Below are 275,610 nucleotides of genomic sequence, written 5' to 3'. Positions count from 1 at the left end.
GCAGCAGGAATGGGAGGAGTGGACTCAGACACCTGGGAGGTGAATGAATGGACTGGAAGACGGTATTGGCGGGAGAGGCGATGAAGGTCAGGGATGACTCTCAGGTTTCTGGCTTGGACAGTGAAATGGGTAGGGGAGGACTAGGTTTGGGGTGAAGAGGGTCGACTAACTCAGTTTTGGATATCCCTGAATTTAAGGTGCCTGCAGGAAATGGCTCAGCAGAAGAGCCACTTGAGCCACAGACTTTGGATAGCCTGGCAAACTCTTGGAGTTGTTTTGCAAAATCCAAACACCACTCCCATTCCCTGGAAAGCTCAACCAACAGATCAACTGGAAGCTAAGGAATGATATTGACCTTTCCTGACCCTCCTGACTTGAATCAACTAAAACTTTGACAACTTTTGCCCCCGTTCTAGACTGAATTCTCCTTGGCCAAGCCCCTTCATGAATGTGCATATAGCCTTAGCTTAAAATTTCTCCGCTTTTGGTCTTGGGGAGATATTGTGTTCTCCTTACTTGTTGTTGTCTGATCACTAAGTCATGTCCAATCCTTTGAAACCCCATGGACTGCAGCATGCCAGGCTTCCTTGTCCTTCACTATCTCCAAGGGTTTGCCCAAACTCATGTCCACTGTGTCAATGATGCCATCCAACCATCTCATCCTCTGTCACCCACTTTTCCTCCTGCCCTCAATATTTCCCAGCATCAGCATCTTTTCCAGTGACTCGGCTCTTCACATCAAGTGGCCAAAGTATCAGAGCTTCAGCTTCAGCATCAGTCCTTCCAATGAATATTCAGGGTTTATTCCTTTAGGATTGACTAGTTTGATTTCCTAGCTGTCCATGGGACTCTCAAGTCTTCTACAGCACCAAAATTCGAAAGTATCAATTCTTCGGCACTTAGCCTTCTCAACTGAAATATAGCCTTCGTTATTACTGGACTGCTTGTACCTCCCTATGTAAATTGTGCAAGATGGCTTATGTGGTAACCAACTCATCTTTTAAAGTCAGTTCAAGCCTTGTCTTCTGATCAGTCATATTCTGTTCAGCACCAATAAGATAATATGTCACAGAGAAACCTTTTGTCTCCTGTAGATAGGTTGCCTAAGCCTGAAATAACCTTTTTACTTGCCTTTTAAGCCTTTTCATTTCTGTAGCCCTTTGGAACTCTCCTTTACTGGCTAGATGAGATGCTGCCTGAATTAAAAGTCAATAAAGGCAATTAGATTTTTTAAATTTACTGTTGAGTTTTCTTTTTATTATTTTGATCCTCATAATTTTTCCTTTCATCAGTGCTAATGCTCAATTGCATCCAACTCTTTGCAACCCCATGGACTATAACCTTCCGGGCTCCTCTATCCATGGGATTTCCCAGGCAAGAATACTGGAGTGGGTTGCCATTATTTCCTCCAGGGGATCTCCCTGACTCGGAGATTGAACCCATGTCGTGCGCAGCTTCAGCATTTGGCAGGCAGATTCTTTACCAGAGCCAGCTGGGAAGCCCCAGTTTCTCCTTTGCATTACTATTAATAGCCTCTTTTTTTTTTTTTTCTTTGCTTGATTCTTTTAACAATTAGGGTTGGTGGGATTAGGGATAATTTACAAACTTTCAATTTTTCTTCAGAGATGTAACTAAATTGCCAAAGATATTTCTTCCAGAGTATAGTGGAGAATCACCTCTCTGATACTCAAAACAGGGTGGTCTCAATGAGGCAGACCATATCCCATAACCTAGGCTGGTTGATCAGATTTAGGGATTGGCTTAGAGTTGGTCACATGATCTGAGCCAGACCAATCAGAACTGGTCTAGAGACTTTTGGGAACTAAGGAAAATAAAGGCTCATTTGCACCTGGATTGCTAAACTGGTAGAAGGTGTACTCTTGGGGACCATCTTTGTAACCATGTGGGTAGTGCCACAGTGGAAATGAAGCAGACACAGAAGGAGAGCTGAGAAGAGACACATGTTTGACATCGTTTGTGCAACTGGAAACAAGCAGAGCCAGAACTGAACACTAAAGTAATTTTAATTGGTTTAGTTATTTTTAACTAAGAGACCAGTGTTAAATTCACTGAACTGCATTTGCAAAATTCCTTGTTTCCTTTACTGAAAATCAGTACTTTTGCTCCAACAGTCTTCACCCCATAACTTAACAGTGGCTCACTTTCCCCACCCCCCACCCTGGCTGTGCTGGGTCTTCAGCGTAGCCTGCGGATCTCTCTTGCTGCAGAGCATGCAGGCACAGTAGTCATGGCCCACGAGGCCACAAGCTTAGCTGGCCTATGGCAACTGGGATCTTAGTTCCCTGACAAGGGATTGAACTTATGTTTCCTACATTAGAAAGCAAGTCCTTAACCCCTGGATCACCTGGGGAGTGGTTATTTTGGACTATCTGCTTTAGTATCTTCCTCCTACCCTCAGTTTTTGGAACTGCTGTTGGAGCCATCTGAAATGAAAACTTGTCCATTATTTGCTTAATTAAAATCCTTCAGAGTCATCACCTACAAGCAAAAAACCCAAGTTCTTTCATTTGACTTCCCTCTACCTACCTGTCCAATTGAAATATATCCTTCACTAATATTGGACTGCTTCACTTCCCTATACAAACCGTGCAAAAACTGTTATGTTGTAACCACCCATCTTTTAAGGCAGTTCCAGTTTTGTCTTCTCCAGAGAGCTACCTGAATTTTCCAGTGAGTCGGCCCTTCCCTCAGGTAGCCAAAGTATTAGAGCTTAGCTTCAGCATCATTCAGCTTTGAATGAATATTCAGGGTTAATTTCCTTTAGGGTTGACTGGTTTGATCCCCTTTCTGTCCAAGGGACTCTCAAGAGTCTTCTCCAGCACCACAATTCGAACCCATCAATTTTTCCACGATCAGCCATCTTTATGGTCCAACTCTCTCGTCCATACATGACTACTGGAAAAACCATGACTATGACTATACGGACCTTAGTTGGCAAAGTGATGTCTTTGTTTTTTAATACACTGTCTAGATTTGTCAAAGCTTTCCTTCCAATGAGCAAGCATCTTTTAATTTCATGGCTGCAGTCACCATCCACAATGATTTTGAAGCCCAAGAAAATAAGATCTGCCACTGCTTCCACATTTCCCCCTTCTATTTGCCATAAAGTAATGGAACAGTTGCCATGATCTCAGTTTTTTGAATGAGTTTTAAGCCACCTTTTTTACTCTCTCACCTTCATCAAGAGGCTCATTAGTTCCTCTTTACTTTCTGCCATTAGAGTGCTATCATCTGTGTATCTGAGGTTGCTGATATTCTCCTGACAATCTTGATTCCAGTTTGTGATTCATCCAGCCTTGCATTTTGTATGATGTACTCTGGGTATAAGTTAAATAAAAAGGGTCACAATATAAACCCTTGTTATTTCTTTCCCAGTTTTGAATCAGTCAGTTGTTCCACATAAGGTTCTAATTGCTGCTTTTTGACCTGCATACCGGTTTCTCAAGAGACAAGTAAGGTGGTCTGGTACTCCCATCTCTTTAAGAATTTTCCAGTTTGTTATGATTCACACAGCCAAAGGTTTTGGCGTAGTCAATGAAGCAGATGTTTTGCTGGAATTTCCTTGCTTTCTCTATGATCCAACCAATGTTGGCAATTTTCTAAACTCAGCTTGTACATCTGAAATTTCTTGGTTCACAAACTGCTGAAGACTACCTTGAAGGATTTTGAGGATGATCTTGTTAAGCATGTGGAGTGAGTACTTTTCCATAGTTTGAACATTCTCTGGCATTACCCTTCTCTGGGAATGGAGTGAGAACTGACCTTTTCCAGTCCTGTGGCCAGTGCTGAATCTTCCAAATTTGCTGACATATTGAGTGCAGCACTTTAACAGCACCATCTTTTAGGATTTGAAATAGCTCAGCTGGAATTCTGTCACCTCCACTAGCTTTTTTGTAGTAAAGCTTCCTAAGGCCCCCTTGATTTCACACTCCAGGATGTCTGGCTCTGAGTCACTGCACCATCATGGTTATTCAGGTCATTAAGACCTTTTTTGTATATTCTTCTGTGTATTCTTGCTACTTCTTCTTAATCTCTTCTGCTTCTGTTGTGCTGTGCTTAGTCGTTCAGTCCTGTCCAACTCTTTGTGACCCATAGACTGTAGTGCACCAGGGTCCTCTGTCCTTGGGGATTCTCCAGGCAATACTAGAGTGGGTTGCCATGCCCTCCTCCAGGTGATCTTCCCAATTCGGGGGTCGAACCCAAGTCTCCTGCACTGCAGGTGAATTCTTTACTGCCCGAGCCACCAGGGAGGCCTCTCTACTTCTGTTAGGTCTTTTCCATTTCTGTCTTTTACTGTGCCCATCCTTGCAAGAAATGTTCCCTTGATATCTCCAATTTTCTTGACTAGATCTCTAGTCTTTCCCAGTCTATTGCTTTCTTTCCATTTTTCATTGAGGAAGGCCTTCTTATCTCTCCTTGCTATCCTCTGAAACACTGTATTCATTTGGCTGTATCTTTCCCTTTCTCCCTGGCTTTTTCCTTTTGTTCTTTCCACAGCTATTTGTGAAGCCTCCTCAGACAACCACTTTGCCTTCTTGTATCTTTTTTGGTGGGATGGTTTTGGTCACTGCCTCCTGTCAGGCACTCTGTCTACCAGATCTACTCTCTTGAATCTACTTGTCACTTCCGCTGCATAATCATAAGGGATTTGATTCAGGTCATATCTGAATGGCCAAGTAGTTTTCTCTACTTTCTTCAATTTAAGTCTGAATTTTGCAATAGGTCAAAACAATTGTAGCAATGCTATATTAAACAGACCTAAAATTAGGAATCTGTAATTCGAACCTCTAAAAATAACTAGTATTTCTCCTATGATAATGAAAAATGGCTGTTTAGGGTGGGGGGGGTATCTTACAGATATGCTGAGTACTCCTTTCAAGGTCAGAAAATTAATGAGTCTAGTCTTTCCTCTTCCCTTTTCTCAATCTCATAATCAGCAATGTATAAAAGAGGTCAAGAGCCTGTCCAGTGTGGTAAGGAGAAAACTTATTTTTTGTCTGGGATGGGTTTTAGCCACTGCATCCCAAGGCACAGTTTGTTTCCCGGGGGTGGGGCCCTGGTATTATAATACATTTAGTTCACTTAGGAACTTCCCTTTCTTCTAAGAGTTCATTCCTAAATGATAAGCCAAGGTAATCTTCCACAAACCCTGCAAAATTCTCAAGTTTCACAGTTAAATAGAAACAAATGTGTTGAGACATACTTTCATCAGTCCTTTCTTTCTTTCAATATATTTTATTCTGATGAAGTTACAAAAGTAGATACAAAACACTTTTTTTAAAAAGTACAGTTAACCGACTTAGAAAAATAGATAAAAGCCCCTAAAGGTTTAAAAATACAAAATAAATTTTCATGTAAAGAACATTTAAAAATATTTTAGATAATCAAGACTAACTTAAGCAAGTTATTTTCAATGTAGACCAAACATAGAATGTTGTCCTATAATAAATCTATAGCACACTGGTAATCCATTCGGATTTACAGAATACTTGTTTGAAACAGAATCTGATGAGAGAAAACCCAAGTGAATTTCAATGCAGTTGCTTCAGTAAAATTACTGCTACCACAGATAATATCATCCCCCAAAGCCCATTACAGTCTGAAATATCAAAATCTAATGCAAAAGCACAGGAAGACTGAAGAGCTACTATTTTCCCTCTTTGCCAGAATTGTACAATAGTTTAAAACCAAGTCCTGAACCAGTTACTGAAGTGGTATTAGGAGGAAATAATGTCCCTGTTGAAGCTGCTTAGTTTGGTGTCCCAGCTAGTATTTTCAGGCTAGAATTCTACAGAAAGCAGAGACAGACTCCTACAGTCAGGCAAAGGCGACACCAGCAGCATGACTAAAGCTGCTTAGAAACAAATGTCTAGGACTTACACTCTTTGGGAGTGGTTTGTTTATGCATATGAGGTAATGATGTAATGTTCAGAAGCTTCTCCACTTCTAATGTGACCTCACTGCTCAGAGAGAGGGCCAAACAGCATTATCATGAAATCTCAAAAATATTTGAAAAATTAATGTCACCATGAGGACTGCTCCTCTTGCCTCTGCTCTACTAGAAAAACTTTCCTTTTGCTGTTATCAATGTCATGATGAATACAGATGTGCATTTCTCAAGTAGGCAGCTACATGAGCTAAGGATCTACAGGTCTTAAGATGAAAGGAAATACTTTGTTAACTGGCAGCCTACTGAAAACCACTTTTTTCACAGTTTGGCAAAGAATAAAGGAGCCATTTGATTGTCAATACAAAAACTGTAGTACAAGGAAGTTTCACTATTTAAACAAAAATCTGCACATCATTGTCCAAAAGTTTTTTTTTAAAGGCCTGGAAATTAAAGCACCATAGGATTAACTGCATAATTCAGCAAGTACTAGCCAACCATGATTTTAGTCGGGTGTGAAGAGCAGTGATGAGACACTGAGAGAGGACTTCTGATTAGGAGGAGCCAGGGGAGTGAGTGTTACTCAGGGAGATAAATCAAGATCGAGAGGAGTCAAAGAAAGACTGACTCCGTCCAACTTTAATCAAAGGCTGGCCTTCCAGCCAAGCCAAGAAGGTGCTCTCTTCTCCATGTTCTCTGCCCTTTGCTCCATCTCTCCTGTTCACTCCCTGGCCTTGGATGTAAATAATGTTAACACTAATGTTTGGTTGCACTGTTGGTTAAGCCAGATTAACTGGGAATGCTTTTTTTTGGTATTGCTTTTTTTTTTTTTTAAAAAGGGACATTTTGAATTACCTGAATTCTTAATTACCAACAAATTTTAAAATTTATGTCCCATTATTAAGCTGGCTCTACTATTGTTAATTTAGTTGCTTAGTTTTAGGGCTCTAAGTCATGAAGAGAGGGAGGATTTCTACCACTGAAAATAAATGAAAGAAAGTAAAAATACTTTTATTTGATGATACTTGAAATATTAGAAATGATAAAAATATAATCTTACTTGAGAAATATTTCATTCCTAGCAGACTTAATTAAAGCCAACACTGTTCAAAGTCAAGAGGCAGTAACATCCTAACATTCTAAAAACCTTCTTGTTTGGAAATGATCAACATAAACATACAGAATGCCTGATGGTTCTTTTGGATAATCTTAAAATGAAGATTATAGAATGTTCATAGAGGACTTTTTTAAATAAGGGATTTCCCCACTATTTCCCAAAACAACGATGTATGGTTTCAGCCTAAATCAGATAAAATGTTTTGTTTCCTTTAAAATTCTATATATATTTAAGAATTTACTGAAATTCAGTTATTACAAAAACGGAGTTTCTAAGTCATTTTTTCTTTACAATCTGTAGAATAATAAAAATAAATAACAAAAAAACTTTCAAATTTAACCTTAACCAAAGGTATCAAGGAACATGGTGAGTACTTTGCAAAAAATCATAGCTCTGAAACAAATGTTGATGAATTTCAAGTGTTGCCAGTCTGGCAAGTCTTTAGTAATATGTGTGCCTCAATACACTTCAAACAGTCTAAATCTGAAAAATCTAATGAAAATTAGATCTTTTCTTCACTAAAGGAGATTCTTTTTACCCCAACAGAATAATTTCAAGTTTTGATACAAAAACAATTAAAACAGAATAAAATGCCAATCCATCCTTTGACTATTAACAGAATGAAGTTTTTTTTTACTTATCCCATTTTTGTCTCCTTTAAACATATACCCCCCTACCCCCAACACACACACACACACACACACACAGATTAAAGAACATGTAGCACACCAAACTTTTAGCTGGGTTATAAAATGTGCATACCTTTAAGGTTTTTTATTATGGTTTTCCTTATGTTTTAACCTTACTGGGATAAAGTTCATGCATTTCTATACTACTCTTAACTAAGTCTCAAGACACAATAAAAATACATAGAAGTAGTTTCTATTTTAAGGAAAACTCAAAACAAAATAATCAAATACTCTTGAGTACTTTCTTCTATTCTATCCAAATTTCAAGGCCTCTGAAACCAAAAACATGAATGAAAATAATGGTTTTTGAGACCCCAAATTTGTTATAATTTTTTTGGAAGTCTTCCTTTTCTCAGCCAAAACCTACATATTAAAATTAATCTGAATGAAGCTTTTCAAAATAAAAATCTGCAAGACAATTAATTCTTAGATGCCTTAAAAAAATTCTTTGATACACACTAAAAATCCAGACAGGCTGTGAATAAAATCCCAAATGAAGATTAAAAAATAAAGTCATTTTAGAAATAACTCTGGTTGCTCCCATACCATGTCTTATGATGATTTAAACTGCAATTATGGATTTTGAAAAAAAAAATACACGTATATAACCTATAAAAACATGAGCATACAAACTTCAAACTAAAAGGTTATCCAAAGTGACACAAACGTTTTTAATCTAATTTCAAAACGCCTCTTCTATTTGTAAAATAAAGGCAGAATAAAACCGACCTGACTGCATTATTAGGAAATTTGTTCTGGAAGCTTGTTAACAAATTATTGGTAGAAATTTTTTATATCCATCATGCTGTTACCTGAATCAGACTTCAGTCATCTTCTTCAGTAAATGAATACGTAAACTAATAAACTACAAGTTGGTCCTCATATACTACAACCAGAAATGACTCTGTGGTAGTAACAGCAGTGATCATACAGTGCCTCAAATTCAGCATGTCCTGAACTTTTCTCTCTGAAGGTATTAGGCCAACCTACCTTTGGGACAATTTTATCAGTAGACACAGACAATTGGTGTCTTTTTATCCTGTCTTAAAGTCTGTATCACTAGTCTATAACACAAAGCAATGAGATAGCTCTAGCAGTAGATGAAGCAAGAAGGTAACTGTTCCCGAGAAAAATTTATCTGTCTTTTGATCCAAGCTTCTCAATTAATTCCTGAAGAGGTGCCAACTCACGCCTATCAATCAGATTAAACTCCTAAAAAAAGAAGAAAAACAAAATTTAAAAAAAGATCTAAAATTAAAACTCTATGTCATTCAGAGAAAGGATTCCCAACTCCAGCTTTCTGAAATCCAAAAGAATGATGAAATAATCTATGAATATTTTAAAATAGGATCATTTTTACTCCCTATTTTAAAATACAAGGGACTTAATAGATAGTGGCCTCCATACCTACATCTACATACTATGACAGGCAACAATCTCTAAGAAAGACAAAAAAGAAAGCACAGTACATTCTCCTCTGTGTGGTACAGAGAATTGGATAGATTATATCTACTGTAAAAGCTACTGGTTTTCCCATCAAAATATCTATAGAGAGATATATTTATATTTGCATAAAGAATTATATATTTCTAAAGTTAGGCTAAGGAGTCCCTATTCTTTGATCATTTTTTTCAAACAATGTGAATTATTTTGACTTTAAAAAGTTCTAATTCCAACTAAGGGCCCATAAGGAAATAGGCCACACCTCTGAAGGGGTGGTTCTTTGTGACATTTCTAGCTGCTAACTTCGTAAGATTCAGCCTGAAGTAGACTTTTGGAAACTTAAGATAGTAGCTAACAAGTTCTTCCAAAAGTTTCTCCTCCAGGCATAGACATCTCATGAAACGACACAACCCCAGATGTTTTTCCCATGGCATCCCTTTATTCAGCAGTGGCAATGGGACGTGAGGGTGCTGACAAGCTTCCCTGGGTGCTTGGTGCTTCATGTCATATTCCAATCAGAGACTGGGGCAGGTCTCTCCAGAGGCAAAAGGCCCCAAATGGGGGTGATGCCTTCTATTCTGTTATGTACATCAAAGAAATAAACAAGAAAAAGGGAATAAAACAGGAGAGCTGCATGCTTACCTCTATATCTATAAATAAGATACTATAAATACTTTATTAATTACCAATTCAAATACGTCCATGTCAAAGGACACACCAAATTCAATGCAATTCAACTTACCTGAACGAAGAAAATAAAGTGCTTAAAGGAGGTGTTGAGGTGGGCTTCCTCCTGAAGCTGCATTACAGAATCAAAGTGCTGGTGATAAATATGGGCATAAACCCTGAACAAACGCTTTAGGATGGTCTTTGCCACAGACATAAAGTTTTTAGGAAACGGGACACCTGTAATATATATATGTCTCAATCAGTCTTTTATCAGTAAGAGGAAAATAAATGGCAGAAAAATTTAGACAATGCCATGAACATCTCCAATACACAAATTCACAAATACAAGCTTCTATTCATATATATATTTTTCAAAAAGGCAAGGGAAAAAACCACCCAAACCTAAGTATGTGAGGTATCCTCATACCACACTTTTGCTGACTGCCTTAGAATAGCAGGCACAAGTGACAGGTTATGGAAGATGACGCTGAATCAAAGTTGAATTTTACTTGTTTAATACTGGAGAATTTCTCCCTAAAATTAATGGCAACAAGTTTGTTTGTTTCTTGTTTTTTTGGCCCTGTCATGCAGCCTGTTGGGAATCTTAGCTCCCCAGTCAGGGATCGAACTCGAATCCCCTGCATTGGAAGCGTGTTTTAACCACTGGACTGCCAGGGAACTCCCAGGAAGTTCTATTTACAGTTTAGACTATAAATAGAAAATTTTTACTTTTGGCAATTTATAACTCTAAAAAGATTTTTACACACACACACACACTCCACCAGGACTGGAAACTTTCCCAAGCAAAAGAAAAAGGCACACCTTGAGTCATTGTTATCTACTGTCTACAAATAAATATTTTATCTTCTGAGGTACTCTGAAAATCTAGTCTTCCTTCTTAGACTAGGAGTCCCCAACTTTATATTTAATTTTTTTAAGTGCTATTTCCATTTCCCTATAGTGTAAGAAGAGGAATAATACTTTCTATAAAGGGGAAGAATGGCACCTCCCTATTTTTCAGAGAAAATAAATATCTCCTCCTAAAAGAACTGGGAGAGATCATAGTCATCTCTCTCCAAGCAGTGCAGGTGGGGATCTGACTGGCTGCATTCCTGAGAATTTTGTTGACAAGATCAATGTTTCTCAGGAAACAGGCACAGAAGACAATACAATAGGCACTGAGTACAGTTAACAAACACACAAGAAGGCACCTGCTTCCCAATAACCTCCAGCAGTTGGCCTAATGACACTACGCTGCTCTTGAACATGGCCCTTTCTCTAATTTTTCAGAAAGCAAAAGTTAAACACTTTCTCCTTCCCTGCACTCTGTATTCTTGACTTCTCAACCAGTCCTTAATAGTTTGAAACCCAGTGTATTTTGCTCTTGTAAGCTGATGTATGTGTTCCTCCACCCCTCATCCCCAGTCTTTGTAACAGCGTGCCTTTTCACACGTTATTCTGAGGGCTATGGACATGTTTTTCTGGACTTGGTCTTATGTTCATGTATTGAAAAGATGGATTTTTAAGTCAAATCCTTTTTCTCTCAGAATTAGCAAATGGGCACCTTGCTATTAAAAAGAATATTAATAAGCTGGATATATTAGCTTAAAAATGAGTAACAATCAAGTTTTGTCTAAAACAATAAATAATGGCATAAGTTAAGATCTGGATAATAGCTAATGAAGGGGGAAATAATTCCAGAAAATTAGGATAAAATATTGAAGAACTGGGAAGCTGAAGAAAGGAGAATAATGACAAAAGTATTCTTTACCTCCATTAAGAGGGAGACTCTGATAAATATATACAAGTGATTTATTTTAATCTAAGCACTTTCCAAGCTGATTTTAACATTCAAGCACAGCCAATATACAATAAAGGATCTATGAGAAAGGAAACAAAAGGCTTTATAGAACAGAAAAATTGACCAACAGCAAACAGACCAAATACAACAACATGACATAAATTCTTCTCCTGAAAGCCTCTAATTAGATTTCAAAAAGGAATCTGCCATGTTCTGAATGTGTGTGTATGCACGCACGTGCACACACTTTGTTGCTCAGTCGTGTCCAACTCTTTGTGGCTCTGTGGATTGTAGCCCACCAGACTCCTCTGTCCATGACAGAGTTTCCAGACATGAATACTGGAGTGGACTGCCATGCCCTAATGCAGAGGATCTTCCCAACCCAGGGATCAAACCCAGGTCTCCCACACTGCAGGCTTTGTGCCTCCTTCAAAATCATATTGAAATTCTAACACCCTAGACAATGGTATTAAGAGGTGGGGCCTTCGGGGTGATAAGGCCATAAGGCCTCTGCCCCTTTGGCTAGAATTAGTGCCCTTATAGGAAGAAACAGAGATGATTTCCCTCTCTGCCATGTGAGGATACAAGAAAAAGACTGTTTTCTTACTATCTGTAAACCAGGAATAGGACCTATGACAGAAACTGACCATGCTGGCCTCTGATCTTGGACTTCTAGACTTCAGAAGTTAAGAAACACATCTTTATTGCTTATAAGACCTCCAGTCTCTGGTATTTTTGTTATAGCAACCCAAACAGACATGACAGAATCTAACAATATGTTGTTCATTAGATACCCTATACTGAAAATGACAAGGACCAATCACATCCATGAATATCAATGCCAAAATCTTAATCAAAATATCCAGAAACAAAAAAAAAACCTCTTGCAGCGGAACATTGTAAAAAATAGAGAAAACCTTACGATCAACAACAGAAAATAGAAGAGCATCTGATAAAACCCTACAATCAATTTGATTTTTAAAAATTCACAAACCTCTAACCAAAAGTAAGATTTCTGCTTAATGCTGAAAGACTAGAAGCACTCACATGAAATTAAAGGATGTTTGCCTTCATCCCCTTTACTCAGCACTGTTCTGAAAGTACTAGTTACTGCAATTAGTTAAGAGTACACAAGTAGTATATTTATCAGAAAAGAATAGATGAAATTACTATTACCTTAGTCTGATGTGACTATAAACTGTAAAAACCCAAGAAAACCAATCCAAAAGAAATAGTCAGAAACTGATGGTCAATTATAAAATTCATAGATACATCAACAGCTTTCCTATATACTAAACAATAACCAGTTAGAAACCAGATTATCAATAAAAACATTAAGTGCCTATGAATAAACTTAAGAAACTTGAAGGACTAAAGTAAAATACAGAATTTTTCCAAGAGGGAATAAGAAATAATTAAAAGACTGTTCTTGGATAGAAAGACTCAGTATTGTCAAGAGAACAAGAATCCCTACATTAATTTACAAACTGAATGAAATCTTAATAAAAATCTCACAGGTCTTCTTTTTACCTTGACAAAATGTTTATAAATTCTTTGGAAGAACACTTTCCAGAATAGCTGTGAGTATTCTGAAAAAGAAGAGCAAGGAAGAAAGACTAGCCCTACAAGATGTTCAAAGATGCATGGCTATGCTAACTAAAACAGTGTGGAATTTCTATAAGAATAAAGACATTAAAAGACTCCAAAACATACGTCAATTTGCTGTACACACACGAAAATTAGGGGATAAAAGACACATGTATTTGATAAATGGTACCGGACAAACTGACTAGCATTTATAATTGGGAAAAAATTCCTGACAGAACAAAGATTTAAAAACAAAACCACAAAAGAACTAAATAAAAGCATCAACAAATATTTTTATTATCTTTAAGTAGGAAAGTCCCTTCTGATCATTGTATTAAAATCCAATCATCATAAAGGCAAAGATTAATAGGTCAAAATAACATACATAGCCAAAAACCCCTCATAAACAAAATAAGTCAATAAGGCAACCTAAAGAAAAATACAACATGCACGACAAAGATCTAATATAGCCTTAACATAAACAAACAGAAAAAGGGTATAAACAGAAAACACACAATGATCAATAAGCCAAAAAATGCTCGATCTTTTCAATATTTTGTAAAATGAACATTATACTAGAAATTCATTTACCCATTTTAGAAAAGAAACACTGAGAGGCAACTAGTACTGACGAAGAAACACAGGCAGACACGAGCATGGCTGGAAGGAGCACACGTCTATAACCTTTCTGTAGAGAAATCTGGCAGTCTTTATTGGATTTTGTTACACTAATAGAGCATTAAAAAGAACATAACACATTTATCATTTAAAAAGAATATTAGTTCTACAACATTAACTCACCAATTTTAGAAGGAAAAAGAGTTTCATCATCAAGTTGATCCTGAACCCAAGTCATCAAATAGTCAATGTATTTTGGTGCAGAACATTTGATTGGCTTTTTAATATTAGTACCATCTGCCCAATGATATTCGTATCTGGAGAGAAAAAAGTTTTAGTAATAAAGTTTTCAAATACATGTTGCAACTTATAATCATAGTAGGTTCACAGTATGTCTATGTTGTTAAGTGTGTTCATGCGCACACACACACACACACACACACACACACACACACACACAATTTTAGCAAATTAACCAAAGTTCTACTGAAGATTACTTGGGAGTTCCCTGCAGAAAGACAGCTGACCCTTAAACAACATGGGTTTGAACCACAGAGGTCCACTTATACACAGATATTTTTCAACAGTAAATGCTACGACCCACAGTTGGTTGCATCCATAGATGCAGAGGGACCATGCATATGGAGGGCCGACTCAACTTACACAATATTCTGAAATATAATGGAAAAGAAAAAGACAGTATGGCAGCTGGCTGTGCCAGAATTTGTTTTACAACACAGCCCTGAGAAAGGCCAAGGAACTGAGTTCCTGTCAGTTAGACAGAGGGTGCTGAGGAGTGGGGAAGGTGCTGGTGGATCCTCCATATTCTGAGCTTGTTGGCCATTATGTAATTATCAATAGAGCCAAGATTACAAAACCCTGTTTTTTTGAGAGGGTTCTAAAGAATAAATCTTAGGCATGCATTTTTTTCTACCTCACTTTTGCTAAGCTAGAATGATAAATAAAACTTCACTTTATGAATCATTTAAGCCAAAGATAGGAAATTTGAGGGCTAAAACAATACTTCACAAAACAAAAAACATCTCTCCTAAAATAATGTAATAATCACAGAACTCAAATTCACTGGGGACCTTTTTCACCTTTACATAAAAACGACAGCAAATTCAGAAAGGACTATTTTTTCCCAAGAGGTAAATCTCTTAATACCATCTGTCATCACATAAAAGCAATCAATTGCTATAGGAAAAAAGACTGGAAGGATACTAAAACATTAATTCTATAACATCTTAATCTTGTGGGTGATAAAGGGTTCTACCTCTTTGTCAATATTTCTAGAAATTTATTAGTCAGGAAATTTTAATCTAGCATCTTTAAGCCAGGTAACTAAAGCAGCACAACTTGGAAGTAATTAAATAAACACAAGGAAAAAAATCAAATATTAAAGGTCAACTAAAAATTCTAAGAAATTAATTTAAAAAACAAACAAAACCATAAATTTAACAAAATTGAAAAAATAACTTTTGCAAAAGCAAGATAAACCTAAATTTCTTTACTTCCGATCCTACTGAATATTCATACTTGCTGCTGCTGCTAAGTTACCTCAGTCGTGTCCGACTCTGTGCAACCCCATAGATGGCAGCCCACCAGGCTCCCCCGTCCCTGGGATTCTCCAGGCAAGAACACTGGAGTGGGTTGCCATTTCCTTCTCCAATGCGTGAAAGTGAAAAGTGAAAGTGAAGTCGCTCAGTTGTGTCCAACTCTTAGCGACCCGACCCCATGGACTGCAGCCCACCAGGCTCCTCCGTCCATGGGATTTTCCAGGCAAAAGTACTGGAGTGGGATGACATTGCCTTCTCCGGAACATTCATACTTACTACAATGCAATTATAAAAAATCAAAACACTGGGAAACACATATCCAAGTATTTAATAACTAAAAGGTTAAAGGTAAGCTTTTGTTTTCACAAGCAAACAGGCAAGAAAAACAACAAGTCTATACTATTTAATTTATATCAATTGGTGATTAGCTTTATTTAGTAATTCAAATACCTATATAATAGCCAGTATAAGTACCTTGGACCTGCAGACATGACTGGACAGCTTGCTTCAGTGCAGAATTCTGTGATAGTTCCATATAACATGTTGATCTGGTTGAAGAAATCCACAGCTGGAAATTTAATAGCAGAATTGTGTTAAAATGTCCATGTAAATACAATAAAACATCAGATCTTTCAACTGCAGGATTCAGTCAAGAATCCTCAGGAGATTCAACAATCCAGGGGCACTATAAATTCTCTTTTTTTAATTGTCACACCTAAAGTAAACAAAAAAAAATGTTTATTTATGTGGCTGTGCCAGGTCTTAGTTGTAGCATGTGGAATCTTCAGTTGCAGCATGTGGGATCTCCCCAGCACTGGGAGCTCAGAGTCTTAGCCACTGAAATCACCAGGGAACTCCCTTAAGTAAACTTTTAATATACACTTATTTTTAATATACTAAGCTTTTAAACAGCCTGTAAGCAGGAAAATACTAGAGATATTAATAACTTAATGGCAACTGAGCTTCCAGTTCAAGATGGCGGAGTAGAAGAACGTGCACTTAGATGTCCTCCTGCAAGAGCACCAAAACTGCAACTAGTTACGGAACCACCATAGACAGGAGGATGCTGGAACCTACCAAAAGATAGCCCATGTCCACAGACAAAGAAGAAGCTGCAGCAAGATGGTAGGAGAGGCACAATCATGATAAAATCAAATGCCACAGCCACTGGGTGGGTGACCTACAAAAGTTCTCCCACTGTTGTGAAGATTCTGAACCCCACATCAGGCTTCCCAACCTGGGGATCCGACAAAGGGACTGGGAATCCCCAGGGAATCTGACCTTTGAGGCCAGCAGGATTTGATTACAAGACTTCCACAGGACTGGGAGAAACAGAGACTCCAGTCTTGGAGGGCACAAACAAAACCTTGTGTGCACCAGACTCAGAGGAAAGGAGCAGTGACCCCACAGGAGACTGAACCAAAACTAACTGCTGGTGTTGGAGGGTCTCTTGAGGAGGCATAGGTCAACAGGGGCTCACTACAGCGTCCGTGGCACTGGAAGGTCCCCTTGGCGTAAACCCTCTAGGAAATCACCACTAAACCCTACCATAAAGCCTATAAAACCCAGGGCTGGGTCGCCTCAAGCCAAAAAGCTTCCAAGGAGGGAGGACAACCCTTCCGATCAGCAGATAATTGAACTAAAGCTTTACTGAGCAAGGCCCTGCCCACCAGAGCAAGACCCACTTTTTCCCACCACCAGTCCCTTCCATCAGGAAGCTTACACAAGCCTCTTAGCCTCTTCCATCAGAGGGCAGAGAGAAGACGCAAGAAGAATCACAGTCCCCCAGCAACTAAAACAAAAACCGTATTACAGGAAGTTAATTAGCATGAAAAAGCAGAAATTTCTGTCCTAGATGAAGGGACAAGATAAAACCCCAGAAAAACAACTAAATGAAGACAGGATACCTTCCAGAAAAAGAATTCATAGTGATAGTGAAGATGATTCAGGATCTCAGAAAAAGAATGGAGACAAAGATTGAGAAGATGCAAGAAATGTTTATCAAAGACCTAGAAGAACTAAAGAACAAACAGAGATGAATAATACATCAGAAGGAATCAATAGCAGAATAACTGAGGCAGAAGAATGGACAAATGATCTGGAGGACAGAATGCTGGAAATTACTGCTGCAGAACAGAATATAGAAAAAAGAATGAACAGAAATTAAGATAGCCTAAGAGACCTCTGGGACATCATTAAATGCACCAATAATCAGATTATAGGGGTCCCAGAAGAAGAGAGAGAAAGAAACTGAGAAAATATTTGAAGAGACAATAGCTGAAAACTTCCCTAATGTGGGAAAGGAAGTAGTCAACCAAGTCCAGGAAAACAGAGAGTCTTGGGCAGGATAAACCGAAAGAGGAACACACCAAGACACACAGTAATCAAACCGACAAAAACTAAAGACAGAGATAAGACATTAAAAGCAAGAAGGGAAAAACGACAAATAACATACAAAGGAACTACCATCAGACTATCAAGTTGATTTCTCAACAGACACTCTATGTGCAAGAGGGGAATAGCAAGATATATTTAAAGTGATGAAAAACCTACAACCAAGAAGAACCTACAACCAAGAATACTCTACCCAGCAAGACTCTCCTTCAGATTTCATGGAGAAATCAAAAGCTTTCCAGATGAGCAAAAGTTAAGAGAATTCAGCACCACTAAACCAGCTTTACAACAAATGCTAAAGGAACATTTCTAGGCAGGAAACAAGAGAAGGAAAAGACGAACCTACAGAAAATAAACCCAAAACAATTAAGAAAATGGTAACAGGATACACAATCAATAATTATCTTAAATGTAAATGGATTAAATGCACCAACAAAAAGACAGACTGACTGGGTGGATGAAAACATGTGCAGGTATGCACTTCCATTTACCACATCACTCTGCTTGACCCCTCAAATTGTATGTAATTATGTTCTTAGGTTAATCATGTCCCCATTATGGCTTACAATTGTAATTATCTTTTTTGTCTGGCTGTGAAAATTGATAAATATCTCCCACTACTATGATTATGTAACTATCTCTCATTTAATACCACTGTATCATGATTGGTCAAAAGAAAAATAACAGAATTCTGTATTACCAAAATTACCATTTAATAGGAAAACCTGTAATCACTTCTTAAAATCTGGACACATTATCAGAATTAATTTGGAATTTTTTGAAAAATACAAATACATAGGAATAGATTTTTTTTGTGCCCGAGTTCCAGATATGTTTCTAACGAGCAACCATGTTTAAAAACAACTGGACCATATGAGGAAATTTTACTTTTATCGCGTTTGTTTCACTTTTTCTATTTCTTATTCAGTGCTCCCGTTTCTTTTTTTTTTTAATTTTTCTTTCTCAAGCCTTTATCAAACCTAGTAGAAAACTCTGTATTCATATATATAATGTGCATAACATATAAATTTTAGAAAACTTCTGAATTTTTGCCTAACTAAAAAATTTAGTCTGTTTGCCTTGGTTTAGTTTGATTCTACTTGTTTGACTCAGCATGAATAGAATGCTAGATTTCTAATTTAAAAAAAAAAAAGATATGCAACAAGCAACAAAGGTTTACTGTATATATAGCACAGGGATTATTGACTGTTACAAGATACAGTCAATATCTTGTTATAATCTATAATGGAAAACAATTTCAAAATTAATATGTGTATATATATAACTGAATCACAAAACAAATTCTACTCTTTGAAATTTAGTAACGTTTATCTTTTTGCCAGTTTTTCTAAACGCCCTATGAACATCAAGTAACAATGTATGAGATACAAAATTTTAAATACATTTGTTTAGAATATAAGATTGTTATTGTTCAGTGGCTAAGTCATGTCCAACTCTGTGACTCCATGAACTACAGCACACCAGGGTTCTCTGTCCATCACTAACTCCCTGAGTTTGCTCAAACTCATGTCCATTGAGTCAATGATACCATCCAACCATTTCACCCTCTGCTGCCCCCTTCTCCTCCTGCTCTCCATTTTTCCCAGCATCAGGGTCTTTTCCAATGAGTCAGCTCTTTGCATCAGGTGGCCCAAGTATTGGACCTTCAGCTTCAGCATTCATCCTTGCAACAAATATTCAGGGTAGACTTCTTTTAGGATTCACTGACTTGATCTCCTTGACGTAAGGGACTCAAGAGTCTTCTCAAGCATCACAGTTCAAAAGCATCAATTCTTTGGCGATCAGTCTTCTTTATGGTCCAACTCTCACATCCATACATGACTACTGGAAAAACCATAGCTTTGACTGTATGGACCTTTGTCAGCAAAGTGTTGTCTCTGCTTTTTAAAACACTGTCTAGTACTGACATAGCTATTCTTCCAAGGAGCAAACATCTTTTAATTTCATGGCTGCAGTCACTATCTGCAGTAATTTTGGAGTCGAAGAAAATGAAATCTGACACTGTTCCCACATTTTCCCCATCTATTTGCCATGAAGTGATAGGATCGGATGCCATGATCTTAAAGTTTTTTGAATGTTAAGTTAAAAGCCAGCTTTTTCACTCTCCTCTTTCACCTTCATCAAGAGTCTCTTCAGTTCCTCTTCACTTTCTAACATTAATGTGGTTATCATCTGCATATCTGAGGTCGTTTCTCCCAGCTATTGCTGCTATTTCTCCCAGCAATCCTGATTCCAGTCCAATGTTCCATGTCTAACTCTTACCGTTGCTTCTTCTTTTTTAAAAAAATAATTTTATTTAATTATTATTTTTGGCTGTTCTGAGTTTTTGTTGTTGTGTGAGGGCTTTCTCTAGTTGCAGAGAGTGGGGGCTACCCTGTTGTGGCGCCCAGGCTTCTCACTACAGTGACTTCTCTTGCTGCTGAGCACAAGCTCTAGGGTGGGTGGGCTTCAGCAGCTGTGGCACATGGACTCAGCAGTTGCCGCTCACAGACTCTAGAGCACAGGCTCAGTAGTTGTAGTGCACGGGTCCATGGCATGTGGGATCTTCCCAAACCGGGGATCAAAACAGTGTCCGCTGAATTGCAGGCAGATTCTTAACCACTGGACCACCAAGGAAGTCCTTTACTGTTGCTTCTTGTTCTGCATACACGTTTTGCAGGAGGCAAGTAAGGTAGTCTGGTATTCCCATCTCTTTAAAAATATTCCAGTTTGTTGTCGTCGACCCATATAGTCAAAGGCTTTAGCGTAGTCAATGAAGCAGAAGTAGACGTTTGTTTGGAATTCCCTTGCTTTTTCTATGATCCAGGGTATGTTGACAATTTATCTCTCGTTCCTCTGCCTTTTCTAAACCCAGCTTGTACCTCTGGAAGTTCTCAGTTCATGTACTGCTGAAGCCTAGCTTGAAGGATTTTGCTGGCATGTGAAATGCATGCAATTGTACAGTAATCTGAACATGCTTTGGCACTGCTTTTCTTTGGGATTGGAATGAAAACTGACTTTTTCCAGTCCTGTGGCCACGGCTGAGTTTTCCAAATTTGCTGGCATATTGAGCGTAGCACTTTAACAGCATCATCTTCTAGGATTTGAAATAGCTCAGCTGAAATTCCAACACCTCTACTAGCTTTGTTCATAATAATGCTTCCTAAGACCCACTTGACTTCACACTCCAGGATGAACGGGTCTAGTGAGTGACCATATCATCATGGTTAACTGGGTTATTAAGAGCTTTTTTATACAGTTCTTTTGTGTATTCTTGCCACCTTTTCTGCTTCTGTTAGGTCCTTGAAATTTTTGTCCTTTATTGTGCCTATCTTTGTATGAAATGTTCAAATTAATATAAATAAAATCTACTATATTTAAATTATTAATGACATTATTCAAGATGCTCCTATTCTTAATTTTTTCTGGACTTGATAAAATATTCTCAGAGAAATGTTAATATGTCTCAATGGCACCCCACTCCAGTACTCTTGCCTGGAAAATCCCATGGACGTAGGAGCCTGGAAGGCTGCAGTCCATGGGGTCGCTGAGGGTTGGACACAACTGAGTGACTTCCCTTTCACTTTTCACCTTCATGCATTGGAGAAGGAAATGGCAACCCATTCCAGTGTTCTTGCCTGGAGAATCCCAGGGACGGGGGAGCCTGGTGGGCTGCCGTCTATGGGGTCGCACAGAGTTGGACACGACTGAAATGACTTAGTAGTAGTAGTATGATTATATATTTTTTTATTTTCCCTTATATATCTTCTGATTTTTGTTTTATGTATCTTTGTTGTTTGGTGTCTAATGGTTAATGATGTGTATCTTCTTTGTGAATTGTACCTTTTATCATTAAAAATGCTCATCTTTGTTTCATTTAAAAATAAATGGAAAAAAAAAAAAAACCCAAAAATTCTAACTTAAAGGTAATTATTGTATTAGAATATACAATTTGATGATATCCAAGCAAATGAAAATCCATACCTTATTAGTCTCGACTAGACCATTTGTGTTAGGAAAGAGAAGAAAAGTATTGTGAATATACTGTGAGGGAGGTGTTTCAGCTATATCAGGCATTTAAAAAATCTAATTTATCATAAAAAATTGAGACCCAGTGCATATTGAGGACATAAAAAATACATGAGATAAAGTCCGTTGTCCTAGAGTCTCTAGCTAACAAAAAGGACAAAATCAAGAGTGGGATAATACAACATAAGGGAGCGTCCAAAGGCCAACAAAAAGTGCTAGAAGACTTCAGAGAAAAGGTAACATCTTGGGAAGCTGACAGTCAAGGATACCTCCTTAAAGAGCTTCAGCTAGAACCGGAAGAAAATAGAAGAGGAAGGGGGTAAGAAACTCAGGCGTAACTGACTGAAACATACTGCTTTGTGCAGAGAGAACCACAAAGCCTTGGAAAGATTTGTTAAAATGTCTCAGTTCCCTGTCTAAAAGACTACCTAAATGCAACTAGGGCTTTTCCAAGTTTCTTAAAAAACAAATGAATAACAAAGCTCCACCGTGTTAAAAGGAATTTTATACAAAACCCCCTCACTTATAAATTTTCCTCTTAAATTAGTCATGTTTTCTAAGAAAGTAATACACTGAATACTCTTTCAAAACAAAGAATGCGCCTAGATGGTGTGCTGGTTCTATTGGCCTGCTCAAAATATGGTCCAGAGATTCCCTGTTTCATAGGGGAAACTGTGAGGTCAGAAACATCTTAATTGCTCTGAATTCTCACTCTCTTAGGAGGCATGGTGGAGCTGTCCAGAGGCTCCACGGTGTGACACCACACAGACTGAATGCAGAAGCAAGTACGAGAATCCAGCCATCAGACATTAAATAAGATTTGCAACCAATGCCATACTTCTCACCAACATTATTCTGGAAAATAGCTATTTTTATAAAAATACGTTTATGTTAACATGTAATGGGTTTATTATTGCTATTTTCAGATGAATTAAAAAAATATTTTTAATTGCTCAGTTTTAATTTCTAACACAGGATCATTAAACACAACTCACATAATTAAAAACTCTTTGGGTTCTCAATAATTTTTAAGAGAATAAAAGGACCCTGGAACCAAAAGGTTGAGACTAGCTGATTAGAGCAGTTAAGTCTCAAAGAAAAATCTAAGGCTGAAGAAGGCCAACTGATTCCTTCAGAATGAAAGATGATACACAAATAGCCAACAGACACATGAAAAGATGTTCACCACTGGGGCTTCCCTGCTGGTACAGTGGTTATGAATCTGCCTTGCAATGCAGGGGACACTGGTTCTATCCCTGATCTGGGAAGACCCCACATGCCTTAACCATAAGCCTATGTGCCACAACTACTGAAGCTTGTGTGCCACAGAGCCAGTGCTGGGCAATAAGAGAAGCCACTGCAGTAAGCAGCCAGTGCAACTACAAAGCAGCCCCCATGCTCCACACACAGTGCAGAAAGCCCACACACAGTAATACAGACCCAGCACAGCCAAAAACAAAGAAATAAAGATGAGAAACAACAACAAACAAGATGTTCAACATCACTGATTATTAAAGAAACACAAATCAAAACTACAATGAGGTACCACCTCACACCAGTCAGAATGGCCATCATTAAAAAGTGGACAAATAACAAATGCTGGAAAGGATGTGGAGAAAAGAGAACACTCCTACAATGTTGGTGGGGATATAAGTTGGTACAGCCACTGTGAAAAACATTATGGATGTTCCTCAGAAAACTAAAAATAGAATTACCATATTATCTAGCAATTCCACTCCTAGGCATATATCCAGACAAAGCTATAGCTCAAAAAGATACATGCATTCCTATGTTCATAGTACGCTTCACAATAGCCAAGACGTGGAAACAACCTAAAAGTCCAAAGACAGATGAATGCATAAAGAAGATGTGGCACATATACACAATGGGATATTACTCAGCCATAAAAAAGAACAGAATATGGCACTTCCCTGCTGGTCCAGTGGTTAAGACTAGGTGCTCCCAATGCAGGGGGCATGGGTTCAATCCCTGGTTGGGGAACGAAAATGCTGCATGCTGGCTCCCCCCCGGCAAAAAAAAAGAACGAAATAATCCCATTTGCTGCAAAATGGATGGACCTAGAGATTATCATACTAAGTGAAGTAACTAAGCTTCTTATATACAGAACAGATAAACAACAGGTCCTACTAACAGTAGGGAGAATTAATATCCTATGATAAACAATACTGAAAAATATAAAAAACACAGACATAACTGAATACATGTATATATAACAATCACTGTGCTGTACAGCAGTAATTAACACAACACTGTAAATCAACTATCCGTCAAGTACAAAATCTAAAAAAGAATAAGATAATTTGAATAAGATTACAAAAAAGGGGTCTTTTCTGAATAGATAATACTTAACGTGGTTCACATAACAAAAGAGAGATAAAAATATATAGAGAAAAAAGTCTAGGGACTTCCCTGGTGGTCCAGGGGTTAAGAATTCACCTTTCAATGCAGGGGATGCAGGTTCAATCCCTGGTCAGGGAAATAAGATCGCTCATGCCACTGGGCAACTCCTGAGCCCGTGAGTTCAGAGCCCATGCTCCAAAACTAGAGAGAAGCTCGCATGAGCGGCAAGGAGACATCCTGCACGCCACAACTAAGATCCAACGCACCCAAATGAATAAATACTTTTTTAAAAAGATCAAATGCCAACCATTCCAACGTCCACCTCCTAATTTTTTCTGTCTCTTGCCCCATAAGTTTCCTTATCCCATCTAACACAAAAGAAAACACATTATATACTTTTGCACCTTGTTTTTTTTCCCTTAGTAATATGAATAACATTTTTTAATGAGTTGAGGAAAATAAAATTTTTCTTAATGTGGCTACTGGAAATTTTTAAATTACATTTATAACTTACAATATATTCCTATTAGACCACACTACCAAGGCAATGATTATCAACGCAGATGCACCTACACTGTTGGAAGTATGTACCACCACCTGAGATGCAGTCTTAAACAAAATCAAACCTGAATTTGACCAAAGCTCCAAATCTGTACTAACATGGTAGCCACTAGACACACAGGACAATTTACATTAAAATGAAGTGCAATTTACATTAAAATGAAGTGCAATTTAAAATTCACTTTCAGTCCCAGTAGCCACATTTTAAGTGCTAAATGGCCATAGTGAAGATACATTTTCATTATCACAGAAATATGTCTGGGATTTCCTTCAAAATAATCAGGGTAGTATACAGAAACAGCACAACTGGCCATGAATTGATAATTGCTGAAGCTGGATAACAGATACCTGGGAATTCATTCTACTAGTTTCTCTATGTCTGTATGTCTGAAAATTTCCATTAAAAAGTTCTAAAGATTCCTGGAACAACAGAAATTCCTAATAGACTTAAACCCTATCATCCAGAACTGATCTCATCTCAAAAATGATGGGCTCCAAAATGATGCTCCAGTCTCAGCATACCCTCCCATGTCATGCCCTTAACTTTCCTGAAATCAGAGTGACTTTCAGCTCATGAATCACTCTGCTTTCTCCCAGGCTCTCAATTTCCTTCTGACTACTCTAAAGTCACAATAATGAAGTGACTGACCAAAGCAAGCATGCTTGACTTTTCTGTATACATAGGCAAATGAAAGGTGCTGGCAGTTGGCGCACAACTGTGAAGATGGATCCCTACAAAGTCATGTCCATCACAGGTATGATCTTTGTGTTTTATCAATTTCTCATTTGCCCTTACTCAGCAATTCAGACCATTCTCAGAGATTACCCCAAAGCACTCTTCGTTTCTCCCTCAGGTCTCTCTACTCAACCACACAACTACACCCTGAAGAGAAAACACTTTGGATGTATTTGCACTTACATGTTTCTTCACAGATAATGTTTTATTATGATACTTACACTCAAAAGGGCTTCCTTGGTGGCTCAGATGGTAAAGAATCTGCCTGCAATGCGGGAGACCTGGGTTCAAGCCCTGGGTTGGAAAGATCCCCTGGAGAAGGGAATGGTTACCCATGCCAGTATTCTGGCCTGGAGAATTCCATGGACTCTACAGTCCATGGAGTCGCAAAGAGTCGGACATGACTGAGTGACTTTCATTCACATGCATAAAAGAAAATTCATTAACACAAAGATTTTAGCAAAATCTTATCAACTAGTAATGTTGAAAGTTATTAAAAAACTTACTGTTAACAGCAATCCATTCATTGAGGTCCTCTCCCTCTGGCAACATAACAGCTTGTCTCAAATTCCCACTTCCTAGAGTTGCTTCTGCATGTTTTAAGAGTTCATACTGATGAGATCCTTCAGGGATATTCTTCTTTGGTTTGAATGTTTTAGAAGAGCGGCTACTACTGTTAGGTTAAAAGTAAGAGTATATAAATTTTTAGGACCGGACATAGAATGAAAATTTTAGGCATATAAATTGTTTTGAAATTAAAAAACATTTCCTGAAAAGTGTGACAATGTGGGGGTAGGGGACACACAATAAAGATTTAAAATTTTAAAAAAGTTTCCCCTACACAGAAACAGGAATAGCAGCACAATTTCACAAAGAGGGCAATTTTACTAAGCTGCACAAAGCAGTCTGGTATAATAGAAAGGGCAACCTAACCAAAAGAAGAAAAAACCTGGATTCTAGTTCTTGATCTGCCACTAACTCTGTGATGACTCGAGAAACCTAACCTCCTTTTGGCCTGTTTTCATCTACAGAAAGCAGTGCTGTGAGAGTGGTAGTTCTAAGGCTCTTAGAGCTTAAAAATCCAGTTTTCTGTATCAAAATATTTGTGGTGCCATCAAAGCAAACTACAGAAGAATCACTAACATTTGGAATTTATGGCAGGGAAAATAAACAACTGGTTTTGGAGAGGGAAAGTAAGCTTTTATTCCTATCTCACACCATTCATAAGGTCTTCCTAATATGACACAAAGCTTGTAAAAAAATGGACAGATTTCTAACTATAACAATTAAAACTTCCATAATTCAGAAAAAAAAAGTACTTGTAATACATATTACAAAGTGTGAACTACATAATAAAGGGCTTTTATAATTGGTTAAGAAAAAGGCTTTAGAAAAATGGGCTAAAGAGATGATTATATAATTCAGAAAGAAAAACAGTGACAAATGAACAGATGTGAAATGCTCCTCAATCTGTCCCTTCTGTTTCTAGATATCTGTCCTTGATATGAATAAGGACGTGTTTTCCAAGATTGTTTTTAATAGTGAAAAACCTGGAAACAATCCTAAAGCTTACTAGCAGTGAAATGAGTATGACACATCTATATCATGGAATACCATATGGCAATTAAGAAGAACAAGACAGAGCTACATGAATTCACATAGACAGATTTCAATACATGGCCACACATATTACAATATGAAATGTACGGCAGAAGTCTATTTTGTAAATGCACAGAAAATGTCACCCATCAAATTGATACTGGTGATTACTTCCAGGAAGGGAAGGAAATAAGACTGAGGACTTTCACTTTACCTGAGTAATCTGAATTTTAAATAAGACTGATTGTTAAGTAAAAAGGAGTTATGAAAACAATAAAAATCTAACATGGAAAGCTTGTGTTTAACATAATAAAGAGCCAAATTTAATAGGGAAGTATTACATTAGAGGGAATGGCCCTTTACAATAAAAACAAGCTGTGAATGACAGGAAGCTAAATACGGAAAACTAGCAAGAAAAGATGTCTCAAGGTTCTGTACGATCTTCATGTAAATGAAGACGTCTGTGCTTCAAATGGCACCATCAAGACAGTGAAAAGAATCTACAAAATAGGAGAAAATTTTGTAAAACGCAGATGTGATTAAGGGACTTATATCCAGGATAAATTTTACAACTTAAAATCAAAGACAAGCCAATTTAAAAAATGGTCAAAGTGTGTGAATAGATATTACTTCAAAGAATATACACAAATTGTCAATAAGCACACAAAAAGGTGCTCAACATCATTAATCATTAAGGAAAAACAAATTAAAATCACAATGAGATACCACTTCACATCCACTTAGGATGTGCTATAATCAAAAATTCAATTAACAAGCGCTAGAGAGGCTGTGGGGAAATTTCCAAGAGAATTAACACATACATCCAAAACAAAAATCTATACACAAGTTTATAGCATAATTATTCATAATAGCCAAAAAGCGTAAAGTCAATTGTCTATCAACAAAACAAAGTTTAAACGAAATAAACAGAGCCATATTTAGGTCCAAAAAACAAATAAGAACTGTGCATCCACAAACAAACCACTAACTAAACATCAACATAAGAAAAAGACTGGTTATGGGGGGGATTGTTCTGGTAATAAGGAAACTTTCAATTAAAATATAAATCAAATAGATTTTGATACAGTAATCTCACTTTGAAGGCTATTCGCTTAAAAAATCATCCAAAGGAGGGGAAAAGCGACTGTTAGTCAAAGCTTTGTAATCCTATTTTACAATAGCAAAATACTAGAAAATAATCCAAATTTCTCACAATAAGAAACGGAGTGAACTCTGGTTATGATACACTTAGATGTCAAGTATGTGGGTGATGCCCATAACTAAAAATGGATTCGCTCATACAATACATATTTAAGCAGTACACTAGGTAGAGAGGGCCACTCGAGGAAAAAAATGTGTTACAGCAATGCTTCCCAAACGTTAATGTGCTTAAGAATCATCAGAGAATTTACAAAGTTTTCCCACTTGAAGGCTCATTTGGGTCCAACAGCCATCTCTAAAACAGGATTCTACTGAGTTAAAAAGATGTTAGTTCATTACACAAATTCACAAAATGGGCTGAATCAGAACTGTTTGTAAAGGCCGCAGCTTAACTTTACAGACACTCCCACATTTTCCAGGGGCGGCATTTTTCCGCGGGGGTAATTTAATCCTGACGATAATAAAGCTGGCGTACGGTGGAATAAAAAGCTTAGTCAGCATGCATCGTTACTAAAAGACTGGGGACTTGAGAGAAATTGGGAGCCCCGGATCGTCTCTCTGCCCTCAGGCGCACTCGGGCGTAAAAGTTTCGAGGCGCTACCGGCCTCGGGGCCTTTCTATACCCCAACCTTCTCGCTCCGCTTCCTTTGCCTCGACCTTCATCTCCGTCGGCTTCTGCCCACATCCTAGACTCCCCCAAGACTCCGAGCTCTAGCAGAGCAAGCACCTGGCACCCGTACCCCGGCCCGGGGGACTGCCCTCGCCTCAGGCGCCCCATCGCCCCTTCTGGCCCTCACCCAGCCCCGGAGCCCCGGCCACACTCACAAGAGGAAGCTCATCTTCTGTCCTCGGAGGGGAGGGGCCGCTGGCCCCCGCCGCGGTCAGGACTCGGAGTCCGCGCGGAACCGGGAAGGAGCGGAAGGTCCGAAGCCGGCGGGCAGCCGAAGCCGGCGCCGCCACAGCTCCAAGCCCGGGTGGAACCGAAGCAGAGCCGGTGCAAGCGGGTGTGAGCAACTGAACCCGCCTAGTACTCCTCCCCCACCTTCCAGACCCAAAATGCGGAACCAGCAAAATCTCGCGATCTAAGGCTTCGTTCGGCACCGCCCCCCATCCCTAGAGCGTATCTACAAACCCCTTTTTGCACCGCCCGCTCCTTCACCTCAGCCAATCAGGGGCCTCTAAGGTCGGGTTTCCGCTCCGGAAGTCTTGGTGGGTTCACGGTCCTTGGCCTGGAAGAATGGCTGACCTTGCGCTTGGTTCTGATTGTCGCTGCTGTGTGCCTCCTGCCTCCCTAGGTGGCAAGGGTCCTTTGTGAGCGCAGAAACCTTAGTTTTTTGTTTTTTTTGTTTTTTTCCATTGTGGTGTGAAGTTTGTGGAATCTTAGTTCTTTGGGGATGGAACCTGGGCCCATGGCATAGAAAGCCTTGAGTCTTAATTTCCTAAAACAAATGTTTTAAATTTTAATTTGATTTTTAAGTTGAGATTTAAAATTTACTCTTTATTTATTTTTGAATAATTGAATTTATTTTATTATTTTTTGGCTGTGTTGCATCTTCGTTGCTGAGCACCAGTTTTCTCTCGTTGAGACAAGCGGGGCCTACTCTCTAGCTGTGGTTCACAGGCTTCTCACTGCGGTGGGTTTTCTTGTTGTGGAGGGAGCATAGTCTCTGGGGCATACCAGCTCCAGTAGTTGCAGCACCTGGGCTCAGTGGTTGTGGTTGATGGGCTCTAGAACACAGCGAAATAGTTGTGGCACACAGGCTTGGTTGCTTCTCAGCATATGGGAATCTTCCTGGGTCAGGGTCAGAGATGGAACCTGTGTCTCCTGCATTGGCAGGTGGAGTCTTTACCACTGAGCCACCAGGGAAGCCCCAAATTCACCCTTCCAAAAAGTACGCTTTTGTGTTTTTTATCACAGAGTATTCAGAGTCCTTCAACCCCTATCTGGTTCCAGGTTTTTTTTCCCCCAATACCTCCCCCACAAAACAGGTACCCATTAGCAGTTGCTCCCTGTGCCTCCTTCTTCCTAAGTCCTGGCACAACTGATCTACCTTCTTTTTATATGACTTTGCCTAATCTGAATATTTCATATAAGTGGTGTTTTGTGACTGCCTTCATTCAATTACCATAATGTTTTAAAGTTTCACCCACATTGTAGTATATGTCAATACTTTATTCTTTTTATATTCCATTGCATGAATATGCTATATATTTTTAATCCCTTCATCTATTGATGCACATTTGGGTTGTTTCCACTGTTTGGCTATAATGAATACTCTTGCTACAGTTTTTGTGTGGATGCATGTGTTCTTTTCTCTTGGGTATATGCCTAGGAGTGGCTGTGTCATACAGATACAGATAACTGTATGTTTAACCTTTGGGGTAACTGCCAGACTGTTTTCCACATTAGCTGCCCCGTTTTACATTCCCACTGGCAAATACCCAAAGATTCTGATATTTCCACATCACGTTGATAACATTTGCTATTATGTATCTTTTTGATTATTGCCAGCCTAGTGTGTTTGAAGTACTTTCTCTTGCTTTTGATTTGCATTTCCCTGTTGCCGGATGTTGAGAATCTTCATGTGTTTGTTGATCTTTGAAAAAAGTGTATTTTTATCTTCAGATTTGTTTTGTTCAGTTGCTATGTCCTGTCTAATTCTTGGAGACCCCCATAGACTGCAGCACACCATCCTCCCTGCCCTCTACTACCTCCAGGAGTTTGCTCAAATTCCTATCCATTGAGTCAGTGATGCTGTCTAACTATCTCATCCTTTGCCACCCTCATCTCCTTTTGCCTTCAATCTTTCCCAGCATCAGGGGCTTTACCAATGAGTCAGTTAAAGCTTAAGCTTCAACATCAGTCCTGCCAGTGAATAAGCAGGGTTGATTTCCTTTCAGATTGACTGGTTTGACCTCCTTGCAGTCCAAGAGACTCTTGAGACTTTTCTCCAGCACCACAGTTCCAACCCATCAATTCTTCAGCACTCAGCCTTCTTTATAGTCCAGCCCTCACCTCTGTACATGACTGCTGGAAAAACCATGCTTTGGCTATACTGATCTTTGTTGGCAAAATGATGTCTGTGCTTTTTAATATGGTGTCTAGGTTTGTCATAGCTTTCCTTCCAAAGAACAAGCATCTTTTAATTTCATGGCTGCAGTCACCATCTGCAGTGATTTTGAAGGCCAACAAAAGTAAAATAAAATCTATCACTGCTTCCACTTTTCCCCCTTCTATTTGCTGTGAAGTGATGGGACTGGATGCCATGATCTTGGTTTTTTTTTTAAATGTTTCCAGCCAGCTTTTTTCACTTTCCTCTTTCACCATCATCAAGACGCTCTTTAGTTCCTCTTTGCTTTCTGCCATTAGAGTGGTGTCCTCTGCATATCTGAGGTTGTTGATATTTCTGCTGGCAGTTTTGTGATTTATCTGATTTATCCAGCTTGTGATTTATCCAGCCCCGCATTTCACATGATGTACTCTGCATAGAAGTTAAATAAGCAGGGTGATAATATATAGCCTTGTCATATTCTTTTCCCAGTTTGGAAACAGTCACTTGTTCCACATCTGTTCCTAACTCTTGCTTCTTGACCCACATACAGGTTTCTCATGAGACAAGTAAGGTGATCTCTTACTCCCATCTCTTGAAGAATTTTCTACAATTTGTTGTGATCCACACAGTCAAAGGTTTTACAGATTCAATGAAGCAGAAGTAGATGTTTTTCTGGAATTCCCTTGCTTTCTCCGTGATACAACAAATATCGACAGTTTGATCTCTGATTCCTCTGCCTTTTCTAAACCCAGCTTGAACATCTGGACTGTCAGTTCAAATATTACTGAAGCCTGACTTGAGGGATTTGAGCTTAACCTTGCTCAGCATATAAAATGAGTGCAATTTTATGGTAGTTTGAACATTCTTTGGCATCTCTCTTCTTTGGGATTAGAATGAAAACTAACCTTTTCCTGTCCTGTGGCCACTGCTGAGTGTTCCAAATTTGCTGACATGTTGAGTGCAGCACTTTAACAGCATCATCTTTTAGGATTTGAAATAACTCAGCTGGAATTCCATCACCTCCATCAAAAATAGCTCAGCTGGAATTCTATCACTTCTACTAGCTTTGTTCGTAGTAATGCTTCCTAATTAGTAATGCATTAGTAATGCTCAAAGGAAGTAACTTTGTCCTTTGCACAAAGTAATGCTCAAGATTCTCCAAGCCAGGCTTCGACAATACGTGAACCATGAACTTCCAGATGTTCAATCTGGATTTAGAAAAGGCAGAGGAACCAGAGATCAAATTGCCAATATCCGTTGGATCATCAAAAAACAAGAGAGTTCCAGAAAAATATCTACTGCTTTATTGACTACACCAAAGCCTTTGACTGTGTGGATCACAACAAACTGTAGAAAATTCTTCAGGAGGTGGGAATACCAGACCAATTTACCTGCCTCCTGAGAAATCTGTATGTAGGTCAAAAAGCAACAGTTAGAACTGGACATGACACAAGTGACTGTTTCCAAATTGGGAAAGGAGTATGACAAGGCTGTATATTGTCACCCTGCTTATTTAACTTCTATGCAGAGTACATCATGAGAAGCTGGGCTGGAGGAAGCACAAGCTGGAATCAAGATTATGGGAGAAATATCCAATAACCTCAGATACGCAGGTGACACCACCCTTATGGCAGAAAGTGAAGAAGAGGCTAAAAAGGCTCTTGATGAAGGTGAAAGAGGAGAGTGAAAAAAAGCTGACTTAAAACTCAACATTCAAAAAACTAAGATCATGGCATCTGATCCCATCACTTCATGGCAAATAGATGGGGAAACAATGGAAACAGTGACAGACTTTATTTTGGGGGGCTCCAAAATCACTGCAGATGGTGACTGCAGCCATGAAATTAAAAGATGCTTGCTGTTTGGAAGAAAAGCTATGACCAACCTAGACAGCATATTAAAAAGCAGAGACATTATTTTGCCGACACAGGTCCCTATAGTCAAAGCTATGGTTTTCCAGTAGTCATGTATTGATGCGAGGGTTGGACTATACAGAAAGCTGAGTGCCAGAGAATTGATGCTTTTGAACTGTGGTGCTGGAGAAGACTCTTGAGAGTCCCTTGGACTGCAAGGAGATCAAACCAGTCAATCCTAAAGGAAATCAATCCTGAATATTCATTGGAGGGACTGATGCTGAAGCTGAAACTCCAATACTTTGGCCACCTGATGCGAAGAACTGATTCATTGGAAAAGACCCTGACACTGGGAAAGATTGAAGGCAGAAGGGGAAGGGGACGATAGAGGATGAGATGGTTGGATGGCATCACTGACTTGATGTACATTTACCGACTTGATGGACATTCACCGACTTGATGGACATGAGTTTAGCAAGCTCAGGGAGTTGGTGACAGACAAGGAAGCCTGGCCTGCTGCTGTCCACGGGGTTGAAAAGAGTCGGACACAGCTGAGTGACTGAACTGAACTGAATGCTTTTTAGGGCCCACTTGACTTCATACTCCAGGATGTCAGGCTTTAGGTGAGTGACCACACAATCGTGGTTATCTGGGTCATTAAGACCTTTTTTGTATAGTTTGTGTATTCTTGCCATGTCTTTTTAATCTCTTCTGCTTTTGTTAGGGCCTTACTGTTTCTGTCCTTTATCATTCCCATCCTTGCAGGATATGTTCCCTTGATATCTCCAATTTTCTTGAAGAGATCTCTAGTCTTTCCCATTCTGTTGTTTTTCTCTATTTCTTTGCATTGTTCATTGAGGAAGGCCTTCTTATCTCTCCTTCCTGTTCTCTGGAATTCTGCATTCGGTTGGGTTTATCTTTCCTTTTCTCTTCTGACTTTCGCTTCTCTTCTCAGCTATTTGTAAAACCTCCTCAGACAACCACTTTGCCTTCTTGCATTTCTTTATCTTGGGAGTGGTTTGGCCCCTTCTTGTGCAGTTTACAAACCTCCATCCATAGTTCTCCAGGCACTCTGTCTACCAGATCTAATTCCTTGAATGTATTCATCACCTCTACTGTATAATCATAAAGAATTTGATTTAGGTCATACCTGAATGGCCTAGTGGTTTTCTCCATTTTCTTAAATTTAAGCTTGGATTATGCAAAAAGTACATGATCTGAGTCACAGTCAGCTCCAGGTCTTGTTTTTGCTGACTGTGTAGAGCTTTCCGTCTTTGGCTGCAAAGAATATAGTCAATCTAATTTCAATATTGACCATCTGGTGATGTCTATGTGTAAAGTCATCTCTTGGGTGTTTGTTATGACCAGTGTGATCTCTTGACAAAATTCTGTTAGTCTTCCCTGCTTCATTTTATACTTCAAGGCCAATCTTGCCTGTTACTCCAGGTATCTCTTGACTTCTTACTTTTGCATTCCAATCCCCTATGATGAAAAGGACATCTTTTTTTGATGTTAGTTCAAGCAGGTCTTGTGGAAGAAGGCAATGCCAGCCTACTCCAGTACTATTGCCTGGAAAATCCCACGGACAGAGGGCTACAGTCCATGGGGTCGCTAAGAGTTGGACACGACTGAGCTACTTCACTTTCACTTTTCACTTTCATGCATTGGAGAAGGAAATGGCAACCCACTCAGAATCCCAGGGATGGGGGAGCCCGGTGGGCTGCCGTCTATGGGGTCGCACAGAGTTGGACACGACTGAAGCGATTTAGCAGCAGCAGGAAGCAAGTCTTGTTGGTCTTCACAGAACTGGTCAACTTCAGCTTCTTTGGCATCAGTGGTTGGGGCATAGTCTTGGATTAAATGAACCCAGATAATTTTGTTGTTTTTGAAATTGCACCCAAGTACTGCATTTCAGACTCTTTTGTTGACTATGAGGGCTACTGCATTTATTCTGAAGGATTCTTGTCCACCGTAGTTGATATAATTGTCATCTGAATTAAATTCTCCCATTCCCGTCCATTTTAGTTCACTGATTCTAAGATGCTGATGTTCAATCTTGCCATCTCCTGCTTGACTACATCAAATTTATCTTGATGCATAGGCCTAACATTCCAGGTTCCTATGCAGGGTAGTTCTTTATAGCATCAGAATTTACTTTCCCTTCATGGATCACAGTCTTGTCATGGCAAAAGGGCATGCATATCTCAGTGAAGCTGTGAACCATGCCATACAAGGCCACCCAGATGGATGGGTCATAGTGAAGAGTTCTGACTAAACATGGTCCACTGGAGAGGGAAATGGGAATCCACTCCAGTATTCTTGCCAGGAAAAACCCATGAACAGTATGAAAAAGCAATAAGATATGACACTGGACAATGAGCCCCCTCAGGTCAGAAGGTGTCCAGTTTGCTAGTGAGGAAGAGTGGAGGATAATTACTAAGAGCTCCAGAAAGAATGAAGCAGCTCGGCCAAAGCAGAGATGATGTTCAGTTTTGGATGTGTCTGGTGCTGAAAATAAAGTCCCGTAAGTTAGGCCCCCAAAAACACCATCGGAAAAAGGGTCCTGGTCCAATTACAGTCTTCATCCACAACATTACCAATTCCTTTGTTCCTCAACTCCAACCAGTCCACATTCTGCAGAGTGCCGGCCCTCCCACAGAAATTTTTCTCACCATGCTCTCCAGTGTCAGTTTTCAAATCCCATAGGCATTTTTCAGTCATTCTCTTACTTCCCATTTACTTCTATCTGGCCCATTCTGCTACACTCCTGATTTGATCAGTGATTCTATTTTCCAAGCATCTGATTGTCTTTCCCTATGACCAGGCTTCTACAAGGTACAAGTAGGGTACAGAGAAGAGGAGACCATGGCCAGATACGTTGGTAATAGTCTACTTTAGCCAGACTTGGTAGCAACTGACAGAAAGCTCACTGTTTATGTTCACAATACAGCTATTTTCTTTGCCGCTACACTGTGAATTTCCTCTGGAGGCAAAGATATACCTTGTTTTCTTGTCATCCCCAGTGCTCTGCACAGTGCTTGGCACACAATAAATGCTCAATGAATGAAGAGGGATATAGACTGGAATTCTCAGGCTAATAAAGGAAATTGACACAGGGATAAATGGTAATTAGTACAGTATTACCAGTACTGATAAGATGATAGGTAGTGGAATTCTAGTCTTTTTATTTTTTGGCCTTTAGTTTTCTAGCTTCATTACTCAAGGTGGTTTTCCAGCCAAACTGCTTCTTGCTGTTTCCCCAATAACCCTTGGACCTCCTTCAGGCCACGCTCCTGTTCTTGCAGTTCTTTTTGCCTGGAATGCCCCAATATCCACATCTTACTTTGTCCTTCAAGATCTAGCGGAAATCCTCTTTACTTGCTCTGAACTCTTGTAGCCCTTTATCTATATCCTTCTTATACTATATTATTATAGTTCAAGTTAAAAAGTAGTGTTTGTGGACACTCCCCTGGTGGTCCAGTAGGTGAGACTCTGAACTGCCAACGCACAGGGCCAGGTTTCAATCAGGGAACTAGATCCCACACACTGCAGCTAAAGATCCTAACTGCAGCAACAAAGATCGAAGGGTGCCCCAACTAAGACTGGTGCAACCAAATACATAAACGTGTTTTAAAGAGTAGTATTTTCATATTTAACACCTGTTGTGTTAGATGGTAGGACTTTGAGAGTATCTTTTCTATTTTTCTGTGTAATTCTAATTTTTCTCTAAGAAGACAATACTAATGTTAGTTTCTTTTTTTTTTTTTTTTTCTTCTGAAAAGAGATGAAAGAATAGTGACTAAAAAACTCCTATTTTGGAGATGACTGTATTTGAACCCTGAGTGCTGCTTAATAACCATATAACCTTGAGTATTTTCATCACTTTTGGCCTCAGTTTTCTTATTTGTAAAATGGGGCAATCTCATAGGGTTGTGATGATTAAATAAGTTAAGGTATAGAATTCTCTTAGACAGTTCTATGCTATATGCTAGGTTGCTTCAGTCATGTCCGACTCTTTGCGACCCCATGTACTGTAGCCCACCATGCTCCTCTGTCCATGGGATTCTCCAGGCAAGAATACAAGGGTGGGTTGCCCTGCCCTCCTCTAGGGGATCTTCCCAACCCAGGGATTGAACCTGCATCTCTTATGTCTCCTGCATTGGCAGGCAAATTCTTTACCACTAGCGCCACCTGAAAAGCCCGTAGACAATTCTAGAACATAGATTTACTCAATCAATATTTGCTACTTAAAAAAGGAAGAAATTTTGATCTGTTTTATCACCTCTATTGGATGACCAGCTTCCTGAAAGCAAATCCCTGACTTCTTTATCTTTGTATTTTAATCATGCCTACTGTGGAGATGTGTATCAGGTATTTAGCAAATATTTGCTAAATAATGTAACTGAATATTTAGGTATTATTTTATTTGCTTATTTGTTTATTGGCAGCACTGCACAGCTTGTGGGATCTTAGGTCCCCGACCAGGGATCCAACCTGTGCTCTCAGCAGTGAAAGTGCTTAGTCCTAACCATTGGACCACCAGGGAATTCCCAGCTAAAAATTATTTTACTTTTTTAAAGTTAATTTTTATTGGAGCATAGTTATTTTACAATGTCATATTAGTTTCTGTTGTACATAAATATTATATTAGATCAATTTTTAAAACTGATACAGCCCCTGAATTGCAGCAGTTCTTGTGTACCTTGGGAAGTAGTTGCATCTGCTTGCCCAAAGAATACAGTCTCGCTGTTTTCTGTTGTTCTTTGTCTGCCTCAGGTTTCCTCAGTGGAGAACAATCTTTGATCAAATGGTAGTGAAATAACCAGGTAAGGGGGTACATATTTTCTGGAAGGGATGGAATTGCCTGGATCCTTCCCCCAAATATTTTTTTATAAGAAACCATGTAGGGAACAAATGATTTCACAATTTGTATGGAAATACAAACAACCTCGAATAGCCAAAGCTATCTTGAGAAAGAAGAATGGAACTGGAGGAATCAACCTGCCTGACTTCAGGCTCTACTACAAAGCCACAGTCATCAAGACAGTATGGTACTGGCACAAAGACAGAAATATAGATCAATGGAACAAAATAGAAAGCCCAGAGATAAATCCACGCACATATGGACACCTTATCTTTGACAAAGGAGGCAAGAATATACAATGGATTAAAGACAATCTCTTTAACAAGTGGTTCTGGGAAAACTGGCCAACCACTTGTAAAAGAATGAAACTAGACCACTTTCTAACACCATACACAAAAATAAACTCAAAATGGATTAAAGATCTAAATGTAAGACCAGAAACTATAAAACTCCTAGAGGAGAAGATAGGCAAAACGCTCTCCGACATACATCACAGCAGGATCCTTTATGACCCACCTCCCAGAATATTGGAAATAAAAGCAAAAATAAACAAATGGGACCTAATTAAACTTAAAAGCTTCTGCACAACAAAGGAAACTACAAGCAAGGTGAAAAGACAGCCTTCAGAATGGGAGAAAATAATAGCAAATGAAGCAACTGACAAACAACTAATCTCAAAAATATACAAGCAACTCCTACAGCTCAATTCCAGAAAAATAAATGACCCAATCAAAAAATGGGACAAAGAACTAAACAGACATTTCTCCAAAGAAGACATACAGATGGCTAACAAACACATGAAAAGATGCTCAACATCACTCATTATCAGAGAAATGCAAATCAAAACCACTATGAGGTGCCATTTCACGCCAGTCAGAATGGCTGTGATCCAAAAGTCTACAAGCAATAAATGCTGGAGAGGGTGTGGTGAAAAGGGAACCCTCTTACACTGTTGGTGGGAATGCAAACTAGTACAGCCACTATGGAGAACAGTGTGGAGATTCCTTAAAAAACTGGAAATAGAACTGCCTTATGATCTAGCAATCCCACTGCTGGGCATACACACTGAGGAAACCAGAAGGGAAAGAGACACGTGTACCCCAGTGTTCATCGCAGCACTGTTTATAATAGCCAGGACATGGAAGCAACCTAGATGTCCATCAGCAGATGAATGGATAAGAAAGTTGAGGTACATATACACAATGGAATATTGCTCAGCCATTAAAAAGAATACATTGAATCAGTTCTAATGAGGAGGATGAAACTGGAGCCTATTATACAGAGTGACGTAAGCCAGAAAGAAAAACACCAATACAGTACACTAACACATATATATGGAATTTAGAAAGATGGTAACGATAACCCTGTATACGAGACAGCAAAAGAGACACTGATGTATAGAACAGTCTTTTGGACTCTGGGGGAGAGGGAGAGGGTGAGATGATTTTGGAGAATGGCATTGAAATATGTATAATATCATATATGAAACAAGTCGCCACTCCAAATTCGATGCACAATACTGGATGCTTGGGGCTGGTGCACTGGGACGACCCAGAGGGATGGTATGGGGAGGGAGGAGGGAGGAGGGTTCAGGATGGGGAACACATGTATGCCTGTGGGGGATTCATTTCGATATATGGCAGAACCAATACAATATTGTAAAGTTTAAAAACAAAATTAAAAAAAAAAAAAAGAAACCATGTAGGAAAACAACAGAGATATTATTACCAGTAAGCTACTAGAGTGAGAGCCATGGGAAACTCCCATGCTGGTTCTGTAACCTTGGCTGCTGAGAAAGAATGCAAGGATTAAGTGGAAGAGCAGTGGTTTAACCTGGAAACTTCTTCATTATCCATGTGTTTTCTGTGAGAATTTTTTGATATGATATTTTCAGTTTGTTGTACACATTCTCTCTTTCAACACACACACAATTATTCTAGAAAGGTGTGGTCTAGAATATAGAATTTGAGCCACATATGTAATTTTAAATTTTCTAGTAGAAAGAAAAAAATATATATCATTATATGTATATATAGAAGGCAAAAATAAAATTAAAAAATTTGAGTGGAATTAATCTCGATAATATATTTTATTTAGCCTAATGTGTATCCATTAGAAGCGCGCCAGCTGCGACGGACCACACAGAAGCATGGCCAAGAGGAGCTACCCCTCACCCAAGGTCAGGGGCGTCGGCCGAGAGGGCAAGGCTGCGAGGGCGCAAGAGTGGCTGAGAGGAGCTACCCTACGCCCGAGGTCAGGGGCGGCGGCCAAGAGGAGCTACCCCACGTCCAGGGAGCGGTGGCTGCGCAGGTGCAGGAGGGCCGAGAGGAGCTACTCAACGTTCAAGGTAAGGAGGGGCGGCCAGTGAGGAGATACCCCTCGTCCAAGGTAAGGAGCAGCAGCTGCACTTTGCTGGAGCAGCCGTGAAGAGATACCCCACGTCCAAGGTAAGAGAAACCCAAGTGAGATGGTAGGTGTTGCGAGAGGGCATCAGAGGGCAGACACACTGAAACCATACTCACAGAAAACTAGTCAATCTAATCACATGGACCACAGCCTTGTTGGACTCAATGAAACTAAGCCATGCCATGTGGGGCCACCTAAGATGGGCGGGTCATGGTGGAGAGGTCTGACAGAATGTGGTCTACTGGAGAAGGGAATGGCAAACCACTTCAGTATTCTTGCCCTGAGAACCCCATGAACAGTACGAAAAGGCAAAATGATAGGACACTGAAAGAGGAACTCCCCAGGTCAGTAGATGCCCAATATGCTACTGGAGATCAGTGGAGAAATAACTCCAGAAAGAATGAAGGGATGGAGCCAAAGCAAAAACAATACTCACTTGTGGATGTGACTGGTGATAGAAGCAAGGTCTGATGCTGTGAAGAGCAATATTGCGTAAGAACCTGGAATGTTAGGTCCATGCTGCTGCTGCTGCTGCTAAGTCACTTCAGTCGTGTCTGACTCTGTGCGACCCCACAGACGGCAGCCCACGAGGCTTCCCTGTCCCTGGGATTCTCCGGGCAAGAACACTGGAGTGGGTTGCCATTTCCTTCTCCAATGCATGAAAGTGAAAAGTGAAAGTGAAGACGCTCAGTCGTGTCTGACTCTTCATGAATCAAGGCAAATTGGAAGTGGTCAAATGAGATGGCAAGAGTGAACGTCGACATTCTAGGAATCAGCGAACTAAAATGGACTGGAATGGGTGAATTTAACTCAGATGACCATTATATCTACTACTGTGGGCAGGAATCCCTTAGAAGAAATGGAGTAGCAATCATGGTCAACAAAAGAGTCTGAAATGCAGTACTTGGATGCAATCTCAAAAACGACAGAATAATCTCTGTTCGTTTCCAAGGCAAACCATTCAATATCACAGTAATCCAAGTCTATGCCCCAACCAGTAACGCTGAAGAAGCTGAAGTTGAACGGTTCTATGAAGACCTACAAGACCTTTTAGAACTAACACCCCCAAAAGATGTCCTTTTCATTGTAGGGGACTGGAATGCAAAAGTAGGAAGTCAAGAAACACCTGGAGTAACAGGCAAATTTGGCCTTGGAATACGGAATGAAGCAGGGCAAAGACTAATAGAGTTTTACCAAGAGAACGCACTGGTCATAGCAAACACCCTCTTCCAACAACACAGGAGAAGACTCTATACATGGACATCACCAGATGGTCAACACCAAAATCAGATTGATTATATTCTTTGCAGCCAAAGATGGAGAAGCTCTATACAGTCAGCAAAAACAAGACCAGGAGCTGACTGTGGCTCAGACCATGAACTCCTTATTGCCAAATTCAGACTTAAATTGAAGAAAGTAGAGAAAACCACTAGACCATTCAGGAATGACCTAAATCAAATCCCTTATGATTATACAGTGGAAATGAGAAATTGATTTAAGGGACTAGATCTAATAGACAGAGTGGCTGACTAACTATGGACAGAGGTTCATGACATTGTACAGGAGACAGGGATCAAGACCATTCCCATAGAAAAGAAGTGCAAAAAAGCAAAATGGCTGTCTGGGGAGGCCTTACAAATAGCTGTGAAAAGAAGAGAAGTGAAAAGCAAAGGAGAAAAGGAGAGATATAAGCATCTGAATGCAGAGTTCCAAAGAATAGCAAGGAGAGATAAGAAAGCCTTCCTCAGGAATCAATGCAAAGAAATAGAGGAAAACAACAGAATGGAAAAGACTAGAGATCTCTTCAAGAAAATTAGAGATACCAAGGGAATATTTCATGCAAAGATGGGCTCGATAAAGGACAGAAATGGTATTGACCTAACAGAAGCAGAAGATATTTAGAAGAGGTGGTAAAAATACACAGAAGAACTGTACAAAAAAGAGCTTCACGACCCAGATAATCACCATGGTGTGATCACTCACCTGGAGCCAGACATCCTGGAAGGTGAAGTCAAGTGGGCCTTAGAAAACATCACTATGAACAAAGCTAATGGAGGTGATGGAATTCCAGTTGAGCTATTCCAAATCCTGAAAGATGATGCTGTGAAAGTGCTGCACTCAATATGCCAGCAAATTTGGAAAACTCAGCAGTGGCCACAGGACTGGAAAAGTCAGTTTTCATTCCAGTCCCAAAGAAAGGCAATGCCAAAGAATGCTCAAACTACCGCACAATTGCACTCATCTCACACGCTAGTAAAGTCATGCTAAAAATTTTCCAAGCCAGGCTTTAGCAATATGTGAACCGTGAACTTCCTGATGTTCAAGCTGGTTTTAGAAAAGGCAGAGGAACCAGAGATCAAATTGCCAACATCTGCTGGATCATGGAAAAAGCAAGAGAGCTCCAGAAAAACATCTATTTCTGCTTTGTTGACTATGCCAAAGCCTTTGACTATGTGGATCACAATAAACTGTGGAAAATTCTGAAAGAGATGGGAATACCAGACCACCTGACCTGCCTCTTGAGAAACCTGTATGCAGGTCAGGAAGCAACAGTTAGAACTGGACATGGAACAACAGCCTGGTTCCAAATAGGAAAAGGAGTACGTCAAGGCTGTATATTGTCACCCTGCTTATTTAACATATGCAGAGTACATCATGAGAAATTCTGGGCTGGAAGAAGAACAAGCTGGAATCAAGACTGCTGGGAGAAATATCAATAACCTCAGCTATGCAGATGACACCACCTTATGGCAGAAAGTGAAGAGGAACTAAAAAGCCTCTTGATGAAAGTGAAAGAGGAGAATGAAAAAATTGGCTTAAAGCTCAACATTCAGAAAACGAAGATCATGGCATCCGGTCCCACCACTTCATGGAAATAGATGGGGAAACAGTGGAAACAGTGTCAGACTTTATTTTTCTGGGCTCCAGAATCACTGCAGATGGTGATTGCAGCCATGAAATTAAAAGACGCTTACTCCTTGGAAGGAAAGTTATGACCAACCTAGATAGCATATTCAAAAGCAGAGGCATTACTTTGCCAACAAAGGTCTGTCTAGTCAAGGCTATGGTTTTTCCAGTAGTCATGTATGGATGTGAGAGTTGGACTGTGAAGAAAGCTGAGTGCTGAAGGATTGATGCTTTTGAACTGTGGTGTTGGAGAAGACTCTTGAGAGTCCCTTGGACTGCAAGGAGATCCAACCAGTCCATTCTGAAGGAGATCAGTCTTGGGTGTTCTTTGGAAGGAATGATGCTAAAGCTGAAATTCCAGTACTTTGGCCACCTCATGTGAAAAGTTGACTCATTGGAAAAGACCCTGATGCAGGGAGGGATTAGTCTCCAAGGGGACGACAGAGGATGAGATGGGTGGATGGCATCACCAACTCGATGCATATGAGTTTGAGTGAACTCTGGGAGTTGGTGATGGACAGGGAGGCCTGGTGTGCTATAATTCATGGGGTCACAAAGGGGACACGACTGAGCGACTGAACTGAACTGAACTGAACTGAATGTATCCACAATAATTGTTTTTAACATGGAGTCAGTTTAATCATTTTAGTGAGATATTTTACTTTCGTTTTGCAAATATGATATGGATGTATTTACATCTACACATAGCTCAGTTCGGACTAGGCACATTTTAAGTGCTCAGAAGCCACATGTGGCTAATGGCTGCCATGTTGGACAAAAATGTTTTAGATCTTCTGCTTGATCCTCTCATAGCATCCTTTGGTTTGTGCTTGCTCTTGTTGGCACCAAAGTACCAAGTTGTTATGACCTAATGAAACATTAACAGAAGCAACCGATGTGAAAACAATGCCTCGGTACCAACTGACAGCCACATGACAATCCATGGAATGAAGAAATCAAGAAAAAGAATAATTGTGGGAGAAGAAGGATAGCTCTGCAAATAGTGGTTCTGGATGCCCAGTGCAAAAGTGTTTGTTATGTACCTGTCACTACTGCATTCTTGTTGCAGGTGACTTCATTTCACCCAAATATTACCTGTCACGTGAAGTAATGATGTGTCATCTACAAATTGGCACTTGTCAAGGACATTTGCCACCTGCCTTAGGGGATTGAACCCTATGCTGCTGCAGCTGTTGACCTTTGGCATGCCCTGAAGGGGGTTCAGGGTGGAGAATGAGGCACTTTGTGTGGCAGGAAAACTGGTGGAACAGGTCTTTAGATAGTCAGATATTTTCAGGAACTGATTTCATGATCAGTTTCATGATCATGATTTCACAATCCTTGCATATCTTCATATCTAGAAAAGCAGTAAATCCCTTCGTAGTGACATCTGTTCCTCGTGACTAGCAAAAAAACCTTTTGTAAGATGTATGCTTGATTGCAGTCCTCCTTCACCACCTATATTGATATTGACCTTCCCTGGCTGCCTCTTTGGAGCAGTTTCTCAGAGCTATCTGAGGTGCTGTCTCCTGGGCTGCAGTCCTCATTTGCCCCAGATAAAACTTAACTTGCAGCTCTCACATTTTGCACCTTTTTTTTAGTCGACAGATGTTATTTTGATTTGATTAACTTTCCTTTATTAGCTTTGTTGGTGTTTAATTTATAGCTGTGTGATTTGATAACTGTTTAAAAGCTATAAACATAAGTACATTTAGAAATGTATACTTTCATAATAATTTGTATTATTTAACTAATGTAATTGTTGTTAAAAATGTTTCCAGACAACATGAGGAGAAGGAAATTCATAAAAGTTTTTCTCCCTTTTCCTGGAATTGTTCTCTAAGTTGGAGAATCACTGAGGCTATGAAAAGCCAGCCATTTATTAGAAAACCTTTCCAGATAGCTAGATTTGAGAGCAGAGGGAAGGTGGGGGAGCCTTAAGAATTTGAGAAACATCCCAGGTCAAACTTTGACCAGGACATCAATATAGACCACTTAGGGACCAAACATAAGATTTCAGAATGAACAGACATAACGAAAGAGAAACAGACTCACATACACAGCAACTTGGTGGCTGCCAGGGCTGGGGGTGGGGGTAGGGGGAGAGGAGTGAAACAGATGAGGAAGATTAACAGGTACCAACTTCCAGTCAAAATAATTTATTTAGTCATAGAGATATAACGTAGGACATAAGGAATATAGTCAACAGTACTTTAATAACTTTGGTAACTAGATTTATGGTGGTGATCATTTATGTATAAAAATATCGACCTGAAACTGATGTAAAATTGTAAGGCAATAACACTTCAATTTCAAAAATTATAAAATATAAATGTAAAAAAGTTTAAAAAAATGATAAGACTTCTGAGAGAGAGAAAGAGTAAAGTATTGAAATAGAAATTGCTAATTGCTACAGGGTAATTTGCTCCCCTCAGACACAGTCTATAGTTTACAAATACTGGTGAGGTTTTCCTCCTTCTTTGGCTCAGTTAGCCAGAGAGATCACTGCACACCATGTGGTCACAGCAGATGCTGAAAGCAGAAGCTAAGCAGCAAATTATGCCGCAGCCAATATTGCCTTTTCTGAGCCTCTCCCACACCTCCCCTGCCCGCCCCTATTCATTACACAGTTCCCCTTTCTAGCTCCCTCAGCAGGATTTGCAACCTTGCATTTTCATTCTGTGTAAGTGCCCTGTCTCATCATTTGGTAAACTCCAGCTTTGCCTGAACACAACCTTGCTCAAGCCGGTGTGGCTTCCCTCTTTGGTCACAGCCAAGTTCCCACTCTCCCAGCATGAATGTGCTCTTGGCAGCCTGTGTTTTAGCCCCTGTCACAAGTGGATGAAAAAAGACAAGACAGTGAAGTAGCTAAGCTGTCGCTACCTCTTATCTTAGGACTCAGGCCACAGGTGGTGAGAGAAATCCCAACTTATGACTAATCTTGAAAGTTCCAGGAAGAGAACCAAAGGGAAAGTTTATAAATGTGGTGACCTTGGGGGAATCGTTTGAGTGCTTTTTCATCTTCTCGTTCCATTGTGGTGATTAGGTGAGAGGCTGTGTAAATGCCATCAGTGAGGGGGAAGAGAGTCAGGCAGAAACCAAATGTACTGATGAAAATCTTTGTCACCCAGGCATGTCCTGCGGTAAAGAGCAGACTTCTCTGAAAGTGCACTTTTTTTGCATCAGTCTTTTTAATCACACGAAAGATTCTTTAAATTCTCTAGTGCTTTACAATTTCAAAAATTTCATGTACATGGTCTCACATAAGTCCACTGAAAGTGTACTCCTGAGTGAGAAATGGTGGCAAGAATTTGGGTCATATTGTCCTCAGTCACAGAGACCCCAGTGACTCTATAAAATCTTTAATGCCTTTTCTCATATATTTTTGCCCTTTTCGTTTGCTATTTTAACTCTGCCACTTACTAGCTGTGCACCTAGGGCAAGTTATTTAATCTCTTTGTACCTCAGTTTTCTCATCTGTAAAATAGGGACAATAATAGGACTGATAAGAGGATTGGACAATAGATGTAAAATACTCAGAACAGTGCTAGTATATCTTGGCTATTATTATTAGTCTCAGAAACTAAAGATTGTATTGCTGACATCTTTTTTTTTTTCTCCTAAAATTCAAAAGCTATTTTTCTAGTTTCTTAAGAAAGAAAATGGATTTGAAAGTTAGATTTGCCATTTACTAGCTGTGTGATCTTCAGGAAGTTATTAACCACTCTGTACCTCAGTTTCATCTTCTGCAAAATGAGGATAATATCAGTATACTGCTTTATGGGATTATGGTGGGATTAAATGAGTTATGAAGCATAGAGCATCTAGAACAATGCCTGGCACATAGTAAGTGCTACTTGTTAGTTATGTTGCTGTCTGCAGCTAATCATCTCCCTCATTATTGCTATGCTATGCTAAGTCACTTCAGTCGTGTCCAACTCTGTGTGACCCCATAGACGGCAGCCACCAAGCTCCCCCGTCCCTGGGATTCTCCAGGCAAGAACACTGGAGTGGGTTGCCATTTCCTTCTCCAATGCATGAAAGTGAAAAGTGAAAGCGAAGTCGCTCAGTCGTGTCCGACTCTTAGCGACCCCATGATTGCAGCCTACCAGGCTCCTCCATCCATGGGATTTTCCAGGCAAGAGTACTGGAGTGGGGTGCCATTGCCTTCTCCGCCCTCATTATTACCACCACCTTTAATCTTGAATGTAAAAAAATGAGGACAAGTAGAAAATGTGTAGAATTTTTTTCATGATAAAATATGTTTTATTTGTAATTAATTATAAGGAGATAATAAACAAGAACATGATGAATTGGCAATAAGTACTGAAGTCTGGGAAAAAATGGAAAACAATATTTTCCATAACAATTTTTAGTACTGCTGTCAGAAACATGAATTTTTAACCACTTTGGTTAAAGTGATTAAAAACCATCTCTCTCCTTTAAAAAATCATACGAAACTTTTGTAAATGGTAAACATTTAGTAAGAGAAAAAGGAGGAAAAAGATGAAAAGAAAAGGAAGAAGTCAGGAGGGCAGGCAGGCAGGCAGGCTAATAAAGTACTAATACAACCTTTGTGGAGGATCATGTCCTTAAATGTTCCATAAGCTTGTCAGCCATCCTTGTTCCACTTGCTCCCTTCCAACTGTTGCAGGAAAGGGGACCCCTTCCAGGGCCCAAGAGTGGGCTCTTGTCTAGCACTTGGGAAAGAATTGTCAGAGGAGACACACGTGCTGACAAAGCAAGAGACTTTACTGGGCAGGGTTCTTTAGAGCAGTAGGCTAGCAGAACCCGGGAGAACTGCTCTGCCACACATCTTGCAGTCTCAAGTGTTATGGTAATGGGATTAGTTTCCAGGTTGTTTTGGCCAGTCATTCTGACTCAGGGGTCCTTCCTGGTGGTTTACGCATTGCTCAGCCAAGATGGACGCCACTGAGAATTCTGGTAGGTGGGAGGTGGTGTCTCCTTTTGACCTTTCCTGAATTTTTCCAGTCGGTGGTGACTTGTTAGTTCCATGTTCCTTACCAGGACCTCCTGTAGTAAAATAATTGACACAAATGATTATTATGGTGCCTGACCAGGGTGGATGGTTTCAGTCAATGTGCTTCTTCTCACATGACCCCTGCATTCTGACAAATGACCTCTCTTCAAACTGACCTCACACAACTGCGATTGGCACATTTTATGAAAGAACAGGAATTTTGGATGGAGACAGACCTATGTTTAATCCTGGCACTGCCATTACTAGCTGGTGGTCATGGACAAACTAACTTTGTGAGTTTGTTGCTTCTTTTATAATAGGTATAATAATATATATATTTCAGCAGTATGTGAACCGTGAACTTCCTGATGTTCAAGCTGGTTTTAGAGAAGGCAGAGGAACCAGAGATCAAATTGCCACCATCCGCTGGATCATGGAAAAAGCAAGAGAGTTCCAGAAAAACATCTATTTCTGGAAAAACATCTTTATTGACTATGCCAAAGCCTTTGACTGTGTGGATTGCAATAAACTGTGGAAAATTTTGAAAGAGATGGGAATACCAGACCACCTGATCTGCCTCTTGAGAAATCTGTATGCAGGTCAGGAAGCAACAGTTAGAACTGGACATGGAACAACAGACTGGTTCCAAATAGGAAAAGGAGTACGTCAAGGCTGTATATTGTCACCCTGTTTATTTAACTTAGTTAAATAAACTAACATGCAGAGTACATCATGAGAAACGCTGGACTGGAAGAAACACAATCTGGAATCAAGATTGCCGGGAGAAACATCAATAACCTCAGATATGCAGATGACACCACCCTTATGGCAGAAAGTGAAGAGGAACTAAAAACGCTGTTGATGAAGGTGAAAGTGGAGAGTGAGAAAGTTGGCTTAAAGCTCAACATTCAGAAAACGAAAATCATGGCATCCGGTCTTACCACTTCATGGGAAATAGATGGGGAAACGGTGGAAACAGTGTCAGACTTTATTTTTCTGGGCTCCAAAATCACTGCAGATGGTGACTGCAGCCATGAAATTAAAAGACGCTTACTCCTTGGAAGGAAAGTTATGACCAACCTAGATGGCATATTCAAAAGCAGAGACATTACTTTGCCAACAAAGGTCCAGCTAATCGAGGCTATGGTTTTTCCTGTGGTCATGTGTGGATGTGAGAGTTGGACTGTGAAGAAGGCTGAGCACTGAAGAATTGATGCTTTTGAACTGTGGTGTTGGAGAAGACTCTTGAGAGTCCCTTGGACTGCAAGGAGATCCAACCAGTCCATTCTGAAGGAGATCAGCCCTGGGTGTTCTTTGGAAGGAATGATGCTAAAGCTGAAACTCCAGTACTTTGGCCACCTCATGCGAAGAGTTGACTCATTGGAAAAGACTCTGATGCTGGGAGGGATTGGGGGCAGGAGGAGAAGGGGACAACAGAGGATGAGATGGCTGGATGGCATCACTGACTTGATGGACGTGAGTCTGAGTGAACTCTGGGAGTTTGTGATGGACAGGGAGGCCTGGCGTGCTGCGATTCATGGGGTTGCAAAGAGTCGGACACGACTGAGTGACTGATCTGATCTGATAATAATATATTGACATCACAGAAATATTAGGATTATATGAGTAGATATAGGGGAAGCTTCTAGCACAGTTCCTCGCACATGGTTAATTGTCTACAAATTTAGTTCCCTTTTCTCCACACTCTGACTCCCTGCCCACTTTGCTATCCTGTCAAATAAGGTTCCCTTGCTTCCTTTTGAAATTAGAAGAAAACTGAATTGCATCTTCTCATGTTACCCAAGTCCAAGCTCACTCTGCTCGCCACTCAACAGGTCAATAAATCTGAGAGATGAGCTGTTGAGGCAAAGTAGTATGGCTTTAGTCAACTGACCAAAAAGATGGCAGACTAACATTTCAAGGTAACCATCTTGTGGGGGGTCTGGATGCGTTTTTTTTATAGAACAGAGAGGGGGACGAGTTGAGGAAGTAAAGTAGAAGCCATTATCTTGCCAATACCTCCTGGAATGGCCAGCCTCCGGGAGAGGATGTGTTAATCTCTTCATTCTTACAATCATTCACAGGTGGCAGGGTCAGATCATCTCCCTGTGAGCTGAACAAAGGCACACTTAGTTTACAGCCAGGCAGAGGGGCAGGGTTCCCTTCATGAACAGTATGAAGAGGCAGGCTATTATGTATGATTATAATAACAAAAGGGACAAAAAGCGAAGGTTAACGTCAAAGGAGCACATCCATCATAGAGTGAGAATAGACTCTTCTCTGCAATAGTCAGGGTGCCACATACTCCTCCAGTAGCTGGAATGCTTTACAGGAGTCACCCCCAGTTCAACAATAAGAAAGAGAAGACTTGAACAAAGAACCTAAGTCCTGGAAATTCTGAGATTGGTATTCTCCAGCCACAGGATCCTTAACCAGATGCCTTTCACCCCATAACGGTTCATGAAGGAGATTTGCAAAGTGGGCCTGTAAATCACTGAAGCCTTCTGTGCAGTCTTCTGTACAAAGATTTCAGCTTTTATGAGTTGAGGTGAATTACTGCCTGTGAGCTGTAGACTCTCCTTTTTTCTGTCTGCTCTATGGCCCTTTCAAAAAGGCTGAACATGCTCCTCAGCCTGCTTCCCAAAGGCTACACTTTCACTATGGCCATAAAGGTGACTCCAGTCTAAAAGCAAGGATAGTACTTTGCCTAGTACTTTGTCCCTCTACTCAGCTTCTTGAGACCCCTGGGCAAACCTCTGGCACTTACCTACTCAACTATTAATATGATTTGTCTTCCACCTCACTGGGCTAGAATCAGTGTGCAACTTTTTCAACTTTTAAAAAATATCCTTACACCCAAGCACAGTGCCATTTACCTAATCCTGAGTGTTTCTGATTGGTACTGGAGTGTTATTTTGTCTCTCCTTCTTAGCCTTTTTTTGGGTAGTTTCCAGTGTGTATGCATATATGTGTGTGTTTTAAATGAAGAACACACATTGCTTTCAGAGTAAGAAAAAAGTCACGGCTCTCTCTGGTTGAATGTTCTAGAGACTGGGCTGCCTGTCTTAGTGCTATCTACTTTAGTGGTATTAAAATAGAAGGTACATTGGCCAAAAAATAGTATGTTCCAAGATGGGAAAAACTCAGGGGATATGAGATGGATAGACATGTTCTAAACTGGCCTACTGTGAAAGCAGGATCATGGCCTGGGTGTCAATATTAATTTCCCTAGGGAGAGAAGCTAGGGTGTGATAGACAATCAGAGTGCTTAGGAGAGCAGGTTTCACTGACTGACACAGAAATATTTCAGTGTTTCACAACTGTAGTGGCTGTCCTGGTACCATTATGAGTTCCAGATCACGAGGGATGCCTGGCATAATCCTTACTTAGAAATTGCTCTGGGATGATAATGAGTCCTTGATTTCTTCAGGTAAATCAGTTACGCTGGAGGTTTGATGGGTGGTAGAATGGGTTGGTGTTCATAATCTCTGTGGGTTCCTTCTAGACATGGAACACTGTTAGAGTTTAGCTACCAACTCTGTGGGTTCTACCACAATGGCCTTCTCTGCCCAACTGTTCTCTCTCACCCCTTTATGGTTCTAAGTTACTTGGCCTGGGTGTAGTCTGGATTCCTCCTTGTCTGTTCATTAAATATTCAGGCCACATGCAGTGGAGGGCTACAGGCAAGGCTTCCACGTCAGGCCCATCTAGCTCATCTTGCTGGTGAGTGACTTCAAGCAAGAGCCAAGTCTCAGTGCTTTCATCTTTCAGCATAATACGTACCCCACAGGATTATTGGGGTCAAAGAAGATGGTTCTGAACCCAGTTCATTTCTGTTTAGTTGCTCAGTCATGTCCAACTCTTTGCAACCCCATGGACTGCAGCATGCCAGGCTTCCCTGTCCATCTCCAACTCCCAGAACTTACTCAAACTCATGTCCATCGAGTCGGTAATGCCATCCAACCATCTCATCCTCTATTGTCCCCTTTTCCTCCTGCCGTCAATCTTTCCCAGCACCAGGGTCTTTTCCATTGAGTCAGTTCTTTGCATCAGGTGGCCAAAGTATTGGAATTTCAGCTTCAGCATCAGTCCTTCCAATGAATATTCAGGACTGATTTCCTTTAGGATGGACTGGTTGGCTCTCCTTGCAGTCCAAGAGACTGAACCCAGTGTCTGACACCAAAGAAGTGCTCAATAAATTGTAACTAACAGCAAAGCATGGGCTCCAGAGCCAGTCTGGCTGGCTTCAGTCTCTGCCCTCCCCTTACTAGCTCCCTGACCTTGGACAGGTTCTTTAACTTCCTATGCCTCATTTTCCCTATCTGTAAGATGGAGGTAATAATGGCACTTACTTCATAGGGTTATTGTGAAAATTAAATAGGATAGTATATGCAAAGGTCATAAAACAGTGCCTGACACATTGCAAGTATTCAGTAAAGCTTAGTTATTATTAGAAGGATTATTAATAGATGTTTGGTTATAAAGGTGCTTTGTGCTTGCATAAATGAAATGAGTCAGGAGATATGAATGGTCTTGGTTTAATAAGCCCACATCATATTGAAACAGGAGGGAAGGGGGCACGGCACAACCTTTAAAAGAATGACATAGCCATGTTGCTGTTGTTATTTAGTCGCTAAGTCTTGTCTGACACTTTTGTAACCCCGTGGACTGTAGGCTATCAGGCTCCTCTGTCCACGGGATTTCCCAGGCAAGAATACCAGAGTGGGTTGCCATTTCCTTCTCCAGGGTATCTTCCCAACCCAAGGATCGAATCCCCGTCTCCTGCATTGGCAGGTGGCTTCTTTACCATTGAGCCACCAGGGAAGCCCTGACATAGCCATAGGCATGAGAAAAACTGGTTAGAACCAGCTAGGTCCAAGATGGCAGAAGATTTGACTTCCAATGGACCTTGATCCTCATTATACAGTCATTGTAATCCACTAGGATGTCAAGTGACACATCCACAGGTGCCATGACAGTTCTGAGACCAACTGTAAGAGGCCCAAAAGCGGCCCCAATTCCTAGAAATCCCCTCTTCCCTGAAATAGTTGGAATAATCCTCTCACTCATTAGCCTATGAAATTACCCAGCCCGTAAAAACCAATCATGCTGTATTTGCCTTCTGAGATGGCCCACACCTTGTCTGTGGAGTCTGTTTCTTTCTAAATAAGTCCACTTCTTACATATCAGTTTGTGTCTCACTGAATTTGTCCTGTGCCAAGACATCAAGAACCTGAACTTCATTAGATCCTGAGACTAGGTGTGTGATCTCAATTAAAGGACCATGGGGGACTTTCCTGGTGGTCCAGCGGTTGAGAACCTGCCTGCCAATGCAGGGGCCATGGGTTCAATCTCTGGTCCAAAAAGACTCCACATGCGCAAGGCAGTTAAGCCAGTGCCCCACAACTACTGGGCCTGCGTTCTAGAACCCGTGAACTGCAACAGCTGAAGCCTGTGCACCCTAGAGTCGGTGCTCTGAAACGAGAAGCCCCCACAATGAGAAGCCCGCACACTGCGATGAAGAGTAGCCTCTACTTGCTAAAACTAGAGAAAGCCCACACACAGCAATGAAGACCCAGCACAGTCAAAAATAAAAATAAATAAGTAAATAAAAGAAAAAAGACCTTAGGGTGAAGCCCCAATCTAGCTTGCAGGTTTTCACCTGGCGAGCCATGAAGGAACAGTGATAAGGTAAGAAAATATTGAGAATTAGGGGTTGGTCCTAGATGGGCTTGTGGGACATCATGAGCCAGGTGTACCAGGGAGGATGCTCTGCTGATGTGTACCCATTTTTATCAGACTGGTCAACCCAGAATGCGTTGGGGCTCTAATGCAGAACCTAGGTCCAGACTAGAGGAATGATGGCAATTAACATGGTTTATTATAGAAAGATGGTGTGGAATGGCTATGCTTATGCACATCCAACAGCAGGTCTAGGACAGAAATGTTACTGGAGGTTTTGATAATTTATACTGTTCTTCTGACTCTGAACTTTTTCTTCTGTGTCCATTCCTATTCCATTTCTTTCTTTTCTTAACCCCAGAAAACTGGTGTGGCTACCAAGATGTACTTTCTGTTGACAAGTGCATGTGTGCTAAGTTGCTTCAATTATGTCTGACTCTTTGTGACCCCACAGACTGTAACCCAAGCTCCTGTGCCCATGGGATTCTCCAGGCAAGAATATTAGAGTGGGTTGCCATGCCCACCTCCAGGCAATCTTCTGGACCTAGGCTTCGAACCTGCATCTCTTATGTCTCCTATTTTGGCAGGTGGGTTCTTTACCACTAGTGCCATCTGGGAAGCCCTCTGTTGACAAGTGCTGACCTTTTATTTCCAACTTGCAGCTAGGTCAGCTCCTGCTGATCATCCACACCGGGTAATACCTTCTGTACCATTCCTTTGCAACAACTTTTTGGGCACTAACGTCTGGTTGGGAGACTACCTTGGAAGGGATAACATCTAAAATCATAAGTGCCTGGTGGACTTTTTTTTGCCACACCACACAGCTTGCAGGATCTTAGTTCCCCAACCAGGGACTCAAGCTGCACCCCCTACACTGCAAGTGTGGAGTCCTGACTACTAGACTGCCAGGGAAGGAAATGGTGAATTTTGACAGCAGAATGAAACCTATAGATAGCACTGCTGCTGCTGCTAAGTCGCTTCAGTCGTGTCCGACTCTGTGCGACCCCAGAGATGACAGCCCACCAGGCTCCCCCGTCCCTGGGATTCTCCAGGCAAGAACACTGGAGTGGGTTGCCATTTCCTTCTCCAATGCATGAAAGTGAAAAGTGAAAGTGAAGTTGCTCAGTCGTGTCCGACTCTTAGCGACCCCATGAACTGCAGCCTACCAGACTCCTCTGTCCATGGGATTTTCCAGGCAAGAGTACTGGAGTGGGGTGCCATCGCCTTCTCCATAGATAACACAGGAGTTAGCAAATCACCTCAGGTTCAGGCCTGAAACAGGTCAGGCTGTATCAATCCTGTCCCTTCTGTGCCATATACTCTGGGATGGGATTGGGAAAAATTAAGACAACAGGAATTAAAACAGAAAAAACTTACTAGCTTATGTAATCTGATTTGGCCACAATATGAGTTAGGATATTTAAATGGAGTGAGATGTTCAAATTTTGTATCTTAGCAATGGAACCCAAAAGGAATTTAGGCACGTGTAGCTCAGAGGTATAACTTTAGGAAGGACACAGAGGACATATTAACTGACCCAGCCTACAGGGTCAGGATCCCATACAAACGAAGCTCCTTCCTCCCCGAGGTACAAAATCTTTTGGCTATGAATTTCATAGCCCACTGTGCCCCAGACATTAGGCATAAAATTCAGAAAACAACTGCTGATCCTTAGACTCCTGATGAACGATTTCTTCCAATTGGCCTAGTTGTTTTTCAATAATAGGGATATGGCTGAAAAGACTGAACACACCCAGAGAAATATGCAAAAGGCCCAGATGATGGCAGTGGTTTTGATCACTCAAAGGCCAACAAAGGGGAAACTGGTTTTTCTGGACCAATCTGATCCTTGCAGACCATTAGTCCCATGGGTACCTGGATAGGACCAGTGTACCCTGTGTGAACAGAAGGGGCACCAGAGGGAGGATGGCAATAAACATGCCCTATAGGGCATTGGAAGAGGGAATGCCCCAGACACCAGAGAGCCACGGGGCCGTGGCCATTGAGGGTTTTGCAATCAGAAGACTGATGGGGCCCAAGGCCAAAAGTGACTCTGCCTAGAGATATCATCTACATACCTAATGCCTTGCCTCAGGTGGTCATTGATGTAGCAGGCTACTTGATAGAATTCCTTACAGATACTAGTGCTATTAGGGGAGCCACTGACAAAAGCTGTCTGCCTGGACTGGACACAACATTAACCATTTGCATGAGTTATCTTACAACAGGAGGTCCTGGTAAGGAACCTAGAACTAACAAGCTACCACCAACCAGAAGAATTCGGGAAAGGTCAAAAGGGGAGACACTAGTCCATATGTCCTACCAGTTTCCCAGAATCTTCTCACTGGATCTCTCTTGGCTGAGCGATTTGTGTGCTACCAGGAATGACCCTGAGTCAGAATGATTGGCCAGAGACAACCCATCACCATAAAACCCAAGACTGTGAGCCTCGTGGTAAAGCAGTTCTCCTGGGTTCCCTTATCCTGAAGCTCTCTGACTGGGGACACTTCCCAATAAAGTCTCTTGCTTTGTCAGTACATGTGTCTCCTTAGACAATTTCTGAGTATTCGATAAGAGCCCACACAGGGGCCCTAGAAAGGGTTCCCTTTCCTGTAACAGTGCAACATTTTCAGTCTTAACCTGAAGAATTGGAAACCTTAGCAATCATAAGGAGTGAGGGGGTGTCAGGGAAGAGGCCGGGGTGCACTTTCCTGGAATGCCTTATGTGCAACATCAGTGGCCAATGGTTTCTACATTCCTTGCTGTTTGTGCCTGATTGTCCCATCCGTTTAAAGGGAAGAGGTTTATTAACTAAGTTAGGAGTCACTCTGTTTCTCCATGGGTGAGAGAACCACCCTCATCATCTAATGATTCTAACAGAAAGTGGAAAGGAAGAAAATCTGAAGCTAAAGTAGAAGCCTTAGTAGACCCTGGAACGTGGAATATCGAGGTTATTGTTCAGTTGCTCAGTTGTGTCTGACTCTTTGAGACTCCATGGACTGCAGCATGCCAGCCTTCCCTATCCTTCACCATCTCCCAGAGTTTGCTATGTTCTTTAGAGGAAAAAAAAAGAGAGAGAAAGAAGAATGAAGGAAAAAGAAAAGTAATTGTGGGGGTGGGGTGGGGCTGGAATCACGTGTTACCTTTAATTATCATGCTCAGGGTCATTTGATCTAGAAAAGCACCTCATCCTTTGTCTTTCATGACTTTGACGTTTTTGAAGAGTACAGGGTGCTTTTCTTGTAGAACCTCTCTCAGTTTTGACTTGTCTGATACATTCTTGGGTTTAGATTTACGAATACCTTCCAAAATTTCAGGACTGTGGCTTTTTCCTGGACTGTTTTAACATTCCAGGTCTATGATCTCTCCTCTATATGTGTAAATAAGAAATCTGTAATGAGTTTAGGGAATTCAGTGGTTTAAGAAAATCACCCCATTCAATATTCAGGCTGGCCATGACTTATAAAGTGGTGTGTCCTCCTCACTGCATCATATCTGAGGGCGTATAATGTGTGCTTGTCCTGTTACTGGTGGTGTTAATTTTGATCACTTGTTTAAGGTAATGACTGTCAGGTTTCTCCACTGTAAATGTGCCATTTCCCCCGTTTGCTATTAATAAAAAAACTTTGTGGGAGAGATACTTTGAGACTATGCAAATAAGGCTGCCAGACAGATAAAATATAGGAAGCCCAGTTTAATCTGAATTTCCGATAACAGATAAATACTGTTTTTGTTTTTGTTTTTACTCTGCTGGGTCTTTGTTGCTAGGCAAGGGCTTTCTCTTGTTGAGGTGGGCTGGGGGTTACTCTCTAATTGCGTTGGCGTCTCTTCTTGCAGAGTTGGCAGGCTTCTGTAGTTGCTCTGCACGAACTTAGTTGTCCTGCCATACATGGGGTCTTAGTTCCTGGACCAGGGATGGAACCCTGGTACCCTGCAGGGAAGGCAGACTCTTAACCAGTGTACCACCAGGGAAGTCGCCAGATGAAAGTAAAGTATGACTCGTCCTCTCAAGTTTAATTGGGCATCTTGTATTTTTGTTTGGAAGATCTAGCAAAACTATATGTAAATCACTTGTTCCTCATCCAACTTCAGTTGTTTTGACATTCATTGATGAGTCTCAATTTTTACTATGATTTTGCCAAATAGTTGTTTTCTAACTGCACCTTTCTTCTACATATACTAGCTGCTATTCCATCTTCCTATCTTTTTATCCACTCTTAACAGCGTCTGGCACACAGTAGGCACTCAAGATATTTGCTCAATGAATGAATGACTTGTCCGGGCTTCCGGGACAGCGGTTTGGCAGGGGCTTGGCTGGCTCAGCCAGTCTAGGCAAGCTCTCCAGTCTTCAGAGTCACGCAGGGGATTCTCCAAGGTAAAGGAAGACAACGATTGGCTCCTTCAGGGGCCCAGCAGACTGCAAGTGGAGAGCGCAGGGACCAATGGGTGCCGGCAGGAGGCGAGGCCTGCCACGCTGCAGCGGTATAACCGTGCGGCCAGCGCGCGCATCTTTCCCCGAGCTGACGATGGCCGCAGCCTCCTTTATAACCTCTTTGGTCACCCGACTGCTCCGGTCCGCGCAGAGTGGCCGCCTCCATCAACGCCCTTTCCACCTCTCGGCAGTGCGGTAAGAGGGTCGGCGGGCTGGGTCAGCGCGGAAAACCGAGGGGAGCTGAGCGCCGGCTCGCCTAGGGACGCCTTTCTGAAGCATCTCGGTCCCGGGCGGTGGTGGCCACAGAGAGGGGTGTGGCGGGGCGACGCGGCAGCCCCGCTTGGCCTCAGCGTACCGCTAGGGCTCTCGCTCTGCGTGTGGGCTGAGCCCGGGAGCCCGCCTTTCGGGAGGGAGCCGGTCTCCGGCAAAGCTCCGGGCGTTGCCCTGTCTCGAGGCCAGTCCGCCGGTGGGACGGGGCCCACGGTGTGGAGCAGAGGTGCAGGCGGGCTCTGGGACGCCACGATTTACGTGGGAGCATATAGAAGTCACCGGCCAGGACCGACCTTGGCCGTGAAACCGAGAGCTGGAAAGCCGTGACGTTTTGGCGAGCGCGAGTAAGAGTTGTAAGTGAGAAGCCTCTAGCGACCCGCCCCTTCCCGGAACCCTAGCGGCGGAGAGGGTTAGAACAGTCTGATGAAATCCCCCACAAGCTTTGCTCGCCCGGTACCAGCACTTCCTCCAGGTTGTGGATGTGGCTCGTGCTGCTCTACAAGCTGCTCCTTTCCCTCCCGAGAGAATAATAAATGTGCAGTAGTCACCGGGATTTTGACTGCAGCCCGCCTGGAGTTGGTCGGTGCCAGATCAAGTAAACTGAGGTGGTGAACACCCGGGAAGAGAAGAGGGAAAGCTCTGTCTGAGTTTTCTTAGGGAGGTTATAAATATTTCATGATCTTTCTGGACCACAAATTCCCATTCTAAACATAGATTGAAGAGTTTTGGGGGGAGGGAGAGCTGTGATTTCAGTTCCCTAAATCTATGCACCCTCTTTCCTTTCAGTCTTTAGAGCTTATTTGTAACAGCAGCCCCTTTATCCAGGTACTGTGCTAGGCTGTGCATTATTCAAAGATGGTAAAAAATGGTTCTTTCTTTAGGGGAACTTCCCTACCTGTCAAGGGGCAGAACAGTGTGTAATTTCAAGTCTGTAAAAATGCTATTAGAGATGTTTTCCAAGGTGCTGTTGGACCACAGAATGGGGATTAATGCATTAAAAAAAATATTTGAGACTTCTCTGGTGGTACAGTGGATAAGAATCCACCTGCCAATGAAGGAACACAGGTTGGATCCCTGGTCGGGGAAGATTCCGCATGCGGTGGAGCAACTGAGCCCACGTGCCACAAATACTAAGCCTGCCAGTTGCAATTACTGAAGCCCGAAAGCCCTAGAGCCTGTGCTCCCTGGCCACCTGTGCTCCCAGCGCCACAAGAAAAGCCACCACAATGAGAAGCCTGTGCTTGGCAAGAAAGAGTAGCCCCTACTTGCCGCAACCAGAGAAAGCCCTCAGGCAACAACGAAGACCCAGCACAACCAAAAATTAATTAATTAACATAAAAATATTAATTTATTTGGTTGTACTGGGTCTTAGTTGCGGCAAGTGGGATCTAGTTCCCTAACCAGGGATGGAACTGACCCCCTGCAGTGGGAGATCTGAGTTCTAGCCACTGGACCATCAGGGAAGTCTCCAATCCATTGTTGGAAGATTTCTGGGGAGACATTCAAGGATTTTCTTAGTCTGACCCTGATCTGCCTTTCCAGCCCTATGTTTTATTATTCCCTGTTCTCCTCCCTCTTCCTCCCTTCCTGAGTTCTGGCCACATGCGCTTCCATGATTGAAGAGAGATTTATAAGGAGCTTCTAATTTGTAATCTAAAGAACTGGAACAGTTTGCTCACACTGTCTAGTAACCAGTGTCCTCCTTTCACTTTTCTGGATGAATAGGTTTCCACATCTCTGAAGGTAGTAAGTACATTTAGTATTCAGGGTTCTGATGTATTGCTTTGATTACTGCTAGTTGGTAAAATTAAAACGTCTTTTTAAAAATATAGGTCTGCATGTATTCCTTTGGGTGGATGGGTGGGGGTAGTGTGAGAGTTTTCATGGTTAGATAGTATTGTAGACCATGGGGTATAGAAAAAAAAGAAAAGAACTTTGGAGGCAGAAATTTGTGTTTGAATTTTGTGACTATTGTTTCAGTTTCTTGTTCTGTATAATGGGCTTATTATAATAGTCCCAAGTAACTGAGAGTAATGTATGTAAAACTCGAACTGAAATGTCTAGTGTTTAATAAATGTAGAGTTCCATCTCCCTTTGTGTCTTTGTTCACTCATTGCTGACTAATTGGTAGATAACAGAACTCTTTCCAAAATAAGTCATGATCATGAATTGTAAATTATATCTGATACTAATTTTTCATGGAAAATCTAGTACTGCTAAGTTGCTTCAGTCGTGTCCGACTCTGTGCAACCCCATAGACGGCAGCCCACCAGAATCCCCCGTCCCTGGGATTCTCCAAGCAAGAACACTGGAGTGGGTTGCCATTTCCTTCTCTAATGCATGAAAGTGAAAAGTGAAAGTGAAGTTGCTCAGTCGTGCCCGACTCTTAGCGAACCCATGGACTGCAGCCTACCAGGCTCATCCATTCATGGGATTTTTCCAGGCAACTGTACCGGAGTGGGTGGGAAAGTGAAGATGCTACTGACGGATTTTGGTTTCTAATTTTATTTGGACAGTCCTTCAGTCCTTTCTAGTCAAGCACTTCTAAATAAGTGTTAGCTAATATGGTTAATACATTTTGGATTCCCTGTGGGACTAATTCAGTCTCCATTTCCATTTATTCTGGGGTAGCAGTAACTTTTGGGGAAGGCAATGGCACCCCACTCCAGTACTCTTGCCTGGAAAATCCCATGGCTGGAGGAGCCTGGTGGGCTGCAGTCCACGCGGTCGCTCAGAGTCAGGCACGACTGAGCGACTTCACTTTCACTTTTCACTTTCACGCATTGGAGAAGGAAATGGCAACCCACTCCAGTGTTCTTGCCTGGAGAATCCCAGGGACGGGGGAGCCTGGTGGGCTGCCGTCTATGGGGTCCAACAGAGTCGGACACAACTGAAGCGACTTAGCAGCAGCAGAAGCAGTAACTTTACCTGCCCTTCAGCAAAAAAAGTTAAAAAGTTGGGAAATTAGGTAATGAGGCCCTCATAGGACTGTGTTTCACATTTGGCAGAGTTGTGGTCCAAGGAGGAGGGCTAAAATAATTATATTATGAACAACACTTATTGCATTGTGGCTTTGTTTTGGTTCTTGTTACTGTTTGACTCTTTTTGTAAAGCACCTGGCATAACATCCAGAACTTGCCTCTGAAATTTGGAACACTGGTTTCTCCCAGGACCCTGCGTCCTTAGCTTTATTGTGTCATGCTTAGTCCCAGTGTGCTGCTACCATTTTCTCTTAAGTTTACTGCTTTCAAAAGGAACTTTTTAGTGAAGTGAAATCTAACTTCACTCAATATTTTTATAGATCCTTCGGTTCAGTTCAGTTCAGTTCTATTGTATTGTTAAAGATGTGTCTCTGTAAATCTAACCAACAGAAGAGAGTTAGAAATTAATTTTTAGTTAATATATATGCTTAGCACTTTATATCTTATTTCATTCAATATAAATTACTGTCCTAAGCCCTTTTAAACTAATCTTGCACTCTATTTCTGTCCCAGGACAGGTATTTTCGATATTATCATAGATCAAGAATGTTGCCAGGGGTACTTGTATCAGCAAAGCCCTTTTGAAGAAGTTCGCTTCAACCCTAAATCTGAAATGGATTTGTAAATATTAATGTGTTTTCCTTAATTTCCTTAATATTACCATGAATATATATGAAATGCTGTTATATATTTTACACTATACTAGTATCATCAAGTAAAATCTAGGTAAAAGCATTTGGTTTGCTATAAAATTGTGGTATCTTTTAAACATGTTTATTTATTTAAATAATTTATTCATTTTCCAGGTCTTAGTTGCTACATATGGGATCTTACTTGTGGCATGCAAACTCTTAGTTGTGGCATGTGGGATCTAGTTCCCTGACCAGGGATAGAACCCGGGGCCCCTGCATTGGGAGTATGGGGTCCTCTTAGCCACAGGACCACCAGGGAAGTCCGTTGATATCATCTTACTATCTCAAAAGATGGAAATACAGATTAATATAAGGTTTAGATATAAAATTACTGCATTACATCTAAGACACTGAGACTTGGTTTAAAGTAGGTATTTAATCACAATGCAACTTAAAAGCAGGCATTGAAGACTTAGACTGTTAGAGCTTTAACATTTTATTTAACAGTGGCCTGGCAAATTAATTATATCTGACCATACAAAATATCCAGTACCTTGATGTCATCCCTGAGTGTTAAATATGTGCTGTTAAAAAAAATATGCGCTATAAGGGGAAATAGATTGTTTCGATGTTTCAAAGAATCATGTTCTTAATTAGTGTTGAGTTGTAACATTCCTTATGACACTGGGGACAGAAATCTGAAGGGAAAGTCTTGTTTTCAGTGGTGGTCCTTTTTCGTAAGGTACACCTTCTTGTTCTACTTGAAGTAATGTGAACTTTACTGTACGGATATATGTGGAAATAAAGCCAGGAATCTTCCACATTGGAACCCAGGAAGAGCTGCATAATCAGTTGTTATTAGGGAGAGATAGGCTTTCAGAGATTTGAACATATTTGAGGGACTACAGGTTCTTCTAGATCTGAGTTGTCTCATTGTCCCCTAACAAGCAGGTTCTCATCCCTGTGATTCTAGTATGTGAATGTAGATCAGAGAGAGGCTCTTACTGATCTAGTTCCCTACCACTACTCCTGATGCATAAGCTTTTGCACCAACTAGACTGCAGGCCAGCCTAGAAATTGTTGTTCTGGGCATCAGATACTCACTCCTGGTGTGTCAGCTGTGGATGGGGTACTGAGGTCTTGTGGTAGAGCACACTGCCATCTATGAGATGGATTCTCCCTGGTCCCCCTTCCAATCCCAATTCTTTTTTAAAATAAATAACTGATTAATTTTTGGTTGTGCCGGGTCTTCCTTGCTGTGCGATGGCTTTCTCTAGCTGCTGCACGCGGGGGCTACTCTTCGTTACAGTGCACAGGCTTCTCTTGCTGCAGAGCACGGGCTCTAGGTGTGGGGGCTTCCGTAGGGGCAGCGCACAGGCCATAGAGCGATGGCTTCCCAGCTGTGCCACGTGGGCTTAGCTGCCCTGAGGTATGTGGGATTTTCCTGGATCAGGGATTGAACCTGTGTCCCCTGCATTGGAAGGTGGATTCTTATCCACTGTACCACCAGGGAAGTCCACAATCCCTATCCTTCTGAAAAATCTTTTCGAGGAAGAACTATGGAGAGGAGTTGTCGTTGTGTCTGATTCTTTGCAACCCCATGGACTGCAGCACGCCAGACTTCCCTGTCCTTCACCATCTCCTGGAGTTTGCTCAGACTCATGTCCATTGAGTCGGTGATGCCATCCTCTGTCGCACGCTTCTCCTTGTGCCCTCAATCTTTCCCAGCATCAGGGTCTTTTCCAATGAGTCGGCTCTTCCCATTAAGTGGCCAAAGTATATAGAGCTTTAGCTTCAAGCAGCAGTCCTTTCAGTGAATAGTCAGGGTTGATTTCCCTTAGGATTGACTGGTTTGATCTCCTTGCAGTCCAAGAGACTCTCATGAGTCTTCTCCAGCACCACAATTCAAAAGCATCAGTTCTTCGGCGCTCAGCCTTCTTTATGGTCCAACTTTTACATCTGTAAACGACTACTGGAAAAACCATAGCTTTGACTACGGACCTTTGTCGGCAAAGTAACATCTCTGCTTTTTAATATCCTGTCTAGGTTTATCATAGCTTTTCTTCCAAGGAGCAAGTGTCTTTTAATTTCATGGCTGCGGTCACCATCTGCAGTGATTTTGGAGCCCAAGAAAATAAAATCTGTCAGTTTCCACTTCCCCCCCCTTCTATTTGCCATGAAGTGATGGGGCTGGATGCTATGATCTTAGTTTTTTGAATGTTGAGTTTTAAGCCGCCTTTTTCACTCTTCTCTTTCACCCTCATCAAGAGGCTCTTTAGTTCTTCTTTGCTTTCTGCCATGAGGGTGGTGTCATCTGCGTATCTGAGGTTGTTGATATTTCTCCCAACAATCTTGATTCCAGCTTGTGCATCATCCAGCCCAGCATTTCTCATGATGTACTCTGCATGTAAGTTAAAGAAGCAGGGTGACAATATACAGCCTTGACGTACTCCTTTCCTGATTTGGAACCAGTCTGTTGTTCCATGTCTGGTTCTAACTGTTGCTTCTTGACCTGCATACAGATCTCTCAGGAGGCAAGTCAGGTGGTCTGGTATTCCCATCTCTTGAAGAATTTTCCACACAGTAGTAATTGTAATTATTACAATTACAATTGTAATTGTAGTGATCCACACAGTCAAAGGCTTTAGTGTACATAATCAATGAAGCAGAAATAGATGTTTTTCTGGAATTCGCTTGCTTTCTTGTGATCCAACAAATGTTGGCAATTTGGTCTCTGGTCCTTCTGCCTTTTCTAAATCCAGCTTGTACCTCTGAAAGTTCTCAGTTCACATACTGCTGAAGCGTGGCTTGAAGGATTTTGAGTGTTACCTTGCTAGCATGTGAAATGAGTGCAATTTTGTGGTAGTTTGAACATTCTTTGGTGTTGACCTTCTTTGAGATTGGAATGAAAACTAATTTTTCCAGTCCTGTGGCCACTCCTGAGTTTTCCAAATTTGCTGACATATTGAACATAGCAGTTTATCCAGGTCATTAAGACCTTTTTTGTATAGTTCTTCTGTGTATACGTGCCACCTCTTCTTAATCTCTTCTGCTTCTGTTGAGTCCCCTACCCTTTCTGTCCTTTGTACGTTCCATCCTGCATGAAATGTTCACTTAATATCTCCAGTTTTCTTGAATAGATCTCTAGTCTTTCCTGTTCTATTAATTTCCTCTGTTTCTTTGCATTGTTCACTTAAGAAGACTTTCTTAGCTGTCTTTGCTATTCTCTGGAACTCTGCATTCAGTTGGGTATATCTTTCCATTTCTCCCTTGCTTTTTGCTTCTCTTCTTTCCTCAGCTATTTGTAAAGCCTCCTCAGACAGCCACTTTGCCTTCTTGCATTTCTTTTTCTTTGGGATGGTTGATCATTGCCTCCTGTACAACATTAAACCTCCATCCATAGTTCTTTAGGCACTCTGTCTACCAGATCTAATCCCTTGAATCTATTTGTCACCTCCATTGTATAATCATAAGGGGTTTGATTTAGGTCATACCTGGATGGCCTAGTGGTTTTCCCGATTTTCTTCAATTTTAGCCTGAAATTTTGCAGTAGGTATATTGTCCAGTATATTGTTTATTGGTTTAACTGCATAACATCATTTAAATATTTAAAAGTACGTATAGATTAAAAGCCAATTCACTAACTGGGAAATGATTCAAAACATTTGACTAGATGCTAACACGGGCAAAATATAAACTACAAATGGAATATAAGCATAGAGAACAAACTAACATCATAGCGGTGAGAGATCAAATAAAACATTGCAAGTTAACGGCATTTTTTTTTTCCTACAGTTGTCAGACATCAGGAGGCAGGATGGTATAGCATTAAGAACCTAGACTCTGGATTCAGAAGAGCTAAACATGGCATCTAGTGACATGACATTATGTCAAGTACTAATTATCAGTTACTTAAATTCTCCAAGTTTAGATTAATGGTAGTAATTATTTCAATCAATTTTATTTTCTTAAATATGTAGCTGGACACAGATTTACCACTTGAACCTCTCCTTCAGATTTTAGTTGTCCCTCGATTAGGAACTACGTAGTCTAATCTAAACTTTTAGTTTGGGAAAGTTTTTTTTTCCAGTTTTCTTCAGAAGTAATTGACATACATCACATTCTTAGTAACTCAGTGATGAAGAATCCACCTGCAATACAGGAAATGCATGTTTGATCCCTGGGTCAGGAAGATCCCCTGGAGAAGGAAATGGCAACCCACTCCAGTATTCTGCCTAGGAAAAACCCATGAGCAGAGGAGCCTGGTGGGCTACAGTCCATGGGGTCTCAGAAAAGCCGGACATGACTTAGCAACTTAATAATTGACATACATCTCTGTGTAAGTTTAAGGGATACTGCATGATGGTGTAATTTACATACATTGTGAAATGATTACCACAGTAGGTTTAGTTAAAATTCATCATTTCATATAGATATATGTTTTTAAAAAATATTTATGTAATCTTTGGCTGTGCTGGGTCTTTGTTCCTGCGCGCATTCTTTCTCTAGTTTTGGCAAGCCGGGTTGCTCTCTGGTTGTGGTGCTCCAGCTTCTCATTGTGGTGGCTTTTGTCTTGTTGTGGCCCATGGGCTCAGCTGTCCTGTGGCATGTCGGATCTTCTGGGCCAGGGATCAAACCTGTGTCCCCTGCATTGCAAGGCAGATTCTTAACCACTGGTCGCCAGAGAAACCCTCATATAGATACTGTTATAAAAATATAAAAATTCTCCTTGTGATGAGAACTCTTAGGATCTCTTATTTTAGCAAGCTTTCTATATATTATACAGCAATGTTAACTAAAGTCTTCACTGTGTATAGTACATTATGTCCCTGCTGCTGCTGCTGCTAAGTCGCTTCAGTCGTGTCCGACTCTGTGCGACCCCATAGACAGCAGCCCACCAGGCTCCCCCGTCCCTGGGATTCTCCAGGCAAGAACACTGGAGTGGGTTGCCATTTCCTTCTCCAATGCATGAAAGTGAAAAGTGAAAGTGAAGTCGCTCAGTTGTATCTGACTCTTAGCGACTGCATGGACTGCAGCCTTCCAGGCTCCTCAGTTCATGGGATTTTCCAGGCAAGAGTACTGGAGTGGGGTGCCATTGCCTTCTCCGACATTATGTCCCTAGTGCTTGTTAATCTTATAACTAGAAGTTTGTACAGTTATCCTTCAGTATATGAGTAGGATTGTTTCAGGAACTCCAAGGATACCAAAATTCCCAGATGCTCTAAGTCCTTTATAAAAAATGGCATGGTATTTGTATATAACCTATCCTCCCATATACTTTAAATCATCTCTAGATTATTTATTTATAATACCTAATACCATGTAAATGCTGGGTAGATAGTTGTAAATACAATGTAAATGCTATGTAAATAGTTACTAGGTGCAGGGCAAATTCATGTTTTGCTTTTTGGAATTTCCTTCCAAGTATTTCCAACCTGTGGGTTGGTGAATCCTTGAATGGGGAACGAATAAATAGAAGGGCCCACTGTGCCTTTTGACCATCTTCTTCCAATTCCTCCTCCCCTTCCACCCAAAGTTATTGGTACTTAATGACACTTTCGTAGTCTTTATTTATTCTTTACAAAAATTCAAGCCATGTGTTTTTGTGATTCTGTTGCCTTCTGCAGAAATGAAGCTGTTGTCATTTCTGGAAGGAAACTTGCTGAGCAGATCAAGCAGGAAGTGCGGCAGGAGGTGGAAGAGTGGGTGGCGTCAGGCAACAAGCGGCCACACCTGAGCGTGGTTCTGGTTGGAGAGAATCCTGCGAGTCAGTCCTACGTCCTCAACAAAACCAGAGCAGCTGCCAGCGTGGGTATGTGTCACTCTCAGACCCCAACTACTGTTAAATTGAGATTTAATCGGAGGCAAACTATTGTAACTTACGTTTCTTTTTTCTGCTTAGGAAACCCAAACAGAGGAGGCTAATGCGTTCAACTGAATCCAAATATTTGTCAGAAAGGAGGTTTATAGACTAGGACTGGAGGAATATGGTTGGTTTCTTGGTGTCTTCTGGAATGTAATCTAAATTCTGTTACAGGCCAACTTTGATAAGTGACCTTGAACACCGTTTACATCTGCTTTCCTTGAGCAATGAGTCTGTGACTAAAGTATTTGAGCATTTGGTTGAGGAGACCTCAGTGATGTGGCCTAGAATATAGTCATGGATTTGCAGGAAATGACTCTGGCTTCTTTGAAATAGGCTGTGGTTTCTCCACCAGTGGTTCCAAAGCCAATTAAAGCATACAGTTTAGCCGTGGTTGAGGGTTCGGATGCAGAAGGAGCAGGTCTGAATGATGGGAGGTTTGGGTTCTAGGTCTCACTGTCCTGGAGACTGTGTGGCCACAGATCAGAGGTGAGTAGGCTCAGCTGTGCCCCTGCCTGCTTCTCTGTGGGTCAGTGGTCTGAGTACTGTGTGCCCACCCTTCTGAAGGGCTGTGAGACCACTGCACCATGAGCCCTTGGCATACTCTGTTCTTTATCACTGAGGATTGAGGCCTCCTGCCCTCTTCATTGAAAAACCTTTAGGTTTCTCTAGTAGTTCAGTGGTGAAGAATCTACCTGCTAATGCAGGAGACCCAAGTGTAGTCCCTGATCTGGGAAGAGCCCATGTGCCATGGATCTGCTAAGCCCATGCCCCACAACTATTGAGCTTCTCCACAAGGGAAGCCTTGTTGCAATGAGCCTGCGCACTGCAGCTGGAGAGCAGACCCCACTGACCGCAACTAGAGAAAAGCCCACGCAGTAACAAAGACCCAGCATGGCCAGAGTAATTATAAACAAAATTATAAAAGTAAAACCTTTAGAACATCTAGAAACTAGTAAGCTATGGCTTTCTAAAACTTTGGAATGGGAGGTAGCATGGTATAGTGGAAAGAACATGGACTTTGGAACTGCAAAGACTGGCTTTGTCACTAGCCGGCTTATATTTCAGTTTCTCTGAGCCTTGTCTATAAGATGAGGTTAATGAAGATTATGTAGAATAATACATAGAAAGTACCAAGCTAGTACTCTTTTAGTGTTTTGTTTGAGAAGTTACTCAAGGTTACCTCTGTGAGCCTGTTGAAGCTTTCCAGCTACCAGGGCGGTTGTGATGATTAAAAGCCTTGCTTATAGCGTGGCAGGCAGTGTAGCCTTGCCCCAGTAAATGCCTCTATTTTATTTTATTCTTTTATTCTTCGAATACTTTTGACTAAAATTTTTTAGAAGTTTTTACTGGAGTGTAATTCTTTTTACAGTGTTGTGTTTCTTTCTTCTTATAACCAAGTGAATCAGTCACTGTTCTTCAGTCATCAGTCATGTCCAGCTCTCTGCCACTCCATGGACTGCAGCGCTCCAGGCCTCCCTGTCCCTCACCATCTCCCAGAGTTTGCCCAGTTTCATGTCCATTGAATCGGTGATGCCATCCAAGCATCTCATCCTCTTTTGCCCTCTTCTCCTCCTGCCCTCAATCTTTTCCAGCATCAGGGTCTTTTTCAATGAGTCAGCTGTTCACGTCAGGTGGCCAAAGTATTGGAGCTTCAGCATCAGTCCTTCCAATGAGTATTCAGGGTTGATTTCCTTTAAGATTGACTGGTCTTTTTTCCTTGTTTTCCAAGGGACTTTTGACTCTTCTCCAGCACCACATTCTGAAGGCATCAGTTCTTTGGCGCTCTGCCTTATTTATTTTCCAGCTCTCACATCTCTTCATGACTATTGGAAAGACCATAGCCTTGACTATACAGACCTTTGTCAGCAAAGGGATGTCTTTGCTTTTTAACACACTGTCTAGGTTTGTCATAGCTTTCCTGCCAAAAAATAGTAGTCTTTTAATTTCATGGTTGCAGTCACCATCCACTGTGATTTTAGAGCCCAAGAAGAGGAAATCTGTCACTGCTTCCATCTCCTCCCCTTCTCTTTGCCATGAAGGGATGGGACTGGATGCCATGATCTTAGTTTTTTTAATATTGAGTTTTAAGCTGGCTTTTTTCCTCTCCTCCTTCGCCCTCATCAAGAGGCTCCTTAGTTCCTCTTTGCTTTCTGCAATTTAAGTGGTATCATCCACATACCTGAGGTTGTTAATATTTCTCCCAGCAATCTTGATTCCAGCTTGTGCTTCATCCAGCCTGGCATTTTGCATGATGTACTCTGTGTATAAGTTAAATAAACAGGGTGACAATAAACAGCCTGTCATACTCCTTTCTCAATCCTGAACCAGTCAGTTGTTCCATGTCTGTTTCTAACTGTTGCTTCTTGACCTGGGTACAGATTTCTCAGGAGGCAGGTAAGATGTTCTGGTATTCCCATTTAAGAGTTTTTCACAGTTTGTTATGATCTACACAGTCAAAGGCTTTAGCATAGTTAATGAAGCAGAGATAGATTTTTTCTGGAATCCCCCTGCTTTCTCTGTGATCCAGTGAATGTTGGCAGTTTGATCTCTGGTTCCTTTGCCTTTTCTAAACCCAGCTTGAACATCTGAAAGTTCTCGCTTCATGTAGTGCTGAAGCCTAGCTTAGAAGATTTTGAGCATAACCTTACTAGCATGGGAGATGAGTGTAATTGTCCAGTGGTTTGAACGTTCTTTAGTACTGCCCTTCTTGGGAAGATGATTGATCTTTTCCAGTCGGTGGCCACTGCTGGGCTTTCCATATTTGCTGACATATTGAGTGCAGCACTTTAATAGCATCATCTTTGAGGATTTTAAATAGTTCTGCTGGACTTCCATCACCTCTATTAGTTTTATTGGCAGCAGTGCTTCCTAAGGCCCACTTGACTTCACATTCCAGGATATCTGGCTCTGAGTGAGAGACTACACCATCGTGGTTATCTGGGTCGTTAAGATCTTTATTGTACAATTCTTCAGTGTATTCTTTCCATCCCTTCTTGATCTCGTCTGCTTCTATTGGGTCTTTACCATTTCTGTCCTTCATTGTGGCCATCTTTGGATGACAGGTTCCTTTGATGTTTCTAGTTTTCTTGACGGGATCTCTAGCCTTACCCTTTCTGTTGTTTTCCTCTGTTTCTTTGCACTGTTCATTGAAGAAGGCCTTCTTGTCCCTCCTTGCTGGTCTCTGGAACTCTGCATCTAGTTGGTATACCTTTCCCTTCCTCCCTTGTTTTTTGCTTCTCTTCTTTCCTCAGCTATTTGTAAAGCTGTCGTATGTATACATAGATCCTCTCTTTTTGGATCTCCTTCCTATTTAGGTCACGCAGAGCATGAAGTAGAGTTCCTGTGCCGTACAGTTGTTCTTGTTGTTGTTTAGTCACCGAGTCGTATCCGGCTCTTTGCAACCCTGTGGACTGTAACACACCAGGCTCCTCTCTCCATGGAATTTCCAAGTCAAGAATTCTGGAGTGGGTTGCCATTTTCTTCTCCAGGGGATCTTCCCTACCCTGGTGTCAAACCCACATCTTCTGCATTGGCAGGTGGATTCTTTACCCCTGAGCCACCAGGGAAGCCCTGTGCTATATAGTAGGTTCTCATTCATTATCTCTTTTATACAGACCACCTTACTTGCCTCCTGAGAAATCTGTATGCAGGTCAAAAAGCAACAGTTAGAACCAGACATGGAACAAGAGACTGTTTCCAAGTTGGGAAATGAGTATGACAAGGCTGTATATTGTCACCCTGCTTACTTAACTCATATGCAGAGTACATCTTGTGAAATGCCAGACTGGATGAAGCACAAGCTGGAATCAAGATTGCTGGGAGAAATATCAATAACCTCAGATATGCAAATGATACTGCCGTTATGGTGGAAAGCGAAGAGGAACTGAAGAGCCTCTTGATGAAAAGTGAAAGACAAGAGTGAAAAAGCTGGCTTAAAACTCGACATTCAAAAAAGTAAGAACATGGCATCTGGTCCTATCACTTCATGGCAAATAGATAGGGAAACAATGGAAACAGTGACAGACTTTATTTTCTTTGGCTCCAAAATCACTCTGGATGGTAACTGCAACCATGAAATTAAAAGATGCTTGCTTCTTGGAAGAAAAGCTATGACAATCCTCAGATCAGATCAGATCGGTCACTCAGTCGTGTCCGACTCTTTGTGACCCCATGAACCGCAGCATGCCAGGCCTCCCTGTCCATCACCAACTCCCGGAGTTCACTCAGACTCATGTCCATCAAGTCAGTGATGCCATCCAGCCATCTCATCCTCTGTCATCCCCTTCTCCTCCTGCCCCCAATCCCTCCCAGCATCAGAGTCTTTTCCAATGAGTCAACTCTTCGCATGAGGTGGCCACAGTACTGGAGTTTCAGCTTTAGCATCATTCCTTCCAAAGAAATCCCAGGGCTGATCACCTTCAGAATGGACTGGTTGGATCTCCTTGCAGTCCAAGGGACTCTCAAGAGTCTTCTCCAACACCACAGTTCAAAAGCATCAATTCTTTGGTGCTTAGCCTTCTGCACAGTCCAACTCTCACATCCATACATGACCACAGGAAAAACCATAGCCTTGACTAGACGAACTTTTGTTGGCAAAGTAATGTCTCTGCTTTTGAATATGCTATCTAGGCTGGTCATAACTTTCCTTCCAAGGAGTAAGCGTCTTTTAATTTCATGGCTGCAGTCACCATCTGTAGTGATTTTGGAGCCCCAAAAAATAAAGTCTGACACTGTTTCCACTGTTAACCCGTCTATTTCCCATGAAGTGATGGGACCGGATGCCATGATCTTCGTTTTCTGAATGTTGAGCTTTAAGCCAACTTTTTCACTCTCAACTTTCACCTTCATCAAGAGGCTTTTTAGTTCCTCTTCACTATCTGCCATAAGGGTGGTGTCATCTGCATATCTGAGGTTATTGATATTTCTCCCGGCAATCTTGATTCCAGCTTGTGCTTCTTCCAGCCCAGCATTTCTCATGATGTACTCTGCATATAAGTTAAATAAACAGGGTGACAATATACAGCCTTGACGTACTCCTTTTCCTATTTGGAACCAGTCTGTTGTTCCATGTCCAGTTCTAACTGTTGCTTCCTGACCTGCATACAAATTTCTCAAGAGGCAGATCAGGTGGTCTGGTATTCCCATCTCTTGAAGAATTTTCCACAGTTTATTGTGATCCACACAGTCAAAGGCTTTGGCATAGTCAATAAAGCAGAAATAGATGTTTTTCTGGAGCTCTCTTGCTTTTTCCATGATCCAGCGGATGTTGGCAATTTGATCTCTGGTTCCTCTGCCTTTTCTAAAACCAGCTTGAACATCAGGAAGTTCACGGTTCACATATTGCTGAAGCCTGGCTTGGAGAATTTTGAGCATTACTTTACTAGTGTGTGAGATGAGTGCAATTGTGTGGTAGTTTGAGCATTCTTTGGCATTGCCTTTCTTTGGGATTGGAATGAAAACTGACAACCCTAGACAGCATATTAAAAAGCAGAGACATTACTTTGCTGACAAAGGTCCGTCTAGTCAAAGCTATGGTTTTTCCAGTAGGCATGTATGGGTGTGAGAGTTGGATCTTAAAGAAAGCTGAACACAGAAGAATTGATGCTTTTGAACTGTAATGTTGGAGAAGGCTCTTGAAAGTCCCCTGGACTGCAAGAAGATCAAACCAGTCAATCCTAAAGGAAATCAGTCCTGAATTCATTGGAAGGACTGATGTTGAAGCTGAAACTCCAACACTTTGGCCACCTGCTGCGAAGAACTGACTCATTGGAAAAGACCCTGATGCTGGGAAAGATTGAAGGCAGGAGGAGAAGGGGATGACAGAGGATGAGATGGTTGGATGGCATCATCGACTCGATGGACATGAGTTTGAGCAAGCTCCAGGAGTTGGTGATGGACAGGGAAGCCTGGTGTGCTGAAGTCCATGGGGCCACAAAGTGTCGGACAGTAGTGAGTGACTGAACTGAAACTGAAAGCTAAGCAGAAAAGAAAAAATAAATTAAAAAAACAAACAAAGAAAAGTTCTGTGTGTGTTCCTTCCACTAGGGTCTGCTCTTGAAGCTGGCCCAGAGCACACGTGTCAGCACAGGCTGACTGGAGCACAGGCTTCCATGGGCATGTCTGCAGGGGCTGGAGCAACTGGAAGAAGCCTTGGAGGTGGGCAGCCCTCTGCCTGCCTGGACCCATGACTCACAGAGGCTTTGAGCAGGGGTGGTGCTTGGGTCCACTGGGACCCCAGCAGCCAGAGGAGGCCTTGGTGAAGGTGGGGCTCAGGCTGGAACCCCAGCAGCCTGCCAGGGCCTGAGCAGAGTGGGGAGACTGTGGCTTGAGAGGTGAGCGAGCCTGCCACACCTCCTGGGCAGGCGTGTGCTCCCATTACTGCCCGAGGAAGCTGGGTTGGTGGGCCGGGAAAGGTTCTGCCCTGGTGGCCCCACGCTTCATGTGCCACTCAACAATGGTGCCTTGCCGCCATTGTGGTCCAAGACCCTCCTCCCACCAACACCTCAGGCCATCCCCTTACCACCAACTGCTGTCCCCTCCCCGGATCCACTCCCCAAATCCCACTCTGCAGCACCCAGCCCTCCTCCCCACCATGAGACACACAGACTGGGGTGTGAAGGGCTGCGGCATGGACTGTATGCACAGGCTCCACTCCATCCTGCCCCCCACACACTGGCTGCTGCGTTCCCCTCTCATCCTGAGGTCCCCCTAAGATCCTTGCCTTTCCCTGCTGACCCCCCACTGTGAGGATGCTTCCCTGAGTGTGGGATTGCTTCCTCTCCCCCAGCTTCCCCCAGGGGTGCTGGTCCTGTCCTGCCTCCACTGTTCCCCACTTCCTTCCCGCACCCTACCTGGGAAGGACACTAAACAGAAAAGAAAAAAAAATTTTTTTCTTTCTGAAATAAAGATTGCGCTGGGACTCCTCCCATCCCCCTAGGTGTCCGAGGCCCTCTGCCAGCGCCCAGCACGCGCTCCAGAAGAACTTCTCCGACGCACCTCTGACACAGCGTGAGGAGACGTGAGCTGTGTGTTCTCCTCCTCCGCCATCTTCCATAGTCTATTTTTTTTTTTAACCTTGAAAATTTTTTATAGGAATCAACAGTGAGACCATTCTGAAACCAGCTTCAATTTCAGAGGAAGAACTGTTGAATTTGATCAATAAACTAAATAATGATGATAATGTCGACGGCCTCCTTGTTCAGCTGCCTCTTCCAGGTGAGATTTACATAGCTCTATTTAAAATGATCTCTGAGGCGTGGAGAGGCTTGTTTAGTTTATACAATTGGCTCCTCATATGTATTTGTCTTAAAGAAAGGGGAGGTAAACTCAAGAAAGTGAGTATGTTGTTAGATATGGGACCGACCTACTCAGAATACCAATTACTCCCTGACTTGGTATTGAGGTCTTAATACAAAGGACAGTGGAGGGAAGTGGTTTGGAGAGGACAAGAGGACACTGGTTTGGTCTTGGCATTTGGCTTTGCTTGCTGTGTGTTCCCAACACACAGATGAATAAGTTGTGGGGTGAGTTATAGAAGGGGAATGGGTTTCGAGTGCGCTGGAGTCAAGCAGTGCTGACTATGCAACAGTGACTTGACCACTGCTCTGATTTCTTTTTCAGAGCACATCGATGAGAGAAAGGTCTGCAATGCTGTTTCTCCAGACAAAGATGTCGATGGCTTTCATGTAATTAATGTAGGGCGAATGTGTTTGGACCAGTGTTCCATGTTACCAGCTACTCCATGGGGTGTGTGGGAAATAATTAAGCGAACTGGTAGGTATCTCCATCTCAGTATTATCAAAACATACTTACGAAATGGTAAAAATTCCTACAGAACAAACAGTGGAAACCCCCCTCAGATCATCTAGTCCTACTCCCCAGAGCCTAACTCCCTTAGCAATTGCCTGCAACTGTTTTTGCTGCTTCATCCAGAAAACTCTGAAGGAAACTTAAGCTTTGATAGTGGTGATGGTGCACATTCGTATAACACTTTGCAGCTCGTGTTTCCTTTCAGCTTTCACTGTGTGTAGCAAGTGATGGTTCAGTTGACGGATGAGTCAATAAGCTGATGATTTCCTTCATTATCACAATTAGAGTCACATCCTAAGGTGTCAGTCTTCCTTTTTCTTAGGTGCTCTAAGATAATCTGGCACTGTGTGAAACGCAAATATATTCATTTTTCATAGGCATTCCAACCCTAGGGAAGAATGTGGTTGTGGCCGGAAGGTCAAAAAATGTTGGCATGCCCATTGCAATGTTGCTGCACACAGATGGGGCACATGAACGGCCCGGAGGTAAGAATATTGCTCTCGGGAGGGTGTCCTCCTCTCCCTTGTGAGAGAGACTGCCCTGTGGATGCTTGGAAGTGTTTGTTAAGCTTTATTTGTCTTTGTTATAGTTTTGTTAATAGGTACTTTGGGAGTAATCTTTGTGGAGGAAGATGTACTCAGTGTTACTCGAGAGTTAATTTAATATTCACTAGTATGGCACCCCACTCCAGTACTCTTGCCTGGAAACGCCCATGGACGGAGGAGCCTGGTAGGCTGCGGTCCGTGGGGTCGCTAAGAGTCAGGCACGACTGAGCGACTTCACTTTCACTTTTCGCTTTCATGCATTGGAGAAGGAAATGGCAGCCCACTCCAGTATTCTTGCCTGGAGAATCCCAGGGATGGGGGAACCTGATGGGCTGCTGTCTATGGGGTCGCACAGAGTTGGACACGACTGAAGCAACTTAGCAGCAGCAGCAGCAGCAGCAGTATGGAACTAGTTCAGAAGTAGATATGTCTCAGAAATTTGAGTTTTGAGTGGAAGCATGGTTATAGACAATTAGAATTTTCAGTTATGGCTTTGATAGTTGGAGTTAAGAAGTATAACTTATTCAAAATTAGTATCCTCATCTGTGCCATTTGATAGGAAAAAAATATCTTAGACCATTGCAAAGGATTGAATTCATATGACTGTAATGTGTCATCATTATGTCAAATTCTGTTAATTTGAGAAAAACTCTCAAATCAAAGTTATATGATTATCATAATATGACCATACATGATTATATCAGAGATAAAATATATCAGAACTAAATATTTCCACATATCTTTCAGCACACTTTTAAGAAAAATCCTTGAGTAATTCTAGTGACATTTTGTTTAGAAAGACTGTTAAAAGGGATAAGGAATAAATCTAATGATATATGACTCCAAAGGGTAGAGCTAGGACCAACAGGTAAAAGTTACAAGAAATTGAGTATTAGTTTTATTGTTATTTTTTAATGACAATTGGCTGCCCAGAAAGTATAGTGTAAGATTTGTCAATTATTTTTTCAGAGGTCTTGAATTTCTGGCATGGTTTGCCTAATTGAGATCTAATCCATTCCTAGCTTTGATTCAGAAATCAAGACATCTGTTTTTTAACTCATAGGCGATGCCACTGTCACAATATCTCATCGATACACTCCTAAGGAGGAGCTAAAGAAACATACAGCTCTTGCAGATATTGTAATCTCCGCTGCAGGTAAGAGCACCAGGGAGGGGGTGGAAGTACCTTGCTCAGAGAAGGAAGATGGACCTCTTATCTTCGAATTTGCCTGCTGCCCTGTCGTTTTATTCTGTATTCCCCTAGGTTTGACCATAATGTCAAAGCTGCTTACAAAGAGGAGAGTTGTGGTTGGAATACCGATTTCTGGCTTTCTATTATATATTTGATGGATAAATGTTATTTCTACAGCCTCAAAATATTTCTGTTCGCTATATGAAGTTTAATTGTTTCCCTGGTTAATAGTTTTTATCAGTTTTTATAAAACAAGCTAATTCATTCTTGCAGGTATCTTGAAATTGATAAGAATCTTACAGGTGGGATATTCTTTTCAGTACTAAATTGATCATTCCGATCTCCTTTTTTAGGTATTCCAAATCTGATCACAGCAGATATGATCAAGGAAGGAGCAGCTGTCATTGATGTGGGAATAAATAGAATTCAAGATCCCATAACTGCTAAACCCAAGTTGGTTGGAGATGTGGATTTTGAAGGTAACTTTTTAAAATATAAAAATCAATAAACACTACTTTTATTGAACAATTAGGGCAGACTATTTACTTTTTCTTTAACTTTTATACTTATATTACCTTGGTTATTACCATTTATTATCATTTTTACCATTATTATCAGTATTACCATTTATTATCATGCTTTCCATGATAATTAAGAGAAATCTTTTAAAAAATTATAGTCATTCTAGAATTTAGGTGTTTGTATCATCAAATTATGGAGAACAAATATAAAGTTTTCAGGAAATTTCTTTCTTCTCTTTAGGGTTATTCTATAATGAAAACAAGACTTTTAATGAGTCTGAAAATTTAATGAAGTGATTTTTCTAAACCATTGAGTTTCCTAAAAAGTATTACAGACTTCTTGTTTTCATACTGAGAGAAGAGATCTCAGACTTGCAATATTAAAAGTCCAGGAAAAAGCCATATTACTAAAATTTTGGAATTCCCTGATAGATTTCTCCTTTCAGTTCTGAATTTATCTGAATTTTATGCTGATAATTCTATTTCTAGCTTTCTATTTCTTCTCAAGCAGTCAGACCCAAGCCTAGGTATCTAAGTGATTTTTCCCTTTAGATTGGATTAAAAAAAATTCTTTTTACTTTCCAGAAAATTACTTTGCTTGGTGCTTTGGGCAAACAGTATAGTTAAATAAATAGAATAAAATTAAGAAAATATTGTAAGCAGGTTTTAATTGAAGTAATCCTTATTATTATTATAGTTACACTTCTATACAGTTAGCTACTGAGATGTTTCTTTTTAAATTGATTTAATATGGAGGAAAAGTATGGCTGGTTATTTAAGTATATTCATTGAATAACTCTGCTTATTATATGCATGTTATTTTATTATTGGTTTTTTTTTTTTTTTGGCCACACTGCACAGCATGTGGGATCTTTGTTCCCTGTGAGTGCTCAGTTGCTCAGTCATGTCTGACTCTTTGCAACCTCATAAACGATAGCCCACCAGTCTCCTCTCTCCATGGGATTTTCCTGGCAGGAACACCAGAGTGGGTTGCTGTTTCATCCTCCAGGGGATCTTCTGACCCAGAGAGTGAACTCAAGTCTCCTGTGTTGCCTGCATTGCAGGCAGATTCTTTACCACTGAGCCACCGGGGAAGCCCTTAGTTCCCTGACCAGGTATCAAACCTGTACCCCCTGCAGTGGAAGCTCAGAGTTCCAACTACTGGATCGCCTGGGAAATCTCTAAATGTGTGTTACTTTGTTAATATGTTCAAAAGCCCTTGTTCTTGGGTATTGTAGATGTGATTTTTTTTTTTAATGAGTTTGAGGTTTATTGAGATGCTTATGTATATTATTGCTTTTTCTTTGACTGCTTCTTCCATGATATGTTAAAGTACATAGAGTTCCTTTGCCATAATTAAAGAGTTTGCCTGTCTTATCTCTGTGTAGGAGTCAAGAAGAAAGCAGGTTACATCACTCCAGTCCCTGGGGGTGTTGGTCCCATGACTGTGGCAATGCTGATGAAGAATACCATTATTGCTGCAAAAAAAGTGCTGAGGCTCGAAGAGCAGGAAGTACTGAAGTCTAAGGAACTTGGAGTAGCAAGTAATTGACTATTGTGTCTTCTGTGTCATGAACAGCACTCCAAGCCAGTTCAAGAGGAAAACCAGGTCAATAGACATGCAATATTTTTTCTTTACTTACATGGCTTTAAACAATGCTTTGTATTTATTGTAAGCTTAAATGAGTGTGTGTTTGCACACGTAGCTCTGCAGTAACCTACCAGGGAGCATGCCACTGTCATGCTGGGTCATGTGATCCAACCAAGAGAAACATTACCCTAGAGATTCACAGGGAGGACCCTGTCCCCCTGAGAATGGCTGCTTAACTGTGTCAGGCCTCTTCAGTTGAAATTTGTCTTCTTTAGAAAGGCAGCTGTGCTCACCATTATACCACCAATGTGCCCAAGCTTGGCTTTTCTATGATTGCATTTCCCAAGTGCTATTCCAATGATGAGTTGATACTCACTTTTAGGTTCCAAGCCTTTTGAGTTCAACTGGTCAAACCAAAGGAAAAATGTTGCTAGAGAAAATTAGGGAAAAGTTAAAGAAGAAAGAAATGATGGTAATTGAGTAGGAAAAAATTTACCCTAATTTATTATATGTGTTGATGATAAAGAAGGAAAACTGCATGTTGATAGTCTCCCTATCATTTTGTGACTCAGTCATTGGGAAGATGTCTGGGGTTTTCCCATTTGCTATTAGCCCTTGTTTTATGTTCCTTACCGCTTGGGGTCTCCCCATTTTACTTTTCTAGGATTGAAAGGCTTATTTTATAAATTATTCATGTGTGTTGTCATATTTGACTTTTCCTATATCCTGAAACTTCACTGTCAAATTTTTATACTGTTAGAGGTGTCTGTATGGTTTCTTTAGTGTATCTTGAAACCTATTTTTGGAAAACATAACTTGGGCTTGATAATCATTAGGGCAGCTATATATAAGTATGCAACTTACTTTTCCACCAAAGAACTGTCAACAGCTGGCAGCTTTTCTCTGCTGCACCTGTTGGCTTTCCTTGATCAATTTTTGATAGTGAGAGTTAATACTGAATTTAATCAGACTTTATTAAGGGACTTTTTGCATCATTTTGATTTTTTAAATAAAACACTTCTGACTTGATATGGAAAGAGTTTCTGAAATACTTCATCTTTCTGCTACTATCCTCCTGTGGCCTAATTTTTCTCATTGGATGTAATCAATTTAAATATTCCTATATTTGGTAACATCCAATCCTTTGACTTTAACAAATTGGTTTAAAGAGCTGTGGAGAAACCAGCCTAGTCCTTTTAATTGTACATCCCAAGCCAGAAGTTTCATCTGTAAGCTTCATTTCAGTGGTTAGTCTTGTTCTGAGTATTTTAAACCATATGTTCAATTTACACGGGACTTCTTGATGTGTTTTGCCAAATCTCCCCCTCCTCCACATAATATGTATAAATTTTTTTCCTGTGTGTGTATGTGTTTAAAACATTAGATTGCACAGATCGGAAGGTATTTGCTGTGGCAGGCATGTTTGCGGCTCGGATGGGTCCTGTGTCTTCTGCTCGAGGGCTGAGTAGTTGGCTTTCATAAAGCAGGAGCAGCTCCCGCTCCAGGCAGCTTGAGGCAGCGAGAGGAAGGAGAACAATGCAGAGCCGCCCTTCTCCCCTGCTTGTTCCTTTGCTGCCTTTATGCTTTTGATAGTTTTCTGGAGAGGAAGAGGGGTGATAGTTCTAGAAATGTTTTTGTAAATGAGGTATAGTTCCTGTCTGTACATCATACCTGCTGACTCACCTAAATTATTAAACGTGGAGCAAGATGAGCAAATGGGATTAAGTTTTATTGAATTGTAGTTACAAGTGGAAAAAAGTATGACCTGTATGAAGAAGTAACAATATGTCAACCTGTTAAAAGCTATTAAAATTAAAATGTTCCTGTGTATGTGTACAAAATGCAAATAACATACAAGGTAAAAATTACAGTGATCAATTTACAACAAAAAAAATCAACATTTTAGCTTTCCAGCTTGTTTGATTAATCAAGCACATTTAATCCTGAATCCATACCATTTCTACAACACAGCTTGGACAAAGTGCTATTGGAAATCAGCCAGGTTTTAAAACTGCAATGTTAAGAGTAGATTGTTAGCTCTCCCAGAATTGGTATAGATGAAGACAAAGAATTTATACTTAAACTCAGGCAATGGTTCTGGATGAGTGAGCAGCTCAGTAATTCTGTTGCTTTCAGTAGAAGTGGTGGAGGTTTAGCGTTTTACCTCGTGGCAGTATCCCTAGAAGGGACTTCTGATATTTAATTTCATAAACACCGAGAGCTTTCTGTGGACCAGGCACTGTACTGGCTCTGGGGATCAGAGGCAATTAGCTGTCCCCATACTCAAGTTGGTTAATGAGTCCAGTGTCATGTGTACCTTTAAAAAATGAAAGGAATGAAGAAAAAGCACCTGCATTTGTCATCTTGAGTAAGTCTGGTAAGTAACTAATTTACACAAGATTCAAATCCATAGCTGTTTTGGAGAAGGTAAATGTCAGATGCACTGTGGCTGTCAGGCACACACAGGTGGTGAATAAACATGGTTGGTGCTTGTTCAATGTGAATTGAAGATAAAAAGACTGATCTTAAGCAAGGTCTGTGATTAATGGGTTTTAGTCTACCCAGTTTGTTTCCAATTATTCCTTAAAGTACTAGTGTGACTAGTATTACAGAGTTATAATCTTCCAAAATTTCACATTGGCCTTGCCTAACATACAGTGTTCATGTGAATGCTAGTTGGACTTTGGGAATCAGGCCATTGAAAACTTGCAGGAAAGAGCTACCCAAATGCATCAAGAAATGTGATTCTGTACTTGAAAAACCAGTGATACTAATTTAAAGGATCATTTGGTTGATTTGCCACGTGATTTGAGATTTCACTTAACTGTTTTTAAAACATCCACTCAAATGTGTTGGTTCTTTCACAGCCAGACTTTCAGAACTAGCTGTCAAACTGGGAAAGCCCCAGTCACACTTCTGTGCTGGAACAAGGCCCAGAATGCAGATGGTTCAAACTCTTCATAGAAAACTGCATGGGATGGAGAGATAAGAAGACCTTTTTAGCATTTCTTAATTTGCAAAACAAAATTTCCAACCTTGGTCTATTGAAGTACAAGTATTTTAACAGTTCTTTTAAGACCATCTAGATAATTTAAAATCTAAGCATTAAAAAAAATTTTAACTGGTATTTGTTTTAAATAAAAACTGACTAGTGCCCCTTTATCTTATCTACAGTTTTGAGAGGCAAGCATTTTTTTCATCTCAAAAGAAATGTTATCATTTCTATGCTGGATTGCATTTTAAAATAACGTGTACCAGTAAGCTTTAGTTATTTTCATAACTACAAAGGGAAGGAAAGGGCTTTGCATGACAGATCTCCAGTTTTCATCGATCAGGCAGAATGACTCTCTCTGCTTGATAAATATAGGAACAGGCTTTGAAAAGTGAAGGGTTTTGGCCCAGACCCTCACGGTGAAGACTAAGCCAGGCCCTCACTGTGCCCCGTCCAGGGGAAGCTCTTCCTCCTAGAGGGTGGTCTCGCCGTCAGCCTCTCTCCCGTATCTGTCCATGTCTGTGAAGTCACACTCTGGCTCCATCTCTATCTTCACCTGTGGCACCATGAAGACTGGGCTCTGTGAGTAGTTGAAGGCAGGTGAGGCTGGACAGGAGATTTTGAAGTGCAGGGTGATGCTGAATGAGAAAGAGAGGAGGGAAGAATGATTTTTCTAGGGTATGGTGTTTTTAAATGCTATCTCCCAGAACAGGGTTCTAGGGCAAACAGTTCTGTCTTTGCTGTTGATCTCTTAACACATCACAGGAACTAGCAGTATCCTATCTGCTTGGCCTTCAGCTGTCACAGTTGCTGCTCTTGCCCTACTTCAACCTATTTTCCACATGGTTGCCAGAGGGAACTTCTGGATCATGAACCTGACTGGTCCCCCATTGTTCAAAGGAGAGAATTCATGCTCCTTAGCCTGGCAAGACAAGAACCTTCTCTGCTCGAACTCCTGCTTGCAGTTTGCCCTGTTCTTAGCCCTGTGTCTGCAGTATTTCAGGCCTCTTCTCGGCACCTGCAGTGCCTTTTCTCTCTTTTTTCCTTTTCTATGCACACCCGGTGGACTCCTATTTATCGTTCCTATTTATTCTCTGGGTAAGGTTGATCCCTCCCTGAGATTCCTGTCCCTTCTTTTGCGTGTTCTCCGTTGTTCTTGGCACAGGGTGGTGTATATCTTTGTTCATATGTCTGTCTTTCTCTAGTCCCAGGGATTAACCACCACGCCTGGTAGATCGTGGATGCTAATCTGCTAAACTAGATCCTGTTGCTGAGTTTCTTTTCTTCACTGAAATGGAATCCTGCTATTAGTCATCTTTGCTTCCATCTACTTTCATAGATTCAGTAAAATACCAGTGTAGTTGAGGTACCATTACTGTTGATGAAATATTCCGCATTTTTGACCTTGTCCTATGCTTTGTGTCCTTTAACAGGGTTTTGGAGGTATTCTATCCTGATCCAAATTCTCTCTCCATTAACTGAAATTGGAGCAATTGGAGATTCAATTTTGTATAGGCTACTTTAAAATGAAAATAAATCAAGATAGACAGAGTGCTTTTCTCCTAACACATTTATTTATTAAGATCAGTGGCATGAGGAGCCCAGGAGCCCTGGCTCGGGAAGTGGGATGAGATGGCAGGCACATATGTCATTTGGACTTGACACTCCTGGGTTATGGTGGCCTTGGGCCTAACGCTTGTACTGGTGATAAATCTCGTCCGGGCAATGTGATAACAGGTTTGACTTATAACTCAGAAGATCCCTTAGGTGATCTACACTCTCTTGTACACGTGTCTTACAATCTTCTGGGTGTGTGCCATCTATATCTGGAGTCGGACAGCCCATGCTTTTCCCGTTAGATGTAGCACAGTGACTCCGGTCCAGTTTAGGGTGCACCGTGGGAGTACGACTGCCCTCACCACCTTCCACAGTGATGACTGAGGCAGACTCTATTGACTCTGAATTCCTTGTTTCTATTTTTGATCCCTTTCCTTGTTTTCAGTCATCAAGTAGTCCCACCTTTTTTGAGGGTGGCTTCTCATTAAAAACAGCAAGGAATCACATTGTTGGCATGGGAGTTGCTGGAAACTGGGCCTTGAATTCTTTCTTGACTATTTTTATCTCCACTCGATCATTGATATTTAGTTTTCCCTGATACCTTTTCTCACCTTTGCTAATTAACCATGCTGTTGTTTTATTCCACAGAGCATTAAAGTGCTTGGTGTTTTGATTCTTAAAGTTCACGTATCCCGGCTTTCAGTAATATATACTTAAATCATGTCTAGTTTCTATTGTCTTTTTTTCAGTATTTACTTTCAATTTTCATTCTACTTCATATTTTATAATAATTTCCTTTACCAAACACGAATACCCTCGTGTGTAGTCATCACATTACGTCAGTAAGAGGACGGACTTGTTATTTGATACTTCATCAGGTCTGCGCCTTTGTGTCCTGAGGTGGAGCAGCAGAGGCCTTTTACTGAGACACTGACTTGAGAAATCCTAGGCATTCAAGCCATTGCTTATTCTCTTATCTAACACCCAAAGAGACTGTCTCATGGCTATTACCTTCGGTCAAGTTCTGAATCACTGAAGGAAGAATCAGAGTGAGTAACTCCAACTGGAAGATCTTTGTCCTGGCAGGAAAATTAAAGTGTCAGATGTGGAGCAGGTTTGAGAACTATTCTGGAGAATACTCTTTCTCCAGTGCTTCCCTCACCCATTTCCTCTCCTTTCTGTTCTCTAACCCCGTGGCCAGTGCTACACCAGATGATACAGGGACCCCAGAGGTGGGTGGCTTCCGCTTCAGTTATTCCTTCACCCAGAGGTAGGTGGGAGGCATGGCAGGGGCCAGGGGAAAATGAGGAAGGGAGATGGATGTATACAAGAGGAAAGGAGAAGGAGAGTGGGAAATTCACAAGGAAGAAGTACCTCTGTGGGAGAATATAAGGGGAAGCCCCTTTGCTGGAAGGCCCTTGTGGGGGCTGGCAGGATGCCTAAAATGGGAAAGTGCCAAGCCCTTAGGGGCACCAGGGTCAGGACTCATGTTGGGATCTTTCAGACTACGCCCAGGATAGACTGTGTTGTCTTGATGACAGGACTGTCCACCGATAGGAAGCTGAGGCTGGGAGTGGGTAAAGACAGCAAAAAAAATCCCCCAGGGTCTTCATAAACCACATCTGGTCCTTTTGGGGCAGGTTCCCTTCCAACATGTGGAAGGTGTTTGTCACTCATTCAGAACCTCGGGGAGCAAGCCCTAGGACCTTGACTAATTCATAATCCTAGTGTGATGCTACTTGCTCTCCTAGAGGAGCAGCTCAGCTGGGATTTGAGCTCTCAGTCATTTCAACAATCATAGGCAACATGCGAGGCTCAACAGGCCATGTTTGGATTAGTGCATCTGAAACAGTGCAAGAGGGGGCAGGTGGTGCCATGGGCAACTGGGGGCACAAGGGGTAAGGAAGGAAAGAGGGGGTTTGCCCACACTAAAGTGAAGACCACTGAAATCTATACACTCTGATTTGGGGCTTCCATATGGTTGGAGTCCCAATTCTTATAGCCCAGTTCTTTTTGAATTCTGCCTAGCACAGGAGTCCTAAGACCAACAGATCTGAGTTAAAAGTGAAAATTCCTTGAGGAAGAGGTAGAGGATTAGTAGTAAGTAGGAAGGGAGAGACACAATGTGTTTTATTTACTGTTAATGCAGAACACACAGAAGAGCTGTACAAAAAAGAGCTTCACGACCCAGATAATCACCATGGTGTGATCACTCACCTGGAGCCAGACATCCTGGAAGGTGAAGTCAAGTGGGCCTTAGGAAGCATCACTACGAACAAAGCTAGTGGAGGTGATGGAATTCCAGTTGAGCTATTTCAAATCCTGAAAGATGATGCTGTGAAAGTGCTGCACTCAATATGCCAGCAAATTTGGAAAACTCAGCAGTGGCCACAGGACTGGAAAAGGTCAGTTTTCATTCCAATCCCAAAGAAAGGCAATGCCAAAGAATGCTCAAACTACCGCACAATTGCACTATCTCACACGCTAGTAAAGTAATGCTCAAAATTCTCCAAGCCAGGCTTCAGCAATATGTGAACCGTGAACTTCCAGATGTTCAAGCTGGTTTTACAAAAGGCAGAGGAACCAGAGATCAAATTGCCAACATCCTCTGGATCATCAAAAAAGCAAGAGAGTTCCAGAAAAACATCTATTTCTGCTTTATTGATTGTGCCAAAGCCTTTGACTGTGTGGCTCACAATAAACTGTGGAAAATTCTTCAAGAGATGGGAATACCAGACCACCTGACCTGCCTCTTGAGAAACCTGTATGCAGGTCAGGAAACAACAGTTAGAACTGGACATGGAACAACAGACTGGTTCCAAACAGGAAAAGGAGTACGTCAAGGCTGTATATTGTCACCCTGCTTATTTAACTTATATGCAGAGTACATCATGAGAAACGCTGGGCTGGAAGAAGCACAAACTGGAATCAAGATTGCCAGGAGAAACATCAATAACCTCAGATATGCAGATGACACCACCCTTATGGCAGTAAGTGAAGAGGAACTAAAAAGCCTCTTGATGAAAGTGAAAGAGGAGAGTGAAAAAGTTGGCTTAAAGCTCAACATTCAGAAAACGAAGATCATGGCATCTGGTCCCATCACTTCATGGGAAATAGATGGGGAAACAGTGGAAACAGTGTCAGACTTTATTTTTTGGGGCTCCAAAATCACTGCAGATGGTGATTGCAGCCATGAAATTAAAAGACGCTTACTCCTTGGAAGGAAAGTTATGATCGACCTAGATAGCACATTAAAAAGCAGAGATATTACTTTGCCAACAAATGTTCATCTAGTCAAGGCTATGGTTTTTCCAGTGGTCATGTATGGATGTGAGAGTTGGACTGTGAAGAAAGCTGAGTGCTGAAGAATTGATGCTTTTTAACTGTTGCCTGGACTGCAAGGAGATCCAACCAGTCCATCCTAAAGGAGACCAGTACTGGATGGTCATTGGAAGGACTGATGCTGAGGCTGAAACTCCAATACTTTGGCCACTTCATGCGACGAGTTGACTCACTGGAAAAGACTCTGATGCTGGGAGGGATTGGGGGCAGGAGGAGAAGGGGACGACAGAGGATGAGATGGCTGGATGGCATCACCAACTCGCTGTGCATGAGTCTGAGTGAACTCTGGGAGTTGGTGATGGACAGGGAGGTCTGGCGTGCTGCGATTAATGGGGTCGCAAAGAGTTGGACACGACTGAGTGACTGTCTGAACTGAACTGAACTGAATGCAGTGGATACTGTTTTGGGGATCTGATTGGACACTTTCCATGGGAATCTTTATAACTGAGGGAGGAGGGAACTGGGGCTGGAGAGCAACAGTGGGAAGAGCTGATAAACACCACCAGTACAACAGTGTTGGCTTTCTTGCCAGGATGGAAAACACATGCATCCGCAGTGTGCAAATCACCATCCTCTTCACACCCAGACAGGTGGTGGGTACTGCAAATACCCTGGGGCCCACTGAGGACACTGGAGAGGACACTACTCTTGCAGGAATGTTACTCATTAGAACTGTTTCAACTGTCATGATAACAGTCATTTGGGAGTGAACCTCACACCAATTGTGAAGATGTGTGTAAAATGAATTTATGTAAATTGGATCCCAGTTTTCCTTTGCATATATAAAGGAAGCTTTTTTCCCTCCCCTGAAATAGTTCCTGGCATGTGGTAGGCACTCAAATATTTATTGAATGAATCAATGAAAGAATATTTGTCTTTAAAAGGCACTTAGACTCTCGGCTTCTTTGTTTGCAGAACCTAACTTTCAAATCATCTAACTCATTCACAAAGGGGAGTTCCTTGGTGGCCTAGTGGTTAGGATTCTGAGCTTTCACTGCTGTGACCCGGGTTCAATTCCCTGGTCGGGGAGCCGAGGCCCTGTAAGCTGTGCAGCACAGCCCTTTGGAGGGGGGCGGGAAATCAATGAAAAACATGTGGACAGGGATTGTGGGCCTCTTACCTTCCTGGAAGAGGACAGTAATCAAGGACCAGGGGAGTTTGGGCCTATCACTATCATCAGAAGGCGGTTTGATTGTCATTAGTCAGTCAGCAAGGGCTTGCCTGTGAGCAACTTTGATCTGCAAAAGGCAAGATTGCTAGAATAGTTGATGGTGGAGGCAGGGATATGGGTTTGGGTCAGACTGGGAAGGATGGGAGCCAGACATGGTTATTAGGAATGGCATGGGCAGCTCAGTATATGGGAAATGATCAGATCCAAAGTGGGGAATGGTTTTCTTATTCCCTCCTAGACATGACCATTTTGGGTGAATCACTTCCATTTTGGGGACAGTTTCATCATTTGTAATGAAAACTTGAAGTAGACAATCTTATCCACAAATATTTTGTAATTTACTATAAATTCGGGACTGGCTTCTTGTCTGTTGACTCCCTGTTTTAGGGTGAGATGGGGAGGAACATGGGAGAAGGGAGGGGCTGATGGGGCAACTGAGAGGTCCCAGACATTTGGGGAATTGGTCACTCTTTCAGTGAGGACCTGTGCCTCTTCCCCCACCTCCCTCCCCAGGACCCTAGGGACAGCTCCAAGCAAGACTCGGCCCCAATCTTCCCACTTGTCCAGGAATCCAGTCTACTAGTGAGTCCCCATTAGCACCCTCCCCGCCAGGCCTGCTCTGTCCTTTGGAGGTCAGTTGTCATAACCTTGATGATGGAGCCGAGGCTTCTGCACTGTCCCCTCTGGGGCCTATACTGCTGTTACAATGAGCCCAGGGGCCCACAGAAATTGGAGACAGTGGGCCTGGCCAACCTTTTCCCTGGGTGAGGGGGCTCATACATTCTGGCCTACGATAATGGTATTCACAGAAACAGACGTGATCTCAGCACATCAGACCAAGGCTGGGCCTGGGCAGTGCCCCCTGGATACCTGAGAAGCCACCCCTCCCTGGCCATGGCAGAGGTGGAGGGAGGGTCTTGATCCCTCCCGTCAGCTGAGGCCTCCCATCCTCCCCACCTCCTCGTCACTGTCTTCATGGGCCCCTTTCCTTCTCTTCTTCTTATCTGCCTCCTTTTTCTCCTTCTCTGGGAGGATGTTGTCAATCCAGGCCAGGTCATGCTGGGAAAAGATGAGGTCCAGAAGCCTTCGAACAATGATGAGACCCAGGATCTGTGGTGAGAGTTCAGAGAAAACCATGGGTTCAAGGCCCCAAACTCCAGCATTTTTTTTTCCCCTCCCTCAGTCAGTTCAGGGACTTTTGCTGGTATCTTTGGAACCTTCTCAACACTTCTCCAGTTCAGGGGTGATTCAGCACGCAGCATCACCCCTGAACTCCCCACTGTTGGAGAGGATCCATTTCACATTCCCTGGAGTTGTGGTTTTCAACCTTGGATGCAGATTTATGCTTACTTGTAAACTTACTACAAACACCAATGCCTGGGTTTTTCTGAGGTTCTGTCTTAATCAATCTGTGGGTGAGGCCCACATGTACTTTTATAAAGTTCCCAAGTGACTCTTATGAGCAGCCAGGGTCAAGAAGCACTGACTCAGAGCCCTCAGGATATTTCCGATCTACTCTGTGTCCTCAATTTGGCCCCTAATCCAGCCCTGCAGGCTTTGGGGCCCACCCAGGGCTTCCCCAAAGCATTAGCCCATAGTAACCCCCTCTATTTCCCAGGCCCCGGCAGGGGCAGAGCCCACTGTTCCCCACGGGGACAGATACATGTTGTGGGCTTTTCTTCTTTTCACTTTTAATTTTGGGATAATTTAAAACTTACCCACAATTTCAAGAATAGCCAAAGAATTCTCACATACTTTCCCCAGCCTCTCCAAACAATGACATGTTAATGACATTAAAATTTGAAGTTCTAAATCTCTGATTCTAGCTCTCCCTATCCCATCCCCCCATTCATTTTTCAAATTCAATGTTATTGAAAGGTATATACTTAGCATAGATCTACTTCTGCACTTGGTTTGAATTTTGGCAGTGGGGCACTCAGTCTCCTTGTTGAATTTGCCCAGCTCCATCACACCACAGAGAAGGGGAGTTTGGGTGGCTTTTGCATTCTCACTGAGCCGCCCTGACCTGAGCTGGGTGGAGGCAGGCGTGTGGATTGTCACTACAGTATCCACCCACCACACACAACCTGTGCCCCCTCTAAGCCTCTCCATTCCACCATCAACCCCCTAGCTCCATCTGGCCTGGAGTCACAACCCGAATCTTGATCTGTGCCTGCCTTTGTGACCCCAAGAGAGGCCATTGTGGAGGAGACTAGGGTGGGTCTCCCTGTGGACACCTTCCCTGGCTGAACCTGCAGAACAAGGAGGGAGAAGCCTGTGCCCATCTTACCATGACTGGGAAGATGATGGCGGCCATTGTGGACTTGAGGATCCAGAGCACAGCCAAGCAGAGTATCTGCACCAGGGTGAAGAGGTGGATCCGGCGCAGCGGCACGTGCCGCAGGAAGGCATGGTCTGGCTGGTGCTTGGCGGGCATCAGGAAGAGTTTGCAGCGATCCCAGAACTGGTGAGGACAGTGTGAGTCTCAGCCAGGCCTTGGAGACCCTGCTGGCCCTGCTGGGGGCTTGGATCTGGTAGAATGGGTGCCACAGCAGGGTCTCATTGAGGGGAGCCCCTGGTCAGGTCTCGAGGATGCAAAGGAGGGGGAATGGAGGTCTAGGAGGAGGTATAATGAGATTTTATGGGGGGGTGCTGAGCTCTTGGGGAGGGGTAAAGCCCTGGTTCAGGCCCCAGTAAACACTCCACTTTCAAGGAAAATGCAACTTGAAAGCAACACAAGCTATCTGGTATATCATGGTAAATAGCAAAATGTTTTCTTCTGTACAGCTTGCCTTAGCAGAGAGTGGTAGTGAAATGCTCATAGGAATCAGCGTGATCTGGGTTTTGAGTTCTGAACCTCAGTTTCTTCATCTGTAAACTGAGGACCTAAGGACCTAAGGGTCCTTACCTGGATGCCATTCAGGGAGGCCACACCCATGTAGAGGAAGACTCCATACAGCACTGGCAAAGGGATGTACTGAAACGAGAGGGGAGGCAGAGCTCTGGACTGGGCCACGACCACAGCAGGCTGCTGGCCACTCTGTTCAGGATGGCAGTGTCTGCCAAGTCACGGAGGCAGCCTGGTCAGCCTCGGCTTTCCCCAGGTGTTGAAAGAGTTGGAATTTTGGAGGAATGAAGCATCTGTGACCACATCTGGAGCAAGAGTGTCCGTGGGGGAGGAAATGGTCTCTGGGGCTCTGCTGCCCCTTTTCTAGCCCAGTGAACAGCTGCTCTCCCAGCCTCCCCCCTCCCTGCCCCCAACTTTATGCCCTACAGAAGCCGTGTAGTCCGGCTGAAGATTAACCTGGAACATGGCAAATATCTACAGACTGCTCGTTCGTGCCAGCCCCTTCCCACCTCCAGCCCCAGCTAACGGCCCCCCTAAACTGCACTGCTCAGCTTGCAGGGGGCTGGTGACCCTTGATGAGCTTACCTACTAGTGGGGAGTACCTGCTGAGGAACAAAACTCATGCAACATATACAATCAGGTAAAAAAAGAAGCAGAACAGTGTATGAAGTGACCGCCAATGGGCGACAACCAAGTGCTGATGGTCTCGTGGGTAGCTGTCCTTCCCATCATGCTCTTGGGTAGTTCGCTTTTCCAAACATGGGATCTTATCACTCATACTGGTCTACAGTGGGCACGAGACTCTTTAGAAGATTTCTAAGGTACGTCTCCACTGTGTAAGCTGTGTCTTTCCTTCTTTTCTCCTTCCCTTTACCTGCACGAGGCTGGTTCGCTCCCTCCCAGGGCTGCTGTGCTGAACACTCGCAAGAACACAAAGTACTATATCCAACTTTTAGAAGTCCATTTAAGAATGCTGGCAAATCCAAACAAATCAACAACCTCTCATTTAAAATAAACTAGGCTATTCTTGCCTGGAGAATCCCAGGGACGGGGGAGCCTGGTGGGCTGCTGTCTATGGGGTCACACAGAGTCGGACACGACTGAAGTGACTTAGCAGTAGTAGCAGCAGGCTATTTTTTAAACACAAAGCATGATTTGGACTCACTCTACGACATTTGAACTTAAAGGAAACATGGGTCCATGACATCATTCCATTGGTATATGAGGAGGTTTTTGCCTTATTAAATAAGGCAAAAATTTCAACTCATCAACAGACAATTGGTTTAATAAATGTGGTGGGTATCTTTGTGTATATCTACAGATAAGTATACATCATACATACATACAATGAAATATTATCCTATTACATAGCAATAAAAAATGAAATATTGCCATTTGCACAACATGGATGGACCTAGAGAATATCCATACTAAGTCAGACAAAGACAAATACTATATGACACCACTTACACGTGGAATCTAAAAAATAATACAGATGAATCTGTATAAAACAGAAACAGGCTCACGGACGAAGAAAAGAAATGTACGGTTACCAGAGGGGAAAGGGAGAGGGAGGAATAAATTAGAGTATGGAATTAACAGATACACACTACTGTATATACAACGTTTAAACAACAAGGATCTACAGTACAACACAGGGAACAAGAGTCAATACTTTGTAATAACTTATAATGGAAAATAGTCTGACAAAAAAATCTGGCCTAATCATCCTCAATGGAGAAGGCAATGGCACCCCACTCCAGTACTCTTGTCTGGAAAATCCCATGGATGGAGGAGCCTGGTGGGCTGCAGTCCATGGGGTCGCTAAGAGTCGGGCACGACTGAGTGACTTTACTTTCACTTTTCACTTTCATGCATTGGAGAAGGAAATGGCAACCCACTCCAGTGTTCTTGCCTGGAGAATCCCAGGGACGGGGGAGCCTGGTGGGCTGCTGTCTATGGGGTTGCACAGAGTCGGACATGACTGAAGCGACTTAGCAGACTTAGCAGAATCAGCCTCAAAGTGTGGGAGCAATTAAGAGAGAAATGAAATCTTAAATAAAAGATTAAGCTATAATCTGTAACAACACAAATCTTTTAAAATTTAATTTATTTTGGCTGCACTGGGTCCTAGTCGCTGCGTGTGGTTGAGGACAGTGGGGCTACTCTGGTTGCAGTCTGCAGGCTTCTCACGGCAGCAGCTTCTCTTGTACAGCACATTTTCTTTTCTTTTCTTTTTTGTACAGCACATTTTCAATAGTTGTGGCCCTTGGGCTTAGTTGCCCCACAGCTTGTGGAATCTTCCTGGGACCGGGGATCGAACTCATGTCCCCTGTATTGGCAGGGAGATTCTTAACCACTGGACCACCAGGGAAGTCTGACACATTTAATATGGCTTGAAACTTCTGTTTTGCTCTAACGAGGGTGAAAACCACATCAAACAGAAGAACTGGACTGTCTTAGTTTGCAGTTATCAGTGACTGATTATCATCACCTCATTATTAAGCCTAGGGAATTGTCTCCAGTCTTGTCATTTGTGTATTAAACAGCAAAGACATCACTTTGCTGAGAAAGGTCCATATAGTCAAACTTATGGTTTCTTCCAGTAGTCATGTACAGATGTGAGAGCTGGACCATAAATAAGGCTGAGCACCAAAGAACTGATGCTTTTGAATGTGGTGCTGGAGAAGACTCTTGACAGCCTGTTGGACTGTAAGGAGATCCAACCAGTCAATCCTAAGGGAAATCAATCCTGAATATTCATTGGAAGGACTGATGCTGAAGCTGAAGCTCCAATGCTTTGGCCACCTGATGCGAAGAATCGACTCATTAGAAAAGACCCTGATGCTGGGAAAGATTGAAGGCAAAAAGAGAAGAGGTTGGCAAAGAATGAGATGGTAAGATAGCATCACTGACTCAGTGGACACGAAATTGAGCGACTCTAGGAGATAGTGAAGGACAGGGAAGCCTGGTGTTCTGCAGTCCATGGGATTGCAAAGAGTCAAACACCACTTAGCAACTGAACAACATCTTGTCATTTGCAGGCTGAAAGAGCTTTCTCAGAAAATCCGAAAGGTCTGTGACATTACACTCTGACCAGTGATGGGGTTGTAATCTAGAATTCTAGATTAACTGATGCAAATCTTTCTTGGATATCCAGGGAGGAGCTTTTCTCAAATATTAATGACAGAGTAAAGCGGCAAAAAGGTGCCTCTAGTGTCAGCTTTATACCACTTGCTAAAGCGAAGAACAAGGATCAGGGTCCTACAAACATAAGACCTTCCTATATAATTTGAGTTTGAGACCGTGAGAACAATATGGGGACAAAAGGGGAAGCTTCTGATACGATCAGGAGTTCCTCTGAGGCAGTAGGCAGAAATTCACAATCCTGACAAGCTGTGGCGAGTTGCTAACAAAAAGTAAAACAAGAAAAACCCTTTGGGGCTTGGAATGAACTGAGAATCTGCAAAACTGAGTCTGTAAGACATTTATGCTGCCCAGCAGATACACAGTCACTTCATCCCCCAGTGCCTTTGTTTGGCAAGATAACCAAATATTTGCAAATTGGTGATGGAAGGACTGAAGATTATCACTGATCCTCTAGTAAACATCACTGTATCTAACGTCAGTCTAACCGTTCATTGGTTCAGAGAGATGGGTAGGAGGTGGTTTTGTTCCTTGCTGCTCAAAGTGTGATCTTTGGACCAGCATGATTTGGTACCATTGGTGAGTTTGTTAAAAATGCAGAATTTGGGGCCCCCCACACAGCTACTGAGTCAGTATCTTCATTTAACAAAATTTCCAGATGAATTTTAATACACATGAAAGTTTGAGAAGTCCTAGAACAGAACTCTACTGGGGGAATTGGTACAGAAATAGGTGAAGTTAATAAATGATATACAAACAAAAATAACAATAAAAACACTAACATCTAGGATATAACTTACACCCTCAAAATCTGCAGCATCTTCTCTGTTGGCTACATAGATAAAAACTAAAATTTTCAACTAAAGCATGCTGCTGCTGCTGCTGCTGCTGCTGCTGCTGCTAAGTCGCTTCAGTCGTGTCTGACTCTGTGCAACCCCAGAGATGGCAGCCCAGCAGGCTCCCCCGTCCCTGGGATTCTCCAGGCAAGAACACTGGAGTGGGTTGCCATTTCCTTCTCCAATGCATGAAAGAAAAGGGAAAGTGAAGTCGCTCAATCATGTCTGACTCAACGATCCCATGGACTGCAGCCTACCAGGCTCCTCCGTCCATGGGATTTTCCAGGCAAGAGTACTGGAGTGGGGTGCCATTGCCTTCTCTGCAACTAAAGCATGGCCTTGGGTAAATAGTTCTCTAGTGTGAGTTCTCAATGAGTCTAGTACTTGCCTATGTTGATAGAACTAGGAAAATTTAGAGTTGCAAAAACTTAAACAAGCTTCATGGAATATTTTCTTGATTGGAAATAAATTCTGGGATTCTATCCAGTAACTCAAATCTGTTTTAAAGTTGTATTTTTCTTGAACTGGCTATACCAAATATCTCTACCTAAAAGCAATGTCGCGTTTAGCACTGGTGTCAACCAGTGGCTTCCCTGGTGGCTTGTGGGTAAAGAATCCACCTGCATCGCAAGAGATGTGGGTTCGATCCCTGCGTCAGGAAGATGCCCTGGAGAAGGAAATGGCAACCCACACTCCAGTATTCTTGCCCGGGAAGTCCCATGGACAGGGGAGCCTGGGAGGCTACAGTCCTTGGGATCACAAGAGTTGGACACAACTTAGCGACTAAACAACAGCAACAAACTAATGATAATGCTTCAATCATCGAACAATTTTGAAATCCTTGATATATACCTTGATATAATTACATCAGAAATCTTAAATCTTATGGTAAGACTTTAGATGTCTTTCCTGTTATAAAATGTGTCAAAAAGACTAAATAAAATGATTATATATATATATTTCCACTCATTGTAAAAGAGTGGCAGCCAGATTTTTCAAATCCTTTTGTGATGGAATGCAACAACAGTATCAGAGCATTTGGAGCTATAATAAACCCCATAAAAACTTTGTCATGACAGCTAACGCCATAATGAACATTTCCCCCTAGATGGCACCTCACCCTGTTTACAGAGCTTGTTTTTCTCTTCTTTTTGCTGCACTGCCTGGCTTGTGAGATCAGCTCTCCAACCGGGGATCGAACCCAGGCCACAGCAATGAAAGTGCAAGTCCTAACCACTGGACTGCCAGGGAATTTTCTCATTCCGCCCCCCACAGGGCTGAAATTTTATTAAAATTTTTTTTATTGCAAGATGTTTGCTTTACAATATTGTGCCGGCTTCTGCCATATATCAACATGAATCAGCCACAGATATACATACGTCCCCTCCGCCTTGAGCCTCCCTCCCATCTCCCACCCCATCCCACCCCTCTAGGCTGGCACACAGCACTGGGTTGAGCTCCCTGAGTCACACAGCAAATCCCCACTGGCTCTCTATTCCATACGTGGTGATGTATGTTTCCACGCGACCCTCTCCATTCACCCCGCCCGCTCCCTCCCCCACACAGGCTCAGCAGTGCCATCTTTCTCGATTCCATGCACACGCGTCAATATACAACGTTTGTCTTTCTCTTTCTGACTTCACTCTGTACGATAGGCTCTAGGTTCATCCACCTTATTAAGACTGACAAATGCATTCTTTTTTTTTTAAAGCTGAGTAATATACGTTGTGTATATGTACCACAAACAATAAATGCTGGAGAGGATGTGGAGAAAAGGGAATCCTCTTGCACTGTTGGTGGGAATATAAACTGATAACAACCACTATGGAGAACACTATGGAGATTCCTTAAAAAACTAGGAAAAGAACTACCATATGACCCAGCAATCCCGCTACTGGGCATGGACCCTGAGGAAACCATAACTGAAAGAGAAGCGTGCGCCCCAGTGTTTGCTGCAGCAACACTGCAAGAGCGAGGACGTGGAAGCAGCCTGGATGTCCACTGACACATGAATGGATGTGGAAATTGCGGTGTATATATATACACGCACACACAATGGAATGTCCCTCATTTTAAAAATATCTATTTGTTTATTTGTGCTGGGTCTTAGTTGCGGCATGTGTGGGATCTAGTTTCCTGACCAAGGATTGAATCTGGGCCCCCTGCCCTGGGAGCCCCAGAGTCTTACCCACTGGACCACCGGGATAGTCCCCTCATTTGTTTTTATAAGATGCATAAATTAATAAATACAGTACACAAGCTTTTTGTGTGGAAAATTGCAGCAGAAAGGAGTTTCCATTGCTGCTTACAATAGGAAACTGTATTTTACCAAAGAACGAGCAATGAGGCTACACATCGCTTAAAATATGATCATCAGATGCTTGGGCAATAGCATATCTTATGCACAGAACTATTTTCATCCCAATTACTTTAAGTATATTCCCTGGGCATGCTGTTGATATTTATGTTAAGATAGACAAAATTAGTGAAAAAACAAAAATTTACTAAAATTAGGGCTTGCCTGGTGGCTCAGATGGTAAAGAATCCGCCTGCATGTGGGAGACTTGGGTTCGATCCCTGGGTTGGGAAGATCCCCTGGAGGAGGGCATGGCAGCCCACTCCAGTATTCTTGCCTGGAGAATCCAATGGGCAGAGAAGCCTGGTGGGCTATAGTCTGTGGGGTCACAAAGAGTCAGACACGACTGAGCGACTAAGCACAGCCCACGGCAAACGTGAGTTCAAAACCCTAGAAGAGTGATACTCATAATGTGTCCATGAGATAACTGATAAAATGCAAATGGAACAAAAGGAGGGAAATGAGTGGGGTTTTCTAATTGCTTTATGTTCCATTCAAATACAAGAGCTTGTGAGAAATGACTAAATAAATAACTGAACAATCACCAGCTGGGGCACAGTAGTCACTCTCTCACAGGGAGGCAGACACTGCATCTGCAGTGTTCGTAGGAACTCTTGGCTCCTAAAGTGCCTGTTGGAGCTTTTTTAACACACACACTCAGCTGTTGGACAGTATTGGGATTGACAGGCACAATGGTTCTTTGGAAGCCCCTCCATAAAAGCAAATATTCCCTGATCATTTAAAATATTCTTTTAAATTAACAAAACATCCCTCTCTCCCCCATTGTATGTAATCTGTTTCCTGCAAAATGGAAACATCCCTTAAAAAAATTATTCAATACTGTTTGGTTGTGTTCAGCACCAATTCTCAAGCCAGAAATTTTTCCCATCATAAATCAATTAACATCATGGTTCATTAGTCTTTTTTTTTTTTTTTCACAAGCTCACCCCTGAATGAGCCATTCTGGGAGATATATGCTCCAAATATATTCCTTATCGTTATCACCTCTTCCAGCTGATCTAATGGGACTATTTGAAGCTATAGTAGGAGGAAAAAGTCACTTATGTGCCCAAGACATGCAAGACAGAGGAGCAGAACACAGGCCCCAAGAGCAGTGACAGAAGCCTCCCCTGTAAGTTTAAACTTCAGAAAACATGTGAACGAGGAGGCCAACAACCGCAAAATGGAAAAAGCCAACTTAAGAAGCTACTGATTTAAGCAAGGATGGAATTTGGCAAGGGTGGAAATGTCCTCCAGAAAGGTGAGGGTGGACCCTGGGAGGGGTAAGAAAGAGCAATGAGGATGGCCTGGTGCTGACAGTAAAAGTGAAGTGGCTCAGTCGTGTCTGACTCTTGCGACCCCATGGATTGGGGCCTACCGGGCTCCTGTGTCCATGGAATTTTCCAGGCAAGAGTACTGGAGTGAGGTGCCATTGCCTTCTCTAGGGGATCTTCCTGACCTAGGGATTGAACCCAGGTCTCCCACATTGTAGGCAGACGCTTTACCATCTGAGCCACCAGAGAAGTCCAGGGAACAGAGATGTAAAGGATACAATATTACAGAAAACAGTAGTGATGACGGGATATCTTTGGCCTATTAGGGGCCATGTGGAGAGCCTGTTCCGCGCTCTGAAGCATCAGGCCAGTGCCTTCGCAGATGGACAGGGCCCTCGCAGAGGGTGCGGAGCCTCACCTGCAGGATAGGAGCCAGGAAGACAGAGATCCCTGTCAGGATGAAGACGATGGTGCCAGTCACTCTCTGTTCCCTGGCAGAGAAGAGCACATGGTCAGGGTGGGCTGGGAGGTGCTCTGTGACATTCCAGCCTTCTGTGGGCACTTGAAGGCTGTGTCCAAGGCCCTGGGCTCTGCCTTGCTCTCCCATTCCAGAGAGTAAACCAGTGACCTGAGGACAAGCTGCCCAGCACATGGGTAGAGGGTGAATCTGACTGAGGTGAGGGCATTTGTAGGGTTCTTCAGGAGGCTGTTCAGGGCGTGCTTGAGCCAGACCGACTTGGCTCTAATCCTGGCTCTGCCACTTACTAGCCATGTGGCATCAGTCAAGGTCCTAAACGTCTTCAGCATCAGGAGAATGTACTTCATGGCGCCCACCTGAGGGGTTGCTGTGCGGATGAAGTGGGAGATGAAGTGTTCATTATCCCTGCCTATCAACTGTAATAGGACCTCACGTCTGTGGGACATGACTGATGAGGATGTAGGGGAAGGGGGCCAGGCTGCTGGCAGAGCAGGTACGGGGGCTGCAGGGCAGGTGTGTTTTCTGGAGTGCTCAGACACAGGCACAAGCCTGGAGGGAGCTTGGGGCTCTGTGGCAGACTGCTCAGGCCCAGACATCTGGGGCTTGGGGATCCAGGAGAGGACGCTGCCCTGACCCCAGGAACCTCGCTCAGGACCTGCTGGGTGGCCCAGGTATTCTCAAGCCATGGGCAGAAGTTCTTAGGACAGCCATGTATGAGAACATCAGTGTCTGATGTGGGCTCACCCCAGAGTTCCTAAGGGGTGGAAGACGCACTTCCCTGCCTGAAACAGGTCAAGGACCTGACTTGGGCATGAGCGGAGGGGCAAGGGAAGGAACATAAGTGACAGGCCATGGGCCACAGCCCAGGGGTAGAAGTGGTCCCGGAAAGGCTTTCTGGAGGAATGAGATTGAGCGAGACGTGAACCCTGATTTGGGGGGTTTGAGGGATGGCATGGCAGGGAATCTTAAAGAGGGGACAAAAATCAGGTCAGAAGATGCTCTGTGGGAACCCTTGAGTGGCCTATATAAGCAAGAAGGAGACTGTGACGGGGCTGGTGTGCATGCTGGGAGTCTGTTAAAAAGATGCTACAACAGCTGAAGTTTTGTCTTCCTCTTCCCTCCCTTCAGAGCTATCACTCCTATCCCTGTGGCTCTGGATTGTTAGAGAAGGGGCCCTATTCACCCAAATACCTCGATGGTAAAAACCCCCTTCCCCACCCCCCAGACTGACCCCAACTCTGGCTCAGGTGGTCCCCAGGCCCTGACCTTCACCTACCTGACCCCCAGGAACTGGGGCTGCTCCCCAGGGGCGCTGGTCTCTGTCTCCATCTTGAGGCTGTCGATGTGGGCAATGGAGATGACCGTGGCAGCCACGTACCAGGGGAGCCCCATGAAGGAGCAGAGAGCCATGAGGGTGCCCACCCAGAACAGGTCCAGATGGTAGCCAGCCGCCTTCTGCAGAGGCAGTGGGAGGGAGGAAGCTGTCTAGGGAGCCTGCTCCCAGCCACCTGTTGGGTGGGGTGGGAGAGACAGAACTCTCCCAAAGCAGCCATTTTGCAGAAGAGGTTTTGAGGGCTCTCCTCAGCCTTCTGGATAGCACTCTGGAAGGACTGCCGCCCTAAGGTGGTCAGGCCTTACCACCCCCAGAGTTTGGTGAACCAGGGAACTGATGCAGGTCAGGGAGGAGAGGTGTTCAGGCTCGGAGAGGCCCTGGGTTTGGGTCCTTGGGAAGCAGGGCCTTCTACCCAGCAAAGCAATATCTCTACAATTCCCTAATGAGAAGCCCCAAATGGGGCATGTCTAGCCCAGGCCTAGAGTGGTCCAGATTGGGATGGGGGAGAGGATAGCTGGAGTCTCCTCAGACCCAGAGGCAGGGAGAGGAGCTGGAGGGGCCAGGAAGGCGAAGAATGCTCCTCTGTCTATGGTTCTGGAACAAAATCCCCTTGTTAGCATCTGTTCAGACTTCCGAGTTCAATGTCGGGAGACAGAGTTGGGAAAGTCACTTTGGGAGAAGCGAGAAGCGCATGCCCAGGGGCCCAACCTGCGTTTGGTCCTGGCCCTTTTGGCTTTATCCACATCTGGAGGTCACATTCCCCTGCCCCCCTCCCCCCATCCCCCCAGAACTCCAGTCTCCTGCCCTCATACTTGCTTCACAAATGGCCCAACATTTCACAAGAAGCAACACCTCCCTCCTTCATCCCTTCTGACTCTATGCGAAGAGGCTGTGCCCCTGCCTCCTAGCACCAGGCTTACCCTCAGCTTGTTCTCCTTCCGGTTGACTATGACGGCAGTGATCTGCTGGTCCATGAAGATCAGGATGGTCACCAGCAGGGCGGGCAGGATGCTCGCTAGGTACACCCACCACGGGTTCTTCCCAAAGGGGGCCACGAACCAGCCTCGGTCAGGCCGTGTGGGCTGAACAGAGCAAAGGAGAGGCCCTTTCCTCTCTCCCTTGTCCTGGAGCACTTGTTGTCTGGCCCACTGTCCCAGACCTCTGCTATTCCCACACCTGGAGTACTTTTCAAGTATATTCTTTCTCCTTAAAGCATTAGGCACCTGCAACTTTAAAGAGATCCAGGAGGCACAGGGGTCTTGGGAAGGATGTGGTGTCTACAGAACAAAGGAGATGATTTGTTGCAGCTGCCCTGGGCTTGTTTGGGAAACAGGGTGGTGGAGAGTCAGAGGATGTTGGGAGAGAGTTTGTGGTCACTAATTGCAAAATATGCTAACAAGAAATGGGAATGAGACCTAAAAGCAAGAAAAGAGAAAATGAGAGGCCCAGTGCCTGGCACTTTCTGCCTCTCCTCTGAGTCATCTGTCTGGGGAGTGTTATAGTGTTGTCTGTAAAATACCAGACATTAATTCAGACTTGAATATTGAGAATAAGGCATTATCTGTGCAGGAGCTGGGCTGAAGTTTATACTCTGCTTATTTAAGAGAAAGAAGTACTTTAAATTTCAAGGCCAACATGAGTTTTTAGGAGATGTTAAAACTGAAATAATGTTGCAAAAGTCAAGCCCTCAAAAGTAGGGAGGGTCAGTTCTAGAACCTCTACCTCCCAGTTCAGTTTAGGTGGGCGGTGCTCCTTGTGAGGGAGCAGGGCTCAAGCAGAGCTACAAGCAAATAGCACCAACTCTGGACTAATGGCTCAGTCAGTAAAGGATTCGCCTATAGCACAGAAGACCCAGGTTCAATCCCTGGGTTGGGAAGATCCCCTGGAGAAGGAAATGCCAACCCACTCCAGTATTCTTGCCTGGAAAATCCCATGGACAGAGGAGCCTGGTGGGCTACAGTTCATGGGGTCACAAGAATTGGACACCACTTAGCAAGTAAACCACCACTACTAATGGGAAATTTATGGAACTTACGCAGGCCCTGGAAGCTCCTGGAGGACTTGTTAAAATGCAGAGTGCTGAACGCCACCCCCAGATTTCCAGAGCACACTCTGAGGATCATTGGTTTGTGTTTGTTTTGCTCACCTTGCAAGATCTCATTTCCCTGACCAGGAACTGATCCTGGGCCATGGTGTGACAGCCCAGCATCCCAACCACTAAGCTACCAGGGAACTCTCGAGGATCACTGTTTTAAAGGACCATTTTCAACAGATCCCAAGTGGCTCATCTTACAGACTACCATGAGTGAAGGAATTGTAGACCCATAAGTGGAAATCAAGGGGCCTCAGCTGGACTGGAGCGTGGATTCCAGCACCTTCCCTTTATCCTGTGGCTACACAGCAGAAATTCATCATGGATCTATCTGCAAGCCACCACCTCAAAGGACTGCCCCCAGGAGTCTGTGTAGTGAAAGTGTGAAGCATATACAGAGAACCAATGTGGTCTCTTGGCTGAGTACATTAAAAACTTGATCAGCATAGAGGGGAGGAGATCTGCAGCTGGGGGGCAGGCAGAAAAAATGCCCAGAGCAGGGTTCCAGAGCAAACCTTAATTTCGCTGGGCACCAGCAGCTTGGGGGTTGCCAAGCCAAAACAGGCATCAATTCCACAGAAGAGCAGGATGGAGAAGATGATGGAAAAGTCAGCTATTAGGGCGCGAACCTGCAAAAGAGAGATGAGCACGTCAGAGAAGCTCCTGCCCACTCCGGGCAGATATCATCCTCTAGCAGCAAAGAGGAGAACTGCTGAGAGCCTGAGCTCCAGAGTCAGAACACCCATCTTCAGCTGTCTCAGAGAGGGCCAGTTGTTCTCTAAGCTGGATGAACTTGGTGACATTCCCACCCATTGCTTTTTTGTCTCCAACACCTGGTTTTCCAAAACCTTTGTGTTTTTACCAATCTGACAGCTGTGAAATGGCTATGCTCTTACTCTTCTCTGCAACACTGAATTTCAAGAGGCAATGTGGTGGTTTGTAAGTAATTTGACAGCGGAAAAGGTGGTGGTTTTTTAAAAGTCTTCATTGAGTTTGTTACAATACTGCTTCTATTTTATGTTTTGGTTTTTTGGCCACAAGGCATGTGGGATCTTAGCTCCAACCAAGAATCGAACTTGCACCCCCTGCAGTGGAAGGCAAAGTCTTAACCACTGGTTCACCAGGGAAGTCCCAGGACTTTGATTTACTGCATTTGTGTTGCAAGTACACTACTTTTCACTCAAGTTGTATTTTGTAAAGGCCACATAAAAGATTCTTTAGAAAGAGTAAATAGGTAAAAAAAAAAAAAAAATGAAGAACCTAAGAATAAATCTAATAAAAAATGTGCAAGACCTCAAGATCAAAACTTATAAAACACTATGAAGAGGAAAAAACACCTTAATAAATGGCAAGGCATACCACATTCATGGGAGCTTCCCTGGTAGCTCAGCTGGTAAAGAATTGCCTGCAGTGCAGGAGACCTGGGTTCGACCCCTGGGTTGGGAAGATCCCCTGGAGGAGGGCATGGCAACCCACTTCAGTATTCTTGCCTGGAGACTCCCATGGGCAGAGGAGCCTGGCAGACTATAGTCCATGGGGTCGCAAAGAGTCAGACACGATTGAGTGACTAAGCACAGCACAGCATACCATATTCATGGATCAGAAGACTCAGAATTTCTCCTCAAGTTGACATTTAGAGTCAACATAATTCTATCAAAATTCCAACAAGTTTTTATTTTGGTGAAATTTAAGATTCTACAATTTATGTGGAAATGCAAAAGGCCAAGGCATTATTGGAAAAAAAGGACAAGGAGGGAAAGTTTGGTCTGTAAGATATACATATGTATTAATCAGTCTTATAAATGAAGACTGATATTGACATAAAATAAATCAGTGAAACAGAATAGAAAGCTTAGAAACAGATCCCATCACATATGAACATTTGATATATAGCCAGGGACACACTGCTTCCCTTGTGGTTCAGCTGGTAAAGAATCCTGTAATGCAGGAGACCTGGGTTCCATCCCTAGGTTGGGGAGATCCCCTGGAGAAGGGAAAGGCTACCCATTCCAGTATTCTGGCCTGGAGAATTCCATGGACTACAGTCCATGGGGTCGCAAAGAGCTGGACATGACTGAGCGACTTTCACTTTCAAGGGAAGCACTGCAGAGCAGTGGGGAAGGGATAGCCTCTCTTTTTTAAAAAAAAAAAAAGTGCTTGAGCGATTGGCTATCAAAATAAAACCACTCTCTCACGCTTAACATCAGAAGCAATCCCGGAAAATTACGGATTTAACATGAAAGGAAAAACAATGAAGCTTTTAGAAGATAACAGAATATTTCCTATCCAATATTTTCTTTGAGGAAAAATTTGATATATTTGATTACAGTGAAGCTAAGAATCTCCATTAATCAAAATATACCATTAAGGAACTTCCCTGGTGGTCCTGTGGTTGGGAGTCTGCCTGTCAATGCAGAGGACACGGGAAGATCCGACATGCCGCCAGAGCAACTAAACCCATGCTCCGCGATAAGAGCAGCCACCGCAATGAGAAGCCTGTGCACCACAGCTAGGGAGTAGCCCCTGCTCACTGCAACTAGAGAAAGCCCCTGTGCAGCAATGAAGACCCAGCGCAGCCAAAAAAAGAAAGGAGATACCATTAGCAAAGTAGCAAAGCCAGGCGTAGAGCAGGAGAAGATATATGATCACAAACAAGTTTCTATCCAGACTGTACAACAAGTTGCAAATTGGAAAGAGAAAGACAATCCGGTTGAACATATGCAAGAAATTGAAACAGCCTCTTACAAGAAGAAAGTCAATGGTCTTACAGCCAATAAACACATGAAAAGATTTTCAACTTATTAGTCGCTGGGGAAATAAAATGAAGAAAACCACAATATGCTACTAGGCTAAAAAAAAAAGTCTGGTAATATCGAGTGTTGTCATGGAGATTTGACAACAAAGGAACCCAGTTCTCTCTGACTACAAAGTCTGTGCTCTTAACGAAAAAACCCTCAGTGAGCAAGAGCTGATGTGGACCCATCACCTGGACCAGAACCCTCTCAGGGATTCAGCAGAGGCTGCCACGTGAACTGTCTGACTAGAGGCCCCCTTCTAATTGCAGGGTGAAGTTACCTTCGTGGGGAAATAGCGGCTGAATTTGAACTTCTTCAGGGTCAGGGTCATGGAGTACGTCCCGAAGAAAAGGATGAAGGACATGAGGGCCAGGTCTGGGATGAACTGGCAGGAGTCCCCAAGTAGGCGCCCACCATAGTTCAAACACTCCTTTTTGCTCAGCAGGGACCAGTCCAGCGCTGTGAGGTTAAGGGGGTTGTACTTGGAGACCAAGACAGGAGAGAAAGAGTCAGGCCCTTCCTGGTAGGTCAGCTGTGTCCCCCCACCTGCAGCTTCCAAGCAGCCCACACAGCCCTCCCATGCTGGCGGGGGGCCCAGCTCTCCTGCCCCATGATGGTGCCCAGCAACAGTTATGCTTCTGGGGACAGGCTATTTCAAGGAACGACAAGCAGGAAGCTCCCTGGGAAGGTCAGAAGCTGACACATGCTTCTTCATTGTGTTCTAGGAGGTACTGCTGTGTTAGGAGGAAAAATGCAGGTCTGGCTCCCATCCCAGTCAGTCAACCGTGGGTCCTGTCCACACCACCCTCCTGGAGTGTCTCACATGTATCCTCCCTTTCCTTCCTCTTCGAACGCCCTTTCACATACTGGGGCTCACACCCCACCCTTGTCAGACCTCTGCGAGGTTAGTCACTTCAGTCACTTGACCTTTGGTGTCCCAGATGCTTAAAATCCAGGGCACACAAAACAATTACATATGTGTATATAATATACATTCCTATACATATTCATATATATGTGTTCCTAAGTATGTACGTGTACATACATTCATATACATGTCTCTAAGTATAATAAAAGGAGAGTAATTTATTTAAAAATTTATATTTTGAAAAGTTAATGTGCAAATATTCAGGAACCCACATAATGAACGACACAGATGCTTGCCACTAGCCATTATCTATGCTTGTATTAAGAGACGTGTGGTAGTTTGATATAACGAAGGTCCCCAATGAATCAGGCCACCCTATGTTCACAAGCCTTTGCAATGTGATACCCACAGTTCTCCGACAGACAAAAGCCCTTAAATGTCTGAAATAAGAGGAAAGGACTTACCAGAGAAGTGTTGGTATTTGGTGGCAGCGTGGCTGAAGCATTGAACAGGGTTGTATTCGCTGCGGATGAGCAAAGGGCATGGGGAAGGGTCATCAACTGCGGGGTGGGGAGCTTGCACCCCACCCCGGGCCCCGCCCTTTCATATTTCCTTCCGGTTCCTTAGGGCTAAAGACTGGTTTTCACTGTGAGGGTAGCTGCCCCGCTTCACTCTTCTCACTTTGCCTGGTGAGGGACCCTAGGCCACAGTTCTGATAGACTAGCTGCATCAGGATAGGACAGATCCTGTCTGATCTCAAAGGGCTGGCTTTAAAAACTGCTGCCAAGACAAAACTCTAACACAAGTGGGTAAATAATGTGCCTTATGAAACCCTACCACTCACCTGACCAATGTCTCTGCTCTTAGACTGTAAAAAACATTTTCAAAGAACTTACCCTTTGCCATGCGTTATGCCAAACGCTTAAACACATCATTTGCTAAGTTCCTAAATCCCCAAGAAATCTCCCCATTTTAAGGATGAGGTAACTGAGGCCCAGAGAGGCGAAGTAACCTGCCCTTTGCCCAAGGTCACACAACTCCTACTTGAGGGAGCCACTATCTATCCCAGACAGGCTGGCTGGAGCCGACACACCTCCCAGCTCTAAACAGCGAGCTTCCTTTCCTTCTCTGCTCCCTTTCAAATTACACTTCCCTTCTCTTCTGTGCTCTCCATATGTGTTTTGTTTTGGTTTTTTAGGTCAGCTGGGCCTGCAAGAACTTGTTCGATATCTTTCCTAATCTTCCCCTTAAGTGCTTGCTGAGGAAAATTAAAGCTGGGTCCAGGACCTGAAGGAGAATCTGGTCCCCAGAGGTGCTTCTCTCAGCCTTCACTCTGGATCCCTTGTCCACGCTCCCATGCCCCAGCCTCAGTGTCCCTGAGTGAGTGGAGCAGAGGAGGGTTCCTTTCAGGGGCCAGGAGATGAGTTGAGAGGAACTATAACCCCTGTCCCTGGGGGATGCAGCCATTTATTAAAAGGCAGCTTCAGAGGGCTGCTTGTTGCCATCTCTCTTGCTCCTGCACTGCACCAGTGAAGGAGCAGGGCCGGAGCCTCCTTGCCTTCCAAATGAAGGCTGACTCAGCTCTTCCTCTGTGGCTGACTTGAGCAGGAAGGAAGGAGGCCTAGCCAGCTGGCTGGCAATGACCTGAAATCCATCATATGCCCCATTTGGCTCCTTCTAGCTCTGGTTAGGAACCCAGAGGGAAGAAGAGGCTATTCTTGAAGCATCCTGCAACCTCCAATAAACTGTCATGGGGTGGATGTGATCAAGGACCCTTTAATGCGGCCCATACTTGGGCATTTGGGGCTGGGAGTGGCTAAGGAATTCAGTCTTGACCCATAGCAGAATATTTTGAGACGTTCTACAAACCCAGAGGTTTGTTACAATTATTCTGAAGAGAAATCGAGGACAGCTGCTGCCTTTTCTCACACAACCGACCAAAAGAACATGATGCACAGTTAACAGCGGAGCAGAGAAGGCAGGCAGCACGGCTGACTCAGGGCTACATGCACAGATGCCACAGGACTCCCAGCTACCACCTGAGCTGGGGAGCGCAGCGCCGTTCAGTTGCCCAAGTTGTCAGACCAGATTTTCCTTTGATGTCTTCTGCTTAGGCTTTATCGTTCTTCGATATTGAGAACAATGTAAGGTTTATTTGAAAGCCACTTGGAGATGAAGGAAGAACTATAACATGGATAATCCCAGAAAAGGTCCAACTATCAACTAGTTTTAAATTCTAGTGTTTACAAAGTGGTACTCACTTGGGATTGAAAGCAGCCAAGTCAGTGTATGCAGCATCCATAAATAGAATACAAATCAGTTACAATGGAAACAAGATTCAATTAAAAAGAGTGCCCCCAAACAACCTCTTCCAATAGAGTGAGAGTGCCATGGTCAAACTGGGTTTTGCAGTAACACTAGGATTATGGAACTGTTGGAAAATGAGTGGCCCGTGGACTGGGAAAGAAACCATCCTAGTTAGCTCCCTCACTCCAGCCTGCTAAACATCTAGAATCTTCCTTCATATTCTCCTAATCAAAACTAGCTTGTCCTGTTTCCTGTTCCTTTCCTTTTCATGAGGAAACTGAAAACCTCATCTCACTAGGGCTAGTTGCTAATAATGATTTGGTTTAATAGAGCTGTGGTTCTCAAACTTCAGCGTGAGACTCACCCAGAAGGCTTGTTAGTATACAACTGGCTCTACCTACCCCCAGTTTCTGATTCAGCAGGTCTGGGGTGGTGCCTGAGAATCTGCATTCCTAACAAGTTCCCAGATAGTATTGATGATGCTTCTAGGGACCAACTTTGAGAACCAAGGCAATAGCATGACCCAAAAAAATGCAGTGACATTAGGGACCTGGGCCAGGCCAGGCCAGATGCTATTTGGAGTTAGGTGGATTCGATAATGGTTCTCAAATCCTACTTTATATGTCCTTTCAGGCTTACATCCCCTGTTCCTGCTGCTGCTAAGTCGCTTCAGTCGTGTCCGACTCTGTGCGACCCCATAGACGGCAGCCCACCAGGCTCCCCTGTCCCTGGGATTCTCCAGGCAAGAACACTGGAGTGGGTCCCCTGTTCCTAGGGAACCCCTATATTTGGTTTCTCCTGTGGATAGATGGTTCCCAGAATGTTCATATGACCTCAGAATTTGGACTATTTCTGAAAGAAATCAATCATGTGTAGTACTAAAAGCCATGTTTGTGGGAACGTGTGTTTAATGCAATGGATCTGTAGTTCAAAGGGTGTGAGCAGAAAATGAAAGCACCCCAGTGGGGCTTGGCCCACAGAGGCGGGATTTACTCTAGGGTATGAGGACAAGAGCCAGCAGGTAGGATCTCCTCAGTCTCCTGGGCAAGCAACATGCCCTGGATCAGGATGAAGGACAGCTTTACCTACTGCTGGATTTTAATGAAATACCTCAAAATTAATGATAGTGAAAAAAAAGAAAAAATTAGGTCTAGACATCTTTACAAATTCAGTGCAGTGACAGAGGGTGAGAGTGTACAACCAAAATGACATTCTCTGAGCTCAGAAAACTTTATAAGGCCTAGCCAAAAGTAGAGTGCATGGTAATTGTGCAACAAATATTTTGGCTGACTTATGATCAATTATTTTTAATCAATCATATGTATTAAGGTGCTAAACAACACAGTGTCTACTTATGTGCAATTCCCACCCAATCTGAGTATAGATATGAAAACGTCACAAGCATCCCATGAGACCAGCAGCACTGATACCCGTCTTTTACAGCTAAGAAACTGGTGTGACCTTGGGTGTCTCTGGACCTCAGTTTGCTCTGTGAGTCCAGCCTGGTGGTGCTAGGAGATACGTGGATGTCCCTCTAGGCTCTGCTCTATAGCATCCTGGGCACTCTGGGTGCATCCCTCTGAGGGCTCCTAGGGGCGTGATTATGACTATGAAGGAGGCCAGTGGTTCACCGACGGATAGTCCTAACATTACAGATGATGCTTTTTTTGGTCAGAAGGACCTTCACAGGAGTGGCACTGAGTATTATCGGCCTGACGTTGGTTGATTTAGCCTCCCACCCAGAGCGGGGGTCCTTTCTAAGATACCTTTGGCAGATGGATATCCAGGTAGTGTCCAAGCAGTTTGCTACCACCGAGGGGACCCGTACCTCTCAGGGGGGTGGCTCCCACCACTGTAAGTTATACCTTGAATTCAGCCAGCATTTGGCTTCCTGGAGCTTTCGTTCCTCAGCCTTCCTTCTGCATCTTATAGTTACACAGGGTGAATCTGGCCCCTCTGTGACATGACAGTCCTTCTCTCATACCACTCTAAGATCTGGTTAACCCCAGGTTCTCCAATCATTCTTTAGTGACATGGTTACCAGGCTCTCCTCACCCTGACTGGCCCTCTACCCTGGACATGTCACCATCTGCAGGGATGTTCACCCTTCGGCTGTAAACACTGGCAGAGATGTGTCAGGGAGAGCTCACGGCGTCATGAACTCATGTAACTTGGAGGGACTTGAGGTCCCATCAAGTCTACCTCTGGCCTGACGCAGGAACCCCTGAGCAGCACTCCTGACAGATGTAGTCTGCACATCACCCCACGCTGAGGCCAAGCATGCCTTCTTCGTCTCCCGGGGTATCACTGTCACTGCTCCCTCCTAATTATAACCCTGGGCTCTGGGATTTTGACCCTCATTAGAGCTCTTGTCCCCTTGGATTCCTTCCAAAAACTGGTTTAAGCCCCTGTACTTGCTCCCTTGGGACAGAAAGCCCTTGGCTGAACTGCCCCTCCCAACTGCCTCACTCTCCTGCATCTGAGTAGAGAAACGGGGCAGAAGGGGTCTGGATGTTGTGGGGGGAGTGGGTGGGGGGAGTGGGTGATGGGTGAGGGCCCAGGGCACCTCTGGGGTTACCGGTCACCTGTGTCAGGGGCGACGCATTCGCATTTGTAGGTGGTGATGGAGTCAGGCTTAAAGTTCATGTTGATGGGGTAGTACTTGAAGGTACCAATCATCTTCTTGATGGCATCATAGATGAAGATGAAGCTGATGAGGGTGGAGAAACCCTCCTCAGTGAAGCGGGTGATATACTTGATGACAAAGCTGGCATCTGTGGCCACCAGGATAAGGCACTGGACGGCCGAGTGCAGGCCAATCCAGAGGCGGAACTCCATGTAGTCCAGGCCATTGCCTCTGGAAGGCAGAGGGAAGCAAAGACCTCCAGCCCAGGCTCTTGGCTGTGCTCAGCTCCCCAGACCCACCCTGGGGGGCTCATCTGCTCCTCCTGTGGCACAGATACCCCCCTAGGAACTACAAGAGGACTGGGATTGTGGGCAGGTCCTGGGTGGGGTTGTCTGGTCTGTGAGAATTCTGGGGCAAGGATCTCATGGGGTGGCAAAAAGGTGCTCACACACTTCCGTTCTGAAACATTTGGTAACAAACAGCCAGAGTGAATGAAAACAGGGAATTTCAGAATGACCAAGCTGGAGCAGAAATGGGCTTACAAATGGGCTCAGGTTGTAGATGCAGCAACTGAACCCAGAGCTGCCTGAGTCAGGGTATAGCCTTCCAACCTCCAGCCTGAAACATTTTATACACTGTATTGGCTTTCAAGTCATAATTGCTCACTCTGCTAGTGGTGTGAATGCTCTCTTCTTGTCTTGCCTGGATTTCTCCCTATGCGCTTTGCTAATATGCACTAAAATGGCTTTAAGGCAGGTAGCGGAGGGGAGTCAGGATGGACCGCCTCACAGTGCCTCCTACAGGTAACAGTTTTGGTACCTTCTCACTCCGTCAACCCCCCCACCCCATGGATTATAACCACGGGGGGAGACGGGGTGAGAGCCCTGGGCTGGAGGTCTTTGCTTCCCTCTGCCTTCCAGAGGCAATGGGGCTCAGGGCTCCCCCCTACCCTAACCCCCGCATAACTGCTGCAAGTGAGGAGCAATCTGCAGGAGGCGGGGAGGCGGGAAGGGCACCTACTTGCTGAAGTCGAAGAGGAGCTTCTCAAAGATGAGGATGGGTCCCGTGCTGCTGAGTATGATGAGAGGCTGTCCCGAGAAGAGGCAGAACAAGGAGCCAGCCATGGCAGTGCCCAGGAAACTCTCCATCACTCCCTGGGGGCACGAGGACTGTGAGGCTCAATAGAAGCATGAGAAGGGGCCTCTCCAACAAGCTAGAACCCAGTTATCTTGGCAAGAGCTCAGGCCACAGCACTTGTCCTTTGTCCTAGGTCCTCTCCTCCTCAAATTCTGCTCCCCATCTCCGACTCCGCAACCTCCCACAGTTGCCAGCGTCACTCTCCCTAACTCTAGGCCCCATATGACTTCCTTTTGGCACTCTAGGGCCTCAAATGGAGAAGGAAATGGCAACCCACTCCAGTATTCTTGCCTGGAGAATCCCAGGGACAGAGGAGCCAGATGGGCTGCCGTCTATGGGGTCATATAGAGTCGAACTTGACTGAAGCGACTTAGCAGCAGCAGCAGCAGGGCCTCAAAAACAGGGCTGCCAATGGTTGTGCTTGTACCCCATGCCCGTTTTACTTCCAGAGGACACCCCACTCATCTACCCAGTCATTTTTTCATTCAAAGATCTAGTAGGTGCTTTTAGAGATCAGATCATTCATTCATTCAAAATCCATTAAGGGCCAACTATGCATCAGGCATTGTGCTAGGTATTGAGGACCCATTAGCAAACAAGTAAATACATCTTCATTCTAGTGGGAGATACAGACAAGTAACTAGGCAATTTCCATATAGAAGTTTCTCAACTTCAGCACTACTTACATTTCAGGCTAGATCATTCTTTGTTGTGGGAGGGGCTGCCCTGTGCATTGTAGGATGTTCATTAGCATCACAGTAGCACCTCACCTCCCAGTTATAATACCTCAAATTGTCTCTAGATGTTACCCAATGTCTCCTAGGGGTCAAAATCATCTCTTCTTAAGAACCACTGCCAAGGAATGTGATAAGCTGGGATAAGATAAGGGTGTCACAGGAGCACACAGTAGGAGTGAAGGGTGGTCAGGAAAGCCTCCCAAGAGGTAGACAGACTGAAGCTGAGACCCCAAAATTGAGCCGAGAATAGACCAGCAGCATAGGGTAAGTGGAGTGATGAGAAAGAGTGTGGTCTGGGAAAAGGGAACAGAGTGTACAGAGGCTGGAGCTAAAAGGGAGCCTGGCTTTGAAAAACTGAAAGATGATCGGGATTGATGGAAAACAATGCAGATGAGTGAGGACAGAAATCTGAGAAGGGGAATAACTGGGAGATGGGCTTTGGAAGGAATGATGCTAAAGCTGAAACTCCAGTACTTTGGCCACCTCAGGTGAAGAGTTGACTCATTGGAAAAGACTCTGATTCTGGGAGGGATTGGGGGCAGGAGGAGAAGGGGATGACAGAGGATGAGATGGCTGGATGGCATCACTGACTCGATGGACATGAGTCTGAGTGAACTCCGGGAGTTGGTGATGGACAGGGAGGCCTGGCGTGCTGCGATTCATGGGGTCGCAAAGAGTCGAACACGACTGAGCGACTGATCTGATCTGGGGCTTGAGAGGCAAGCAGGACCACGTCATGAGGCCTACTGGGGAACCCCGGATTCATGAGTCAAGGATGATGTGTGAATATCTGGGTCAACCATGGTCTTGCTCATTGGCTGGGGTAGCATCAGGTCTGGAGGGAAGACAATAGATGCAATGTTGGCCCTGTGAGTTGGGGAATCCCAAGGGGCAGCGATATGGACATGCCCAGGAGGCAGTTGGATATTGAACCTGCTTCTCAGGAGAGTGGTGTGGGCTGGAGATACGCACTCATTTCAGTTTATCTAGGAAAATGGGTCTTCACCTTGGTGCTCTGAGCTTTCCAGTGGTGCTATCCTGAAGGCCCCCATTAAGAAGGCCTTTGTCTGGGTCTCAGGCTAGTGTCGCTGTTGAACTGTTTTCCCCAGGGAGACCTGTCTTATTGTCATGATAGACATTTCTAAAAATATCTTAACTGCAAGCTAAGAATTTAAGGTTAGGTTTTTTAAAAAGTACAGGAAGAAGGTCACAATTAGCAACTCAATTAATTGTGATGATTAAATCCATTCAAGCATCGGTAGGAAAAATATCAAATACCAAAGCAGATGATTTCCCCTTAAACATTTGATCTATTTATATCATCTTTAAATTTGGTCTTTAGTAATATGATTTAGCTTTAGATTTTTGAATTATGTCAGCTTGCTATTATTATTATTTTTTTGAAGTGTAAAGGATTGCAAAAAGTGATGAACTGACCCTGAATGGTAGATGGAATCCTTACCTTGGTTCTGGGATTATGGCTTGTAGCTCCTTACCACCACCTTGTGGCAACGGATTTTTCTGAGATTTGCACTCACGTCTCCAATTTACACACACCTGATAATTGTCAGTGGCATCTCCCAGAAGCCCACCAAAGGTGATCGCGTTGGTGATGCAGCCGAGGTAGATGAACAGGATGGCAGAGACGGACTGAATGTGGAAGCCGTCGTAGAAGTCACTGGGGAACCAGGGCAGCTTCCTCTTGACATCAAGACACAGGCCACCGAAGAACCTGCTCAAGACAGGCCCAGGGATTGCTTTCTCACCACAAACACCAGTGTAGGGGCAGAGCTATTCCCAGGAGCCTGCAGGGCTTGTGGCAAGGAAGGGAACTTGACTAGGGATGGATGGAGGAAGGGATCTTTTCACTAGAACATTTCACATCAGGGAAGAATTCTCTCCTTAGACCCACTATCTCCACTGGGAAGGGTGGTCACAGACAGCCCGAGCGGGAGAAGGAAGGCCTTATGGGATCATGTCTTGGGGGCAGACCTAACATTCTACAGGGAATGAAAATCCTGGGGTCCAGTGATGGCTATCTTCCTCGTGTCCCTGATTATCTGCAGGATTTCGGTGCTTGGTAAACGTGTGTCCAGCGTTAGGAGATGGAGAGATCCTGGTTTATAGCAGATTCATCAAGGGCAGATCCTGAACCTTAAAACTGTTTTATTTACTTCGTGGAACAAACAAGTGGGAAATTTAAGGTTTGGGGAGAGTGTTTACTGGGGACGCTATTCTCCAAAGCTCTGAACACAGTGAGCAGGGTTTAGCATACAGCAGGGTTTAGCATACAGTAGAACCACTGGATAATCCTTTGTTAATGGCGGGGGGGGGGGGGGGGGGGGGGGGGGGGGGGGGGGCGCGTGGGGGTGGGCAGTACTGTGCATCAGAGGACATTGAGCAGCATCCTTGGTCTCTATCTGCTGGATAACAGTATCATCTCCCCTTCAATTGGGACAAACAAAAAATGTCTCTGAAAATTGCCGAATGTCCCCTGGGTAAGGATCAGGGTAGGGAGTGGGTAAACCTGGGAAACACTGGCTGGCAGACAGCCAAAGGCATATAAAGCATGACTCCCTTCTCAAAGTCATAGCTTTGCAGGACTGATTCTGTCCTTTCCTAAATTCAGATCAACCGAAGTTATTCTAAAAGCTTGCAAAGAAACCCAAACAAGCCAGGAAAATCTATTGTTTTCTTTTAAAACAAGTTTTTTGACTAGGTAACAAGGTTAAAAAATGCAAAAGGTACTGTTATGGACTGAATTGTGTCCCCCAAAAAGATGTATCAAAATTCTAACCTGTAGATGTGACCTCATTTGGAAGCAGAGTCTTTGCACATGAAATCAAGTTAAGATGAAGTCATTAGGCAGACCCTAATCCAATATGACTGGTATCTTCACAAGAAAAGGAAAATGCCATATGAAGACAGAAACACAGGCAGAGCATCATGCAAGGACACAGGCAGGATGAGTGGCAAGCAGCAGCAATGACCGCTGGCTGCCGCCAGAAGCTAGCGACAGTCAGGGAAGGAGTCCGCCCAGAATCTCAGAGGCAGCCTGGCCCTGCTGGCACCTTGATTTGGAACTTCTAGACTCTAGAACTTCGAGAGAATCAATTTCTATTGTTTAAGCCACCTAGTCTGTGATATGTGTTTCCGCAGCCCTAGAAAATGAATACAGTTAACAGAGGGTGTGCTAAGAAAAGTCTGGGTTCCTTCACTTTATGCGCACTTCCCCTTTTCCTGTCTTGTCCCGGAGGAGCTTTGCAGGCGGGGGAGGAAAAGCGTGCAGCGCTCAGATACCGCAAGGCCTGGAGTGGGTGCTGGAGACTGAGGAGGAGAAGATTCCTAAAAGGAGCAGAGAAATCTAGGACAGCTGGAGTGGCCGGCAGGCCTGGAGTGGGCACCTTCCTGTCCAGATCAGCTCTTCCCCGATTTCATGCGCTGTTGGCATCTCTCCATCAGCCGCGCCGCTCCCTCCGCCGGCCCCGCCGCCCCCTCCGCCGCCTGCAGCGCCGCCTCCAGCAGCCCCGCCGCCGCCTCCCGCCACGGAGCCGTTCATCTGGCCTAATTCAGTCAGGGAGAACACAGACTTCCTGGAAGGAGAAGGGGGACAGGGGACAGTAGGGCTCCCAGTCCTGCGAAGAGCTCAGCACCCCCAGGACTGGCCTCATCAGGCTTAACCTCTTCAGCTACAATCATCAAATATCTTCAAATACGGAGAAAAATACATAAAAGGATCCAGCAATATCCCCTCACAGGTCACCCGGGTTTTATAGATGCACACATTCAGCATATTTGCTTCTGATTTTTTTTTTTTTTTAGAGAAATAAAAAAAAGCATAAACCCATGTATGTTGACGTCTTTTTTTCAAACCCAAATAAGAAAGGAACAGACTGAAAGCTCCCTCTGGACCACTTCCCCGCTTGCCACCGCTCATTCACACACACCTCTTGTCAGCAGAAGGCACCTTCTTGGGTGGCTCAATTCGGATATTCGGGTCCCATTCTCCCGGGGGAAGCACGATGACCTCGTCCAGAAACTCATCGATCCCCGCGATCAGATCCTCTCGATTCCGGGCCTTGTAGGCCACATCGCTGAAGAGCTGGCAGGGAGAGAGGTGTAGGAAGAGAGAGGGCTGCTGCCTTGCTGCCGTCCCCATCTCATCCACCTCCTTGGGGCACACTGCATATACTTTCAAAGAAAGGTGCCTTCTGGGCCTGAAAACCAGGTCTCTGTATTCCAGTCATCTGACCTGGGTTGAGTTACCTTCCTGCTCTGTTTCCCACAGAGCAAGCTCATCAGAAAACCTGTGGAGCCCAATCAAAGGAGCTCAGGCATTTCGACTGCTTTACGTCCCAGCCCTTCATCTTTGGAGGGTCAGGCTGCATCATTCCACACTGTCCCAGCATGTTCTTCCTGACTTTACAGATCTGATTTGGTTGTGCTCGTTTCTAAACTCCCCTAGTCTCCCCATCACAGATGGTCAACTCTCAACTCTGCCTACAGGCTCTGGCTCCTCTCTTTGGTGTCACCTTCTGCTCTTGAAACTCTTCCACTGAGCCTATATCAAACCACTCCCATCCAGCTCTCCATCTCTGAGCTGTGGCCCTGGTTCCCTTTGCCTGGAATGCCTGCCTCCTAAGCTTGTGCTCATCCTTAACTGTGAAGCTCCATCGTGTGTGAAGGGCCCCCCGACTGCCTGGGCAGTTGGCATGTGGTTCACTCTCGGGTTGTCAGGCTGTGTCTCCCACTTGATTGGTGCTCCTAAAGGGCAGTAACTATTCCCTCGTTGTCATAATCCTCACACCTGTACAGGGCCTGGCATACAGGAGATGCTCAAATGTGACTGTTGAATAAGTGAATGAATGAAGGCGCAATGTTTGATGCAGGAGCCTTGACATTCAGGAGTACCTGCTTCTTGTGGCACTTACGTCATCCACCATGAGGGTTGCAATGGCACGGCCAATTTCATTGTAGGATTTTGCTCTCCCAGAAGGTCCCAGCAGTATGAACAGAAATCTGCAAAGAAGATGGAGGAGGAGGAGAAAAGCGAGAAGGAAAAATAAAACCAGATGGAGAGAAGGATTTTCTGGTCTGAAATAGTATCCATTCTCAACTTTTTAACTGACCATAAACATCTCCCATATTTGCTCCCATGAATCCCATATTTGCTTTGGAGATACATTCTTCTTCACTTCTGCCTAGGCACCCTCACCATGCCCTGGGGTCCCAGAACTCACCCAACAACCCCCTTCCCACCTGTTGGCTACTTCTTGTTTATGATTATTTTAAATAAACTCTATGTACCTCTTCCCCAGTCAGATCTCCCTCCCCAGCCAGTTCCCTAGTTTTCCTTCTTCATTTTAGGGGTGTCTCCAGCAGCACTGCTGGCTGACTGCATGGACAGCCGGCCACCCGAGGATGGGTGTGGTGGGCGGATGTCAACAGCTCTCACCTGGTAGGCACAGGCACCTCGGTCACCCCTCCCAGCATAGCTGACTGGATGAGACGTACGAAAGCGATGAACGGCTGGTCCAGGAAGTCCACCTCGCCCACAAGCACGTTGGAGGCTTCTGAGTCCTTGGGGATCTTCTTCATGAATTTGTTTTTCCGCTGGTCAGTGAGGGGGACATGAGATACTCATGGGTACTCATATGCAGTGGTTTTGGCTCTTACTCAGCTCATTCAGATTACTCTGAAGGCCTAACCTTACAAAATTCTCCCAGTGTTTCTCTAGAGACTGAAGGAAATAGCCCAACACTCTCCTGCAGCCTGCAGATGAGGAGACTCAAAGTTGGTTAACCCCAGGGACCAACTAAGCCTTTCATAGACGGGAAGGAGCAGGCAATGACTTGACCCCCCCAAGACATTCCTTGTTCTACTGAAGTATGAGCTGAGGGGTCAGAGAAGAGAGCCAGGCTTGCTGGACAGCGAGTCTCATCCCCCAGCTGCAGCTCAAGCCGATGGGGGTCTTGGCTCATACACTCCATTGCCCAGCCCTCCGTCTTTGCCTTCACCCTAGTGGCTATGGGAGGAACAAGACCATCCTGATGGGCAGAGTGGACGGACTTTGTTTTCTCTCTGCCACCCAGCATTCTGGCTGATGGGAATCCCTGTACCTGTGGATCCAAGTCTATGGGAGACTTCGGTGCCCCCAAGTCACCCCCAGGGAACCTCCAAGGAAACTCATAGCTTCTGAACTTTTCCAGCTGAGACTATTGAAGTGCCCTCCAGCCAGTCCCTCTGGCTGGTGTCTGTTCAGGGCAGAAAGGTCAAATAGGCAGAGTGAGTGGGGTCTGATGTGAAAGGTGCTGGAGACAACCCCCTGCCCACTCTCTGTGGTTATGACTTCCATTCTATGAATAAGACATTTATTCCTCCCGAGTCCCCTCAGACAAAGAAAACGCCCAGGGGTGGTCACGTACATGCTCTTGTTCATCTTGAACATCTTAGGGTGCATTAGTTCTTCAGATCACTTTCCCTCTAGGTAGCAAGGGGTGGGCGAGGGACAGAGACAGTTTCAGAGAAAGAGGTGGGGAGGGGCGTTTGGGTAGCACAGGGCTCGTGGGAGGCCACAGTAGCTGACAAAGGAAGAAAGGGCCCAGGAGGAGCAGGCTGGTGCTTCAGAGAGATCCTTGGGTGCCTCAGTTTTGCTACCCACTCCTCACCTGATGGGAGTCTCTCCTGTGAGCACAGAAGCTTAGTGAAGATAAGTTCCTCTGTCCCTGAAGAGGGGTCAGCTGTAGGCATGGGCATGGCCAACAGGTCTTGCCCCTTTGGGCTCACAGCCATTTCCTGATTTGACTCATGGAATGCGTGATACAGACTGGGCTGGGGCCCTACCAGCACTCGATGAGGCTCTGTGAGTAAGGGCTACACCCTTATAATCTCTTAAAACCACTCAGAAACGTAAAACTGTCATAACCACCCAGGCAACAACACGAAGGACCCTAATGTAGTAAGAAGAAGCAACAGCAGGTGTTAATGGGAAGGCCAGAATCCCCAGGACTCAAAAGGTCCCTTTGTCCCAAGCTCTGTCAGCTGATTCATAAGCAGGTTCTTCAGGATGGAGGGCTGAGCATGCCAGGGCAGCCACCGTGCCCCTGCCAACTCTATGTACTCGGGCTCCAGGCAGGGAGAAGCTCTAGGGGACTGGAGGAGAGGTCGGTGGTAGGCATGTCCTGGAGAACAAGGTTTTGAAACCACAATGCTCTGGGATAGCCCATGTAGCACACGTGTAACCAGGAGCAGAGAGGAGCAAAATCCGGGCCTGTGGTCCCAGTAAGGAGGCGGGGTGGTAGTACCCCAACAAGGGACCATGGGAGTGTTCTGGCTGGGTGATGGTCTGGATGTGGGCCTGTCTAACCAGGGTCCTGCTGGCCCCACTGCCTAAACCCGGGGGACTCTTGTCCAGCTCTGCCAAGTCACTGCACATGGCCACACTGTTTGAATCCATCTCTGCCCACTGGGAACTCACTGGAACTCAGGGCCAACGTGGAGTGGTAAAAAAAAGATGCACCTGAAGAAACCCACTGTTGTACAAAACTGCTGTCCCCACAACAAGCCAACTGCTGCTACAAACACTGAGAAGCAGCATCCTACAACTGGTTAGGAGAACTGGATGCTGGTGCCTGGTGTTGGGCTCCAGTCCTTCAGTAAAAGGCAGCTCTGCTTGGGGAATGTAGTGGATAGTATTCTTGTCACCACTTAGGCAGTAAAAAGATACGTTGTGAAAAACTTTCACTAGTCAGTGCTTTCTTGTCACGGCTCAACTGTCTGCCCATGACTACAGTACAGTGGGGTTCTTCTCTAAATAATATTCCAGGGTACTCGTTCCTAAGCCAGTCCCAAACTAAGGGCTCTAGAGTCAGACTGGATCAAATCATGGCCACGCCACCTTTCAGCTGCATGAACTTGGGCATGTTATTTAACTCTTTTATGCTCTCATCTGTAGAGGGAAGATGACACAGTACCCTCATGATGCACAGGAAATGCCCCGCACGGTATAGTGCATGCAATATGTGGACCTCAAATGTTGGTTGATTTTGTTATTGTTGTTTTGCTATTTTGGCCACCAAAAGGCCATCCAGACACTGACTTCACTGACTTGAGGGAATGCTTTTGTTTTGCCTACTCCCAAACTTGGGGCTGCCTTGAACCCTTGGAAGTCACCCAAGCCCTTGAGAAGTTGGTACCAAATTTCAGATGCCCTTTCTCACCTTCCTTTCTACCTTTTGGGGGCAGAGGCAAGGGGACCTTGAGACCTTCTGCCTCTGAGGTGTGCGTGTTTGGAACTGAGGGCAGCCTCCTGTGTGCTTCCCTCAGGGGCATAGTCATGGGGCTCCCGAGCTGTTTGCGGGCTTCTGACCTTATCAATACGTGAACCATGAACTTCCAGATGTTCAAGCTGGTTTTAGAAAAGGCAGAGGAACCAGAGATCAAATTGCCAACATCTGCTGGATCATGGAAAAAGCAAGAGAGTTCCAGAAAAACATCTATTTCTGCTTTATTGACTATGCCAAAGCCTTCGATTGTGTGGATCACAATAAACTGTGGAAAATTCTGAAAGAGATGGGAATATCAGACCACCTGACCTGCCTCTTGAGAAACCTGTATGCAGGTCAGGAAGCAGCAGTTAGAACTGGATGTGGAACAACAGACTGGTTCCAAATAGGAAAAAGAGTACGTCAAGGCTGTATATTGTCACCCTGCTTATTTAACTTATAGCAGAGTACATCATGAGAAATGCTGGGCTGGAAGAAGCACAAGCTGAAATCAAGATTTCCAGGAGAAATATCAATAACCTCAGATATGCAGATGACACCACCCTTATGGCAGAAAGTGAAGAGGAACTAAAAAGCCTCTTGATGAAAGTCAAAGAGGGGAGTGAAAAAGTTGGCTTAAAGCTCAACATTCAGAAAACGAAGATCATGGCATCCAGTCCCATCACTTCATGGGAAGGGGAAACAGTGGAAACAGTGTCAGACTTTATCTTTTTGGGCTCCAAAATCACCGCAGATGGTGACTGCAGCCATGAAATTAAAAGACGCTTACTCCTTGGAAGGAAAGTTATGACCAACCTAGATAGCATATTCAAAAGCAGAGACATTACTTTGCCAACAAAGGTTCATCTAGTTAAGGCTATGGTTTTTTCCAGTGGTCATGTATGGATGTGAGAGTTGGACTGTGAAGAAAGCTGAGCGCTGAAGAATTGATGCTCTTGAACTGTGGTGTTGGAGAAGACTCTTGAGAGTCCCTTGGACTGCAAGGAGATCCAACCAGTCCATTCTAAAGGAGATCAGCCCTGGGTGTTCCTTGGAAGGAATGAGGCTAAAGCTGAAACTCCAGTACTTTGGCCACCTCATGCGAAGAGTTGACTCATTGGAAAAGACTGATGCTGGGAGGGATTGGGGGCAGGAGGAGAAGGGGACGACAGAGGATGAGATGGCTGGATGGCATCACCGACTCGATGGATGTGAGTTTGAGTGAACTCTGGGAGATGGTGATGGACAGGGAGGCCTGGCGTGCTGCGATTCATGGGGTCGCAAAGAGTCCAACACAACTGAGCAACTGAACTGAACGGACCTTAGCAAGTTTTCAGCCAAGCTGGTGAGAAACAAGAATTGACTTTATCCAGCACCAGCCAAGGAGAAGATATACCATTGCGCAGTCCAGCTGATTCACTATCATTAATGTCTCCATAGGGAGGCCCTACTGCTTCTCTACCCACCCAAGTCCCCACTTCATCATTCAAAGTGCTTGTGGATGGGTCACAGAGGAGGCAAACTCTGTGTGGCAGTCTCTTCAATAAATCCCCAGTTCAAGGACAGCTGACATCTCATCTGATCACATTTCTCTGTCCCCAGGGCCTAGCGCACAGCCCAAGTGATGGATTGTCAGTCACTATGGCTGCCCAGAGCCCCACCTATGTCCTTCCTGGGGACCCCACTTTTTCATGGGACTAGAGTTTTGCCCATAGGTTTCCCCACCCCTAAAACCAAAGACTTCTTCCCGCCCTGGCCCTCCGCTGCAGCCAAGGGCAGTGGTTTCCTACCTGGTCGGTATTTGGGGTGAGAGAAATATCGTTCATGCTTCTGCTCTGGGCGTGACCTAGGAGAAAAGGAAAAGGAGGTCCATCAGGGGAGACAGGTGCTCACAGATCCCTTTCTCTTGGTCTCTACACAGGCTCATCCCATCTTCACAACCAAAGCAAACTCCCCCGTTATCCTGCAGCCCCTCTCAGCTAGCATCCTCTCTCTTTTCTTCCTTTCAATGGCAGCTTTCTTAGAAGAGTTACTGGACCCCAGGTTCTACTGCTTCCTTCTCACTCCTCAATATGCTACTCCCTGGTTCCAGCCCGCTGCCCAGGGATCTGCACAGGCCCTGCAGGTGGGGAGGGACACGGACGCCCTGCTGGGTGAGGAGCCAGGCGTCACCAAGCTTCGACTCTGTTGGAGAGAGAAGAGCAGTTTCATGTCTCTCTGCCATGACCCATGCGAGTCTTTAAAGAGGGCTGGGGATTTGGGCTGGCAGAGGGGAGGTAGGTGGGGCTCCCCATGGCCGACAGTTCCTTGCTGCATGAAGGCAGGAGAAGGCCAGCTCTCATTTCCCACCAGCAGCCAAATCCAGCGAGCCCCCTCAGGCTTACTGTGGTCTCTGGAGTCCCTGTACTGCCAGACTCTGCTTTCCTTTATTTCCATCCAGGATCCTCTCAGTCTGGGCTTTTCTCAGGGTCTTGCTTTGCACTCAAACCCTTCAGAGCCCTGACCCCCTCCTCCTCGGTCAATCCCATCCATTTCTGTTTCTTCCCCATCCACATTTGTGCCGGGGGTGCCCAGGTTATGTCTCCAGCCCAGATCTCTCCCCTAAGCTCCAGATTTCTCTGAGCAGCCCTGCCTGGCACTTCAGACTCCACACACTAGGAAACAAAACTCATTGTCTTCCATCAAATCACTCCCTCTATGGACACGACTGAAGCGACTTAGCAGCAGCATAGACCCTACATCACCCAATGCCCTATCCCACATGTTCATGGGCAATCAGAGCAGACCTTGGAGCCAGCTTCAACTCCATTTGCTGAATTCCACCAGCGTCTTTCTCTTTCCATTCTCGCTCTTGCTGCCTGAACACGGCCCTCATCTCTTGCTCCCAGTCATTCAGTCTCTTCTAGCTTATTTCTGATCATGATATGTGCCCGCATCAGACTTCTCAGGAGAACTCATTACCCTCAGAATAAAGGCCAGGACCTTTTACAAGACACATAGGCCCTCTTCACTTTGGACCCTCTTTCCTTTACATCCTACATCCCTGGTGAACGGAATCATTATATTTCCCCGAATATGCGGTGCCCTTCACAGCGCCTTCCCTTCACCTGCTGTTTCCTTTGTTCTAAAGACCATGCTCCTGGAAGACTTCTATTTATTCTCCAAGACTCAGGCAAGTGTCTCTTCCTCTCGGAGCCTTCCCAGGTGCCGTCTTGTGGTGGGGGGTGTGTGTGCACACAAACCTGTAACCACTTATTCATGCCTTTTACCCAGGTTCCCACCATGGCAACGTTGGCACAGGGTGACTTCATACACAGTGAATAAATGAGCAGAAGGCTCATGCCAAACCATTCACAGCCTCTACTGCCAGCACTGCTCTGCGGAATAACCAAGACCAGGGAGACTAAGCACATCCTGGGGTCACTGAGAACAGACAGAAAAGACCACGGCACAGCCCAGCTGCACCTGTGGTCACATCGCCACTGCGGTCTCAAAGCATTCCCCTGGCCTGGTCAGTGGCGCAGCCCTGACCTGTGCTTGTTCGTATCTTGTCATTTTAGTGAAAGTGCTTAAAGGAAAATACTCCTTTGCACTTCCCAAATTCCCTCTTTTTTTTTTTTTGTCTCACGGCTCACCCGTCTGTCCATCCCTGACAAGCTGCTTGACAAAGTCCGGTCTGTGGCTGTGCCCCCCAGGCCCCCGTGGGGGCTGCAGCTCCATCAGTGTTTCACTTCGGGGGCCAAGACTGTCAGGCAGGATGAGAACATTCTCCGACTGTCCTGGAGGAAAAGCTGGGTTCCAAGACAGATCTAGCCTGCTTTAAATTCTGTTTCTAGGAAGACTTCTCACCAAAAACAGGATTAATGATTAGTTTGGTGAAAACAAAGCCATAGGCCAAGTTAAGGACGCCCAGCGCATGGGACTGGGTATTGATTATGACAGGACTTGATTTAGAGTTGCATTTTTTGGAAAAATCATTTAGAAAATTTTGGTAGTAAGTTAGACTATGAGGGCAGCCCAGGGTTTGGCGTGAATGTTAGATTTCTTCTGACGCCTGAGAATTCTAGACAGACCCTGGTCTTTACCTCCTCTGCTATGAAAGTGTGAAAGTTGACTTCAGAGTCCCAGCCAGAACAAAAGGGCTGCACCGAGCGGAGAAAGAAGAAACTCACACAGACGGCCGTAATTCGCACTTTGCCGCACCCTCAGGTCCTCAGTGGAGTGGTGTAGGCTCGGGCCGGCCTTGGGGCTCCGGGCTGGGCTTCGACCTGGGAGGCACAGAAGGGGTTTAACTCTAGCAGACTTGCTACAGTGACGCACATCAGCACAGTCCTCGTTTACAATCACTTCACCTGAATAAAGCTAGGCTGCAAGACAGATCTCTTCCCCTTCGAGGAAGAAAGGATGGTTTGGTTGTTTTGGATTTTGTTCTTGTTTTTTTTTCAGAATCTTTTGAAGCAAGTGGATAGTGTGAATGTGATTAGAGAAAATACCTGTACTGTTGAAAGTGGGATAGCTACACAATTGATGAAATAGGCATCAGGTTTAGGCCTGATTCCACACCATGCTGATCATTTGACCCGAGGCAAGTAACTTAACCTCTCCAGGCCTCAGCCTAGGGAACCTAGTCCACAGCATGCTGATCATTTGACCTGAGGCAAGTAACTTAACCTCTCCATGCCTCAGCCTCCCGCTCTGGGGATGATGAGAACAATAGCTGGTCACGGCCTCTTGTGAGGATGAAGTGAGTTTACACCTAGGGAGCACTCATGCCTGGAGCAGGGTAAGTGCTGCGTATGTACCTGCTGCAGGCTAAACGTTTTCCATTTTAAAATAATTGATCTACAGAGATTCCTCAAGTCTCTTCAGCTAGCAGCATTATCAATTTTGTACTGATTCCTGCACTTATCTGACAGGTCCAGCGAGGCTAGAGTCTGGGCATCTCGGCTCTGGGACATCAAGGGTGGAGGGTTGGAGATTTGAGATGCATGGAAGGAACAAGCGTTATGGCCCAACTCACTGCTGGTGGAGGAGACCGCCTTTCCAATGTCAGCCAAGGAGCGGTGGATGGGCTTTGTGGTTTGGTGGCGGTGTTTCCTCAAGAGGACGTAGCTGACCCTCTCGCGGAGCTCTGGACGAAGGAGGCCATCCTCAATTTGCTTCTCAATGACATCGTCTAAGTGGGAAACAAACACGCCTTGTCCACGGGGGACAGAATGACCAGGGGTGTGGGGGTCTTCAGCTTCACCTGTTATTTGTGGGATTAAAAGTGAACTAAAGGAGGCATGGAATGTAGAAATAGTCCCAACCTTCGCCACAAACTGAAAATGTGGACCAGTCATGAACCTTCAGGCTCCGTATATGTAAAAGTGTGTGTCTGTGGGAGTTGGTGCATGTGTGTGCATGGGGGTGCATGGTGTGTGCATGTGGGTGCATGTGTGCAGATGTGGTTCATGTGAGTGCATTGTGGGTGCATGTGTGCATGCAGGTATGGGTATAGGATTCTCTGCTCTTTCTATCAATAATATTGTGGAAAGTAAATGAAATTGTAACCATGAAAGACCCTAAGAAGCACAAGGTACTATGCCAAATGGTTTTAGTTCCAGTGTGAATTCTTTTTAGAAAAGTATTTGGGGCAGCATACATCTGGTAAAACTGAATGTGCTAAAACAAAATTCACAAGGGGTTTTAGGGACAGTGAGGCAAGCTACTCCCTTCCTTTGTCACTCCATCAAACGAGAGCTAATTTCCTGAAGATGAGTGATGATCCATTTACCCTGATAAGAAACAGGTTGCCATGGCAACAGGTGTCTCCACCTAGGCTCAGAAGCGCTCTCCGTTTCGTTCCATTGCTGAATGGTATTTCAGAGGCTGATCTTGCCCTCTCTGTAGGCATCTGAGACTAGGAGTAACTGTGACGCTGCTTTGGGAGTATCAGACCCAAAACCTGGTCTCCGCAGAATTAGGCAGGCATCAGAGGTGGGCATGCCACATAGACCAAGGGTGGGCAAGAGATGGGGCAGGGGAAGGGGGATGCTGCCCTGGTTTGCGGGGGCCACAGCAGTCTTTGCCTCACCTATGATCTGTGGTAAGGAGCCACCATCCAAATCCAGCAGCACGGTTCCCGTCTGCAGGCAGGTGCGGAGCTCAAAGAGGCTGTGCAAGGACAGCGTGGACACGTGGGGCTTGCTCCAGCGTTCACCTCCTTCCTCTACCTTTTCTTCAAACTTTATCCACCTGTAGAGGTAAGGACGGGGCTCAGCATGGCCTTTGCCCTCAGGAGGAGCCCCCAGCTGGGTCTCTTCAGGAGAGGGATGCTGGCTTGCAGGTCATGCTCTGCACATTGTGGGGGCATTGGCCCTCTACTCATAGGCAGAGGGTCTCCTGGGGACTCATCCCTCACTCCTCCTGATGGGGCCATGCTCAGGGCATGCTGAGGGCAAAATGGCAGCAGAGAATGACCATACATGGGTGTGAAGACTGTTCTTTTTTTCCTTTTATTTATTTTCTAATTGGAGGATAATTGCTTTATTGGATATGTTGCAAAACTGGGTTTGGTGATGGTGGCACAACTCTGCACATTTACTAAAAATCATTTAATTAATACACTTAAAACAAGGGAACTTTATGGTATCCTGCAATAATGGAGCTCTTTAAAAAACAAACCATCCACTGGATCCTAGTTACCTGTCTACTAGTCACATGTGTGTTCAGTGCCTGCCTTTTGAGGGTATGGTTTGCTGGGAGAGGCGATCATTTCCCCACAGTTCTACTGTAGGGCCTGAGGTTTCCATGAATCACACTTGGATTTTGGTTCTGAAAGTTCAGGGTAAAATCCAAATGTAATTTATGGGAGGAAAGAAATTAAACCAAAAATGTGTAAGAATTTGTCCTTTCTAGAAGCCTCGGGATCATAGGCTGAGGGGGAGGGCCACGTGGGAAGGCCTTGGGCCACTGGCAGAGGCGGCACCGGCCTGTGACTCCTCTGCAGAGGGCAGCACTGGACAGCCTGCAGAGCCGCAAGGTGGCAAAGGCTCCTGGCCGGAGACCTGCTCGCTCAGTTTTATTCAATTTCGACCTCAAATTACTGAGTAGCTTCAAACTATTCCAGTCAAAATCCTATGGGAATATTTTTGGGCTGTGACGAACTCTAAAGTTCCTCTGAAAAAGAGGATAGTTGGGGAATGTCAGAGAATAGTTAGGGAAAGTCTAAAAAAGAAGAATGGGGATGGGACATGCCTTTAGCAGATATAAAAACTTACTGAAAACCTTGAGTAATTAAAGCATTATAATTCCAGCCCAGATGTAGACAAAGGGATCTAGAAAACAACAGCCCAGAAACAGACCTGAGCCCCCATGGGGCCTGGGTTCTGATGGAGGAGTTGTTTAAAAGGCCGATAGGGACTACCTGGTGGTCCAGTGGTTAATAGTCCTCTTTCCAGTGCAGGGGACAGGGTTCAGTCCCTGGTCAGGGAATTCAGATCCCATGTGCCAATGGGCAACTAAGCCCATGCCCCACAACCACGCACTGCATTTAGAGAAGCCGGTGTAAAATGAAGAGGCCACGTGTTGCAATGAAGACCCAGTACAGCCAAGAAATAAATACAGTGATAAAAATTAAAAGATGACCAACCTAAGTGTAAAAAAATGAAGTCCCTACTTCTCACCAAACACTAGTAAATTGTATATGGATTTGGCAAAACTAATACAATTTTGTAAAGTTTAAAAATAAAATAAAATTGTAGTTGGAAAAAAAAAGGCTAAACAAAAAATTAATCTATAATGGAATATTGTTGAGCCTTTAAAATGAAAGGAAATCTTGACACATGCTGCAGCATGGATGAAACTTGAAGACATTATGCTAAGCGAAATAAGCCAGTCACAAAAGGACAAATATTGTAAGATTCCACTTATATGAGGGGCATAGAGTAGTCAAATTCATAGAGACAGGTGGTTGCTAGGGGCTGAGGAGAGAGGGGTGGAGGAATTGCTGTTTAAGGGCAATAGAGTTTAAGTTTTGCCAGAGGAAGGCGTTCAGGAGATGGATGGTAGTGATGGTTCTGTAACAATGGGAATGTACTTAATGTCACTGAACTGTACACTTTAAGATGGCTCAAATGGTAAAGTCTATGTTATATCTATTTTGCCCCACAATTAAATAAATAACAATGTGAAAATCTATAAACACAAATACAAATATACTAGAAGAGAATATAGAGGAATATTATATTCTTATTATAACATTATATAATATACATATTCTATAATATAATATATATTATAATTCCTATTATAATATTATATTCTTATATCCTTGGCTGGGGAGAAAGACTTCCTAAACAGTATGTAAAACCATAAAGGAAAAGAAATGGGCACTTTGTTATACAAAAATATACTAAAACCTGTGCATAACACAGTAAGACATAAATGAAGTTCAAAGAAATGCAATATACTCAGAAAATATTTGCAGCAAACAGGACATCAATGGATTGTTTTTTCTGGCTGCACCACATGGCATGTGGGATCTAGTTCCCTGACCAGGGATCAAACCCACACCGCTGCATTGGAAGTACAAGTCTTAGCCACTGAACTGGCAGGGAAATCCACGAAGCTTCTTCACAACAATGGGAAAAACGCAAATTACCCAACTGAAAAGTGAACAACTGAAAAGAAATGAAGATGGCCAATAAACTTCTGAAAAGATGTTCAACTTTCCTACTAATCAAGAACACTTAAAGAATGTTGCTGTGGGCTTCCCAGGTGGCCCAGTGGTAAGGAATCCATCTGCCAATGCAGGAGACACATGTTTGATCCCTGATCCCAGAAGATTCCACACACCGAGGGGCAACGAGCCTGCGTGCCACAGCTATTGAGCCTGTGCTCTAGAGCCCAGGAGCTACAGCTACTGAGCTCACCTACTGCAACTGCTGAAGCACGCAAGCCCTTAAGCCCATGCTCAGCAAGGGAAGCCACTGCCATGGCAAGCCCATGCATCACAGCTAGAGAGTAGCCCCCACTCACCGCACCCAGAGAAAAGTCTGCACAGTATCAAAGACCCAGCACAACCCCAAATGAATAAATTTAAAATGAATGTTGATGCAAAAGAAACAGCATCCTTTGCTTCTCATATTGTCAGAAATTTAAAAGATTGACAACTTCCTGTGTTGGTGGAAACACGGGGAGGTGGGCACTCATATACTGTATGTATGTACACAGTATGTGTGTATGTATATATAGTGTCATATTTATATAGTGTGTGTTTGTATATATATATATATCATGTATATATATATACATATAGTGTAGCCACACAGCCTTCTTGAGGTGAGGAATTGGGGAGCCTCTTTTGTCTTTCAACCCAGTAGTTCCAATTCTAGGTAGTTATCACAGGAGTATCATTGCACATCTGCACACAGTAAAGTGGATACTAGGAGACGCTCACTTCAGCTTTGTCCATTAGGGTGAAGAATTGGAAACCACCAGCGTTCAGTAAGGACTTTGTCATATCAGTTCCGTATGTCCATGCCACGGAATACCCCTCAGAGATAAAAAGTATGAGGATGAACTATGTGTACTGACAGGATGGACAATATCATCCCACTTTATAACAAGAAGAAAAACACGTGCAGGTGTGCACGGGGGTCTTTACACACGTGTCTGAGCAAATCCGGCAGTAGTTTTGGATGGATGCCTATCAGATGGTTAAATGATTACTTCTGAAGGGAGGTATGAGTTTGTTGGGGGCAAGATTTAAGACATTTTCACTCTACTGTGTTAATTAGTATCGTAAAAGTGCAGACTACGGAGCAAGACAACCAGCTTGAATCCCAGCTTTACATTCACCAGCTATGGACTTTTCTTCCCTGGTGGCTCAGATGGTAAAGCATCCGCCTGAAAGGCAGGAGACCTGGGTTCGCTCCTTAGGTGGCGAAGATCCCCTGAAAAAGATAGTGGCTACTCACTCCAGTATTCTTGCCTGAAGAATTTCATGGACAGAGGAGCCTGGTGGGCTACAGTCCATGATGTTGCAAAGAGTCAGACACAGCTGAGTGACTAACACTTTCACTTTCAGTATAGTGAGAGTGCAGCCTGTGGAACGAGACAACCAGGTTTTGAATCCCAGCTTCACATTTACTAGCTATGGAGTTTGAACATGTTACTCAGTCTCTTACCACCTTTGTTTTCTTCAGGAATAATAATCTACTACTACTACTACTACTAAGTCACTTCAGTCGTGTCCGACTCTGTGCGACCCCATGGACTATAGCCTACCAGGCTCCTCCCTCCATGGGATTCTCCAGGCAGGAGTACTGGAGTGGGTTGCCATTTCCTTCTCCAGGGGATCTTCCCAACCCAGGGATCGAACCCAGGTCTCCTGCATTCCAGGCAGATGCTTTAACCTCTGAGCCACCAGGGAAGCCCTAAGGAATAATAATAAGGAATAATAATAGTTTATAGCAATTAGAGAAGTGCCTGGCACATAATGCACATTCTGTTACTGTTAGCTTTGTAAATGTAAAAGGAAAGAACATTGCTTTTGTAAACTTAGAGACAATAAGCAAATAAGAAAGTAAAGGCATTCAGGGCTCTCCCAACCAGATGACATTATGATTGATATTATGATGACCTACATATTAGATCTCTGTGTACACGAACATGCACACACACACACATTTTATATTAATGACAGTATAAGGACATGATATCTAATGGATATCCTTTCACATCTATGAAATGAAATGAAAGTCTCTCAGTCATCTCTGACCCTTTGCAACCCCATGGACTGTAACCTCACAGGCTCCTCTATCCATGGAATTGTCCAGGAAAGAATACTGGACTGGGTTGCCATGCTTTTCTCCCACCCAGGGATCAAACCCTGGTCTCCCACATTGCAGGCAGATTCTTTACCACCTGAGCCACCAGGGAAGCCCATGTGCAGCGCTAAAGAACCGTATTACCTGTTAGACATTTTATCTCTGTAAATATTCATATCATTTTAAAGGCTCTTTAACATACCATTGTATGAGCAGACCAAAATTTATGTGAATAATCCTAATTTGGTAGACATTTATATGATTTCTAATTACTCTGTATTGTAAATAAGGTTGGTTTGAATATCCTTGGCCCTTGTCTGCACATTTTTACGTGTATGACATACATTGTCAAACTGTTCTCCAGAAAGCCATGCCGATTCTTATTTCCACTAGCGTACAGGAGACCTCACATTTCTCTGAAGTCTCTCAAACTCTAATATTGTCATTCCTTTTCAACTTTGTTCATTTAGTAATTGAAAAATTATATCATATTTGCATTATTTTGACTACATGTGAGGTTAAATATCTTTTCCTTTGTCAGATTTCCTCTTCACACAATTGTGTTAATACTTTGTTGTATTAACGTTTAACATCCTGATTCAATACATTCATTTGAGAACAGTTAACTGGGAGCCTGGAAGGACCTTGGGGGTTTAGAGGGACACAGGATGAAGAGGACTTTTTTCCTAATATACATGTGTTTATTGACTGTTTAAGCTGGCTTAAACTCAACATTCAAAAAATTAAGATCATGGCATCTAGTCTCATCACTTCGTGGCAAATAGATGAGGAAACAATGGAAACAGTGACAGACTTTATTTTCTTGGGCTCTGAAATCACTGCAGATGGTGATTACAGCCATGAAATTAAAAGATGCTTGATTCTTGGAAGAAAAGCTATGACAAACCTAGATAGCATACTAAAAAGCAGTGACATTACTTTGCCAACAAAGGTCCATGCAGTCAAAGCTATAGTTTTTCCAGTAGTCATGTATGGATGTGAGAGTTGGACTATAAAGAAAGCTGAATGCCAAATAATTGATGCTTTTGAGCTGTGATGTTGGAGAAGACTCTTGAGAGTCCATTGGACAGCAAGGAGATCCAATATTCACTGGAAGGACTGATGCTAAAGCTGAAACTCCAATACTTTGGCCACCTGAAAAGAATTGACTGATTGGAAAAGACCCTGATGCTGGGAAAGATTGAAGGCAGGAGGAGAAGGGGATGACAGAGGATGAGATGGTTGGATGGCATCACTGACTCAATGGACATGAGTTTGAGCAATCTCTGCGAGTTGGTGATGGACAGGGAAGCCTAATGTGCTGCAGTCCATGGGGTCGCAAAGAGTCGGACATGAGCAACTGAACTGAACTAATACGCTATGTGCTTTGCTCTGTTTAGTCACTCAGTTGTGTCTGACTCTTTGCGACCCCATGGACTGTAGCCTGCCAGGCTCCTTTGTCCATGCTGATTCTCCAGGCAAGAATGCTGGAGTGGATTGCCATGCCCTCCTCCAGGGGATCTTCCCAACCCAGGGATCAAACCCAGGTCTCTGCATTGCAGGTGGATTCTTTACTGTCTGAGCCACCAGGGAAGCTATATATATATATATATATATATAAAGTTTTCATATTCTTTTCCATTATAGTTTATTATAGGACATTGAATAAAGTTCCCTGTACTATTAACAGGACCTTGTTGTTTATCCACTGTATATATGATAGCTTGCAACTGCTAACTATTTCAAACTCTGAAGAATGGGAAAGTTTGATTAGAGGAGTCCTGGGAGGTGAAGACCAAAAACATGGGGCTGGAGCAGAGACTCAGGGACTTGCCTTGGAGACTCACAAAGGTAGAGCGGACATCTTTAATTGGGAAATATGTTTGGGAGAACATTATTTAAATTATGCTAGATCCAAGTCTCTATGATATCCCTCCAAAGTTTTTCTAAAATTTGTATTAACATAAGGGTTTGCAAGGAAGAAATCAAAGGACAGGTCCAAATGTTCTGGTCAGGAGATGGTTACTCTTCTTCCTGAGAGTCTTTCTCCTGTTTAATCACTCAAATTGCCCATTTTTATCTCAAAAATTACCTTCATTAAAAAAAAAGCACTATATGCAGACAAGGTCTCAACCAACCTGAGTATAGTCTGTAGAAAAACAAAGTTATCTGTTTCCAGGTTCAAGGCAATGCCAGAACTAGACTCCTGCTACCAGCATCCCTTGAGAACTTGATTTTTTAAAAAGTCCAGGATACTCAACAGCTTCACTATGGATATGTCTTCAGTTGTCCTTGCAACTATTTTGGGAATCCAGATATTGAAATAGTAAGCCCAAGACCTAACTTGATTTTGTATTTTTAATGACTACAGCTAGAAATTAAGCTCCCTTTCACCTTAGAACATAGAAACATGGAGAGAACCCAAGGTCTGTGGCTTGGTTTTCAACTTGGACTGTTTATTAGAATTGCCTAAAGAGATTTTTAAAAATACTGCTGCCTGAATGCACACCACGAGCAGGGTAGCCTAGCCATAGAAGCTCCCAGGTTATTTGTGCCCTGTGTGGCCCTCTACCCTACAGTCATATAGAACTGCGTGGCTCAGGGATAGTTGGACTTGTCTGTGATCCCAGTGCTGGTAAACAGCTCTGTGCACTTGGGTCCCATTCTTTTTGTATAAGAGGGGAATATGGCCTCTTCCCTTAGAATGGCTCTGAGAACACCAGTTGAAGAGGTGGAGTGGATCTCTGAAGGCTCTTTTCCGACTTGGTCATTCTATACTTTCTTTTCTCTGATTTTTAAGTAGAGTATATACCTCTACACTAGCATATCTCAAACTTTAATGAGCATACAAGTACCTTGGGGATCCTGTTAGAATGCAGGTTCTAATTCAGCAGGTCTGGGAAGGGGACCAAATTCTGCATTTCTTTTTTAAAAGTTTTTTACTGAATTATAGTTGATTTACAATGTTGTGTCCGTTTCAGGTATACAGCAAAGTGATTCTTTTTTGGATTATTTTCCACTGTAGGTTATTACAAGATATGGACTATAGTTCCCTGTGTTATATTTTAGGTCCTTGTTTTTCTATTTTACATACAGTAGTGTGTGGAGAAGGCAATGGCACCCCACTCCAGTACTCTTGCCTGGAAAATCCCATTGATGGAGGAGCCTGGTGGGCTGCAGTCCATGGGGTCTCGAAGAGTCGGACACGACTTCACTTTCACTTTCACTTTTCACTTTCCTGCATTGGAGAAGGAAATGGCAACCCACTCCAGTGTTCTTGCCTGGAGAATCCCAGGGACCGGGGAGCCTGGTGGGCTGCCATCTATGGGGTCGCACAGAGTCGGACACGACTGAAGCGACTTAGCAGCAACAGCAGCAGCAGTGTGTATCTGTTAATCCCAAAGTTCTAATTTATCCCCTACCCCCACCCACTTTCCCCTTTGGTAACCATGCTTGTTTTCTATGTCTGTGAGTCTATTTTTGGTTTGTAAATAAGTTCATTTGTATAATTCTTTTAGATTCCACATATAAGTGATACCATATGCTATTTGTCATTCTCCGTCTGACTTCACTCAGTATGACCATCTCTAGGTCCATGCATGTTGCTGCAAATGGCATTATTTCATTCTTTTTCATGACCGAGTAATATTCCACACTTTAAGAACCGCTATCCTAGGATGGTGATTCTTAAACTTAGTTGCATATAAATATACCTCAGATGGACCTTCCCAGGTGGTCCAGTTGTTAAGAATCTGCCTTCCATTGCACAGAAGGTGGGTTTGATCCCTGGTTAGGGAACTAAGACCCCACATGCCATGAGGCAACCAAGTCAGCATGCTGCAACAAAAGATCTCACAAGCTGCAACTAAGACCCGAGGTGATAAACAAACAAACAAACAAAACCCCTCAGATGCTCTTTGTGGGCTGCACTGGGGCTTTGTTGCTGCGCGTGGGCTTTTTATTTAGTTGCTGCAAACGGGGGCTACTCTTTGTTTCAACGCACAGGCTTCTCATAGTGGAGCACAGGATCTAGATGGGCGGGCTCCAGTAGCTGCAGCAGGCTGTCTCGGTAACTGCAGTCCGCGGGCTCTGGAGCGCAGGCTCAGTAGTTGTGACACACGGGCTTAGTTGCTCTGAGGCATATGGAATCTTCCCGAACCAGGGATTTAGCCCATGTCTCCTGCATTGAGAAGCGGATTCCTATCCACTGCGCCACCTTCGAAGTCCCTTCGAATACTTTTAACACATTAGTGACCAGAGACATATTAACGCCACAGGCATAAGTTTCTGCAAAAACTCCTTCGGTCAATAATGTGTTAAAATCTTGACGTCCAGGTCTTATCCTAGACCAGTTTACCTCAGAATATATGGGTCAGATACAGGCAACTCTGCTACAGATTTTTCCAAGTAAAGTTCCTGACTTCTGGGGCCCAGAGGCTAAAATGACATTTAATTTTTAGTCAATCGTCTTTGCTAATTGTTTCAGTGTATACCTGCCTCTCCAAATACACATCAGGCTTTTTGAGGATAGGGACCATCATTTCTTCTCTGGTGTCCCTTCTGGTCTCCTACCCAGAGTAGCTCCATTAAATGCTTGCTCCTTTCTCTTTGAGGTAGTGAGGCCTCAATGATTACTCTGGGTGAAGTCTGGCTATGAGGAAATGACTGGGAAAAAGATATCTCAACAATCATGGGGTTTAACTGTGGTTTTTTTTTTTTTTAAAGAAACTTTTGGCTGTGCAAAGCAGCATGTGGGATCTTAGTTCCTCTACCAGCTACTGAACCCACATCTCCTGCATTGGAAGAGTGGAGTCCTAACCACTGGACCACCAGAGAAGTGCCCCCCACCTTTTTAAAAAGATTTTTTTTTTAAAGATTTTTCAAAATGATCTAAGCAATGATCATCAGAGTCTAGTAACGTCACAAACATCCACACAAAGGTCAGCTGGACAGGAGCTGCCTTCGATGGAAGCAAACACTACCACCCATGAAAGTCTTGTGGAAAAGTCAGTTAGGAATCAAATAAGTCTCAACTCAACTGCACTTTCAGGAAAAACAGGGGCGGAGGAACATGGAAAACTCAACTGCAAGGATGCAGTTAACAAAATCCAGTATTTAGAAAACCATATAGGACAAACAATGCAGTTTCTTTAGAAATAATGACTACTGCAAGGGAAAAATAAAGGAGAAGGGACCTGTAGATTGAAAGAGATGTAGGAGATAAACCTCCCAAATGCAGGGTGTGGACTGTGAAATGGAATATTCACTACCTTATCAGTAAACAAGGATGTCACAGCCATTAGTGATTTCAAGCCTGGGAATATGAATTTCTAAAAACAGAGTGCCCAAGTGTGAGAAAAATGTCTTTGATCCAAGAGTTGTTGGCTGCCACCACTCCCTATGGTGAGGAACAAAGGATATAAAAAAATCAAGAAGCAGGACTCTGGTCCCAGGTAGCTGAGATGCATATGAAGGGAATGATTTCTGTGAGTCAAAATGCTTTCATCTTCCCATACATAAGTTCAGTTCAGTTCAGTCGCTCAGTCGTGTTCGACTCTTTGTGATCCCATGGACTGCAGCATGCCAGCACTCCATCACTAACTCCCAGAGCTTACTCAAACTCATGTCCATTGAGTCAGTGATGCCATCCAACCATCTCATCCTCTGTCATCCCCTTCTCCTTCTGCCTTCAATCTTTCCAAGCATCACAGTCTTTTCCACTGAGTCAGTTCTGCACATCAGGTGGCCAAAGTACTGGAGTTTCAACTTCAGCATCAGTCCTTCCAATGAATATTCAGGACTAATTTCCTTAAGGATGGACTGTTTGGATCTCCTTGCAGTCCAAGGGACTCTCAAGAGTCTTCTCCAACACCACAGTTCAAAAGCATCAATTCTTTGGCACTCAGCTTTCTTTATAGTTCAACTCTCACATCCACACATGACTACTGGAAAAACCATAGCTTTGACTAGACAGACCTTTGTTGGCAAAGTAATGTCTCTGTTTTTTAATAAGCTGTCTAGGTTGGTCATAACTTTTGTTCCCAGAATCAAGCGTCTTTTAATTTCATGGATGCAGTCACCATCTGAAGTGATTTTGGAGCCCAAGAAAATAAAGTCTGACACTGTTTCCATTGTTTCCCCATCTATTTGCCATGAAGTGATGAGACAAAATGCCATGATCTTTGTTTTCTGAATGTTGAGTTTTAAGCCAACTTTTTCACTCTCCTCTTTCACTTTCATCAAGAGGCTCTTTAGTTCTTCACTTTCTGCCATAAGGGTGGTGTCATCTGCATATCTGAGGTTATTGATATTTCTCCCGGCAATCTTGATTCCAGCTTGTGCTTCATCCAGCCTACCGTTCTGCATGATGAATTCTGCATATAAGTTAAATAAGCAGGGTGACAATATACAGCCTTGACGTACTCCTTTTCCTATTTGGAACCAGACCGTTGTTCCTTGTCTGGTTCTAACTGTTGCTTCCTGACCTGCATACAGATTTCTCAGGAGGCAGGTCAGGTGGTCTGGTATTCCCATCTCTTTCAGAATTTTCCACAGTTTATTGTGAGCCACACAGTCAAAGGCTTTGGCCTAGTCAATAAAACAGAAGTAGATGTTTTTCTGGAACTCTCTTGCTTTTTTGATGATCCAGCAGATGTTGGCAATTTGATCTCTGGTTCCACTGCCTTTTCTAAATCCAGCTTGAACATCTGGAAGGTCACGGTTCACATATTATTGAAGCCTGGCTTGGAGAATTTTGAGCATTACTTTGCTAGCGTGTGAGATGAATGCAATTTGTGTGGTAGTTCAAGCATTCTTTGGCATTGCCTTTCTTTGGGATTGGAATAAAAACTGACCTTTTCCAGTCCTGTGGCACTGCTGAGTTTTCCAAATTTGCTGGCATATTGAGTGCAGCACTTTCACAGCATCATCTTTTAGGATTTGAAATAGCTCAACTATAATTCCATCACCTCCACTAGCTTTGTTCGTAGTAATGCTTCCTCAGGCCCACTTGACTTCACATTCCAGAATGTCTGGCTCTAGGTGAGTGATCATACCATGGTGATTATCTGGGTCATGAAGATCTTTTTTGTATAGTTCTTCTGTGTATTCTTGCCACCTCTTCTTAATATCTTCTGCTTCTGTTAGGTCCATACCATTTCTGTCCTTTATTGTCCCCATCTTCGCATGTAAAGTTCCCTTGGTATCTCTGATTTTCTTGAAGAGATCTCTAGTCTTTCCCAGTCTATTGTTTTCCTCTATTTCTTTGCATTTGATCACTGAGGAAAGCTTTCTTATCTCTCCTTGCTATTCTTTTGAATTCTGCATTCAAATGAGTATATCTTTTCTTTTCTCCTTTGCCTTTCACTTCTCTTCTTTTCAGAGCTATTTGTAAGGCCTCCTTAGACAACCATTTTTCCTTTCTTGCATTTCTTTTTCTTGGGGATGATCTTGATCACTGCCTCCTGTACAATGTCATGAACTTTCATCCATAGGTCTTCAGGTGCTCTATCAGATCTAATCCCTTGTATCTATTTGTCACTTCTACTGTACAATTGTAAGGGATTTGATTTAGGTCATACCTGAATGTCTAGTGGTTTTCCCTACTTTCTTCAGTTTAAGTCTGAATTTGGCAATAAGGAGTTCATGATCAGAGCCACAGTCAGCTCCTGGTCTTGTTTTTGCTGACTGTATAGAGCTTCTCCATCTTTGGCTGCAAAGAATATAATCAATCTGATTTTGGTATTGACCATCTGGTGATGTCCATGTGTAGAGTCTTCTCTTGTGTTGTTGGAAGGTCGAAAGAGTTGGATATGATTGAAGCTACTGAGCACGCACACCACTAAACTACATACTTAAAAGTAGTTATGACAGTAAATTTTATATTAAGCATATTTTTATCATAATTAAAAAATGAGGGACGAAAGAAACAGCCTTATCATCTAGAGTCACCTACTAAAATATTTACAGATGGATTGATACGGTGTATGGGATTTGATTCAGCATAACATGGTGTGTGTATTTGGAGTAGTGGGTTGAAATAGAGGCACAAGATTGGGCATGAATTAGCTGATAACCATTAAAGCTGGGTGATGGGTACATTGAGGGAGGTCATTCTGCTACAAACCACTTTTGCGTAAATTTGAATTTTCCATAATAAAACATTTAAATACTTTTCATACTGAAAGAAAAGAAAGTAAAGTTGCTCAGTTGTGTCCGACTCTTTGCGACCCCATGGACTGTAGCCTACCAGGCTCCTCCATCCATGGGATTTTCCAGGCAAGAATACTGGAGTGGGTTACCATTTCCATCTCCAGGAGATCTTCCTGACCCAGGGTTTGGACCCGGGTCTCCCAGGCAGATGCTTTACCGTCTGAGCCACCAGTGAAGTCTCATGTTCATATTGAATAAAAGTGAAACAGGGGGGAAGGGGGCAGGGCACAAACTTTCAAAGAATGATATAGCCTGAGGACATGGCATACACTGATTACAACCAAACAGGTTCAAGATGAGTTGACTTCCTCTAGACCTTGAGCCTCAGTGTACACCCACTATAACACATCAGTAAGCTAAGTAACATACCCACCAGTGCCATGACAGTTCCAAGGCTGCATGTTAAAGATCAAAAAGTGCGTGGTGGCCCAATTCCTGGAAATCCTTTCCCCCAAATAGTAGGAATAATCCTCCCATTCATTAGCCTATGAAATTACCCAGCCCGTAAAAACTAAGCAAGCCATATCTGGGGACTGCTCTCACCTCCTGAGATGGCCCACACTCTGTGGGGTGTGTTTCACTCTAAATAAATCCACTTCTTAGCTATCAGTTTGCCTCTCACTGAATTTTTTCTGAAATAAGACCTAGAACCTGAGCCTCATTAAGTCCTGAAACCAGGTATGTGATCTCAGTTAAAAGATTGTGGATTCAAGTCCCAAGCTGGGTTTTGGCTGGGTTTGAGTCCTGGCTGTATGGATTCACATCCCAATCTGAGTCACAGGGTTTCAAAGGAATCGACTCTAAAAAGCCTCTGGCCAAAGCTAGGCTTAAAAACTCTTGGAAGCCTGATAAAATGGTTAATGTGTAATCCCAAGCAGCTCATTGCAAAGTGACCTTTATACCATGGTTGGCTTCAAAAGTGGGGAATTAGAGATGGAGAAGCAGGTCAAGTGGAAAGAAAATCTCTGGGCTGGAAAAGAGCTCTCAGAGATTTTGTCCAGGCCAGGGTAGGCACCAGGTTCCCCTCCCAGCTGGGATGGAGCGGAATGGAAGCTCAAAGAGTCACATGTCACAGAAAGCAGTTCTCAGTCACGCAAAGGTGACTGAACTGAGGTCCAGAACTGAGGCCTTTTCTGTGACTAGTAACTCGGTCACTATACGATTAGTGGAAGTTGCTTTTCATTTAATTCCAAGAGTGGTAGCTATTAATATTAAGCACTGCCAAATCTCCTTTTAAGGAACCAAAAAGGGCAGAAAACTGACAAACCTAAACTCTAGTTCTATCCTCAGATGGATACAAATTATAACCTGCACTGGCCCTGCCCTGACTATAGCATGTGTATCATGGCTCTTACCCTTAGCTGCATAAGGATCATCAGGGAATTTTTCAGAAATTCCAAAATCCAGGTTGACTGCAGACTAATGACATGAGAATCTAGGGGTCTGAGAATCAGACATCAATACTTTTTAAAAGCAACACACAGGCCTTTGAGAAGACAAAGCAATGAGTGGGCCATTAAGAGTGGTTGATGATGTTGTTTTTTGCTAAGTCGTGTCCAACTCTTTGTGATCCCATGGACTGTAGCCCACCAGGCCCCTCTGTCCACGGGATTTCCCAGGTAAGAATACTGGAGGGGTTGCCATTTCCTTCTCCAGGAGATCTTCCCGACCCAGGGACTGAACCCACATCTCCTGCATCGGCAGGCAGACCTTTACCGCTGAGCCACCAGGAGAGCTCTTATGTGTGGTTCAATAAGAGTAAAATCTGCCATGTGTGTGTATACATATATCAATTAGAGCGATTGTCCCTTTCTTCTGCACTTATTTTACATATCACTATCATTAAAGTTTGCCCTGGCTAATTTGTTGAAAATTTCCCCTTAGGACATCCTGATTTAAAGATTTTTTTAAAAAATGTAATTTGCTATAGAATGCAATCTTTAATGATAAGGTTACATAGCCTCTAAACACTTGCTCTAAGATTTAAAACTATATAAATTTATTTCTCAGATGAAGTTTACTCACCTCCAAGGTGTAAAGTACACACACACACGGTGGTAATTCTCTATCTGCATGGCCTTATTCACTTTCATCCTGTAACTCTGCCATCCCCACCCCATCATCCATCCTCCTAAAACTTGACAGCAGTGTATTAGCTACAGAGTATCAAAACACAGTGTTGTCAGTTTCTGCCTGATGCTGATTTGTAATAAATTTTGTGATTCTAACAGATTCCTTTCTTAAAAGTAAGCAGTTTTCCCCCACTATCCAGCAAAGCTCTTTAACACTGAGTCTTAACCAGCACCCTGAATTTTCCAGCAGAAACCAAAAGCCAGTTTTAATTCTCTTATATGGGCCAATGAAGAGCTTTCCTAGAGATATCTGAGGAACCTTTAGATACTTCTTAGGTTCAGTCTTTGACAGAGCACCAAGAGATGAGGAAAAGCTTTTTGAAAGAGGAAGTCCTAAACCCATTCCTACAGTTTATTTGGCAAATTCATACTGCATGATGACAAGCACATGCATTAAAATGTGTATTTGAAATAATGTAAAAAGTTATTTACACAACTGATTAGAACTACACATATAATGTGTAGTTTTAAAAGTGAAAAATGGAATATTTCCTGCCATATCAGTAAACAAGGATGTCACAGTCTCAGTGACTGCAGCCCTCGAATGGGAGCTGGTGAGCCCTAAGGGCACTCGGGAAGGAGAATATCTGTGATGTCAGAGCATTTCTCTCAGGGAGAAATGAGAGAGGTTGAGATGCTATCTCCTGGACTTGAAGTCCTAAAATTTCCTGCTGAATAAAACGTAATCCTCAACTTTTAGGTTATGAATATTTTTTAAGCTGACAAAAGAGAGCAGGGCCCTATGGGGCCCTCCTGGGTACAAATTCTTTGTCCCCCATTTCTTGTTTGTACAGGGAATAAGCTTCACTCAGTATCCTTGACCTTCTCTGAATTCCACAGAGCAGATTAAAGTAGTTGCTTATTAGGGGAGGGAAAGAATGCAGAAACTAAGGCGGAATTGACAAGAAACAATAGTACACCGTAAGGCAGGGTCCTGGCTCCTCCTCAAGAGATACGCGTGCAGCTCTGCGCTCATGCTCAGTCACACAGTCATGTTAGGGGAAACACACTACTGAAACTGTCCACCCAGGCCAGGCACCATGGTTACCATTTTCATGAGTTATTTTACGACAGGAGGTCCTGGTAAGGAACACGGAACTGATAACTGCCAACCAGAACAGTTCGGAAAAGGTCAAAAGGAATCACTATATATCCTACCACCTCCCAGAATCCTTTCTGGCATCCATCTTGGCTGAGCAATGCTTGCACCACCAGGAGGGACTCTGAGTCATAATGACTAGCCAAGGAAAACCTGAAAACTAATCCCATCACCATAAAACCTGAGACTGCGAGCATGTGACAGAGCAGTTCTGCCCGGGGTTCCTGGGTTCCTCCTGGGTTCCCTTAGCCTCCTGCTCTCCACCTAGAAGCCCCTTCCCAATAAAGTCTCTTGCTTTGTCAGCATGTCTGTCTCCTTGGACAATTCATTTCCAAGTGTTAGATAAGAGCCCACTCTCAGATCATAGAAGGGGTTCCCCTTCCTCCAACAGTTGTGTCCGACTCTTGGTGACCCTGTGGACTATAGCCTGCCAGGCTCCTCTGTCCGTGGGATTCTCCAGGCAAGAATACTGAAGTGGGATGCCATTTCCTTCTCCAGGGGATCTTCCCAACCCAAGGATCCAACTGGCATCTCCTGCGTCTCCTGCATTGGCAGGTGGGTTTTTTCCCACTGAGCCACCTGGGAAGCCCCAGTGAATATACATAACAATATTTTTGAGCTCTTCTGTAGGAACAAAAGCCTCCATTCAAGTGGAGGATGGTAACGTTAGGCTGAACATAAGATTTCTTTTACCTTACCACCAACCAATCAGAAGAAAGTCTGCGCATAGTGGAAGATAATGATGTTGATATACTTCCCAAATAATTCTCCACTTAAAAGTTTTCATGATCACAAACACAAACAACAACAACAACAACAAACTTTCATGATCAAGCAGAAGCTTTGGAGTTGGCTTTTGGACAGGAATCTGCCATCTCCCCAGGTTGCTGTCCTTCTGAATAAAGCAACTTTTCCATGCCTACTAGCACTTGTCTTTTCGAGTATTGTCCTTCGAGTGCTGAGCAGCCAAATCTGAGTTCAGTAATATGTTCACAAACCAAACATGACAGTGAATTTGAAGGACTGTGATGTATGCGACCTCGTCCAAGGTAAGGAGCAGTGGCTGCGCTTTGCTGCAGCAGCCGTGAAGAGATACCCCACGTCCAAGGTAAGAGAAACCCAAGTGAGACGGTAGGTGTTGCGAGAGGGCATCAGAGAGCAGACACACTGAAACCATAATCACAGAAAACTAGTCAATCTAATCACACTAGGACCACAGCCTTGTCTAACTTAATGAAACTAAACCATGCCCTGTGGGGCCACCCAAGACGGGCGGGTCATGGTGGAGAGGTCTGACAGAATGTGGTCCACTGGAGAAGGGAATGGCAAACCACTTCAGTATTCTTGCCTTGAGAACCCCATGAACAGTATGAAAAGGCAAAATGATAGGACACTGAAAGAGGAACTCCCCAGGTCAGTAGGTGCCCAATATGCTACTGGAGATCAGTGGAGAAATAACTCCAGAAAGAATGAAGGGGTGGAGCCAAAGCAAAACAATACGCAGCTGTGGGATATGACTGGTGATAGAAGCAAGGTCCGATGCTGTAAAGAGCAATATTGCATAGGAACCTGGAATGTCAGGTCCATGAACCAAGGCAAATTGGAAGTGGTCAAACAGGAGATGGCAAGAGTGAACGTCAACATTCTACGAATCAGCGAACTGAAATGGACTGGAATGGGTGAATTTAACTCAGATGACCATTATATCTACTACTGTGGGCAGGAATCCCTTAGAAGAAATGGAGTAGCCATCATGGTCAACAAAAGAGTCCGAAATGCAGTACTTGGATGGAATCTCAAAAACGACAGAATGATCTCTGTTCGTTTCCAAGGCAAACCATTCAATATCACAGTAATCCAAGTCTATGACCCAACCAGTAATGCTGAAGAAGCTGAACGGTTCTATGAAGACCTACAAGAACTTTTAGAACACCCAAAAAAGATGTCCTTTTCATTATAGGGGACTGGAATGCAAAAATAGGAAGTCAAGAAACACCTGGAGTAACAGGCAAATTTGGCCTTGGAATACAGAATGAAGCAGGGCAAAGGCTAATAAGAGTTTTGCCAAGAGAACGCTCTGGTCATAGCAAACACCCTCTTCCAACAACACAAGAGAAGACTCTACACATGGATATCACCAGATGGTCAATACCAAAATCAGATTGATTATATTCTTTGCAGCCAAAGATGGAGAAGCTCTATACAGTCACCAAAAACAAGACAAGGAGTTGACTGTGGCTCAGATCATGAACTCCTTATTGCCAAATTCAGACTTAAATTGAAGGAAGTAGGGAAAACCACTAGACCATTCAGGTATGACCTAAATCAAATCCCTTGTGATTATACAGTGGAAGTGAGAAATAGATTTAAGGGCCTAGATCTGATAGATAGAGTGCCTGATGAACTATGGACGGAGGTTCATGACATTGTACAGGAGACAGGGATCAAGACTATCCCCATGGAAAAGAAGTGCAAAAAAGCAAAATGACTGTCTGAGGAGGCCTTACAAACAGCTGTGAAAAGAAGAGAAGCAAAAAGCAAAGGAGAAAAGGAAAGATATTCCCATTTGAATGCAAAGTTCCAAAGAATAGCAAGGAGAGATAAGAAAGCCTTCCTCAGCGGTCAATGCAAAGAAATAGAGGAAAACAACAGAATGGGAAAAACTAGAGATCTCTTCAAGGAGAAGGCAATGGCACCCCACTCCAATACTCTTGCCTGGAAAATCCTATGAACAGACAGCCTGGTGGGCTCCAGTCCATGGGGTTGCTAAGAGTCAGTCACTTTTCACTTTCATGCATTGGAGAAGGAAATGGCAACCCACTCTAGTGTTCTTGCCTGGAGAATCCCAGGGATGGGGGAGCCTGGTGGGCTGCCATCTATGGGGTCGCACAGAGTCAGACACAACTGAAGCGCATTAGCAGCAGCAGCAACAGAGATCTCTTCAAGAAAATTAGAGATACCAATGGAACACTGCATGCAAAGATGGGCTCAATAAAGGACAGAAATGGTATGGACCTAACAGAAGCAGAAGATACTAAGAAGAGGTGGCAAGAATACACAGAAGAACTATACAAAAAAGATCTTCATGACCCAGATAATCAAGATGGTGTGATCACTCACCTAGAGCCAGACATCCTGGAATGTGAAGTCAAGTGGGCCTTAGAAAGCATCACCATGATCAAAGCTAGTGGAGGTGATGGAATTCCAGTTGAGCTATTTCAAATCCTGAAGGATGATGCTGTGAAAGTGCTGCACTCAATATGCCAGCAAATTTGGAAAACTCAGCAGTGGCCACAGGACTGGAAAAGGTTAGTTTTCATTCCAATCCCAAAGAAAGGCAATGCCAAAGAATGCTCAAACTACTGCACAAGTGAACTCATCTCACATGCTAGTAAAGTAATGCTCAAAATTCTCCAAGCCAGGCTTTAGCAATATGTGAACCGTGAACTTCCTGATGTTCAAGCTGGATTTAGAAAAGGCAGTGGAACCAGAGATGTAATTGCCAACATCCTCTGGATCATCGAAAAAGCAAGAGAGTTCCAGAAAAACATCTACTTCTGTTTTGTTGACTATGCCAAAGCCTTTGACTGTGTACATCACAATAAACTATGGAAAATTCTGAAAGAAATGGGAATACCAGACCACCTGACCTGCCCCTTGATAAACCTATATGCAGGTCAGGAAGCAACAGTTAGAACTGGACACAGACTGGTTAGAACAACAGACTGGTTCCAAATAGGAAAAGGAGTACATCAAGGCTGTATATTGTCACCCTGCTTATTTAACTTATATGCAGAGTAAATCCTGAGAAAAGCTGGGCTAGAAGAAGCACAAGCTGGAATCAAGATTGCTGGGAGAAATATCAATAACCTCAGATATGTAGATGACACCACCCTTATGGCAGAAAGTAAAGAGGAACTAAAAAGCCTCTTGATGAAAGTGAAAGTGGAGAGTGAAAAAGTTGGCTTAAAGCTCAACATTCAGAAAACGAAGATCATGGCCTCTGGTCCCATCACTTCATGGGAAATAGATGGGGAAACAGTGGAAACAGTGTCAGACTTTATTTTGGGGGGCTCTATAATCTCTGCAGATGCTGATTGCAGCCATGAAATTAAAAGATGCTTACTCCTTAGAAGGAAAGTTACGACCAACCTAGACAGCATATTAAAAAGCAGAGATATTACTTTCAAACAAGGTCAGTTTAGTCAAGGCTATGGTTTTTCCAGTGGTCATGTATGGATGTGAGAGTTGGACTGTGAAGAAAGCTGAGTGCTGAAGATTGATTCTTTTGAACTGTGGTGCTGGAGAAGACTCTTGAGAGTCCCTTGGACTGCAAGGAGATCCAACCAGTCCATCGTAAAGGAGACCAGTCTTGGGTGTTCATTGGAAGGACTGATGCTGAAGCTGAAACTCCAATACTTTGGCCACCTCATGTGAAGAGCTGACTCATTGGAAAAGACTCTGATGCTGGGAGGGATTGGAGGCAGGAGGAGAAGGGGACAACAGAGGATGAGATGGCTGGATGGCATCGCGGACTCGATGGACATGAGTTTGGGTGAACTCCAGGAGTTGGTGATGGACAGGGAGGCCTGGCATGCTGCGATTCATGGCGTCACAACAAGGTGGACCCGACTGAGAACTGAACTGAACTGAAGTATGTAAGACTGAGCAAGGAGGCATGAGTCAAGGGTCAACAAGCATATGTAGGAATTTAGAAGGTATAAACAGGAGCTGAAGGCACCAGAAAGTCCCCACAGGTTTCTTGGAATATCCACTCCAGACTAGATTCAGAAATTTGCCTTTACATTATCCCAGAGACGATTAGGTCCAGAGATACTGACGAACACTAACCAAGTTCACAAGGGTTGTGATATAAACCCAAAGGCCAATTTATTTAATTTACAATAGGATTTACAATAGCTATAATACTTTGGCCACCTGACGTGAAGAACCGACTCATTGGAAAAGACCCTAATGCTGGGAAAGACTGAAGGCAAAAGGAGAAGAGGGTAGCAGAGGATGAGATGGTTAGAGAACATCATGGGCTCAATGGACATGAGTCTGAGCAAACTCCAGAGACAGTGAAGGAAAGGGAAGCCTGGCATGCTGCAGTCCATGGGGTCGCAAAGAGTCATATACTACTTAGCGATTGAACAATAATAACGAAGGGTTAGTTATTGTTATCTTCTAGCCCCTGCATTCTCTCCTTACAGGCAGCCATACATGGAAAGTCAAATTATCATTAGAAAACCATACAGTCAGAATGAGGCACATTAGCTAAGTGATTCAAATGTTTGATAGACTCAGAATAAGATGCCTGGAATCCTCTATGAGACTTGCCTGGGACTGGGACCAGACAGGCAGAGACTCTGTCTTAGACTGTTCTGGAATGAACCTATGAGCTTCCATGGCCGACTAACTCCTGGTGATTGAAAGTTTTTCCTCTTGCAAACCTAGGAGTCTCTTCCAAGGACCTTCAGTTATGCAGTGCAATTCACGTAGAAGAGAACCACTTCTTCCCCAAAAGTGTACCCAGTAGCACAGGTGGCAGGGATACGGCAGAAGTGTGGCCTTTCAGGAGCTGTGAAGAATTGAATGGGGCTCAGGGACGTGCACCCAGCTCATGCATTTGGTGAAGGGCCCATCCTGTTGTACATTACATCTTCGTTAAGGGGTAAGGAGGAGGCCATGGCTAAGTGATTGCCAACAGAAAAAGCTACAGCAAATTCTGAACTGGCTCCTTCAGGATAGATTTCTGGAGCCAAACTTCTCTGAAGGCTACTCGTCTGGATGTCCAGGGGTATTTGTAATTACCTCATGGTTCTGTCATTTATAGACTTGTCAGAGTCTATAGACTCTTCCTCAGAGTCAGCCAGCACCTTCTCCTCATTGCCTCCAAGGAGAGGCCCCTTCCTCCCCCTGGGTGCTCTCTCTTCCACTTCTGCTTGTTTAATTACTAAGTCATGTCCGTGCGGGACACAAGTCGAATCTGCATCTCCTGCATTGCAGGCAAATGCTTTACCACTGAGCCACTGGGGAAACACATTCCACTTCTGCTCTCCAGGGCCTGATGCAAAGGCCACCTCCTTCATGACCAAGGCATCCCAGGGGCCCAGCTTGAAGAGACCTCTCCTTCCTCTGATTCCCATTCACTTTGTCACATGCACAATAATACCAACAATGGTTAAAGCTTACTTAGTACCTTCTATGTGCCAGATGCTATGTTAAACACTACATATATTATTTCCTTTAATCAGCAAGTCAATCCCCGAGTTCTGTTACTATTTTAACTGTATAGGTAGGGAGACGCTTTGAGGATGAGGGGCTGGTTAGGCAGCTTCTAAGAGACAGGGTTTGAGGGCAAGCCTCTTGCCTTCACGAGAGCCATTCTCCCACCATTTCACACATACTGCCCTTTTGTTGTTTTTATCCTTATATAATATATATATCTATATTCATGATGACGTGCTTAAAACTTAAGTTTCTTAAATAATACTTCCCAGTCCATGTGCCATGCACTCTATTCGATTTTACTTTGCTTTTTAAAGGCTAGTGGCATCACCGACACAATGGACATGAGTTTGAGCAAGTTCCAGAAGTTGGTTACGGACAGGGAGGCCTGGCGTGCTGCAGTCCATGGGGTCACAAAGAGTCGGACATGGCTGAGTGACTGAACTTTCAAAGGCTAATTTAGCCCCCTAACTTGACTTCATGATCTATAGTAATGGGTGGTAACCTGACATGAAAAACACTTTAGGCACTGTTCTCTGAAACAGGTAGTGAAAGTGAAGTCGCTGTGACTGTAGCCTACCAGACTTCTCTGTTCATGGGGTTTTCCAGGCAAGAATACTGGAGTGGCTTGCCATTTCCTTCTCCAGGAGATCTTCCTGACCCAGGGATTGAACCCAGGTCTCCTTCATTGTAAGCAGATGCTGTACCATCTGAGCCACCAGCGAAGCCCAAAACAAGCAGTAGTAAGACATAAAACCAAAGATATGGTTTGGAAAGATAAAATTAAGCAGCAGCAAAAATGGTTAGAAAAAAGGAGCCCTGTGGAGAATGCAGCAATAATACAGAAGAGAAAATGGGAATGGAGAGAACATTTTAGCAGCTTTTGTTTAAGACTGACTATTACCCAGGTGGCGTTAGTGGTAAAGAACCCACCTGCCAGTGCAGGAGACATAAGAGACGTGAGTTAGAGCCCTGGGTAGGGAAGATCCCCTGAGGGAAGAAATGGCAGCCCACTTCAGTATTCTTGCCTGGAGAATCCCCATGGACCGAGGAGCCTGGCGGGTCCATGGGGTCGCAAAGAGTCACATACAGACTGAAGTGACTTAGCATGCATGGATGCATTCCGAACTTACTGAATGGGTATGCAGGGAAAGCAAGAGGGCAGAACCAGAGATATAACTGTGGTTTCCAGCTCAAGTGGCTCAGTCTAGAGTATCTCTGAAGAATTACAAATTGATGGATTGAGGAACACATTCTGGGATGGCTCCTTGAGTGGAGTAGTTGTGAGTATAGAGGCTGAGGAATGGCCTACGGCAGGGACAAGTAAAGAAGCTGGCTGCAGCAGACTGAAAAAAGATACCCAGAGAGAGGCAGAGACCAGAAGCAGAGATAGAGGACAGCCTGACTTCCCAGGTCCAGCCCCTGAGAGACCTGACTGTCCCTGGGTACCATGAAGTCATCCCGTGTTCTGCTGATGCTCCCTGTTTTTGCATAAATTAGCTTGAATGGGCTTCTGTTACTTACAGCCTAAAATATCCTGTCAATGAAGTGGCACTTCTCTTTCCCTTGAGCATCATCCACAGGCGCTGACAGCTCACCTGAGTTTGGGCTGTAGTTGCAAAGCTGGACATATTAGATGGGGATGGGGAGGGTGGGGGCTCTTGACTTTAGAACTCCTGACAAAGGATTTTCAGAGAGGACCATTCCTTTAGCACCTCTTGAGTCTAAAGGTTGTGATCCTAACACGATGGGAAATGTAACTACCCAAATCAGTGTGTATACCTTGTTTTGATTCTAAATTGTACAAATCAACAGTGAAAAGATGTTTTTTGAGATAAGAGGGGACATTTGAATCTAGACTGGATTTCCCATCATATTAAGGAACTATTCTTAATTTTGTTAAGAGAGATAATGACACTGTGATTGTGTTTACAAAAGAAGTCTAATTTCACAAAGATGTGTACTAAAATGTTTACAACATCTGGGGTTTTGTTTAAAAGAGTCAAGCAAAAATAAGCAACAAAACAAAATCCCTAAAAGCAAACAAAATATTTTGCTTTTGGAGACTAAATATTAATCACTGATGAAGCTGAATGGTGGATACATGGGGGTTCACTATTATCCTATTTTCTCTACTTTTGTGTTTGAAATTTTTCATAAAAAATTTAGATAGATATATGTATATATAATTTGTATATGTCCATCTAGTCAAGGCTATGGTTTTTCCAGTGGTCATGTATGGATGTGAAAGTTGGACTGTGAAGAAAGCTGAGAGCCGAAGAATTGATGCTTTTGAACTGTGGTGTTGGAGAAGACTCTTGAGAGTCCCTTGGACTGCAAGGATATCCAACCAGTCCGTTCTAAAGGAGATCAGTTCTGGATGTTCTTTGGAAGGAATGATGCTAAAGCTGAAACTCCAATACTTTGGCCACCTCATGCGAAGAGTTGACTCATTGGAAAAGACTCTGATGCTGGGAGGGATTGGGGGCAGGAGAAGAAGGGGACAATAGAGGATGAGATGGCTGGATGGCATCACCGACTCAAGGCGATGGGTGAGTTTGGGTGAACTCCAGGAGTTGGTGATAGACAGGGAGGCCTGGTGTGCTGCGATTCATGGGGTCACAAAGAGTCGGACACAACTGAGCAACTGAACTGAACTGGACTGAATACATACGTAATTTATATATGTAATACAAAACCTAGACAGTGTATTAAAAAGCAAAGACATCATTTGCCAACAAAGATCCCTATAGTCAAAGCTATGGTTTTTCCAGTAATGTACAGATGTGAGAGTTGGGTCATAAAGAAGGCTGAGTGCCAAAGAATTGATGCTTTTGAACTGTGGAGTTGGAGAAGACTCTTGAGAGTCCTTTGGACAGCAAGGAGATCAAATCAATCAATCCTAAAGGAAATCAACCCTGAATATTCATTAGAAGAACTGAAACTGAAGCTCCAATACTTTGGCCACCTGATGTGAAGAGCTGACTCTAGATACTCGGAAAAATGGAAGGCAAAAGAAGGAAGTAGCAGAAGATAAGATGGTTGGATAGCATCATCAACTCAATGGACATGAATATGAGTAAACTCTGGGAGATAATGGAGGACAGAGGAGCCTGGCATTCTGTAGTCCATGGGGTCACAAAGAGTCAGACATGACTTAGTATTGAATAACAAATGGGTAAAAAAAGAAGAGGGCAGCCGCGCCCTCTTCCTGGACATGCAGAAGCCTCTCAAGATAAGTGAGGTAAAATCCAGGACGCTAAGGAAGCCACCCTTCTCTTAGAGCAGAACCTGAGCCAGGCCCTTTTGGATCGGCATGGCCTGGTTTCTGCCCATGTAGACTTCCACATCTGTGACTTCCTGGAGAACCACTTCCTAGGTGAGGAGACGAAACTCATCAAGAAAGATGGGTGACCACCTGACCTACCTCCGCAGGCTGTCTGGTCCCCAGGCTGGGTTGGGCGAATATCTATCTATTCGAAAGGCTCACCCTCAAGCACAACTAGGAGCCTCTGGGGACCAGTGGCCTTTGAGGTGGCCCCTAATATCAGGGCTGCCTAAAGCCCCTCTCTGCAGCCACTATGCAGACTTTTAACACCCTGGAGCCCTCTCTCATGCCTTGGACCAAGTGGAAATAAGAATGCTTTTTGCAGCAAAACAAACAAACAAACAAACAAACAGGGGTTTCCCTGGTGGTCCAGTGGTTAAAATCCACCTTGCAATGCGAGGGACACAGGTTCGATCCCTGGTCCAGGAAGATCCCACATACCTCAGAGCAACTACTGAGCCAGTGTTCTAGGGCCTGCAAGCCCCAAATACTGAAGCCCATGCACCCACAACCTGTGCTCTGCAACAGGAGAAGCCACCACGATGAGAAGTCTGCACACCGCAACTAGAGAAAGCCAACATGCAGCAACGAAGACCCATCACAGCCAAACAATTTTTAAAAAAAACTTTATAAAACAAACAAACAAACTTATAGTAAAAGTGATCAGATTTGGAGCTACCAGAGGTAGGGGGTGGGGGAAATAGGGAGAATTGGATAAAAGCAGTCAAAATACAAACTTCCAGTTATAAGTAAGTACTAGGGATGTAATGTAAACATGATAAAGGTAATTAACACTGCTGTATGTTACATATGAAAGTTGTTAAGAGAGTAAATCCTGAGTTCTCATCACAAGAAAATTTTTTTCTTCTGTTTCTTTAATTTTTATGAGATGACTGTTGTTCACTAAACTTACTGTGATCATCATTTCATGATGTATGTAAATCAAATCAATATGCTCTACACCTTAAACTTATTCAGTTATATCCTAAACTTATATGTCAGTTATATCTCAATAAAACTGGAAGGAAAAAAAAAATCAGTTTTTCCAGCTAGTCCTTCCCTGATAGCTCAGTTGGTAAAGAATCCAATTGTAATGCAGGAGACCCCAGTTTGATTCCTGGTATGGGAAGATCTGCTGGAGAAGGAATAAGCTACCCACTCCAGTATTCTTGGGCTTCCCTTGTGGCTCAGATGGTAAAGAATCCACCTGCCATGTGGGAGGCTTGGCTTCAATCCCTGGGTTGGGAAGATTCCCTGGAGAAGGGAAAGGCTACCCACTTCAGTATTCTGGCCTGGAGAATTCTATGAACTGTGTAGTCCATGAGGTTGCAAAGAGTCAGACATGACTGAGCAACTTTCACATTCACTTCACAGCATAAGCATCAGGTATCAGTGTTCGTCTAGTAGAGAGAGAAGGAAGGACCATGTTAGATATTGGATGTATCTATTGAGCTACTGAAAGTAGCTTGATAATGATGAATAGTATGATTATTCAAACCAGGAGATAAGCATCAAGTCAGAGTCAAACAGTCTTAAAATCTTTCCTCTGACCATAAATCTCCATGCAGTGGCTCCACTATAGCCAGTGTCTGGAGCTACTTACCTGCTTCAGGACCACGTGGCAACCTACAACTCCTCCAGTCAGCTCTTCTACTCTGCTCTCCACATGAGATATAGTTTGGGAATCATCAGCTAAGAACTCTCCATTCCTGCCCAGAGCCCCCAAACCTTGCTGCAACTGCTCAGCTCTCTGCACCTTCAGGCCTGTCATAGGGGCCAGGGCGGGCTTCCTGCTGCGGGGAGCTCCCAAACTGTGCCCTGGGCCCTGAGCCTTCCATTCTGCACGTCCTCTCTGCTTCTTGAATCTTTAAACCACTCTCCTTCATCTGGACCCTTTCTGTCAGCATGTAATATGCTCCGATCTCTCTCAAATAACAAAAGCCTCCATGATCCCTTGTTCGCCTTGACAGCCTCCTGCCCTTCACAGACAAGCACATTAGAAGAACCGTCCAAAAGAACCCGCCTTGGTCCTCCTGACTCTTCTCCACCCTCTGTCCCCATCCCCTCCCCTGAGACTGGCCCCATGTCTCTTCATCCGATGGGTACTCTGCAGTTCTCCCACCACTTTTTGGCCACTCCCCCATCTTGCCCCTGTTTCCTGGTCACAGCATTCTTCTCATTCACCCTCCAACCTCTCTGGCTGCTCCTTCTCAGTCTCCATTGTGGGTTCTGCTTTCTGTGCCCATCTCAAACATTACTGTTCCTGGGGGTTCTGTCCCGGGTGCTCTCCTCACTTCACAGACATTGGGGACAACCTTATCCTTTCCTTTGATTTCCATTTAGATTCTGATGACTCACAAACCTATGCTTCTCTACTGAACTCCAGACCTCTGTGTCTACATGGTGATCTGCTGGACATCTCCACTTGGAGTTTCCTCACACAAAACATGTTCAAAATGGAACTCATCACCAACCTCTCCTAAAGAAAAGAAAACACCCAACAGAACAAAACCATACTATTCCTCTTCTATTTCCTAAATTGAGGCAGTGAGTTAACAATTTGTTCAAGCTGGAAACCTGAGCATCTCCTTGATCATCCTTCTCTCCCACATGCCATCTGTCATTAAGTCCTATTAAGCTATGTTTCAAATCCAATAAAAAGACCAGTGGTTGCCAAAAATTAAGAAGGAAAAGGGGATGAATAGGCAGAACATGGGTAATTTTTAGGGCAGTGAAACTACCTCATGTGATACTAAAATGGTGGATTCATGTCACCACATGTTTATCCAAATCCATAGAAAGTACAGTAACAGATATAATCCCCAATGTAAACTATGGACTTTGGGTGGTAATGATGTCCATTTAGGTTCATCAAAAAATATATCACCAACTTCAGATAGGCAGATGATACCACTTTAATGGCAGAAAGTGAAGAGCAACCAAAGAGTCTCTTGAGGATGAAAGAGGAGAATGGAAAAGCTGGCTTGAAACTCAGCATTAATCATGGCATCTGGTCTCACCACTTAGTGGCAAATAGAAGGGGAAAAAGTGACAGGTTTTATTTTCTTGGTCTCCAAAGTCACTGCAGACGCTAACTGCAGCCATGAAAGTTAAAGACACTTGCTCCTTGGAAAGAAATTTGCAACAAATCTAGACAGAGTATTAAAAAGCAACAAAGCTACTGATTTTTCCAGTAGTTACGTACAGATACGAGAGTTGGACCATAAAGAAGGCTGCATGCCAAAGAACTGATGCTTTTGAATTGAGTTTTCAAGAAGACCAGAGTCCCTTGGACTGCAAGGAGATCAAACCAGTCAATCCAAAAGGAAATCAACCCTGAATATTTATTGGAAGGACTGATGCTGAAGCTGAAGCTCCAATACTTTGGCCACTTGATGCGAAGAGCCAACTCACTGGAAAAGACCCAGATGCTGGGAAAGATTGAAGCCAAAAGTAGAATGGGGAAATAGAGGATGAGATGGTTAGAAAACACCACTGACTCAATGGACTGAATTTGAGCAAGCTCCAAGAGATGGTGGACAGAGGAGCCTGGTGTGCTGCAGTCCATGTGGTTGCAAGGAGTCGGACATGACTTAGTGACTGAACAACAGCAGGGTTCATCAGCAGAGACAAATGCACCACTCTGGTGGTGGATGTTGATAATGGGGGAGGCTATGAATATGTAGGGGCAGGGGACACATGAGAACTCTACCTTCTGCTCAATTTTGCTGTGAATCTAAAACTGCTTTTAAAAAAGTATATTTAAAAGGAAATGCAGACACACACACACACACGCACACACACACACACACACACATATAAAAAAATGTGTCTCAAGTACACACCTTCTATTTCCATTGTCAACATCTTGATTCAGATGGGCACCACCTCACCTCATCAGCTCATCACTTCTCCCTGGACCAGCCTCCGGACCAGCCCAGGCTTGCCTCACACTGAAGCCTGAGTGATCTCTCTCAAGCAGACAGTTTTGTCCCTCTCCCAGCCCAAACCCTGCGGTGGTCCTCCAAAGTTCTCAGCATCAAGTGCAAACTCCACAACATGGTCTGCACAGGGCCTGCGTCATTGGCCACTCTCTCTAGGGCAGCTACGGGGAACTTCTGCCCTGTTGCTGCTCCGCCTGTTCCGGGGGCCTCATCCCCCTTCTGTGCCCTCTCTTGGCTAGCGTTGGCTCGCCCTTCAGGGGTCTATGTGAACAGCTTTTCTTTCTGTATGCCTGCCTTGATCCCTTCTGTCTGGGTTAGGCGCCCCTACACTGTGCTTTCTTAGCACCCCATCACCAAGCGTCTAGTTATTTACCTCCGGGCTCCGTTAGACTGAGAGTCTGAGTGAACAGGCATGGCATCTGCCGTGTTTCTTGGACCTCTAAGCACGTGGCTCACATCTTACAGGATATGCTTACTAAATAGTAGTTGAACGAATGAGTGACATTTGTTGATATCTGCGCTAAGAACTTTCAGCTCCCTCCTCTGCTTTCTACATAGAGAGGGCATCTCAGGCCCTTTAAGGGTGATTCCAGGTGAGTGGCAAGACCAGAGGACTGAGGTGCAGATGAAGAGGGCAGATGATGTTAGGAGAACATTCTACAAGGCTGTAAGCAGGAGCAGTTTCAGGGTTGAAGAAAAATTCAGGCTTCCTTTTTCATCAGGTACGGAGTGAGGAAGCATTTCTGCCTGGGTGTGGAGAACCATTCAGGGCTTTTGAAAATGTACTGATTTGGTCTGACGCAACTAAGCCGACCTACTTCTCCTGCCCCTCTTTCTGCCTTTTCCTGATCGTGGCAGGAATATTTTCAGAGGGTATGTGCCTTATAAGAACATTCTGGCAAGTTCAGCTCAGGTCTGCTGAGTTGAGATCAGAAGCAGCTTGGATCTGGAGTTTGCTTTCAGAGTTCAGGGAAGGCTCCAATGTTTATTTTTTGAGTAACCCCAAAAGCCCCTCCACGCACTGCCTGGCTTCCAGCTCAGATCATCCTCCTTCCCTTCCTCCCCTGCGGCCAGGCAGATCCAAGCTTGAGAGACAACGGAATCCTGGGTAAATTGTTTGCTCACAGTGAGGGAGTCCCCCCGACCCCACCCATCCAACCCTCCCTTCAGGCAAGGTCAGTATCAGCAAAGAGCCAGCTGCACTCCCCACCCGGGAACCCTAAAGAGACAAACTTGATAAAAATCTATTTTATTAACAGCCTGACCTACCAGCATTGATCACATTAGAAATGACGCCCACATGCACACTCCCAACCATCCACACAGGGACCAGGCTCAGTGGAGCTCAAAAAGCCGTTTAAATCTGTCCAGTGGTGATTCCTTCTCTAAGGGCCCAAAACATCCCCCCAAATTAATAACCCCCAGAAAGCAGTGCTGGGGAAAATTCCTTGCGGATTTGAGATTTTCATCTGTTAATCTCCTAACTCAATAAAGCAAGCACTCTCCTAACAAATTAAATACTTTTATTAAAGGGTGCCCTCCCCCAATCTCTTTGATGTGGGTACAGATCTGCAACCCTCTCAGGGTCTGAGTGTCCATGGAAGGGGTTGTTCCTGCCTCCTATCATTTTCTCCTGTTATTCCAAGGAGGCTCAGAACCCACTGGGATTTGCTGGTTCTTAGATTCTGGAAACTTCTGAGACCTCTGGCTTTCCTGAGTAGATTGCACAGCCTGTCAGCTGAGGGCAATTCTTGCCATTCTCTGGTGGGGGTGACAGGCCCCTAACAGGCCCCCATGCACCTCTCCTGTTGCAGTCTGCCAGGAGGAGCCTCCAGTACCGCTGTCCAGGCCAAGGTGGACTGGCTGGCCAGCAACCAAATCTTGTCTCTGACCTCTGCAGAGGCCTTCTGCCCAGACCTCCAAGAGTGAGCTGCAAGCTAGCCAGGGTGAGCTGGAGAGATGGGAAAGAATCTGCCTGCAATGTGGGAGACGCAGGTTTGATCTTTGGACCGAGAAGATCCCCTGGAGAAGGAAATGGCAAGAAGGGTGGAGAAAGGAGCTCAAGATAAGGAGGACTGAGTGGTTCTCCCCCGAATTCTTCCTTCCTCAAAAATGACCCGCAAGATGCTACTCTTTCCATCAGCCTGGCACTGGGTTCAGCTGTTAGACTTCCTCCAGCCTCCAGGTTCCTCTCACTGTGGGTGTGAGGAGCTGCTCGGGTTACACTGGGGGCCCTTCTCAGGTCTCTTCAAATACTGTCCTTGGAAAGCTGCCTGTGGAGAAACACCCACACCCATTGCAGACGGCAATGCCAGGCCCCTTTATATTTCATAAGGGGCCTTCTTCCAGAAACATCATTATCTATAGTTTATCACTTTCCTTTCAGGGTCTATTGTGTGCAAGGCTCTAAGCCTCCACACTCCAGATTAGAAACTGGGTATCTCATCTATGGCAACAGCCATGTGTCTGAGGGCCCCAGGCCTTCTCAGAAAAGGTCTTGTGTGTGCGAGTGACAGGCACTCATGGGGGCCTGCCAGGGGTTCTGAATGCACACCTTGCCCAGGATGGGGAGAAGTCACCCTCTTCCTACTGGGCATTGGAGAAGGCCTTTCTCAACTTTTGTTCTCTCAATATTCCCCGCTTTGGACAAGAAAGGCATTTGCCCAGGGAGTTATAAGTCCTTCAGAGGCATTAAGCCACAGTAGCCCACACTGGGCTCTGGGCATTTGAAATGTCCTCCTCTCACTTATCAGCCCCAGATGGATGTCCTGGGCTCTGTGGCTGTCCCTGTTTATCTCTCACGGCAGTCAAATCCCTCCAGACTTAAGTCCTCCCTTGGAAATCAGAACAGAGTCCCTAGAAGTTGAAGGAAGGGGAGAGAGGTGGCTGGGAAAATGGGGAAAACATTAGGAAGCGCCTAAGCCCTCAAGTTGGAGACTCAGACAGCCCTGGACTGGCATCCAGACTTGGCTACCTGCATGCTCTGACTCTTGCATTGATCTGACTATTAATCTCAGTATCCTCAACTATGAAATGAGGATAATAATATTTCCTGCCTCCCCAGGGTCATTGTGCAGATCGAATGAGAGGAGCCATGAATTGTTATCATGCAGTAAGGGCTCCTTGAATGGACTGATAAGAAGAGGCTCTATACCTTCCGGACAGGGATCGGGCCCAGCCATGAGGCTAGGAATTCAATGCTTCTGAGGCCTGCAGGAATTTGCTAGTCACTCAATGGCCTCTTTTTCCTCCCAGGAAAGACTGGAGATGGGGAAGCTTGGGAATGTCAAAATCTGCTCCTCGTTCTATAGAACAACTACTGAGGTGAATGAGTTTGGTAGGTAAGGATGGGGCCCAGGCTCTGATTGGGGCAGCTGCCAGGTTCTGGGTGCTGTGGTGGCCCCCAGGCAGAACCACCTTGGGCACAGCTGGCAGTAAGTCCAAGCATTCTTAGGAGAGCAAAAAAGTTTAAAATATTGTTTGTGGGCCTCCAAAGCTCAACCCTACCAGAAAAAATATAATGTCTTAGCATTGCATTTCTCTTATTATAATAAAAATTTAATTCTACTTGAGCAAAGTTAATTTTAATTACAAATTTGGGTGTGGGGGCGTTAGTACAAAAAAGTTGGAGAACGTTGTTATATTCTGTCTTCCAGACTCTCAACTTCTGTCCCAGGGCTCCTCCTCTTCTTGCCAGCCCTTCCTGCTGCCCCTTCTTATACCCTGCCTTCTCCCTGGGCCCTAGGCAGCATTTGGCATTGCTAATCGGTCTAGTTCAGAGGCCTCTGTGCCCCGGGCACAGGGCACGGTCAGCACTAGTCCTTACCCTGGTTCTCTGCTGGCTCCCGTGACTTCACCGTGTGGGTCCCCTCCAGCCGTCTGGCTCTCCTCGCTCTTCTGTCGCCCCGACACGCAGCTCCCTCTGATCCCCATGTGCCTCTGTAGCTCCACTCTGCTTGTCCTGCCGCAGACTCTACCAAGTCCCTTTGGTAGTGCCCACTGGAGCGCCCGGCTGGAGTTTTCCCGGGACACGTTCCCCTTCCTCCAGGCAGCACTTGCATCTATCCCAGCCTGCTTGGTGCTCTCCCTTTCACAACATTTAGTTTGACATGAAAGGACATATGCCCTTGTGTTATTCTCTCATAGCTTCACGGGCGTCTGTTCTACTTTCCCACCTGGACTTTCATGTCTTCGAGGATGAGACAGTCCTACGTCTCTGTTTGCTCCTTCGTGTCCACGCCAATTCTGAACACCAAGGAAAGGCAGGTGGGTGGGTCTCTGGGGGCCAGGCAGTGCCCTGGCAGGACTCAAGGTGCCGCTGGTCAGCTCAGCCCGGGCCCAGGCAGACTGCCGTGGGAAGCCCCCCTCTGCCGCCCTCCAGGGAGGGACTCACCTGGCCGACTCCTTCCACTCCATCTGGTCTCCATCATGCTGCAGAGTGTCCATCTCTGTGAAGAGGGTGGGGTTGGGAGCCTCATCTTCCTCCCCCAGGATGTCCTGGAGCTGCTCAGCAGCTGGAGACCCTGCAAAAGGAGGGCAGCAAGCTCTGCTGAGTGCCCTGTGGGAGGTGGAGGCCCTTGAAATGGAGCAGGAGCCAAGGGCAAGGGGAAAGTATTTCCTATTCAGTAAGACTAAGTCCACCTTCTGGGTGAAGCTAGAGTTGGATGTGGGTGGATGTGGGTGGGATATCCTCCCAGATAAAAGAGATGAGAGGATTTAGTCCATATTCAGACTCCAGGGACTTGAAGCTGACACCGAAGAAAGATGGAAAATGGCCAAAGCCAGGGCAGCAGTAAGGATAGGGAACAGAACAGATAAGCGAGGTGAGAAAAACTCTGTCCCAACTTCAGAATAACGGAGGGATCCCTTTTCCACTGGGCCCCAAAGAGTCACCTCCCACACTGGCCTTAAAGGGGCGATCAGCCCTGTGAAAGGATGTGCTTGCACCAGTGTGCCGTGTGGGCCCACCTTCTTCACGGGCAAGAGGACAGTCTGTCCCTGACCTCCCAGTCTGCTTTCCAGCTGCCCAGGGGGTGTTGCCTCCTGGGGGTCTCTCAGGCACCTCAGGTCAGCACTCAAACACAGAACACGTACCCTTCCCCAAACATACCTCTCCAGTCTTCCCTGTCTCCTTCTCTCCCATGCTCCCTCCCTTCCTTCTTTCTCTCGCTTAATATTTAATGAATGTCTACGATGTATAAGGCACTGGTTTAGGTGCAAGGAAGCAAAGCTGTGAAGAAGGCCCAGATATCCTTGATCTCCTGAGCCTCTCCAGTGGCAGATACAGACAATAAACAAGTAAACAAATCTATAAACAGTCATTGCAGGCAGTGATAAGTGTTCTGAAAAAAAAAAAAGAAAAGATCATGAAGCTACATTAGATAGCAAGATCAAGAAAGGCTTCTCTGAGGAGGGTATATTTGACCTGTGACTTGAAAAATGAGAATGAGCCACTTCTACAAGTGCTGAGAGTACGCCTAAGGTCTGAGGTAGAGCGTGCTGGTTAGGGTACCCAGAGCATGGTGAGCCAGAGACAGAGACACATATCATGTGACATCAAAAGCATGACCGTCTACCCAGCTGCATTGGTAGACATCCTGGATCATTCTCACCTCACCTCTTTCTCTCAGCTCCATTGCAGTATTAAAAGTTTTCAAGAATCCTTTTCTTCCTCACCAATTCCATTGCCTCTGCCCTAGTTCAGTCTGTTACTGACTCTCTTTTGCTGTTGCTGTTCAATTGCTCAGTTGTGTCCAACTCTTTGTGACCCCATGGACTGCAGCACACCAGGCTTCCCTGTCCTTCACCAACTCCTGGAGCTCGCTCAAACTCGTGTCCGTTAAGTCAGTGATGCCATCCAACCATCTCATCCTTGGCCACCCCCTTGTCTTCCTGCCCTCAATTTTTGCCAGCATGAGGGTCTTTTCTAAAGAGTCTCTTTAGTCTCTTTGCATCAGGTGGCCAAAGTATTGGAGGTTCAGCTTCAGCACCAGTCCTTCCAATGAATATTCAGGGTTGATTTCCTTTAGGATTGACTGATCTCCTTGCAGTCTGAGAGACTCTCAAGCGTCTTCTCCAGCACCACATTTCAAAAGCATCAATTCTTTAGCGCTCCACCTTCTTTATGATCCAACTGTCACATCTGTACACGACTACTGGAAAAACAGTATCTTTGACCATACGGACCTTTGCAGGCAAAGTAATGTCTCTGCTTTTGACTGTCTTTGGGCTTCATCAAGTCTTCCTCTCCCTCCAAGCTTCTCTGTTTCCTCAGTTTATCATCCTCTTTGGCCCTCCCTTATTTCTCCATTGACTCCCAACAGTCAATAATTTTAGCTACTGTTTCATCACAGACTCTACCCTCTTACTCTTTGACTTCCCAGTAACACCAGACAGCTGATGCCCAAACAAGAACTAATTGGCCCAGTCTTGACCTCTGCAAGTGTGTCCTGGGGTGCAGGGAGAGGCAGCGTGGTACACAATGGTATGGTGGATACAAGGCGCCCTCTGGGTTTTCAATCTAGCTAGATGTCAGTGTGAATCTCAGAGGTGCTACTTACTCAGGAGTGAATTCAGTCTGAGCGAACAAGGTTGTTGTCCCAATAAATCAGATAGGGAGAATAATACACAAGACACAGGGCCTGGAATATAACAGGTGCTAATTCCCCTTGCCACCAGCGCTAGCACCCAGGCTCATGAGCCCCTCTGCATAAAACCACCCAGCTGTACAAATGAGGGTTCCCACTGTTAGCAGGTCTCAGAAGTACAGTCACTTCCATTCATTCCTGTCAGTGTCCTTTCCCATGTCCCTCTAAGCAAGCCTCTTGATGCATTTCCTACCCCACTTCACCTAGAAAATAAGGCCTCCAGGCATGAAATCCATCAACTACCTCCCTTCTAGTCCTTCTGTGTCCTTACCATTGCTGCAGTCTATCTCTGAACAAAAGAATTCTTCCTCTAGCCCATGCCTGGCCCTATCTGTTCCCTTCTATTGGATTCTTATTTCTTCAACCAGCCTTTCCTTACCTGGGTCTTCACCTTCTCTCCTCCACCCTTTTCCTCTCAGCCTGTAAACAGCTCTTCCTACCTGATCCTGTTCTCTTTTCTCCTTCTCTCCCCTGAACTTCTTGAAGAGGTGGTTAACACTCACTGTCTCTCCTTCCTCCTTACCAATCACTTCCCAATATGCTGCAACTGGTTCATCCCCACCATGCTTAAGATGTTGACTAAGGCAGAGATTTTAAACTGGCAGCACAAACATGTGTTTAATTCAGCTCTCATAGACTATAATAGTTTTTTAAATTGTTGCTAACATAAAGAATTATGAGATTTCATGTAAAAATATAGAGAGCTTTCTTGAAAATTCAGACACCCTGATGACTGCCCGTATTTCTACTTGGCAACAATCAGCTAGAGCTGAGTGATGGATAAGCATATGCGTTGCGGTTTGCCATACTCCCCACTACTCCCTACTGTACCCTGCTAATCTCATTTATGCTAAGCACCCAAGTTTAACTCTGTTCTCAGGTCTCTCTTTTTGTCTCATTCTCAAATCAGTAAGTCAGTAAAAACAAAATAATCAACAGCACTGTGAAGCTATGGTCTGGCTTATCTCTCTGAGATATCAGTGATGCTGACTGCATCCTCTGAACTGAAATGCTCTTGGTTGTTTTAAGGCAGTACTTTCTAGATATTTTTTCCTATCTCTTTGAGGACTCCTTCTCAATGTCCTAACCTGGCACCTCTTGCATGTCTCACTTAAATCTTGATCTTCCTCAGGATTCCTCCTTGGCCTTCTTGTCTCCCCTCTTTCTACACTCTTCCTGGACCATCTCATATTCTTTCTGGCATCATCCTATAACCAAGGTCACCAGGGTCTCTAGGTCCTAACTGTACTGAGCGTTTCCAACAGCCAACTGTACTGCTCCATCTGGGAGTTTGGCAGTCTTCTCGAGTCAGCCTCAACATATTCAAAATAGCTCTGCCTCTCTTCTTCTGTCACCCTAGCCTTATCCTCCTCTGTTTTGATTAATGGTGCCCCTAGCTATCCAGCCATCTAGAGGAGAAATTTGGGGCTCACTCTTGAAGCCTCCTTGTCTCTCATCATCCATGTCTAATCAGACACTAACTTCTTTCACTCACTTCCTGACTATTTTTTTGGCTCCCTTCCCTTTCCCCACCATTGCCACCACCTTTATTCAGGTTTTTATTGTCTCACATTCCTGTCAGCACAAGAACCAGCTGCTGCTCCCACTGTCTCTGTTGCCCCATCCATCCCATGCCTTAGATAGCAGCAGAGTTAGCGTTAAAGACATTTCAAACCTGCTCCTTTGGCACACTTCTGGGAGTCATGGTATTCTGGGGTGCAGCACCATAAAGTATTGTGCATATGAGTTAGAAATAATTTTACTAGCAGAAAATACTACCAATTTATCTGTATATAGCTTCAAGGACTGCATTTACTTAAATGATTTTTTACTTCTGAATTTTTCTACTACTTTAAACTTACATCCTTTTTATTGATTATTGATACTTGTTGGCAGGCATCAAAGGTTTACAGAAATTTTATAGACGAAAATTTAACAGTTGAACAAATAACCTTATTTTTTCCTTAAATTGGGAGAAGGCTAGGACTGCTTTATTCTGAGAGGGTAAACCAGTTCTCCGTGGTATGAGAGTTCAAGTACTACTTTCTTCAAATGTAGATTTGGTCATGTTACTCTTCAGGTGAAAAATAGTTAATAGCTCTCTAGGATCTAAAGCCTAGGGTCTATGACATGGCTCAAAACATCCATCATGATCTGGCCCTAACGTGCCTGGGTAGGTTCTATCACATCCCTCATCCAGACACCCCAGCCATCCTGGACCCTGTATATTCTAACTTCAGCTACCCTTGGTTGACCCCACATGTCCTGGATTCCAGCCACATCAGACCACACACAGTTCTCCGAGGAGGAGAGCACGTGACTCCTTGGACCTTTTGTGCCTGCCATTCCCTAAATCTTCAATCCCCCTCCCCCTTCAAGGCCAAATTAGAAGGCAGATAAGTGGAGCTGGTATGAAAGGATGAGACAGAACAAAGAGCAGGATGCCTGAGCCAGCTCTGTCTGCAGCATTACCTGTTGCCCGGAAGAGCTGGGCGCTGGGGTCTCCGGCTGTGGACACTGCCTCTGGCCCCAGCCTGTTTCCGCTGCTGCCACCCTGGCTGCTGCCGCTGGCTCCTCTTCCCCACCAGCAGGGCTCAACAAACTCACTTTTGTTTCCAGTTAAGCACCAGGGGAAGTGAGGGGAGAGGAGAAGAGGGAGAGGGAAAGAGAGGGAAAGGGAGAGAGAGAGGGAGGGAGAGGGAGAGAGAGAGAAGGAATATGTGAAAGACTGGGGAAGTGGGGAGAGCGTTATGTGAGAAGATGTAGTAAACGTGAGAGGAAAAACTATCGAGAGTGCATTAAAGATATTCTGAGTATAGGAGAATTGTGTGTGTGTGTGTGAGAGAGAGAGACAGAGAGAGAGAGAGAGAGCAAGTGAGCAGTGAGCAAGAGAGGAAAGACCCTCAGGTTCTCAGATGCACTGGGGAGAGAAGGTCTTGGTGGCCGAGGCAGAGCCTCTTGCAGGCAGCCAGGTCTCCACAGCAGCAGGGGGGTGGCACCTGCAGGCGCCAGAGGCCTGGCAGGACTGCCCTTTTGCCCCCTCCCCCATGAGCCCTTCCCGCCAAGCCTGGGGGCCCTAGGGGAGCCCGGGCACCTCTCCTCAGGCCCCTTTATAACGGCAGAGGTAGGATTTTCCCTGAGACTCCCCGGAACTTCCTTAGGGCCTTGGCTGCAGGTGAGCTGGCTGGAGCAGGTCCTGGCCCGGCCTCTCTCAGTCCTCCAGCCCCAGGGTGGAGGTGGGGTGGTATGAGAAGAGGTGCTTTGAGGTCTCAAGTTTCACAGCAACTGCCCTTGGTCAATAATGTCCCCTGAAGCTGGTTTCTCCCCTTCCTCAACTTCACAACCCAACTCCTGATCCTTTCCATCTAAGTCTGCTTCCAAGACAAAATGCCAAATATCACTTGGTGGGTGTTTTCTGAGAGCCCATGGACAGGGGAACTGGTCATTCAGGGTAAGTGGTGAACCCCCCTGGGGAATTATTTTGCTCTGCTGAGAAACTCCTAATCTCCTGGGTTCAGTTCAACAAGTACTTACTGAGTACTTAGAATGTGCCAAGGTTGATTAGAGGTCATGAGTGGCTGCTGCTCCAAGAAGCTCTGAACCCTGAATTTGCCAAGTCTCAGAGCTGGGAGAAAGCTGAACGATGGTTGAATCCAAACACTTCACGGATGAGAAATCTGAGAACTGGTTTATAGCACAGAAGGCCCAACTGGGCCCCTAATTAGGGGAGCCTAGAGGAGAGCAGTTTGCCGACACCCTCACCTAGCACTGCAACCCCCAAACCCCCTGCCTCTGCCACTGGCTCCCTTACCACATCTTCAGGCCTGAGACTCAAAGATCAAGTGTGCCCACTTTAAACCCGAGAACATAGCAGCAGAGGCTCAGGGCTGTGTGGTTAGGTCGGACGCCCCAAGCAAATGCCACCACCAAGGAGTTCCTGCTTTGGCGGGCTCCTTAGCAGGGCAGGGCAGTGAGGAGATGGGCCCCTAAAGGATCTCAGGCTACTGTTTGTACTGCACTGTGGCTGGCGCCAGCCCATTTCCTTCTGAACACCACTGGACCGACCTTGCACGCCACACTGAGTCAGGGGCTGTGTCTGATCTCGAAACCCCAGAGGAACACCCACAGAGAGATCACCAAGGATGCCAGAGGATTCTCTTTATTCATGTGGTGCTTTAAGAGCTCAGACCTGGGTTCAATTCCCGACTCTGATAATTACTGGCAGTGGGATCTTGGCAAAGCATTAAGCAGACTGAGCCTTAGTTTCTCCGTCTATAAAGTGAGAATAGTCACCCCTGCTTTACTGGATTATGGTGACCATCAAATGAGATGATGTATGTGACATGATTGGCACAGTGCTTGGCATATGCCAGTCACCCAGTAAACATTGCTATGATTGATGTCACCAACAGGTCTGACATTTTCCTCCCTCATAACATTCCAAGAGCTCAATCCTTCTCGTTTCTGAGCACTACTACTCCCATGCTACCCCTCCCCATCTCCCTTCCCTCGGGTCCACAGAAATCTAGTGATGTGCTGGGTTCATGCCTCAGGGTTTCACTGCATCTCCAATGCACTCCAGGTCCCACATGCAAGTTCATCCACAAATGAGAGAGGCTGCAGATAAGAGCCCCTCTGGTCGAGAGCTCACAGCAACAGTTACACAGTGATGGCCCAAGTGGACTAAACTAGCAGTTTCTGGGAGAAATCCAACCTTGGCAGGACCAAGCTTGAGGAAACACACGAAAAGAATCAAACGGAATCATGCTTTTACTGGTGACAGGGAGCAGGGCACCTGTCCGGTCATTAGTTGAGCAAAGCACAAAATCACCTGGAGTGCAACTGGACTGCAGCCTGCAGGTATTCAACTCCTAGAAGACCCAGGAGGTGTTTAAGACCACCAGGAAGTCAGTGTGAGGGCCTGGGGTCCTCAGCTCAGAGTCTTCTCACAAGCACTCTCTCCCAGGCTCCACGTGAGTCACTGGACACCCACCTTGGTGAGGTCAAGGTCTGTCTGGCTTACGTTGTGTTACTGGCCCCAGAAAAGGGTTCACAGCATGGGCATTCAATAAACATTCGCCAGGTGAATGAATTTCACTGCTTAACACTCATGAGTATATCAGCAGGGACCAGCCTCAGCGGAAAGAAGCCGTGAACAAGGAAATGGAGCTGGGTATGGCTTTTCCAGTAGTCATGTATGGATGTGAGATTTGGACCATAAAGAAGTCTGAGCACCGAAGAATTGATGCTTTCGAACTGTGGTGTTGGAGAAGACTCTTGAGAGTCCCTTGGACTGCAAGGGGATCCAACCAATCAATCTGAAAGGAAATTAACCCTGAATATTCACTGGAAGGACTGATGCTGAAGCTGAAGCTCCAATACTTTGGCGAAGAGCTGACTCATTAGAAAAGACCCTGAGGCTGGGAAAAATTGAAGGCAGGAGGAGAAGGGGATGACAGAGGAAGAGATGGTTGGATGGCATCACCGACTCAATGAACATGAATTTGAACAAGCTCTGGGAGTTGGTGATGGACAGGGAAGCCTGGTGTGCTGTGGTCCATGGGGTCACAAAGAATTGGACACGACTGAGCAACTGAACAACAGCAACGAAGGGGATCAAGAACAGTCCCAAGTTCTGAGGAGTGGGAGAGACAGAAACGGGGAGCTCCAAAGTCATGCCAGCATTCATCTGAGGCGGTCCTCAAGAGAAGGCAGGAAGGCCCCAAGTCCTAGTTTCATGGACAGTAGGGTTGTTTTTTTTTTCTTTTTTTCCTAGAGAGCAGTCCATAAACTCAAAATGTGCTCTCTGGGAAGGCAGGGAAGAGAATCTGCGAACCTGTAGTGTTTGCGGGAATTGTCCCATCAGTAGCTTCGGGTCATCTGCTGGCCCATACACTCCCTCACCCAAGGGATGACGCTCTGTGGCTGTGTCTGTGGAGTACCTGAACTGTGCCTCTTGGCCATGGTTAATTGAACCAGGAACAGTTCATTGGACACCTGACTCAAGCCTGGAAATTTTGAATTTGGGTTCTGAGATAGCTGGGTGTTTCCTAATGGAAGGAGCGTACAAACTGAAAGCTGAAGGCATGGAGAGGCAGTAAAGGCTACACACAGCGAGAAAGAAAGCAGACTTATAGAAGAAGCAAGGGGAAGGCCACGAGTCCCAGAGAGGGGACTGAGGGTGTTCATCCTCCTGCTGAGCCTGGTTGGTTGTTCTTTTGGGACTGTGAGAAACTCCTTTATTCATGTAGTATAAACTGTTACTCTTCCTCACTCCCTCCTTGCTCAAGACAGCTCACGTAGGTTTCTGATTGTTGTTGTTTAGTCGCTAAGTCGTGTCTGAGTCTTTCAAGACCCCGTGGACTGTAACCTGCCAGGCTCCTTTGTCCATGGGATTTCCCAGGCAAGACTACTGGAGTGGGTAGTGCATTTCCCTCTCCAGGAGGTTCTGATACTTGTGATCAAATTACTTTCTTAATCATGAGTCTACCTTATACGAAATTCTAGGGCATGGAGATTTTCTTCTGTATTCCTTCTCAAAAACTGCAAGTTTAAGAGTTATAAAAGAATGTTAAGTCTAGCTAAAGGGCTAAACTTAGACGAGACAGACTTTGTGAGACTGTATTAACTTTAGTTAATACATTGTGTGTTTGTGTGTGTGTGTGTGTGTGCTCAGTCACTCAGTTGTATCCAACTCTGTGTGTCTTTAGCCGTGCAGAAATGGGTGGTGAGCTGAGGTGGGGCAGAGGGAAACAGATGTGACCAAAAAGTGGGTGAGGGGAGTGAGTGTATGTACTGAGAGGGAGGGGAGAAGCTGGGGCTGGAGGTGGCTGAAGAGAATCAGGAGATGTGATGGGACTGGTGAGGTGCAGTGGGGGTGAGGTGGGAGTTGCCAAAAATATGGTAGAGAAAAGCAGCCAGTAGGAAATTTCAAGTGACAACGGGATTTTTAAGAAAGGGAATATTTAATGAGTGAAGTGAAAGTCACTCAGTTGTGTCTGACTCTTTGAGACCCCATGGACTATACAGTCCAAGGAATTCTCCAGGCCAGAATACTGGAGTGGGTAGCCTTTCCCTTCTCCAGGGGATCTTCCCAACCCAGGGATCGAACCTAGGTCTTCCACATTGCAGGCAGATTCTTTACCAGCTGAGCCACAAGGGAAGCCCAAATATTTAGTATCTCTCTTTAAAAACTGTGTATCTCTGCAAGGTGAAAAGGTTCTATGGTTCTGAACCTCAAGAAAGCCTGCTCCTCACTTATATGTGGGATGTGACCCATTTGGGGGAGACCAAAGGAGGACTGAGCCCCATTCCTGAGCTGTGGCTTGCCTGGAGGTGAGAACAGAGAACAGGTACAAGAAGTGAGACACGGTGAGACCGTGAGCCCAGCACGCAGGTCTCGTAGCAGGAGTGCTACTGGGACTGGACATTCACAGAAGTTTATGCAGAGGCGAGGACGCTAACTCTCAGGGAGTAAGGTAAATCCAAGTAACATATGTGTTATAATAACTTTATATAGATATACTTTTTTTTTTTTTTTTTTTTGCTGCACAGCGTTCTCTATTTGCAGAGCGGGGGCGACTCTCTAGCTGCAGTTGCGGGTTTCTCATTGCGATGGCTTCTCTGGTTGTGGAGCACAGGCTCTAGGGCGCTTGGGCTTCGGAAGCTGTGGCGTGTGAGCACAGTAGTTGTAGCTCTCGGGCTCTGGAGCACGGGCTTAATAGTTGTGGCACATGGGTTTAGTTGCTCCATGGCATGCGGGATCTTCCCGGATCAAGGATCGAACCCGTGTCACCCACATTGGCAGGCGGATTCTTTACCACTGAGCCACCAGGAAAGCCCTAATAACTTTATATTTATCAGAACTTTAATTGGTTCACTTGCAAAATTGAACTTTCAACCTCAATTTCCCCTTAAGGTATAAAGTTCACTAACTCAGGATTCTCTTCCAATAGGGGTTTTTGTTTGTTTGAATGTTGTGTATGTTGATAATTCCAGGAAATAAAAGAAATCCAATTGTCTTTGTTCCTATGTTGGAGTCCCTTAGTGGAGGAGATGCTTTAGAGATAAATTTGTTCTCTGTCCCAACCCTCACACCTTCCTTATCAGAAATGGGAAAGACCATATGAAATCTATTTTTGGTCCTAAAGCCTTGAACTCACATGAGGCTCAAACACCTGGGGAGAAAACAGCCGCTTTCTCCCCTACTGCTCATCTTGGTGGTTTTGATCTTTCAGTGACTCTTGAGTTGTTCAGTGCTTGGCAAGTAGAAGATGACCTTAATACTTTTTCACACCCCTCCCTCCAGAAGGATCTCATTAGCTTCTCAGTACCAGTGAGAACAGCCAAACTAGAGGTCTACTCATAAAGGAAAAAAGATTTGGGCTCCTTGCTTTTAAATTGGGTTAACACAAATCAATTGAAGTAACATATGTCAAGTGCCTGTAATGTACCATGTGCCACGTGAAGGACTTTGCGTCTGTTTTTATTCTACCTAGGAGCTCACAGCTCAGTGTGACCAACATCCTGACTTTCTTTGAACTGACCGACTTTAGCACTGACAGTTCCGTGTCCCTCGTCCTGGGAAAGCCCTCTATCCCAGGCAAATGGCAACAGTTTGTCACGCGACAACCATCTTCCACTCTGCAGATGAAGGCACTGAGGCCCCAGAGCCTGCACACCAGGCTGGGCCTGGGCCGTTTCCTTTCTCTTAGATCTTGGCTCCAGTTCTTAGCACCAGCCAAGAAGAGCCAAAGAGCAGTCGTATTTCTACAGCTGCTCTTTACCCTCTTGCTCCTAATAGCTTCTCCAGAGGCTCTCAGAGCCAGAGAATGCATTCTTTCAAGGGAAGGAAGCATGGCTTTTACTGATTCTCACCACAGCTTGATGGTTCTATTCCCTGTATATGTTCTGCTAGAGTCAAAACTGGAGGAAGGGGTGGCCAAAATAATATTCATATTGGAGGAAGGGGTGGAGGTGGGACAAATAATCCTATGCTATGGCATATTATATTATGGGGTAACTACTATCTACCTATCCCTTTCATCATAAGGTAGTTTGGCTGCTTGAAAAAATATAATTCTTAGCCCATGTCCAGCTGGTCATGACTGACTGGTGATGACTTACAAAGGGCAGAAGTGTAGTGGAAGAGGAACACACGGGTTTTGGAGTCTACTGATGTTTTCAATTTCTAGCTTCATGATTCCTGCTGTACCACACTACATCTCTTTGAACCTTGATTGCCCAATCTGAAGATGAGGATAATAATATCTGCTTTTTATTAATGTGACACATTTAGTTAACAAAATTATTATGAAATATCATTTCACAGTATACATCTCTTGCACACACATCATCTTGCTGGATTCCTGTTGTTTTGTGAGGCAGGAACTGAAGGAGTCACCTATCAATCCTTCAACTACACAGGCTTAGCTATGTCTAGCCACTGTGCCTGGTCTACCCGCTGACCCCATTCTGCACAATTCCTCTCTTCCGTAAAGCTAGGTCCTCGTGGACTTTGTGGCCAGCTGGAATGCCTGCCTGCGCTGTCTGAATGGATTCACAGAATAGACAAGGCACTCAGAGAGGAAAAACACATCTGGTCAGTTGCCCTGCAGCAAAGAAAAGTGGCAGATTCAGGCAATTATCTAGATGATGCAGTACAATGATTTGGGCACTGTTTTGTTTTCCGTTCCTCAGGTCACTGTCACTGACCCGGGAATCTCATAGAGCAGGGTTTATATTTGCATCACACACACAATGCCCCCTCTGATTTGGAAGAAGTGAAGGACAGAGGGGTGGACCTCTACCACCCCTAACAAAGGGCTGGAACAAGTTCAGCTGCCATGGGTGAAAACTCACTGTGGTTGTTGACTTTGCTTGCAGGCTTTGTGGCCCCCTTAAATCAAGAATGTCTGTAACTGGGGCCTGGAAAGTATTCTTAGAGGTAGGTGGGCTCTATCAGAATTTTTAAAGTTCGTGTTTCCATTTTGAAGATAATCTTTAAAAGATTTATTTTATTAGCTATAAGGATAAAACATGTTATAATTCAAAATTCTAAGATATTTTATGGAAAAAAGCCTTAATGAATTAATATATTATTTCTCAAACTAGGATTTTATGGTCCCTTGGGGCTCTACAAATATACAAAAGCACTTTCATGAGTCTACAATAAGTTATTTTCCCTTTAAAAGAAGTTCTTACTTTACCCAAGCTTGGAAGACGTGCCTGAAACTTCCTGTCTTCCTATGCCTTCCCACTGTCTCCTCTGTTCCACAGCCATGCCATGTGCCATGCATGGGGACAGCAGGCTGAAGGGAATGGACTGAATGTGCAAATGTACCAAAGGATTCTCCTTTCTCTTCCCTTTGGTTTCCAGTTAAAACCAGTGTCCCCTTAACTCAACCAGAAACCACCCAAACAACACAAAATCCACCATTCATGACCACTTCTGTGAAGTACCATGTTGCATCAATATATACCATTTGCAGAGAGTACCAGCTCTAACCCACTTTCCTCTTTCCTGACTGAGGAAGGACCCAGCAGACTCCACTTTTAAAGGGTGACTCCATCCCTGAATGTTCTGGGGTGACAGGGAAATGCTCCAGAGAGTGAGTGAGAGGCATCCAGACCCAGCCTGGGGAGCAGGCCTCCCTATCAGGCTTGCCCTTCTTTGGGTCTCAGATATGCCAACTCCCAAATATGTATGTGTGTGCATGTTTGTGTGTATGTGTGTATCAGAGCTCATTTCTTACATTAGACACCGCCGAAGGACTCCCCGTTAACCCCTCTCCCACATAGGCACAGAAGAAGTCATAGGCCTTGGTAGACTTGGTGCCAATAACCGCAGTTGTTCAGGGCCGTGCTGGGATGGGGGTGACTCAAATGGTCTTTGCCAGAGTGTATGTCACTGTCTGCTACAGGAATGTTAAGAGGCTGCTACTGCCTGACATCCCTTTGAAGGTTCAGATGGTAAGATAACTCATTTTGCTTTGTTCAAGACCATGGAAATGTGTAGTAGAAATCAAGTAGATGCTATTTATTTCACAGATTTGGGATGTGCTGCAGGTGAAATCATATCCCTAGAACCAGGGAAGACACAAAAGGATAAAATGTCACAGCAGCTGTGCTCTAGTCTTTCCACTCCTTTCAAGATTGATATTTTTCTTTCCACAGAAAGGAACAAAAAACTGCTTTTTAACAAGCCCAGAACTGATTCCTGCAGCAGCAGAGGCATGCCTCAGGGGTTCTGCTGACCTGGGAGAAAGCCTCCAGGGCTCTGGAAACTGTGGTGCAGAGCACCCAGACAATTCCAGACCATTCCTTCAAGCTCAGGTGAAGAGAGAGGGTGGAAGTAATGCAACAAAGAATTCGATTTACTGAGCACAACACCTCTCACCAGTCATGTTTGTTATTGGTTCTTAGGGCGGCTGGATATTTGCCCTTAGGAATTTAGAAACAGGAAATAATTCTGAGAATTAAACCATGAAATCAAAGTGGAATGTGCCAGAGCGGAGGTCTCAAAGTTACCAGAGTTGACAGGGGCTCAGCCTGACTGAAGGGACTCTCTGAGCAGAGGCTGGTCTGCTGTGGCAGCAGAGCAGAGGGGCCTAAGAGGCCTGAGCCACGGGGGCATTCCTCACATTCTCCTGCGAGTCCCCCTCCCCTGCCCTGCCCTGTCTGGACCCCCCAGCAGATGGTTCCCAGAATGTTCCCCAAACTCACGTGTCTTGCTGACACGGTCCACACTGCCGCACGCACTGGCCAGCCCCTGCTGCGGCTTGTCTGGCCGCAAGCCCCAGTGGGCCTTTTGCAGGCCTGGAAGCTGTCCCTTCTGGTCTCTTTTCCTGTGAGGGTAACTGGGAACGGAAAGCCCGATGTGAATGGAACGGCAGTCTGTGGGCACAGAATAAAAGAGAGGGTAGGCAGAGTGACTGAAAGCTGGCATTTCTCCTTAATATCCTCCAGTTACAAAGAGCTGAGGCCACCGGAAAAGATCAGAAGACATGGGATTCCTGGACGGGGCCACTGGGCTTGACCGAATTCCAATTCTGAACCAACTCAGCAGTTCCTGGAAGGGGGACCTTTGGGCCTATAGTTAGAATTCTTTCAGAATGAGCGTAACTCACATCTCCCCATTCTTGCTAGTCCAGAGCAGCAATAATTACATATGATTTATGACACATGGGCCAGGAGAGAGGCCTTTAACAGGTCACAGATTTAGTCCAAAATGCCAAGTCTCAGCTTTGATTGTTAATGGGAAAACCATATGCATTTCCATCAAGGCCATTTTCACTAACAACCAAAGACCATGTGAACTACTACTTATCAGAGAAGCGAGTTATCAAGAATTTCTCAAAAATGATTTTGTAAGCTAGAATTTTCAAGAGCTAGCAAGGACCCTAATTCAGAATTCTACTAAGAAGCCACCACTAAATCTGTGCTCAAAGAGGCAACTGGAATCCTCTCAGCTCTCCAGAAAGACCTTCTACTATCAGTTTTTCATCTATATTGTCTTGAGTTGGTCAACAATTTTTAAAATAATTAATAGCTTTTTTAAATGTTTTTTTAATTTTTTATTATAGATTTATTTATTTTAATTGGAGGCTAATTACTTTACAATATTGTATTGGTTTTGCCATACATCAACATGAATCTGCCATGGGTGAACACGTGTTCCTCATCCTGAGCCCCCCTCCCACCTCCCTCCCCATACCATCCCTCTGGGTCATCCCAGTGCACCAGCCCCGAGCATCTTGTATCCTGCATTGAACCTGAACTGGCGATTCGTTTCACATGTGGTATTATACATGTTTCAATGCCATTCTCCCAAATCATCCCACCCTCGCCCTCTCCCACAGAGTCCAAAAGACTGTTCTGTACATCTGTGTCTCTTTTGCTGTCTTGCATACAGGGTTATCATTACCATATTTCTAAATTCCATATATATGCATTAGTATACTGTATTGGTATTTTTCTTTCTGGCTTACTTCACTCTGTATAATAGGCTCCAGTTTCATCCACCTCATTAGAACTGATTCAAATGTATTCTTTTTAATGGCTGAGTAATACTCCATTGTGTATATGTACCATAGCTTTCTTATCCATTCATCTGCTGATGGACATCTAGGTTGCTTCCATGTCCTGGCTATTATAAACAGTGCTGCGATGAACACTGGGGTACACATGTCTCTTTCAATTCTGGTTTCCTCAGTGTGTATGCCCAGCAGTGGGATTGCTGGGTCATAAGGAAGTTCTATTTCCAGTTTTTTAAGGAATCTCCACACTATTCTCCATAGTGGCTGTTCTAGTTTGCATTCTCACCAACAGGGTAAGAGGGTTCCCTTTTCTTTACATCCTCTCCAGCATTTATTGCTTGTAGACTTCTGGATAGCAGCCATTCTGACTGGCGTGAAATGGTACCTCATTGTGGTTTTGATTTACATTTCTCTGATAATGAGTGATGTTGAGCATCTTTTCATGTGTTTGTTAGCCATCTGTATGTCTTCTTTGGAGAGATGTCTGTTTAGTTCTTTGGCCCATTTTTTGCTTTTTAGTGCAATTTAAAAATTTTAGTTGTTGGGCTTCCCTGGTGTCTCAGAGTGTAAAGCGTCTGCCCGCAATGCGGGAGACCTGGGTTCAATCCCTGGGTCGGGAAGATCTCCTGGAGAAGGAAATGGCAACCCACTCCAGTATTCTTCCCTGGAGAATCCCATGGATGGCAGAGCCTGGTAGGCTACAGACCACGGGGTCGCAAAGAGTTGGACATGACCGAGCGACTTCACTTTCACTTTCTCTTTAGTACAATTTTAGATTTACAGAATAATTGAGCAGATAGTACATTAAGTTCCATGTACTTAAGTTCAACCATACTGCCACCTCCACAGTTTCCCCTATTATTATTTTTAAATTTGGATATGATTGACGTATAATATTATATTAATTTAAGGTGTATAATATAATGATTTGATATATGTACATCTGCAAAATGACAACCACAACAATAAGTTCAGTCAACATCCATCATCACACAAAGTTATGAATTTTTTTCTTGTGTTAACTTTCAAAATTTAGTCTCTTAGCAACTTTCAAGCGTATAATACGGTATTATTAACTACAGCCACCATAACTGTACATTACATTCAGATATCTTATAACTAAAAGTTTGTGCCTTTTAACCACCTTCACCCAATTCCCCACCTTCCACCCCCGGCCTCTGGCAACCACCAACCTGTTCTCTGTTTCTATGTCTGGATTTTTAGATTCCATATGTAAGGGAAATCATAGAGTATTTGTCTCTCTGACTTATTTCACATAGCATAATACTTTCAAGGTCCATTCACGTTGCAAATGACAAGATTTCTTTTTTTTTAATAGCTGAATAATATTCATGTATATATCACATTTTCTTTAAACATTCAATTGCTGACGGACACAAGCTATTTCCATGTCTTGACTATTATAAATAATGCTGCAATGAACATGAGAGTACAGATACATTTTCAAGATAATGACTTCATTTCCTTTGAATATATATCCAGAAGTAGAATTGCTGGATCATACAGTATTTCTGTTACTAATTTTTTGAGGAATCTCCACCGTGTCTGCACCAATTTGCATTCCCACTAATGATGCAAAATGGTTTCCTTTTCTCCATATCCTTGCCAGCATTTGTTATCCCTTGTCTTAGATGATAGCCATCCAACAGTTGGGAGGTGATATATCTTTGTGGTTTTAGTTTGCATTTCCCTGATGATTAATGATGCTGAGCACATTTTCATGTACCTGTTGACAATTTGTATGTCTTCTTTGGAATGAATTCTATTCAGTTCTTCTTCCCATTAAAAAAAATTATTTATTTAGTTAGTTATTTTTGGCTGCACTGGGTCTTCATTGCTGCACACAGGCTTTCTCTATGTGCAGTGAGCAGGGCTATTCTTCTCTGCAGTGTGCGGGCTTCTCATTGCAGTGGTTTCTCTTGTTGTGTAGTACAGGCTCAATAGTTGTGGAGCACAGGCTTAGTTGCTCCATGGCAACTTGGGATCTTCCTGGACCAGGGATCAAACCAGTATCCCCTGCATTGCAAGGCGGTCTCTTAACCACTGGGCCACCCGGGAAGTCCTTCTTCCCATTTTTTTAAAATGGAGTAGTCTTTTTTTTTGGTAACTGAGTTTTATAAGATCTTTATATATTTTAGACTTAACCCTTTATCAGATTTACGATTTGCAAATATTTTCTCCTATTCCATAGGTTGACTTATTGTTTTGTTGACAGTTTCTTTTGCAGAAGCAATTTTAGCTTGATGTAGTTTAACTCATCTTTTATCCTGTTTCTTTTGCTTTTAATATCAAATTTAAAAAATCATTGCTGAAACTGATATCAAGGAGCTCACCCCTTATGTTTTCTTATAAGAATTTTATGGTTTCAGGTTCTACATTCAAGTCTTGAAGCCATTTTAAGTTGACTTTTCTGTATGTTGTAAGATAGGGGTCCTGTTCCATTCTTTGATGTGTAGCTGTTTAGTTCTCCCAACATCATTTATTGAAGAGACTATCTTTCCCCATCATATATTTTGGCTCCTTTGTTGTAAATTAATTGACTAATATATGTGTGGGCTTATTTCCAGGCTCTCTATTGATCTTTATTGATCTATATGTCTCGTTTTATGCCAATATCATGTTGAATACTATAGCTTTGTAATATAGTTTGAAATCAGGAAGTGTGATCTTCAAGCTTTGTTCTTCTTGCTCAAGATCGTGTTGGTTATTCAAGGTCCTTTATAGTTTCATATGAATTTGTGGATTTTTTAAAAATGTGTATCTGTGGGGAAAAGTGTCACTGAAATTTTGATTGAGATTCCATTGAATCTGTAGATTGCTTCGGGTAATATGGACATTTTAACAATATTAATTCTTCCAACCCATGAGCATGGAATATCTTTCCATGTATTTGTGTTGTCTTCAATTTCTTCCATCAGTGTTTTATAGTTTTCAGTGTACAGATCTTTAATCTCCTTGGTTAAATTCATTTCTAGGTTTTGACACAATTGTAAATTTTTTATTTTATTTTATTTTACAATATTGTATTGGTTTTGCCATATATCAAAATGGAAGTATTTTCTTAATTTCTCTTTGACAGTTCATTGCTAGTATAGAGAAATGCTACTGATTTTTTGTATATTGATTTTATATGCTGAAATCTTAATTTTTTTTTAGTTCTAACAGTTTGGTAGAATTTTGGGGGTTTTCTATTTATAATATCATGCCATCTGCAAATAGAGAGAATTTTACTTCTCCCTTTCAAATTTTAAAATTTCTTCTTCTTATCTTTTCTTTCTCTTGCCTAATTGCTCTGGCTAGGACTTCCAGTACTATTTTGAATAAAAGTGGCAAGAGTGAGCATCTTTGTCTTATTCTTGATCTTAGAGGAAAAGTTTCAGCTTTGCTTCCCTGGTGGCTCAGACGGTAAAGCGTCTGCCTGCAGTGTGGGAGACCTGGGTTCAATCCCTGGGTTAGGAATATCCTCTGGAGAAGGAAATGGCAACCTACTCCAGTACCCTTGCCTTGAAAATCCCATAGATGGAGGAGCCTGGTACGCTACAGTCCATGGGGTTGCAAAGAGTTGGACACGACTGAGAGGCTCCACTTTCCTTTCCTTTCCTATGTTGTTAGCTATGGGCTTGTCATATGCGGCCTTTATTATACTGAGATACATTCCCTCTATAACCAGTTTGTTGAGTAATTTTTTTTAATCATGAATTGAGATGACCATATAATTTTTATTCTTCATTTCATTAATGTGGCATATCACATTGATTAATTTGTGATAAAAGTTTTCCCTAAGGCTGATCAGCAACTATTGATCATCATGACTATTTTTGAGGCCCAAGAAAGAAAACAAGAAAGAAAGAAAGTGAAGTCGCTCAGTTGTGTCTGACTCTTTGCAACCCCATGGACTGCAGCCTACCAAGCTCCTCTGTTCACGGGATTCTCCAGGCAAGAATACTGGAGTGGGTTGTCATTTCCTTCTCCAGGGTATCTTCCTGACCCAGGGATCGAACCTAGGTCACCCGCATTGCAGGCGGACGCTTTACACTCTGAGCCACCAGGGAAGCCCAGCAATTAAAATTTGAAAGACTGTGGCAGACTGAGAAATTAGACTTTGTGTTCTTACATCAAGCTCTACATTAACTTTGTTTTTTTTTTTCTGTTGTTGCTGTTTGTTAGTTTTTTTCTGGAGGAGAGGCTACCTCTTGATTCAAATTCCTGAAATTGACATACCAGATGCTTGGGCATCACTGACTGCACATGTCACAGTGAAACCACATGAAGCTGAACCTTGAAGAAGCGTGTCTAAACCTTTTAGAGACATGTTGGGGTCCATTCTGCTAAGCAGATTTTGTCTGTGCCTACTCTGGCAGGTGCATTCCTAGGCACTGGAGAGTAAGGTTACCTGGATGTTAGTGTTCAGATCTCTTTAGAATTCCAGCTCACCCCACCACATCCTTGCTTGCTCTTCTGGATCCTCAGTCTCCCTTGGGTTAATGGGGTTAATGAGAAATGTGAGGTAGACATTTTTATGAAGTGCAGCCTCACTTCCTAGTGAACCAGTATCAGAATGACTGATGCTTTTCCTTCCTTCTGTCCCCCACCCTAAGCCTGAGCAAAGCTAGAATTTGAGGTAAGCCACGAATACCAATATTTAGAGGTAAGCAGTTCTACTCTCGGAGAAGGCAATGGCAACCCACTCCAGTACTCTTGCCTGGAAAATCCCATGGACGGAGGAGCCTGGTAGGCTGCAGTCCATGGGGTTGCTAAAAGTTGAACATGACTGAGCGACTTCACTTTCACTTTTCACTTTTATGCACTGGAGAAGGAAATGGCAACCCACTCCAGTGTTCTTGCCTGGAGAATCCCAGGGACCGGGGAGCCTGGTGGGCTACCGTCTATGGGGTCGCACAGAGTTGGACACGACTGAAGCGACTTAGCAGCAGCAACAGCAGTTCTACTCTAGGTGGCGCTGATGATAAAGAACCCACCTGCCAACGCAGGACACAAAGAGACACAGGTTTGATCCCTGGGTTGGAAAGATCCCCTAGAGAAGGGAATGGCAACCCACTCCAGTATTCTTGCCTGGAATATCCCATGGAGAGAGGAAACTGGTGGGCTATAGTCCAAAGGGTTGCACAGAGTCGGACACAACTGAAGTGACTTAGTAGGCAGGCAGACAGTTCTGTTCTAAAGGTTTAGCATTCTTGATTCTTTCAATGATGAGATTGTATTCTCCACCCTGAGGCCAGGAATGGAGATAGGAAACAGCAGATGTATCAGAAAGGCCTTTACCCAGTGTTAGCTGGCCTGGGTGCTCCCTGGCTTGTTCTTCCCTTTCTGTATGACCATGCACATCTGGGACTCAGTATTCTCACCGAAACTGCAGGAATAAAAATTCTTTCTCTACTAAATAGGCATGGTTTTTGAGAAGGCAGAATAGAATGGTGAATGGGAACATGATTATGAAAACTGCAAAGAGCACCCTTTTAAAAAATATCAGGGGAGATAGCTGTCAGGGACATATTTTGTTTTTGCCCTGGATCTAACTTGTCTTATTTTTTCTACTATAACCATCAGAGTGTGGCTGTTCAGCTGGTGAACTGTAGGGAATCACTAACCCACTCCAAAGCTTCTTTATTTGCTCATAGGACCTGTTCTCTCCCTGTGAACATCTTGTAGTTTGGCTCAGGACAGTGCCAGCTCCTCACCACATTCTTCTCCATCAACTGCAGCTCAGGGAGCATCAAGCTGGACAGGAAGATTGCTATCTCCTTCCAAAATGGTTGGGGTAGTGCCTCTTTATAAACTCTGTGGCTGCTTTTCTGTAGAATGTAGGATACTTAGGGTCTCTTGGTAAGAAATTCTGGAGCAACAAAAATATCACCACTCAATACCCTCTTTCACTGGTTTTAACTGAGCTGCTATTTTTAAAATCTATAAAATGTTGATATTTGGCATTTCGTATGATTTGTAGAGCTTGTAAAATCGAGTTTGATTTTATATTGGGGAAGCTATGCCATAATCCTAGCAAAATCCAAGTTACCGGTCTCCAACCTGACCACATGGTCCCTGTAAGATATGGTTACAGCTAGTCCCACCAGATCTAGAGTAGACACTGTGGGTGGGTCAGGGGAAAGGGATCAGCTCTGTAGTTTCCCCCAACTGAAAGGGCTGTTATAAAGATATCCAAGGAAAGTCTAGACCCTCTGAGAACTTGCATCAATTCCTCACAGTGACCTTACTTACCTTCCTGATCCTGACATCGCCTCCTGTAGTCCAGCTTCCCTACCCCAGCCTCTTCCTCCTCCACCTTCATATCTATAAAGTAAAAGATGAACACAACCTCAAAATGTACACAACATAAAAAGGTATAATTTCAAGGAGAAATGGTCAAATTCATACAATGGAAGACCTTAGAGCAGATGAAAAAAATTAAGAAAAAAAAAACATATAAACAAATTGAGGAACCTCAAATATATGTATGTTGGGGAAAGTGAAAGTGAAAGTCACTCAGTTGTGTCCGACTCTTTGTGACCCCATGGACTATACGGTCCATGGAATTCTCCAGGCCAAAATACTAGAGTGGGTAGCCTTTCCCTTCTCTAGGGGATCTTTCCAACCCAGGAATCGAACCAGGGTCTCCTGCATTGCAGGCAGATTCTTTACTAACTGAGCTACCAGGGAAGCCATATGTTAGGAAATATTCCATTTGTACTTGAAAAAAGAGGTGTGCTTTTTTAAGTACAAATGGAATATTTACAAAGAGCACACAAAGAGAGCACATAAACTAGGTCTTGGGAAAGACCTTTACTAAAGACCTCCTTTAGTAAATTTTAAAGAATCTGTATCATACTTATATAGTATTAATAAGATAACAAAAACAACCCCCAAAAAACTATACATATTATCTGTGGATTCTGCATTCATGAGTTCCACAAATCATGAATTTGAATCTGTCAAGCACTAGCAACTATTTACATAACATTTACATTGTATTTATAATTTTTTACTTAGTATTTACATTGTTAGATATTATAAGTAATCTAGAGATGATTTAAAGCATATAGGAAAATGGTTTATATACAAATACTATGTTATTTCATATAAGGTACTTAAGCATCACAGATTTTGGTATGGAGGAGGTGAGCCTAAAACAAGTCCTCCACAGATACCAAAGAATGATTGTATATATAAACAAACATTTATTTATAAACATATATATAATAAATGTATTATACATACATATATGTGGAAACTAAAATAATCTTTAATGATGGATTTTATAGAAAATCACAATGGAAATTATTTCATATTTAGAAGTGAACAATTACAACTTGAAACTTGTGGGGTATAATATACTTAGAGTGAGAAAGAAGGAAGAAAGGAAAGAAAGAGGGAGAGAGCAGAGTAGAAGGAAAATAAATATGATAAGCATTTAACCAAAGAACCTACAAAAAGAATAAGATAGAAAAGAAAGCAGAATGTTAATATAAAAGATGAAAGCAAAAATTATGAAATAGAAAACAAGCATAGAGATGGTTAATAAATCTGAAGGCAATTATTTGAAAAGATTATTAAAATAGGCAAATCATGCAAGACTAATCAAGAAGAATATTCATAAGTAAACATAATTTGGAATGAAAAAAGGATGTAACTACAACTATAGTAGAGAATTTAAAAATTATAAGTGAATGTCTTGAAAAATTTCATGCCAATATATTTAACTTAGATAATAATAGCAACTACTGTTACAATATGCTAGGCACTGTTTTAAATGCTCTGCTCTGCACATATGAATTACTTGAATCTTCGCTATGAAATAAGTAACATTATTATTCCCATTTTACAGATGAGTAAACTGAGGCACAGAGAGCTCTATTGACTGCTTAAATGGGGGAACAGGGATTCAAACCCAGACTGTCTGAAACAGTTTCTGGAACTAGACACAAGCTCTTAGACACAAGGCTAATAAATAGATACTTGATTAGAAAAATAATGGAAATAATCAAATAACTTTAAAGAATTAGAAAACCTGAATTAACCAGTAACCATTAATTGAAAGTGCTTCTCTGGTGGCTCAGTGGTAAAGAATCTGCCTGCCAATGCAGGAGATGAGTTTGATCCTTGGTTGGAAAGATTCCCTGGAGAAGGAAATGGCTACCCACTCCAGTATTCTTGCCTGCGAAATCCCATGGACAGAGGAGTCTGGCAGGGTATAGTCTAAGGGGTCATAAAAGAATCAGACATGATTTAGTAACTAAACAACAACAACACTAATTGAAATGGTTATGCTGCCTTTTGAAAAGCATTATTGAAAGCTTTGTAGGTACAAAAGGATCATCATATTATTTTTTCTATTTAAATAATTTTATCTATTATTTTTTCTATTTTTATTGTTTGAAAATGTTCTATAATTAGAAGAAAAATAAACAGCAGAAGAAGACAGGTTTTTTTGTAATGCTTTACCTGAACCATCAAGTATTACATAGTCTTTAACTTATACAAAATTGTTCTCAAAGTAGGGAAAGGGGAGCTGGAGGCAGTCAATATATCTGAAGACCAGGATAAAGGATGCGGCTGAAAACAGGAAGCTTGGTTGAAAATCTTTATAAGGACTAAGTTAAATCCTCGGATCTCTCCCCTAAGTTCAGTCTTCTAGAATGGTCCCCCTACCCCAGAAGATGGAAAGGTTAGCTCAGAAGGCCCTTGAATAACTGAGAGCAAGAAGGAGTGATTTCACTGGGGGTAAAAAAGGATTTACTTAAAGATCATTAGCCACTCAGCCCTCTGAATATTTGACTCCTAGAACACTAATGAAGATTACACACTCCAGAGAGGAGGTTGGAGGACTTAAAAGATTCTGCCATTCTGAAGATCTCCTACAATATGGTAAGCCCCCAGTTGCCACCCAATTGCCCATCTTTAGTCTATCATTCAAGAACTTCAGGCTGTCAAACATCTGTTTAGCTGCTCTACTCCAAATTATGATGGCCAGCTGAATCACCAGAATGACACAGACCAAAACAAACAGGAAAAGTAAAGGTCCAAGTAAATAGGAACACTGCAAGCAGCCAAAGAACCATTAAAAAACCATACAATTAACATATTCAAGTGGACTAGAGAAAAACATCATATCCATGACAAAATGAAAAGCAGAATGCAACAAACCTGGAACCTTTAAAGAATAAGAAAGCAGCAGTACCGGGAGGAACAGGTATATCTTAGGTCGGGCTCTAGACACAATGCCTCCAAGGGAATCCTTGCCTGCGTGCATGCTCAGTCACTTCAGTAGTGTCCGACTCTCTGAGACCCCATGGACCATGGCCCGCCAGGCTCCTCTATCCATGGGATTCTCCAGACAAGAATACTGGAGTGGGTTGCCATTTCCTTCTCCAGTGATAAGTATGAAGTAAGTGAAATGAGGGAAGTGAAGTCACTCAGTAGTGTCCAACTCTTTGCAACCCCATGGACTGTAGTCCACCAGGCTCCCCTGTCCATGGGATTTTCCAGGCAAGAGTACTGGAGTGGGTTGCCATTGCCTTCTCCAAGGGAATCCTTAGAACAATCAATACTCTGGATGTGTTTGAATATTTTGAGAGGAACCAAGGTTCTATCAAGAATAAAGAGTTGTAGAAAGGAAAAGCAATCATGGTACATTATGCAAGTCAGTATTTATACAATCATAATTGCTGGGAGCCAGCATGGGAGTCCCCACCCACGACAAGGTCATGTGGGAAAGTTCTGGTGGGCAAGGCAAGCCAGAACTCAAGGGGTGCCCCTCTGGGCCTGCCTGAGCATCTACCCCAAAACCAGAGTCTGTCTGTTTTACTATTTCACGACTTTCACCAACTCTTCTGACATTAATGGGGGGCTATCCCTGACCACCTTTCTCTGTAAGAAAATCAACTTAAAACTCTAGTTAATAAGCCTCCTGAGCATAATAGGAGTGTTTCAATTCAAACCCCTCTGATGACTTTCTAGCTTGCCTGACAGGTTTGTTCAGATTCACAGCCTCCCAACCACGACAGGCATGGGAAGCTTAAGATATTTTAACAATGCAGAGCTTCTCAGAGTTAAAATTGTTAAAATAGAACTAGTAGAGGATTTCTTTGTTGAGCTAATGCTTGCTGCCAAGTTTCCATATCCCTTACCTACTGTGTCCCTGGGAGTGTATTGATTAATATAGTTGGTGTATAGAAATGTAAGTAGTAGCTTTAATGTTTGTAACCTTGGACCCTTGAGTTAATTCTTTTCTTGTTATAGCCCACCACTTTTGCCCTATAGGAATGCAACTTTATCTAATGCTTTTGGAGAGTGGCATCTGACTTTAGAATAATCACCTTTAGAGAAAAATAAGTTTTCTGAAGAAAGGGTCATAAAATGTTAACAGGCCTCCTGACCAGAAGATGATGTAAATCACCTAAAACTTTTGCATATGATAAGTTTGCAGAAAGAAAGCCTGGCTTCGATAAGGATCAAGGACTGATGACCTTGCATGACTCTACCCGCCCCCTCAACATTATCCTCTATGCACAACTTAAGATATAAAAACTACTTTGGAAAATAAAGTGCGGGCCTTGCTCACCGAAGCTTGGTCTCCCCATGTCGTTCTTTCTCTTTCCTTTTCCTATTCAGGCTGATTCCATGGAGCGCAGGGGCTCTCTGCATTCACTTTCCTGCCTGGGCTTCTAAGACCCACTCGAGAAGGTGCCTAAGGTGGGGCACCTTCCACGATTCGAGAGGGCGCCTGCGGCCTATGTGAACAGAGCAAGTCCCGTGCTGGGGCTTTATTGGCTTTCTGCGTAAACCAAGGAATATCAGCCTCTTTTCTCTCCTCTGTTTTCTTAACTGCAAAATTCTTTCCTTATCTCTTTCTCTATTTCTCTCAGTCGCCAACGCCGTCCTCCCTGAGGGAATCCCTGGATCCAACCGGGGCTGGACCCCGGTACATAATAAATAAAAATATGTGTTAATTTTACCAAAAATTATAAGCAGAGTTGGTTTTCCACTAATGTGTACTGGTAGCTCCTATAGGTTTGTGGTTTTTTGAAAGTTGATACCTTCCTCCTCAGGCATAGCTGAGGAGTAAAGAGAAGCTGAGTAACAAATCTTCTTTCCCACAAAGAATGCCTCCAGTCACAAAAGGGAAAGGTCATGTGACCTAGGTTGGCCAATTAAATGCTTCCCAGTCCCCAGTCACAGACATTGATTCAGAGATGACCCCATGCTCAAATTTGGGCCAATCAGAATTCTTCCCAGGACACTTCCACTTGAGCCATCCAAAAACACTGCCTTGTTCTGATTCTGGCATTGTGAAGCTGATGAACTTGAGGGCTAATCCCACCTAACCTGTGGAGGAATACATGGAAGGAAAGTAGAGAAACAATTCTGATGACACTATAACTCCCTTGTTTTTTGTTGCTGTTGCTGTTGTTGTTCACTCAGTCATGTCCGACTCTTTGAGACCCCATGGACTGCAGCACACCAGGCTTCCCTGTCCTTCAGCATCTCCCAGAGCTTGCTGGGACTCATGTCCATTGAGTCAGTGATGCCATCCAACCATCTCATCCTCTGTCATCCCCTTCTTCTGCCTTTAATTATCAGGGTCTTTTCTGATGAATCGGCTCCTCGCATCAGGTGGCCAAAGTATTAGAGCTTCAGCTTTAGCATCAGTCCTCTAATAAATATTCAGGATTGATTTCCTTTAGGTTTGACTGGGTTGATCTTGCAGTCCAAGGGACTCTCTCAAGAGTCTTCTCCAACACCACAGCTCAAAAGCATCAATTTGTCAGCATTCAGCCTTCTTTATGGTTCAACTCACACATCCATACCTGACTACTGGAAAAACCATAGCTTTGACCAGATCAACCTTTGTTGAAAAGTGATGTTCCTGCTTTTTAATATGCTGTGTAGGTTTATCATAGCTTTTCTTCCAAGGAGCAAGTGTCTTTTAAATTCGTGGCTGCAGGCACCATCTGCAGTGATTTTGGAGCCCAAGAAAATAAAGTCTGTCACTGTTTCCATTGTTTCCCCATCATTTGCCATGAAGTGGTGGGACTGGATACCATGATCTTCATTTTATGAATATTGAGTTTTAAGCCTACTTTTTCACTCTCCTTTTTCACCTTCATCAAAAGGCTCTTTAGTTCTTCTTTGCCTTCTGCTGTGAGGGTGGTGTCATCTGTATATCTGAGGTTATTGATATTTCTCCCAGCAATCTTGACTCCAGTTTCTGTTTCATCCAGCCCGGCAATTTGCATGATGTATTCTGCATATAAGTTAAATAAGTAGGGTGATAATATACAGCCCTGATGTACTCCTTTCCCGGTTTTGCCTATTTTCACTGTCAAGATAGTGGAGTCGAAGGATATGCATTCATCCTCTCTAGCGAGAACACCAAAATTGCAACTAGCTGCTGAAAACCATCAACATAAGAATGCTCAATCCCACCAAAAAAAGATGCCCCATGTCCAAGGGCAAAGGAGACGCCACAACAAGACTGTAGGAGGGGTGCAGTCACATTTAAAATCAAATCTCAGACCTACCAGAGACACTTGGAGGGTACGAGCAAAACCTTGTGTGCACCAGAATTGAGGGGAAGGAGCAGTGACCCTCACAAGAGATTAAGCCAGACCTGCCTGTGAGTGTTTGAGTGTCTCCTCTGTAGGCATGGATCAGCAGTGATCTGCCACACGGATAGGGGCTCTGGCTGCAGCAGACCTGGGAGACAAGGCGTGTGGCATAAGTCCTCTTGGAGGAGATCACCATTAGTGTCACTGCCTGGAGCCAGCATGGGAGTCCCCACCCATGACAAGGTCATGTGGGAGAGTTCTGGTGGGCAAGGCGAGCCAGAACTCGAGGGGTGCCCCTCTGGGCCTGCCTGAGCATCTACTCCAAATCCTGAGCCTGTCTATTTTACTGCTTCATGACTTTCACCAACTCCTCTGGCAGTCATGAGGGGCTATGCCCAACCATTTTTATCTGTAAGAAAAGCAACTCTAGTTAGTAAGTCTCCAGGGTATTATAAGGTGTGTTCCAATTGTGTTTCCCTCAGAAAGCCTTCTAACCTGCCTAACAGGTTTCCGGACTCTTGCAGCTATGCATGTGATTGTTTACGGCCTCCCAGCCATATGAGGCACAAGGAGCCTTAGTTATTCTAACAATGCAGAGCCTCTCGGGGAGTTAGAAAACTGTTAAAATAGAACTGATAGAGATTTCTTTGTTGAGTTAATGCCTGCTGCCAAGTTCCCATATTTCTTACCCACTGTGTTCCTGGGAGTGTATTGATTACTATAGTTGATATATAAGAAATATAAGTAGAAGCTTTAATGTTAATAATAACCCTAGACCCCTAAGCTAATAAATTCTTCCCTTGATTACCCCCACGACACTCTTGCCCTATAGGAATGCAACCCTGTCTAGTGCTTTCGGGGAGTGGTACTAAACTCTAAGAAAAGTCACCTTTGGAGAAAATAAGTTTTTCTGGTTGACTAATTCTTATCAGAAGAAAAATGTTAGCAGGTCTCCTGACCAGAAGATGATGTAAATCACCCAAAGCCTTTGTATTTGCGATAATGATTAAGGTCTGCTGACCTTACATGACTTTGCATCCCCCATTATCTTCTATGTACAACTTGAGGTATAAAAGCCCCTGGTCGAAATAAAGCTACGGACCCTGCTCACTAAGCTCGGTCTCCTCGTGTCGTTCTTTCTCGTCTCCTTTTCTTTCCTTTTGTCTCTACTCTTTCTTCAGGCCAAAGTAATTGGAGCGTGGGGGTATATTGACTTCCCACGTAAACCAATTATAATTAGACCTCTGATTCTCTCCACTGATGCTATCCCTTTAAATCGCCGACGCCGTCATCCTGAGGGAATCCCTGGATCCAACTGGGGCTGGACCCCGGTACGTCACCATAGGGCTGCCAAGCAGATGACCCACAAACTGGAGAACAATTATAGCAAAGAATTTCTCACACTGTTGCAAAAGTTCTAGGGCCTACAACAGATTTCCCAACCTGCAGGTCCAGTAAAAGTACTCAACGCTCCCCCCCCGCGCCCCGCCCCCCTCCCAGGGAAACAGACTCTGGGAAGGCACAACGAAACCTTGTTTGCACCAGGACCCAGGAGCAGTAACCCCACAAGAGACTGAGCCAGACTTGCCTGTGAGTGTCCAGGAGTCTCCGGTGGAGGTGTGGGTTGACAGTGGCCTGCCACAGTGTTGGGGCACTGACTACAACAGTCCTGGGAGCTGTATGCAGGCATAAGTCCTTTTGAAGGAGGTTGCCATTACCCCACCATGGTTTGACCTCAGGCCAAACTACAGGGAGAGAATACAGCCCCACCAATCAGCAGAATATTAGACTAAAGATTTACTGAGTATGGCCCTGCCCACCAGAGCAAGACCCAGTTTTACCCACAGCCTCTTCCTCCCACCTACCCACTTCCTCCCCAGTTCCTCCCACCAGGAAGTTTCCACAAGCCTCTTATCCTCATCCATCAGAGGGTAGACAGAACGAAAGCCACAATCACAGAAAACTAACCAAACTGATCACATGGATCACAACCTTGTCTAACTCAATGAAACTATGAGCCATGCTGTGTAGGGCCACAAAAGATGGCCACAAGTCATCGTGGAGAGATCTGACAAAACGTGCTCCATGGAGAAGAGATTGGCAAACCATTTCCACATTCTTGCCTTAAGAACCCCAGGAACAGTATGAAAAGGCAGAAAGATATGATACTCGTCAGGGAACATTTAATTTTAAGGAATCCTGTATGTTGTTTTCTGTTTCTCAAGGCTCTTCTGAAACCCTTCTGTTTCTCAAGGGTTATCAGTTCCTGGGAAAAAGGAACAAGCAGAACTGCATGCAGGTCTCAGGACTGAGGTCATGAGGCAGAACGCATCCATGGATTCCTTTCAGTAACCTTTTTACTTTTCTGTAAAACTGCTTAGTCATAGTCCTATTTCCAATACATGGATTGTCTTCTGGGCCTGTGACTATTGTTATTCCCTTAGTTACTGTTGTTAAGCGTCTAGTTTCGGTGTTTTTCGCTCAACTTTATCTTTCTGCCTAAAGCTTCCTTGTACAACAATATATAAGCACACACTGCCATGAACAAAGTACCCTTGTTCCACTAGAGACTTGGGTCCCCTGCGTCCTTCTTTTCTTCACCTTCTTTTCGTCGACTCCCGTCCCCAGGTTCCGGTCTGTCAAGATCATAGCAAGTGGCGTCCAAAACAGAGACCTGGAGTACGCCCTTGGCAAGCGGACGGAGTGACTGCGGACCTACTGAGGTCGGTAAGTGAGGGGTTATGGGACAAACGGCTGGAAAGCCCCACCACTTTTCTATTCATTATATATTTAAAATTCAAGGACTTTTGGGTTTGCGTCAGCAATTAGAGGCTTGTCTCCAAACGGTAATTGAACATAATCCCTGGTTCCCTGATGAAAGCAATTTTGATTTAAATATTTGGAACCAGATTAGAGAGAATGTTAAACGAGCTGCAAGACATGGAAAAAATATTCCAATAGGTTTCTGGCCCTTATGGGCCCTCATTAAAGCCATGATTTTACCTTTCCAAAAAAATGTTAGCCCCCCTGATATTCGACAACAGGCAAAACACTTGTAACATGACTATGAATTAGATGATAAAACTTTACAAAAGGCCCAGTTAGAACAACATAAAATATTTTAGAATTTTCCCACCAGCACTGCTCCAGTTGCCCCAACTGCTCCTCCTCCTCTTACAACAGGCACCAAAGTGAACGTCCTCTCAACTCAAGGACAAAACAACTCTAACAATGACTCTTCTGAGGCTCTTTTTGACACTAAGGCTAACAATACTTTTTAAAATGACAATGATAATCCTTTAACATACACTCACATTTGTAAGAAAAAACTTTCTACTCATTCTCCTTCACGACAAAAGCTTTATGAGTTACTAGACAGACATGGAAAACGAATTCTTTCTAACCTTCACCACGTCACACCTGCCCTTAGCCGAACAAAACCTTGCCAAATATAAACTCCGAAGAATTGAGCCACCCAATTCTGACAAAGATGGTCCATATTTTGAGCCCAACCTATGGATGTGGGTAAACCCCAACATCGTATTTCCCCCTGGAATGTTAGAAGTCAATAAAACCTGAAGACAGTTACAGTAAAATATTTCAAGGACCTAATGAAGCCTATGCTGATTTTTTAGCTAGGTTGAAAGTTGCCATTTCCCATAGTGTTATCGGAGGAAAAGCCAAAAGGCAGCTAGAAAAACTGCTTGCTTATGAGAATGCAAATCAGGAATGTCAAAGAGCTATCGCTCCAATTCGTGACACTGGGACTATTATTGACTATCTGAAGGCTTTCGCAATTTAAGATCAGAAACTAAAAAAATGAAAATACTAGCTGAAACAATGGCTGCTGCCTTTAAAAAGGGAAATGAAAGATGCCTTACATATGGGGATAAGACACATAAAAAAAAAAAAAAAAAAAAGATTGTCCTAAAAAACACACAGAGAAAATTAAAACTGCTAGAAAACCTCCAGGAATTTGCCCTCGTTGCCATAAGGGGATACATTGGGCCAGGGAATGTCAGTCTAAATATGATGTTGAAGGAAAGCTTATTTTGAAAAACTCCAACCTAGAGATTCCCCAGGTCCCCATCAATAAAAACCAGGGACAAACTCCATCTTTTCCCTCAAATCCTCAACATCAGGCAGTGCTGCCATCAATATACCAGCCTTAAATGATTTTCTCTTTTTTCCTTAAGTAATCCCTTCCAAAATGCCTACCGGACTTTTTGGACCCCTACCCCCACAAACCTTCGGTCTTTTACTTGGCCAATCTAGTCTGACTTCTAAAGAAATTACTATTCACCCTAGAGTATTTGATTCCGATTATAAGGGAGAAATTCAAATTATAATGTCATCTCAAATATTATGGCAATTTAAAAAGGGAGATAAAATTGCTCAATTACTTCTTTTGCCTTACATTTCTATTAACTCCTCTGATGGTATGTGGACAGGTGGATTCAGCAGTACAGATCAAAAACAATCCTTATGAACATCAATTATATCTGAATATACCCAACCAAATATAAATATAAAAATTAATGGCAAAAATTTTTCTGGTCTTCTTGATACTGGATCTGATATTACTATTATCTCCAAACATTTATGGCCCAAATCTTGGGCTATACAGAAAATTTCTTGCCAAATTGCAAGAGTTTCTCAAACTAAAATACAAGCGGTTTATCAAAATGTCTAAATATATCCATGTGAGGGACCAAAAGGCCAGCTACAACATTACGACCCTACATGATAGATGCACCTCTTAATTTAATAAAAAGAGATTTGCTTATGCAATGACAAGCTCAAATATATATTCCACATTTTTCTTAGGGGCCACTGCTCACTTAACAAACAATGCAATTATTAAAATAACTTGAAAAAGTGATGAGCCTATTTGGACAAAACAATGGCCCCTTACAAAAGAGAAGCTAAAGGCTGCTAAGAAACTTATCGATACACAATTAAAATTAAAACATATTGAGAAATCTTTTTCCCCTTAAAATTCTCCCATTTTTTGTAAAACAAACAAAATCTAACAAATGGCATTTCTTAACAGACCTTCAAAAAGTTAATGCATCTATAAAATCTATGGATACATTACAACTAAAAATTCCATCACCTACCACTATTCCTCAAAACTGGCTTATTATTATTATAGATTCACAGGATTGCTTTTTTACTATACCTTTACACCTTCTAGACTAAGAAAGATTTGCCTTCTCTCTTCCTTTTCCTAATCATATCAGGCCTCATAAGCAATATCAATGGACTGTATTGCCTCAAGGAATGATGCATTCTCCCACCATGTGTCAATATTATGTAGCCAAAGCCCTTGAACCTGTGAGAAAACAATTTTCTGACTTTCTTGTTATTCATTATATGGATGATATATTGTTTTCAGCTCCATCTATTTTAGAGACTCAACAGATATTTGACATAACTCAATAATGCTCAAAAGACTCTAGATTAATTATTGCTCCTAAAAAATATTCAAGCCTCTACACCTTACCTTTACTTAAAATCTGTTGTTAATAGACAACATATTACTCCCCAACTACTGGATTAGACCCTCTTTGGGCATTATAAATTATCAACTGACTAATTTATTTAATACTTTGAAAAAAGAGCTTGATTTAAATAGCCCTCATTAACTTTCACAAGAGACATAAAAAGAACTCTGTTTAATACAAAATAAGTTACAAAAACAATTTCTTACTCATATTAGACTTAAATTGCCTTTAGAGTTGTTTATACTCCCCTCTCTCCATTCTCCTACAAGACTTCTTGCCCAAAAAGAACACCCAATAAAATGGATATATACCCATTTTAGAGAGATAAAGTCACTTATGCCCTATCTTGATTTGATTGCTCTAATAATTATTCAATAAGAAAAATAAAACTAAGACTTTAATTGGCTCCGATCCTCATCAAATTTTATTGCCTATTGATGAAGCTCAATTTAAAAATACATTACAAACTTCTACCAATTTCCAAATAGCCTTCTTAGACTATTTTAGAGAATTTCATTTCATTACCCTTCTAATAAACTTTGGAATTTCTTCAAATATATTGAATTTATTATCTCTCACATTGTTACATCACAACCTATACCTCAAGCTCATGTTTTCTATATAGATGGGACTAAAAACACTAAAGCCTCATTTTGGTCTCTTAAAAGATGTAAAGTCTTTTATACTAAATTTCATTCTGCTCAACAAAACAAACTATATGCTCTTATTCAGGTTATTCACCTACATCCTTACCCTATTAGTATAATTTCTGACTCCTCATATTCAGTTTTTATATTAAAAAATATAGAAACTTCTACCATAAATTCTAATCAATCTATTATTCAACAACTTTTTCTTGAATTACAATCTATTATTAGGAACCACACTTCCCCCATTTCACACACTGAAACTACAAATAAAAAAATAAAAAAAGGAGGAATACACAGGAACAATTCTATCTTCCCTATCAAGAGCAGACTTTACTAGATTCCAATGCAAGATATTCTTTAATCCTATAACTATTGCTAATACAGCTTTATTTATTTAAAAAATTTTTAAAACTTACCATAAGGAGTTATCTTGACATAAGCAGAAAAAAGATTTCTAGGAATTGAAAGACACTTCCCTTCCTCTGCCCATTTGGTATCAAGATGGGCTAACTAAACAATGGAAATCTGGGAAATTAATCTTACAGGGAAAAGGGTATGCTTGTATTTCTCCAGATAAATCCAGCGAAAATCAGCTGGCTCCCTCTTCAGAAGATCCACCCCAGGAGAGCCTCCAGCGTTAAAAATAAAAAAGAAACAACAAAATTCCTGGGAAAAAAAAATTCCAATACAAACCATGGTGACTCTAAAAATCTCCAAGAAACACTACCCTCAATGTCATCGACCTTATCATCTCCTTACCTAGAGATAAACAAAACCCTTACTAATCAAGCTAAAAATCTGGTTTTTCAACAGGGAATCCTCTGAATCCGGAATTAAAGTGCTCTTGCCCTTTTGGCTCTCTGTTGCTGTACTGTTTTCGTAGAGTTCCACAAAAGTGTCAGAATCCGGAAAATAATTTTGTTGCTCTGCTTGCATTGCTTGCTTTTGCTTCCCCTGCTCAAGCTGAATTAATTAATCATACTTATTGGACCTATACACCTAACCCCCTTTTTTACTACAGGTATTTTAGACAATAGACTGGTGGAACCCATCCTTATTATAAAAATGTCTCAGAGCAACCGGGAACTAGTGGTTGACTTTCTCTCTTACAAGCTTTCCCAGAAAGGATACAGCTGGAGTCAGTTTAGTGATATGGAAGAGAACAGAACTGAGACCCCAGAAGGGACAGAATCAGATATGGAAATCCGCAGTGCCATCAATGGCAACCCATCCTGGCACGTGGCAGATAGCCCTGCAGTGAATGGAGCCATTGGCCACAGCAGAAGCTTGGACGCCCGGAAAATGATCCCTATGACAACAGTAAAGCAAGCCCTGAGGGAGGCAAGCAATGAGTTTGAACTGAGGTACCAACAGACATTCAGCGACCTGACGTCCCAGCTCCACATCACCCCAGGGACAGCGTATCAGAGCTTTGAACAGGTAATAAATGAACTCTTCTGGGACAGGGTAAACTGGGGTCGCATTATGGCTTTTTTCTCCTTCGTGGGGCACTGTGCATGAAAAGCATAGACAAGGAGATGCAGGTATTGGTGAGTCAGGTCACGACTTGGATGGCCGCTTACCTAAATGACCACCTAAAGCCTTGGATCCAGGAGAATGGTGACTGGGACACTTTTGTGGAACTCTACGAAAACAATACAACAACAGAGAGCCAAAAGGGTCAAGAGAGCTTCAACTGCTGGTCCCTGATGGACGTGAGTGTGGCTGGTGTGGTTCCACTGGGCTTGCTCTTCAACTCATAATAACTATTCCTTTCGTTAGAGTCATTCAAATTTTATACAAGCTTATGTTCCTCTTCCTTTTGTTATAGCTATAGAGAACTTACAATGTAATAAGACTCTACATTTTGTGACTTGTACAGATTACAAATTTTATACTTGTCTTAATTCCTCTGTTTCTTTGAAATACGAATCCCTAGAAAGAGGGTCCCATGGCAGGACTTGCCTCCCGACTACTCATTCAATTACTCCAGCGATCTAAACGGTTCACTGGATGGTTAATTCTCGGCATTTTGAGATTAATAGCCATTTATACTGCTGCCGCTGCCGCAGGTATCGCTTTAACAAACCTCAATTCAAACACAAAACTTTATTCAAAATTGGACCAAAGATGCTCATACTATGTGGGCCACTCAGGCACAGATAGATGAAGAAATTCAAGATGAAATACAGGAACTAAAGTGAAAGTGAAGTCACTCAGTTATGTCCGACTCTTAGCGACCCCATGGACTGCAGCCTACCAGGCTCCTCCATCCATGGGATTTTCCAGGCAAGAGTACTGGAGCGGGGTGCCATTGCCTTCTCTGTGTAAGTGTGGTGAGTGGCACTTTATATACCTGGTCTAATTTAATCCTCCAAAGAATCCTGTGAGGTAATATAAAGGTCTATTCATTTCAACATCAAACATTACCATGTGGTCACACAGGTATAACACCTTTATGTCATGAAGGGCAGAAACTCATTCCTAGAACATACACTGTGACTAGCAACTGCTTCCCCTGCAAAAGCAACATCTCCTCAGAGGCTTGGGCTGTCAGGAAGTAGTTCAACTTGGTGTTTTTCACACAAGTGCAAGCCTGTTAGCATTTTTCCATTTCCATATCAGTGTGTGTTTCAACCTCTGTGAAGTCATGCAGAATGTATGGAATGAAGATAAGTACATTTTTGGCTTCTGAGAAATTCAAGTAAGATATTTCCCATCTGAAAGAGTTTAGCACTGTGGGTTTTAGAATGATGTCTACTGTCCATGTCTGAAGGAGAAGGACCCAAGGAACTGAATCTCAAACTTATCCTGATTTCCATTTTCTCCCTTCAGGATTTGTGCAAGGAGGTAGGAAATGAAGACTCAATCCAAGAATCTTTTTTTTTGGCTGTGCGGTGTAGCACATGGGATCTTAATTCTCCAACCAGAGATTGAACCCACACCTCCTGCACTGAAAACTCAGAGTCTTAACCACTGGACAGCCAGGGTGAAGTCCCCCAAGAATCTATTCTTAAGTAGTGACTTGAAGATCCAAATGCTGATATCAGGTATCTATTACCTATTTTTAAAACGTATGTTTCCTGAAAACCACTTCAGTATATACAACCACCTCAGTGCTGTACTCTACCACCTCAGTACAGCTCCTCCTTCACACCTACAGGATCATGGAAGGCAGCAGTCACGTGAGAACCACTGTAACCAGGAGTAAGATCACTAGCCCATCCCAAACAAGACACATGGAGTCACAACTCCCAGGACGTCTGCCATGACTGTGGCCTTTAAACCACTTGACTGGCTCCAGGAACTAAAAATAGCCATCAAATGGGTCAGAGATCAATTAATAGATTTACAAAAGCAAATAAGATTAAAATGTGATTGGAATTCTACTCAATTTTGTATCACCATTGTTCAGTTCAACTATAGTGCCTACAACTGGGAACAAATTAAATTTCATTTGCAAGACATACACGATAATGCTTCCCTAAATGCACAATTATTACAAAAAGAAATCTTTGAAACCTTCTCTAAAAGTCTGCCCTCTTCCAATAATTTGAAAACTTTAGCTGAACAGCTAGTTGATCAATTATCTGGGCTACACTCTCGAAGATGGTTCCAAAGTTTTACTCATAGTATTGGGTCTGGTGCTGTAACATTGTCCTGGTAATTATATTTGTTGTATACCAATGCAAAGAAATAGAGGAAAACAACAGAATGGGAAAGACTAGACTTCTTCAAGAAGATTAGAGATACCAAGGGGACATTTCATGCAAAGATGGGCTCAATAAAGGACAGAAATGGTATGGACCTAACAGAAGCAGAAGATATTAAGAAGAGGTGGCAAGAATACACAGAAGAACTGTACAAAAAAGAGCTTCACAACCAAGATAATCACGATGGTGTGATCACTCACCTAGAGCCAGACATCCTGGAAGGCGAAGTCAAGTGGGCCTTAGAAAGCATCACTATGAAAAAAGCTAGTGGAGGTGATGGAATTCCAGTTGAGCTATGCCAAATCCTGAAAGACGATGCTGTGAAAGTGCTGCACTCAATATGCCAGCAAATTTGGAAAACTCAGCAGTGGCCACAGGACTGGAAAAGGTCAGTTTTCATTCTGATCCCAAAGAAAGGCAATGCCAAAGAATGCTCCAACTACTGCACAATTGCACTCATCTCACACGCTAGTAAAGTAATGCTCAAAATTCTCCAAGCCAGGCTTCAGCAATACGTGAACCGTGAACTTCCAGATGTTCAAGCTGGATTTAGAAAAGGCAGAGGAACCAGAGATCAAATTGCCAACATCCGCTGGATCATGGGAAAAGCAAGAGAGTTCCAGAAAAACATCTATTTCTGCTTTATTGACGATGCCAAAGCCTTTGACTGTGTGGATCACAATAAACTGTGGAAAATTCTGAAAGAGATGGGAATACCAGACCACCTGATCTGCCTCTTGAGAAACCTATATGCAGGTCAGGAAGCAACAGTTAGAACTGGACGTGGAACAACAGACTGGTTCCAAATAGGAAAAGGAGTACATCAAGGCTGTATATTGTCACCCTGCTTATTTAACTTATATGCAGAGTACATCATGAGGAAAGCTGGGCTGGAAGAAACACAAGCTGGAATCAAGATTGCCGGGAGAAACATCAATAACCTCAGATATGCAGATGACACCACCCTCGTGGCAGAAAGTGAAGAGGAACTAAAAAGCCTCTTGATGAAAGTGAAAGAGGAGAGTGAAAAAGTTGGCTTAAAGCTCAACATTCAGAAAACGAAGATCATGCATCTGGTCCCATCAGTTCATGGGAAATAGATGGGGAACATTCTATTCTAAAAGAGATCTATTCTAAAAGAGATCGGTCCTGGGTATTCTTTGGAAGGAATGATGCTAAAGTTGAAACTCCAGTACTTTGGCCACCTCATGCGAAGAGTTGACTCATTGGAAAAGACTCTGATGCTGGGAGGGATTGGGGGCAGAAGGAGAAGGGGACGACAGAGGATGAGATGGCTGAATGGCATCACCGGCTCGATGGACATGAGTTTGGGTAAACTCTGGGAGTTAGTAATGGATGGGGAGGCCTGGCATGCTGCGATTCATGGGGTCACAAAGGGTCGAACACGACTGAGTGACTGAACTGAACTGAACTGATGCCTTTCAACAAGTATTGTTCAAACTAAACAAACTCAATTGGTCAGGACCTTTTTAACAAAAATAATAAAAAAGGAGGAATTATCAGGGAATGTTTAATTTTAAGGAATCCTATATGTTGCTTTCTGTTTCTCAAGGGCCTTCTGTTCCTTATCAGTTCCTGGAAAACAGGAACGAGCACAGCTGCATGCAGTTCTCAGGACTGAGGTCATGAGGTGGAATGCATACATGGATCCCTTTCAGGAACCTTTTTACTTTTCTGTAAAACTACTTAGTCATGTTCCTATTTCCAATACATGGATTGTCTTCTGGCCCTGTGACTATTGTTATTCCCTTAGTTACCGTTGTTAAGTGTCTGGTTCCGGTGTTTTTCGCTCAACTTTATCTTTCTGCCTAAAGCTTCCTTGTATAACAATATATAAGCACATGCTGCCATGAATAAAGTACCCTTGCTCCACTAGAGACTTGGGTCCCCCGCGTCCTTCTTTTCTTCGCTTTCTTTAGGTCGACTCCTGTCCCCAGGTTCCAGTCTGTCAAGAAGACCATAACAGATACTGAAAGATGAACTCCCCAGGTCAGCAGGTGCTGCATATGCTACTGGGGAAGAGTGGAGAAATAGCTCCAAAAGGAATGAAGAGGCTAAACCAAAGCAAAAACAATGCTTAGTCATGGATGTGACTGGTGATGGAAGTAAAGTCTGATGCTGTAAACAACAATACTGCATAGGAACTTGGAATATTAGGTTCATGAATCAAGGTAAATTGAAAGTCGTCAAACAGGAGATGGCAAGAGTGAATGAACATCAACATTTTAGAAATCAGTGAGCTAAAATGGACTGGAATAGGTGAATTGCATTCAGATGACCATTATATCTACTACTGTGGGCAAGAATCACTTAGAAGAAATGGAGTAGCCCTCATAGTCAACAAGAGAGTCCAAAATGCAGTACTTGGATGCAATCTTAAAAACGACAGAATGATCTCTGTTCTTTTCCAAGGTAAACCATTCAATATCACAGTAATCCAAGTCTATGCCCCAATGACTAATGCCAAAGAAGCTGAGCCAGACTGAGCCAAACGGTTCTATGATGACCTAAAAGACCTTCTAGAACTAATACCAAAAAGAGATGTCCTTTTCATCATAGGGGACTAGAATGCAAAAGTAGGAAGTCAAGAGATAACCTGGAGTAACTGGCAAGTTTGGCCTTGGAGTACAAAATGAAGCAGGGAAAAGGCTAATAGAGTTTTGCCAAGAGAACGCACTGGTCATAGCAAACACCCTCTTCCAACAACACAAGAGAAGACTCTACACATGGACATCACCAGATGGTCAACACTGAAATCAGATTGGTTATATTCTTTGCAGCCAAAGATGGAGAAGCTCTATACAGTCAGCAAAAACAAGACCGGGAGCTAACTGTGGCTCAGATCATGAACTCCTTATTGCCAAATTCAGAATTATATTGAAGAAAGTAGGGAAAACCACTAGACCATTCAGGTATGCTGCTAAGTTGCTTCAGTCATGTCCGACTCAGTGCGACCCCATAGACGGCAGCCCACCAGGCTCTGCCGTCCCTGGAATTCTCCAGGCAAGAACACTGGAGTGGGTTGCCATTTCCTTCTCCAGTGCATGAAAGTGAAAAGTGAAAGTGAAGTTGCTCAGTAAATGTCCAATCTTTGTGACCCCATGGACTGCAGCCTACCAGGCTCCTCCGTCCATGGGATTTTCCAGGCAAGAGTACTGGAGTGGATTGCCATTGCCTTCTCCGCATTCAGGTATAACCTAAATCAAATCCCTTACCATTATACAGTGGAAGTGACAAATAGATTCAAGGGATTAGATCTGATAGACAGAGTGCCTGAAGAACTATGGATGGAGGTTCGGGACATTGTACAGGAGGTGGTGATCAAAACCATTCCCAAGAAAAAGAAATAAAAAAGGCAACTCCCAAAGTTGTAAAACTGTAACTACCTAAGTCAGTTAATTCTGAACTGGCCTTCTCAGTTGTGTTGAGCTGATAAATTCCCTTTATTTTGAGCTGGCTTTCTGACACAGTCAACAGTTTCTGAATAATACAAATGAAGTAAGAATTTTCCAACATGTTTTAAAAAATATGGTTTTTCATATTTCACGGTCTATGGATTTTCAGATTAGAAACCAAGCAAAGATTAAATCAAAAGGACAATCAGATGCAAATAGAGGTGAAAACTCTCCAGAGCCACAGAAGTATGGAGCTATAATGTGGCTTAGATTCAGGTAGATGCCTACCTTTCTGCACTGGCTGAGACCAATCTGTCCTCACCTCCTCTGTGCTGGATCCTGCTTCCTCACAGTCTGAGAGAAGCTCCCTTCCAGGAGAATACAGTAGTAGAAGAACCCAGGCTGCCCCAGATCATCTTTAAAAAAAGCCATCCTTTTAAAACAACTCAAGCAGAGTGTTGACCATATGGAAAATGTTTAGATTAACTAGTGCTCTGATTGGCAGCTACATGGCTAATCATAATAGTTTCCAATCATGACCTAAACTTTGAAACAGAAGTTCTATCTCCACCATTTCATATAACATATATTAATTGATTGCTAAATATTTTTGTTTTCATAATCTCATTTAACCCTGACTAAAATTCAGTGAGGTACATAGTTTTGATCCCCACATTATAGATTGGAAATGGAAATTAAGTAAATTTTCCTGAGTCACAGAGCCAGGCATGGTGGAGCCAAGAATCAAATTGGATTCTCTGATTCTGGGACCCATGAAAGGAAGAAAGACAAGGAGGGAAAGATGGAGGTGGGGAGGGAAAAAGACAAGCAAAGAAACAAGAGATAGAGGGGGTCTGAAAGAAGCCTTCCACTTCTGAATTCCAGACCCTTTCTTAGGTCCCAATCATAATACTTCCGCATGGCCTTATACTAAGCCCCCTTTCTCTTCAGTGCTGGGAACAATTGAAGGCAAAAAGAGAAGGGGGAAGCAGAGGCTGAGATGGTTAGATAGTATCACTGACTCAGTGGAAGTGAATTAGAGCAGTTCTGGGAGATAGTGAAGGACCAGAAGCCCAGCATGCTGTAGGTCTCAAAGACTGAACAATAGAGACTGAACTACAACAAACTTCAGTTGATTTTAGTTACTTGCATCCAAAAAGTATTAACCAGTACAACAATCCCTCAATACATTGCCAGAGGAATGGTGTTAGAACACAGCAGTTCAGCAGGCAGTATTTAGGCTAGTGAAAGAACTTGTAACAGCAGTTTTTCCTATACCAGCCCCTCCACTGTGCAACTAGCTCACCATTGTCTTCTCATCCTTCTTTAGACGATAGATTGTCTTGGGAGTGAGCATGGCTTTACAGTGAGGGATCAGACCAAATTCTCTTCTGTCCATTGTCACTTAAAGGCCCCAGTCCACTTTACTGCTCCTGCCACCAGTGTGCAATCACAACTGGGAAGCCTGAGAATAAAAACCCTACTGATCAAATCAATGCCTTAAGCCTGTAAGGCTAAGGACCGGAGTGTCACACCAGTGAACATCAGGGTCCCTGCCCAACAGCTTTCATGTCCACTGGAGCAAGGAGGTGATGATACAGCCTGTCTTAGGGGCCAACAGTGTGTTTTGACCTTCAAAACCCTGGTGATTGAATCACCTGCCATTTAAACACTCCCCTTCACCCCACCCCGCATCTCCCACCTCCCAACCTCCAACCCCACCCCCACCTCCCTTCCACAAGGACTCATCCGTTCAGTCCAACAAATCTACTTTGTTCCAGATATTTGCATTAGACACTGCAAACAAACAGAACTAGTTTATTAGGGAAGAAGGGCAAAATGTGATAATAAATCCTTGAAGTTAGACATTCATATTTCCTGAAGGAAAAAAAAAAACTAACTATAAAAAAGGGTTGTGCCACATTAATCAAAAGTCAGCCTTTTAAAAAAAAAGATCAGTCTTTTAGGAGCTTTTCCTCCTATCCCATATTTTAAGCCATTTGACCTTATATCTAAGAACATGCAATGGCACCCCACTCCAGTACTCTTGCCTGGAGAATCCCAGGGACGGGGGAGCCTGGTGGGCTGCCGTCTATGGAGTCACACAGAGTTGGACACGACTGAAGTGACTTAGCAGCAGCAGCAGCTAAGAACATGGGACTTGCCCAACATGGGATCCAATGAACCCCTCTGATAGCCTAAAGTATTTAAGAAAAGGACCTCTCCAAGGGCTCATCAGGGTTTCTTTTGTGAACTGAATTGACAAGAATGGCATGGGGTCGTACTGGACTTCTGAAAAAACTAAGCTAGAAGCCAGAGAAAGGCCATCTTCACAATCGATAGGTTATCAATTGCCTCTGGGCTTAGCAGACCCCAACTGTGCACGTCCCAGGAGAGGAAAGAAAAACAAGGAACAAAATATCCGTAAGCAAACTTCCAGTAACATAACCAGGTTTATCCAAAACCTAACAACAGAAATGTCTAATGTAAGTAGACTAGCCATTATTCAGTTTCTATCCCAAGATATTACGTTAAAAGATGCGATCTATTTTCCCATAGTTTTCTGGGGAAGAGGCAAGTCTCAGGGCTTTTCCTTACTTCATAAATATTTCAGTCTTGTAACTTTGGCAAAAACAATAGGAAGTTATTTGCCTGGAAGAAAAAGCCTCGGTTTCACCACATGAGAACAAAAAAGAACTCACCAGCGTGTCAGAAAGAATGAGTCTCCTGTCATTTCTGTTCATTTGGTGTGAGGTTTTGTGCCCCAAACCAATGAACTCAAAGCACCAAGATGACATGCACTATAATTTTTTTAAGGAAAAGCAAATATTCAGTGCTCAATTGGAGGATTTATTCAGCTCTCATCTTTTTCTCCTCAGTATGTGTAAAGGTCACTCTTAAATACTCTGTGGTCATTCTGTAAAGCATGTTTCCCTTATCTGCATAGCTTTGTGTACTATCTAAAGCTCCACACTGCAAACTTACCTTCAAGCTCTTAGCACTGGAAACCACAATCCAAATTTCAGGGAGGCCAGAGTTACTTGTTCTGTTGCTGTTAGGTGGAGAGAAGGACGCTCTGTGATTTCCAGGCTGAACAGTATTTGGGGCATTGGAGATTGACTTGTGGGGCTCAGTGGCAGCCAGCCATGTGACCAGGGTGGGGGAAGGGACACTCCTGCAGGCTTCTGATGCCTGGTTGGTTGACAGACCAGGGTAGTGCAGGGTCTGAACAGAGCGCCCAGGATCATAGGCAGACATCTTTGCTCTAAGTTTCTTCTTAGATTTTAACTTGGTGGTTTTGCACGGCAGTGTTGTTTCAGCCTGGATTTCGAAATGCTGGCTTATCTCTCTGAATAATTTCTATCCTTTTGAGTTCTCTCTGAGAAGTAGAAGTCTAAAGGACCTCAGAGATGACCCAGTTCTGCCCCACAGCCTCCCACTTTTTAGGCAGGTAGTAGCACATCCAGGATCCTGCAGAAGCCTGTGTCTGGAATGCATACTGGAGTGAGCAAAACTGGCTGTCACCATTATTACAGCTCACTTGAATATATTCAACTGTTGGGTCATTAAAGCTTTGAGGACTGCTGAGATGCAATAAAATGGATCTTATCACACTGCAGGTACCTAAATCTGCAGCTATTAGATTAGGGATTAAAAATTACAGCAATGTGTACTTGTGGTCAATGAGTTTTTGTATAGACATGTGCACTTATGTTTATGTATCTCTACCACAATCTTCATAAAATATTCCAAGGTGGGGCTTCTCTGGCAGTCCAGTGGTTAGAATCTGCCTGCCAGTGCAGGAGACACATGTTCCATCTCTGGTCTGGGAACATTCCGAAAGCTGCAGGGCAACTAAGCCTATGTACCACAACTACTGAGCTTGAGCTCCAATGCTGTGAGCTGGAACTACTGAGTCCATGTGCCAACTACTGAAGCCCACACACTGTAGAGCCCACGCTTAGCAACAAGAGAAGCCACCGCAAGGAGAAGCCCAGCACCACAACTAGAGAGGGGTCTCCACTTGCCACGGCTAGAGAAAACCCACACAAAATTACTTTCTGCCATGAGGGTGGTGTCATCTGCATAACTGACTTCCTGTCATTACAAGTATGAAATGGCAGAGTATTGACATTAGGAATCTGGAGAACCTTATTCTGTCCCCAGAGCTGTGTTACCTTGAGATAACCCTTCACCTCTCTCGGTTTCAGTCTTCTTGGAGCAGAATTGGTACTTAATAAATGGTAGCTTGTTAAGGGGAACTCGTTTCTTCCCATCCAATTATTTTATTCTTCCCTACAAAGTAGGAACTTTTGTCTTTTCTGTATCTTTAAGAAAAGTACTCTCCACTCACCTCTCTACCTCTTTACTCCCTTGACTATGTAGATCACAACAAACTGTGGAAAATTCTTAAAGAGATGGGAATACCAGACCATCTTATCTGCCTCCTGAGAAACCTGTTTGCAGGTTAAGAAGCAATAGTTAGAACCACATGTGGAACAACAGACTTGTTCAAAATTGGGAAAGGAATATGTCAAGGCTGCATATTGTCACCCTGCTTTTTCATATGCAGAGTACATTATGTGAAATGCCAGGCTGGATGAATCACAAGCTGGATGGAATCAAGACTGCTGGGAGAAATATCAATAACCTCAGATATGCAGATGATACCACCCTAACGGCAGAAAGCAAAGAAGAACTAAAGAGCCTTTTGATGAAGGTGAAAGATGAGAGTGAAAAAGCTGGCTTAAAACTCAACATTCAGAAAACTAAGATCATGGCATCTGGTCCCATCACTTCATAGCACATAGATGGGGAAACAATGGAAACAGTGACAGACTTTATATTTGGATGCTCCAAAATCACTGCAGATGGTGACTGCAGCCACAAAATTAAAAGACACTTGCTCCTTGGAAGAAAAGCTTTGACAAACTTAGACAGCATATTAAAAAGCAGAGACATCACTTTGCCAACAAAGGTCCATCTTATCAAGGATATGGTTTTTCCGGTAGTCATGTATGGATGTGAGAGTTGGACTATAAAGAGAGCTGAGCGCCAAAGAATTGATGCTTTTGAACCGTGGTGTTGGAGAAGACTCTTGAGAGTCCCTTGGACTGCAAGGAGATCAAACCAGTCAATCCTAAAGGAAATTAACCCTGAATATTCACTGGAAGGACTGTTGCTGAAGCTGAAGCTCCAATACTTTTGCCACCTGATATGAAGAGCTGACTCACTGGAAAAGACCTTGATGCTTGGAAAGATTGAGGGCAAGAGGAGAAGGGAACAACAGAGAATGAGATGTTTGGATGGCAGCACTGACTGACTCAACAGACATGAATTTGAACAAACTCTGGGAGATAGTGAAGGACAGGGAAGTCTGGAGTGCTGCAATCCGTGGGGTCACAAAGAGTCGGACACAGCTGATCAACTGAACAACAACAACAACTTAGTGAATGAGGAATGGCTCATGAGCCTGATGAATTTGGGGAATAAAATGGGCATGTGCCACGGCTCAGATCCTTCTGAGACCTGCCTGCACCAGAGAAGGCCTGCGTTGCCCTCCTCTCCTCCTCTCTTTGCAGTAAGTTTCCCGGGACAAGCTCTTGTCCTGCACGTACAGTCTTCCAGTGCTGCGAAGAGAAGTTTGATTCTTGGGGCATGAGTTAGGAAGCCTGCTTGTGGCTGTTCATTCCAAACAAATTCTCTAATCAGCTTTATCTGTTATGAAGTTGTTTTAATCTCCAGAGGTTTGACCTTTGTATCTTATTTCTCATTTGATTCCATGCATAGAGAGAAAGACTGGGAACAACTATCACTCTCAAATTCTAATGCTGCTGAATTAATAAGAAAGCTTGCATGGAGTTGATTGGACCAAACAGTCTCTAAGTTTCCTTCGAGCTCTAACATCCTGTGTTCCTATGAGTCTGTATCTCTAGAAAAAACAAAATGTTAACAAACAACTTCCTGATCTCTGACTCTCCTCCTTCCTGCTTCTCAACATAATGAAGACCTCAAGTCTTCACATTTTCCACTTTGTCTCCACCTCACGACTTCATTTATTCCCTGCTCCCTGGACCCCATGATGAATCCCTTCACTCTTCCCTCAGGGACACCCTTAACCTCTGGCTCCTGCCCTGCCAATCTCTTGTTCTAGATCAGCCCACCCACTAGCCTTCTCCTCTAGCACTGAGCTCCTTTTCATCCTAGGGGAAATCCTGTCTTCTGGGGAAGAAAATAAAAGCAATACACAGAGTGGCGGGTTGGGGCGGGGCAGGAGGAGAGTGAGAATGGGGAGAGAGGGGGAGACTTGCCCCGTGATGCCTCTGGCCAATTCCATCCCTGCCCTCCCCCATGATTGAGTTTTGTGAGCCAAAAACTGTTAAGAGGAGATGTGGCCAACCCTTTGCTCTCCTCTCCCTTCCATCTGGCCTCTCTCCATGTTACTTCCAAAGAGACTGGTTCACCCAGCTGGCTTTAAGCTCTAAGATAAGTGCCTGGACTTGTGGTCCTTCCTCCCCAGCAGAGTGGTAACTGCAGAGACCCACGCATCAGCTTAGAGGGAAGGGAAAAGTTGGACCCAGTGGTTCTCAGTCACAGTTATCCAATCCCCCCCACCCTGCGGGGGAGCACATTTGGCAATATCTGAAAACATTTTTCTTTCTCACCCTGGGAGGAGAGTACTTCTGGGCTTTAGTGGGCAGAGGCCAGGGGTACACAAGACACCCCCCCCCAACACACACACACACAACAAAGAATTAACTGGCCCCAGTTGGCAATGGTGCTGATATCAATAGAGCTCAGCCCCCTCTGGTCTGGGCTCTAGGTGGTCTGTGAAAGTGTTAGTTGCTCACTCACGTCTGACTCCTTACAACTCCAAGGGCTGTAACCCGCCAGGCTCCTCTATGAAATTCTCTGGGCAAGAATACTGGAGTGGGTAGCCATTCCCTTTTCCAGGGGATCTTCCAGACCCAGGGATTAAACCCTGGTCTCTTGCACTGCAGGCAGATTCTTTACCATCTGAGACACCAGGGAAGCCCAGGTGGTCTGTAACCCAGGCCAAAAGACCATTCCACATGGACCCATCCTAGTCTGGGCTCTACGAGGAAGAAGGAGGGACAGAGATTCTTAGTAACTTCAGCTTCTGACTTCTGTGCTTCCATTTTCTTTAGAGATCTGGCAGAGGGGGTAGCTACTCACAGGGACAGATTCCTTTCCATCTGTTGGCCAGATACCATCCGAACACAACCTGGGTTTAACATATGGCAGGGTTTAAACAGGTTGACACAGGGTCCTGGCCTGGGGGGCAAAGTATGAAGCAAGAACAAGCCTCCTACCCTGGAGAGGCCTACAAGGTTCAGGTCCTTGTGTTAATGTGAATAAGGATGCATTTCAAGGCCCCAGCTGGCCTACCTAGAACTTTTACCCATAAGAAATTCTCCATAGGCAAGACTCACTCCAGTATATATAACATTTGGCTCTCAGATTGTGCCAAGATTTGGCAGGCGGTGCAAGACTGGCTGCCCCAGATTCTTGTCAACTTTAGCTGCTTTCAAACTGTATCCAGGATCAAGGAGAGAACTGTGATAGTGACAAGTCTGTACAGGAGGACAAAAAAAAAATATGGTAGATATCTTAATGGGAAGCTGAGATGCCCAAAGAGACAAGGCCCAGATTAGGCAGTGGCTGGAGATTTTGCAGGAGACAAAAGGCAGATTTTGCAGGAGACAAAAGAGACACAGATTTGATCCCTGGGTCAGGAAGATCCCCTGGAGGAGGGCATGGCAACGGACTCCAGTATTCTTGCCTGGAGAATCCCATGGACAGAGGAACCTGGTGGGTTACAGTCTATGGGGTCTCAAAGAGTTGGACACGACTGAGGCAACTTAGCACACACATATAAAATTTTAGGTCACTGTTAAATGGCAACCCACTCCAATATTCTTGCCTGGAAAATCCCATGGACAGAGGAATCTGGTAGGCTATAGTCCATGGGGTCGCAAAGAGTCAGACACGACTGAGTGACTTCACTTTCTGGCCCACAGGAAATAATTAGTATTGACTAGGAATATTATTATAATTATTACACTCTCAGGAAGGTTATACATGTATATTCTGAGGAAGTGGGGAGTGACATTCCTGGCAGTTTGCAGGAATGGAGCTATCATAGTTACTTCTCCAGGAGCCAAGATCCCACAGCAAGCTCTCAACCAGAGTCCTTTTCTCTCCTCTGTGCCTGCTCTCTGTTGCCCTCTGGAGGTCCTGCTTGGAGGCTGGTGAAAGCTGACCTTACTAGGGACTATGAATGATGGACGTGTTTCCTAGGGAAGAATGAAGGCTTAGCAGATGGCAGTCCTGTACTTAAGTTTGCTGCTGCTGCTAAGTCGCTTCAGTAGTGTCTGATTCTTTGCGACCCCATGTACGATAGCCCTCCAGGCTCCTCTGTCCATGGGATTCTCCAGGCAAGAGTACTGGAGTGGGTTGCCACGCCCTCCTCCAGGGGAATCTTCCTGACCCGGGGACCGAACCTGCGTCTCTTATGTCTCCTGCATTGTCAGGTAGGTTCTGTGCCACTAGCACCGCCTGGGAAGCCTGACAGTGGTGGTGGGCAGCATTTATAAACCCGCGTGTGTGTGTGTGTGTGTGTGTGTGTGTGTGCGTGTGTGTGTGTGTGTGTGTGTGTGTGCGTGTGTGTGTGTGTGTGTGCGTGTGTGTGTGTGTGTGTGGCCCTTGACAGAACTGCCACTGGAGCCATCATTTGGCAAACTTGATTGGAATGATTGAGACCACAAAGGAACTGTGGGTACCTAGGAATTCATCCCTCAGACCCCAAGTGGGACCCAGAGCAAGGCCACGCCTCCCCTCCCCTAGACTGTACTTCCTGAGCCAAGAGACAATGCTCTGGCAACCTGGGCCAACTTGAGACCCCTACAAAACCACTCCTCAGATGAGCCAATTCCTCCTCCAGCCTGGTATTTTCTTTGCCTCCTTTTCTTTCCCCTATTCAAATAGCCAGACTACTCCATGCTTTGCCTCAGAGAGCATGTGTGAAAGCAGAAAGCAGAAACAAGAAGAGCCTCTTCCTTTAGGGGAAGAGAAAAGACTCCTGGCTAACCAGATTGAAGTGTAGGAGAGGATGTTCATAAGAAAGAGCAAGGCTATCTGCTGGCCCTCATTCAAGGCCACGTGGAAACACAAGGGGGAGCTCCCCAGTGACAGTCAGGCACCAGTGAACCAGGACTATATGGAACAAGAACAAACAACATCAAGTGTAGGGACTGATGGAAGTCCCTAGGAGTCTAGAACCCTGCAGTGTGTCCCACTCCAACCCCAAAATGGAAAACATGAGGGACACTCAGAACCAACAGGGGTTAAATGTCAGCACCTTTAAAAAATATAGACAGAGAGTTTTAGAAACTAATGTTTCTAACACCGTTGAGTTTAGGAGCTGAAACTCGTATTCCAAAGGATAGAATTTTTTAAAGAAAACAATGTTGGGGAAATTCACTATTTTAAAATTTACATTTAGAGGAGAAGGCTTGGCAGCAAAGGCAGAAATTTAATCATTTGTTGGACTCAGTGTGTTTATCTCTGCTCTGAAATTAAATGTGATTGTCCCTTAGGACTGCAGTTGACCGTGCATCCTAATTTGCCCTGGACAGGCACCATCTGCCCTGCTGTCTTGGCTTCATTATTAGCAATGTCCACTTTCATCCTCAAAAGGGATTCAGTTTAAGCAATACGTTCTTTGGTTACTCTGTTTAAGACTTTTACTGTTATTTATTTTTTTTATTTTGGCTGATCTGGGTCTTCTATGCTGTGCACAGTCTTCCTCTAGTTGAGGCAAGTGGGGGCTGCTCTTCGTTGCCATGTGTAGGCTTCTCATCACAGTAGCACCAACTCTAGGCACTTGGGCTCAGTAGCTGTGGCCCCATGGACTTAGCTGCTCCACGCACAGCACATGGGATCTCCCCGGATCAGGGACTGAAACCATGTCTCCTGCATTGGCAGGTGGATTCTTAACCACTGGACCACTTAAGAAATCCCTGCTTAGAATTTTTAAATGAGCGATCCCACAGGCTGATCAACTCTGAGCGAGGTGCTATGAAACAGAAAGTAAGGATTTCTAGGCGGATGTGGCTGGAGGCTGTGAGCCAGTGAAGCTCGGGAGGGCCTACAATCTCACCCAGACAGGAAAAAGGGCAGGTGCTGCATGATGAGAGGGGTCATGGTGAGGTTGAAGTGGTGTGTGGAGCTGAGAGGACAGTGGTGGGGGTCAGAGTAGGATGTTGACACAGAGTATTTCAGACATGGAGTAGCACAAGTTAAAAGCAATGGCAAGTTATGACCATGGGAGCAGGTAGGAGAAATGGACACTGATTGCGTTTGGAGATAGAAATTGGGCAGCTAACAAGAGATGTGGAGGCAGGCCTGGCTACTGTATACCTTTTTATTCCTATTGAATTTTCAATCTTATCTTTACAAAAATATATCAGTTCAGTTCAGTTCAGTTCAGTTGCTCAGTTGTGTCCGACTCTGCGACCCCATGAATCACAGCACGCCAGGCCTCCCTGTCCATCACCAACTCCCGGAGTTTACTCAAACTCACGTCTATCGAGTCAGCAATGCCATCCAGCCATCTCATCCCCTATCATCCCCTTCTCCTCCTGCCCCCAATCCCTCCCAGCATCAGAGTCTTTTCCAATGAGTCAACTCTTCGCATGAGGTGGCCAAAGTACTGGAGTTTCAGCTTTAGCATCATTCCTTCCAAAGAACAATATATAAACACAATTAAAATAAAAAGGAATCTAGGGACAGTCCTAAGATGGCAGAGGAATAGGACGGGGAGACCACTGTCTCCCCCACAAATTCATCAAAAGATCATTTGAATGCTGAGCAATTCCACAAAACAACTTCTGAACACTGGCGGAGGACACCAGGCACCCAGAAAGGCAGCCCCTTGTCTTCGAAAGGAGGCAGGACAAAATATAAAAGATAAAAAGAGAGACAAAAGAGTTAGGGATGGAGACCCGTCCCAGGGAGGGAGCCGTGAAAGAGGAAAAGTTTCCAAACACCAGGAAACCCTCTCACCAGCGGGTCTTTGAGGAGATTTGGAATCTCAGAGGGCAACATAACCGGGAGAAAAAAATAAATAAATAAAACCCACAGATTACACGCCTAATCACAACTCCCAGTGGACAAGTAGCCCAGACGCTCGCATCTGCCACCAGCAAGCAAGGGCTGAACAGGGAGGTGCAGGCTGCATTGCTTAGGGCAAGGTTCGGGCCTGAATGCCCTGAGGACAATCTGAGGGAGGTAACGTGAGATAGCAACCCAACCGTGGGATAGCAAGAGAGAGAGAAAAAAAAGAGAGAGAGAGAAAGAACTTTCCTGCAAAAACCTCTAACCTAAGGCACTGCCAGCCTGCTCACAGAACAAAGGACTGAGCGAATACCAGAGGAGAGCTAGCCAGGGGGGGCCAATTTCCTCCCCCCACCCCTGCCACCCGAGGCAGAGAGGCAGGCAGGTGACAGCCAGGGCCAGAAGGTGAGGGGCAATCTCAGCCCCAGAGACGGCATCCTCTGCCAAACTGTGAGCAGGCTCCCAGTTGCTAACCAAGTCTTCCTGGGATCCTGGATGGTTGACATCTGCCAGGAGGGTCCAGCCAGAGATCAGCTCCCCAGAGGAGGCGCATGGCACCCCTGAGATGGTGCTCCTGCTGTGCACCCAGGAAACTGAGCAGCTAGGACAGGGGAGGTGATAAGACGCACCGACCATCTGTGGAGAGTGTGCTCAGCATGTCACCTGAGCTGCTCGGACCTGGGAAGGACACAAAACGCATGCCCAACCAAGTCTGTGCATTTGTGGAGTACCCAAGAACCAGAACCTGAGCAGCTTAGACCTGGGAAGTGCACGCAACCCAGGGCCCGCTTGAGAGAGTTCCCCTGCAGAGCAACCTGGAGCCTGAGCAGTGTAGACCAGGAAAGCATGCACACTGTGAGTGGGGGCAAACCCAGTGTGGCTCAAACACTGCGAGCACTCCCCACACAGCCACTGGTATTTGTTTGCAGTGTTCCTCCCTCCCTGCAGCACAACTGAAAAAGTGAGCCTAAATAAGTGACCACCTTTGCCCCTCACCTTGTCTCAGGGTGGAAATTAGACACTGAAGAGACTTGCAGAAGAAGCCAAAATAAACAGAGGGAACCGCTTTGGAAGTGACAGGTGCAACAGATTAAAACCCTATAGTTAGCACCGACTATATTGGAAGGGGCCTATAGACCTTAAGAAGAAGCATAAGCTGGAACAAGGTACTATCTGAAACTGAACTGACCCCACACTGCCCTCAACAGCTCCAGAGAAATTCCTAGATATATTTTTACTATTATCATTATTTAATTTAAAAAATTTTAAGTCCTTTATTACTCCTTTAATTTTCATTTTTATAACCTATTACTTTGCAAAAAAAAGGCTCTATTTTTAAAGCAAATTTCATATATATTTTTTATAATTTTTGTGATTTTTTAAATATTGTATTTTTGAGAGTCAGAAAGTGAAGAGGAACTAAAAAGCCTCTTGATGAAAGTGAAAGAGGAGAATGAAACAGTTGGCTTAAAGCTCAACATTCAGAAAACGAAGATCATGGCATCTGGTCCCATCACTTCATGGGAAATAGATGGGGAAACAGTGGAAACAGTGTCAGACTTTATTTCTTTGGGCTCCAAAATCACTGCAGATGGTGATTGCAGCCATGAAATTAAAAGACGCTTACTCCTTGGAAGGAAAGTTATGACCAACCTAGATAGCATATTCAAAAGCAGAGACATTACTTTGCCAACCAAGGTCCATCTAGTCAAGGCTATGGTTTTTCCAGTGGTCATGTATGGATGTGAGAGTTGGACTGTGAAGAAAGCTGAGCGCTGAAGAATTGATGCTTTTGAACTGTGGTGTTGGAGAAGACTCTTGAGAGTCCCTTAGACTGCAAGGAGATCCAACCAGTCCATTCTGAAGGAGATCAGCCCTGGGATTTCTTTGGAAGGAATGATGCTAAAGCTGAAACTCCAGTACTTTGGCTACCTTGTGCGAAGAGTTGACTCATTGGAAAAGAGTCTGATGCTGGGAGGGATTGGGGGCAGGAGGAGAAGGGGATGACAGAGGATGAGATGGCTGGATGGCATCACTGACTCGATGGACATGAGTCTGAGTGAACTCCGGGAGTTTGTGATGGACAGGGAGGCCTGGCGTGCTGCGATTCATGGGGTCTCAAAGAGTCGGACACGACTGAGCAACTGAACTGAACTAATACTATTGAATTGTACATTCAAAAATGGTTAAAATGGGAAATTTTATATCATGAACATTTTATCATAAGAAACAGTTACATAATTTTAATAATAAAATATTCATTTTTTTACTTTGATTGGAGTTACATTAAATGCAGGGATTAATTATGAGAAGCTGTATTGAATGAGCCACAACAAAGAATAGCCCTGTTGAAAAAGGACTCGGTCTCCAGCTCTTGGCATTCTCCATGCCAGTTTATCCTGTTCTGCTGACTGAGGGATTCACAGCACACAGCACACGTGACAGACTGAGCCAGAACCTGGGGAGGAGGGCAGCTTCGTCTAAGACAGCAAAGAAACAGGAAGGGAAGAGGTGCTCAGTGAGGGTAAAAGCAGAGGAAATTTCCGCCGCACCACATAGACATTCTCCATGAGGAATGTTGGAGGGTAGATATTGAGGGGGCTGGTGAAGGTTGGCCTTTGTGGGGAACAACAGTGGGGTCAGATCAGGGATATGTAAACGAATCACCACATTCCACTGAGGAGCCTAGTGAGGCTGGAAATCATAAATGTGTAGACAGAATTCTCCCCCTTCTCCCTCTTCTCCCTCCCCCAGCAACAATCTTGAAGGGGTTGCAGATCCCTGGTACTATAGAAGTGAGGAGGAGGAGATTCCCCACCCAGACCACCAACTGCTGTAGGCTTCTATTCTCTAACAATGCCAAGCTGGGACTGGAAAGAAGCATCAATTTTAAGTTGCAACGGAAGTTTGGGTTACTACTGGGATGGACATTATCATTACTAAAATCAGACCAAAGAGGACCAGAACAATCATGTAACTTGTCTAAATTTTATCCAGTGGCAGAGCAAGCTCTAAACATACAGAATAAATTTTGAAAAGCAACAAAAAGCAGAAGTCAACTTACTTTCTGATTTTATTCAACGAGCCATGCTTATTCACAATATTATTTCCAGTTGTTAATTGAAACACATGTATCTTGCCTCTCCCCCTAGATTGTAAGCTCTCTGAAGACAAGATCCATGTGCTGTTCATCCTCATGCTGCCCCCACAGCCTAGCAAAGTGCCTTGCATATATACAGAAGGCCCTGAAATGACTGCTGACTGAATTGCTAACCAAGAGAAATGACCCCATATGAGGCAGCAGCAGGCTACTTTGTGTAGTATGCTTACACAGTACCCAGCACAGAGCAGGCGAGTGACAAGACCTGATCGAGCTGAAATGACTCTTCCTAAAGAGATAGACTGTGTTCTAGGAAGTCTGATATAAAATGATGCTGCAGGTTGCCCAGACTTCAGGTAAAAGAAGCAGGGATGAAGGAGGTGTGAGTGGTCATTTTCTATTTCTCCGTTAGGGCTGTTCTTGTACTGGATTAAGGTGATGATGGCTAAAACACAAGAGGAGGGTGAGTCAGACCCACTTCATGACCTATGATACAAAAGTGAGTATTTCAGTGCCTGATTAAGCCTCAAACCAAGCTGGATTCATTTTTGATTAGGAGAATCCTAAAGGGCCCCTGTCCTCAAGATTATATAAAAATCATCCCAGTCATGTACTTTTGAGAAAATAAATCAAAATAAACACAGAACCCAGTTCTTTAGAGAGGAAAGTAGATCTCAAATAGCTCAAGAAGCAATCCTTCCTACAATGAAGGTTGAGAAAAAGAAAGCCAAGACCAGTTGATTCTGGTTTGGGGAATGGTAACACTGGAGAACACACTCTGCTGTTTCTTGTGATGGCATCACTCGTGCTGAAGTTACCTCCTTTGTTGGCCTGGCCACCATCCCGCTTCACAGTAGGGAGGAAAAAAGAGATGTATGAGTGTCTCCATAATTAAGTCCAAGTACTTGATTACTGCCTCTCTGGGAAAATGAACTTGACTGAAGGGAGAGTGAGCAGGCATTCATTCAAGCAACAAACCACTTACTGAGTGCCTGTAATTGATGGGGAAAGATGACTCTTTTTAGACTGGACCATCCAAAATCAGTTGGGGGTAAAGAAAAAAAACAAGCTGGAGGGGTGAGAGGGAGAAAGACCATAGTTGGTGGGTCTTTAGGGTACTCCTGAGGAAACCCCTCAGCTCCTGAGCTCACAGCTCAGTTCCAAATTCCAAGATGCCTGGTTAGAGAGAGAGGGAAACACACGTTCTCAGGGACAGAAGCCCACAGAGCCAAGGGGTCTGATTTCTAAGGCAGAATTTCATCAAGGGCTGGGTGACACTTTGGAAAGCCATCTGATCTCCAGAGGTCCTGATACACAAGAACAACTCGGCCCGTTCCATCAAGGGAGAGAGATGTGGACTCACCCCTTGGCCCCTCACGCGTGCCCTCTTTCTTACCCCCTCAAGAGCCAAAGCAGCAGGTCCATTGTAAAAGGACGCCTCTCTTAGGAAAGCTTAGTTCAAGTGGGGATTTTTATACAAGCTCCATGTTTCCTGGATTCTTAGGAGCCTCCAAAAAGGCTGTAAATAATCCTTACTAAACAGGAAGAAGTATGAAATAGGCACAGGACCAACCACTGTGACTTCCATGGCTGAAAAGCACGGATTAAAAACGGGCTTCCATGCAGAGACTATAATTAGGGGTAGATCTCAGCCCCTTACTGTAGAAGTCCGATGTTGCACAGATGCACACACGCATACATGATCCCTTCTCTGAAGGCAGAGACGAGAGCGCAGAAAACAACACTGGATAAACTGGTCCTTCTCTTACTTGTCCTTTAATGTGTTGTAATAGATAAAGATTAATTTGAACAATTAGATTGCCCCTTATCTTTGCTCTCTCTGTCTTCCCCAGATCTTTAGCAAAAAGCAATAAAATTCTCACCTGACCCTCAGTGGGCTGGGGACTTCTGCCTAGACTACCCAGTTCATTCACTCACATCCCCAAACCAAAACCTACAACCAAGTTGTAACTCCATATATTTAAAATTCATTCTACTCACCCACTCTGCAGTGGCCCGCTGCTCCTGGGTCCTTGAATTCAGTCCCTTTAAGGTGGGTCTTGCCACCTTAGAACCCACCCACCACTCCTTTTTTCTACCTCTGCTATTAAAATAGCCCTTCCTCTACTGCCTCACCAACCAACTACTTTAGAACCAAAAAGTCTTTGTCTATTCATCAACACTGTAAAAGTAACGTTCGTGTTATGTTTTTTAATCTACTGTCTGTGTCTTCCATGGTCCTCATCAGCTTATCTAATCAGCATGTCCTAGGGAGGCCTGTTACTTGCTGGTTTAGCTTGTCCAAGCACAACAGGACCAGCTGAGGCATTTACTCCAGGAGAACAGGCAATCCTCAGGAAAGATGTCAGGCCGTTGGCCTCTTCTCGCCACAGGATTGAGATGAAGGAGATGAGAATCTTCCACATCCCACGGCCACTGCAGCTCTACAAACCCCAGTTCATGACTCTTTGGAGAAGGATACAGACAAGGAAAACCACAGAACAAGCCAAACCCTGCAAGAGCAATGTTTCATACTTTCCGAGTTTTCTAGGTTTTATGCTGATTTTCGCCCTCATCTTATTAATTCCTTTTTTGGATTTAGGAAACATATGATGAGGGAGCAATAAGTAGAGGATTGGAATCTTGGAGAGAAGAGAGACAGTGAATGGGAAGTGAAAAGAAAAGAAGAAAGTTGGAGGCCAGGCATCAGTTGGTTTGGGCGGGGGCTGTGGGGGGCGAGTAGAGGGGATGGGGGAGGTGGAAAGCAAGCTGGGAAGTCTCTGGCATCTCCAGGTACCAAGTGCTAGGCTTGGTACTACACATATCTTCCCTTTTTTAACTCCCTCAATGGTCCTGCCAGAACAGCATTTTCATCCCCAATCTTTGTAGACACAGAAACTGAGGCTCAGAGAATGCAATACTTGCCCGTGGATTCATAGGAGGACGAGCAGGGGCTGGAAGCTTCTTTGGAAGATGAACTCCAAGCCTCTTCTTTCACAGGCCCTTCTTGTGGATTTTCTGTGTCTTCAGACTTGTATTTCAGGGTTTGCTTCCCTTTCATTTAGGAAATTTATCTGCTGGTTTAGTCTCACTTTATTCTTAGATCATGTGACGTTTTCTCTCAGTGGAAAAACCACACTCTTTGACCTAGTCCTGCCTGCAGGAGATGATGAAAAAATGTGTTTTGGAGGCCATGGCTGAGCCATCCCTGCAACAGTACATCCTAGCTCTTTTCACAATCCATGGAATGGAAGAGTAGCAAGACTCCAGTGACCAACTCATCCTAATTTGCCTGAGACTTTCCTGATTTGAGCACTGAGAGTCTGGTGCCAAAGGAAACAGTCAGGCTTAGGCAGACCAGGAGAGCCTAGCCCAGAAGAAACATAGTCTCAGGCCTTAGGGAGTTTCCAGCAGGCCAGAGATTAGACAAATTCACAAGCAGAAGAGTAGGAGGCCCATAAAGGAGCTCAAAGGGAGGAAGGTGTTCAGTAAAAGAAAAACCACATTGTTTGAAGAATTAATTCATTTCACAAATGGTCATTTCTTGCCTTCTAAGCATATTTGAGACAGAGGGAAGGAGCCATAGAAATGAAGAACTGAGAGGTGGAAGAAAACAGTGTACCCTGGGAACATGGAGGTGGTTTCCCGGGCACAGGGCAAGTTTGGGGAGAAAAGGGGTTGGGCCTGTAAACCTTGGCCATCCTAGAGAGAGACATAAACATCAGCAAATGTGTCTGAATTCAAAGGAATGTGGGACTGGACTTTGCACAAGAATGGAATAATTGGCTTCAGCGTGGATCACAGCACAGGTGGAAAGACCAATGGAGACATTATTGCAAAGCATTCAGGCAAAACCCTTTGGTTTCTACCTACCCAGGTTTTATTTAGACCATTTGGACATTAGTTCAGGTTATTTTAGCTTCTAATTTTCATTTTTGTCTTTTATTTCTTACAGGAATTTGAGGGTGAGCTTCATCTAGGGTTGGGGAGGGGACAAGAAGATATGGGAAGGCAATGGCACCCCAGTCCAGTACTCTTGCCTGGAAAATCCCATGCACGGAGGAGCCTTGTAGGCTGCAGTCCATGGGGTCTCTAAGGGTCGGACACGACTGAGCGACTTCCCTTTCACTTTTCACTTTCCTGCATTGGAGAAGGAAATGGCAATCCACTCCAATGTTCTTGCCTGGAGAATCCCACGGACAGAGGAGCCTGGTGGGCTACCGTCTACGGGGTTGCACAGAGTCGGACACGACTGAAGCGACTTAGCAGCAGCAGCAGCAGCAGCTTTTCCTCTAGGCTACACAAAGGGAACAGGTTTGCAGGGCGGATCCTTCCTGCTGGAATAAATAGGGAAGGAAGTGCTCTGGCAGCAAAGTGCTTTCCTCCTCGTGTCTAGTGCCTACTCAGTGGGCTTGTACTACCTGTGCCTCTGTTGACCCCTAATGCAATTGAATTTTTGTGACTGTCTCATATCCATGTTTATATTGGGTTATTTCTTTTTCCTTATTTATTTATAGGAATCCGTTTTATTCTAAACTCGGTTTTCCTTTTACAAAAATATTGTAAATATTTTTCTGTTTTTATCATTTGTCATTCGTTCTTTTCAAAATTTTTATTTATCTATTTTTGGCTGTGCTAGGTCTTCATTGCTGGGCAGGCTTCTCCAGTTGTAGGCGAGCGGGGGGCAGCTACTCTCCCACTGTGGTGCCTTCTCTTGTTGCAGCTCCAGGCTCTAGAGCACATGGGCTCAGTAGTTGGAGTGCACAGGATTTACTGCCCTGTGACATGTGGGATGTTCCCAGAACAGCGATCAAGCTGTTGTCCTGAACTGGCAAGTGGATTCTTAACCATGGGACCACCAGGAAAGCCCTATTTATCCATATTTTTCTTGAAGGTTCCTAGGTTTGTTGTCAATCTCAGAAATGCTTTAACTATCCCCAAGTTTATGTACACCTACATTTTCTTTTAGTTCTTTTCTGGTTTTGTTTTCTCTGGACTTTAAATTGATATATGTTACAAGATAGGTTTTCACTTTACCATTTTTCTCAAGTGTTACATCACCGTTTATCAGACTTTGTACCCTCTACCCACCGGTTCAAATTACTATCTTTATCACATACTAAATGTTGGTGTGTGCTGAGTCTGTGCTCAGCCAACCATCCTGACAGTATGTTCTAAACTTGGTTTCCTTTTGCTACTACCTACTCCCTCCCAAGCCACTGTGTTCTGACTTCTGCCCCCATGGTGTCACAGACATTTCCCTAGCAAAGCTCATCATCAGATTACTAATTGCCAAAGTCTGAATGCCTTTCAGGTCTGTTCTTATATGGATCTCTCCATACATCTGATGTTGTAGGCATTTCTTTCCTTCTCGAAATCCCTTCTTTTGGGGTGATTTTGTTTTCCTGTTTGTTTTGGTAAATTTGGGGGATTTCTCAGTCATTGGCTATGGGAATCATCATCTTTGCTAAATAATGCCGTGGTGTTTTCTAGAGGGGCTTTAGCAGTGTGCTATAGTCTAACTAGATTTTTTAAAAATTTATTTATCTACTTATTTTTGGTGGTGCTGGGTCTTTGCTGCTGCGTGGGCTTTTCTCTAGTGTCAGCGAGCAAGGGCTCCTCTCTAGCTGTGGTATGTAGCCTTCTTATTGCACTGGCTCCGCTTGTTGCAGAGCACAGGATCTAGGGTGCACAGGCTTTAGTGGTTATGGCACACAGGTTTAGTTGCTCTGTGGCACGTGGGATTGTCCTGGACCAGGGATCAAACCCATGTTGCCTGTATTGGCAGGCAGATTCTTCACCACTGAGCCACCAGGGAAGCCCCTAACTAAATTATTTAAAGCCAAGAGTTGGTAGACCAAGGATGCTCTGGGTCTTAGTTCGCCCCACAAATTTTCTCCTCTCTTCTGTGAGCTTGCATCCTACTGGCTTAAGTGAACCCCACCACCTCTCTCCTGCAACACAAACCAGCTGAGAACTTTAAAGACTTATCCTCTGAAAGCCTCATTTTTGTATTTTATTCCCTGTTCCAAAGTCAACAGTGGCTTCACAGGAAAGTCAATAAAGTCTAAACTTCTTGGATTCACACCCATGACCTTCCCTTGCCTGGCTTCCTCCTTTTCCTCAAGACTTATGTCTCTCCACTCCCAAAGGAAATGACTTGAATCCATCCAAGTGAACTCACACTGCTGGTGGGAGTGTAAACTGATACAGCCACTCTGCAAAAACAATGTGGTAAGGTTTAATAAAGATGAAAATACATATACTAAATGACCAAGCAGTTTCACTTGTGTATGTGTGTGTTAGGGCACATGAACAAGGATACTTACATAGCATCATTTGTAGGTGGTTCAAATGGAAGCAACCCAAATGTCTATCAAGAGTAGAATGCATACGTTCCAGCCTCTGCACCCTTCTTCACTCTGTCTCCCCAATGATCTTAGGTCAATGCACAGGTTTCATTTTCAGACATATCTTCATCTAAAACAGGAGCCCAGGGACTTCCTTGGTGATCCTGTAGTTAAGAATCTGCCTGCCAGTGCAAGGGGCACAGGTTCGATCCCTGCCCCAGGAAGATCCCACATGTCCCGAGGAGCCACAACCAAGTTGTAGCCATTAGCCACAACTACTGAGCCCACATTCTAGAGCCTGTGTTCCCCCAAAAAGAGATTCTACCACAATGAGAAGCCCATGCACCACAGCTAGAGAGTAGCCCCTGTCCACTGCAACTAGGGAAAGACCAAGCACAGCAACGAAGACCCAGAGCAGCCAAAAATATAAATAATCTTTTTTTTTTAACAAAAAGGAGCCAAATTACTTACGTTCCAAAATAAAAACTTGGGATTTTTTTCCATTGAAAACTGGATTTCCAATATCGTAGTGTTAATATGTAGAAAAATTCTAACAAGTTGTGGTCATGTTTTATCATTATGTTAATCTAAGTGCTCCTTTTCGTCTTAAAATTAACTTTTAAAAGTGTATACACATTAAATGAAAAAATGAAGTATAATCTACAAAAGTATTGAATCTATGTTGTACACTTCAAATTAACATAGTACTGTAGATGGACTATAGTTCAATAAGTAAATAAATAAAATAGCATACATATAAAAATAATAAAATAAAAGTTATATGAAGTAAAATCCATTCTCTTTTGGGATTCAGTTGTATAAGTGTTAACTAATACATACATATCCTTTGCTTTTTATTTTTTCAAGATGGGTTTAAAGTAACTTATCTGGGGCTTTGGAAAACAAAGTTTGACTTCACAACTTAATAGGCCTGTTGAGGTCACAAAAACACAGTTCCACCTATTGGTCCTTCCTCAGCTGTTTAAGTCCTGATTGTCTTCCAGGACAGCCAGTTCTGAAACTTCTCTCTAAAGAATTACCGGCAAGATGTATGGGTTTGGGGATGGTTAGAATTCTTATACTGAGCCAGTGGATATTCTTTTTTTTTTTTCAGTGGATATTCTTGAAGACCTTGTCATAGATCTCATCACTGAAATGATTTAAGGAGATGTCAATTGGAAGACAAAGTCAAATGCAAATTGAAGATATCTTGATTTGAAAGGATCCAGGGAAGTTTGCTGAGGTTAGAAGTCTTGCTTACTATGAATGAAGAACTGAAGCTTCTTTTATAATTTTAAATTTCTAAAGTTTCATTGTTTTGTGGACAGCTATAAATAGTGATGATATTTTCTACAGTAAGGTTCTGATATTTAACCATGTAAATGAAAGATGAAGAAAAACAAGATTTTCACGTCTTTGATTTTAGAGTGATATTTGAGATTTTAATTGCCTGCCTTTATATTGCCATATTCAAATACTTATTGGGTTTTAATGACCACACAAAAGCTAAAGTATCTTAGAAACCATGTAGCTCCTTTTGACTATCTGAAGTATTATGTGCTTTTATTCCATTGTAGGCTATAATATAACTGTTCAATATGTGAAAACTAAATGTCACCTTGGACCCTATGATAGCTGAAAATGCATTTCATGTATTCTTATTTCTAGACAACAGTAATCTAACAGATTATTAAGGACAGTGAGTTAATTTGTGGTTCTTTTAAGTAAAAGATGATTTGTAAGAATGTTTATCTGCTTCAAAAGATAACTTGTTTTAATACTTTCTTCAGATAGCAAGTGATTTTTTTTTTAGAAACAAGTTTCACATGAATACTTCAGTGTTGGAAGGTTTATTTAAAAGCTTTGAGACGTATATATACTATCTGTCAAGTTGTAGAAGAACCCATTTTCCCAGATCAGATTAAAGCTTCTAAAATAAATGCTTTCAGTAGTAGCTAGAATGGCATTGCTTAACAAGTTGAGAAAGAATAAGCATTTGGCATAACAAATATTAATATATTTGTTAGTACTTGTTCATTGTGGAAAAGTGTTATTGACTAAAAGCAAATATAGCTACAGAAACCACTTGCTCAATTTCCTGTAGTTCAGGATACACAGATTTTGTGTATACTTCGCTATAATATTACCCTTAAGAATTGATACTGCATTTCAAAGGATCAATGGACGTTATTATTTGTGAAACTGAACATTTTATGTGCTGCTTATAAACATTATCTATAAATCAGTACTTGGGAAAGTTGTACTTTCTTAACCTATGAATACCAGGAATAAAATATGAAAAATTAAACATAGAACAAATTACCCTGGGAGCACAAATCTTTGAGAAGTTGGAAATACCTCCCTCCTCCAGGATGAAAATTGCTGGGCAACCTTTTCCTTAGCTTCCCCACTGCGTGCACACTGATCTATGCCATCCCTTTTGTTGTTGTGCAGCCGTCATTAATGAGATGGAAATAGCGGGCCATGCATTCCATACGCACGGCAGACTCTGAAGAGCTCAGCAAAGCGGGGAGAAATGACCTCTAATATGTGTAAAATTCTTCACCTTTCAAATTCCTCAACTTATTTCAGAGTCATCTCATGACCCTCCTATTTAGCAATTTCAGGGGACAAAAAACTTGCCACATCCTTCTTCACTAAGCCAGTTCTCTGAAAATGGATAGACAGACATACTGGCCTCAGTGTTTAAAAATAATTTTGACAGGGATATGATAGAGAGGCTTCCCTGTGGCTCAGTTGGTAAAGAATCTGCCTGCAATGCGGGAGACCTGGGTTCCATCCCTGGGTTGGGAAGATCCCCTGGAGAAGGGAACGGATATCCACTCCAGTATTCTTGCCTGGAGAAGTCCATTGACTGCATAGTCCATAGGATCACAAAGAGTTGGACACAACTGAGCAACTTTCACTTTCACTTGGGGATAGACAGGGCTGTCTCTCCGGGTCACTGTTCTACACTCTTCCTCACCGCACGCAGTGCTGACTGCAGCGCCATCACTCTCTTGCACGTTTGCATGCCTCTTCCTGTGATAAAAGGCTTGTGCCTGTGGCACTTCTACCATTCCATTCGTTCTGAAAGTGGAACATCTTTGGCCAATTTGGTATGGCTTGAATGAAGAAAGCTCCAAGGGCTCTTCTGAGTTATCTTCTAGGGAAGTGTTTCTTACAACCATCCAGTTGCTGCATTTGAAGAAAAGCTTTACTTGGTATTTGTCCCATATTTAATCTAAAGTCAGAGGATTTAGAATTTTGAAACTGACCTGTGGAGCAGAGGTTGAAAGCATTTAACTCTTGTTCAATACCCAGGCTCTCCTACTGCCTGAGTGTCTACCTGGTCCATTTCCATAAACATTTTTTTTTAACCCTTTCAAATCTTCAGTATAAATTTATTACCTCTACCATCATTTGAAAAGTTGGAAAATCACCCCTTCAGCTATTTGACAGGCTTCCCAAAGTGAAGGATTTTATATCCATCGCCTAGAGCAACTCAGAAGCAAGTTGCTCTCCCATCACTTTCCTTTCTTTCCTTTCTTCACTCCCCAGTCCTTCCACATGCAATGCTGGGAGGAGAGTACTCCTTCTCAGGTGCCGGGCACTATCTACTTGGCACATTACTGGGTAATTTGAGGCAGAAACAAGAGGATATAATTTCTTTCCTCAGGGCACATTTGGATGCTGTTATAGACTGAAAGTTTGTGCCCCCCAAAATTCATTTATTGAAATCTAATTCCCAATGTGATGGTATTTTACCAAGTAAAGCTTTGAGAGGTAACTAGGTCAGAAAGGTGGAGCCCTTGTGAATGGGATTAATACCCTTACATAAAAGGCCAGTTATTGCTGTTGTTCAGATGCTCAGTCTGACTGTTTGTGACCCCATGGACTGTGGCACACCAGGCTTCCCTGTCCTTCACTATCTCCTGGAGTTGGTGCAGATTCATGTTCACTGAGGTGGTGATACTTTCTATCTCATCCTCTGCTGCCCCCTTCTCCTTTTGCCTTCAATCTTTCCCTTCATCAGGGTCTTTTCCAATGAGTCGGCTCTTCACATCAGGTGGCCAGAGTACTGGAGCTTCAGCTTCAGCATCAGTACTTCCAGTGAATATTCAGGGTTGAGTTCCTTTATGATTGACTGGTTTGATCTCCTTGCAGTCAAATGGACTCTCTAGAGTCTTCTTCAGTACCAAAATTTGAAAACATCAATCCTTTGGTGCTCAGCCTTATTTATGGTCCAACTCTCACATCTGTACATGACTACTATAAAAACCATTGCTTTGACTATACGGACCTTTGTCAAAAAAGTAATGCCTGTGCTTTTAATATGCTGTCTAGGTCTGCCATAGCTTTTCTTCCAAGGAGCAAGCCTCTTTTAATTTCATGGCTGCAGTCACCACCTGCAGTGATTTTGGAGCCCAAGAAAAAAGGTCAGAGAACTAGCTTACTCTCTTTCTGCCATGTGAGAATACAAAGTCAGCCACGTGTAACCAAAAGGCCACTCTCTCCAGAACCTGACCATGCTAGCACCCTGATCTCAGACTTCCAGCCTCCAGCACTGAGAAATCAATCTTGGTTGTTGATAAGCACCCCAGTTTGTGGTATTTTGTTATAGCAGTCCAAGCTAATACAGATGCTTACACTCTGAATGAAAGAAATCCTTATATTTAGTTTCAAAACATATTCTCTCTCCTTGACTTCCATCTTCAATCTCTTCCTAACACCCCTGGGTCTTTTTCTGTTTTTCCATTGTACTCCCCCTCTGGCAACTCTATTCTTGCAAAGCCGTGGCAGGACATCTTTAAATTAATGTTTTACATAGAAAACACTAAAAGGAAAATCTCTACCATCACTAGTGACTAAGTATTGAGAACCTACGATCTCAGTCCTCCTCCATGTTACATTCTTTGTATTCTGGGATGATAACATTCGATATATTTGAATTGTTGACATATTGAAAATAAAGTTTAAGATATATTCATATACATATGTGTTATATTAGTATGATAATAGCAATTTAGAATATGGAACTCAAGAGACAACTATTATATATATATATAGTTATATATAAATAGTATAGTATATACTATTTATATAATATGAAAATGAAAGTCACTCAATTGTGTCCAACTCTGTGACCCCATGGAATTCTCCAGGCCAGAATACTGGAGTGGGTAGACTTTCCCTTCCCCAGGGGATCTTCCCAACCCAGGGATCAAACCCAGGTCTCCCACATTGCAGGTGGATTCTTTACCAGCTGAGCCACAAGGGAAGCCCAAGAATATACTAGAGTGGGTAGCCTATCTTTTCTCCAGTGGATCTTCCATACTCAGGAATTGAACCAGGGTCACCTGAATTGCAGGCAGATTCTTCACCTACTGAGCTATCAGGGAAACCCATTTATATAATATATATACAGTCTATTATCCTTTTCTTGAAACTTATCCAAATACACATACTATAAAACAAAACATTTATTAAGACAATCAGGGAAATCTGAACACTGGATATTTGATGACATTTTTTTTTAGGTGCAATACTGGTATTGTAGTTCTTCTTAAGTATCTTTTAGGGATACTAAAATACTTTTGGATGAAATGATAAACTGTCTGGGATTTGCTTCAAAATAATCTGGGGGCAGAGGTGAGTGAAGAGCCTCATAGAGGAAAGAGGATCACTACACTCTACTTCTTTTCATCTGTATGCTAAAATTTCCCACAATAAAAAGTAAGACAACACAGAGAGACAGACATAAATCTACTCAGACACCAGTTACTTGAGTGAGATGAGTCCAGGTCTCACTCCCAAACTCCCCGGCCTTCTGCAGAGAAATGGAGGCCAAACGTCCCAGGCCCCAGTTCTGAACACCTCAGCAACAGGGGCCGTCTGCCCCTGGGAGCTGCACTGCCGGTTTCAGCTGGCTCGTGTGGCAGAGATGAAGGAAGCCGGAGTGAATGGACATGCATCCCCGCACACAGAGGAGGAGGGCAGCATGGAGGTTAACGTCCTGGGGTGCAGGAGAGGCCGCTCACCCTCAGATGCCGTGTCCTCTCAGTGTTCCAGGCCTGCTGGATGGGGTTCAAGGAATTCAGTGCCGTGAAGCTTCCCTAGGGACGTGCCTGGTGCGGCAGCGCTCAGGCTCTGGGCTCACTCAGCCTCAAGGCTGAGGAGGGCAGCGCTGGCTCTGGAGCCTGGCCTACTCTCTGTGATTAGCCAGCAGAGACTCGGCTCTCTGTACTGCCTCCACTCCCGCTTCTCACTGCAGGATAGCACAGAAGATGGGAACGAAGAAGGCAAATTCAAACTGAGGTGAGGTAGGAGTACCACAAACATTTAATGCTTCCCCAGCCTTGGCTAAGAGTAGGATGGTAGAAAGAGGATGGCAATCACTCATGGAAACAAGCCAAAAACTGGGGCCCTGGGGACCACCTGGCCTTTGGAATCCAAAACATGATTATTTGTGTCACAAGTATATGTCTTGGGAACGTGGCTGCTTATATTTCATTTCCTTTTCATTTACTCAATATCAGCCTCCCCCAGTATCACTTCTTATTGAATACCTGGGTCAAACATGTTATTTCATTTAATCTTTCCCCAAAGGCTACCTGAAGAAAAAAACACCACCTGAGGAAGGTGCTATCAGCCTCATATTATAGATACAGAAATTGAGGCTGAAAAGTTAAGCAACTTCCCTGAGTTCATATAGCTTATAAGTGCAAGAGCTGGGACACAAGCCTTATATAACTTCATTATGTTGTCTCTACCTCGGGGAAGGTAATGTTGACCCTGGAAATCTGCCCAAGGTCCCCCAAAAGAGAGGGGCTCCTACGAGATAAAATTGAGACTGTATTCTATCACAACTCTAGGCAGTTCTAGGTTTAGATGGATCAAAGGAGGCTGTTCCCATGCTCTGCACCATCCTTGGTACACCGAGTGCCTCACAAAGCCTCCCTACCCACCGTCACATCCTATCCCAGGTCCCAGAAATCCCTTGGGATCCATGAGCAGCTCCCATTGTCATCTGCAGACAACCATGCTTGCATCTGCCAGTCCCCTGGCCGCCCGACTTGAACCTCTGAGTATGGGACACAGCAGTGCACACAAACTGCCCTCCCCTTTCTCACCACCACAAACCAGTTTCTTTTCCTTCTCTTCCATCAGTAGAGGGAGCTCTGGCCAGCTCAGCAGGCATCTCAGAATCAGATGCCACTTTCTTTCTGAACTCAAGCCCATTTGACCTTGGCCACCGGAAACTATCAGCACTCTCTCTCTCTGCCTTGGCCCTGTGACACCTCCTCTGGGGCCTCTTGTCCAGCGGGTGACCCCGGTCCTCTGCTGTGGGTTAACTCTCAGAACCGCCCAGGGCTCCACCCTCCTCCTGCCCTGGCCTCTCTCCTCAGGTGATTTGCAGCTTCACCTGATCCCCGGGCCTCTAGCTGCTTACTCTGCCTTGATCAAGTCCTGTTGGCCAGCGCCCTTCTGTTCGCCTTGCCACTTCAGGACCTGCATTTGATGCCATGCTGCAGGGCATGGGATCTGGCTTTTCTGGTGGTCAACTAACACAATCCCAGCAAGTGATGGGGAGCAAACACCCAATGGGGCAAACCTGGAGCAACGAAGGACAGGAGACAGAACAGAGAGGAGGCTAAGCTAGCTCTCCCCCTCCCCATCAGCCCAAACAAAGTGTTTCTGCATCATCTATCCAGAGACCACACACAGACAAGAGGCCAGCTGTGTATTGCTGAAGCAGTGGCCCACTCGTTAAAACACGCCTCGAGCTTCCTTCGCCTTCCCTGCCTAGCCTTCCTCAACCACTGCTTAAGGTTGTAGATGTAGTGGTAGATCTAGTGGATCTACCAATAAAGCACCAGCGCACCAGCTCTGCCTCAGGTTCAGTGTTCTAAGTAACCTGAATTAAAACAATACACCTCATCCCAATCATGCCTTCAGCCACCGCTGACACACTCCCACCTCATTCCCCAAACTGCACTGCAATCCAGACTTCTCTGCTGAGCTCTAGACCCAGCTGGATCCAACCACAATGGACATCTCTACTAGGACACTCTCACAGGCACCTCACTCATTTCTAAAATGAACCGCATGCTCCTTCACGAACATGTGCCCATCTCCTGTGTTTTGGGGGAGGCAGAGATGAAAGACACTTTCAAAGAACTCTCAGTCTGGCTACAGGGGGAGACAGATGGGCTAACTCACAATTAGTATGAAAGAGAAGCTTACTGGCATAAAGGAATGCTGAAGGATGGTGTACTAAAAAAGAGGAGGAGGCCTGCTGGGTGCCACCCGTGCATGCATTAACTCAGCCTTCACCACAGCCCTGTTACTGTTATTTCTATTTTGCAGTTGAGAAGGCAGACCAAGAGATGAGAAATCTTGACAATGTCACAAAGAAACTAAATCCAAGCACACCTGAGAAAAAAAAAGGTTCTGGGTTTTTGCTGCTCCAGAAGAGGAGCACCTAAGAGGTCACTGGGATTGGTGTTTTCCTAAGGTATCAAAGCCAGAACTGTCTTAATAAATGCCCAGGATGTCAGCTAAGATGGGGTGGGGTGGGGGCAGAGAGGTAGGAAGAAAGAAAGGAGGTAACTGGCATTCTGGGCAGTGGGAAGAGGCCTGAGCAATCACAGGGTGGCGAAGCAACTGCAGGGGGCACTAATGCTAGACCCCAAGGCACAAGAGGCTGGAGAGGCGGGCAGGGTCCAAAGCACGGATCGCGCCATTCCAGTGAATTTAAAGTTTAACCTCTAGACACTTGGAGGAACCATTTCAGGATTTAAACAGAGAATGACATGGCCCAGGGTGTATTTTGGAAAGGTGTCCCTCGGGCATCTATGAGAAGGCAGTGGAGGTGGGAAAACCATTTTCAAGACTGCTGAAATACCCGGAGCAAGAACTTACACACCCAGTTAGCTGTAAAGGGGCTGGGGAAAAGTGAACAGATTTGAGAGACAGTGATGAAGGAAAGACTGAACTGAGTAACTAAATTAGCTCAGGAGGGTGGAAAAGACCTCAGACACCCTGGTGTGTGCCTTGTTGTACACAGGACACAGAGATGATTTCCATTTTAGACAGGTACACACAGGCGACCGAATGAATGTGTGGCATTCTGAGAGCAGTGACGGTGAGAAACCGCCTCCAAGGAAAAAGGACAGAATGAAAAAGACCTGCCCTCTTCTTGTGCTCCCAGGAGTTGCCTAGTCTTGGCCCTTGGAATCTTAACCACCCAGGGGAAGGCAGGTCAGCCAATTAGGTAGACAGGACAGGAACACAATCCAATCCCAGGGGAAAAGAGTGTGGTCTGCAATTTCCTCAGCACTAGAGCAGCTCAGTGTGAAGAGGTGAGGTAAAAACTCCGTGGTATCAAAACACAAAGCCACCCTTTTCAACCACTTCTAGAAGAATTAAAAAACCCTAAGGTATCCCTTGTATATAAAGAATTATACTCGATGCATCTCGAATGGTATCAGCTATGTGTAATCGTTGACAGTACTGAGGAAAGTCACACAAATCACTTTCTCTTGAACCCAGTTTAAAGAAACTAAGGTACAGAGCAGGCATCAAACACCATATTCCACTGACCTTCCCAGAGGGTGCGCCCCTGGGGACCTGCCCACCTGGAGCACCCCCGTCCCGTCTGATCCTTTCCCACAAGGCAGAGGATGTGACAGAGCTGGAGCTGCTCCTGAGCACCAAGGGCGGCTCCATCCATCTGGATCAGAGACCTCCGGCAGCCTGGGCAGGATGTCTCCAAGGAGGGAATAGAGTGGGAGGGAATTCCCTGGCAGTCCAACAGCTAGGGGGCTGTGCTCCCACTACAGGGAGTGCAGGTGTGCAGCACAGCCAAAAAAAAAAAAAAAAAAGAGTATCAAGAAACTGAGCTAAACTGGGGCTAGGCTCTAAAACGCCGAGGCACTGCTCACTGGCCTAATGGGCCCCAAATCTGAGCCAGAGCCCATGTGTGCTAAGTCTCTTCAGTCCGACTCTGTAAAACCCTACGGACTGTAGCCTGCCAGGCTCCTCTGTCCATGGGGATTCTCCAGGCAAGAACACTGGAGTGGGGAGCCATGCCCTCCTCCAGGGCATCTTCCTGACACAGGATCGAACCCATGTCTCTTACATCTCCTGCATTGGCATGTGGGTTCTTTACCACTAGCACCACCTAAGCCAAAGCCCAGAAATGTGCGAACTTTTTCAAAGGAACTCCCCAGGTGATCTTAATTTGTAGTGGGCCTTGGGAGCAGCTTTAGTAATGTCTATCCTTTCTTACCAGTCTATGACTTTGGCCTTCCGTTGCTTAGTAAATATTCCCTCTGAGAGGCCTCAGATCTTACAGGGAGACTGCCAGCGCCTCAGAAAGTTGGCTGGAGTGGCAATCATACCATTAGCCAAGCTCCAAACACTGCTGGCCTGAAGAGCAGTGAAAGATCCACAGAACAGAGGCAGGGCTTCAGAGATGACAACACTCCCCACCCTCCTAACTCCATTAAATGAACTCAGGAGCCAAGCCCTTGGTTGAGCCCTTTCCCCCTGCTCAGAGAAACTTAACTGCACACAAATTTGAGGGACAGAGCATTCCACTGGTCACGAAAGAGGGAGATCTTCAAATTTGGCACAGCCAGAGCCTTCTCAGCATCCCTTCTCCTCCACTCCTGCTGAGTCAAGTGGCCCAATTCCCACTCCCAACATCACACAGACAACACTGAAGCAGAAGTGGCTTTAATCAAGGAGTGAAGTCCTCAGTTGGAGAGACCTCATTCAACCTTTGGTTGTGGGCTCTCAACCTACCTACCCGCTAGAGACCCTGAAGCTCCTCAGGAAGAAGGGAGCAAATGAACAGCGAACTCTGGCAGAGGCCAGGGAAGGGAAACAGGGGAACCCAGGTCAAGGGGCCAGGGCAGGGCGCTGAAGGTGGGCGTGGAGCCGAGTGGGGCAGGAACAGCTTACACACGCAGTTCTCCCGGGGGGCTGCCCAGTGGCTAGGCATCAGGAGGAGCAGCTCCAGGAGGGCTGCGGGCAGGAGCGGGCAGTGAGGGAAGAAGCATTTAGGAGATGAGGCGGTCGTGCAGCTGGTGCAGCTGCTCCTGGGTGAGCACCAGCCGGTGTCGCTGCCCGAGGCCAGCCGCGCACGAGAAGGTCACTTTGCCCATGTACACAGTGTCGTCCTGCTGCTCTTCCTTGGCCTGGGAATCGGGAAGGGACAGAGGCCGCCAGGTCAGGGGCTCACTTGAGCTGTGTGCCACTGACAAGGTCCCAGAGCACCGAGACCCTGGGAGACGGGGGCTTTGAGGCTCCTAGACGACAATGACCACACTTTCCAAATCAGAATTGAGGCACACAGCCTGACAAGGGAGTTTTGAGTCTCTCCTGGTGTCAGAATCACAGACGATGTTTAACTGCTAAAATATTGGAATTTCGGAAAGCACTGCAAGCACTGTTAAGTGACTTGCAAGTTAAGACTTGGCCAGATGACTCAAGGTCATTGGACCTGAGACCCCCAGAAGCCTCTTCAAATTCTGGAGGAGAGGGCAAGGCCTCATCTGAGCCTTCGCTGCCCACCACCCCCCCCCATGCTCCCTCTTACCCTGAGGAAGGCTGATGAAGGGAAGGTGGCAAAGTCAGTGGGGACCGTGGCTCCAGGGCGCTGAGATACAGTCTCCTTAAGGACCTCATCCTGGCAGATAGGGGGACAGGAGTCATTTAGGGGACCCTCCACAGGTTAGCCCAGTATCTCCCTGGCTTCACAGGAATACTAATACCAAGGACAGGGACCCGGTTCTCTTTTATCACCATACCTTTGCTCTCAACTCCAATCCCATCCCTACCCAACATCCTTACTTTATAGATACTTAACCTTCAGGGTTCATCTCAGATTCTGTAACTTCTGGGAAGCCATTCTCAACCATTCTACTCTGCGGTGATCTCAGCTCTGACAGAGAGCTGCGCTACACTGAAGATGATGCTAGCTCACCCCAATTTGTGGTACGAATCTCTTTTCTATTGAGGGAATCTGTTTGGGAGTGAACTCCCAAGACAGGAACCCCGTCTTCCCTCCCACCTCCTTTGCAACGTGTCACCTAGTTCAGGGCTGGACCCCTAGCAACCCTGGGGGTCCTGGTGGAAATGGCCATGCTAGGGCCTCCAGCACAGAATGCTCTGAAGTGCGCACTCCTGGGTGAGGAAAAGCAGGTCTAAACTAACCTTGAGCTTCTCAATGGTGTCACTTAGGGACTTGAGCTGAGCCACCTGCTCCAGGAGCTGGGCCGACGGGCTCTTGGCAGCTGTGGGGAGAGAAGGCTAGTGAGGCCTGCCAAGGCGCAGGCAGGCAGCTTGACTAGTGACCCTTCATCCAGTCCAGCTTCCTGCCTCAAGCAAACTGAACACTGAGACCAAAGAACAGGGCTAGGAAGAGCCTCTCTGGTGTGGGAAGTGCCTAGGCAGGGACTGCATCCCTGAGGCAAGGGGAGGGGCTGTGGTTTTCATCTCAGGAGTGGGTAGGTCCGTACCAGGGTTGGAGCGAGTGATGTCCACTACATGCGTGCATGCGCTCAACTGATTCAACGTCTCCAGCAGCTGGTTGGTCTTACGATACAGCGCTCCAGCAGCAAGCTCGCTGCCAGGGCCCTCGTGGGGCGGGAGAGAGAGTTTGGCCACGTGCAGAGGGGGCAGGGCTGCTAAGGATGCCTTCATCTGGGCTCCCTGTGAGCGAAGTGGGAAGAAGAGTGGTGGTAAGAAGTGCCGGACAGCCCTACCGTCTATCAGCGGCGAGGTACCCTCTCTGTGACCTCCTCACCTTGAGGGTGCTGTTCTCGTGCTGGAGCTGGGAGATGTGCAGCCTCATGGCAGAGATCTGCTGAAGCAGCAGTGGTGAGTCCTTCACCAGCCCGGGGCCTGGCACAGACCCCGGAGCCTGTCCAGGGGCACCTCCTACGGGGACCACAACAAATGTCATGAGCCCCAGGTGGGAAGGGTTGAAGGTGGGTTCCATTCCTACCCGTCCCCCTTCCTTATCCGCTGCTACCTCCAGTCTTGATTGCTCCCAAGGGGGTGGTCTCGCCCTGCTCCCCCAGCCCCAATTCCCACCAACCCTGTTAACCCCCCCAGCAGGTTGGCTCTCTACCTCGCTGTTGCTCTTCTGCGCTCAGGACAGCCCATGGGGGAGCAGGAAAAGAGGAGAGAGGAATTAGATGGTATGGTGGTGAGGGGGACACACCAGAAGAATCCTGGTCACGCAGGAAGACATTTTTCCTCATCACCATACCTTCTCTAACAAAATCCTGTCTTTGCGATCGGGGAAAGAGGAAATACGTGTGAAAGAAAGATAGAAAAGGGCAGTCAGGCCACGATACAAGCTGCAACACGTGAGGAAGATGGCAGCGGCAGTGTGCGTTGGAGCAAACACTTGAGGCACGAGGCTGTTCCTGCCTCCCCGCCCTACACTCCATCTCCCAGAAGGGCAGACGGACCGCTCCTGAGACCCTGACACGTCTGCACCCTTAGTCCTCCCCACCGGCAGAACTTAACTGAGCATGAAGACACGTACCCATTTCTTCAGGTTCCCCATTGCGCTAAGACAAAAGTCACCCTTTTTTGGGGCAAAGTTCCAGAAATTAAAAACCGGTCTTTGGGGCTTCCCTGGTGGCTCAGTGACAAAGAATCCACCTGCCAATGCAGGAGACATGGGTTTGATCCCTGGTCCGGGAAGATCCCACATGCTGCAGAGCAGCTAAGCCTGTGAGCCACAACAACTGGTCTGTGCTCTGGAGCCTGCGAAATGCAACTACTGAGCCCATGTGTTGCAACCACTGAAGCCCTTGTGCCCTAGAGCCCAGGCTGCACAACAGAAGCCACTGCAGTGAGAAGCCTGTGCACTGTGACGCAAAGAAGCTCCCACTCACTAGAGAGAGTCTGTGCAGCGACAAAGACCCAGCACAGCTGAAAATTAAGTCAGTAAAATTATTAAAAAAAAAAAAAAAGAACCAGTATTTGTTTAAAGAGCCTATGCTAGGATGCCCTTGGTGGTCCAGTGGTTGAGAATCCGCCTTCCAATGCAGGAAACGCATGTTTAATTCCTTGTCAAAGAACAGAGATCCCGCATGCTGCAAGGCTACTGAACCTACACATCGCAACTAGAGGAGCCTGTCCCTGCACAAGACCCAGTGCAACTGAAAAAAGAAAAAAAAAAAAAAAAGCCTATGCTAAAACAACACAATATGGTAATTCTGTCCCCTCCCAAGGAACACGGAAGCATCTGACTCACAGGAGTCTAAAGACAAGAAGATACTTGGTCACCTTCCAGAGTCAAGCAGCACCAGTGATGGGGGCTTTGACGAGGACAAGACCCTAGGTGAGGCCAACTGACAAGACAAGCACAGAGGGGAGTTCTAGAGATCCTGCAGGTTTAATTCCACTTCAAGGAGTTTGTCTTCTGGAGGTGAGAAAGGGAAGTAAGAAACTAGAGAGTGAACAAAAAACATACTACATGGTAGATGAGAATCAAGATAGCAGTGGCCACCTCCTTGTCAGGAAACTGGGGAGACGAGGCCTGGAAGCCAGAAAAACTCCAGGTAAGGAGCCCTGACCACACTATGAGAGCAGGCAAAGGTCAGAACATAAGCCCCAAGTGGAACTGGGAGAATTCAGCACTGGAAGAGAGGACCACACTATAGGGTGAAGTGACGTGAACGCTGGAGAAATGCAGTGCCCCCGCAGAGCACCAGGCACCACTGGATCCCACAGCAGATGCCCTGGTCTGCTGCAGGCTGATGACCTCCTGGAATACAGGGTGGGGACAGAAAGGCCAGACGGCAGACCCAGGAGGGAGAGCTACTGGAATTCTGAGTTTCACTGACATCTTGGTGAGGCCCCACTGCCCCACCTTGGCCAAAGGAACTCTGCACACATCTTCAGAAGAACTAAAAACTTGGTGAAAGTTGCTACAGAGTGAAACCGGGCAAGCATGTTCCTGGCTGAACATCCAGCTGTGGGCGGTGGGGCGCGGGGGAGAAAAGTCAAACGGAGACCAAGGACAGGAGTGGGGACATTCAATCTCCTCTGGGCTGGTGCTGCCTGCTCCATGGCACTCACCCCCAGCAATGCCAGAGACCAGGGTGGCAATACCCGAGGGAGGGGGCCCCCGGAGCCCCTCAATCGTGCGCTTGGACTGGCTGTTCAATCGCTGCTTTAACTCTGCCTTCTCTGCCTCCAGCTGGTCGATGTCAGCCTGAAGTGCATCCATGGTCTCCTCAAACTCTCTGTGAAAGAGAACCTGGGCTTGGGCAGTGTCCCCTCCCCAACGGCCCCGCCCCCCTTTCTCTGTCCCGACAGGTTCTGAGGGCAGCCCTGCTGGCCAGGAGCCAGGGGCAGAAGAGGCTCAGATTGGGGTGAGACAGTGGTGCTGTCAGCTGGGAAGGAGATGGCCTCTGTCCCCCTGGGGAGGCTCACTCCCAGAGGGCCTGGGTTAGGAGGCAGGGAGCTGCTCGCAGGAGGGAGCGTGGAGTGAACAGGGGCGGGGGAGGTGCCTGACTTCTCCTTCTTCCGCAGCAGCGTCTGGGTCTCCTCCAGCCGAGTCTGGACTTTCTCAATGCGCTCATCTGCATCCTTGGCAGCACTGTCCAGCTTCTTCTCCAGGAGGCTCAGCCGCACATTGGCCTCACTGAGCTCTTCCCCCTGGACGAGGATGGAGCGTGTCCAGTCTTACACTTCCCATGACCGCCCCTAACCCACGACCTGGGACAGACCATGAGATAGCAAGCTCCCACAAGAACACCCACTGATCACAGGTGCCACTGCTTCCCCTCAGTCCTCAACCCCTCTCAGTCACAATCAACACTCACTGCCTCCCTGTGCCCCTGCTATTTCCTGGCCTTTCAGATCCTGAGCCTCCCCTATTCTCACCTTGATCTTCAGTGACTTCTTCAGCTCTTTAATAACTGTCTCTCGATCCTCAAGCTTCAAACCCAGGCCTTCAGCATCCGTGATCTCTGCACGAAGAGCCGCAGCCCGCAGCTCAACTGGGGGAGGCTAAGGGGCAGAGTGAGGGGCAGAGGGCAAGGTTATCAAGGCTCTCCTTTCAGAGGAATCCAGTCAAACAGAAAATCTTCCTCCTTGCCTTTTAAGCAAGAGGAAGGTGCTCCCCAAATTCCTGCCTCCCAGCCCTCCCACAGTGAGCAGCAGCTCCCAAGTCCTGCTCCTCCTGGCTCCTACAGTTCCCTCCAAGGAACGACCCACCTTGCTAGGGGGCCGCTCGGCATCGTACTCTCCCTCCTGCATGGCTGTGGCCAACTTGTTCATAGTGCTGATGAGGAGGCTGCATGACTGGCGCAGACACTCATAGGGGTTGCTGGAGGGGGTCCCGTAGATCTGCAGGTGTCAACAGCAGTAGTGAAAACCCCACACTGGCCACCTGACTCTCCCATCACCACCTTCTGCCCAGCCAAGCCAGCTCACCTGCTCGCTTGCTTTGAAAGCCAGCTCCTCCAGGGCAGCCACAGGCAGTCCCTCGTTCTCTGCCAGTGGGGCAATGAGCTGGGCAGCAGCTGCTGCCACCTCCTGCAGCACCGCCACCACCCACGTCAAGTGTTTTCTGCAGTCGAGGAGTGTGTCAGATACCTGTGCAATGGGCCAGAGTCAGGAGCCCACTCTGGGCTCAACGCCACAGCGCCCAGCTACCTCAGAACCATTCCTGTCCCCCGACCAGATCTAGGTCGCAACATGCTGCGCCCCTCCTGGTTCTGCTCACAGTTTCCTTCCCGTCCCCCTTCACAGCCCTAAACCTGTGGTCCAAAAGCCAGTGCAGCCGGGATCCCAGGCGCATCCGTCCCTGGCATCCGCCGCCGGATCTTCTTGCAGAACTGGCGGGTATCACTGCACGAAGTTTCCAGGTCCCGTAGCAGGAGGGCAATATCTGAAGCCTCCTGCCCACCCTACTCAGAACAGGAGACAGACGGGAAGCCAAGTCAGAATTAGGGCTGGGGGCAAGAAGGTGGGGACTCTGAAGGAAGAGGAACTCCAACAGATCTGGTTGCGCTCTCACCTGCAAGAAGGCCCGTAGCCGTCCCACCTCCACACTCATGCAGTCCAGGGCACTCTGGGTAAACTGTGAAGACAGAAGCAGGTGGCTGTCAGCCTCCAACGGGGCCCTTCTGTCCCATTAACGTCTCTAAAGAAGTCTCCCTCCTTGGCTGACCCCATCCATCAGTGAGCTCTCTGGCTTCCCTGACCTGGCCTTAGTGACCCTGTTCCTTATGTGACACCCTTTGTGGGTGTGATCTGATGTCTTTCATTTCCAATCTCTACAAGGGGCTCAACCATTGGCCCAAACACCTCACCTTAATGTGGTCAGCCAGCTGCATGGTACTGTCCTCAGGTTGTTCAGCAAGGTGGATGCTGTATAGATGCTGAGGAGGGATGGCAAATGAACAGTCTTTAGGCCTTGGAAGAACGAAGCATGCTTCCCAAACTGCAGTTTGAGCCCCAGTGATCAAGGGACTCCAGAGGTATGAAAGAATCCAAAACCCTCAAGGAACTGGATCCTAAGGTGAGTTCATCTAAGAGTTTCACGCCTTCAGCCTGGGACATACAACCCTGGCTACACTGGAAACATCCCCAGAAGAAACCCTCGCTCCTCCTGTGCTAAGCCTCAATTCTCGCCCCAGACCTGGTAGTACTTGATGGCCTTGGTGAGAGGCTCTACGTTGACAGTCTCATCCAGCTGGTCCTTGTGCAGCAGCTCAATGAGGAAGTCCAAGGAGCGTTCGTGGGCACTCATCTCAGGGTAGAGGCTGCCCACCTTCTTATACACGTCCACACTGCACTGAGAGAGGGCACTGGAGACCAGAGAAGGGCCCTGTGAGGCCAGAGTCTACAAGGAAACCTCAGTTCCAGCCAATCTAGGACCCACGGCCCTGCCATGGAGGTCAGGGATCACTTACTGCTCGTAACGATGAAGCGTGGCCTGCAGCAAACTCAGTGAATACACCAGCCCAGCAGCAAAGCTGAGCTGCTCCCCTGCAGCGCCGCGAAGTCCTGGCCGCTCTGAACAGCTCTCACTTAGTTCAAACTTTTCCTGGGCCTGCTTCCGGATTAGCTCTGCCTGTGGGAAGAAGCACCAGAGACATGGGGCTCAGAGCAGAGGATGGAGAACACAGACTCAGGAGTACAGAGAGCTGAGCAACTGCGGAGGGCATGAAGACACGGGAGAGAAGGCAGAAACAGCTCTTAGATGGGCAGGGAGTCACACATGGACAAAGGGTGATGTGACTGCTGGTGCTGACGGAGATTCGGGTGCGGGCTGACAGGGCAGCAGGACCAGTGGGACCAGCTCCTGCCCACCTTAAAGCTGCTGCTGCTGCCTTTCCAACTAGAATGTGATCCTGACAGTTATCCCCCACGAACTCCAGTCATCTTCGGGTCTCACCTCAAATGTTACTCCTTCAGTAATAGCCCACTGTCTCCATCAGCTTCCCAGCTGTGCTCTCTCCCAGACACTACCTCCGCTTCACAAGCTGCATCTCCCCTTCATAAAACGCCATCTGTGACATACATCTGTCTGTGATTCTGCGTCCCTGTACTACGTCATAAACCCTGAGAGCAGGACAACGACTGCCACCTCTGCTTGGTGCCCCCAATGCCTGGCTCACAGCAAGCTCAGCAGCCCCCTGCTGGGAATGTGGCTGACAGACCGTACCTTGCAAATGAGTCGAGGCATGAGCAGCAGCACCAGGACGCAGTCATGGTCCCCACCTGGCCGAAGGAAACTGTCAGGCATGAAGGCTGTCAACAGGGACATGTGCCGGTTGGCCTGGGCCACCTCCATCTGCCTCAATTCCATCTCAATTGCCTGTGAGCGAGACAGGGGAGTGGGTTCTCAGCTAGGCTGCGGAGAACCTCCTAACCTCCATCCCACGTTCCAATGTGTCTCCTGCTTCTAGGGCAGGCCCGGCCAGGAGTCTTCCAAACCACCACACAAAGCACTCCCAACTCCAGGAACCCGAAGGTCAGAACCCCGCAGCAGATCAGCCCATGGCCTCACCCAGGCTGGGGTCTCCAACACCCACCCCTCTCCAGCTCACCCACTTTCCTGACCTTAGCATGAGCCTTAGTCTCGGCAAACTTGATCTTGAAGTCAAAAGTCTCTGGAGGTGGCTGCTGCTGCCTCTCCACGGATGCTTCCTGCTGGTTTGTCAGTGCCCGATTCACATCCTGGGAGCAAGGATGGGCAACAAGACACAGCTGAGTCACGGGGGAAGCCCTGGGGCGATTGTGGGCAGAGAGCAGTGGGTGTGCAGGCACCTGCAGGTGGGCAGTCAGCTGGCGGTACTTCTTGATGGTCTGCTGATAGTCTGCGACTGTCTCCTGGGCCGCTTCCACACGCTTCTGGGCATCCCGCACCTGGGCACCTGCCATATCTAGCTGCTCCCGCAGCTCCAGTTCTGTCTCACGTGCATTCTCCTGCAGTTCATCGTTCATTTCATTTATTGCTTCCTGGGAGACAAGGTAGTTGGGGCAAAGAAAAGTCAGAGTCAGGGTAGAAGGCCAGGGTGGGTTCACTCACTACACACCCTACCCAAAGATCAGGGATCACGTCAATCCTTCTCATGGCAAGTCTCTTCCCAAGACCCTCCATCAGGGTTATAAGTCAGCAGTCTGCTCTTCTCTTACCAAGTCCCCCACTGTCTCCTTCAGTTTGCGCACTTTCTCTTCCAGATCCAGGTTCCGGTCTGTCAGCGTCTCTACCATCTCCTCAGCCCCCAGAGCAGCATCTACCTGTGTTAGACAGCGCAAACAAGGAGAAGGATTGAAAGGTGCCAAGACAGAGCAGACATCGGAAGGCGAGCATCGCAGTGCTCTGGGCAAGGGCTTGGGCTGCTCAGACCTGCTCCTTGAGCTCATCAATGGTGCGCTCTGCCTGGCTCAGCTCCTCCTGCAGACGCTCCCGCTGTTGCCTCACAACTTCCAGCTCTTGGTTCTTCTTTTCCATGAGCTTCTGGAGTTTCACGTGCTCCTGCTTCTCTGAGGAAGAAAGATCCCGCATTCTGTGGGAAAATGGCAAGAGAGAAGAAGAAAGACCAGGTATCAAGAGTCACTCACGGATTTGGAGACAGGAGAGTGAGCCTGGCGATGAGGACCCTACCTCACTAGGGCATCCTTCAAGCGGGCATTCTGCTCCTCAAGCTGCTTGAGCTGATAACTGGACGCGGCACCATCTGAGCCTGGGGAAGACCATTCATACTTTCAGTCAGGGGTCTAACCCCATCATTTGGCCCTGGCAGCTCCTGGCCCCTTACCCTTCTCTTCAATCTCAGCTTTGAGGATTTCCAAGTCGGTAGTGAGCTCTTCCACACGCTCCCTCAGCACCTCGGCCTCCTGCTGTAGGGACTCAGCCCGCTCTTCGGCCATCTCCTTGTCCAGAGTGGCCATCTCGATGGCATCAGCAGTGTCAGCCATCTCCTCCATGTAGCGTTCCTTTGCCTCTAGGGCCTCCTTGGCTTCCTGAAGAGAAGTGACGGTTGGGGGTACGATCACAGAGATGCCTCACGTACCCCTTTTCACAGGATAGTCCAGGCTCCAGTTCCAGCTTCCAGCACTTCCTTGGGCCCCTTGCCTCCCCAGACACCCTCTTCATCCCAAGTCCTACCTTCCGAGCCTCCTTGAGGCGCCGCTGCAGGTCTGCCTGCTGCTCCTGCATTTTGCTTTTCCATTCCTGCACCTGCTCCAGCTGGATCTTGTGTTTCTCCAGCTCTTTTAGTTTTGCCTTGTCTTCTGCACGTTTCAGCCGTAGGGTCTCCAGTTTCTCCTCCAGGTCCCGCACCTGGGCCCTCAGCCCCTCCTCTTCCTGCAAAGGAGAGACCCTTCAGTCCGTGCACAGCCTCCCCGCTTTTCCCCATCAAGACTGAGCTGGAGAGGAAGGACAGCAATGTGTGCAGAAATCATTCCAGGTCCAGGGCCAAAGCAAGTGGCATACAAATATCTGTGAAGAGCCCAATCCCTATGGGGGAAGTGTGGAAGGGCAGAGAGGAAAGGGTGGCTTAGCCAGTAATGGGATACTTATATGCTGGGACCCCACCCTTCTAATCCAAGGTTCTGGGTCTCCCTCAACCCGGGGAAACTTCTAAGAGCCTGTCAGGGGTCACAGGCCCCTTTGTGTCTTGGTTCTTCTTTGCTCCAACCCCAGATCTTACCTTAGAGGGGGAAGGAAGTGGGAGTGCTGCTCCAGGAGAGGTGAGGGCCGGCGTGGGGATGATGGGCGCTGCCAGCGGAGTCTGAGCTGGGGTGCTGGGCTCACTGCTGCTCAGCTCACCTGCTGATGCTGAGCCAGAGGGGCCCAGGGAACCACTGGCCCCGGCTACCCCAGTGCTGGCCGGGCGGGTGGGCTATTCCGAGAGGGCAGGGGCAGACCAGAAAAAGTGTAGGGGACAGGGGTGGTAAAAGAGTGAGACAGAATACGAGCATGCGGTGAAGGAAGTGACAGAGGAGGAGAAAGGCAAAGAGTATCACAGGACAGTGAGAACAGAGAAACAGTATGGGCAGAGGGAAAGTGCCACAGTCAGAGGCAGTGACAAAGGGCCGGCGGGATTTGGGTCGGGGGGTGGCGGGAGAGGGAGGGACGGAGAAAGACATAAGGTTACAAGACTCCTCCCTTGGCACTGACCCCACATTCCTCCAAGGTCTAGCACCACCCTGATAGGGCAGAAGCCCGCACTCCCTTGACCATTCCTTTTGTGACCCACTTGTAATCATTGTAGCAATTTCTTAATACTCCCAGTGCTACTGTTGCTCTGGGCCTGTACCCACCTCCCCCAGAGGGAACAAGCGCCTCAGTGTCATTCCCAGAGAGAAAGAACAGACTGATCTCTAATTTTCACGTTCCCAGAGAAGGCTGGGCTAAAACTGGGGGTCCTGGGCTCTACACTTTGATAAACCCTCAAGCTCATCCTCCTCCCCCTGGTCTATTTCAGGGGATCCTTCAAGTAAAAGGGCCAGGGTGAAAGTCGTAATCCTTGGCTCTCTGAAACAAGGTCCGTACCGCCAACCCATCTGTCACCTCCCTCCTCCAAGACAGAGGGGCTCTAATCAGGTGACAGTACCGGGTCCCTGTGGAGCTGAGGTGCTAGAGCAGACGGCCTGCCCAGTGCTCCTCCCTGGAGCACCGAGCCCTGAAGGCCTCCCAGTGGGCTGACACCCAGAGACCACACGCTATCCATGGACGCCCCCACCCGAGGGGGCCTTTCACAGACACACCCACCTCCGTAGCCCCCTGACATTCCAAGTTCTTTTTCACATTTCCTCTAATTCCCCACCCCTTCCCCAACAACACACACACACACCCCCCACAAAAGCCAGTCAAAAGCAGCTGGAAGATGCCCTTCTTCAAGAAAGTCTGCCTTGGCTAAGCACAACCACTCTCGTTTCTCTTCTACACTCAAGCTACTGGCTCAGACATGCTCCTAAGAGCTGGAAGGCACCTTCCCAGGAGGGGCCGGTCCTTACCCTCAGCACCCTCACTCCCCTGAAGAGAACCCGGGACACACTGTGACCAACTTACACTTGCTCATACAAAAGGCCACATACATGCACATGCCTAAGGTATCTGTGTCCACTCAGCAGTGGCTGGTACAGAGGCCTGTTTTTTCCTCACCTTGGGCCGCCGAGTTGTAGTCTGGACAGGCAACAGGAGCCAGAGGAGGAGTAGTCAGGAAAGAAAGGATGACAGCAGAAAGACAGACAGCAGAAGGGACAGCAATGAGAGCAGAAGCAGCAGACACGAGGCTGCAGTCAGCAGCCCACCCCTCCTCCCCGACCCGGCCCCATGCCCTCCTTCCCGTGAGTCACCTTGATCCTGCTCCAGGAGCTCAGAACTCCTATTTCCCACTGGTTCCTTCTCCCACTTTTATCCTACCCTGGAAATTCTGTCCCCGTCTCCCAGGCTGAGCCACAGGAGACCAAAGCCAGCAGCTAGTAGAGAGGGTCTCCAGAGACCAGAGAGGAGTCCTCTCACAGCCACCTCTCCCACTCCAGCCCAGAGCCCCGCCCATCCACCACTCCCAAGGACTTTCCCAGGTCAGCCCCTTCCTTTGAGTGCTAGATTCCATACAGGACTCCTGAGAAATATCACGTGACAAGAATGATGATACAAGCCTAGAAGTGAGTGAAACCAGCTAGGGGAGATCAGGTCCCCAAGGGAGCACGGTGCGGCCACAGGCCCCACCCCCACCCTCTTCCCCAGGACCAGTTCCTGCAGCAGTCCCCATCCCCAGGGCAGAGGGCTCAGGTGTCACGACCATGAATATTGCATTAGCCAGAAGCCCAGAGATCAGCAAAGTGACCCCACCCGACTGCAAGAAAGGAGGTGGGGTGGGCAGCAGCCCAGGGAAACTACTGCCCTACACCAGATCGGAGACCAACCACCCCGCACTATCGCAAAGTGATAAACACGTGATTAACTCCAACTCCCAAACAGTATTCTTGATACCCAGGGTCTCAGAGCTCTGGCAAACACAAGATTTGGCCTGGGCCCTTCTAGGTCTCCCAAGGAGACCAACCCCCACGTCTACTACCCTGGGCTAAGCCTCCATAACTGTGTCACAAACTGTTCTAGAGAAAGCCCCTGACACAGACCCCAGTCGGGGAGGGATGCTAGTATTACAACCAAGTGTCATTCTAGCAAAGGTCGAGTGAGGTAGGCTTGCTAGAGGCACAAAGACATCTGGACCTGCTTCCCTAGATTCTCTCCTAGGAAACACATCCAGAGCCAGTTTGCAGCAAAAGCTGCCTGAAGCTCAAGCTGGTGAGGCCACTGGGTACAAGGCCCAAAACACAGATTCAGAGCCAAGAGCAGGAAGGCTAGGGAGCAAACGCCCAGGGTGTGGGGCATGGCAGTGACACACACTCTCCCTACCCCCCGCCTTCATCCCCATCCTCGTCCCCCAACCAGACAGAGCAAGTCAGTCAGCCCCCACCCCCACCCCAGCAGCCTGCTGCCACCATCACGCTGGCAGCCTGGCAGCAGGACCAGAGCAAGCAAGAGTACCTTTCGGGCTGTCGGTGCCTGTCTCATCATTGCAGAAAACCAAAGAAAGCCAGGAGAGGAAAGAGAAGGAAGGACAGAGGAGGATGGACACACACAGGAAGGACAGGCCAAGGGAGGGAGGGAAAGAGACCGAACAGAGGGAAAGGCGGCGGAGACAGGAGATTAGTGTATCAAATCCCAACAATGCAGCCGCAGCTCCCCGGCCCGGCAGCTCCCCAGCTGGCCAACGGCTGCAGCTCAGATGCGGAAGCCCCCGCCGGTGCACGGTGGGGATGGCCAGGCTCCGGCAGGCACCCGAGAGGCACTCGGGAGGCCCCCGGCCTAGTTCGCCAGCTTAGGCTGACAGCAGCCTCAGTGGCCGCCGCACCAGCTCCACCTGACGTCATGCACCCACCCTCCTCTGCTCCACGAGGGGTGGAGCCACTGCTCCTCAGTCACCTAGCAACCACCAGCTCTGATGGCTCCTCCTCCTCCTCCTCCTGACTGGACAAAGTCCTCTGCTAAACCCACCCTGCTTCCTTCTCCAAAGAACAGGTCCTGGCTGGCTCCTCCCTCTCCCACATCCCCAAGGATTTGCTCAAAGAAATTGGGCTGGGGGTTCGTCCCATTTCTGTGATGACAGCTCTGGAACCAGGGTATCACTGGACAGGGACATGGGACCTCACTGCTTCATCAGGCCTCTCTCATACTCACACCCCCCTCAGTCTACAACCCCATCAACTCTGCTTCTGTCTCTTATACACACAGATGATATCCTGCTGGTGGCTCATCAGGCGCACACACCCAGCACTCCTGCATCGGCTCTGCGGGGCACACTAAGAAACCCAGAGAACATTCCATCTGGGCAGTAGCAGCTCTAATGACAGCATCTGGCTCCTTTCCCAACTCTCCCTGGGTTGTGGGCAGGTTAGAGCCTGTCTCTAAAGAGCTTCCAGAAAGGACTGGGCACCTTGCAGAGACATCTGGGTCCTCTCTCCCACCCTGCCCCTCAAAGTTCCTTCTTTTGTTCTGGTGCTAGCTCCCTGTTTCCTGTGTTAAGTGATGTGCTGTGAGAGAGCCACTGGAGAGAAAGAACTAGGGAAGGACTTGACAACTTGACTGACACTCTGCACCATGAGCCAAGGGGGCGCTGTACCCCGGCGCAGGCAGCCTAGGCTAGGCTTTGCCACATTTCCCTAGTCAGCCGCCAAAAATACCCAGATCTGGGCATGGCTCACATCCCACCCATGGTCGGAGCAGACTGCAGCCAGAACCCCTCCATAGACAGTAGACTGCAGGTCCATGCTCTTCTCTATTTGGGGTCTAATGCAAGATGGGAGCCCCAACCAGGAGCCAATAATCAAGGGAAGAAGCCAAGTTCCTGGAATGGGTCCAGTATCCTTTAGAGAATTATCTTCCTTCTTACACCCCCACTCCCTCCAAAGCCAGGACCCCCAAGCAAGTACCATTATGTCATCTCTTCCAAGGCAAGACTCCAAAGTGAGGACCCACCACCAACCAGAAATCAAAATAGAGAAGTTTTACTCTCTCCTCCCACTGCCCCAGTCTAACAGCTCTCCATGCAGAGTCAGAAGGTCCTGACACAGATGGATAACAAGGAAATCACAGAACTTCATACACACAGCACAGCACATACAGGTCAGACAGGCACATGCAGGTCAGAGACGGCTTGGGCACAGCCCAAAGGCATGAACTGGTGTGGGGAAGTGGTCATGGCAGCAACTTCAGACTGAAAGAGTCTCAGGGGTGGCAGCCCCACTCCAGTGATGGCTGATGGAAGGTGTGGGAGGTAGGCCCCGGGCACACCACCAGAGGAAGGAAGAGGCAGGGAAAAAAGGACAGAGCAGAGCAAAGGTGCGCATTCATGGCCACGCCACCCAGAGGCAGGCCCCACTCAGGCTTCCAACTGCTCTTCCTGCGCTCGGTTCCCTGACTCCCACCTACTTAGCTAACCTCACCTCCACACCCTCCGTCTCTCCTGCCACTGACCCTAAGCTCAGGCTAAGTGAGAATGCACTGTAACCCAGTCAATGCTCTTTTCCATGCTGCTGCTATTTACAGTCAAATGCTTAGTCTCTGACTAGAAGTCCCGAGGCGATGGGCAGGGGTGTGAGGAGGAGTGAGGATCGTCCCTAACGCAATCTGGGCCTGGACACTGAGCCTGATATCCTCGCACCCCTCAAAGGAACTCTGAAAGCCAAGGCTGCCATTTCCTCTGGCCATCCCAGCCCCAAGGTCACACATACATGCATGTAGCAGCCCACGGACATGCAGGATAGCTGGGCAGGGGGCTCATGGCCCTCACCCACCCAGGCACAAATAGTAAACACACCACCTTCTTAGGCTTCAGTCCCCGCTGCATGAGGAGGTGGAAAGGGCAGAGTTAGAGAACAGAGTTAAACAACACACTGTGCTAGCCGGTCAGACATCTTGGGTGTAGGTATTAAGACCCACAGGCAAACACCGGTATGGGAGGAGCAGGTCACTGTCAAGGCCCGGGTGAGATGAGCCTCCCTCAAGATCCACTTCCAGGAGGTCCACACCCTGCCCAGAGGAGCTGGAGAGTCGGGAGCCCCTCCTCACACACCCTGTGCAGAGCAGCGGAGGGGAGCTGCGGTGGGCCCTCTACATACAACCTGAAAAGGCGGCAGAGGGCCCAGCTCCTTCCCACTTACTTGTGAACCAGAGAGCACCTTCCTTCTCCAGTTTTTACCTTACCCCTACCCTATATCCATCAGATGTCGGCAGCCGCGGGCACCAACAGGTAGGAAGTTGGCAGCAACACTACTAGGGGCAGCCGGTCCTCCCTTCCCCCAGCCTCAGTTCCAACGGAGCCAGAACTTCCGGGCATGGGTAGCTTTTCCCTGCTAGCGCCTTTACACCTACAGCGGCAACGCATACCCAGGAAGTTTCCTCCTCAGAGAGGATGGAGCCTGGAAAGGCCAACTCAGTTCACTGCCTCGGGCGGAAGCAGCAGGCGAGTAAGACCTAGTGTGGGCCTCCCTCCTCTCTTTTTCTTTTCCCCCTTTCCTCCATTACTCCCCACTCCTATCCCTGACTACTTACCAGTTTGCTGGTCTTTGGATTTGAGTCAGCTCCCTCTAGAATGCAAACAGAAACAAAGCGTGTGTTTGTGTAGAGGGATAGGAGCAGAGAACGTCATGGCAGGGTAAGCAAGACGTAACAACAGAATACGGTGGTGACAGAAAATCTCAGGATCCACTGCGGCCCCTTGTTCTGGGGAGAAGTCCTGGGGACTCCTGCGTGTGAGGAGGCAACTTAAGTGGGTGGTTGTTACCTCTTCTGAGGACCTTTGAGGCAGAGGAATCAGGTGTCTCTGGTGAAGTAGTATCCGCTCCATCTTCAAATACCTGGATCTGAGGCCACAGAATAGACTCAATATAGCTAGATCAAGGCTGGATGTAATATGGGCCCCTCTTCAGGCCCTAAGCAAGCCTAGAGTACAGGGCCGATTCCCTAAGGATAGCTCTCGATCTTCCCTCCCTCGTTACCTCCCACTCTCCCAACCAGAGACTCAGGCTCATGCCCAGGAAAAGAGAACACCAACACACCAGCTGCACATGCAACAGAGCATGTACACACACACACACACACACACACACACACAGGAGCAGGAAGTGAGTACCTGGGATTGGCGCACAAAGATGCCGTGTCCTTCATCGCAAGTGAAATACTTCCTGCCTTGGACGGTTCCATCATTCTTGCCTTTTGCTTCATCCAGGATCACACCTACCCATTTGCCAGTAGCAAAGAGTGTGGCTCCAACATAGGCCACGGTGCCACGGTGGCCTTTTCCAATCACCTCCACACGGGAGCCCACTCGCAGGGGCCGGGCACTTGCCTCAGCACTCATTCTGCTGCCACTAGGAGTCTGAAAGACACGTGCAAACATACATAGGTAAAAGCCTCAAGCTAAAGGTGTCATCCTAATACAAAAGAGAGGCCCTGATCAGGATCCTGGCCTAAAAAAGGACCAGAAGTCACTTCCCTGAACCCCATTCTCAAATTAAAGTGCTCCCCACCAACACTTACCAAATTTCTTTTGGAAAAATGTCAGTATTATGTTCTAAAACTTCTTCAAATTCCCCTGGAATCTGCCAGAATTTTTAAGAGTTTATATTTAACTTTAATAAATCAGAATTCATTGATAGATCTGTGAATGTCAGTCCACATGGCTACTTTCTCAGGAGCACTGTCCGCTAGGAGGGGAATGAAGCTCAAGCAAGTAACTCAGTTTACAGCGGTTCCCCACAACCCAGTGCCTGACACAGAAGTCGGAGCTGGGAAGACAGGTGAGCCAGTGAGTGTTCCCGCAGACTCCTGGCCCCCTCCCTACTTCTGCTTGTCCTCCCTGAGGTTCACTCGGCTCTCTCAGACCTCTCCCTTTCAGTGGCACGCAACTGTGCCTCCTTCACGACCTGGCCTCCCCCGCCCCACCATGACACCCCGAGATGCCTCACCAAGTCCATTCAACCATTTAACTCCCTTCTTCCAGGCCTCAGCCCTGGCCAATCAACTCTATCTATAAGCTCTGCAGATCTTTCACTCGTGCTATCTTGCTACAAATAAATAAATATACAAAGGCCAGGCCAATCTGGTATCTCAGATTTGTCCTGCAAACTGTCCCCCGACTCTGCCCAGTGGCCCAAATGAATGGACAAGCCAAGGGAATAGACTAAACATTGTCCTTGGGAAGCTCTCGGCTTCTGACATACTCATGATGACAAGACAACATGAAATTAGGTCCCAAATAGGCCCATGGCTTACAAGAAAATCACACCTAAGCCATTTTTAGCAACAGCAGCTCCATGAACCAGGGGCCTTGCAGCAGAGAATGAGGCACGAAGAAGTGACAGCATGGACCTGAAGACCTCACAGGGCTCCCTTCTGATGCCCCCGCTTGGCTTCATAAGGAAGCTCTGCCAGAGCCAGTCTCTCCCCAACTCTCTTCCCCAAAGAACTCATCCCAGAAGGCGAGGATGCCATTCCCAGGGGCTCTGAGAGGCCAAATCATACCTGGGACAGTTGAGTGACTCTCATAGACCTGACAATAAAGGGAGGTAACAGGCACATCAGGGCCGGCCCCAAAGTCAGAGACTGTCACCACCGTCCTAACCCTAATAAACCTCAGGACCAGGTGGACACAACAGTGGCTACAGAGCCCATCTGAGCCAGAGAGCAAGAAAGTGAGTGACAATCAAGCAGCTCTAAAGAAAGGCGTCATTGAAAGGCCATTCCAACCCACCAACCCATTTGAAATCCCCAGCACAGTGTGCCCCTCAGGAACCTCTGGCCTGAGGTTCAGCTAGAGTCAAAGGTCAGGCCTCACCAGTACCCACAAAGGGCCCAACTCTGGGAAGGGACGCCTATGCGGTCTACCCCCATCAGGGCTGCGAGTGGCCCCGGCCGGGTCCAGCTTTGTCTCCCAGCCCCCACAGCACTGTCCACAGGCACCCAGGCCTTCTCCAGCAGCCCTCCCATGGCCATCCCAGATCAGGGCCACTTACCCGGCTGTACACGTGCCTCTTGCTCTGGGCCATGTTGCTCCCTCGGCCTCCACCCCCTCCCCCAGCTGACCAAAGACAGAGAGAAAAGGCAGAAACCTAGGCAGGAGGGCTAGGGCTCCAGGCCCTCATGGACAAACACAGAAGCCGGCAGGCGTGGCCCTCCCCTGTCCATGGACCTCACTGGGTGGCCTACTGGGGTAGGGGAGGGAATGGAGAAAGGGGCTGAGGAGCAAGTCCCCTCTGCTGCTGGAGGATTCCTGAACCCAGAGACACCGAACCCCGCTTGCCAGCTGATGAGTCTCACTCTGCGCTAGTGCTGCTCTAGACTTGTCAGGAGCCGAGCTAGCCTCTGGGTCCTAGTGCCCCCCTGCTGCACCTGGGCCAGTCCAGACAGAGGAGCGACCAGGGCCCACGCCACAGACTCTCAACACTCACCTGTAGAGGGCACTGTCCTATGCTGGGAGCACAGCCCTGATGACTCTCCTGGTCAGCACCCCCTCACCATCTCTGCCACCCGCCCACCCCCGCGATGTTAGAGGGCAGCGGACCTGCCAGCATCAAGTGACACTTCCAAACAATCAGCCTCCCAGGGCTTCCTCCCAGCCAGAAGAAGGGTCTCTCACCCCCTTTCTGATGCTCTTCCTTCTCCCTCCCCTTTCTAAACTTGGGAGTCAGGTTCAAACCCACGTGATCAGGGTTTAAATTTCCATCTCACCCTGGGCCAGAGCAGCCAGGCCCCATGCCCAATACTTAGCAAAGGAAGAGCAGCAATAGAGACAACTCCACACACACACACACACACACACACACACACACACACAGAGCAAAGCAAGTCAAGTACTCCAGCTTCCCCCAAACTGGCAAAGGTTGCCATGCCCCTAAGTAGCCAACAAAACTGTCCTAGGGTCTGACCTATGGCTCCACCAGGTCAGTATGGACATAGATCCCCTGGGCTGAGGGCTACCTGTCTTGTCCACACTGGGCTTCACTGGCCGAACAGGGTCTTCCTCCATTCCACCCTTTCTAAGGAAAACCAGATAGCCTAATAGAATGACAGCCAACAACCAGATATAGGGCCCCCAAAACACCTCTCCACATCTCCAATGCTGGTCAGACCCCCTAGGAAACCATTTCTCTCCTCTCCTGCAACATATCCATGCTGCCCCTTCCTTTCCCTATTTACCATTACGCAGGGCCACACAGCTCCTTGCAAACTGGACTTCTGCATGTTCAGAGCACCTTACAGTCTACAGAGCACCTTAAAAAACCAGTCGTTAGTACTATGGTTAAGAGTACCAGTTCTAGACTCAGACTGCTTACATTCAATTCATGGCTTCACTATTTGATAGCTACAAAAACTTGGTCCAGCTGCTTAACATCTTTGAGCCTCAATCTGCTCATTTGTCAACTGTGAGCAAAGAACATCTCAGAGCTGCTGTGAGGACTAGCTGAGACAATCCATGTATAACATTTAGGACAGCGCCTAGTATTCAATGAGTACTCAACAAAAGTTAGCTAATAACAAAAGTTATCATCAAATCTGGACATCAAAATAACCCCACAGAGAGGCAGGCTAGGAACAACGCTGACAAGAAACTGGGGCTTGGAGAACTGAGTAACTTCTCTGAAGTTACACAGAAGACAAGGAGAGGAGCCAAAACTAGAGCCAAAGCCTGAATCAGAACCCTGTGCACTTTTACTCTCTGTTACCACACTTAGTTCTAGGCCTCCAAAAAAACATGTTCTTCCTCCGGACCACATTATCTTCCAAGATTCAAAAGAGCACACGTCTAAGGATATCACAGAGCTCTCCAGCAACACAAGTATATACAGTCATAGCATACTGAAAAGCAGAGACATTACTTTGCCAACAAAGGTCCATCGAGTCAAGGCTATGGTTTTTCCTGTGGTCATGTATGGATGTGAGAGTTGGACTGTGAAGAAAGCTGAGAGCCAAAGAATTGATGCTTTTGAACTGTGGTGTTGGAGAAGACTCTTGAGAGTCCCTTGGACTGCAAGGAGATCCAACCAGTCCATTCTAAAGGAGATCAGCCCTGGGATTTCTTTGGAAGGAATGATGCTAAAGCTGAAATTCCAGTACTTTGGCCACCTTATGCGAAGAGTTGACTCATTGGAAAAGACTGATGCTGGGAGGGATTGCGTGCAGGAGGAGAAGGGGACGACAGAGGATGAGATGGCTGGATGGCATCACTGACTCGATGGACGTGAGTCTGAGTGAACTCCAGGAGTTGGTGAGGGACAGGGAGGCCTGGCATGCTGCGATTCATGGGGTCGCAAAGAGTCGGACACGACTGAGCGACTGAACTGAACTGAATTTCTTGGATGCTGTTTCTTCTATAAAGTAAGACCATCACCTGGCATATCTACATTAATATTCAAATAAGATAAAGCATATAAAAGTACTCTATAAAAAGTGCAGAAGCTGTACAGGTCTTAAAATGTCTAGGCAATACATATTATAAGGAACTACAGAGAGGAGCAAGGTGAGCTAGAAAGAAAAGGGGTACTTGATTATGCCTTATATGAGGTTTTCTTGCGGGGGGGGGTGGTGTGGAAAGGAAAGGCCTACAAACATAATTTGTGACTACAGTATGAATAGACAAAGAATAATTCTGCTTGAGTGGGGAAAATTAAAGATGCCTAGCTTGGCTGAAGTAAAGAATTCTAAATGAGTTCTCCTATCATACTGTAAGCCTGTTAAAGCAGACTCCACAACTTTTCCTCTTTATGATTCCATCAACTCTTGGCACAGGGTGTCAAACATTTTGAATGAACTAACACTGATGTTGAGATGTATTAGAAGGTAAATATGGATAGATTCAGGGAGTTTAACAACAGGTAGAGATAGATGAATTGGATCCAATAGCAACAGGAAGCCAGACTCTTCCTGAGCAGGAGACTGGCATAGTGAAAACTATTTTAGGAACATCAAACAGGTGGTGGACAGAGGGATGGAGTTGAGGCATAGCAACTTGATACAGACAGGGATGACAGCAAGGACACTACCGGCAATAGTGAGCAAGGCTTGGAGGGGGTCTGAACTGGGCTCAAAAGAGAAAAAGAAAGGGAAGAAGAAATGGACCGATTCAGAGACACCACCAAAAAAAAAAAAAACAACCCTGAGAAGGACCTACGATAGATCAAACATGGGGAAAGCAGCAGCAGGCCTGTCTGGGCTCTGGAGATGGACAGATCTGGATACAGCTTTGGTTCTCCCATTTCCTCACCGGTATGACTCTAGCTAACATATTTTCAGAGCCCTCGTTACCTTATCTGAAAAAGGGGGGAAATAATACTTATCTCACAGGGATGCTGTGAACATTAACTAAGACAGAAGTAAAGCATTTAGCACAGCGCTTAGCACAGAACACGTGCTCAACAAATTGTAGACGCTGTTTTCGTCATCACTGAGAGGGCACATCAATGACAACTGCACACAGTAGGAACTCAGGTGTTGCACGAATAAGTGGGTGCAGAGATGAGTGCATGGCCAAGTAAAGGGATGAAGAAACCTGGGGTTTCTCAAGCAGGAGCAACGAGAATGATGATAACAGAGTTGGGAAGGGAAACCGAACATGTTAAGAGAGAGGAAATAAGTCACAAGGCCTTCTCAGGGGCAAATTTAACTGTGACCACTAACACATGAATTTCACGATCTCCTTCCAACACGAACCTGTGATGACGACAACACGGATTCCATTATTTCCATTTTACAAGTCTCAAAAGTCAAACAACTCATCTAAGTCTCATAGCCAGTGGGGCACATTTGACTAGCTGGAAATGGCAATCCACTCCAGTATTCTTGCCTGGGAAATCCCACGGACAGAGAAGCCTGGCAGCTACGGTTCATGGGGTCGCAGAGAGTCAGACACGACTGGAGCGGCTAAACAACAACAACAGGTAGGTGATCCTTCAACAGCATCTTTGAGACCCATCCCAAGTCACACAGAACACTTCTAAGTTAGGTGTTACCTCAACCAGAAAACAGATACTCCCTGGATTTCTAATCCATTTTTCTTCCCAATGACATTAAAAATTGCTAAAAAGTCTAGGAAAACGGGAAGAAACAAGGGACACAAATCTAAGTCTGATAAACAGGTTACCAGTGGACTTGGTGAACATTTCAGAAATGACAGGAAAAGAAGTAGATGATTGGGAATTAAGGAGGAACTGTTAAGGAGGAAAAGTCTCTTTGGCACCCAGTCTGCACCATTTCCACCTTGCTTTTTACTGGTATACCAGAATCCTTTGACCCCCTGACCTCTTCTTGTCTCACCTTACCAAACCTTGATCCTGGGCTAACCCAATCGTTTGCTTTCTCTGATTCCACCTGTGGAGGTCTGAAATTCAGGCAGTCTGACAGCAGGGTCCACACACTTGCATCAGGCACTGGGTATTTTGATTTGGTTGCAAAGAGATAAAATGAAACATAAAGGTAATCAGCAAGATACAGATTTTCTTAAAACTAGGGTGCAGTTGTACATCTCTAAGGGGAGGGATACGTGTGGATATAAGTCCCTCAGGAGTCAGGAAAGGAGATGGGAACAGAAGCTTGGGGACTGGAAGCTCGGAAGGCTGGATTCCTGATATACCCGGAAAGAAGATACACGGAGCCTTTTGTTCCTGCCTTGCAAATCTCACAGACAGGACCTAGACCCTAAACAGACTTTTTTTTTAACCTCTCCAAGCTCTTCATTTATTCCCAGAAATTTCTGTAGCCCACTCCCAAACTGAAAACAGGTCTACTCCCTCCCAGGATATTCCCCTCTAGGAATATCCAGTGACCGCCAGACCACTTCCAAAGGGCCCAGACCTCCAGCAAGGAAAGCTACACAATACGCCTCACTTATCCTCAAGAAAGGTGCTTTTGCAGCAAGGCAACAGGCACTTGAGTCCAGCCCTGTATTTGAGAACCACAACCCTCCCAGAGCTAGTGGGAGTCCTAGTTAACAGACTGCTGCTTCCTCCCCTCGATCAACCAACAAGTCCCTGGCACTAGGACCCTGAGGACGGGGAACTCTGAGCCTGCGCTGTAGAGAGAGAGATGCACCATTTCACAACTTCAGCAAAACCCAAAGCAGCCAGCAAAGCCACAGCCACCTCGGCTATGCTTGGCTCTGCCTTTTGGGCAGCTCACCAGCCACTCCCCAGAAGCAGAGCATTCTGTCCTTTCTCTGTTTAAACCCACGTCATCAACTGATCATAACGGAAATCAATCCCCTCAAGTCACCAAGCAAAGGCGTATCCATGGCAACCTCAAGAGGAAGGACACAGAAATGATGCTCCAGTGGCTGCAGCAGGAAAAGGTAAGTCCATTCTCTTCCATCCATGCCATCTCATCATTCTCCTCTTTCACTCAAGTCAGGTGTGCACCTTACCGACAAATTCTATCACACCAATGGGGAAACATCAAAATTGAGTGTTAATAATGCATGTTATTATGAAAGGTTATAGATCTGCCTAGTTCCATAACTGGCAGAAAAAAATTTTTTCTCTGGTTGAGACAAGATCTCTTTTCTTATTCACCATCTCAAGTGACACAGCGTCAGCCTGCAATACGTAACAAATCATTACAGTCACTTGTCCTTCTAGTCAGGCTGCTGGGAAGTCACATAAGGATTTCAGAATTCCATATGTAGTTGCAAAAAGATAGCAGCAACCCTGACCCCACCACCCTGCCCACCCATCCACTATCATACCCACAGACTGCCCTGGTAAAGCTCCCTCCTTATCAGCCCTAAACTCCAGCCCCTTATGACCAGAAACTGGGACTTGGGAGCAAATTTCTGCCTTTCTCTGATGCCTCAGAGAAGGAATGCCATTTCTGCAGAAACAAGAGATTCATCAAACATAAATACTACTGTTCCATGCCTCAATTTCTTCTTTTGTAAAACACAGGTAATAACAATACTTTTCTAACAGGGCTGAAAAGCACTTATAAGAGTGCCTGGGATGACACATTCAATAAATGCCAGCCATAATTATTACAAAGAAGAGGAAAGAGAGACCTCAGTGCAGGATTCAAGTTCAGAAGTATGCCATGTTCTTGGAGCGATCTTGAGTCTGCTCTCTTTCCCTTTCCTCTCTGGACAGTTGTTTAAGCCTTCCCTTGCCACTCTCAAGTCCGTGTTCCTATCTGAGCCCACACCAGAGCCCCTCCCCCAACAGATAACCTTGCTGAGAAAGGAGACAGACCCTATTTGCAAATTTAGATGTGTCCATCATTGCCTCTTTCTTCCTACATTCTTTCCCTTTCTTCAGTCATTCCTCTTCAAAAGAAATGATGTCTTCTTTTCAGACAACCCTCCACCCTCCTCTGCGATCATCTTTTCCTTTGCGCCTTCAAATGTGACCTCTCATTGGATAGCCCACGCTCAAGACTTCTAGAAAAACCTGACGCTTGTCTCTGCTACTCCTCCACAAGCTGCCACCATCTTCCTTCCTTCCTTGCCAAACTACTCAGAGCACATCCTCCTTATCCTCACTTTCCATCCACTCTTCAATTGACTTGGCTCCTGTCCTTATGACTCCACTAAAGCTGCTCACACTAAAAAAAAAAATGAGTCCTGGTAACCACAATCTCTTAACTGCCCAATCTCCACGTACATTTTCCAAGCTCATCCTACTCGACCTCCCTGTAGCAACAGACGCTGCTGATTTTCTTCCTGCAACTTTTTCCTCTGTAGCTCCCTGGACAACATTCTCTCTTACCTTGCCCACTAAGCCTTGTCATTTCCTCTGTCACCTTCAGCCTTCTGTAAGCATGACTGGGATCATCCATTCCAACAGCATCATCCACCACCCCAAGACACAAACTCTCTTCTGAACTCCAGACCCACATTTCCACCTATCTGTTAAGGGCCACAGACCCCCAAATTCAACATGACCCAAAACACATGGAATCTTCCCCCAGCAAATGTTCCTCTTCTATATTCTCCTTTTTACTGGTACCACCATCCATCCAGAATAGAAAACTGAGTCATCCTGGACAATTCCCTCTCTTGTTCTCAATTAATTAGTCCTTACATCAGGGAATCTCTGTCTCTACAATCTCTGATTCCTCCCCTTCTTCCCATTCACACTAATCCTTAATTCAGCCTGAAGCCAAGCCCAGGTTGTTACAAGATTCTCCTGATGTTCCTTATCCAGATCCTCCCCTTTCAGTCTATTTCCACAATTAGCTTCCCAAAATATAACCACATCACCTCCCTGCCTGAAAACCTCCAGAGACTTCCCTCCCACAAAACTGCAGGCCATTAAAAACCTGGCCTCATTACGAATCTAATCTCATCAATCACCCCTTCTTTGATCCCCAAATCCTCTTAGAAACTTGGATCCACCTATCTTGAAATGAAGAAGTGAAGTGAAGTCATTCAGTCGTGTCCAACTCTTTGCGACCCCGTGGACTGTAGCCCACCAGGCTCTTCCATCCATGGGATTCTCCAGACAAGAATACTGGAGTGGGTTGCCATTTCTTCCTCCAGGGGATCTTCCCGACCCAGGGATCGAACCCAGGTCTCCCACATTGCAGGCAGATGCTTTAATAACCTCTGAGCCACCAGGGAAGCTTCCTTACAATACTGTCGTCCTTATCCCATCATGAATTCCTCCAGGGCAAAGTTTTTATTCATCTCAATTATCCTAAGCACTGAACAGAGAAGATACTCAATGTTGAACAGAAGCCTGTACCAACATCAGGCTCTAGGGATATAAGTTGGCTCTGATAGGTTTCCCAGAGACACCATGGGGGAAATACAACATACACCCCAGCAAAGGTAGCTCTTTCTTCTCCAGTTAGGAGCCTAAGAAACTAAAACTGCGGGCACAGCTCCAGTTCCTATGGAATTCAGCAGTGGCAATAAATCTCAATTTCATATGCTTCTAAGGTAAAAGGACAAGAGAAAGAAAGACCTCTAGGCTCTAGAGGACGTGTAGATCTGGGAAAATAGCTTCAGTAAGGTTTTAGGAATGACAAGGCTCCAGTCTCTGTTTCCTTGAAACCCTCAGTGGATACGTCAGAGCTTAGGGAGGTCAGACTGGATAACCAATTTGTCAGCCAAGTACAACCAGTACGAGCTGGAACTTCGAAAGAAAAATTATATAAAACCACATCCAGAGACTTCAGGATGGCAAGGACCCTAAGATAGACTTGAATCAGTCAACTGCTCAGCACTTACCTTCTCAGGGGACACTGAATACCCAGTTCTCATTTCCCTTGGCATGGGACAGATAACCAAAGCCCCCACACACCACCTGGTATCTGTAGACAGGCCAAAGCTAGGAATCCTCTACAATGCCTTCTGACCTATAACTCCAAAGAGCTACTAACAATATCAGGTCTGTCAGAGTACAAGCTATGGCAGCTGTCAGTCATGTACTATGATTTTCCCACCCATTTTGACTCTTCCCTAACAACTTCTTTTCCTCTGCACTCTCGTTCAGTCAGGCCCAACTTATCAATTCTTTCTCAGTATTGTCTTTTGCATTCTTCCTTTCTCCTCTGTTACCACTGTCATCACTTTGGTCTGCCATGTAATAGCTTTGAAAATTAAGACAAATCGTTTACCCACTTTGGTGCCTCATCTATAAAACAGGGTCACAGCTACTCTGCCTACCTCACAGGAAAGGCTGTCTGTGAAAAGTTCTGTAAAGTGTTACATAAATAGAAGGCATTACTATTATCATCATCCTAGGCCATCTTTACTGGTATGGGAAGCCTGTCTGGCTCCCTGCCTCTCTCTTTCCTCATTTCCAACCACATTATACACTACGGGAAAACCACTACACACTGTAAAATATTGCTTTGCCCCAAATCTTTCAGTGACATAACATTTCCTACTTGAGTCAAACCATTCTGGATCTGACGTATCTCGGCACCACTATCAAATGCTTAGGATGCTTCCCCTGGTTTTGCAAGCCCCACTCGTCCTTCAAAGTCCTGCTACAACTCCACTACCCTCCACACAGGAGGACAAGATTTAAGAGACAGAAATCTGAAACAATGCCAGGGAAGAATAAAGGACAATTCAGTTTGGGGAAAACATGGTAGAAACACTGTCTTAAACATCTCACACTTTAAGAGGCTGTGCCACACAGCTTGTGGGATCTTAGTTCCCTGAGCAGGAATTGAATCTGACCCTTGGCAGTGAAAGAACTGTCCTAACCACTGGACTGCCAGGGAATTCCCAAGACTCATCTTTTAAAGAGGAATTATATTTTTTATGTCTCTGATTCTAAAAGATAAGCTAGGATCAACAAGATGGAAGTTATAGAGAGGTATTTTAGCAACATGAAAAACTTCCATATTGAGCTATTTCGTGATGAAATGGGATGCCTTACATTCAGTAAATTCCCCATTACTAGAAATGTTCAAGCCCAAACTGGCCACTGGGCAAGAATATTTTAGAAGGAATTCAACTATCACAAGATCTGAAAGAAACAGTTGCGCTCTTCCAGTCCAGTCTCCTATTTTACAGGCCTGGACAGGAGGAGAGATTATTCAAGGCAGCACAGCTTGTTCTGGAGGGCAAGGAATAGAACATGGTCTCTTTCAACCCAGAGACCCACACCCTTGTGCTCAAAGTGTATGTGGTCCACGGACCACCAGCATCACCTAAGAACTTGTTTAAAATGTAGAACCAACCAAAGCATGTACTTTAACAAGACCCCTAGGTGTATGCACCATTCAAGTTCGAAAAGCACTGACCTAAACTCCCCCTTCCAAATCTTGAGTTTCCAATTCTGAAACTCCATTTTCCAAATTGTCTTATATGCTCAAGAGGTAATACCCAAGAAAAACAGTATTTTCCACTCAAATTTGGGAAACTCCATACTATACTTCCAGTGGGAAATTCTTGGTAAAAATACTATTAGCATATTGAAAGCTGAAGTTTCTAAATATGCACGTGCTGCATGCTAAGTTCCTTTAGTTAAGTCAGACTCTTTTGTGACCCCACGGACTACAGACTGCCAGACTCCTCTGTCCATCCGATTCTCCAGGCAAGAATACTGGAGTGGGTTGCCACGCCCTCCTCCACAGGATCTTCCCCACCCAAGGATAGAACCTGTCTCCACCGTTGGCACGGGAGTTCTTTACCACTAGCGCCACCTGGGAAGAGAAAACTTGAACCATGAAGTTTCTAAACATATTTGAGCACAAAAAGCCTTTTGGGAACATTTGTCATTTACTACTATCGTTAACATCCCCGTGCCTTGGGCCTCGGCCGTAGTCTAGGTAAAGGACGTCAACCTTCACCTCATTGTTCCCTGACCCTCAGTGCCTTAAGCATACTGGATTGGCAAGGGGTCAGGATGAGCTTGCTGGTCTCCACACTGTAACAAAAGAGGGTACATTTCTAAATCACCGCCTCTTGAAAAACAGCGGAGCTCCTCATCTGTGTGATTTAGTTTGGGGATGCGCATCATGACTGCTCAAGAGTCACCCTGCCAGTGAAGGCGGACCCCAGGAATGGCAGACAGACACACCAAAAGCATATCGGCCTCCAGCTTTAGTCCTCTTTTTTCTTTTTTCTGTTTGACACAACTTTTCAGCCATGTGCCCCACTGGAAACCTGTAGCTTGGAATAGGTTCAGGAGTGCCTTGCACGTTCCCAGGAAAGGAGGGGAACCCCTGCAGTTCCGGAAGAACTGGGAGACGCAATCACTCTGACCCCGCCAGCCTAAGAGCTCAGACGGGTCAGACCAGGCCAGACCCAGGCGGGTGCCCACCCCCACCGCGGCCCACCCCTGCCGACCCCTGCCCGGCACACCGGGCTCCCGGCCGCGCCCCAGGCGAGCGCCGAGCCCCCAGAACACAGCCAAGAGCCTTGCGAACACGGCGGAGGAGGAGGCAGTTGCCATGGTCGCCGCCTCCGTACCTGTACTGTCAGGGGCTCCGCGCCCGGCTCCGGGCCCCACTGGCGACCGACGCCCAAGCCTTAGCGGGGTCCCACCCCGCCCGCACGGGCTGCCCGCCGTGCCGCCAGACCCCTGTAGGCCCACTCCAGGACCTCTAGTCTCTGAGGCCCAGAGGTGTTCTGGGTCGGGGGGAACACGCTACTCTTCCCCGAAGACCAGCCCGGGTTAAACCCTGCGAGCTGAGCGCAGCCGGGGAGACTTCGATCAGGCACAAAGCCGGACACCTGGAGCGAAATTTGCGCGTGCGTACTGTACGGGAAGCCGATTAGGACCACGGGGGAGAGGCGCGCGGTGGCCAGCGCCCTCTGCCGGCAGAGGGTAGACAACATAGAGAAGGCCTGGACGACTCTTGCTTTGGTCAAAGTTCCCCCAGAAACTCGCTACGCTTTTCCGTGCTAGGCTATTAATTAAAACAGTAGTGGTAAATATAAAATAATGAAAATGTACATAATGAACTCCGGTAGTTTTTAATTTAAAAAACACTTGGGCCGGGGTTGCCGCAGCTGCCGGGCACTTCAGCTTCGCGAAGGCTTGCAGGCATCTGGCGCGCTCGCGCCCAGCGGTCACGGCTCCCCAGACTAGTCCGATCCGACAAGGTGGCGCAGAAGAAAGAGCCCAAGAGGACATCTGCGAGATTGTCATCTAAATCGGCTCCTGCAAAAGTGGGAACGAAGCTGAAGAAGGCAGCAGGAAAGGATAAATCGTCAGACAAAAAAGTCAAACAAAGGGAACAACGGGGAAACAGGCCGAAGAGGCTAACCAAGAGACTAAAAGGAGAGCCCAGCCTTTGATGAAGCAGAAGAAGCCAAGTCTGATTAATATCACACCCTATCCTATCAGTGGTCCGTCTCCCTTCTTGTACAATCCAGACGATTATTTTTATCAACTATTTTGTAAACTCAAGTTTTTTGACAGCTCTAAAAACATTTTTTTAAAAAGAAAGAATCCTCTCTCATTCCACTTTTTAAGTGTAAGTGCTTTTTTTTTTTTTTTTTTTTTAAGAGGTGAAATCATTTGCTGGTTATTTTTTGGTTCAACCAGAAAATAGTGGGATATTGAATATGGGGGGGTTTGATTGTCAGGGGGGTCAATAACATTCCATAAATTGAGGTGAGCTTTTATACTCTATAATATAAAGCAGACTAAAATGGCAGTTCGGAGTCAGTTGTGCATTCAATGTCTTGGATACTATTACTTCTCTTCCTGTTTTTGGTACAATTGTATCCTACAACAAACCACTGCTTGATCTTGGCTCTCCTGGTCAGAATTTTGTGCCCTGTAGCATCTTTAGCAGTGGTGGTCCAGTTCTCCTAGTAACATTGTTAATGTGCTGTGAACGATTGAAATTTTGAGTATGTAGTATGACATTAAATTGTGACTGGTGGAACTTCCTATATTGTACTGGATATCCTGTTAAGGAAAATTTGCCTCCAAATGTAAGCTGAAAAGTTCTAGGAAAACTGTTCAGAAAAGAATCAAAACTACATTATTTTTTTAGATTTTTGGTACAAATGTTAAGAATTATATACAAATTGAAATTTCTGTGTACTGATACTCAAAACAACCAATAAAATCTCAGTTATAAAAAAAGAAAACGTTGGAAAGTACAAATTCCCTGACCTAATGAACCCACTTCTAATTATGCCAAAGAAATAAAAAAAAAAATAGAACAAGTGTTCAGACATAGTTGTACAAGGATGTTGGAAGAGTCAGGATCTGATAGAGAATGAGTTCAAATTCTGTTTACCCATTGTCTCAGTCCTTGAGTTGTTTACTTAACGTCTCCCAACCTCTATTTCGTCTTTCGTAAAATGAGAATGTCAAGAATAGAAAGAGCCTGAAGTGTAACTTATTGCAATATTATGTTTGTCTCAGTTAATCTCAGATTGAAAAACAGCCTGAAAAATCCACACAACTGTTGGTGGGGTGGAAGTGGGGGTGGTAAATGGTAGAAAGGATGAATCTCTCCACTACTGCCCCTCTTTTTCCCATTTCATCGGCTAAGTATTTCTGGAGAGGACTCTTGAGAGTCTCTTGGACAGTATGGAGATCAAACCAGTCAATTCAAAAGAAAATCAACCCTGAATATTCATTGGAAGGACTGATGCTAAAGCTGAAGCTCCAATACTTTGGCCACCTGATTCGAAGAGCTGAGTCATTGGAAAAGTCCCTGATGCTGGAAAAGATTGAAGGCAGGAGGAGAAGGGGGTGGTAGAGGATGAGATGGTTGGATGGCATCATCAACTCAGTGGACATGAGTTTCAGCAAACTCCAGGAGATGGTGAAGGACAGGAAGCCTGGTGTGCTGCTGTCCATGGAGTCACAAGGAGTCAGACACGAATGAGCAGCAAGTATTTCTTGTTATTATTCTAGATAGATAATGTACTAGTGTGATTCAAAAATCAGAACAATATTAAAAGTGTGCACTGAGAAACCTCACTGCAACCCCTCTCCCTATCCACTCCTTCCTCCTTGCACACTGTAGTTAACCCTTGGTGTCAGTTTCTCACTCAGCAAATTGCTCAGCAAGTTGCTCGGTTTCTTACTCCTCCCACTTCTTATCCACAAAATAGCATACTATATACACTTGTACCTTACTTCTTCACTTAACAATATATCCTGGAAACCTTTCTAAATCAGTAAATAGAGATCTTCCTCATTCATTTTTTGAGATGCATAGTACTCTGTTGCATGGAAACATAATTTGTTAACCATCCTCTTCTAGTGGGATACCAGTTTTTGCTATTGCAAATGATGCTACAATGAATCACCTTGTACATATGACATTCCATATGTGAGCAGGTTTATCTGTAGGATACATCTGTGCCAAATACTAAGTGTATCTATAATTTTAGTAGAAATGGTCTTTATACCCTGCAGGTAAAGAGAAATGGTATAAAATATAAATTTAAAGGCTTTTAAAGGCTCAGTGTACATGTATTTTTTACTGTGGTAAAACATACATGAAATTTACCATTTTAACTATTTTTAAGTGTACAGTTCAGTGGCACTAAGTACATTTACCTTATTTTGCAACTATCTCCAGTATCCATCTCTAGAATTTTTTCATCTTTCCATATGGAAACTGTATCCATTAGACACTAATTCCCCTTTCTCCCCTCACCCTAGTCTCTGGTAACAAGCATTCTACTTTCTATCTCTATAAATTTGACTTTTCTAAGTACTCCATATAAATAGAATCATACAATATTTTTCCTTTTGTGTCTGGCTTATGTCTTCAAAATTTGTTTATGTTGTAGTATGTGTCATCATTTCTTTCCCTTTTAAGCTGAAAAACATTCATTACATACGTGTGTGTGTGTGTGTGTGTATATATATATATACACATATATATACACACACCACATTTTGTTTATCCATTCACCTGTAATGGATTTGATGGATTAGGGAGCTGTTTCTAGCTTTTGGCTACTGTAAATAAGCACCTTTAAAAAAAAAAAAAAAGTACATACTTCATTGAAGAAGGAAATGGCAACCCACTCCAGTATTCTTGCCTGGAGAATCCCAGGGACGGGGGAGCCTGGTGGGCTTCCGCCTATGGGGTCGCACAGAGTCAGACACAACTGAAGTGACTTAGCAGCAGCAGCACATACCTCATTTATCCCATCCCCAAGATCCTTACCCAAAGTAACTTGATGCCATGTTTTGTTTTTGGTTGCAGAGTCAGCCTCTGAAATTGCAAGCATTTTAGATGTAAAGAGCAACTTTGTATACACACTGTTCTAAACCTTTTTTTTTTTTTAATTGAAGTATAGTTGATTTACAATGTTATATTTCTGGTGTATGGCAAAGTGATTCAGATATATGTATATATACATATATAGATATCCTTTTTCAAATTCTTTTCTATTGTAGGTTAATATAAGATATTAAATATAGTTCCCTGTGCTGAACCTTGTTTTTATCTCCATGAGACACTACATTTTGGAGGTTTTCCGTATTAATACATCTTGATCTGCTTTGAATTTGTTTTAAAATATATTTTTTTAATTTGAACTGGAGCCATCTCTCTGAGTGCTTTAACAACCTTTAACAGATATGCTGAGTTTTCATGTGAAGATGCCAAGCCTTGGTTAGAAGCGGGGTAGTGATACAAGAAAGACCCAAATCCTTTTCAACATAATGAAAAGGGGTCTGAAGACACAACGTACAAACAGGAGACATATTGTTTCTTTTATATTGAATTAGACTGAGTCGTCTTCAAAGAAAATTAATACTGTCTCTGTCTTACATGTTTTTTTACAGGTGCCAACCTGAGGCCTTGTCTGGTAGGGACCGTGAACAAGACTCCAAAGACCCTAAAACTCCAATTTGTATGACTAGAGCCCATCCTTCCAATCCCTGATATTGAACAGAGAAGAACATCTGCGTTCATTTGGGTAGACTTCTAGGCACTTCAGAAAATGGGGAGGAACCAAGAGGGAAAAAAACTCCCCTTGAAAAAAGTTCAAAGGACTCATTTGAAAAGACCTGACACTGGGAAAGATTGAAGGCAGGAGGAGAAGGAGACGACAGAGGATCAGATGGTTGGATGGCATCACCAACTCAATGGACATGAGTTTGAGTAAACTCTGGAAGTTGGTGCTGGACAGGGAGGCCTGGCGTGCTGTGGTCCATGGGGTCGCAAAGAGTCGGATATGACTGAGCGACTGAACTGAACTAAAAAAGGGAATGCTGTTTCCAGGAGGGAGGAAGTGGTTTTTCAGGCTGAGACATGGAGAAGGGATTAGATAAAGGCAGAGAGCAAATCAAAGGTGGCAAAGTCAGGTATGGCGGAGGACACATGCAGAGAAGAGAAGCATCTACATTAGTTATACTGCGGCTGCTGCTGCTAAGTCGTGTCAGTTGTGTCCAACTCTGTGTGACCCCACCAGGCTCCGCCGTCCCTGGGATTCTCCAGGCAAGAACACTGGAGTGGGTTGCCATGTCCTTCTCCAATGCATGAACATGAAAAGTGAAAGTGAAGTCGCTCAGTTGTGTCCAACTCTTTGCGACCCCATGGACTGCAGCCCACCAGGCTCCTCCGTCCATGGGATTTTCCAGGCAAGAGTACTGGAGTGGTGGAGCTGTCCAAAAGAAATAAAATGTAAATTTTAAAATTGTCTTTAATTGATAAATATTCTAATAACTTTTAAAATTTTCTGGCCGCTCTGGGTCTCCGTTGCTGTGCATGTGGGCTTTTTCTCTAGTTGCAGTGAGTGGGAGCTACTCTCTAGTTGCAACGAGCAGTCTTCTCATTGTGGTGGCTTCTCTCGTTGTAGAGTATAGTCTCAAGGGTGCATAGGCTTCAGTAGTTGTAGAACATGGGCTCAGCAGTTGGCAGCTCCCAGGCTCTAGAGCACAGGCTCAATAGCTGTGGCACATGGGCTGAGTTGTTCCGCAGCATGTGGGATCTTCACAGATCAGGGATCCAACCGGTGTCTCCTGCATTGGCACGCAGATTTTTTACCACTGAGCTACCAGGGAAGCCCCACTAATAACTTTTTAACAATTTGGGGAGTGGGGGACTTCCCTGGTGATCCAGTGGTTAAGACTCCATGCTTCCACTACAGGAGATACAGCAATCAGAAAAGAAAAAGAAATAAAAGGAATTCAGATTAGAAAGAAAGAAGTGAATGACATGATACTATACATAGAAAATCCTAAGGTAGCCACCAGAAAACTACTAGAACTCATCCATGAATTTGGTTAAGTTGCAGGATACAAAATTAATATGCAGAAATCTGTTGCATTTCTATACACTAACAATGAAATATCAAAAAGAAATATTAAGGAAACAATCTCATTTACCATTGCATCAAAAAGAATAAAATACTTAAGTATAAACCTACCTAAGGAGGCAAAAGACTTCTACTCAAAATAGTGTAAGATGCTGATGAAAGAAATTGAAGAGGATACAAACAGATGAATTGAAGATACAAATCATGTTCTTGGACTGGAAGAAGCAGTACTGTTAAAATGACCATACTACCGAAGTCAATCTATAGATTCAATGCAATCACTATCAAATTACCAATGGCATTTTTCACAAAACCAGAACAAAAAAAATTTTTTTTAATTTATATAGAAACACAAAAGACCCTGAATAGCCAAAACAATCTTGAGAAAGAATGGAACTGGAGGAATCACACACCCTGACCTCAGACTATACTGCAAAATGACAGTAATCAAAACAGTGTGGTACCGGCACAAAAACAGAAATATAGATCAATGGTGCAGGCCCAGAAATGAGCCCACACACTTACTGTCAATTAATTTACAACAAAGGAGGCAAGAATATAAGATGGAGAAAAGAGAGTCTCTTCAATAAGTGGTGCTGGGGAACCTGGACCACTACATGTAAAAGCATGAAATGAGAACATTCTCTAATAACACATATAAAATAAACTCAAAATGGATTAAAGACATAAATGTAGGGAGTTCCTTGGTAGCCTAGTGATTAGGATTTTGGGCTTTCACGGAACTGAGATCCTGCAAGAGGTGTGACCAAATAGAAAGACCTAGATGCAAGACTGAATACTATAAAACTCCTAGAGGGAAACACAAGCAGAACACTCTTTGGCATAAATTGCAACAGATTTTTTTGGGATACGTCTCCTAGTAATGGGTAATGAAAACAAAAGCAAAAGTAAACAAGTGATACCTAATTAAAAGCTTTTGCACAGCAAAGGAAAACATAAATAAAACAAAAAGACAACCTACAGAATGGGAGACAATATTTGTAACCAACAAGGAATTAATTTCCAAAATATATAAATAGCTTACATAGCTCAATATCAAAAAACAACCCAATTAAAAAATGGGCAGAAGACCTAAATGGACATTTCTCCAAAGAAGATATAACCAACAGGCACATTAAAAGATGCTTGACATCACTAATTATTCAGTTCAGTTCAGTCGCTCAGTCGTGTCTGACTCTTTGCGACCCCATGAATCACAGCACTTCAGGCCTCCCTGTCCATCACCAACTCCTGGAGTTCACTGAGACTCACATCCATCAAGTCAGTGATGCCATCCAGCCATCTCATCCTCTGTCGTCCCCTTCTCCTCCTGCCCCCAATCCCTCCCAGCATCAGAGTCTTTTCCGATAAGTCAACTCTTCGCATGAGGTGGCCAAAGTACTGGAGTTTCAGCTTTAGCATCATTCCTTCCAAAAAAATCCCAGGGCTGATCTACTTCAGAATGGACTGGTTGGATCTCCTTGCAGTCCAAGGAACTCATAAGAGTCCTCTCCAACACCACAGTTCAAAAGCATCAATTCTTTGGTGCTCAGCCTTCTTCACAGTCCAACTCTCACATCCATACATGACCACAGGAAAAACCATAGCCTTGACTCGACGGACCTTTGTTGGCAAAGTAATGTCTCTGCTTTTGAATATGCTATCTAGGTTGGTCATAACTTTCCTTCCAAGGAGTAAGCGTCTTTTAATTTCATGGCTGCAGTCACCATCTGCAGTGATTTTGGAGCCCAAAAATTTATTAGAGAGAACCACTAATTATTAGAGAAATGCAAATCAAGACTGCAGTGAGGTATCACCTCACACTAGTCAGAATGTCCATCATCAAAAAGTCTGCAAATAATAAATGCTGGGGAGAATTTCCTAGTGGTCTAGTGGTTAGGCCTTGTACTTACACTGCAGGGGGCAGTTTCAATCCCTGGTCAAAGAACTAAGATCCTACGAGCCAGGCAGTGTGCTAAATTTTTTTTTTAATATATGCTAGGGAAGGTATGGAGAAAAGACAACTCCCCTATACTGTTGGTGGGAATGTAAATTGGTACAACCAACTTATGGAACTATGGAAATTATGGAAAACAATATGGAAATTGTTTAAAAAACTGAAAATACATTTACCATATGATCCAGCAATCTCACTCCTGGACATATATCTGGAAAAAAATGAAAACTCTAATTCAAAAAGATATATGCACCCCAGTGTTCATTGCAGCACTATTTATAATAGGCAAGATAGGGAAGCAACCTAAATGTCTATCAACAATTAATGGATAAAGAATACATATATATACACCATGGAATATTAATCAGCTATAAAAAGGATGAAATACTACCATTTGCAGCAACATGAATGGCCCTAGAGATTATCATACTAAGTGAAGTAGGTCAGAAAGAGAAAAATAAATATCATATGATATCACTTATATGTAGAATTTTTTTAAAAAGATGATATAAATGAACCTATTTACAAAACAAAAGCAAACTTCAAAAACAATTTATGGTTACCAAAAAGGAAAAGTTGAGGAGAAGTATAAATTAAGACTTTGGGATTAATATATGCATATTACTATATATAAAATAGATAATCAACAAAGATCTACTGCACAGGGAAGTGTGCTCAATATTCTGTAATAAACTTTATAGGAAAAGAATCTGAAAAAGAATGGATATATGTATATATATAGCTGTATTATTTTGCTGAAACTAACATTGTAAATCAACTTTGTTCCAATGTAAAATTTAAAATTTTAATTAAATAAATAACAAGGACCTACTGTACATCATAGGAAACTATATTCACTATCTGTAATAACCTATAATTTAAAAGAATTTTAAAAATAATATTAAAATATATGTAACTGAATCACTTTGCAGTACACCTAAATTTTTTTAAATCAACTATACTTCTCTTGAAGTTTAAAACAATGAAGGCAAAATAAAGAAATCTTCAAACAAATAAAATTGAAGAAGTTTGTTATCACTAGATCCTGTATTAGTGGTCTATTGCTGCATAATGAATTATTACAAACTCAGTGGCTTAAAAGAAAACACTTTTTATCTCACATAGTTCTTCAGGCACTCTGTCTATCAGATCTAATCCCTTGAATCTATTTGTCACCTCCACTGCATAATCATGTGTGATCACTGACCTAGAGCCAGACATCCTGGAATGTGAAGTCAAGTGGGCCTTAGAAAGCATCACTACGAACAAAGCTAGTGGAGGTGATGGAATTCCAGTGGAGCTCTTGCAAATCCTGAAAGATGATGCTGAGATAGTGCTATACTCAATATGCCAGCAAATTTGGAAAACTCAGCAGTGGCCACAGGACTGGAAAAGGTCAGTTTTCATTCCAATCCCAAAGAAAGGCAATGCCAAAGAATACTCAAACTACCACACAATTGCACTCATCTCACACGCTAGTAAAGTAATGTTCAAAATTCTCCAAGCCAGGCTTCAGCAATATGTGAACCGTGAACTTCCAGATGTTCAAGCTGGTTTTAGAAAAGGCAGAGGAACCAGAGATCAAATTGCCAACATTCTCTGGATCATGGAAAAAGCAAGAGAGTTCCAGAAAAACATCTATTTCTGCTTTATTGACTATGCCACAGCCTTTGACTGTGTGGATCACAATAAACTGTGGAAAATTCTGAAAGAGATGGGAATACCAGACCACCTGATCTGCCTCTTGAGAAATCTGTATGCAGGTCAGGAAGCAACAGTTAGAACTGGACATGGAACAACAGACTGGTTCCAAATAGGAAAAGGAGTTCGTCAAGGCTGTATATTGTCACCCTGCTTATTTAACTTCTATGCAGAGTACATCATGAGAAATGCTGGACTGGAAGAAACACAAGCTGGAATCAAGATTGCCAGGAGAAATATCAATAACCTCAGATATGCAGGTGACACCACCCTTATGGCAGAAAGTGAAGAGGAACTCAAAAGCCTCTTGATGAAAGTGAAAGTGGAGAGTGAAAAAGTTGGCTTAAAGCTCAACATTCAGAAAACAAAGATCATGGCATCCGGTCCCATCACTTCATGGGAAATAGATGGGGAAACAGTGGAAACAGTGTCAGACTTTATTTCTTTGGGCTCCAAAATCACTGCAGATAGTGACTGCAGCCATGAAATTAAGAGACGCTTACTCTTGGAAGGAAAGTTATGACCAACCTAGATAGCATATTCAAAAGCAGAGACATTACTTTGCCAACAAAGGTCCGTCGAGTCAAGGCTATGGTTTTTCCTGTGGTCATGTATGGATGTGAGAGTTGGACTGTGAAGAAGGCTGAGCGCCAAAGAATTGATGCTTTTGAACTGTGGTGTTGGAGAGGACTCTTGAGAGTCCCTTGGACTGCAAGGAGATCCAACCAGTCCATTCTGAAGGAGATCAGCCCTGGGATTTCTTTGGAAGGAATGATTCTGAAGCTGAAACTCCAGTACTTTGGCCACCTCATGTGAAGAGTTGACTCATTGGAAAAGACTCTGATGCTGTGAGGGATTGGGGGCAGGAGGAGAAGGAGATGACAGAAGATGAGATGGCTGGATAGCATCACTGACTTGATGGACGTGAGTCTGAGTGAACTCCAGGAGTTGGTGATGGACAGGGAGGCCTGGCATGCTGCAATTCATGGGGTCGCAAAGAGTCGGACACGACTGAGCGACTGAACTGAACTGAACTGAACTGAACTTCATAATCATAAGAGATTTGATTTAGATCATACCTGAATGACCTAGTGGTTTTCCCTACTTTCTTCAATTTAAGCCTGCATTTTGCAATAAGGAGCTGATGATCTGAGCCACAGTCAACTCCAGGTCTTGTTTTTGCTGCAAAGAGCTTCTCCATTTTCAGCTGCAAAGAATATAATCAATTTAATTTTGGTATTGACCCTCTGGTGATGTCCCTGTGTAGCATCATCTCTCATGTTGTTGGAAGAGGGTGTTTGCTATAACCACTGTGTTCTCTTTGCAAAACTCTGTTAGCATTTGCTCTCCTTCATTTTGTACCTCAAGGCAAACTTGCCTGTTTTCCAGGTATCTTTTGACTTCCTACTTTTGCATTCCATTCCCCTATGATGAAAAGGACATCTTTTTATGGTGTTAGCTCTAGAAGGTCTTCTAGGTCTTCACAGAACTATTCGATTTCAGCTTCTTTGGCATTAGTGGTTGGGGCACAGACTGGATTACTGTGATGTTGAAAGGCTTGCCTTAGAAATGAATTGAGATCATTCTGTCCTTTTTGAGATTGCACAAGTACTGCATTTTGGACTCTTTTGTTGACTATGAGGGCTACTCCATTTCTTCTAAAGGTTTCTTGCCCACAGTAGTAGATATAATGGTCATCTGAATTAAATTCACCCCTTTCTGTCCATTTTAGTTCACTGATTCCTAAAATGAATGTTCAAACTACCATATAATTGCACTCATTTCTCATGCTAGCAAGATAATGCTCAAAA

The 275,610-nt window shown here is 44.5% G+C and overlaps 4 protein-coding genes, 1 long non-coding RNA gene, 1 other non-coding gene and 1 pseudogene across 20 annotated transcripts; 3 read left to right on the top strand and 4 right to left on the bottom strand.

The window, feature by feature from the left end:
- Positions 1–5,236: 5,236 nt before the first annotated feature.
- On the bottom strand, positions 5,237–29,293 carry MOB1A (MOB kinase activator 1A). The gene is made up of 6 exons (XM_019969905.2): positions 29,058–29,293; positions 25,979–26,145; positions 15,866–15,959; positions 14,016–14,149; positions 9,900–10,063; positions 5,237–8,926 (listed from the first exon to the last, which is right to left on the bottom strand). The coding sequence occupies exons 1-6, from the start codon at positions 29,069–29,071 to the stop codon at positions 8,849–8,851; spliced, it is 651 nt and encodes a 216-aa protein (XP_019825464.1). The 5' UTR covers positions 29,072–29,293; the 3' UTR covers positions 5,237–8,848.
- Positions 29,294–57,730: 28,437 nt separating this feature from the next.
- MTHFD2 (methylenetetrahydrofolate dehydrogenase (NADP+ dependent) 2, methenyltetrahydrofolate cyclohydrolase) lies at positions 57,731–88,595 on the top strand. Of its 2 annotated transcripts, XR_011569208.1 has the most exons (9): positions 57,731–58,605; positions 67,921–68,105; positions 75,252–75,374; positions 75,780–75,932; positions 76,346–76,453; positions 77,577–77,669; positions 78,059–78,184; positions 79,615–79,835; positions 86,516–88,595. XR_011569208.1 is itself a non-coding variant. In XM_019969904.2 (8 exons), exons 1-8 carry the CDS (start codon positions 58,421–58,423, stop codon positions 79,776–79,778), a joined length of 1,137 nt encoding a protein of 378 aa, XP_019825463.1. In that variant the 5' UTR covers positions 57,733–58,420; the 3' UTR covers positions 79,779–80,846. The 2 variants fall into 2 exon arrangements, 1 of the variants encoding a protein (XP_019825463.1); XM_019969904.2 differs by lacking the exon at positions 86,516–88,595 and having other exon boundaries at positions 57,733–58,605; positions 79,615–80,846.
- On the bottom strand, positions 81,787–219,820 carry SLC4A5 (solute carrier family 4 member 5). 5 transcript variants are annotated; one of them, XM_070798418.1, is made up of 26 exons: positions 219,531–219,820; positions 183,679–183,750; positions 176,108–176,278; positions 162,130–162,259; positions 128,054–128,214; positions 126,998–127,153; positions 126,150–126,245; positions 123,768–123,823; positions 119,169–119,326; positions 118,645–118,732; positions 117,661–117,815; positions 117,118–117,306; positions 115,271–115,445; positions 112,860–112,993; positions 111,799–112,070; positions 107,371–107,429; positions 106,319–106,519; positions 103,759–103,872; positions 102,072–102,233; positions 101,095–101,273; positions 99,759–99,831; positions 91,788–91,856; positions 91,170–91,343; positions 89,837–89,989; positions 85,378–85,445; positions 81,787–83,447 (listed from the first exon to the last, which is right to left on the bottom strand). In XM_070798418.1, the coding sequence occupies exons 2-26, from the start codon at positions 183,746–183,748 to the stop codon at positions 83,282–83,284; spliced, it is 3,429 nt and encodes a 1,142-aa protein (XP_070654519.1). In that variant the 5' UTR covers positions 183,749–183,750; positions 219,531–219,820; the 3' UTR covers positions 81,787–83,281. The 5 variants fall into 5 exon arrangements, with proteins under 5 accessions (XP_070654519.1, XP_070654520.1, XP_070654523.1 ...); XM_070798419.1 differs by lacking the exon at positions 219,531–219,820 and adding an exon at positions 206,276–209,601; XM_070798420.1 differs by lacking the exon at positions 81,787–83,447 and having other exon boundaries at positions 84,365–85,445; positions 219,531–219,819.
- On the bottom strand, positions 132,323–132,394 carry TRNAS-GGA (transfer RNA serine (anticodon GGA)). Its single transcript has one exon. It is a non-coding gene; the product is annotated as a tRNA-Ser (tRNA).
- Positions 197,221–198,144, top strand: LOC109565507 (bcl-2-like protein 1; annotated as a pseudogene).
- A 14,786-nt stretch (positions 219,821–234,606) lies between the features above and the next one.
- On the bottom strand, positions 234,607–264,597 carry DCTN1 (dynactin subunit 1). Of its 10 annotated transcripts, none has more exons than XM_070798415.1 (32): positions 264,361–264,597; positions 251,581–251,826; positions 251,233–251,311; positions 251,001–251,035; positions 250,270–250,290; positions 247,935–247,952; positions 246,543–246,563; positions 245,086–245,277; positions 244,542–244,739; positions 244,192–244,396; positions 244,038–244,116; positions 243,780–243,939; positions 243,566–243,670; positions 243,197–243,388; positions 242,990–243,106; positions 242,592–242,744; positions 241,837–241,997; positions 241,563–241,731; positions 241,234–241,302; positions 240,939–241,001; positions 240,679–240,828; positions 240,353–240,514; positions 240,134–240,265; positions 239,801–239,926; positions 239,430–239,572; positions 238,991–239,157; positions 237,024–237,038; positions 236,697–236,830; positions 236,410–236,602; positions 236,105–236,184; positions 235,488–235,577; positions 234,607–235,086 (listed from the first exon to the last, which is right to left on the bottom strand). In XM_070798415.1, the coding sequence occupies exons 2-32, from the start codon at positions 251,806–251,808 to the stop codon at positions 234,949–234,951; spliced, it is 3,795 nt and encodes a 1,264-aa protein (XP_070654516.1). In that variant the 5' UTR covers positions 251,809–251,826; positions 264,361–264,597; the 3' UTR covers positions 234,607–234,948. The 10 variants fall into 10 exon arrangements, with proteins under 10 accessions (XP_070654516.1, XP_070654517.1, XP_070654512.1 ...); XM_070798416.1 differs by lacking the exon at positions 264,361–264,597 and adding an exon at positions 257,760–257,778; XM_070798411.1 differs by lacking the exon at positions 264,361–264,597 and adding an exon at positions 253,463–253,763.
- Positions 258,526–269,558, top strand: LOC139185728 (uncharacterized). Its single transcript, XR_011569207.1, has 2 exons — positions 258,526–258,789; positions 268,667–269,558. It is a non-coding gene; the product is annotated as an uncharacterized lncRNA (long non-coding RNA).
- The last annotated feature ends 6,052 nt before the right edge of the window (positions 269,559–275,610 follow it).

This window comes from Bos indicus, chromosome 11, assembly GCF_029378745.1.
Source record: "Bos indicus isolate NIAB-ARS_2022 breed Sahiwal x Tharparkar chromosome 11, NIAB-ARS_B.indTharparkar_mat_pri_1.0, whole genome shotgun sequence".
NCBI lineage: Eukaryota > Metazoa > Chordata > Mammalia > Artiodactyla > Bovidae > Bos > Bos indicus.
The sequence above is the reverse complement of the archived record's forward strand: the minus strand, read 5'-3'. Positions and strand labels throughout refer to the sequence as shown.

Bases quoted from the DNA above. Each gene is read 5' to 3' on its own strand.
- DCTN1 (XM_070798411.1), bottom strand. From the start codon at position 253,495: ATGGCCCAGAGCAAGAGGCACGTGTACAGCCGG. The intron at 243,940-244,037 runs GTAGGGTCCTCA...ATTTTCCCACAG, and splicing joins TTGAAGGATGCCCTAGTGAG to AATGCGGGATCTTTCTTCCT. The intron at 241,732-241,836 runs GTAAGTGATCCC...TCTGGTCTCCAG, and splicing joins ACGCTTCATCGTTACGAGCA to TGCCCTCTCTCAGTGCAGTG.
- MOB1A (XM_019969905.2), bottom strand. The intron at 15,960-25,978 runs GTAAGTTTTTTA...TTAAATTTCCAG, and splicing joins TGAATGGATTGCTGTTAACA to CTGTGGATTTCTTCAACCAG. The intron at 14,150-15,865 runs GTACTTATACTG...TTTTCTCTCCAG, and splicing joins GTCATGTCTGCAGGTCCAAG to ATACGAATATCATTGGGCAG.
- MTHFD2 (XM_019969904.2), top strand. From the start codon at position 58,421: ATGGGTGCCGGCAGGAGGCGAGGCCTGCCACGCTGCAGCGGTATAACC. The intron at 77,670-78,058 runs GTAAGAGCACCA...CTCCTTTTTTAG, and splicing joins TATTGTAATCTCCGCTGCAG to GTATTCCAAATCTGATCACA. The intron at 78,185-79,614 runs GTAACTTTTTAA...ATCTCTGTGTAG, and splicing joins TGGAGATGTGGATTTTGAAG to GAGTCAAGAAGAAAGCAGGT.
- SLC4A5 (XM_070798418.1), bottom strand. From the start codon at position 183,748: ATGAAGGTGGAGGAGGAAGAGGCTGGGGTAGGGAAGCTGGACTACAGG. The intron at 126,246-126,997 runs GTGAGTTGGGCC...TGTGCCTCCCAG, and splicing joins GGCGGTCTCCTCCACCAGCA to GTCGAAGCCCAGCCCGGAGC. The intron at 119,327-123,767 runs GTAGGAAACCAC...CTCACTGACCAG, and splicing joins TCACCCCAAATACCGACCAG to CGGAAAAACAAATTCATGAA.